General features: G+C 36.5%; 8 protein-coding genes and 1 long non-coding RNA gene across 16 annotated transcripts in view; 3 read left to right on the top strand and 6 right to left on the bottom strand.

Annotated features, from left to right (window-relative positions):
• LOC129423716 (uncharacterized) overlaps nt 1-42,891 on the bottom strand; it is a 611,574-nt gene extending 568,683 nt beyond the window's left edge. Inside the window, exon 1 of the long non-coding RNA XR_012369284.1 lies at nt 42,834-42,891. This is a non-coding gene — a long non-coding RNA (uncharacterized lncRNA). The remainder of the gene's footprint in view (nt 1-42,833) is intronic.
• Nucleotides 42,892-56,672: 13,781 nt separating this feature from the next.
• Nucleotides 56,673-71,651, bottom strand: gata3 (GATA binding protein 3). 5 transcript variants are annotated; one of them, XM_055190825.2, is made up of 6 exons: nt 71,499-71,651; nt 66,099-66,425; nt 64,468-64,998; nt 61,769-61,914; nt 59,950-60,075; nt 56,673-57,977 (listed from the first exon to the last, which is right to left on the bottom strand). In XM_055190825.2, exons 2-6 carry the CDS (start codon nt 66,328-66,330, stop codon nt 57,687-57,689), a joined length of 1,326 nt encoding a protein of 441 aa, XP_055046800.1. In that variant the 5' UTR covers nt 66,331-66,425; nt 71,499-71,651; the 3' UTR covers nt 56,673-57,686. The 5 variants fall into 5 exon arrangements, with proteins under 5 accessions (XP_055046800.1, XP_055046802.2, XP_055046801.1 ...); XM_055190827.2 differs by lacking the exons at nt 61,769-61,914; nt 71,499-71,651 and adding an exon at nt 61,667-61,707 and having other exon boundaries at nt 66,099-66,947; XM_055190826.2 differs by lacking the exon at nt 71,499-71,651 and having other exon boundaries at nt 64,525-64,998; nt 66,099-66,947.
• A 13,918-nt stretch (nt 71,652-85,569) lies between these two features.
• On the bottom strand, nt 85,570-142,518 carry taf3 (TAF3 RNA polymerase II, TATA box binding protein (TBP)-associated facto). The gene is made up of 7 exons (XM_055190274.2): nt 142,206-142,518; nt 140,810-141,070; nt 103,183-104,882; nt 94,170-94,249; nt 89,232-89,487; nt 88,797-88,903; nt 85,570-86,149 (listed from the first exon to the last, which is right to left on the bottom strand). The coding sequence occupies exons 1-7, from the start codon at nt 142,369-142,371 to the stop codon at nt 86,035-86,037; spliced, it is 2,685 nt and encodes an 894-aa protein (XP_055046249.1). The 5' UTR covers nt 142,372-142,518; the 3' UTR covers nt 85,570-86,034.
• Nucleotides 142,519-146,201: 3,683 nt separating this feature from the next.
• Nucleotides 146,202-151,276, bottom strand: atp5f1c (ATP synthase F1 subunit gamma). Its single transcript, XM_073867036.1, has 9 exons — nt 151,152-151,276; nt 150,659-150,693; nt 150,377-150,503; nt 150,087-150,296; nt 149,808-149,951; nt 149,621-149,685; nt 148,931-149,086; nt 148,554-148,650; nt 146,202-146,345 (listed from the first exon to the last, which is right to left on the bottom strand). The coding sequence occupies exons 1-9, from the start codon at nt 151,190-151,192 to the stop codon at nt 146,342-146,344; spliced, it is 879 nt and encodes a 292-aa protein (XP_073723137.1). The 5' UTR covers nt 151,193-151,276; the 3' UTR covers nt 146,202-146,341.
• A 36-nt stretch (nt 151,277-151,312) lies between these two features.
• On the top strand, nt 151,313-156,604 carry kin (Kin17 DNA and RNA binding protein). The gene is made up of 11 exons (XM_073867030.1): nt 151,313-151,528; nt 151,779-151,876; nt 151,971-152,011; nt 152,102-152,224; nt 152,309-152,493; nt 152,697-152,791; nt 153,272-153,389; nt 153,607-153,726; nt 154,072-154,171; nt 155,869-155,969; nt 156,222-156,604. The coding sequence occupies exons 1-11, from the start codon at nt 151,415-151,417 to the stop codon at nt 156,282-156,284; spliced, it is 1,158 nt and encodes a 385-aa protein (XP_073723131.1). The 5' UTR covers nt 151,313-151,414; the 3' UTR covers nt 156,285-156,604.
• Nucleotides 156,379-174,892, bottom strand: itih2 (inter-alpha-trypsin inhibitor heavy chain 2). 2 transcript variants are annotated; one of them, XM_073867019.1, is made up of 20 exons: nt 174,749-174,892; nt 174,616-174,657; nt 173,319-173,357; nt 172,033-172,202; nt 171,846-171,953; nt 171,597-171,759; nt 171,276-171,512; nt 170,196-170,312; nt 168,786-168,954; nt 168,574-168,699; nt 168,020-168,201; nt 166,140-166,325; nt 165,683-165,822; nt 162,365-162,543; nt 160,778-160,945; nt 160,457-160,570; nt 160,171-160,369; nt 159,626-159,798; nt 157,545-157,656; nt 156,379-156,847 (listed from the first exon to the last, which is right to left on the bottom strand). In XM_073867019.1, the coding sequence occupies exons 1-20, from the start codon at nt 174,839-174,841 to the stop codon at nt 156,700-156,702; spliced, it is 2,865 nt and encodes a 954-aa protein (XP_073723120.1). In that variant the 5' UTR covers nt 174,842-174,892; the 3' UTR covers nt 156,379-156,699. The 2 variants fall into 2 exon arrangements, with proteins under 2 accessions (XP_073723120.1, XP_073723125.1); XM_073867024.1 differs by having other exon boundaries at nt 160,778-160,939.
• A 1,846-nt stretch (nt 174,893-176,738) lies between these two features.
• On the top strand, nt 176,739-197,151 carry itih5 (inter-alpha-trypsin inhibitor heavy chain 5). Its single transcript, XM_073866992.1, has 13 exons — nt 176,739-176,891; nt 178,297-178,460; nt 179,185-179,298; nt 180,217-180,485; nt 180,703-180,872; nt 184,883-184,999; nt 185,204-185,375; nt 185,723-186,035; nt 189,487-190,103; nt 190,251-190,298; nt 192,213-192,329; nt 194,397-194,774; nt 196,575-197,151. Exons 1-13 carry the CDS (start codon nt 176,814-176,816, stop codon nt 196,880-196,882), a joined length of 2,865 nt encoding a protein of 954 aa, XP_073723093.1. The 5' UTR covers nt 176,739-176,813; the 3' UTR covers nt 196,883-197,151.
• Nucleotides 197,152-203,581: 6,430 nt separating this feature from the next.
• On the bottom strand, nt 203,582-220,308 carry tmem110l (transmembrane protein 110, like). Its single transcript, XM_055189628.2, has 8 exons — nt 219,877-220,308; nt 211,164-211,212; nt 210,979-211,074; nt 210,783-210,904; nt 209,092-209,204; nt 207,537-207,620; nt 207,258-207,383; nt 203,582-204,670 (listed from the first exon to the last, which is right to left on the bottom strand). Exons 1-8 carry the CDS (start codon nt 220,025-220,027, stop codon nt 204,590-204,592), a joined length of 822 nt encoding a protein of 273 aa, XP_055045603.1. The 5' UTR covers nt 220,028-220,308; the 3' UTR covers nt 203,582-204,589.
• A 3,222-nt stretch (nt 220,309-223,530) lies between these two features.
• sfmbt2 (Scm like with four mbt domains 2) lies at nt 223,531-287,348 on the top strand. 3 transcript variants are annotated; one of them, XM_073866986.1, is made up of 21 exons: nt 223,531-223,777; nt 230,191-230,285; nt 230,696-230,936; nt 241,050-241,070; nt 262,947-263,035; nt 263,929-264,172; nt 266,827-266,915; nt 267,136-267,237; nt 267,365-267,512; nt 268,233-268,315; nt 271,510-271,636; nt 271,771-271,884; nt 274,580-274,622; nt 276,653-276,711; nt 276,816-276,955; nt 277,410-277,523; nt 281,845-282,016; nt 282,188-282,351; nt 282,595-282,852; nt 285,372-285,500; nt 286,199-287,348. In XM_073866986.1, exons 2-21 carry the CDS (start codon nt 230,193-230,195, stop codon nt 286,337-286,339), a joined length of 2,571 nt encoding a protein of 856 aa, XP_073723087.1. In that variant the 5' UTR covers nt 223,531-223,777; nt 230,191-230,192; the 3' UTR covers nt 286,340-287,348. The 3 variants fall into 3 exon arrangements, with proteins under 3 accessions (XP_073723087.1, XP_073723089.1, XP_073723084.1); XM_073866983.1 differs by having other exon boundaries at nt 223,532-223,777; nt 266,827-266,924; XM_073866988.1 differs by lacking the exon at nt 241,050-241,070 and having other exon boundaries at nt 266,827-266,924.
• Nucleotides 287,349-288,358: the final 1,010 nt, after the last annotated feature.

Raw genomic sequence — 288,358 nt, 5'->3', positions numbered from 1 at the left:
AACCATGCATACAGATCCTAGGCGGTCTCTAAAAGGTTCTTTGGGTCCCCAAAAAAATGAAGAGAATTTTTTTTATACTGTGTTTATTTCTCATTTTGCTCTGCATACATCTCAATATTGTTTATTTTTCCTTGAATCTTTCTAGCTTATTTTCTATATTACAGTCCATTGTATCTCACTTACAGGGACAGTATTCTTTGTAAAGCTGAAAATGTTTCCTCCAAAGTTTATACATCCAGCATTACATAAGTGTAGCCAACTGCATATTCGTTATAAATAAAAATATATACATATATAAAAGTTTCATCATATTTGGGTGTCCTTGGCATCATAAAGTTTAAAAACCCCTGTCACTGTAAAAAAGTAAATTCAACCTAATTTTTAAAGTTTTGACTTGTGATAAGTTGACATAACTTTTAAAAACAATTGTTAAACTTAGTTTGTTAAGTTAAAGTAACATTGAAATATATGTTTATTTGATATAATTTTTACCGTGTAGGTGATACTGCATAAGGTAAACATTTTTAGGTTACCTGACAAAACTAGCTCTGTGAAAATTAAACATGGTTTTACTACAGTAACCACCAAGGGTTTTAACAAGTATAACCATAGTAACCACAGTCTCAGTAACTTGAGTTAACAATAGTTTTACCATGATTTTGGTTAAATCAAGAGTTTGCAAAACTTCAATTCACCAAATAAGCATATGCTAAATTAATAAATCTAAGGTAAATGTAATGTACATAAAGGCAATAATATTATTTGTTGTATACTTATTTGTATAAAATCCTGCATGTGATTATGCAAATTAGCTGGATTCTTCTGTAGCGTAAAGGTCTTTGAGATACAGTATCAGCAGTTGTTGGATCTATCCAACAACAAGAAAAGAATAAGAAGGAATGTGCCCAGGTTTAGCCTGAAGAATGAAGAGGACCTCGGGGAAAATGGCCAAATACCTTCTCTTTGAAAGAGTTTCTAGTTTTTGGTCTTCGCATGGACCACCTTTGATTTCCAAAGTTCAAAAGCCTATAGGCTTCACAAACAATGCACACATACAACTACACCCGAGAGAAAAACACACAAACCCTGGCCCCCTCCCTCATTTGAAATGGGTACATGCCCCCCTCCAGGCAGGGTCTATTCATCCAGCATGTATCTGCCTCATTAGAGCTATTAGCATGGTGGAGACGAGGCGGGGTAATTTATTTAATCCTGCTGTGAAGACATACAGACACAAGGAAGGAGCCAGAAACAGGTCATGACACCCCTGCGCTGTTGATTTTAATACCACAGTCGGAATTACGGCACAAGTGAACTTCAGTGCAAACATGCTGTCAACCGCATCCAAGGCGAAACTCCACCTGAGCACTGCTGTCACTGTTTTAATTGACATAAGGGTTGGAAGTCAACAAAGTAATTAGTAGCTTTTAGTACAGGATCAACAGAAAGGGTTGCCAAAGTTATCCATAGTATTATTATAATGGCAGTCTGCATACAAGAATATCGGGAGTGTGTGGTTTCCCATGAGACCTAATTAGCATTTATAAAGTGTACACACGGTTTTTATGTTTGGATTGACATGGATCACTCTATGTTTGGAAAGAGACCAACTTTTATTTTATTTTTTATTTTATTTTATTTTATTTTATTTTATTTTATTTTATTTTATTTTATTTTATTTTATTTTATTTTATTTTATTTTATTTTATTTTATTTTATTTTATTTTATTTTATTTTATTTTATTTACACGAGTATGGCCTTACACAAACTATGATACTGTAAGAACACATAATTGTTCGACATTATGTCTTGATGATGATCCATGAATACAATAAAACAATCTATGAATTATTTGAAATAATCCTGAACAGAAAATTTGTATAAAAAATGCATGCATGGTGGATGTTAATAATCGGTGTCAGATGTGAAAACTTCAATGCACTAAACCAAAATCATACGTGCAAAACCCAACAAATAATAACGTGGTCACATTTTTTCCCCACAATCGGTGTTATGTTGACAACTTGTGGACAGTGGGCTGCCATTTCAATTCATTGATTTTTACACTTAAGGAAACCACACACGTGGTTCCTAATTAAGAGTCCTCACTCCCTCAATGTGGTGTAGAGACACATCCTCATGCCGTAAAATGACTAATCAGAACATGAGGCAAACCAATAAGTGAAACGGAAACACACACACCGCCACAAAGCAATAAACACACCAGTTATTAGGTCTTGTAGGTCATAATTACAAGCGAACCGCAATGTAGGTTGCGGGCTGTAAACTCTAGCCAGAACAAATTAGACAGTGTTGTGAGGGGATACGGCGCACAGAGCAGATGGAGAGGAGGGCCGCTGGGTCCCGCAGAGGCCTCAGCTGGCAGCCATAGGAACGCTAGACACATATGCACCGATTTCCCTTCTTTACCGATGAAAAGAGGGAAGCTGTCATTCATTTGATATTAGCTTGACCCTATTACGCCAGTTTAAAAGCAGAGCTCTCCAGGGAAATGCCGGTGCCTGTAACTGCAATGAAACGGATGGGTGGATGAAGAGAGGGACGGTAAGCGAAAGAACGCTAGTGGATGGGAATCAATCTCAGGCTGATTTCACATGCAGCAAGTTTGTTGTCAATGCTGTGTTTAACATTAAAATGGGGATGCTGTCAACAAATTTCAGTTGTTAATGCGACTAAAATGTGTCATTAGTATGGCTTTTACTTTATTGGCACAAAATGAACATTCATCCTTGTGTTAAAGTTGAATTTTTATGCTTAGATTTTACACAGAAACCCATACAACCAACACAATCTAATGCTGCGTTTACACCAGCTGCGATAGAGGCATCAACCGCGAGTGATTTCAAATGTTAAGTCGCGGTAGACGCAATTCCGCCTCATTCACGCGTCTAGTTCGCGAATTGAGTGTCTGGTGCACTATGCGCGAATGGTGCTTTTTGTGCAGTTTGACGCGAATTTTGCGGCTGACGCCCGAGTTGGAAAATTTTAACTTTGGCGGATTTTCGCGGCGCGTTAACCAATCAGGAGCCTGTTTGCTGCTGTGGCGGCAGCCCCGCTCAGAGTCAATCATTTTACATGAAGGAACGCTTGATATTGTCCGTGAGCAGTCACCCGGAGCTATACTACACACGTTCTTATTTCTATAGAGACAGGAATAAAAAGGACCTCGGGCCTGGAGGTCTCGCGGCGCGGTAGATGCAATTCCGCATCATTCGCACATCTAGTTCGCGAATTTAGCGTCTGGATTTTAGCCGTTTATTTTCCCCCTATAGTAAGGTGACTAATACAAACCTTTAACTGTCTCGATAAATGCACATTCAACATCAGCCACCTTGCAAACAGACAACCGCATAGCACTTGCCTCTCCCACAAGAAGCGGATTTTGCCTCTGACGCACGTCAAATGCTTGCTTTTTTTCTTTCTAGACGCGCGAATGCATTCAACTGTTCAAGCGGCAAACTAGGCGTTGTAGACGCGATTTTGACGCCTGAAACGTGGTTGGTGAAAACGTAGCATAAGGCAATAGACACACACTTAAAATGGGTTATTTTCAAACCAGTGTTGGGTCAAAAAGGGATGAGCCCAGCCGTTGTGTTAAATGACATAGAAAGTGTTTATATTTGACCCAACAATGGGTTAAAACAACCCAGCATAACCCAACAGGGCTGGGCTTGTCCCTTTTTGACCCAACGCTGGGTTAAAAATATTTATCCCAGCATAACCCTCATCATTTTTGTATGCATTCGTACATTTTAGTATAATCTGCTTTTACCCATGTGATGTTGCAGTTGGGGTGGTTTGTTTAATATGGCTTTTTGGATGGATTGTTTATGTGCAGCTTGTCACAGAGGCAGTTCAGCCATAATGGATGTTATTAGCGTGTTAATTTGATGTTGCGCTTCTGAAAGGCGGGCTGTAGAGGTCAAAGAGAAACACTGAGGCGGTACCCCCACAATACACTACCTTAACAGCCCAGTTAACATCCCACTGACACGCCCCTACACACACACACACACACACACGCTCACAGTCGGTCTGATAATGATGTAATCAAGGTTGTATTGCTCTCAAGAGAGACCCCTGAGAGTTCTGGGAACTGGGACCACCCTCTGGTTCTCTTGAGAACCCAGACACATACATAGACACACACACACACAGAGCTGTAATGATGAGCCATAATCACCTATCTTTACACCACAGACACCTAGCGATAAACTAATGTGTGATACTGAGATAACGAAATAAAAGAGGGGCGGAGTAAAATAAAATGGAAAAGAGAGATAGAGAAAGATTGACAGATAAGGATAGAAAATACTATGGGAATATCTCCACCTAAAGGACTCCATGATGGTGAAAGACGATTGATACAAACCTGAAGAATAGATACATGCTTTAATTACCAATAATTTAACTATAATTGCCTGCTTAACTAACAATTAAAATACATGTATTTTAACAATTAATTTTAACAGCTATTTATAACAATTATCTGTATTAACTTTTAAAAATAATAATAATTTTATACACACAAATACACAATATATAATATGATACACTGAAAAAAAAATATTCATTCAACTTACTCAAATTTTAAGGTAAGTGGTTGCAATCAATTTATTTAAGCTACATTTAAATAGAAAAAAATAGATAAAACAAATAAAATAAACTTTTGTTTAAATGTAGCTTAAATGAATTGATTGCAACCACTTACCTTAAAAAATGTGAGTAAATTAAATGAATATTTTTTTCAGTGTAGAATGAACATCTAATAATTGACTTAATTATTTAATATTTTAAAAATAATATTATTAAACAATTCTCCTAAAAATGTAATATCGTTACAATGGTGTATTAACAGATGGAGCCATATCATTTTCTTTTTAGATTTACATTTATGCATTTGTCAGATGCTTTTATCCAAGCGACTTACAGTGATTTGTACATTTTTTATGTATGCGTGTTCCCTGGGATTCGAATCCATGACCTTTGTGTTGCCCTACCCACTGAGCTACAGGTACACAGCTTAAATTTTAGTACACACAACACTTGAAATGTCTAGCAGATAAACATATACTTCTAGGGGGACCCCTTAGAAATATTTCTGTTAATAGGTGGGAGCCTAATTGATCAAGACATGCTAATAGTGTTTACACTGAGACAGGCAGGGCACCATGTGCTTAACTTTGCTCATGAATATCAAACGGCTCAAATACTCAAACCCTTCAGCCCTCCTCTCCCCTCCCCAAGGGATTTCATTGTCTGGCCAAATGGTCCCTAGGGCCTGCTAAAGCAACAGTGCAGTAACAGACGTGCCGACGTATAGCCAAGCTCAACAGGTTTCAACACACTCTTACATTGCCTCAGACCTGACCCATACTCGTAGAAAACAGAAACCTTAATCTCTTTAAAAATACTTTTAAAAAAGCAAGAGAGAGGCTGTTACGTAAACTCCCCGTTTATTGTGTTTATGGTAAAGCATCTGCCAAGGAAGAACTGTTGGAGAAAGATAGCGGTTACAAAAACATTTTAATGAGGCAAGGAGTCGCTAATGACACATACGGCCGCCTCGGAGAACGGCACGTGAAACCTTGCAAGGAATTTGCCAAGAACTGGGAGGTTTTCTGACAAAATAATGATTTTCTAATGGCATTTTTAATCCAAACCTTTCCTCAAGTGCAAAGTCGAAAAACAAGCGAGAATCATTAGCAAACGCTGCTTTTCAGCCAAGCAAAATAAGTCACTTTCAACAAGCAGGAAGCTTTTAAAGTTGAACTGCTTCTTCATCACAGACATTAATCACGGTATAGAAGTTCGGGAGATTGCCCGAGAGTTATTCTGGGAAAAAATAAAATGGCTACAGACTGTAACAGAGGGATAATTAATCAAATGAATTAATTTTATGGTGATTTTTGAAATTCATGTTGAAAATAATGTTGACTGATTGACTTGCAAAGTTTGAAGAGGCTTGGAAAAATGAAGACTTTATGATTGCAGAAGTAGTTTATATGCTAATTTAAATGTATGATAGATATCCACACATATACAATTTACAAGCCTCTTACTGTCAAGTGTCAGCTCATCTGGAAAAATATATATAACGTGATCTGTATCTTGGCAACTAGAGGCATAATATGAACAAGTGTTTTTCCATTCACCTCACACACTTTCCTAAACTCTTCCTCTGCATCTGTACAGTCTCTATGGGAGGGGTCTCCAACCTTTTTATGAACAAGGGCTACCACAATGGATAAAAATAATCTGGAGGGCTAGTTTTTAATCTACTCAAAACTTATTTGTAGGGATGCACGATATATCGGCCGACATATCGTTATTGGCCGTTAACTGCTTATTTTTAATATTATCGGTTATCGGTCTGATAGCAAAATTAGGCAGATAAATGAAAGCCGACAAATGATGGATTATTTTGGTTTGTTGAACCACTTTACTTGCTCATTGCTGGCCATGTGAAGTTTTGATTGGTGTTTTCTGTGACATAGCACGAAGATGACACGTGTTGCGGGCTTAAGAAGAGTATGCTAGTCTAGCGCAAAGACAAGATGTCCGCGGTCTGGGAGTTTTTCATAGTGAAAATAATATGAATATTTATCGGCCTATATATATCGGTTATCGGCCCCCAAATATAAAGAGTTATCGGTTATCGATATCTGCCAAAATTTCCATATCGGTGCATCCCTACTTATTTGTTTTACTTGTTGATTTTATGTAATGTTCATCATCATCATTTATTTAATGATAATTGTTTTTATAAAATAAATGTAATAAATAAATATTCAAATGTAAGCTATTAATAGAATGTGCTTTTGCGGGTAACTCACCGACCCTGTCCCAATATCCGCACTACGCCCTAAGGTCTTTCTCGAAAATGAAAGTGCATTTAGCGGAGTAAGTGTGCAAGGGTCCAAAGCTGCGAAGAGCAGAATTGGGACAGTTTTGCACACGTCACTATATGTGTCACTTCTGTTGTGATCAGAAGAGCAAACATGGCGCTGGTGGACGCAGGTGTGGTATTCGCAATACTACTGCTAAAGTTGATCAGAACTCACCACTAGTTTCTTGCCAGAAGAATTAGGAACCGCAGGAGAAGTCGTCTTCTACACCGGATCCAAACATGTAAGCTGGTGCCCGACCAACAGGTAAATTAACTTGATTTTACATTTCAATGTACCGTTTATTTGGCTACTGTGTGTGTATATATATATATGTGTGTGTGTGTGTGTGTGTATGTGTGTGTGTGTGTGTGTGTGTGTGTGTGTGTGTGTGTGTGTGTGTGTGTATATATGTATATATGTATATATGTGTATATATGTATATATGTGTATATGTATATATGTATATATATATATATATATATGTATATATATATATATATATATATATATATATATATATATATATGTATATATACATATATATATGTATATGTATATGTATATGTATATGTATATATACATATATATATGTATATGTATATGTATATGTATATGTATATATATATATATATGTATATATATATATATATATATGTATATATATATATATATATATATATATATATATATATATATATATATATATATATATATATATATATATATATATATATATATGTGTATGTATATGTATGTATGTATGCATGTATGTATTTTGAATATTTTATAATTTATTTCTCTGCCCTGAACTTTATAAAATTGAAAGTCAGCTCGTCGGACCCTGACAAAAGAAAGTGAAATCATTGTATCATCATGTATTATGTTATTTATCGCTCATATTCTGATTTAAAAAAAACTAAATTTCACTAATACTTAAAAATAAAATTCTTCTCCATTTGATTGTTCACCACACCAACTTCCTTTTCCTTTTGAGTTTTCCCGGCGTCCAACCATATCAACAATTTTGCTCCCTTCATTGGATAGCTGTTTGAAACGTCACGACACTACAAGGATTCTGGGTAATAGCCTATAGCAAAGTGCGGTCTGATGCGCACTTGCGAAAGAGGTGCATTAAGTGTGCTGATTATCACCCCTGGAGAACACCATTAGAGGATCGGAACACCCTGCGGTCTTGCACCATTAAGCGAGAATGCGCACTGAAGGGCAGAAGTGCGGATATTGGGACAGGGCCACAGACTCTGTGCCCATGGGCACCATGTTGGAAACCACTGCTCTATGGCATCTTGATGCATTGATGTTTCAATTAAAAATGATTCGGTATATACATCAAAACGTATATTCTTCTGCGCTTATACTTTTTATTATTTTAAAACCCTTTGCAGTGCAAAACCAATAAAAGAAAAGCAGCTAACAAGTGTCCATGAAAACTCAATGTTTAAAAAACATCCCAGGACTATTCTCATTAAAAACTTTATAATTATAATTTCCATACTTTATGTTACTGGTAGATTTGATGACTTTCCCATTCACATGTTAAACTAATAATAATAAACAGTAAGTGTGAGTCCCTAACTCTTTTGGAAGAGCACAACGGTTGTGAGTTTGATTCCCAGGGAGGGAACACACATACTGTACTGATAAAATGTGACTTTGTCTGTGAAATCCAGGTTGAAGTCTCATAATCTAGTTATGGGATTAAGAGCATTAAAGTTTGATTTGACTCATTGATATTAATCTTTGACATGACCTTATTCGGTTTATATTATTGATACCAAGGTTATATTTTATAGAATGTTCATTACATTATGTACACTGGAACAACAATACAGCATGAAGTTAAAACAACTTGGTTTTGCAAGTCCATTCAACCTCCTATTTTATGTTTTGACTTATTATAAGTTGACATAACTTAGAAAAACAAGTTGAAATTGGTTAACTTATATTTTGTTACTTTAAATTAACAAATTATGTTGATTTGAGATCATTTTTACAGTGGGATGATATATGTAGAAAATCACAAAGCTGAGTTTTCACAGACATGGTTCAAAATATCTTCAAAGTACTATATTTCACTTTGCCGAATGTATTTAAATAGAGATTTAAATGTATACAAATGTACAAGGGTTTACTTTCTAGAATCTGTCTATAATGTGGCATTACACATATTTTACAAATTATAAACTACTATTGTCCTATAAACTTTACAATTTACAATAAACAATAAATGTACAAATAATATCTACAGTATCGCTTACCAAATACACTCATAATATCACTAATAACATGCCATCACATTATCATAAAACGTACACGCATACATGCCAACACAAAGACAACATACTCTTTGATTGACATTGCATGTGTACCTTCTGAAACAACAATTTTGATTACTTCTTTTCACTGCTACGTCATTACACATACAAAAATACACTCCAGCGTAAATTTTCAAGGAACTCCACTATCAAAATGTAGCATGGCTTCTATAAAGTAGCTTTATTTATTCTTCAAACACCCAATGCTATCTCATGGCAATTCGTAAGTATTTTACGAGATGGCTAATTCGTATGTATTAATTCGTAAAGATGTTAATTTTAACACACTGTTTTGTGTTATCCTATTTAACACATTATGTGTCATTTCGTGTTGATTTTGAGTTCAAATAAATAGAAGGGACAACACAAGATGTGTTAAAACACCACAAAATGTGTTGTTCCAAAAATAACAGAGATGTGTTAAGGACAACACACTAGATATGTTATCCATAACTAGACACAAGATGTGTTATTTTAACAAATTCGTTTTAAGAGTGTACATTTTTGTACAATTTGCCTTGACCCCTGTCGCATTGGGGTTAGGGGCGTGGTTACGTTACGTTTTGCGTGATTAACTTTGTATGAATTCATAAAAATTAACCAACTCTTAAAATATGTATGAAAAACTGAAGACCTGAAGCCGGCACCTGACAAACTTTCTAAACATAACTAGAAATCATTGTTAGTCATTGGTAGTCGGATTCGAAAACATTGCTGTCAATATTGGCAAAAGTCAGTGTGTTCCTCACATGTGTGAAGAAGCAAACAACTGCTCAAATGTTTGAAATATTTGTGGTACACGCAAAACATGTTTGCATTCTTTGCACTTATAGTAATAGGATCACTAATTTTCATCTTCCCTGCTGTAGGTTACCAGTCACCCATGTAAGCAAGAGAATGAGAGACAAAAAGCAAAAGAAAAAGTGTCCACAGCTCTCTAACCCAACTTAAAACATGACCCTACACACAACTAAACACACAGATACACAAAGATTAGATCAGAACTTTCTCCAAAGCTCTTTGTTGGGAGCTGAAGGCAAATTAATGTTTGACTCTGTGTTTGAAGTTTTACGCTATTAATGTTTGCCGTTAATAGATTTGGCATTTAAAATAAACATACCTATATTTTGCGTAGCCCAATATAAAGAAAAAAGACATCAAACATAGAAAGAATGGCAAATAGTCTCATGCCATGTTAACGTTTTCTACACTATTTACATTCATTACTAATAGTTGCCTTTGAAATCCTAAATGCAATCTGCCAATTCAACGTATATTTTTGTGTGTTACGCAACTAATTAAGTTAAACAATTTCTATTAGTTTTTATAAGTTTTGACTTGCGATAAGTTGACATAACTTAAAATAGTAGGTTGAATTGACTTTTTTATTACAGTGCAGTCATAAATGTAGCCAAGCTTTGAGAAAACTGCCGCCACACCCCCAGTGGAATTGGACTTGATCTTGCAACTCTCCATTGAGTGGTCATTTATACAAAACACAAAAGCCAGCCTGTACAATGGCTCCAAAAGCCCACCGCTGCGCCAACACCGCAAAACACACGTGCTCAGAAACACACACTCACTCCAAGGCGTCACTTGAGCCTGAAATGCTTCTCTCGGAGAAATAAGACACGATTGTTGAAAGAGAAAGACCGTAATCAATATTAAGAAGGGTAAGTGGGGTGCTCAGCTGACAAACTACAGAGGCTGATCGTCGAATAATCGGTGTAGCTTTCATTAAGACATAACGTGGAAAAATACTTTATATCGGTGTATCAAATTCCGGCTTTCTTTTTCTCCTTCAAGTGCCGTACCTACACAAAGCCCAATGTTTAAGCCTATAGAGTGAAGGTAAATGTAACAATAGTAGTGATGGGCTACTTGAGACGATGAGAATTAATTGAGAATTAATGAAAAGGCTCTCTATACAAACACTCTCACCGGCATACTTAAGTTAACCTATCAATGAATGGGGTAATAGGTGAATGGCGCACGTCTCAGGGTGTGGTCCGACGTTACTGCTGTCGACTGTAATAATTTAAGCCTGCAGGATTAGGTCTGAATGGCAGACGGCGGTGTACCTCATGTACGGCTTTAATCTTCAACACACACACACACACACACACACACGAGTCAATCCAACAATTACACCTGCAATTAGTTTGCGCTCAGTCAACGTTAGGGGTAATTTTAGGCCATTGTGTAGCAGAATACTGCCAGTGAAGAGAGGGACAGGGGATATTCAAGTATTATTTAAGTGAAAGAAAGAGCAGTTTCAACTAGATTTTTGGTCACACTTTATATAAGGACTACTCAATTACCACATACTTACCTAAAAAATGTATGCAATGTAGGTGTGTCATTACATTGTACTTACTGTATTTGAAGTATCTGCATATAGTTTCAATCTTGACCATAATCAACCCTTAACCGGTGCTGCTTTGCGGGTGCTAAAGTGGTCTGAAAAGTTTTCAAAAGACCTCATCCTGACATTAAATATTGATATTCTGGTGCCTATATATGATGCATTCATTTTATCCACTAGGATACACTTTCAGGTATGATTTGATACAGTTTGGGTTGCTCCTACAGATGTTTTCTACAATTTATTGTATGCCATGTTGCTTTTAAAAAAAAATCCAGTTTGGCACATTACTAAAATGTCACTTTGTAACTGCTAAATGATGTAAGATTCAATAAAGACATATTTTATTGCTTACAGGTCTAAGAGAGAGAGAGAGAGAGAGAGAGAGAGAGAGAGAGAGAGAGAGAGAGAGACAGCGAGAGAGTGCCTGAGGTATAGATTTAAATGTCCTTCATTGTGCTAACACGAGTATTGTCTTGTCAGTCACATTAGGAGTGCTCTGCATTACTTAACACAAGGCAAGAGAAAGAGAGAGAGAAAGAGAAAGAGAAAGAGAGAGAGAGAGAGAGAGAGAGAGAGAGAGAGAGAGAGAAGCTGGATTTCCATCACCCTGATTTTATGCGCATTTTGAAGTATCGCATAAGTAATGAGTGATGGAAATGCATACTTGACATGTTTTTTACTTATGCGAGGAAGAGTAAATGCGAATAAAAGGAGACGGAAACCCATTTGACAAATACATTTTGGGCTCGACGTTGTGCCAATGCCCTTGCTGCTAGTGCCTGCAAAAAAATTCGTCATTTCTTTTTCAGTTCACAACTTGCCAAATTGTTACTAAATGCAGTCCTGTCTCCATTTTCTTCCTTGATTTATTTACTGTTCTTTACTATGGTTACCAATACCACCGGCATTCGCTTGACTTGATGGAAACACACCTAATTCGCATTTGTTTGTTTTTCTTTTTTTTGGCGAATTTAAAAGAGATTCATTTCACGAAAGAGAGGGGAGAGAAAATATTGAGTTCTTTTGTACAATGTTCTTTTAAAAAATTACAAAAACATAATGTGCACAATGGTTAACAGTGTTGGGAAAAGTTACTTTTTAAAGTAATGCATAACAATATTAAGTTTCTCCCAAAAAAAGTAATTGCGTTACTTAGTTACGCATGGAAAGTAAAGCTTACATTACTTTTTAGTTACTTTTGCGTTACTTTTTCTTGGCTGAAGCTTGATCTCTTTCCGGCCTTGCAGGTGTTTTTATGACTGAAAAGTTCTTGCATGAAATTGCATATTTCATCACAAAAATGTCGATCTCTGGCCTGCCATCTCAGTTTCTGATTTAAACTGTTCCCACACAGGCGTGTACGCATAGAGTGCATAATGTGAATACGTTTAGTTTAATTCAGTACATCGTTTTTTTTATGGAATTAATTAAACTAAAAAAGTAACTTGCATATTAATGTGTACATTAAAAAAGTAATGCGTTTACTCGTTACTTCAGAAAAGTAATATTATTACGTAATGCACATTACTTGTAATGTGTTACCCCCAACACTGACGGTTCATATCATGTGCAAATCATTCATAACAGTTTTATAATTATGTTATTACACATATTTTTGTGGTTCGATTACTCAATTCTGATTGGTCATTTGTAAAATAATTTTGGAAAAATCTAGTTTATAATTTTAAAATAAAATCATCTGGATCTGATCTATGCCAGGAGCTGTGCTAAATGCTGTAACAAAAATAAAACTTAATTTGAAGAAGTTTTTGAATCTTGAATATGCCCTTATCTCAAGACTGTAACTTTATCAACATTAAACCTGACAATTACAATTAAACATTGCCCAAACCCCTTACAGGAAGTAAGAAAGTGTTGGGTGAGTAGTTAAAAGTGTTACATTTGTGTATTAAAGGTAAATCAAAGACAACTGTGCATGTGTATGGAACGAACAGACTTGTGAACAGAATACTGACACTCTCTTTCCTATATCAAAGTAAGGCAGCAGACGCAGTTTCTGGCACAGCGCCATTCACCTGTCTGCTCACACAACGGCCAATCCAGAAGAACAACATAAGAGCAGGATCACGGATACAGGATCTCTCTCTCTCTCTCTCTCTCTCTCTCTCTCAGTGTTGGTGCTGCATGTTTTAGGCAGATTGACTGATTTTGCATATGACAACATAGAAGTTCAACAGTCATTAGCTTTGTTGGCTTTTCCTAATTACACAAATTATAATGATAATGGGTAAATATTGGTCACACAATGTGTACAGTATACAGTAGCATCATACCTGTGTCTGTGTGAGGGAGAAGTCTTCAGTAAAGACACACAAGGGTTTCTGTTTATGACAAATCTTTCAAAGCATGTGTCAGTCTTGTGTATGTTTACCCTTTGATCATGTGATTGCCAAGAATCCTTAAGGTAGAGGCAAAACAAACGTATTTGAACTTTGACTCAAACTAGTTCAAAGACCTACTGAAGTTCAAAACTGTCCAACACTATACATTGATTAAAGGTGCAGTGTGTAACTCTTAAAAAGATCTAATGACAAAAGTGCAATATTATATACATAACTATATCATCAGTGGTATATAAAGACTTAACAAAGACTTTGGGACATTTTTGTTTACATACACCGCAGGTCCCATTACATGAAAGTCGCCATTTTGAACCGCCATCTTTCTATAGTAGCCTTAAACGGACAAACTGCTCTACAGAACGTTTTTTGTCACTACTGTATTTTGTCTAAGATGAACACGGGTTGTCCTGTTGCGACTACTGTAGTTTCTCTATGCGTTTCAGTGAACGGTGGACTGAGGCGTTGGTTGCAATTCACAATCTCACTGCTAGATGCCGCTAAAATCTACACACTGTGCCTTTAACTGATTGATTGATTAAAGTTTTTCCACCAAACTAAACTACCAATATTATCATATTTTCACATTAGATTTTAACTCAAAGCTGAACTGTTCTCGTGTCTCATATATCATATGCAGATTAGACAAATTGTCTCATGCATTTTAAACATGAATACAATGTATTGTGTGTATGCATGTCTATTTGTTTGTATCTATAACTGGGTGATTCTCACAAAACCATTGAAACACCACGGCACTAATGATTTTAGCTTTAAAATGTGTAGTATAGTAACATTAAAAAGCATCAGAATTAACACAATACTGTGTTCTACCTTGCACAATGTATGATTTCAACATAAGAATTTATAATTGTAAATTTTATCTCATTTTCTGCTGAAATTCTCATTACCGCAATGTGTCCGGCTGTGTTTGAACATGCGTTATGTTGTAATTTAATCAAATTAACACAAAAATATTAAGAAAAAAAATAAATGGATGTTTTGCTAGACTACTTTAGATGACAGAAAAAATATTTACTGAATATTCATGTATAATATTAAGGGAAAAAATTAGGAAAATGATGTGTCCATGCCTGATGTTCTCATCCTCCTCAACACTTTTTGAGAACAGTTTAAGCACACATACAGAATTTTAATAAAGTTTGATTTTGAGTGACCAAGCACATGGACCAGTTACTTCAAGATGGCTACCAGGTAAGATCATTTTTTGTACAGTTAATTTGAAATATTGTCTTGTCAGAATGCTTACACGACATTTTGATTATCATTACCACAACAGATGCTTATTAAATGTTAATTTAATTAATAGAAGCATATACTTTGATTTTAAATGCATGTGCAGAATCTCCAAATTATGTTCTTTCAGGTTTGTCATGTCATTTTGAAAATATGTCAGTGTTGATGTTTTCTGACTGTTGCGGTAATGAGATTTTTTAGGACTAATTTTTTTAATTATGTTACAAAAAGTGTTAAATGATAAGTAAAAGTTTTTAAATTAATGTTCCCATTTACTCCAGACTTTTTTTTTCAATGTCTGGTGGGAAAAAAAGTAAATTTAAGCAATTTTTACATTTTCATGCTTGACATGTTTAAAACCAAGTTTTCGTGAGAATCACCCAACTAATGTTTAGTTCATATAAGCCACATTCACAATAAACAGAAATACATTTTGGGGATATGTCCTGCAGGAAGGTAAAAGAAAGGTGACATCAGTTGTATCTAGTGTTGAGAGATGTGATCTCTATTTAATTTATCAAATACAGTTCTAGGCTGTTCGTATCTGTGTATGACCTTAGGCACTGCGTGTATCAGCAATGAAAGACTTGTCTGTTATAACGTCCCTGATCGCATCATTAATTTTGCCCTCGGCGTGTCCAAGAGCTTGACTGTGGATGTTTGTGGTGTGTGTAGCAATGCTGTCAAGGTTTTTGATAGATTTCAGGAAGAAAAATGCATTTTTGTACCGTAACAAACATATACAGCGTGTATACAAACATTTGCAAGGGATCCTTTTAGTTAACAGATGCCTTTGGTAACTGTATATCCAAATAACATTAGAAAGCAACTGTACCTCTGCTCTGCCCTCATTTAGTCCGCCCACATTTAGTCCACCAACTGGCATTTGCATGTTTCGCACAAAACTGGACTTTCTCGTTCTTAAAGCACTAAGCTGACTGTGTAAGACACATTGGTTTACTGTAATAACAGCCTCTACATACATTTAGTTATTTTACCTGATCGTACACAGAAACCCCTTCCCTGAAAAGCACTGAAAAACAAAACATACTGTGACTGATACGTTTACTGTCTGTCAGTCAGAAAGCTTTTCTTTCTGTGGGCGGTTCTTGGCTCTGTTTGACTCGGCAGTAACTACTGTAACATAACTACATATTTCAGGAGCGTACGGCTGTAGCTCATCTGTTTTCGAAACGGTGTAGCTTTTTTCAGTAAGAAGTTATGTTTTCCAACAAGTTATTTTTTCCAATGTCGTGTGACAAAAAAATGTAATTGTTACTAGACGTGCTTGTGAGACATTTTATGCTTTATTTGGAGCAAAAATATTTGGTTAAATATTGTATTTTTAACCAAACAACCCCTGTAACACAAGTTAAAATTGGTAAATTCAAAGTTAAATATTTTACATGTCACACAGAGCTATTTCTTTCTTTCTTCACACCATTTCAGCATCTATGACTATATTCATGGCAAGAACTGGTTAATCATACACAAGCTGGTCCATTCACAGGTTGGGGCAATTTGGTATCTTCAATTCACCTAGCTTGCATGTTTGTTTGGGGAGGAAACCGAAGTACCCAGAGTAAACCCACACCGGCCGACACAGGCACAACATGCAAACTCCACAAAAAAAGGCCACCTGACCTAGCCGGGGCTCGACCAGAGCTAGTTCCAGTTGACTTATTGAACTACAGGATCAAATTTGACAATTTTGTTTGTTTGTTTGTTTATTCTTAATGCCATTTCAGCAATATTTATGGCAAGAACTGGTTAATCCTTACACAAATAATCCACACAAATTGATCCATACACATTGGGGGAGGTGCAATTTTGTATTTACAATTCACTTAAGTCCAATTTATAGTCGTGCGTAAGTCTACGCCGTAGCCTGACATGCACCTCGCCAAATTTTTAACAAGCGCTGTGATTGGTTCGCTAAAACCCCTCCAATCAGGTAAAAAAAATGTGCCATAGGAATTTTCGTTTGTGACGGTGAGAACAAAGATGGGCCAAGTTTAGGAGTGATTTAGCTGAAAGTGCAACAAAAGTCGCTGCTTATTTGCTTCCATCACTGCTAGTCTTCTCAAACATACACAACAAGCTGCTTCTTTTTCTTCATTTGTGAGTTAAACTGACCAAGCTGCTTCTTCAGTGACTGTCGCGCTGCTACTGTGGTTACACGCGTGGATACTACCATATGTGGTCTGCGTGTGTGCACGTCAACGCAGACGGCGACCCAGAAGTACTGTATATATGAAAACTGACCTGTAGCCTACACCATCGCGGCTACGCCATAAGACCTACGCAGACCAACTATTATGAGCCCTTTACACTGCATGTCTTTGGCCTGTGGGAGGAAACCAGAGTACCCAGAGTAAAACTAAGTTGACACTGGGAGAACATGCAAACCTCAACACAGAACGTCACCTGACCTAGCCGAGGCTCAACCTGGGACCTTCTAGCTGGGAGGGAACATTGCTACCCACTGAGCCACTGTGCTATGTATATTTTTTTTTAGTCTTTCGCTGAATCCCAATTCAGACGCTGAATCCTTTGAAGTACACACACACACACACACACACACACATATATATATATATATTGAAGTCCACGAAATGAGTCAGTCTATGTGTAGTTGCGACACCAGCAATGAAAGTAGCTGTCAGCAGAGACATTTATGACTTTTTAAAAACAATGACGGATCCAGCAATGTACATTTTATGTAAAAGAAAATATTACACTATGTAAACTACCCTACAGTATCATCCTAACTATCCTTAAACATATAGGGGCGGTTTCCCGGAAAGGGATTAGACTAGTCCTGGACTAAAATACATGTAAGAGCTGTCCAAACTGCTGAAGTTTGCTCATTATCCATTATTTCTCTCTCCAGAAACCATGCACGTGCATTTTTGTTTATGATAAGAATATGAAGTAGGGCTTGACATGCTGTTCTGTCATGCTGGTGAATGATCTCAGCTTCAGAGTGGATATTTGACGAGCTCCCTGGTCTCTGCTTCATTCCAGTTTGCAGACATTTCTCATCGTGATTGTTAAAGGAATAGTCAATTTTCTTAAAAGAAAAATCGAGATAATTTACTCACCACCATGTCATCCAAAATGATGATATCTTTCTCTGTTCAGTCGGGAAGAAATTATGTTTTTTGAGGAAAACATTGCAGGATTTTTCTCATTTTAATGGACTTTAATAGAGCCCAACACTTAATACTTAACTCAACACTTAACAGTTTTTTTCAACAGAGTTTCAAAGGACTATAAACGATCCCAAATGAGGCATAAGGGTCTTATCAAAATAAAAAATATACACTTTTAAACCACAATTTCTCGTCTAGATCCGGTCCTGAAAGCGTCAGCGTGACATCACGCAATATGTCATGACGTCAAGAGGTCACAGAGGACGAACGCGAAACTCCGCCCCAATGTTTACAAGTGTGGAGAAAGAGGACCGTTCCTATGTTGTTGTATGTCAACTGATACTAATTAATGTCTTTGTGTCAGTTTATTGTTTAAAATGGTCCGCAAATGTGCGTTTTATATATGTAACATGTGACCTCCCTACGTCACTACGCATTAACGTGAGGTCGCGCTGGACCGGACCTAGACGAAAAGTTGTGGTTTAAAACTGCACTTTTTTTTCTTGTCAAAAATGACGATCGTTTCGCTAGATAAGACCCTTATGCCTCGTTTGGGATCGTTTAGAGTCCTTTGAAACTCTGTTGAATAAAACTGTTAAGTGTTGAGTTAAGTATTAAGTGTTGGGCTCTATTAAAGTTCATTAAAATGAGAAAAATCCTGCAATGTTTTCCTCAATAAACATAATTTCTTCTCGACTGAACAAAGAAAGACATCAACATTTTGGATGACATGGTTGTGAATCTGGATTTTTCTTTTAAGAAAATGGAATATTCCTTTAATGTAATGAGCTGAACGATATATGTTGCTGCGATGACGCATGATGCATTTTTGTTTATTATAAGCTCATATAATAGCTTTTTTGCTGCTGAATTATCTTCGCTTTAGCCAAATAGTGACAAGCTCCCTAATAACTGCATTGGTCCAGTTTGCAGACATTTCTCGTCATAAATTTTAATCTGCATGTAAATCCCTCGTTTTAAAGAACTGAACCATACACTCTTAGAACGAATGTGTGAAAAACAACACATTAGTGTTGATTCTGGGACAACACACTAAATGCGTTGTCCCAGAATTCACCCATCTCTGTCTTATTATTAAAACAACACATTTTGTGTTACTTTTAACACAACTTGTGTCATATTTCAACACAAAATGACACATAATGTGTTAAAATAACACATAACGTGTTAAAAGCTTAACGCACATAGATGTGTAAAAATTAACACATCATTTCTAAGAGTGTAGCTTCATTTTTGCAATGACACGTGCGTCCTCACTACACCATGCCCCTTACGGCATCGTTTCTGTGTCTTGTTCACACACTACGCTTTCCGGGTATCTTACAGCAATGTTACTAGGTCCTTTTTCCGGGAGCGATCCCAGAACATTTAAGGGACATGTTTGCACACAGAAGCTTTTCTGCCAATTTTACCAGTATTTTCTGGGACCAAAGTGCTGAATGAGGATAGAGAAACTGGAGTAGACTGATACAAAAATAAAGAAACACTGAAAAGGAATACAAATGAACAAATGCTGAAATAACGCATGACAGTAAATGAAGAGTAATGTAAACAAAGCAATTATACTGTAAAGTTAAAGCAAAAGCTTTAAAAGACAGAGGTATGAAACAGGGCGCTTGGTTTCGACTGATGTAAACTTCCGTGTTGAGTAAGACAAGAGGGAGAAAATTCCCTGGAATTCCATTGCACCGCTTCCTTCTGCCAAACGTCACCTGAGCTCCCAGTTCCTGAAAGTAAACAAAACACGCGCATACACACACAAGGGAAAGCGGGGGTTGACAGAGGTGCACAGGAAAGAAAAGAGCGAGGAGGACAAGAATAACACACACCGTGACACACAGACGAATGTCTGCAGGCATTTATCAATTCATGCACTTACTCATTCATTCATGTTTAGGCAGCCATTAAAATATTCAGTTGTCTTTTTGTTCTATGGTACTCATTATGAATCTGTGTGGGAGGGAATTTGCCGTGTTATTCATTTGTTGTTCATCGTCTTTGTCCCACTTTATCTTATTTTTGTCAAACTTTTAAATTTATGCACACACAAACAATCTCAATCTCATAAACTGTGTTAGATAAATGTAAATGAATCACTATGTCCTTACAGTAAGTAAGCCGGACACACCTATTTATTCCTTAATAATAACTTTTTATAATATAGCAAATTTTAGTTGAGCTAGAGCTCTGCACACATTTTATTAACAACCTATAAAGTGCATCCAAAGACAGTTCTGTTTAAAAAATATAATAATAATAAATAATGAAACAGATGTTTAAAACTAAGCTTTTACATGAAATGATAAGTGCATGTGTCCAAACTTTTGACTTGTTTTAAAGGTGCAATGTGGTTGTGTAAGTACATAATTTTTGGCATCACTAACCTGGTATTTTCTGAACACTGGAATGAGAATTGCATTAGTTCTGTGTAAGTTAAATAAATAAGACGAATTAATAAATGTCTCATTTCTCCATTAGAGTTAATCCATTAGCATGTCAAACATTTTCTGACGAATGCGCCAGGCTTTTAAAGTAATAATTCAAGTGATTCATTCCCTGTCGAACACTTTTATAGCATTTGTTTTTTTAAATCAGGTAATGGCAGTCAAAGTTTTGTGGCACCAAGTTTTTAACCCCTTAGTCTTGTTCTCATTCCCTTAATAGCGATTACGCCACAGCTACACTGTGCTTTGCTCTGTGCAAGCACTGTGATTGGTCTGCTAAATCCCTCCCGTCAGGTCAAAAAACTCTCTGTCGCATTTCCTCATATGCATTTCCACTTACAACAGTAAAAATAATGATGGACCATGTTAAGAGATCGATATTTAACAACTTAGGCTGCAACAAAAATCTACTTCCATCACTGCTGATGCTTCTCCAACAACGTACACAAGTTGCTTCTTCTTCAGCTTTGCCTTGATACTGGAACATCATGCACGTGGACATTACCTACTAGTGATCTGCACGTGTAATGGCATGTTGACTAGAACAACGATGTAGAAGTATAAATGAAAACTAATGCATAGCCTACGGCATACAGACTACGGCGTAGGTCCTACTTAAAGCTATAAATCACGCTTTAAAAGTACTACACTTTTAATTCTTGAAATTAAACAAAGCTGTCGCGTGATGTGATGTAAGTTCTAGCGTCTCCCGCTGATTGACAGGTGGGCGTGGTTTTCCGGGGGAAGTGCCTATAAAAATAAGTGATACGTATAGAAACCCCTGAAATGTCAGCTGGACCCGTAATCGAAAAAAACTTTCAGAAACTTGTACGAACCCTGGCGAAGTGCATTTGGCACAGAAATACTCTGTTACACGCCCAACTGCTTTTTTGACACTTTGTCTACATTTAGCATGAGGAAAAAACTCTATAACTGTGTTAATATGTCAGAATGCATGAAATACCATTAAACCACATGTTTAAGACAGTGGGTACCCAGGGGCAGCATTGAAAACCTCTGATACAATACATTTGAATGTTTATGCGTAAGCTGTAACATTAAAACACTTGCACTTTAAATGTCTCCAAAAATCAAGGAGAGAAATTCTCGGCCTTGTCCGAGACATCAGGATCCAAGCTTAATCATGCTACGTACAATCCACTGGACACACACAGGTGCGTATCTCTGCCTGCAATTTGAACCGAGGTCAACCACCCGCACATCACCCTTTCCACCCGTCTCCATGGCGACAGGGCAGCATGCATGAGTGCTGTGGTCAGAAGACTGCGTGTGGGGTAAATTGAGGAGTGTGCACGGGCACTAATCTGCCGTGGGGTCACATGCAGGGGGAGCATTTTGTAACCTTAAGTGAGCGTTTTGTAATAGTTAGAAAGTATTTTGTATCGGTTACGGCACCACACGGGGCAGCCTTGAGACCCTGCTCCGGTCAGGAGGACGATTAGAAGGCTGAGGTGGGTGGTGTGTGTCTGGTGTCACAGATCAGGAGCTTGATCAGAAGGAATGGTGAGAGCAGGTGGTCTATCAGGATATGAATATAGACACAATCTTACCTTTTGTTCCAAAATGCTCTCCTATATACGGGGTAGGCACACTGCAAACTGCTTTAGCTAACAGAGAACAATTGTGGTGCTGTGTGTCTTTAAAGGGGAGGAAACAGGTATGACGGGAATGAGACATCAGGTTGGGTCATTTTTTTGGAGAGGGGGTTCCTAGCTAAAAGCTATCAGCTCAAGGCTGTATCTCTACCCCCTTTCCTCCCCCAATATTGCACCTAGACAGAAATCTGCATACCAGTCACATACAGTGGCTAATAAAGCATTTGTTTACTCAAGTCAGACTTTTATAACAAAACATGAATGCACAATAAAATGGCATTTGAAGACATATTATGCTACTGTATGGTTTTTCTCTGCCAAAATGGTACAGGAAAGTAAATTTAGTTCAATTGATTTTAAACAATGAGTCTCAATTTTTAGAGTATATAGTCAATTCCCATCAACATCATACAGATAGACTAAAGTGAATGCAGATGCTGCTTATGACAATAATGGACATATTCTAATGTTTAACTCAACCATTTTAATAAAAATATATATAAATAGCACGCAGTGTGAAAAGTCGTGCAATACATATGCCAAATTCCAATTTTGTGTGCATATGATACACCAATCCTTCACTTAATACGTAATACGTGTTACACACATAATAGGTGTCGTTTTATGTATTGGTTTCTCAATTGTTTTTGCTTTGTCACTTTGGTTTGGGGTTAGATTTGGGATTTTCTTTAGGATTTTATTTAATATACAGGATTCTCTATGTTTTTGTCTATTTTTAAACCATGGTCGCTTAATAGGGTCGCACACTGGACGAGAAGCCCCGCATCGCGTCTAGGACAACTCGAAGGTATCGCACACCGGAAGTGCACATTAAATAGCGTGAGCATAGTCAGATAGAGTCTACCTCAAAATGCAAAATATACTTTAGCAGCCAATGTTAATCGCTAACGATTTTGGACAAATATTTTGTTATTTAATGTTAAACTATGTGTGTGGTGCTCTGTGGCACGACAGGGATTCGAGCAGTGTCCAGAGTCACAGCGGACAGCGCCGATGTGCGTACATTCATAGAAAATAATGTGTTCTTTTTTCTTAAATTCATGGCGCGACGCGGCGCTGCACTTCTTTTCTGGTGTGCAACCCACTTTAGAGTTGGGGTAAGAATTGGGGGTTGGGTTAGGATGTAATATGTAACAAAAAGTTGTTTTAAAGGCGAATCTGTGCGACGTCACTTGTTGTTGATGTTTGAACTGTTTTCAAACAAACGGAGCGTAGCTAACTCCTCCCCCTCCCTCTCCCTTCCGTGCTTTCATGAACGCGCCCAACCCCCACCCCCAAAGCCTTCTTGTCGTTTATTGGCTGGAACACTTTGTTATGTTTCGTGGTGCTAGGTTTGGCCACTGTGTATTGCCGTTTGTGCCTGGGCTGTCTACAGAGATCACGTTTTTTACAGTTTGATCAGCGGTCAGGTAGCAGGCAGATAGTGAGGAGATGTTTGCTGTATGTAACAAAAAATGTTTTATGGTCTAAAACGCGTGAATTCGCTTAGAGCACCTTTAACCCCAAACTCAAGTGAAAATGGTTTAAAAAAAGAAACCATTTGAGAAACCAATATATAAAATGTGCAAAAAGATGTGTGGTATTAAGTGAATCGGAAGGACTGGCGTATCATATGCATTGTGTGCCATTTATACACAAATCATGAGAATGGGCTGGTTTAACTACTTATATACTGGTTTAATAACTATAAAGTGTTTATTTTCATCTATCTACCATTTCATCCATGAAAACCAAGCAAACGTTTTGCGAAATGTATCTTTTTGTGTCCAAACCACTGGAATAATTTCTATTTGACATTGAATACAATAACAAGTTATTTTCAAGTGTCATAAAAACTTTTTAATTTCTCCTTTAAATTCCATTTTTAAAATAAACATCCACGTAGGTCTTACCTGTAAGACACTTATGTGTGAACACACACACACAAACTTACAAAAGCCTATTGTTAAGCCCTCAAAACTGAAACAACTGAGTCATCAAAAGCACCCAGGGGATGTACCATTCACAGCTCAATAAATACAAAGTGTGCACATCCAGTCAAACAAACGCACAAATATATACGTAAACATATTGTTTCATAAAACATACATACAAATCGTTTAGCATGAGAGAAATGCTTATACCTTAGTGCTTATGCTTAGTGTACAACGACTACACGCGCAAAACACGCCTATTGTCACATATTAGCATTGACCTGTGTGTGTGTGTGTTTAAAATCTCTCGGGATAGTCATAGACAACAGCTCTTGAATTACGACATTTGGGCCTACTTATTCTATTCCAGTGTGAGTCAAGGGCCTTTTTAAATTATCGGCTCGAACATTCACACACACACAGTGTTTTAAAAAGCCTAATTAAATCACATTGATTTGGAGGTGCATTACAGATCCCCAGAGCTGTGTTTAAAACCACACATTCAGAAGAATTACAAAGTCTGCCTCATTCATGTCAAAATATGTCAAAACAGACTAATGACTTGCAGTTCATATAAACAGTTTTAAAAAGCCATAAAGTAGATTTCCATTTTCCAGGAGCAGGCACTGAAATAGTGAAACTACACAGTTTAATGTTATTGGTGCCTTAATGTGTAAAATCTCAACAACATGATGCTTAGGAGCTGTGGGTGGATGTCTCAGCTTTGCTACACAGTTGAAGTATTCTGGATGATTGCTTACAGGCCCAGTCCTTACATTTCTATTATATTTGGGCCTCGGCTATCTTCCAACCCATGCGACAGTTGTTTGTTCATTTCCCCAAATACCAACCCCACAGAAACGTTTACTAAATTAGTGCATTTACTTTTATTTAGCTTTATTTATATGAGCAACCATCCGTTGAAAATTTTGATCTGGTGTACACTCGTTCAAAAACTGCCACCAGGAGAAGCGATAGGTCAACTTCTCATGTTTTCTCATAACCTATTGCATCATATTGTCAGCTTTGAATGTGACATTGGCTCTCGTAACCATTTGCGTCATGCTAATGTTCCAGTTTGTGTTTGAACGAGATCTGAGATCGAAATTAGATCTATGAGTTCTTCATATAAAGTTATTGTATGGCTTCAGTTCACAAGGTTTGCAACACAAGTTGTTTGTTATATACTTTTATACAGTTTTTCTCTCTTTTTTTTGGGGGGGGGGGGCAATTTATGCAATAAATACCTGTATCTGCACTTTTGCTTGTCTGTTTTATATGGTTGAGAAGTGGTTGGGTTTAGAGTAGTGGTGGGTTTAAGTGCTCTAAAAAAATTCTAAAATGATAAATGTTTATTAAATCATTTCTACTTTTACAAACACAAGAGTTGATCTGACGCACAGTGTGAACAACCTTGAAACATAACCATGGGTCGTCAAAAGCTGCTGGCAGCTAGAGAAAGTGCTTATCCTTAAAACATAACTGTAGGTTATTAAAAGCTGCTATGGGGTCGTTTTTTGTAGGACAGGGTTAAAAAGAACTTATAAAAATGGCAATTTGTAACTATTTTACAAGATTTCGTATTCATTTGTACAAAATAATATATACGTTTTTGTGCTTTTACCGAATTGACCCTGGGTTTAGGGATTCAGCTTCAATGCACAATTATGTGGTTTCAAGCCTCATAATTTAAGGTATCATATAGGATGAGTGACATGACGAATGTTAATACCTAGCTAAAGACCATAAGTAACTGTATTTTGTATATCTTTGTATCTTTCTATTGTAAAAAAAAAAACCACATTTAGTGTGATTTCCTCACAGTGAATATGTGGCAATACTGTCAGAGGCCTTATCTGAAATACTGTTGTCAGGTCAAAAACATCTCACAAATAGTGAAAAAAATACATTTGTACATTTAGCAGATTTTTGTTCGCGAGCTACAGTGCATTCAAACTATACATTTCTCTTACCATTATGTGTAGTGGTCAACCGATATGTTTTTTATGGCAGATGCCGATACGGATATAAAGAAAGCTGTATGGCCGATATGAGGCCGATATAACACAAATGTTATTACAGTAAATAAGAGACAAACAGAAAATTGGTGAAACTAAATAAACATTTGTTATGCATTACATTTATAAATATACCCTTTTAAAGAACTTTAAAGTACTTGAAATATTTACAAGACATACTTAATGTGGATCTCACGGTACTGTTTGAATAAGTGTGTTGAACTAGTGTGAACGTCATGCTAAAAAGTAAATAATGATTGCGGTCTGTCAAACTTTGGCTTTAGATTGAGTGACACTAATTTTCTTTGCATTGCAAACATCAAATTTAAGTGAAAAAGAAATTTACTGTCCGATTCAAAAGATTTATCGGCCAATGTCAACGATTTAACTAAAAAAAAAATCCAAATATCACCCGATCAAAAAAAGAAAAAAAATCGTAGTATTTTTGTTGTTTTCAGTAAAAATATCTAAAAATTCTTAAAATTAAGATGCTTTTTATTGGTGAGCAAAATTACCCAAGAAAATAAGTCTAGTTTTTAGACCAAAAATATCAAATTTAAGTGATTTTGTGCATAAATCTTTAACATTTTTCTTAAACACTAAATTCAAGAAAAATTCAAGAAAAATTAGCTTACCCCATTGGCAGATTTATTTATTTTTTTGCTTGTTTTATGCACAAAATCACTTAAATTTGATATTTTTGGTCTAAAAACTAGACTTATATAGACTTAGATATTTTACTGAAAATAAGACAAAAATACTAAGATTTTTTTGCAGTGTATATTGGCCTCTGCAATATATTGACCTATAACTAATTACTGTATGTGTGTTCCCTCCCTACTGAAAAATCCAGCTAAGACCAGCATAAGCTGGGGAGCTGGTTTTAGCTGGTCTTCCAGCTTGGTTTTGCTGGTGTAGCAAGCTGGTCTAGCTGTGTTTTGGTCACTTTTTAAGCTGGTCTAGTTGTGTTTTGGTCACTTTTTAAGCTGGCTGGGAGGACCAGCTTAAAACAGCTACTGCCACCTTAAACCATTTAAAAACAACTACCAGCTTATGCTGGATTTTTCAGTAGGGCTGGGATCGAATATGTTTCCTTTGCATTGTTCTGCCAAATGGGCTACACTGTAAAAAAATTACTTAAAAAAGTCTCTCTTTCTCTTGACTAGTGATGAGTTGCTGTAATTAATAAAATAAAGTTGAATGAGCTTTCTAACTTTATTTGTGAAGTTACAGCAACTTATCACTAGTTACGATAGAAATCGAAACTGGAATGACTTGTCAAATCAAGCTGCTATTTTTAAAAATGTAAGCGTACAGGAACACCTGAAACATGCTGAAAACCAACAAATTTGAATGTAAAGTTTAGGGTTTATTCCCTAGACCAGGGGTTCTCAAACTTTTTCTGTGTGCAACCGCCGCCCCCCCCCCCACCCCCGTCCTGTGCCCTTCGTGACCCCCCCAAAGAAAATGTATGATATAAAACATTCTAAAACATAAAATTTGAAATAAACAAAATGTATTATATTATATAATGTAGTGCTGTTGGTAAGAATCCTTATTTGTTTTAGGTTTAATTACACAGAATTTATGATGAATTAATGTATTTTATAAATAAAATGCATCCTCGCACAATCGAATGGCCCCCCAGTTTGAGAGCCACTTGTACAGTAAATAACATTATCTTAGTATATCTTAATATAAACCCTTGCATCTTTCAGAGGTCCTGACTTACAAATATTTTGCTGTCTTGGTGTTTGTCTGTGCATTAGTGTGTGTGCTGTAGACCTGTTTGATGTTGCTAAATATTTCCACTTTGGGTCTGTGTGATCTTAGCCAAGATCGTGCAAGATACTTTCTTACACTCCAAACCCTAAAAACTCACACACACTAACTTTGAAACATTCACAGTCACACTCTCACCTCATACCCACATAGCATAGATGCCTCTCAAACAGCCCCCAAAACAACATGCTAAACCCATTTTAGACAGAAAGTACCACCTTTAAAACTTTAATGAAAAGATACTTTAAATTTAAGATGGTGAGAAAGCAAAACTGTTGAATGACACAAGAGGAAGAAGAGATGCATAATTACATCCATCAGCGATTCAGTCAAATGTAATAACAGTTTTTACCTGTTAAAATATGCGGCGGTGTGCGAGCCACGAGTTTAAAATTAATTGACTAATCACCTCTTTGGTACTTTCCTCAATTAAAAAACAATAAAAAGCTGTAGGTGTTCATTTAACAAAAGCAGAAAAAATTGAATGTTAGGATTGTGTTTATGCATACTGTAAGTTGGCTAACAAGTCACAAATCAAGTGTGTGTGTTTCATGAGAACATGGCTGCAAGGCAGCATGGTTCAGGTGACGAAGAGTTCAGAAATCATTTACCTCAGCATTTTCTGCTAGAACACACAACATACGCAGAATAATACAGCCCGCATGCGTTTAGTGGAAAGAAAATCAAGTAAAAGCAAAAGCAACAAAAAAGACAAAAATAAAATGATGCATCGCGCTTTCTGTAGAAAGCTAACTGACAGGAGTCTCTCTCTCTCTTTCTCTCTCTCAACATCTGAGCTGGCCAACTTTATTTATCCAACTTCTGCAGGAATGTGGGACTTTTTTGTTTCTCCAGCCAACAATTACAGGAACAATTTCATCAGCAAAGAATTCTAAACTACATAAATATGAGAATGCATGAACGAGAGAAGATAACAAGTACGAAATAAGCAAACAAACAAACTAAAACAGTGACACTAAATTAACACTTGTAACAAGATAGTTTTCACCAAGCAGTGTTGCAGCATGACAAAACAGTTAAAAACTGTCAAAGTGTTATACCTTATAATCTTATAACTACATCAGTGGTATAAATCTAATGTACTCACATACTGTAGATGTTATTCTTGAAGCTCAGTTAGGTCAGACAGATTATAAAAGTGATAACAGAAATCATTGTGGGAATGTTTTGTTTGTAGCGTGCACAGCATTAAATAATGTGTTTTACCTTTTTAGAGTTGATTACGTAGTTTTATTATATTTCATTTATATTTACCGATGCTGTTACCCTAGCACAGTTCCTAAAATGTTTTGTGCCGCTTTTATCACATATTCTGATTTATCATTTTAGCTTGTAATGGCTTTACTAGCAATTGTTTTAAAGAATATATATCTATATTTTTTGACAAGATACAGTTTTGACAAGTTATTTTCATAACACGAAAGACAGACAGACAGAAAGAAAGAAGCACATGGAGGTAGAAACAGAGACATATGTTGAGGGAGTGAGTTAGTTCGTGCTACCCTACAGCAGTTCTCCGTATCACTCCAACATGCTGTAGCAAGCCTGACCCAAACCTGGCCTCGAGATCACCTCTCTCTCTCTTTCACTCAAATTCTCCCTCTCACCTCTATTCTGTCACCCTTCCCACCCCCTTCTCGTTTTATACATATATTTCTCTCTGCCTCGGGTGAGTGTTTCATTTACTGAGGTCCTCGTCCATTCTTTGAGACCTGCTAAGAAACCAAACAACCGATTTTTTCTGAAGAATCATTTGGCTTTAAAAATGATTTACGAATTTAATTATGAACTTTAATGCCTATAGGCAATACGTGAGAAAACTTAGACTGTACCTAAGACACAAAAAAACAAATGCAATAACATCGTATTACAGCTCTCTTCCAAATGCGAACAAATGCTTACCTACAGGTAGGTACCATTTTCGGGGCATCATATAGGCACAGACCTGTTTGTTTGTAATAACGCTGCCTAAAATCTACTGTTGGGCAGGATGCATGACAGCATTGCAGGTGTATTACGTTTTTATGACATTGCACTGCGACAAATACAGATATAAAGGTGATGGATTTATATTTAATTAATAATAATATTTATCATTAAACATAATTCAATTTCTGGTTTTAGGATGTTTGTAGAGAACATTGTGGTTGGGATCAAATCTGAGTAGGGCTGCAAAACGATTAATCGCGACTAATCGTTTGCAGAATAAAAGTTTTTGTTTACATCATATGTGTGTGTGTGCTATGTATAATAATCATGTATAATTATACATTCATGTATAATTAAATCTATTTATATATTAAGTATTTATAATTACATATACTCTAAATTATATATAAATATAAAAATGTATATACACATATGCATTTAATATATACTTGCATCTGTATGTATTTATATATACATAATTATTATACACACATATATGATGTAAACAAAAACTTTTAGGGGCCGTTCACATATCGCATCTTTTGTGCGAATAAGTTAATTAATTCAAATGTAGGGGTGCAATATGCGCGGCACGTTCATAATGGAAGTGATGTGATGCCCTAGTTTTTTACAGGCGCGTCCGCACTGCATCGAGTTAAAAAAATGTCAACTTTTCAGAATGTCACAAGTGCACCACAGGTCATGTGACAAGAACCTACGCGCCTAGCGTTTTAGGCACGACATGTAAACGGGCCCTTAAGGGCTCGTTATAGTTATAGTAACCGTGATGCTGCAGGTTCCGCGTCGGTTTTCATTTATACTTTAGCACGGGCAGACCGCTGGTAGGCAGTATCCACGCATGTAACCACAGTAGCAGCGCGACCGTCAATGAAGAAGAAGCTTGGCAAGTTGACCCACAACCGAAGAAGAAACAGCAACTTGTTGTGTATAATTTCAGAAGACCAGCAATGATGCAAGTAAATAAACAGGGACTTTTGTTGCAGTTTGAGTTAAATCACTCTTGGCTCATCTTTGTTTTCACCGTCGCAAATGGAAATACCTATGACGCAGTTTTTTTTAACTGACGGGAGGGGTTGACACTGTTAAAAATTTTGTTAGGTGCACGTCAGGCTACGCAGAGCTATGCACAGGCTACGGATAACCTACAGCGTAGCTACGGCATAGAGCTTACGCACGACTATAAATCTGGCTTTATTCTGCAAAAGTTTTGTCACGATTAATTGTTTTGCAGCCCTAATTTTGAGATTTGAGTACCGCTAGTTGCATGATGCACAATTGCTACATACAAAATAAAACATACGAAAGAAGTCACTATTTAGGTTTAATTTAATAAAGATACTTCAATAGAAGTTGCCTACTTAGCCAACGTCATTTTTGTAGATCAACACCCAGACACCCAACTAACTCCACGCCAGATCTGCACCGGATCCGCATCTGGAGCTGCTAACTTTGGCGCAGAACCTATGTGGTTTCGACTCATAGTCGTCTGCTGTTTGGGAAGGTACATCTTGGCATCAGATTATGCACTTGGCAGACTGATCTCACGGAAAGTCGTGTTATAGTCACGAAAAATATTAATTTATTCATGTCCAAGGCATGAAATTCAGCCCCTTCTCGTGCCTTGAGCACAAATGTCTTTTTCGTGTCAGCACAAATTTCTTTAAATAGTTTTTCGTGTCCGTGGCACGACTTTCTTTTTCGTGGCATTTTATGTATTGTTTTCTCATTGTTTTTTCCTACTTTCTTACCATTGTTGCTTGGGGTTGATGTTAGAATCCCTTTCTGTTACATTTTTAAACATCCTAATCCAAACCCCAACTCCAGGAGAGAATAGTTTTAAAAACGGGAAAAACATGTACAATAAAAAACCAATACATAAAATGACACAAAACGCTGTGCCACATGGACACAAATTTTCTTGCCTATAACACGACTTGCCGTGAGATCATGTTGCACTTGGAGATACTTGCAACTTACAGTACATTCAAGCTGTACATTTTATTTGCATTTATGGTTCCTCAATTAAACCCATTATCGTTGAGCTGGTAAATGAGCTACGAAAACACAAGCATTAGCAATCCCGCGGTTGTAGGTTCAAAATCCCATGGATCACACGACAACAAAAATGTTTACCTCGAAGGCGCTGTAAGTTCCTTCAAATACAAGTATCTCCAATTGTGTAAATGTATCCAATAGACAGCAGGTCTGCTAGTGACATCTTGCTCTTGGTAAATTTTCACAGTGCCCAGAAAATAATAAAAAAAATGGGGAAAAACTTGTTTGAGGTTACAGTGATGATTTGAAATGCTTTGAGGAGATTTACAACGCTGCAGTGCAACTAAATCAGCTAGTATGTTTGACAAGTTCGCGCTCTTGTATTCTAACAAGCTGTAATTACAAAGACAACTATGACAATAGCTGGCTGCTAGTTATGAGGGAAATAAATGTGTGCGTGCTTTTGTGTGTATGTCAGCTCAGTCACTGGAGGGAAAACGGCACAATAAAGACTTGTAACCCCAAGCTGCTTTGAGCAGAACCTCAGAACAATAAAAAAAATCTGTCCTTATTCTCTTCCACCCTCAGCTTTAACACTCAGCTAGTCAGCGCTAAGTCCCTCGAAAAGCTCATTGTTTTAGGGAAAACATTCCCCATCCCCCGCTCCAAAAACACCCCACCTCCACCCCTGCCCCTCAACCTGTTTATCCAGTACACACATACAAACAGCCATCGACCGTTAGCGTCAACCACCTGCTTTTTCCTGCTCTGCGGCCTGCAAAAGACGCAAAAAAGATGCAGAAAGTAATAAGTAGAGTGTTAAAATAATATGCCAGCAATGTGACTACTGACTGCTGACAACAATGCATTTAGCGGTACGGTTACTCTTGCCTATTTAAACCCATTTCGGCGTGGTGTAAGGGGAGACCGCAGCCCTGTCTATGGAGCAGGACTTCAACCGCATCCCAATTTGCATACTTTTACACTTCTGTGCACTACAATTGTGTGTGCGTTTTTAAACATGTGCTAAGATGCAGTACTGGGACGTAAGATGCAAAAACTCTGTCTGTTATAGCCTACCGTGATTGATGTTAGCATTTAGCATAACTCACAACCATGAATAATTATTTAAAGGTCACAGTTTTCATGATAGCTTTTTTTTACTTTATTTAGCGTGTAATGTTGCTGTTAGAGCATAAGTAATACCTGCAAATTAATAAAGTTCAATGCCAAGCGATATATTTTCTTTAACAGAATTCGCTTTTAAAAGCCTACAGTGAACAGCCGGTTTGGACAACAGCCCTCTACTTCCCGGTTGAATGACGTCAATATAAGAGTTTTTGACAGGAATACATCAGTCGCTAGCTAAGCTCAAACGGCTCTGGCTAAGCTAAGCTGCTGGTCAAATCACAATAAACTAAACAAATTACACAATCAGAATTCAATACGTATTTCTGAAGGAGGGACTTCATAGAACAAGGAAGACATCAGCCCGTTTTGGGGCAGTGAAAACAGCAGTATAAAGATAAGTAAATTGTGTGAAAATTACTGTGTTTTTTTACACACGAAACATGAACACGTTATATTGCGCACCGTAAACACAATCACAGCTTCGAAAACACAGGAAAAACAGGGCCTTTAATTAAAAAAGTTCAATAGTAGTTTCAACCAGTTTGTTTGTTTGAACAAAGAAATCCCCACGATCTAACCATAAAGAATGGGGGTGTCATGATTCTCCAAATCCTCGATTCAATTACATTTTCGATTCTAAGGTCACGATTCGATTCTCAATTTTTCCTTTTTTTGGAAAGACGAAAAAATGCTATGCCATTATTATTATTATTATTATAGTTTCACATTATCATGCACATTGCGTGCTTTTCCTCGCATGGGGGGTTGTGGGCTTCACTTTACGCGAGAGAGCTTGTAGAGTGTGGATTCCTTCTTGCACGCACATGGACTTAATGCGCGCGTCTTGGACTCCTAGCATCTAAAATAAATCCAGCGCGTCATAAGCAGCTGCACTTCTCTTTGTCTCACGTGTCATCTGTCCAAAGTCTAAACATAAACTAAAGTGGTAATCCTTACGTACATGTTCAGTTTTATGTGTTTCATGCGAGCTGATGCAAACTATCCCTTTTGTTTCAAATATAACCCACTGCACAAAAATCCTCTCTCACTCTCACGTAACTTATGTGCAGAGAGCTGCGCTCTGTCCAAAGTCAGATCACTAGGTAGTAAATAATGACATGGGGGCATGGCAGCATCAACGTTCCCGTTTTTTATGGTCCATTTTTGCGCATACGCAACAGTGCGCATGTACGCGCACCGCCAGAATTTTGAAACCTCACGTACATTGCGTCAAACGTTGTATGAGTCAAATGAACTATGCTTTGCAAGGCTGTGCATTCGACTTTAGGTACGCTCGGGTATGCGTAAAAAACAAATTATACCCATTGCTTTAGCAAGATCAAACTTTTTCCAACTGTGTAGAAAATATCACATTTTGAGCAGGACTCTGAATATTAAAATTTGGTTAGGTTCTTTGTGATTCTAAACTTAACATCAGTCATCTCGCTGACTTAGACAAAGAACCCTGCCATGAGATCTCATTGACCAATCAGAGTGCCTGCCAATAGATGCTATCAGCCAATTAGAGGAGCGATCCATATGCTACCCATCTAACTGGCACTGCCTGTCTCTCCGTCTTTAATAAAAGGCAGACCGAAAGTGAAGAAGCAGACGAGAAAAGTTCCAGAGCTTGGGGTAATTCAATTTCTGTCCACATTCATTGGAGTCAAACTGAGTTATCAGTATATCAAAGAGGACAGAAGAGGAGTGCTGTCAGTACCAAAGGGCTAAAGAGGAGGCAAACCAAGTACTCTACACACACAAAACATGTATTTCATGACATGCACACTCCTCCTAAAAGGAGTTCGCAATCAAAAAATACTGGAATCAAAGGATTTTCATGACTGGGAGTTCTGTAAATGGTCCTTGCATGGTGGCATTGCTCCACCAATGCAAACAGAGCACTGTTCTTAAAAATGATCTGACCTAGTAATAGAGAGCATTTTATGCATCTATGCTTTCCTGAAAAGGAAATGACACAAGTCACTTTGGGCACGTGTACACTTGCGCATGTCCAGGGCAGAGGTTATTTTTAGACTGCTTATTCTTTCTTTTCTGTGCACAAAAAAGCTTTTGAGACATTGTTTTCCACAATATTGATTGCTGTTAAAATGTTGCATTGATATTACATTTGCATATATGATTAGTCCAAAGTGACTTTAATGGTGCAATGTATACATGTATGTTGCCTGGTTATCCAACCTATGACCTCTGCGCTGCTATCAGGCTATCAGTGCTACAGAATCACATCCAAGTGCATATCTGCTCACAGGCAAACTACATTCAAAGTATAGCTCCAAAACAATTTAAGTTTTTAGCCGCAATAACAATTAAAGAGCCCATATTTTTGATGTGTAAGTGTGTGTTAGTCTGCAAAGTTACCAATCCTATAGTCTACGATGACGTCTTCAACTGAAATCTCTTTTCTTGTCCAACAATGAACTCAAGGATTGTAGGCAACAGCTTAATTCCACGGTGAGTTGACGTGGACTCAATGCACATTATCATTAACAACCTGTGAGTAACTGTTTTCATATTTAAAGTATTTGCTACTGACTATTCAAACTATGATTTAACGCAGGTTTTGAGCAGTGTAGAGTAGAGTTTGTTTGTCGTTTCTACGATCATAAATGCAGACACGGTTAAATTACCAATCGGTAACATTCTGCTCAAACCGCCCTGTTTTCAGATTGTTTATGATGAAATAGAACGGTTTTGACTGAAATTGAGACATATGCGGCTGCCCCGAGAATTTTCGGGTGTTTCTTGTTTTACCTCCCACCTCTAATCGCTGCAAAAGATGCTTTCCAACAGGTGTTTTACCGTTCGTTGTAAACTTGTGGACCTATTTTTCCAAAATCTGCTTTAATATGTGCCTTTAAAAAACAAGGAAGTGTCAGAACTTTCTTTACTTTTTAATAATTCCTATATCCTATAGTCCAATAGGCCTGCCCTAGCTATTCAGGCACGCAAAAGATTTGTAAACAATTGCTAATGAAATTGTTAAGGAAACAGAAGTGGATTTAGGATTGTTCAATCCCTTCTAATTCCCACTCTGAAACCTCCAGAGAGAATGAGGCAGCATGTTGAATTATAGTGTTTGACCTGAGGCCTCCCTGCATTTCCATTTCCTCTCTCATTGACGCATCCCTGACCACTGGCGGAGCACTTCGGGTGACCTTAACTCCAGCATACAAATCTTAACTTCAGACAAACGTGGGTGTCTTAAAATAGCCAGTAGTCATTTGTCTGTTGTTATAAGGACAGTGGTACCCAGAGCAGTGTTTCCCAATCCTCTTTCTTGAGCCATCTTAACACTACACTTTTTTCATTTACAATTAGGTTTAGAGTTAATGTTATGTTTTGGCTTTGAGCTAGGTGGAGGTTCATACATTATTCTTACAAAATCCACCTATAATTTCTTCATTTCTCCTTGACCCAGGAACACATAGATAGATTGATGGGTACTTTATGGATTCAACTAGAGAAATTGATGAGAATCATCTCAACTTACTTGGTGAAAACACTGCGACATTACAAATACTGTATGTAGTTTTGGGGTGCATCTAGGAACACTGACCTAGAGAACCATTGACTGTTGATGTTTTTGAATGTAAAAACCATGCAAACAAAAAGTGAACATAGCACTATAGGTTTGTATTTAACCAACGTTCTCTCGCAATACAAACATACTCTAAAAATTGGGTGAAACGGGACAAACCAGCCTGATCTCACGAGAAATCGTACATATTTTACAAGTTAACTTATTCGTATAAATTCACATGAAGTTAATCGGGCAAAGTCGTATGATTCTCATGAAAAAACAACATGGAAACCGGGGTCAAGGCAAATCATACCAAAACTTACAAAGTGGTTGTATGAATTGATACGAATTAGCCAACTCGTGAAATATCTACAATTTCTCGTGAAATAGCATTGGACAAACCCAGACGCTGGGCTAAATTAACTAAGAAGTGTACAATATGCTTTTTAAGATCACATAATTCTGGTCTTTTGGTTGTACCTACCTAGGATAGCAAAGTCCACTAAAGGAAATAGAGAGTTTTCGCATTTGTCTCCAAAATTCTGGAATAGCCATCCTAACACTTTAGCCAAGCATTCACATAATGCGTCTCATAAACTTGTGTTACAGTTAAACCAGATCAAATTTAAATGATTATCATCTGCTTAATATGTTGCAGCTATGCTTATCTTCATCTAATTTTCTACCTTGAAATGTCCATCCTGAGGTAGCAATCGAGTATGCCAGCGCCAGTATGGATCCAGCTTCTTATGACTTCAGAAGACCCAACACCTGTGAATAGATGACGCCAATCACTGCAAGAAATGAATAGATTATGAGATTTTAGCCTGGATTTCACAGACAGGGTCACATTTTACACACAGTATTTGAGGTAATTATTGTGATCACAACAGTTAATCGTTGATTTTATTGATTGGTTTTGAAATGTGGAAACATGCATTTTCCACAAAACAGCTTTTAAATTATATGCAATATGAATAAATGTGAATTAACACTGCGAATAAATGTGAATTAAACGTAACATATGCAAACAGTCGCAGTACCACACTCAAAGAACCAGACGAGGCGCTGCAGACGCTTCATTCCACAAGCTGGCCGCCCTCTCTCATATTCCCACTCCCTGTCTCCTGTACAGTCATATTAGGCCCGTATTACCCCAGGAAAAGTCAAGCACTACAAAAACACACACAGTCTCCTCTGAGCTTCCCGCCTACAATACAAACACAGGCTGAGATCCCCAAGAGTCCACGTCCCAGACAAACTTACGCCATCTTTTTTTAATGAGGAAGAGATGGAGAGAGATTGTGTAAGGAAAAGCCATGTGCACGTGAACATGTCTGGGTTCAATTTTTAAACTTTTCACTGCAAAGAGATGGTGGCTCATCTGATGGTTAAACTGCTGCATTGTTAAAAAAAAAGATAAATTGTAACCAGAGCTTTATGAAAAAAAACATATTGTGTTTCTGGCAACAGTGCAGAGGTCTCTATGGCTTGGGGCATTTTTTTGGTGTAAGTCAATATCATTTTGTTCATTTTATCTTCGTCCACGTCTGATAGCAGTAGCACACTTCTCCTTGATAAGCCCTGTAACTTGAGGTATGATTCACGTTTGTAGAACAAACAGTGTAGATAAGTTCGGACCCTCATAACTTTTAACCCAAAGTATTGTTGGGCATTCGTGCAAATCCCAGATGCGACGAATGTGTTTATGAAAGAAAAAATAATTAAATTTTTTCAGTTAAAAAAGCAATTAGAAAGATACACTGAATAAACAGCTAAAGCAGCACTTTATGATGAATTTTGGCATGGGCACAGAGGTGGAGCTTTTGTGGGGAGGTGGCACAGGACGCCCGTGAAAATGAAACTGAATGCAGCTATCAGGTTTTTATTACTCATTCGCACATCACATCAATCATATCGTCATTGTGTGGTCAGTTGACCTAATCGGGACCTTAGCGCTCAGTTAGAAGTGCAGCACAAGGGTCGGGGTTAGTTTGCGTCACCGCAGAGCTTCCAACAAAAGGCAAAACATACAAAAGATTAAAGTATGTAGGCAGCTATGCTTGTATACCATGTGCATTGTCGCGACAGCGCCGCTTCCATTATGAGTGTGCATACCGCCTACATTTGAAATAACGAACTTGAGCGTGCAAAAGACGCGAAATGTGAATCGCCCCTTATATTCACATTTAGAAACCCTAAAAGTTCCCTTTAGAATGAAATGGTCAAATGGCACTATTTGAAAGGGTCAAAAATAATAATGTTGAGCTCTGCTCTGATTGGTTGTTTCTCAGACCAGTTCAGTAGCTCTGTGTTTATACCGAGGGGCAACCTTCCGATCTCTCTGATGAAGCCAATACGGAAGTGACTTAAACTGCAATTCATCGACTGGCCACTAGAGCAGGCTCCAAAAGAGAGTTAATCCCAAAGACCCCCATGTTAAAATGCTGAACTTTACAGTAGAAAATAATATGTTTACAGCCTGGTACAAAATGTGCTTTTGGTCTGTATAGCTAATTTTGTCCTTCATGACAACTGTGAGGGGGTGAATTTTTTTATAACTCCTCCGTTTTAATAATATTAAGCCTTAAAGTTCTGCATAATTAAGGGTGTGGCCACTTAAGTGACGGTTAAACACCCACTGCTGTCACTAGAGTAGAGCTAGGTGGGCGTGGATTCAGCAACCAGTCACTTCAGCTTCACCCACGTCTTGCCTCTTTACCCATTTTTGGATATCCGCGAGTTATGCACAGTGACGCCTGCGCGGCCAAGATGGCGACGTCAGGCACCGCCTACTTTAAGCTTCAAAAACGATCTTCAGAAACCTATGGGTGACGTCACGGACACTACGTCCATTTTTTTTTACAGTCTATGGTTTAAACAGACCTTATGTTTGAGTCTGTATCAGACAAAGATACAAAATATGATGAATAATCAACTGATTGTTAATGGATGTTTCAGAGCTAAAGGGGGGTTCACCCAGCACCATACAAGCAAGAACTTCAACTGCCTATCCAGTTAAATAAAAGACAAACAAATCATGAAAGTGCACAGTGACTGCTCAATGGTTCTTTGTAACAAGCATGCACACAATGATGATGACTAGAGACAGGCTGCTTAACATGGCATTTCAATCTAACTCATACTCGAGGCCAACCTTTGCCAAGATCCTGTCCTCAGGTGTGTGAATGTAGGTATGTGTGTTGCCTGTCAAAAGCTTTGAACTATAAAAATAAAACCCTGACAGCTGTGTTTGTGCTGTGCTATCAGTTTATAAAGTAATGTTATGTAAGAACCAAGACAACAAGAGAGGAGTAGAAATAAGACAAGATGATAGTAAATGATACGAGACAAGGAGACAAAACCAAATGAGACTTTCATTGGAAGAGCAAAGAAACTGAACACTTTCTTTCCCTAAACTGACATCGACAGGTTCATGCAAATAAGGTAATTTTCACTTAAAAGACAGTTTTGCCCTGAGCAATGAAAAGTCCTGAGTCCGTTAGGATCACTTCTTTAGAAACAAATTCTTACACATACACCGCCAAACAGCACTTCTGTTTTTCTTATTGAATGACATTTTAACTATAGAGGGTATGCACATGATGTCACCGTCGGCGAGAGGGACTGCAGTTGTGCCCACTGAGTGGCAAAAGACAGAGCGGCAGCATTTGAGTACAGGGTGACATCAGCGAGGAAAACGCATCAAAATGGGAAAAAGCTGTTGTGCGATAGACTGTACTAACAGATTTAACAAGAATTCGGAGCTATCGTTTTACAGACTGCCAAAAAACACCGAAAGGAGAAATAAATTGACCACAGGTGGGTTGATAAGTTGCTAGGGTCACTATCAAGCCAAGATTTTACATTCTACTTAAAAGTACTTTTCAAGTATTTGTATTTTATATGTGTTTTTCTTTGGAAAACATACATTCCAAAACATATTATAATAATTTTTACTGTATTACATTTAATAAATAATAGGTTTTTGTTTTACATTTAATATTTAAGTACATTAACATACTTTTACTCAAGTAAAAGTACACAATTTTTATGTAATTAGGTATTAAATAAATTTTAATATGCAAATTTAAAGAATACACAATATGATTCTATGCTTTAGAATTTAGTGAATTAATGTTTTCCCCAATACAAACACCCTAATAAAGCACAGATGCTTGGAAAATGTAACTAATGTAACTATGTGTTCTCTACCTCTGCTATCAAGTCCAACTAAATTCAATTTAAGCTGATAATAGTCAGTTTTACTCCCATTTTCGCAGCACCCGCTATGAAAACCAACCATTTTGTTGAACGTTTGCCACTCAACAGGGCGAGTTCCGGCGTGGTCACATGGAAAAGTGATGTCAATGCATACCCTCTATTCCATCATTTATATGATGTAGTAGGGATGGGCGATAAATCGTCTACGATTATCATGCGTATCTCATCAGTAAAGCCAGTTTCGTAATTAGTAGTAAATCGCCATCACCTGCTTTCAAATGGAGCGGCATTTACTACACAGAGCCGTACTTCACATAGAAGCTCGGCAAAATCGCATTAATAATCATGGACAAATCGCCTCCGATAATGTATGCAATTTTGCCAAGTTTCTCGAAATACAAATCGCAGGCGATTTATGGCCCACCCCTACGATGTCGGTTTGTGTCTAGGACACTTTTTTTACCTTCCAAAAAGACATAAGAGGGTCTCAATTGCTCAAATTAGTCAATCACAGCACATTGGTTCAGCCATCTCTATTATAATATATTCCAAAGGGTGCCAAACAACAACAGTTACCCTTTTAAAAGAAGATTGACCCCCTTAAAAAAGGCAAATCGAGTTTACCAGCCAGACAGTCACCAGCGTGTGTATACGTTTTGGCTGCCCATCCATTCAGAAGCTTAGATTTGTTTGAAAGTTGAGCACTGTTTACGGTCACACTTATACACCTTTCTCACTCTGGCCTTCGAATCACCTCTCATCCTGACTAAAGGCGTGTTCTCTCCCTCCTTAAAATTCCAAGAAGCCCCTACAACTCCTCCTCTTCTGTCTCTCGTTCTCTCTCATCATTCACTCCATCTGTCGCTGTTGTCATTTACCTGAACGCCCCGCTCTTGTTCTCTTCTACCAAGTGTGAACTGCTGAACTCTGGGTAAGTGTGTCTGATTACCGTAGTGCCCTTTTCTGTCCCCATCGACTGATGAACTTTTACCACCAAATGCTTTCCAAAGCAGAAGAATCAACATCCAGCTACATTCAAGTGACTAAACCTACTGACTATAATGTTCAACAAGTTAGCAAAGTTTTACAAAGTGTCATATTGCGCTGGGGTGTTAATAGATTAAAATAATGAATCAGTAACATCAAATATACATTTACAGGGCAGATTTGGAGAAAAAAAGTAGCAGCAAAAAAACTTTGCTAACATAAGGCATTGCTAAAATGCACTGTACATTTTTTAAATAAAAGATGCCTAATCAAATTGGTTATGCAAGTCAATTAAACCTAAAATTTTAAGTTTTCTTTACGAATATTTAGTTGACACAACTTATAATCAAGTTGAAATTGTTTAACTTAATTTGTTAAGTTAAAGTAGAACAAAAACTTGTTTATGATTTTTTTAAGGTCACGTTCTTTCTGATCCCATTTTTTTAAACCCTAGTTAGTGTGTAATGTTGCTATAATATCATAAATAATACCTGTAAAATGATAAAGCTCAAAGTTCACTGCCAGGCGATATATTTTCTTTAACATACGCTGCGTCCGAAAACTCCAGGCAGTGACTCGTACTTGCCTCGCTGCCTCATGAGGAATTTACTTCGGAGGCATAAAGGCAGCTCAGAGAAAGACTTTCGGACACACTTCAAAGGCAGCGTGTTTGAAATATAAACAGAGAGCGCCTTTGTGATAACTAATCACATATTTGAAAACTACAATACTAATTTCTCGCTAGAAATGCAATTAAAAGGTGTAAAAAGTGAAAATCTACCTTTATTTACACTAAATTGGTGGTCCAGTCGCGTCCTTGGCCGGCATTTTATTTTTTTTGAACTCGACCAGGCTCGACCAATCACATTCTTATTGTACCCCCAGCGTAGGTATCTCAGGAGACAAAAAAAAAAAAAAAGGTATCTCAGGAGACAGGAAGTAAACCAAACATTGAATTCGGACATGCCTTGATGCCTTCCTGCCTTGGAAAGCTGCATCAGAAGGCAGCAATTTAGAGTTTTCGGACGCAGCCAGAAAGTCTACAGCGAGCGTCTGGTTTGGACTACAGCCCTCTACTTCCTGCATTAATGACGTCAGTAGAACAGTTTTTTACTAAACTCCGCCCACAGGAATACGTCAGTCGCCAGCTAAGCTAAGGGCAAGCTAAGCTGCTATCACAACACACTAAACAAGCTACACAACCAGAGCTCAACACAGATTTCGGAAGAAGGACTTCTAGTGATGGGGAAATGAAGCTTCGAATGAAGCACCGATACTTCTCTTACTGTTTCGAACCATGATTCGAAGCCTCAACGAGGGTGTCGAAAACAGCGCCATCTTTTGGTTAATAAAACATATAGCAGTTGCTTCTGGAAAAAGCTCCATCAATGAAGCAACAAGCTGATGAAATTCAGCTGAATATTAATATTATGTGTACAAATAAAGCTTAGACAACATGTGTGTGAATGGTCAATATAATAAATGTATTTACTCATTAAAGTGTGGCGATAAATTCCAGTATGAGTTAATATTCATATGATTCAATACTGTATTGTACAGAATAATGTTCACACGCACATAATAACACACGCGCACACAAGTATAAGTAAATACAATACTATATATACAGTATTATGTGAAACCAAGATGTGAATAAGGCAAATAACCTCTAGGGTTCGAACCTTCTGACACGCAAAGCGAAGCGCGCACGTGACTGAGCAGAAAGTGAAGCCTCGTTTGTCATTGGTCACGTGATTATAACGTTAACAACACAAGTCTCGAATCAAAGCTTCATCTGGCACGCCCACTTTTGCTCGACACAAGCTCCGAAGCCTCGCTTCAAATGTAACATCACTAGGGACTTCATAGAACAAGGAAGACATCAGCCCATTTTGAGGACAGTGAAAGCAGCTGTATACAGATAAGTAAATTGTGTGGAAAAATACCGCGTTTTTTTACACGTGAAACATGAACACATGTTATATTGCGCACTGTAAACACAATCAAAGCTTCAAAAACACAGAAAGAATTTTAAATTACATGCAATTCATCCTAAAATAGTCAATATAGTTTATCTGTCACATAACTTACACGTCAGAAAATCTGGTAAAAAAAAAATTCCCGAGCCAAGGGCATAGTTTTGATTTGGCATTGGTGGGGACGTAAATAACGTCATATGAATCTTAGGTCTCAAATTTATTTGGTTACACATGTCAAAAACAACAAATATTAGACTGCTTATTTTATTCTTTACTTTTTTGTGATGTTAGTGAAAATTCTGACTGGCAGTTAAACTACTGAACCATCAGACTTCCTACCAATCAATCCCAACATTCCAGTATAACACATCATACTTATTCAATAGCCATCACAAAAAACGCAAAAAATTATAATTACTAACTACTGTAGTTAGCAATTATTTTATTGATCGTGTTTTTTCTGAGCGGTCTGTTTAAACTACATACAAACAGCTCAGTGTGCACTATAAGTTACTGTTACAAGTTTGCAACTTCTCACGTTAATATGGGATTGCTATGGAAAACACTGTCCCTGAATCATTTAGTGTAACGTTAGGCCTAATCATAAATGTGTCCCGTATTTTGTTCATAAAACTGTTAATACAAGAATGCCTTTTTCCCTCACTCACTTACCGGTAGCCTGCCTGCATAATCATACACATCGCATCTTGTTCAATGTTTTGGCCGAGCTTTGGCGCTTTCTTACAAAATTGGAGCTTAAATTACTCGTGCCTCACACATTTAGCGGGTAAAAGACAAAAGACTTGTTCGACTGCGTGCAGCGCCGCAAGTACCGACAGCAGGATGACGTCAAAGTTCCGCGAGAGCGATTTAAAAGCAAACTCCTCCTTATGATTCGCGAATACCTCTCGCGGTACTTTGACGTCATCCTGCTGTCGATTCTGGCCGCATGAGGTCAATCAGGCCTATCAAGCAGCGCAGGTTAGAGAGGCGGGACTCAAGAAAGGAAAGCCAATCATATTAGCGATGTGAGTAACAGAGGCGGGACTCATTGCAGAGAACCAGATATGTTAACTGTTTGTGTACCACAAATAGCGCTATTTTTACAGAACGCGATTGTAAAAGAGTTTTAATCTCATTTAAATAATTTCTGAATAAATTCATGTTAGGTAAAATAAGTAAAAACACAAGAAACATACAGACATCAGTTGTTATATATAAATAAAGATCCATTGTTTGGTTGAAATTATTGCTAGGGACAATTTAGTGTTCTCTGAATATTCTGCTCTGTGGGAATTTAGTGTTCTCTGAATGTTGAATATTGGACATGTCCCTAGCGTCCCAACCCAAATCGATGCCCCTGTCCCTAGCTGTAACTGAGGCGGTACCCCTTCAAAAAGTACACTTTTGCACCTAAAAAGGTCATATCAGCACCCCAAAGATACCTTTTTGGAGTGCATACAATAGCAGTAAAGGTACATATCGGTACCAAATGTATACATATCTGTAGCTAAATAGTGATAATAGCTTGTGACCATTTTCTGAGCTGTCTGTCTGACAGTAGGTCTCTAGGGTGTTGGTATGCAAGTGCTAGGCTGTCTGGGAAATCCCTAAATCTTAAAGATACTTTGACATTTAGGTTAATCTAATTTTCTATTCTGTTTAATATTTGTTCAGACAATTAATACACTTCAAAACATTCACTGCTGTCCATCTCCATTGCACAAACATTGTGGAGTGATTTATATGCCAATACATAAAATATTAATTATGCAATTAATACATAACAGGTAAGGGCATTGTTGTAATCTGTAACACTGAGTTTTAGGAATAATAATAATGATGTTTACTTAAACATATACAAAAATATATTGCAACGCACGCCTCTGCAATACATCACAGAACATCCAGAACATGTATTTCAAAAGGAAAACTTTTTTTAAATGTTCCAGTGTTACACTATATGAGAATAAGAAATGCAATGCAGAAGTTAAATCCTCTCAAACAGAGCTTTTCATGTCATCTGGTGAAGTCATCCAGCATTTTCATATCGCAATTTACATCGCAAAGAAACAAAGCATCGCAATGTCAGTTTCCCCCAAATATCGTGCAGGTCTACTATGGCAGCCTTAGATGTTCTTCCAAACAGCGCTTTTGTGCAGCATACTCTGGCTTTGCCTTGACTTTGCCTCTTTTTGTTCTTCAAGGTGTGTGTGTGTATATGTAAGCGTGTCTCCGTTTGGCAGCCGGCATGCAGTCGCAATGACTGGCCACCCCGCAGCCCCTCAGGCCTCTCCAGTCGAAGAGAGAAAGAAAAGAGATGATTATCTGTTGTCTGCTGTGTTTTGACGGGAGATTATGCTAAAGATTTACGATTGCTGAAAAGACAATGCTGAACAGAGCATTTTCAAGTGGCAAAAGAGTCTTGAAAACAAACACAAAGACCACAGATAACTGCTCGCTAGAGGAGCAGCTTTCCACTGTTTCAACCAAAGGTTAATTAAGCCAGACTGCTCCATACCACAAAAAGTTAAACGCCTCTCATTTCTAAGAACGTGTAGTTTCACGTACAACTTGGAATCGGCCTTATTAAAAATTCTTGGCAATAGTTCATCAGGCTTGGCCAAAAACTTCCATTAGCAAGTTAGATGCCAAACTTAAATTCTGAAATTAAACTGTCAGGGTATGTAATTGAAGTCAATTGTGGTTATTTGTAATATGCTTTATAATGTTTCACAATTTTATAATGATATGTCATCTGATTTCTTTCATGATAATCAGTTGGCCCACACAAAAAAACGGTATTTGAAGTAAAATCAGTAGAATTGATTATTGATGGTTTCTGATCAAATTCAGATTAAACCTGATAGGTTTGTATTTTTAGCATTTTAAGCAGCCAGACACAACAACATTGACTTAACGAATAGCATGAGTTTGATCGGTTTCTCCAACCAATGGAATGTGGGGAATTTACATTTTCGCATTCTGTAGATGCTTTTATTCAAAGCAACTCAATGTGCATTGCTTAGTAATCATCAGTATGTGTTTTTTAGGAATCAAACCTATGACCGTCTGAGCTGCTAACACAATGCTCCACCAATTGAGCTACAGGAACACAGACTATAAACTTGTTGGAAAACCTGTTTGAAAACCACAGTTATTTTTACCTTATTGATTGGGATCCTGGTGGCACAATTATTGTAACAGAAGTCGGGTTTAAATTCATTTGCAGAACTTTGGTGAGATTTAATAAATCCAAATTAAAAGTCAGAAGAATAGTCAAAAACACAGGCAGTGATCAATAATTCAAATAGACAGTACAAACTGATAACCATGACAAAAACTGTAATCAAATAAAAATGAAATCCAATATAACATGAACCATTCAGTATAACAATGGAGATAAGACAGGTTAGACTGGCAACACTTCACAGTGAGTTCACATGTTTACATGGTTTATTCGTAGGACAAACAGGAAGTGACATTAGAGGAAATGGACCATGTATTTGGTAAGGACCTGCTATGATGGTTGTATGAGGCAAATGTTAAAATAGCTTTAGCTTGAAATATTTTAGCTATATGCTTTCTCCCATTAGACATGTTTAATCAATTCCATCCAAATCCATTCCATAAAATTTCTGAGAATTTTGCACAAAATCAACACTGAAGTATGAAAAGTCCATCTAGAGCTAATAAGTGATATGCTTTCTCTGAGACAATGCTCAGGTAACTGTGCTAGGCTCAAGTGTAGTTGTTTATTTTTGTCAATACAGACATCTTTTTACGCATGTGGTTAGACTAGCTCGGTTTTAGGTGTGTCAATATACATTTGTGGTTTTATACAAATAACTGTTAGGGTATTCTAGTAAGGTTTGAATAGGTCATACACCCCAGAGAATGTGTGTAGAAATCTATGCGTGGTTAATTTAGGTAAATATGGAGCGGTTTGTTGTAGGGCCACATGAATCCAATAGTGTGGTCTTATACCGCTGACACGGTTTCTAAAAATGGCTCAAGATAGGGACACTGTCTGTGATAAATGTGTGTGTTCAACAAACATGATATTTTTAATAATCATAGAGTAAAATGACTTTTAAGCCACTGTTTATGCCAACCGCTGCCTTATCATATAACAGAGACAATACTTTAAATTTTATAGCCACTTAAGCCTTCATGGTTTAGGGCATTTTTAATATAATTCCAGCACTGAAAGAAATGTAAAAAGTCTAAAATTACAATATTATAAAAATATATTCTTACTGATGCCAGGTGTCAGCTATAGAGGGTATGCAACGACGTCATTTTCCACGTGACCACGCCGGAGCACGTCCTGTTGAGTAGCAAAACACTCAACACTCATAGCGGCTGCTGCGAAAACACCAGTAAAACTGACTATTACCAACTTAAATTGAATTTAGTTGGCCTTAACAGTGACCCTAACAACTTGTCAAACAACCAGTACTTTGTGTACATTGGCATATGGCCAGACATTGCTTTTCCTGACATATATGTTTGTTTTGCCTAACACTATTAAACCATCCCACTTTCGTAGAACACAAGGCTCATCATAATGGAGGTTTTTTTAATGAAGGCTCATTGACAAAACTTTGTAATTACACAGAATAAGAGTATTCATTGGTGTATTTTTAATAGGATTTTTTATCCCAAAATTTTACATACCTGACATATGGCTACTGCTACTGATTTACTTCTCCTTTGAGTGTTTTTTTGCAGTCTGAAAAAAGACCGCTCCAAATTTTTGTTGAATCTGTTAGCACAGTTGATCACACACTACTTTTCCATTTTAGACAGGTTTTCCACCTTAAGCTAATGCTGTCGCTCAGACTTTTTGCCACTCAGTGGGCGTAACCACAGTCACTTTCGCCGAAGGTGACGTCACGTGCATACCCTCTATACATACCATTAGCTTAGCATACAATCATATGTGGATTCTGATTATAAATTTGTAACAAAAATCTTATTATTGTATCATCTTACGCTATGCTAAACAGCAACACATGTTCCCTCATACTTCAATCATAAATACAAGAGTATGCTAAAAAATATTTTATAAGATACAGTGAACTGCTACAAACACAGATCATATCATGATTCATGATCATATACTGTATGTCCCGAGGCACTTACAATGCTAGCTAGCTACACACTAATTGGTTTTGCCACCTACCTAATCTAGCTTATTTCCATATCATTAAGCTTTCATTTGTTTGTACTAAACTTACAAAACTAACATCATGTATTAGAGTACACAGAGGCTACTTACCTTTACTCTTTCATTCTGCTTTCTCATCTCCACCTTTGCTAGCGTAATGTCCAGAGAAGTTACAGTGAAATTGCACAAACAATTGGATAGGCTATCCATCAAAGTTATAAGACTGAGGTGAATTTCTAAAAACTGACTAGCATAAAAACAAGCAAGCCAATCTTAAGTTGCCGGGTGAAGAGGCAACTTCCCTGTTGGAAACTGACTGGCATGAAAACAAGCGAATTACAAGTTATGCGCACTATTTTGTGACGCTTGTTGGATTTTTTCATGTAGGATCTTACCAACAATCTGGATCTACACGACCCACTGCTACCATATTAATTCTTATACACCCTTTAAAACAATGGGAAGGATCTGTGCCAGTCCCTGCTGAAAAAAAACAATAAAACCATAACAGAAAATTCTATTGGTTTCCATTAAAATACCAATAGGAACCATTAGCTTTTACCATTAAAACCACTACACTGTAGTGTGTTTTGGGCCATATTCCATTAGAACCAAAACATAGAACCAATACATACCAGTAGAGACCAACAAAGACCAATACACTGTAGTGTGTTTTGGGCCATATTCCATTAGAACCAAAACATAGAACCAATACATACCAGTAGAGACCAACAAAGACCAATACACTGTAGTGTGTTTTGGGCCATATTCCATTAGAACCAATAAAATTCCAAATAAAACCAATAGAATTTCTGTGATGGTGTCTATTGCTTTTTTTTAGCAGAGAGTGGTATTTAACTGGTGAAATGATTCTTTATAAGTTTAGCCAAACAAATAACAGTTAATTGTGTTAATACACCAAATAATCCCACACTCATTTCTCTTTAATGAAATGTAAAAATAAAGCATTGCCTGGAGATTGAACTAATGACCTTGGTGCTGTTAGTGCCATGATGTACAGTTTGAGATATAGGTAATAAAAATAATATCAATAGATTTGATATCCCCGATGAAAACTGTTTTGTTGAAACGCGTTGGCATGTAGCCATTTTCTTTTATTTATAAACTTTTTTTTACATTTTTCAGGAGTGCCTCATTTTTCTATTTCCTTAATATCAATAGATATCTTGTAATATTTAGGAATGTAAAAATAAGTTATGTAGAAAGTATATTTTGACAGTAAATGTCAAAAAATAATGTGAGCTTTTTAGAGTAACCTACCAAACAATAACTAACAGACATGGACTAAAAGCAACAAACTTCATTTTACATTTCATAAGAACTTTGAGTCAGGCCAGTGGTGTCAACTAACAACAAGTTGGGCAGGTCAAAAACTGGAAGTAAGCGTTCATAAGAAGCTTGTGACATTTCTTTTTCCACTTTAGGTTCTTTGTAAAAAATTGATGCGTTTGTCAGAAGAGGAGGGATTTCTTTTTCCAAACGTATCATTACGTTATGAGTTTCTACTTAAATGGTATATTTTGCAATCTCAGTTTCAAACCAGAAAGAAGATCAGGTCAGGTGTGTCAGGTGAAACGGCTGTCACAGTCAAATCTATGCCAGCTGCAGGTACCCTCCTGTTAAGTAAATGGTCCCTTGCCAACAACAATACTTACAAAAATGTGGCAAAACTTCTGGGTTGTAGTGTGAAGCTTTAAAAGGATAATTCATCCAAAAATGAACATTTTGTCATCCTGATCTTGTTTTATATCTGTATGAATTTCTTTTTGTGTTGTAAACAAAAGAATTTTATTTTGATGAATGTTTTTTTTTGATAAATGATCATTGGCAGCTCGTGACTGCTCATCCGAGGGGCGCTAATTAAAAATATGTGTTTGTTGCGTCATGTGAACCATGTGCATCACGTGTTTCGTCAAAGTAAGTGCCTTCTGCACGCATCAAAACTGTTTATGATAAAAGAGACGCTCACGTTCACAAAATACATGCAGGACACTCCTTTAACATTAAACTCTGATTACGCATGAGATCATGCCAGTATCTGGCAAACGCGAGCGTCTCTTTTATCATAAACCCTTTAGATGTGTCTGCAGCAGGCACTTATTTTGACCCGTGATGCAAAATAAGTGCACACAGGATCTCTCGATGCGCAGAACACATATTTTGAAAAAAGGAACCACACACATGACGGACTACATACATGTTGTGACGAACTTCGCACGAAGCGCCCTCAATATAAGAAGCCGCCGGCCGCCACTGTAAATAATGGTAGGCACACAGCTGATTGTAAACATTGACTTCCATAGTAGGAAAAACAAATCCGATGGAATTCAATGGGTACTGTCAACTGTGTGCTTACCATCATTTATCAAAATATCTTCTTTTGAGTTCATCAAAATAAAAACATTCATACAGGTTTAGAAAAAGCTGAGGGTGAGTAAAGGAATTTTCATTTTTGGGTGAACTATCCCTTTAAAAAAGATGTATATTGTATTTGATTTTTATTAAAATTAGCAAGTTAAGAAACCTCTAGAAGATGATCAAAAATGCTGAGTTGAAAAGTATAATTTAGCCATTTCCATATTTCTATTAGGAGGATTTAATGCTATGCTAAAAAGAGTACAGGTTGAGTCTGCAGTACAAGTGGGTGATGTCTGTTCGGTGTTTCTATCCCTTTTTCATTTTTTAAGTATTTTTTTAAATATTTTACTTTCTCTATTTCTGCCCTCCCAACTTTTTAAAAAAGAAAATAGGTAAAGTAGCCTGTTTGGAGAGTCACTTACTGAGGAAGTGATCATTCCTATGCCCTATTCCCTTCCAAGATCAGAACTCTTGGGGCCAAATTTTCTAACAGTTTGTGTCACCTATTTTGGCATTAAAAAACTATTGTCATGATTTACTAAAGACACACAGTGAAAAATTAACTCTGAAAAGGTGCGGACACAGTTGTTTTAGCGATTGACGTTATTGCATTTGTAGGAGTTTCCCTATTAGACACTAATGCAACACGATTTACTAAGGTTTGCACTCATGAATTTTCTGGTATTTGACATTTACCATTATTTCACGCCTAAAAAAGCATGTCCCTATGCTCTCGGTAGATTGCGTTGATCATTATGGAAAATTTATTTTTGCGCCTGTTTTTTAATGTGCGCCATGTCCTTATTTTCAATGTGCTTTTATGCTAATTTGCCCGGTTTGTTAAATCTGGCCCTTGATGTGTAAACTCTATAGAACAGTGGTTCTCAAACTTTTTGTAGTGCCCCCCACACAAAGAAAATTAACAATTTCAGACATAAAACAATTTCTAACTTAAAATTTGAATTAAATAAAACATATTAAATGATACAATGTATTGCTGTTGGTTAGTAGACTTATATATATTTTTTTTTTGAGGTTTAATTACACAGAGTTTATGATAAATTGATGTATTTAATAAAATGTCATTTAACGGGGCCCCTAACACCATCACCCCCCCAAAGTTTGAAAACCACCTGCTCCCAATTATCTCATACCGTGGCCTTTTCTCTTTATCTGCAGTGACTGTTTATGCCGCGTCCCCTCTGCATAGTGCCCTTTCAGGGTGCAAAAACACACTTGGATTTTCCCCTAAATGTTGCTTCATGATGCAAGTGTTCCGTACTTTCACGCTCGAGGGGCAGTACTGGTATCACAGCTCTCCAAAAAGTCGCTTTTTTTTAAGAAAGTCGCTAAAAATTTTTGAAGTCACACAACTGCCAACACTGATATGGACAAAGCCAACCATTAGGTTAAAAATAGCCTATGCTGGTTTGTTTCAAACCATAGTTGGCTTAAATATGGACATCTTGGTTAATTTAAACCAGTGGTTGGGTTTGCCCATATTTTACCCAAACTTGGGTTGAAACAAGCATTTTATTTATTTTATTTTTTTGAAGTGCACTTCTTTTGGGTGACACATTCATGACCAGTTTCAGTACAGTGATTGAAACAACTAAGATATATAATGTAAAGAATAAAAGTGTGATCTTTATAAAAAAATATTGGTAAGTCAAGATTTGGTTTTTCATATTTCTAGTAAACACATTTACACTTCAAAATGTATAAAATATGTATTCATCTGTGAAGATTAACTTGTTGAACAGAAGTGTAAGTGTCTTTAAATTTTGTTAAACATAGAGCTTATTTTTTGCGATCATTCTTCAAAAGTCTATGAGGAAATTAATGAGCTTTTTGCGAGGGAACCAATGTCCTGTTAACTTCAAGGTTGGCCTAAAAAAATACATCATCCATGCAACACTCTATTGGTACATACCTAAAACATTAAGCTTTTTCGACTTAGAATTTTTTTTAAATGTTACCAGTTGAAGTAATTTTTTTAAGTTAATCCAACTTTCACTTTTTATAGGGTAAAAACAATTTATTACAATAGACAATTTGTTAGCTAAACTATGGGATGAGAACAAATATAAACACATAATGTAGAAATAACTTTCACAGTTGTGAACAGTACTAAAAATAATAATGTACCTTACAATTTTTTTTTCAGTTAAAACCAAATCTTAACCCTGACAATCGCATTTAATGTAAAAAATCCTAATGGTATTATTATTATTATTATTATTATTATGTCTTTCCACTATCCTATTTAAAACTATTAACTAAAGTCATCGCAAAAAGCTTTACATTTAAATAAAGAAGAAGTGCTTGTTTTTTATGTCATAATTATCTTACAGATCTCCTGTGGTTTCCTTGATAATGTGAGGGAAAATACATGAACTGTTGTGTTCCATTGAGGGTACTTCTAAAATATTGAACAAACCAAACGTATGTTTTTGTAAAATGCACGCTTATGGCTTACTTTGTTGACAGCTGGCATATATAAATAGCTCATTAAAATTTATAGCAATTACCTTTAACAAATCAAGAGGGGTAGGGGGGCTTAATTCAACCTTTCCCATAAACAAAAAGAAAATGTGCAATTATGTTATATGAGACAAGACTAAAAAAACTATTTAAAAAAAATTCAAAGAAAAGCAAAGGCAAGGATTTAATCAGTCACTAAACATCCAGTGACCGGCTATGTAAATGCGTAGTTAAAGCGGAAGTCAGCAAAAGTGAGATGTGATATGATTTTTGATGTGACATGATAGTTTCCCCCGAAAAAGTGTTGCCTCAGATGTCACACGCACACTCTGACAGAATTAGGCATATACACTTATGCATGCGCCGTGTACCGTACACGCACACACACACACACTCCAACTTTATCTCTCTCATTATCGCCATTACAACAGTAATGAGCGGCAAAGGTCAGCAAAGGGTGGCAGGACATTCCACTGTGTGTTCATATTTGCAAAACTGAACCTGACCCGAAAAGCCCTATAAGTGCCTTTGAAACACAAACTATGCTAACAAAAGAAGCAGTGCTATTTATGTACCTCTTTCACTTGAGCCTTTCCTGCTGGTTATTGTGTAGCATGTACCCTTCAAACTAAAAGTTTTTATATGACCAGGTTGTCCTACTTGTATATGTGTGAATGTTTTTGGGGGTGTTGATAGGGGTGAAGTATATTCTTTCTATTTCGCATTTAACTATATGCGTATGTGTCGGCCCTCATGTTTTCTGTGGTCTGGGGATGGTTCCTCTTTTTCGACTTCATCAAGAGTGTCTCTTAGCAGCTAATGCTCCATCAGCATAGGCTGATGGCATGCAAACGTACAAAGCCACAAAAGCAGCTACACAAAACAAAATGCATGCAACGCTGTAAAAACAAGAAACATGCAAACTAGTCGTACAGTACGCGCTGTTAATCCTCGATTGTCTAACGTTACAACATTCCCGTATTTCTGTCTTACTTTTTAGCTGCAGGTTTGGAAATCATGTGAATAATCTGTAATAGGAATTAGTTTCAGTTAATCTATTAATATATGATGTAAGGTTCTTTGAACTTAGCATAGCATGATAAATCTTAACAACCAAGTCCGAGGAGCGGCATTGAAGATATGTACTGTTCGCATTACGTACACAATTTAAGTAAAACGTTCAACAAAGTGAACGCTTTATAATCAAACAAAAGCCTCAAGGGCATGGTCCTTTCTTACGGCCCATAAAAACTAATGGACTGAACACCGCGGATAGCTACAATGGAACAGTAAGCATGACCCTGGAAACCCAAACTGACCCACTGATCAAAGTCAGCTGAAAATTCTCCCCGCCATTACATTTAAGCCTTTTAAACGTAGTCTCTTGATTGATTTTGCTGGGGTTTTAGCATTTAAGTGCACCCAAAATCCCCCAAAACCTCAATTGTTTTGCTTTGCCAATGCTTTCCCATTTCTATATCTATTTTATTTTTGAGTACATAACAGGAGCCATGTCTTTCATAGGACTTTAGACACTTCTTGCACCACAAAAACGTCAAAATTTGCTTGTTTCAGTGTGTTTACTTTGTATTAGCAGCCACAGACCAAGAGTATTTTCTACTGCGATCTCTTTAAACCATTTTACCCATAAGGCACTGCTTCTGTTAACCAAGTTATTTTTGCGCTTGGCTCTTTTACAGGCTGTTAAAAACTTTATTCGAGGGCAAGATTACCGTCACTATACAAATACACTGCATTGCCATTTTCATTATTGTATTGATTCATATGTTATGCACTCTAATCGGTTGACTCGGAGTAACCAAGTATTCCCATTGGATCGGGTTTATTTTGATGATTTTCGCAGTGTGAGGTAGTTTAGGCCACAGTTAGCGAAAGAACAGTTTTGGGGAATCACAAAACTGATGTTATGTATTACATCACTGCTTCCAGAGATGAATTATAGATTGAATTTGTTATTGTATCGCTAACAGTGCATTAGTGCTCCGGTGTAATTCCATTACACAGTTTCTCACTGTCTCTCGTTCCAAGGTATTTAAGCAGACTTGATTTTTTTGGTCTTCAAAGTAAAAACTGATTTGATTTATACACGATTTGGACGGAAAGATGAATTTCAAAATCCAAACATCTGACTGCAATTGACATTTACATTCCTCCACTTAAAACGCTTGTGGTTTAATATTCTTATTTCTGCCCTGGCTTGTTGAAAAAACTTTCCCGATGCGATTAGCATGCTACAGAGGCGCAGATGGCATGTGAATGTGGATTTTGAAAGCTGCACTTGTTAACATTAAGATGTCATTAGAATCGAGTCCCTCACGTCGGTTTATTTCTAGGCTTCCTGTTATGCGGCCAGCAGCATTCTGGGTAAATCTAGAGGTGTCCTTGTGGCTAGAGAAGGCCATGTGTCAGATATCACACATATGCAGTGACATACCCACAAGAAACTCATTCTCGCACTCACACACCAACATAGCGCTCATAGACACGCGCACACACACGCACGCACAGACACACGTACAAAAGCTCTCATCTTTACATGCACGCAAGATGTCAACGGATTAAACTAGTTTATTATTTTCAAAGAGAAAAGAATTACGCAACAAAAAGCAAGTCTTTTTTACACTAGTGATTATTAAATTTGTACAACCATTCAGTCTGCATTACATAAAGAAATAATTCTACATCTTTGTTTCTTTCGTATTTTTGGTACTCTGAATTATACATACAAATAACAAATACAGTAACTTTTTTCACAATGCATATAACCTGGGCCCAGAGAAGTCTTTCGGGTGTATATTTATATATATATTTATGTGTGTGTATGTGCGTGCAAATGTGTGTGCGTGTGTGTGTATGTGTGAACACAAACCAATTGCCCAAGACCTATAACACATCCAGAAAAGTAGCTGGGAGTCTGCTGGACAGACTTGACTACAAGTTTTAATGCATTACACACCATTACCCTTTCGTTTCTTCTACTTTTCCTCCCTCATCTACCAACTGTATTTTGGAAAAATAATGACTGCATTGCCACATCTTTCCATCTTCCAGGTTTGAGTCGTACCCTTCTTATCATTAGCTGCCCAAAGGCATTTCCTCTCCAAGCCTTTTTTAATATGCTCTTTAAAAAGTCTTCATTAAATGAACAATTTTTACAAATATATGCAGAGTTCATCTCCGGTCGTCATTCACAGCTCAGTTCCTGTCTCACGTGGGTGAAGAAGAGGACATACAGGTTCAGGAATCGGAAAGGGTTGATTTAAAGTCTTATATGTTTCTGCCTTGATGCCCTGGTTGCCCGCAGGAAAGATGGCATTTGTACACAAATGAAAGTTGACGTTAGCGCACGGTCAAAGCTTTTGCGATGAAGAAAGTTATTGTCTTTGTCTCTTTCTCACAGTCTTTCCTTGTCATTTGGGAGGAGGGGATTAGGCAGGTCATATTGAAGTGGGGAAGTTGGGCACCAGCTGTCTTCGGAATGGACATGAAAGAGCTGATTCGAGATCGGAGTGTTGCGGTAGGTCACAGGCTTTAAGGTTAACGGTGCTTTGAGATGTCCACCGTAGGGAAAGTTGGAGATCGGAGGTAGTAAGGTGCTCTAGCCCATCGCTGTGACCATACTGGAAGGGTGGTGCGGGGCGAAGGGCAAGCTAGAGGAGGGGTGCATGGGAGTGGGTGTGGTCAACATGTGGCCGGAGTGCGAGAAGGGAGGAAAGGAGGTCATGTGACGCGAGAGGGCGGCAGGGCTGAAGGAACTGTTCTTTTCCATCAAGCTTTTGGAGAAATCGTCCATGCTATCATGGGACTTTTTGCTCTTCTTGGATTTGCTGGACATCTTCCGGTTCCGGGTCTGGATGCCCTCTTTCTTCATGGTGAGAGGTCGGTTGATCTGTGGCAGACAAGAAGAAAGGCAAATGTTAGTTATGGCAACCGTCACACTTACACCAAACAATGCATTTATTACTTTTAAGTTTTTGATTTGTTAGAAACCAAAATAGGAAAATATTTTACAATTCTTGAGGAGAAATAAAAATAGACACAGATGCTTGACATACAGTAAATATAAATTGTTGAATGTGGATAGTATGCGCAGATAAAAGATCTTTAAAGAAAATGATATCTTCAATGATGAATTTATTGTTAATTCATATGAGATACTGAGATAAAGAAGACTTAGGTCTCCATTTTCTCTGCATTAAATCCCACTGCTGTCTCAAAAAAACAATTGAGGCATTAAACAGATCTCCTTTGTAACTTTTCGTTCATCTCAAATTCTGGTATTAGGATTTTGTTAAATAATAATAATACAACATTACACTGACAAGGAAGATGCTGTGCAATAATTTACAGTCCAAGGGTGCTCCGGTGATATGTAATGGCTTTTTTGTGTGTCGACGTATGAATGTGTGTCAGGTCATATCCGAACTAGGCCGGATTCCCTAACACCATAGTAGATGCCAAGGCTTGCCAAAGAAAGAAACCCCAGACTCTGGCAAGCCAAACTGAAACACGGTGGCATATCCATGTTTATCTGCCAAACTCAATATTCACTATCACTACCATAACTGCACTCTCTTTAGCATGCTTTGTTTTTCTGTTAAGAATCTGTGCACCGTCTATTCATATTTTATTATTTTGATTAATAAAAAAGCATGTGTCTGTTCGAATTTCATGTGCAAATGAATCCATAAATTGTTCAAGTACAAATAAATGTATGAACCCATTAATATATAGGCCAGACAAATTAACTCACTGACACATGGTGACTATGGCCACCAGTGTAAATGTAAGTGATCTGTATCTGTGCAAATTCACAAGCAAAGCAAAACATTTCATTTGAAACATCACCGCAAGCTATTAGAAGAACATTTCAGCTTTTTTCGGCTATGCCGTGTTAGACTATTTAAAGAAGAGACAGGTTCAAAATCGAACGCAAGACTGACATACACAAATTCAATCACAAATCAGTTTTGATGACAAATCTCTGTTCTCTGTATGAGAGGTAGGAGTGGTCACAGTAACGCAAACATGCGGCTGTTGAAAAAGATCTGCTTAATTTAGCATGCAAAATCTGGAATTCACATCAAAGTAGGCTGACCTCAGCAGAAAGTAAGATGTACCAAAACAAACTAATTATCCAATTAACGCGAGTCCTGGTCATTTTAACTGATGATATGTGATATTTGTTTCTCCGATAACCTAGGTCAAGTTTGGGGGATTTTTTTCTTTTAGTGTTTTTATGCATCGGCCAAAATCAACATGGTAAAATTATTTAACAGGTTGCGCTTGCGTGACTAGTAGGGAAATGTAACCGGAGTGTGGGGCCTTCATGTGTGATGATACAGGATACCAGAGCTGATTAGGTAGAATGAAAATGTTTTCCAACATATGTTTAACATAGAAATACTACCTACCAAAGTGTAACTCGGTGCTAGCTGTTTATAGTCGGCATAATAGTAGTAATAATAAATAATGATCTCTGTATGTAATTTACTCAACAATTTGAGACATTAGTGATTGCTTAAAAATGATGTCAAAATGGGTTAAGTTGTCCCTGGGGTGTGAAAATCACACTACTAGTCAATCATTTGGGTCAAAGGCCAATCAGACAGGCCATAGCAAAAGCCACTAATCAGAACTTTCCTTTAAAAAATAAAGCAGCAGCTGTGATTGGTTAGTGGTTACACGATTTTCAAATATTCACTATAGTAGTCAATGGAAAAACATAACACAAAAATTTAAAACACAATGTCAAGAAAGAAAGAAAGAAAGAAAGAAAATGGCATGATATGAAAGCTGCCATCATGCATAGAAAAGATAGGAAATATCTTACTAGATAAATAGACAGCTATGGAGCTTACATTGTGTAATTTGTAATAGAGGCCGCAGGCATTGCAGACGGGATCGCCGTTCGCATTTCTCCGCCACAGTGTCGTCGTGGTCGTTTGACAGTTTGCGCACGAGGTCCCCGCTCGTCTTGCTGCAGACTGATGGACACACAAAAAGAGAGAATCACAGTTAATACACTCTTCATATAATACCTTCCATAATAATTACATTCCTATAGTCTGTGCTAATGGCCCCAACACTCCTTTTCCCGAGGCTCCAAATGGTTTTAAGTGATGCAGAAATATGTGAGAGGAAAGAGATCTCCATAACACTGGTGCCCTAAACTCTGAGGTAAAAATAGTGCCTTGCGCACATGCCCTCCCAAACCTAAATATTTACAGAGGACATGAAAGCGCTGGGTTAAATCGCGCCCATTAAGGCTGATGACATTTCTCCGTTAAATGATGGAGAGACACTCCGTCTGCGATATCCATGTTTACACATCAACCTGACATTTGTTCAGTTACATATTACCCAACTTTATTCAATTTGCTGCACTGTAGCTGTATGTTTTTTTGCTTAAATTAGCATGCAGTAAGCAGTTATAAGTATTCATTATTAGCAGTTGCAAACAAATCACGTAAACAAATGAAAAGAAATGAAAACTTAAAGAAGTGCAATGAATTTGTGGGGGTTAGCGATGTATTTTGAAATGAAAGAAAATGCATGATGCGTTTAGGGTTGAGGCAGAAATGCTGACTTACTAAAATGACTACTGAAATGACCGATAACTGTATCGTTTGATTCAATTTAATAGTTAGAGACTGATAATCAGATTGATTTATCAATATCCTGAGGGACGAAGCGTATAAGCGTCTGTCGTGGACTCGGGGTCAATATTATTTACTACAATAAAATATATTTTTTTCTTTTTTGAACAAATTTGTGCCTTAAAAATATGCAGCTTGGTGTTAAAATAATCGATATAAATAAGGCAAAGAATAAAAAGTACTCTATCTGTGCTCTTTCTCTCCTTTTTTTTTTTTTAGTTATTCACTGAGCTAGCTAAAGATCGACCTGAAGTCGTGTCTCCTCTCTGCGTGCTCGCGCCCGTATGTTTAGACTGCGGGAACGAGCGCTGTTGTTCGTGGAGTTTTATCAGCAGCGCTCAGATATCCGGCAGTCTTTTCCTGGGAAGCCAGCTTTTCACATTAGAGAGGGCCAATGCCAAAATAGCAGCGCTCGGACTATTTCCCTGCGCCTCAAGAGCCTCGTCTCTATCCAAGCCCAAAGAGAGAATAATTCATTGAGTTATTCTCTCATTTATTAAATCTGTGTGAAACAGTGTCCCTGATGAATTATATATTGTCAGAAATGAACATGATTTGTACAGACACATTTGACCTGATGGAGCTGATCGCCTCCCACGCGTACTGGTTTTAGATAAGCGCTCGTTTCACAACACTTTGAAGTCTTTCCATGACAAATTTCGTTATGCTTCAGTGTAGACACAGTGTCAGCAATTTTTGCGATTAAATTTTATTTTGCGAGCGAAAAAAATTGAGGGGAAAAATAAAACTGAAACAAAAAAATGACAATATTATTGTCATTATTATTACTATTATTACTATTATTAATAATAATCAACCATGAATAATAATAATAATAATAATAATAATAACAATAATAATAATAAAAATAATAATAATAATAATGTAACTGCTATGCTTAATCTAAAAGAAATGAGACCTGCACTTGGTGAGTCAATTTCTTGCAGCTAACACTTCTTCCTGGGTAGAGAAAGAGAGAGAGACAGAAGTGTCATTAATGCAATGCTATAGAGAGACATACCAGCCTCCGCTTGGGCTTGATGAGGGGTCGGTTCTGTCCGTTCATCTTGTGGTACAGTCCGCAGGCGTTACACAAATAGTGACCGGTGCCATCCCTCCGCCACAGAGGAGTCGAGGTGGCCCCGCAGTTAACACATTCTCTACCCTCTGCGAACACAGATACACATGCATGCACAACTGATTTTTAGAACCACTAAAACACAACTACACAATCACTGGCCTGGTTATAACACACCAGTGGCAATGCGCTTTGTTGCATGGTAAAGTATAAGACTCAAACAAATGCATATTATTAGTAATTATACATAAAATAATCAATAAATATCCACACAAATAGAGATAATAATAATAATTATAATAACAATAATAATAACAATGCTGTATTTTAATAAGCATTTGTAATAATTTTGGTAACACTTACTAGTAAAATATGCATAATTACATTCAGCTAATCCTAACCCTTTAGTGCATGTTTTAAACCATATTAATGTCAGTACTTAAATGTATAATTAAACTATCTTAAAATAAAGTGTAACCATTTTTTATCATTTAATTTAATAACAATTAAGTCATTTCCATATAAAACGTTATATGACATCATTGTGCTCAACTCAATCGTCAAATATGACATCATCTGATAAGACTTACAAATAACTTAGCGGTTTTAAGTATGCACTGATGTGAAAATATACACAGAGATAAGCCTTATCTAACGTATCATACAGCAGGCTTTAAACGGTGATGCCTTTGTAAAAAACTTCATCATTCATTAAAATAGGGGAATCGCAAATATATTTTTTGGAGTCGGTTTCCTAAAAAAACAACCTCCCGGTTCATTAAACAGAATGACTAACTACTAGAAATAGCAAGTTTAATCATATAGATTAAGGCTTTATACAGATTTCCTAGCTGTATTGTTTCAGTGACAGAATGTGAAAGCGCCGGCCTAATTAACTTATCGTGTAACCTGTCCGTTTTACGTAATTAAAACACCGCAGCGTTTGATTGACATCCTTTCTGTTTGACTGACAGGTGAAGGGTGCTCGCTTCACGTGTTTAGTGACCCACACCTCCGGTCGCTCCGCTGAAACGAAAAACAGCCTCGTCGCGCAGCCCCCCTTGTATCCGACAGGATTTTTGCCCTCATATGCGGAGCAGCAAGTCTCTTTGTGAATCGCAGTTGCCCCAAACCCACAGAGCTCGTCAGCACAACACCTCCGCAGTGACAGACGCAAGTGCATTAAACAGTTTTGCATCTTTTTACGCATTTGGCAGACGGTTTTATCCAAAGCGATCTACAGTGCATTTAAGATATACATTTTTATCAGTAGGCCTATGTGTGTTTCCTGGGATCGAACCTCATAACGCAATGCTCTACCTGCTGAGCTTTAGGAACCCTTTACGTGTGGGAAAAACGGGAAACAATTTCTTTGGTTTTCTATCAATTTTATATCTATTCATGTTGCAAAAAAAAATATTTTTAAAGGATTTGTCTCTGGTTTAACTGAGAACAGCAGTTGGAAAGATCGATATCCAAGTGGCAACTTAATAAAAAAAATTAACAGAAGTTAAAACGATTAAAATTACGCTGCATAGATTTTTCTGTCATTATCACAAAATCTATTAATATGAATGCCCCGTGAATAAAAACTGGTCCGTCTGCTAATCGCATTAAAAACCGGTTGACCTTGTGAAATCATTTTCTCTGTGTGTTTGAATAACAATCTGTCTGTGCATGCAGGCTGTGCACTGCGCGAGCTCGTTAGTTATTCCGCGCGATCCGCGCGCATCCGGACTCTATCAAAGTTTCTGCGCAAAGTAAACAATGCAACTGTCGCGTGCAGCAGTCTGAAAATAATTGGATTAGCTTAAACATATAAACGCGAGAGAGATGGGGCCGTGCACTGGCAGGCAAAAGAGGAGCAAGAGATGAGAGAGAAAAACACACACATCTACATCCGGAAAACCCCAGCGCTCCTCTATGTTTAAGCGTGTGTAGTCTCAGCTGCATCTGCTGAGCGACGTCTAATAAATCTGAAGAGTTAATTCCGCTTTGCAACCAGACGATTAGAGATATTTTCAAAAGCGAGCGAAATAGAGGAAGGCGGGCATGTTAAAAAAAATCTCTTTTTTTTCTGTAAAACAGACATATTTATAATTGGTTTTAAATTATGATTAATAGATTTCACAACAAATACCTGTTAGGTTATTATTGCAGAAATTAATTAAACAACCAGGCAAATAAAAATGCTTAATTTAATATATTAATACCAAATAAATTCTCTGTGCTAGATTTAGAAAGGATTACGTTTTTCCTAAAGCATGTTTTATATGATCTGTTATTACATTTTAATCAGATAACATAATTTTGTTTGCACCATGGCTTATTGTGTTTAGCCTTGTCTTTCTTTTGTATTTAAATGAGTTATGACTCCTTCGTATTTAAGTGAAGTTATTGATGCTCTTTGTAAAAAGGTATGTGGACTGTGACCAAATTTAATAGCCAAGCCTTGGCACTGACAAAAAAAACCCAGAATAAATACTGTGGTAATTGGTTAACCTGGGAGGCTGTTTGTGAGGAAAACGAAAAGAATGGCAGGTACACAATAAAAGAGGGCTTTCATAGAAAAGCTATTATTAAATGAGCTGACTATGATTTGTTAGTTAGTAAAATCAAAGGGTAATAAAGCGCACGCCTACCTGAACAGGACCTTGTTTTTGGTCTCGTTTTGGAACCATAACTAGAAGAGGACCCACCTATCAGGCTACTTGGTGGGAAGAGCCCCGGCCCATAATCGGACACATAGGAAGGGTAAGTGGCGATGGGGTGGTGCGCAGAGGACATGCCCGCTCCCAAAGAGGCCATGCTTCGACTATGAGCTGAATCCAGCTTACTGTCGCTCAGAGACACCTGGTACTTAATGCATTCTTTGTCCTCTTGCCGTACGGTTGAGATAGAGCCTGATGTGGAAATGGATGGATCAGGGGATACATCTTTGGGTGGAGTGGGTGGAAAGGTGAATAGGTGTGGGCTGGAGTGGCCACCAGACAGCGAAGAGGAAGAAGCTGGAGGATAAACAGACAGAGGCCCAGGGGAACTGTGGTGAAGGGAGGTTTTTGGGAAAGGGCCGAGGTTCCAGGGAGAGGTACTGTGATGAGGGCCGATGCCTTTACTTCCATCAAGCCAAGGAAGAGAGCCATGCAGCAATGATGGGCGACACACCTGGCTACCTGCAGAGACAGAAGACAGGCCTGTTATTAGGACAGGTGAAGGTGTGAGGGGTTTCTATTGGGTAGTTCGATTTTATTAAGATCGTCAGAAAGAGGTCAGGCAACCCTTTTTAGTTTGATTAGAAAATTAGAGAATTATAAAAGATTAATTTTAGAAATATGTAAACTTAAGTAACTTTATAATAAATATCTAAATATACCTGGTGTAAATAAAAAAACGAACAAATACAAAAATAGTAAATTTTAAGTCATTTTCAATCGATACGAACATCTTATGAATAAATAAAGCCTTTAGATAGCTTTCCATTGCATTCAATGACTATTGAAACTTCACTTAAAGATTAAAACTATGAAACTGCTCCTTTGGCCTTACATTAAGCAAGAGGCTTTCGATGGGGCTAGGACGGGGCACAATTAACAACCCCTTTTAGTTTCTCACTTTCAAAACGACTTTCGATCATTTATACACTAATATCTTCTGATGTTGCGGAGAGTTACAAAGTTTTGAGAGTTTCGATTGATGACAATTCTTAAGAGAAACAAGGTCACGGTTTGCAACATTCCGCTCAGGAAGTCATGTCAATAAATTAAAGCAATAGTTCTTCCGTACTTAAAATCATGTACCTACAAAATCTGCACTAAAACCTATGCGCTACCTAATTTTGTTTTTGAAAAATCAATCCCACTAGGCCAGCTAGTACAAATATATGTATACTATATTATCGATCAATTTATAAAATAAAAACCATAAAAATTAAATAATGCTGGTTGCTATTTACATTTTGCTTATTTAATTTAATGTATATTAATTTTCTATAATTAAGCATTTTTCATACGTCATATTATATGGTTATTTTAATGTTAAGAAAATTAAAAGAACAGTAGAACACTAGAAAGATGTGAAACCTATGACACCACTTCAGGTAAGCCACATGTAAACTAACTGACACTATTCAAATGAGAGTTGCATTTTCAGTGCAAGACTATGAGCTGTTTCTGTCAAATTTAGGTCTACACATTTTTGAAGCACAGAGTGAAAATTCGTTAAATTATGATTTGTTGGATTTAGAAAGCTTGAATAAAGTCTATAAACTACTTACTGTGAGGTGGCGGTGGGTATCTCTGCACGGCCCGAACTGAGTTCCCGTAGTACGGATGGTTGCTCTGTCCGTTGTCGATATTAAACAATACTTCCATATCTTCCGCAAGTGGATACTGCGATGGTTCCACGTAGGAGTGTCCCAGTCCCGGGTGGTGTGATTCGGGATGCTGGCCGTTAATGACCGGGTGATGATGGGTTATCCAGCGAGGCTGCTCCGGACCTACTTCCATCGTTTTTATCAAACGTTCATGCACTCAACACGAAAGTTAAAAAAAGTCCAAACTCCTCCGTTTAATCCACAGGTTCGGTTTTTACTTCCGATCACCTGAAATTGAACAAAACAATTTTGACAATTTTTATTAAGTCCGTCCGTTTGTTTGTGTTCTTTCTGTCATTGGCAAATTGTCAGCAGGTCATTTAAAACCGATCCGTCTGTTCAACGAGTGCGCATTAACCTCTGAAACTCAAACGCATTTACAATAATAAGTCCGCGTATGCATCCAAGCGCGCGTCAAGTTCCGCAAGTTTTCTTTCTGTGTGCTGTTGCGTTGACTCAACAAGTGAGTTTGACGGTGCAGGCCGAGCCGGGTCGATCTGGATAAGTTTTCTGCCTTCTGACTGAACCCAAGTTTGATCAGATCTGTGTTTATGCGCAGTAGTAGTAACCCTCTTACTCTATTTCCATCCCTCCCCTATCTCTCTCTTTCTCTCTCTCTCTCTCTCTCTCTCTCTCTCTCTCTCTCTCTCTCTCTCTCTCTCTCTTTCTCTCTCTCTGTCTCTGAATGCACTGCTCTCTCTCTGTGTTTTTTTACAGTGAAGGCATTCTTTCAGGATGGCGCCAGTCAGCTCAATGCTCGCAGACAGCTGTGGCGCGACGCAACTTAAGGAGGGTCTGTGGTGTCATCAGCAGGGGCGGGGCCCAGCCGCCTGGACTAATTGAATAAAGTGGGCCAGGGAAAGATGACCAGGAGCTGTGCCTAATTCTACCTTCCCCATTCATACCAAGTGGGGTATTTTCTAGCAGATATCTAATTGTAAACAAACATGCAAACACAACAAATTTACTCAGCGCAAAGAAATATGTTCACTTTAGAAAAAATAAAGGCTTAATATAATAGTGAAATTTAAAGGTTGCAAAGGTTCCAGATATACTTTTAACAATTTACGTCAATATCTAAAAATATCATGATTTTTGGAAGACATAATTTAAGGTTGAACTATAGGAAATAATTTATTAGGGGTGCTAGGTGTGTTAAAATTGTCCTACAGTTTGATTTGGAAATATCAGCATGTCCTAAGGGCTCTGCCGTTTTGGCCTACTGATGTGTGTGTGTTGTGTGTGTTATCAACTCGTTTGGTGTGTTTGCTCTTTAAAATTGTGACAGTGCGTCCTCTCGCGGTGACAAATAGCACCTTCCGCATGTTCAAAAAGGGCTTATCCTGTCGTTTAAACTCTTGACTGCGACATAGTGGTGCGTTTAGACTACCACCATCCCTCTCTCTCCCCTCTTATACTGTAAACACGGGCTTTCTCCGGATGCTAAGTTCGAAGTTCTTTCCACTTTGAAGGACACTTAACTGGACATCGTTATTCATTTAAAGGGCAATTACATGTAACCTGCTGAATACGCATCAGTATTCCATTAGGCACGTTTAAACCTGTAACCTTAATATCTAACTAGAACGTATTGCTTCTGACACACAGATCACATTAGGGGTTTGTGTCATGCATTATTCTACTTTGTTGCGATGTAATAAGGAGGGTTTGCCTTCGGGGTGATATTCTGTCTCCAGTGGTAAGGTTTGGCCAGGCCGTCCCCAAAAGGTTGACAAATTGGGCTCCTCGTTTGATGCTCTGCTTTGAAATGACGGCCAACCCTGCCGACGCCTCTCGGCGTGACGTCAGTAAACAGGCAGGAAATGGGCTATACTCTGCGCACCGGTGTAGAGCAGGCGAGCTAAGTGTTTTAACCTGCATGCTTGTGTTTCTCTTACATCAGTTATTTTTCTATATGTGTCCAGGAAATAATTATTAATTATAAGTTAAAATAAGCTAAATAGTTACAAATAAATAGCTGCTGTAAATTCAAGCGCATAATAAATGCAAATGAAATATGATTATAAAATATTATTTGCATTTAATTTATTAATGTTTATTCTATTCGATATAGGCTTCTAATTTCAATCCCTTCCTTTGTGTGTGACTTATAAAACTCTGCCTTTGTTTTGTTCCTCGCCTTTAAAAAATTATTTAGTAAGTAATTTGAGTGAAAATGCTGATAAAGAAATGTGCTACAATTTTTTGTCCCGCGTAAGTAGGGGGATCCCGGTAAGGACAGAATTTGGATGGAAAGCGCTGTACTGGCTCACTCTTATTGTAGAGCTGTCAGCGGGCGCGTGTAATGATCCGCGCGTGCTATTATCCCAAGCTCGAGCGTTCATTGGAGGTGCTCGAAGGCAAAGCGCGACGGTGAAAGTGAAATCCTGATTATGTGTTTTGTTTTTTGGCTGAATTAAGCTTAGTGCTCAGGACATGGATGAAAGCCGTCCCGAACACTACAGACGTCGTGTTAGAGTTAAGTATTTGAGGTCTAGAGAAACCTGTTATTTTCATCTGTGAAATTTTATTCAAGACACACACTTCTTGGATAAAGACATATTAAAAATAAAAATACAATTTACATATATCAATAAATAAATATCAGTTAATCTCCATAAAAAATATGTTTAAATAGTGTATGTGTGTTGTGCGTAAGATCCATTCTTTTATAAAGGGCCACGAGGATGATTCATAGACGATACAGTAAATCGGTGGTAAGACAGCGATACTGGGTCAGGTTGAAGATTGGGTAGATAATTTGTGAATGATTATGTCAGGCAAGGCAGATTAAAATCAGGAGTCATCACACATTTTACTGCGGGTGAGAACTTAAGACCCGGCCGTTTTATTTTAGTCTCTCCTGTAACAAGGGTTAGAAGATCTGTGCTGATAACAGACTTTGTTTATCGAACACCATTTTTCAACACATAAAATAACACCTGGTAATAATTTTAGTGAAGTGTATTTTGAACTGGGGTGTAAATAATGAAATCCGAAAGGTGGTAAGGATAATAGCAACCATCAAAGAGCACAAAAATAAAACAACATGTACTGCAGCTATTATAGTAGTAATATCAGTAGCATTGATGTTGTTACAATTTTCTGGTGTACAGCATCACAATATAATGCAATTAATTCAACACACATTTTTATTTCTGTTTGATCGTGGAGGCGACTTCGATTCTTATCTGTTCATCTTTTGCATGACTGGTCCACGCAAAATACTCCCGTATATAAACGCATTTATGACACTTTAATATAGTGACGTGTTTAAGGTGTAAGGAGATTTGATGAAAATGTCAGAGCGTCCAGGTAAATCTGTCCAAACACTGCGGGGTGAACCAGAGGACACACACTTCACCCCAGCTACCGAATGATGAACACATGGGGGAATCAGTCCATAGCGAAACATGAGCGGTACACTTGCAATATTCACGCATATAAGGACGTGTTCGTTACATTTATTTTTAAGCAACAAAATGTTTCCCCTCTCAGTTACCAGTTGTGGAAAAGCACAAAGTGTTTAAATGTTAAACACAAAAGGTTATATAGTCTAATTATGTCCATTGCCCAAGGTAGGCGAATTATTTACAGCATTTTCGTTATTTTATTTTTTGTAATAATACAGGATGCGTAACAAAACAATTATAAATAAAATTATTAAAATGACAATTTAACGATAAAACTACAATCAAAATAATAATAATAACATTACAATTCTTTTTAACGTTAAAGATTAACTGATCTGGGCCATATATGAATCATGCATTTCGTCTTTTCAAGAACGAACTTTCTTTATGATTTCATATATTGTGTAATAATGGCCTATTTAGGTTAGACTGCAGATTCTTAGAACAAAGTCGAGGACGTGAAATTCGTATGGTTGCGTCAAAATGAGAGTTTGACTTATTTTCTAAGAATTACTGATTACAAAATGGTGAGAGGGGAATAACGCGAGAGCCTCGAGTGCAGGTTTTGTTTTTGATAACTCATCGTTTAAAAAGGAAACACCTATAGATGGGTGACACATAGCAGCCATTCATCTATATGTCCTCAACAAGCCAAATAATTAATTTCCCAAATTTGTGTTATTTAATCTGCATTGGCTAATCGTTCTCATGAATGCATCTCAAGTGTATTAGCCTATAATAATATTAATCCGTCTGTTCATATAACATCACCCGGTGCTCAACTGCTTCAGGCCTAATGCATTTATTTGATTTCCACTGGTGCTCTATTGGTTGACGCTTGGACTGACGCATGTAACAACTTCATAACTCAAAGCGGTAAACAAAGAACCACATCGCAAGAATATTCCCGTTCAATCAAAAATGCATCGCTTCCTTTCGGTCGAGTGCTGATTTGAGGACATGGTTTCAGATCATTTCACTTTGCAGCTGAATGGAGTGACCGGTCTCGTGCTATCAGGGAGAAACAGCTGTTTTAGGCGCATTCAGCTCCAATCAATGGAGGCTGCTGCTCTCTACATGCAAATACAAATCAAATGAGCCTGCACCCATGAAAGACTATGATGTGCCTTAATGTCGCGTCCTCATCTCTGTTTCCAATTCTCTTCAAACCATCATCACAAATACATCCTCTCTCTCTCTCTCGTTCTGTCTGTCTATATCTCTCTCTCTCTTTCCCTGCGCACACACTGGAAGCGCAGTTTCAGCAAATCCACTTCTCTTTATGACCCATTGCAGGGCTAATCAGATCAATTTCACGGGTTAAGGGAAGCATACTCGCTCACGCTCAGGTGGTAATAGATCATTAAAATCCTTCGTCTAGAGGACGGTAGGCGGGAAAATGATTCTTAAAATACATAGGCGTCCATAAAATCCCACCCCGATTTTCGGAAACTGAACGTGGGTGCTGGTGAAATGCATAGCCTATATATGTGGCGGATGAAATGAATAAGCGCTTGAAAGTTGACAAATGCACGTCTAAAATTGTTAAATGACTGTGCCACCCTCAGACAGAAAAACACGCAATACACACTTGAATAACATGAGAAAAATTAATGCTTCTTTTAGACCGCGTGTATGATGCAATTATGAAATGCACAACACCAAGAAGAATAGCATTTGTGATGGAAAAGAAAGATTTGTAATATGTGCATTTGAATTTGCACCAAATGCATATTTTGAAATGGGGACAATGCACGACGAACTGGCATATAACCGCATAAAGCTTTACAAAGACGCGGTTACTGCAAACATAATTATTTATTCCGACAGTGTTGAGAGCTCAGAAAGAAAATTAAAAAAGAAAATATGAATATTAATATTGACTAACCTGCGAAATTGTGGTTGTCGCGTGGTCAGGCGTTTTTTTCTGATGGGCTTCAGATGTGAAGTGACACACAGATGGAAGTGCCGATGGCATTTACAGCAGGAGGGAAAAAACTAGGCTCCTTTTTTCTTCTAGCCTACACACTCTCTCTCCGTCTCACTCTCGCTCTCGCGCGCACACACGCACGCGCGCATATACACACACTCTACCGTACTTACTGTACACCAAGCGCCGAGCTCTTCCGGGTCGGTGCCGGCTGCGGAGTAAAAACACACACTTAACCTGCAAAGGAACGATTACACACATCCGTAACGAACCTTATTAACACAGACAGAGGGGACATGGACTTACGGGCCGCGAAGAGGAAACAGGTACCGGCCGCGTACGTTCAGTAGCACGGAGCTGCAATCCGTAAGTCCTGACAACGCAGCCCGTTAGATGTCAAACCGATGCTTTATAATGCATGAGATGGCCATCGTTTGACCACTCGTCAATTCTGTTTTTATTAATTCCTTACCCCTGCGTTGATAATCTTTATAAAATAATATTTAATCTTACAATGCAATATTCATCGGTAATTGTTTTAAAGCACGTAGTGTTCGTTTTTAATGTTTTAAATAAAAAGTTCGACATTGATTAATAAACGCAAATCGAAAGAACATAGGCATATATGTATGTATATATATATCTGTGGTTGGCATATAGATATGCATATAGATTATATGAAATAGAAAGCATTTTTTTAACTTAATATTTTATCCGTGTTAGATATTATTTACATCTGACATCAGATGTAGTGATTGGATGCAGGTTATTCGGACCAAAAAAAAGAACTTTCTGCCCCAAATAATATTTACTTAAGATTTTATGTGTCGAATTTTGATGTGTTGGTAATTATATTTACGTCCTAGGCAAAAGACTGTATTTTAAATGTCCCATACATATGTTTTCCATATAAAATATTTCTCTATTAAATTGAAAATTTCATTATCAATGTAAGACCTTCTTTTTATTTTTATTATTGTTCTTCTAATTTATAAATTTTTATCGTAATGTTTTATTTTAAAAATGTGAACGTGAATATGCATAAATCATTACAGATGTTCTGTTGCAGGTTTGCATTGGGGACTCGTACAAAAGGTGAGTCTTGTCAGAGACAACCGCCTTTGAGATGCTTCAGACAAAGTCAGAAATCAGAACACATAGTGTAACCGCGGTTCAGCTACACTTCCTATTCGAAATACAACCATAGTGTTTTTCTTCATGTGATGTGCTGATTGCAGATGACAAGCAGCTGTTTCGGCTAACACGCCCATTTATTGACGGAATGGCTTTCTCTTTTCTTCGTGGGGGGGTGTGAAGGCTGGGGTGGAGGGTTAGGTTGAAAGATGTGCAACAAAGAGAAAAAGGGTAGAACGAAGAAAGAAAGAAAGAAAGAAAGAAAAGGAAAATGTGTTATATTTCTTACATAGTAAACCGATCACACCAATATCTGTCTTTGGAATTGAAATTCAATTAAGGCCGTAAATTAAAGATAATTAGCCGAAACCTGCTGCAAATTTAAAGCTACACGGGTCAAAATGCGGCTCTATTAAATAAAATAAAAAATAATAATAATTCAGAGCAACAAGACTTTAATATTATGCATTTGATATTTAATAGAATTAGTCATTGCCACATCCAGAAGATAATGATTTAATAATCTGTTTCAGTCTTAAATAAAGTGCTTAGTAAAATAAACAGCACCCTCTAATATCTATGTTAAAGTGCTTTTAATTACGCGTCGATGATGAATGTGCATACTAGATGCAATAAACAAAAGTCAAATAAAGAAATACTGCAGAGATAATTGCATCCAACATATTATGAATATGATAAACACAGATTAAGAGGTTTAAACATTTTTGAATAAATTATTTCAATCTATTTTTGAGAGCAAATTAATTTTCAAATCAATTTTCTTTCCTGCCTTATTATCTGTGAACGCATGCCATAAATAAGGAAGATAATAGAGATACTACCTTATCATCCATTTCACAAAAATAAGTTGTTTTTTATGTTGAATACAATAGTTATATATTTAAAAACGAAAAATACCTTTTTGTCAATTGTTCCATTAGTGAGGTTTGGAGGAAAAATTAACTGTATGGTGAGCACCATTTTCGGGTGCTCAAAATCACACACGTGGATGACACAAATGCACACATACACACCTCTGTCGCCTCTTGTGCCGTGAAATCTCATGATTAATGTCTATAGTTGACTTGAACCTTAGCGTGACAGTTCAGTTGACAACGGCCAAGTGTAAACCTTGAGTTTGATACTAACACACAGCGCTGTTTATTCCACTAATTTATTTATTTATGCTTGTGGTATTTATAACTCTTTCAGTCTTATCGGCAGATATAGCAGGGGATTATGATATCATGTTCATAAAGCGATTAATTTCAGCAGCAAAAAGCGGGGTGGTCTGTTTAAACACGTTGCGCCAATGTGTCGCTTAGTCGACTTGTTTGGACAGCCTCTGAATTTAGCGTTCACTTGCATCTAACCCTGTTCATCGCATTTTTATCAGTCGTCATTGATCTTATTGGCATTAGCCACATCATTGTTTTATCGTTCGTTCTTATTATTGACTGTTGTCCTAATGAGACCAATACTAAAAATGAATAAACCCAATTTTACCCATTTTTAGTATTGGTCTCCGTTTAAATAAATATATGTATTTTCATTGTTTGTTTATTTTTCGATCTGGTGGGCTTTATTACTACTGAGCAAATCATTAACAATGTCTTCACAACATAATGTTAATATCAGTGCATATAGCCACAGTGTTGTCTTTTCTATGTTACTATTCTCCAGCAGTGTGCTCTCCCTATATAACCATAAGCTCCTTTTGTTCCAGTTGCCTCTTCCTCCCGATTTGATTTGAAAATATTAGGCCAAGGTGGGGAGAATTATAAACGACTGGCGCTTATCTACTCTGTGCCCAGATCCTGCAGGATCAGAGAGTCTGATTAAGAAAGAAGGCAGAGCCATAATGATGAGGAATAATGAATCCTTATCTCGCGCCTCCAGATTATCTGCCTTTCAGCGCGCCATGTTTTGTTACATGGGATAATTTATTGCATCTAATACATCACAATGAATCTGATGGGGGAAAGTGATGGCCAATGCTGTGAAAGAGGATGTTTTTTTTTTACCTTGGGGGCAATGAAATGCCTTTGCGATTTTAATTGGTAAAATAACCAACAACCGGTATCTGATAAAAAATACTAAGAAAAAAATAAAAAAGCAGAGGTAATCTTGCCTTCTAGTGTTCATTTACCGCACTATAATTAGTGTGTCAATTTCGACCAGAAATGAACAACAACGACCTGCCATCAACTGCAAGGCTGGTGGAGCCAGCGAGATCCTAATTTCGCGTGATTTATTTTTCACCAAGAAGAGATAATTAATCATAAACAGCAAAAACAGTGCAGTAACGCAGAGATAACGCAATATTTGCATCTAAAAAGATTCGATGGTGCTAATTCTCCTCTACATCATCCCCACCTCCCCCGTCTAACCACACAAAAAACCTTCAAAATCTTTCATTTTCCGTGATTAATCTTTGAGAAATATCATTAATCACCGAGCAGGGGTTGGTGGTGTGAGGGGTGGGCATGACTTCAGCACACATCACAAAGCTCGATGCTTGTGGCTCTGGCAACAAACAGTCTTGTAGTTATTGCAGTACCTGAGCTTTAACGAAAAGCAAGCTGCGATAAGGGATATCATTATGATACCCGAACCTTGATATCAAAATAAGATAAAAGATACAACTCAGGATACATCTTGTGGTTGTGGTTTTACCATCTATATCTTATTAGCTGTTGGAAGAAGTCATATAAAGAAGTTAAACAAACTTATTAACAATAAAACAACGTTAAAACAAACAAAAAATAATTACGTGTTATTATTATTATTAATAAAATATAATAACAGATTGTTCTTCATATTAATTATTCTTATAATCATAAATTATATTATTTTTAAAGTTACATCAAAACATAAATAAATTTGTTTGGCTGATTTGGTTTCATTATTTTTATGTTTTCACCTTACCCCCTTTCGTTACAATTAATAGGCTACCAGTGTCTTTTACATATATATTATTTCATGTTGTCTTGCTTGCTCCGATATTTCCGATATTTCCCAATGCCGCAGAGATTTTATCGCTTTATTTATTTCCCCTATCCTGCATCTTAGCCGCTATGAGGGCACGTCAGAGAATGACAGAGAAAGAGAAGTGGGGGCAGAACCGAAAAGAGGGGACAGGATATTAGACAGGAACGACATTGAAAAGACGACGCGTTTTGAGAAAGGGGGGCGAGTTTTCTCACACCCCGTTTTCGAATATTTTCGCATGGGCCTACAAAAATTTTTGCATATTTACCTGGAATACTTGCCAAAGTTTTTTTTACAAGCACCTAGTTATGTGGTTCCCAAATGGGATCATGTACGATAGGCCTTGAACAAACTTCTTGTAATGAGCAAGCTTTTATCATAGCACATCATACAACCATTGCTTCATAATAAGCAATCGGAGAGAAGGGCCTTTTATTTGTGGAACTGTTTGTTGGTGGAGATGTGCAGATTGGCAGGAGAGAAGCAAGGGTAACAGAGATGGAGAGAGGGAGATGAGTAGATTAACTAATGAAATGGATGACAGGGGAATTGGACACAAATGCGCGCCTTACATCATTGCCTGCTCTCCAGGGGCCCGCGCACAATGGCATCGCTTTATCTACACTAAACCTGCTCTAACGAGACGTTTATTAAAAGTGTCCCGACTTACTCCCACGTGAAATGGATTTCTGATCTGCCTTTCCTATACACATGACATCAAACATGGCCCCAATCGCCAGAGTTTCACCTGGATTGCGTGTTTTAAGGGATAATGTAAGCAGTCCAGAAAGGCCACTCAGGGGCGCCTTTTGTTGAAAGGTGTCCGGTATCTTTGCCTTTAACGATTCAATAAATACCAATATTTCTCCGTCTCTCTCCTTTAAATGTCTCTTTTACTCGCTTGATGAATTCATTTAAGTATTGTGCGGCGTGGGGGGAGAGGTCTTTAAGCCTCTTACTCAATGGCTATTTGTTGGTATCTCGAGTGTGTGAGAGAAAGCGGAGAATAGGGAGCCTGAGAGAAGAGGAGACGGACTTGATTTTCATTGCCATCTTTGGAACAAATAGCGAACATTTACCGTTTACACGCCGCCTGGCGACGCGCTGGCGCTGCAGGCTCGAGCGAGCCGGTCTAAGATGACCGGAGAGCCTTTGGAGAGCGCGAGCCCCCGGCTATCGGGTTCTACAGATCCCCCCGCGCGCGCGCGGATCCGGTTTCAGGCCGGGCTTGTCCGCGTTCTGCTTTGCTGCCGCGCGCCTTTAAATGAGTGTCAAAGAGCCAAATATCAAATAGCACCGGGTCAAGCCAATTTGAAGAACTCTCCCCCTCCCTCATCTCTACTCTAAACGTCCCGGATTAGCTGCAGCCGGTGAAATTAGGTTAGACAAACAACGACCCTTTCTTTTGTATATGTGACAAACGTTATAAATACAACCATTTCATTAATTGGCATCATTTTTAGGACAAATGCTCTTCTAAATTTGACGTGAACGAGAAGAAAGCTGTGATTGATACATGTACAGTCAGCCGTAGACAGGTAAAATATTACCTATATACCTGTTTCTTATATATTTATTTTTAATGTTCTGTCGGCTGAATAAAAGACACCATATTGCATAAATAACCTAAGAGTAAATTTTTTTCATTCGCTTTAAATTAAAACTATTTAATTTGATGAGGTTGTGAGGTCTGTTCCTCAGTTCCTCAGTTCAATTTATTTAGCCAATATAATATACTGTATTAGGGTCTTCCATCGCGTAAAATTATCGACTTTTCATAGATTTTCAAAAAAGATATAAGGATTTTTTTTTAAACTAAACGATATTACTAGGTATACGTATAAGACAAATTTTGTACCAGCATTGTTTCCAATCGCGTCATTTTAAATATGGCTTCAGCAAATATGGCATCCACTCTAGCCAAGATCCAGCAAATGACTATCTCATTTCATTTCTAAATGCTCACAATAGAAATCTGACAATATGACATAATGCACTCATAGTGCACCACCAATGCGCATAAGTGCACCAATTCCAGTTTCCGCCATGTTTCAAATTCATCAACAACGCTGATCTCCATTCACTTTACTTGTATTCTAATTTATGCAGCGCAATTAATCTGGGTAATTGAAAAATACCCATTGCCTGTGAGCACTGCGCCAAGCTAAATCCTCTCCGATAACGGATTTTAAAAGCACAACCTCCCCATCTTTATAGGCGCACTAAAGCACCCATTCATTATCGGCCTTAAATAAATATAAAATAGACAGTGGCACCTTTGGCAGTAAATATATGCTGCGTTTCAAAATACAATTTTGTAGTGGGGAGAAAAGGAGCGCGGTTTGTGAGTTGGCTTTTTTGATTGACACCCTGTCCCCAGGATCATGTTTAATCCCTGCTTCACTCCAGCCTTTTCATAACTCATTTCTCCGCGAGAGATGGGGACCCTGATGGTTGCCTGGGAGACGGCGATAGCGCTAAGCCATTTCCATGTCTGCAGCCCATTTGCAACAAAGGTCGTCACAAAGTCATTCCCCGACACAGCGCGCGTTTATGATGACACTTTCCCGTTCCATTCTCCTCGCCGGGCGCGTGCGCGCGCTCTCTTCCAACATCAGCATCTGATGACGCAACTGCCCTTTTTGATCAAAGGAGATGCATGGCCTCGTGTAGGTGTCTTTATGCTACACCTCCACCCCTCTATCTGTCCCCCTCTCCCTCTAAAGTGCAGGAGAAAATGCCTTCGCTTTCATTCTAAATACTACAGAGAGTATGTATTTTGACATTTTATATCGACAATCTATTCCTTCCTTTCATGGAGAAGAATGCATATTGCATGACTCGGAAGCAGGAGGCAAAGTGAATTGAATAAACAGCAGCTCGGTGCCATGCAACAAACCTCGATAGTTTACCATGCAGCAAGGGCGCAATGTTTACTTTTGATTTAAGATCACACCGTAATAATTATCCTGCCTGTGTTTATTGTGGTTTAATGTTTTTGTTCGCTTATCCACACGATTTAGACGTATAGGTATTCACAATGACAACTTTTTCATTTTAATAAGTAGGTTTTGGAGTTAAATTGTTTTTTAAACAATGTCTGTTCAACAAAACAACGACGTTTTCCTACTTTATTATAATTGTAGGCTACTTACCCATAGTGTGCTCCTCTTGGTCACTTTATTAAATGAGCTGTATCTTTATTGGCTGATTGTAATAAATAGCTACTTAAAAAAAAAACATCATCTCAGTTATGTTAGGTAAAAGTGTGATAACTAACCAAATTCAAATGGATACAAATTCAAACAGAAAAGCGGAAAAGCATGCAGTCACCTGTTCAGACACTTTCTTGGAATATGCATGAATAATGCTTATTAAGCTTAGGAGTTACGCAGTTTATGGCAACAAACGATGCCTCGCATCCATTCTCGATGTGTACTATGAACCCTCCCCAAATTCATTTTGTTTATTTTTCTTTCTCCTAATCAGGAGAAAGTTTCGAACAAATGGCATAAGGGCAGAATGCGATGCGAGTTGTAAAAGGCAGATAGAGCGTTCATTAGGGCCTTTGGTTAAATAATTACCTATCTTCACACTGCACCTTCACGCTGGAAGTTCGCGTGACGCCCACGAGGCTGATTATGTTAAATCCACGCGTGCGCGCTCTGGTGTTCGGGCTATTGATCAGACTATTCAAACAGCACGCGCGCACCCTCTTTAATTGCACACTGAGCTTCGGGCTGAGGAGAATCTGGAAATAAATAAATAACCTAATTAAAATATGTTTTAAATTCCTCCGCATGGTGTCATATCACGTCCCTAATTGCTTTTGAAGCTTGTCGTTTCAAAACAATTGATAAAGAAATGCGCTACCTTTGCGTAAAAGTAAGATAAGCTGCGAGTGTAGTGTACAGTGCCTCTGATAAATCGCAATTTCAGTTTCACAAAAAGGGTGCAATAATGGTTTGAACTGCGGCCTTACACTTTCTGGATTAGGCCTATTTGAAACAAATAAGGACCATTCACCTTAAAAATTGTTTATAGTTATAGCACATGGAAAAGGATAGTCTACAAAAAGTTTAATTTTAGTACAGTTACTGAACTTTTAGTTAACATGAAAGCCTAGTGTAATGTAAATGCATTAGATTTTAACAAGAGGTTCCATGAGGTCTATATAAGAAAAATATATAAATCACATTAATACAAGTAATTTGATATTGTTTAAATAAAGGCCTAGTTTAAATATTGAAAAATGAAGTCTACTTTGTTTAATGTGTATTAAGTGTCATTCATCTGATGTTTTTCTCTGTTATAATGTTTATTTGTCCAAATGCTCTGTTTTTCTAGACGGATAAAATGATCTGTTCCTTGATAGTAGGCCTACACTGACCCACTACTTTATGAAAAAAAATAGGCCTACATATGAAATAAGTATGCTAGTTCATTGATGACATGTGGTTAAAGTTTAATCGTGTATGTTTTTAATTTACACATCAACTGAAAATGAAATAAAAAATTTTTTAGCTGTCTAACCAACACATAGGCCTAACAGTGTTTTTATTGTACCAACGCAATCACTCATTTCTTGTTGTATAAGGTTATCCAACAGGGGGCGCACTCATTTGCTATAAGGCAATTTGAATCATCATCATCATATTGGTGGTGATGGGTGTAGTAGGACGACCAAATGGCAGAGTGTATTTAACATTTACAATTATTCATTTAGCAGACATATTTATCCAAAGCGACTTACAAAGAAAAAACATTTAACGATTGGCAAAGAAATGTTTTTGTTGTTTTTGCGCCTGCCCGTAATTTGAAACCTTTCTGTTTACCCATAATTTTACGTCTTATATTTGCGTTAATTTAGTTTTACATGTAAATGAACAGTTCAGGATTGCAGCTAACAGTTGGATTGATAGAATTAAACCTTAAGAAATGTTAGAGATTCACGTGGAGATTAAAAACAAAGTTATAAACTCGATTTCTTTATGTATCCCAGACAGTCTAATACATTGGCCTGTATATAAATGTAGGCTTTTATCTCTGACACGACTTACCAACATAGATCTTAATGCCAATGAGAGTTTGAAGTGTGAAATAAATACCTATGACATTCATAAAAAAAGTTTTCAACTTTTTAATACACAATTCACAATGTATTAGACCTATTAACAATAATGTTAGTTTGACCTCTGAATGAAAAGAAAAAGGTTTCATTCAAAAAGTCATTTCATTTGATTTGAATAATGTCAAGGTGCTGTTTACATGATGTTCATGAAAGTACACTTTAGTGAACAATAAAATGAAGATTAAACATATTGATATTTATACTTGATGCAAAGAAACACTTTGTAACATGTAAAAAAAACATATCCAAAATTCATTCTCAATGTCGTCTTGTGTACCTTATAGCAATTTTGTTTCAGAGGTAAAACTTTTCCTGTTAATTTACATATGATTTGAAAACATATTTGATAAAGATTTATTTAAATATATATAAGAAGAACTCATAAGAAAATAAAATCAAGTTCATTACACTGCAAAAAAATGCAGCATGAAGTTGAAACAACTTGGTTTTGCAAGTCTACTATTTTAAGTTTTGGCTGGTGAAAAGTTGACTTATAAAATCAAGTTGGACATTTTTAATTAACTTAATTTTTAAGTTATAGTAACATAAAAATATATGTTGATTTGACAAAAATGCTGCATATTTTTACTGCAAATTCATAACAAATGTTCACATTTTGTTTTATCTTTGTTCATCATGTTTTTGTGTGTGTATTCACCAATCTGTCATGGATTGGCATGCTATTTTCTCACTTCAGAGGAAACTTGTCTCTCTTCTGACCTCTCCATTTGACCTCTCACCTTTGTGAAAACTGTGAGCAACGATTATCTTCAACTCTGCTGAAACCAACATCCATCAGAAGAGCAATTCCACATACATGTACACTTACAGTAATGTGAATGAAATTAAAGTGCTTAATAAATGGCATTATGACTGTTTTTTCTATACCGGTATAAAGATGATGTGTAAGATTATGTAAAAATTAATATGTGCCAAGAAATAAAAAAATGAAAATGCAGAAATATTGTGGCAATACAGAAAGTTTTTTATTGTTGTCTTTAAAAACGTAAACAATTCGTATGTATACACTTGTTACAATTGATGGTGCAGAGATGCCTTGCATTGCATAACATAGATGGCATTTATTAAAAAAAAAAAAACATATTTTTTTAAAGCAAAACATAATGAACATTTGTTTCAAAAATTTAAAAATGAAACAATAGGCAGTATTTAGATGCTTTCTGATTTTCAAACATTAGTGTCAAGCAGATGTGGTTATGCTTCCTCGACACTTGTATAAAGATTTGTGAACTGACTTTATACACCCACAAAAATCCTTTTAAGTTGTTTTAAAGCAAAAGTGAAGTTTACAATATATCATTAATATTCATATGCCAATTCATTTTTGAGTTGTGATCCATGCTCGTCATCTCCCTTCGTCTTTAACAAACCAAAGCATTTTATTATCTATAAGTTATTTTTTCAAAGATCATTTTAGCCACTAGCCAGACTGATAAATAAATACAGACCGGAGGTTTACTTCGGTTCAGGTGACAACAACGATACACTAAATGAGAGATAAAAACTAAAATGTCACAGAAGTTAATGCCTGGTGACAATTCCAAATCAAGGAGCCATACTGAATTGATCACATGATCCTGCGACTTATATAGTTTGTATTAAATCCATACTGTCATCCACATCACTTGATTCAACTCGTGCCTATCACCTTAAAGTCCATCTCTGCTGCGTCTAAGGCATGTGAACATTGCAAACGGCTGTTTTTGTGATAAAAGCCCCACAGAGCCACGACCTGATTGCAGCTATTGTTACAGATACACTTTTCCCTTCACAAGCAGCTCTGGAAAACCAGTTTGCATGTGGAACGCATTCCTTATCACCATCCAGTCCGCTGCTAACTGCTCCCTGCTGTAGCGCAACAGTTATTTCTGCTTTGAAATGAACAATGCAACAATAAAGGCCTCAGTTTTTTTGTGATAAGCCCTAACATAAAGAAATGATCTAGCTATGGTAAAGGCTCATTTAGCTGGCGGTATCTGTCTAATTAGCAGAAATGACAGGTAGTGGGGATATTAGAGATTTTAAAGGAGTTCAGTTGGCAGAGACTCCACAATCAGGTGAAACACTTTAAAGCTGAAGCTTTCAACCTACAAAGTCATATTGTCAGAGCTACAAACAGAGGTTTTATTCTACTAGATAAGACTAATATGCTCCCCTTTTGAACCCTTTATATGTGAAGTTGGGATGCACAAAATGTCAGTATATGTATTCTTCTGTTCACTTTCCAAGTTTGTTTTTAGTCTAAGTACTGTGCAAAAGAATTAGATTTGTTGTTTTTGCAATGTTATAGTGATCATATATAATTGTTTCTCAGTCAGAATACAACAAGAAAATACAGGAAATGTGTATAAAGTATTAAAAACTGTATAAAAATGTAAACTGATGTGTGAAGTTTTTAGGGTGAACTCCTCTTCCACTTGAGCAATAGCAGGAAACTGCAGGACCTCTTAAACCTAAATAAAATTAAATCCTAATTTTTAATTTTAAAGAGATTGGTCTTTTTACTTTATTCTGCTCAAAAACGCTTAAGATGTGTTTAGTGCAATATTTTTAGTTTTATATTTTGTACATATTTCCTGTATTTTCTGTTTGTATCTTAATAAAATAGATTGAAAAACAAATATGGATGGACATTAAAACTTCTAAAACAAAAAGTCTGGTGGTGGTGGCCTAAGACTTTTGCACATTCCTTTATTACACTGAAAAAAAAAGATTAATTCAATTTACTCAATTTTTTTAAGATAAGTGGGTGCAATCAATTAGCTACATTTAAACAAAAATTTTTTGTTTTGTTTTGTATTTGTAATCTCTTTTTGTTTAAATGTAGCTTAAATAAATTGATTGCGACCACTTACCTTAAAAAAATGGAGTACATTTAAATTATTTATATAAATTAATCATTTTTTTTCAGTGTAGTAAATTTAAATGAATCCATTGCAAAACACAAGAGCCCCAAAAATCTTTGGACACTTAAAGGGATACTTCACCCAAAAATGAAAATTCTGTTATCATTTACTCAATCTCATGTTGTTACAAACCTGTAAATATTTCTTTGTTCTGATGAACACAGATATATTTTACAGGGATGTTTGTAACCAAACCCCATTGACTTCCATAGTATTCTTTTTTTCTAAAATGGATGTCAAAGGGGCTTCTGATCGGTAATCCATTTAAGCCACTCTTTAAAAAGTATGTCGTCATTGTATTTGATAATAAATGTTGGAATCTTTACCCTTTTCCCCCAATTACTTTATATTTCCCAGTCATTTGTAATGTATGTATGAATTCTGTTCGCACAGGTGTTTAGGTAAAGTAACCACAGGTGTAACTCACATTTAATATGTATTGTCTCCAAATGCTTTTTGTTGTAGGTTAATTTTGTAAATGATATCTCTAATCTTTGCAAATGTACAAAATGTTTCGCTTTAAAAGTAAACTGGTGTCAGTATGAAATCATGATAACAAGAGTTTCAGGAATTCTTAAATAGCCTTCCGTACATATCACAGTGTGTTTCAAGGGATGAATTCGGCAGGGAACATCTCTATGGCCTACTCATTTTAAGAGCAAAGCTTGTTGCGTAAACTCTGTGGAAGTAACACAATTGTGCTGAAATGTACTTGGCGAAATAAGCAACGAGAAAATGACGAAAATGTAATTTTCTCTTTATCTAGAGTGATTTTTGTGTGGTGTCCCCTTTCTGAAATGCCCTTTTAGGGGGCCAAACAGCAAAATACGGCCAAAATCTGATTAGCCTCTGGTAATCTTTTTCATTCAATGAATAAAAAAAATCCATTAATTATAACCAACTTTTTACAAATCTGTAAGGCAATTTAATCCCATATACAGTTTAGTTTTCAAAGCTCATGTAAGCAAAAATCCTAAATTTAAGCAGAGGCGGACACTACTTGAGTATTTTAAGTACATTTTCCAAGCATCTGTGCTTTATGAGAGTGTTTGTCTTGGGAAAAATTTTCTTTACATTCTAAAGCATAGAATCATACTGTACTGTAAAAAATACTTTGCTGCCTTAAAATTGTTTGTTAAATCAATTTGGATTTACAAGTCATTTCAACTTACTATTACTTATCTTGACTAGAGATGAGTTGTTGTAACTACAAGTGAGTTGTCACAACCCACAAATTAAGCCGACTTTTCTCAACTATATTTTCTAAGTTGTGACAACTCATCTCTGTTGACATAACTTGTAAATCTGAGAGATTTAACAAAAAATGTTAAGGCAGCAAAGTATTTTTTACAGTGTGTGTATTCCTTTTAAAATTAATTTAATACCAAATTACATAAAAATTGTGTACTTTTACTTTTCTTGAGTAAAAGTAAAAAATACTAGATGTTTAACAAACTTAAATATTAAATATAATCCAAAAACTTTAAATTATGAAATGTAATGGAGTAAAAATTATGATATATGCTTTAGAATGTATTTTTTCCAAAGAAAAACACTGATAAAGTACAGATACTTAAAAATGTACTTTTATGTAGAAAGTAAAAATACTTAAGTAGTGTCCGCCTCTGAATGTAAGAATTAGAAATCATTACAAATAATGAAATGCAATTACCTATTGCATTTATTGTTTGGAGGGAGAGCTTATTTAAAAACATGCATTAAGATCGCAGTCATTGATTTATAATTTTTCAGCAATTGTTTTGGGATTTTTCAGCTGAGCGGTCAACCTCACTATTAACCCATAACCTCGTACCCAAACAAACGGCAGGAAAACAAGACAATAAGATGTGAAAAAACAACTTTTAATTAAATTCATAATAAAATGAAACTGCACCTCCAGTCAAAATCAATCAGAAGAACGTTATTAAAAGGCAGATTATGGTAGAGAATGTTTTAATCCTCTTGTGTAATGTAGCTCTGATGAATCAGATTGTACACTGAACAAACTTTAATGAGGCTGAACTGAGAGGTTCATTTCAACACGCACATCTACTTAACCATGAGTCCGGTAGAAAGATCATATAGACATACTGTACGATTCTCCACATAAAAAGTAACATATACACAATTTGAAATTTTCATTTTAAAAGATACATTATGATACGGAGTTAAGTTAACCTAGTTAAAAGAAGGGTCGGGCGAACCCAAAAAAAAAGAAACGAACGAACAAAACGACTGCAGCAAAAGAAAGTTGGAAATGAATTAAGGCGAGAACAAGTGAACATGGAGATGGGAGAAATATAAACGTGGGTCAGTGCGCTTTGCGTTTCCTCTTTTTTGTCTTCTTGTCTTTCTTCTTGCCAGTGCATTTCACACAGTACCATTGCTGGTCCTCTGGAGGGGCCGCTACAATACCCACACAGGGCCTGAAAGAAAGAGAGAGAGATGAGTTTTAGTTGCAAGATAAACTGAAATGAGTGTATCGGTGAAGAGAACACCGTATGTGCCAAGTCTACACATTTATATGAAAAACAGACAGGTGTTGTTTTATCTAAAAAGACTTGATCATTATCAATAATTCTGCTTTCATCATTAAAGAGATGCGATTTGTGCTGTTCACGTAAGTGTCTATTGATCATAATGCAAAATGCATGAAAAAGATGATTCCTGTGAATGTTTATGGTTCTGCCAGGTAATCTGTGTTCATTTAATGTGTTTAATTGAAGTGAGCTCTGAATCACGTTGTGCTGGGGTGTGTGTGGTGCTTCAAATAACATAAAAACAAAAATACTGTAAAATCACAACATATCACATTTTCTATACATATAGTAAATTGGATCTGATATTTCTTTAAAATCTCTTAAAATTGACGTATCAAAACATAACCACAGGAAAGTTTAATATTTGAGTGATTTAAAGTCAACATGAATTTGAAATTGATATAAGCTACATGTTGCTGGTCTTATTGTACATGATTTAGTGCACATCAAATAAAACAGATTGTCTTATATAATCTTTCATCTCAAACAACTTTTTTCTTCAGCTGACATCCTCTTTTCGTCTTAATTTTAAACTCTTTTAAATTTCAGGCTCCATAGTGGTATAATAAATACAATTTGTAATTTAATAAACTTAAGATGTATTAAACTAAAGTACCCTTTTTATATTTTATAGTTTACTTTGTTTTTTTACTAGAAAATACGTAAAAATTACAAAATTATTATCAAATATGTATGGATGGTTTTTGTATTTTTAAAGGGATATTTCACTGAAAAATCAACATTTTGCTTTCATTTTCTCACCCTGAACTTGTTCCAGATTTGTAAAAATGTCTTTGTTCTGCTGAATACAAAGTAAGATATTGTAAGTATGTTTGAAACTAAGTAGATCTGGGGCACCATTGACTTCAATAGTAGGAACAAATAATACTATAGAAGTGAATGGTGCCCCAGATCATTTTGGCTATTAACATTTTTCTAAATATATTTTTTCTTGTTCAGCAGAACAAATACATTTATACAGGTTTGGAACAACTTGACAGTGAGAAAAAGTTTAAATACAAATTTCAATGAACCATCCCTTTAAGTTTAAGGGGAATTTTTTTCCATATTTAAGTGCTATAATTGGTCCCCAGTGCTTCTATCAACCTAAAAAAAAAACAGTTACTTAGTTTTGGTAAACAATTCTCTGCAAGCGTAATGTTACCCTGAGTGAGAAGTGTTACCAGAATTTGTTTTAATTAAGGTAAAAAATAAAAGTTGTGTGTTTAATGTATTGTTCTTAATGTCTCAATGGATTTTAAAACATATGGTATCCAAAAAAGTATCGTTAGGAACCGGAATCGAAACGGAGATATCGAAATTGGCACCGCATTGAAAGATTTTAAACAATACCCAGCCCTAAGCGTGTGAGAACATAGGTCATTGAAATTTGGCTCCCCTTGTGATGTCAGAATGGGAAAATACCGCCCCTTAAAGTATTAGTCCATTTTCTTAAAAAAAATAAATAAATCCAGATAATTCACTCACCACCATGTCATACAAAATGCCGATTTCCCTCTTTGTTCAGTCGAGAAGAAACTAGGTTTTTTGAAGAAAACATTCCAGGATTTTTCTCATTTTAATGGACTTTAATGGACCCCAAAACGTAACAGTTTTAATTCCGTTTAAAATTGCAGTTTCAAAGGACTCCAAACGTCCCAAACGAGGCACAAGGGTCCCATCTAGCGAAACGATTGTCATTTTGACAATAAAAATTAAAAATATGCACTTTTAAACCACAACTTCTCGCCTATCTTTGGTTTTGTGACGCGGCAGCGCGACCTCACGTAGTTGCGTAATGACGTCGAAAGGTCACGTGTTTTGCGGACCATTTTAAACAATAAACTGACACAAAGACATTAATTAGTATCATTCCACAACAACTTCGGAACGGTCCTCTTTCTCTACACTTATAAACACTGGGGCGGAGTTTCGCATACGTCCTCCGTGACCTCTTGACGTTTTGCGTGGGGTTGCGCTGGCGCTTCACAGGACCGGAGGTGGACGAGAGGTTGTGGTTTAAAAGTTCATGTTTTTGTTTTTCTTGCCAAGAATGACAGTCGTTTTGCTAGATAAGACGCTTATGTCTCGTTTGGGATCGTTTAGAGTCCTTTGAAACTGCAATTTTAAACTGCATTAAATCTGTTACATGTTGGGGTCCATTAAAATGAGAAAAATCCTGGAATGTTTTCATAATTTCTTCTTGACTGAACAAAGAAAGACATCAACATTTTGTATGACATGGTGGTGAGTAAATTATCTGGATTTTTTTTTAACAAAATGGACTAATCCTTTAATTTGCACTATCCAACCACAGCACTGCCATTTAGTGCAGAGATCAGCTCATTTGCATTTTAAAGGACACACCCAGAAATGGCACATTTTTGCTCACACATACAAAGTGGCAATTTTAACATGCTATAATAAATTATCTATATTTTGAGCTAAACCTTCACATATGCACTCTGGGGACACCAAAGACTTATTTTACATCTTAAAAAAGTCTTTTGAAAGGTAACGTAAAGGTTCTTACCAGTGATACCAGTCGTCACACTCGTCACAGCCAATCATAGGACTGCCATCATCAGGTTTGTTACATCCCGGACAAATCCAGATTCGATTACCGGACTTATCTACAATCTATGATCAAAACAGAAACACAAAAGTGAAATTAGTTCATATAGTTAAGATAAAGTTCCACATTTAAAGCTGTAATGAGATGGTTGATATCTGCACACCTGTGATCATACATCACTTCAATGACATATTAGAGATGGGCGATACATTTATAAATTAAAAGCAAGCAGCGAGTGAGATTTATAAAAACTATGATATGTCAGTTTATTACTGATATATACTAATAATGTGGCCAGTTAAAATTATGCTGATAAACTGGATTATTATTATTACTATGATTGAGACTATTATTCATAAGTTTGACTTGCACGTATGTGTATGCGAGACTCACCACGTATGCACTGACGGTCTCCGTGACAACGCTGCATCCACGTGCTTTGGCTTGGCTGGGTGGGGACTGAATAAAAGGGGTTGGGGTTGGAGGGATCAGGACAGGGGGAGGGCGGGGTGGGGGCACGACAGGAGCCAGGGCAGGTGGAGGAGGAGCCGGAGGGGAACGCATCCTAGCCCCTGGACCGGACTTGGCCACTGGGGTCCGTGGTGGTGGAGGGGTGGGCTTTGATTCTGGGACCACCTTGCTGATCACACTGGTGAGACACATATGGAAGGGTTATATAATGCATATAATGCAGTTACTATACTGTTGTTTGCTGTATATACAAGTAATGGAAATGCAACATGCATCATAAGTATATTACAGTTTTAGTTACGTTAACACAACCAATATTATTATTAATATAATTATATTTTTCTGATTATAATATTGATTATTGAATCATAATTTCTTTATTTTTATTAGAAATCAATGGAAATTTTAAACAGCATTCACACTAGGGTTCATGTCACATTAAGTGTCTTTTAAATGATGCCAGACATGCTGATTGAACCCTGCTGTTGCTGTGTAACAGGTTGACTGACAGGCTCAGAGAGAGTGGACAGCGCTGCTTGCTACGGTACTGACCCTGAGAAGGGCGTGTCAAACATCCAGCTCCGATTACACACACAGACACTCATTATTTATGCTTTATCTGAGTGACACCTCGCACGCACACAGGGCTGCCTTTCAGTGCAAAGATGGTGTGGGGTATGCACTGTCCAGGATATGACCCACAAACCTCAATGAGGTCAAAGTTCACCTGTATCAAAGGGCCTTCTGTTGAAATCTCACAACATTTATACTGTAGCCTTCAAACATGAGAAATTATGATCAGTACCAATAACTGATATTTTTGTTATGGTCAACAAATGATATAATACATGATGTTATTGAATAGTTACATGCCATCCTCATTAGCCATTGGTTGGAAAAGAATAAAATCCTCTTTTTGTGGAAACCTTTTGTCAGATGAAACCCCCCTGAGATTAAGTAAATAAGCCCTAATGTTGTTTGCACTTAAAAAGTCAAGTAATCATGACTTAACATTACTTATTTTTTTATTTTGGATCCATAACTTTAAAATTGAAGTGCAATGAACTTAAAATTATCAGTACAAAACAAAAGTAATTCCCATAAGTCTTTACGCCTGAAATGTTTTGATTATTTACGCTTGTTCAATGAATAACAACTGATGGGATATATAAACAGTTGTTATTAAAATATCTTCGAGTTTTACACTCTTTGTAGTATTATTGTTGCCGTTTTGTTGTAAATTATAGTTTTTTGTGAAGTCACAGTTATGGTGATCAGTGTTTACTTTTGTATACTGCCCTACAAAGCCAAAGTGCAGTAACTACGCATTTGGTCAAAATTGAAATGGGCTTTGTGAGATCTGTTGTGTCTTGTGACAAAGTCTCCTGGTTCAACTTTGTCCTATTTCAGAAAAACGTGCGTGCCAAAATTGCAGTAACGTGTTTGACTGGTTGGTGTAAAAAACGTTAAGGGCATTTTTCTCAGTTTCAGTGTTTGTGTAGTTACTGCACTTAGACTTTGTAGGGCAGCATACATGGACCCTGTTCAACTCATTGTATTTGTGTGAACAATGTTGTGTGTTTTTGTGGAGAATTAAAGGAATAGTCTACTCATTTTCAATGTTGAGATATGTTGTGACCTTGACTGGGAGTTGTTGATGCATCCCTCTGTCATCTGTGTGCGTGCACGTGGGCGCTGGGGCGCGCTGCGACGCTTCGATGGCGTTTGGCTTGGCCCCATTCATTCGATGGTGCCATTTGGAGGTGGAGTTGGAGGTGACTAGACACATCAACGTTTTTCCTATTTGGGACTAGTAGTTATACGAGCAAGTTTGGTGGTACAAAATAAAACGTAGCGCTTTTCTAGGCGGATTTGGAAGAGGAGCTATATTTTGTGACGTGGTGGCACTTTTGGGAGTACTTCGACTCGCCTGAAAAGTCCGCTCCCCTTCTCACTCTCATAATGGGAGAGGGAGGGTGTTACTGCGCCGAGTCGAAGTACTCCCAAAAGTGCTATTACGCCATAAAATATAGTTCCTCTTTTAAATCCGCTTAGAAAAGCGCTACGTTTTATTTTGTACCACCAAACTTGCTCGTATAACTACTCGTCTTAAATAGGAAAAACGTTGATGTGTTTGGTCACTTCTAACTTTATCTCTAAATGGTACCATTGAATGAATGGGGCTAAGCTAAATGCTATCGAAGCGTCGCAGCGCGCCCCAGCGCCCACGCGCACGCACACAGACGACAGAGGGATGCACCAACAACTCCTAGTCAAGGTAACAACACATTTCAACACTGAAAATGAGTAGACCATTCCTTTAACTTGTTTAACAAGAAATATAGATTTTTCATTCGTTAAAATCCGTTTTTATAAGTAGTACTTATATAGTTATTGCTATAACTACCTGTTATTGGACCTTCATCTTTTTTTTTTAAATAAAATGTATCCGAGTAATCAGTTTTCTGATATACTGTAGTGTTGTGAAATGGTCACATGACATTTAGATAAAACAAATAAAATATATTTAATATTTTGTTAATAAGTGTGATTTTATTTTTTTAGATTTTTTTAGTTAAAAATTATTTATTTATGATTTTTTGTAATTTATTCATTTCTTTCATTAACTCACAAATGGGCATTGGCCGGTAACCAGTTTCAAGGTACCCCAAGGTTTTGAAAAGTCAAAGTTTCAAAACCACTAAAACTTTCTGTGATACCGTTTCTAAGGTATGAGCCGTGTTTACACAAAATTAGTTAAATCATTAAGTCATGTAATTGATTTATTATATATACATATAGGGGAGAACCGTGGCAAAAGTAACACGGGACAAAAGTAACAAAGAGATTTTCTCTGAGCCCTGAAAACATTTACATCCCAAACTACGACAGAATCTTAGGCACCCAACCCCTGACAGAGCTGACAAAAATTGCGTATTTACTCGCCGTTTCCACGTGTTGATCCAGAAAGGTGTTTTCAGCCATGATAAGTAAATTCTTAAAGCGGTCATTTTTTTCATCTTATAATGCGTTGTGTTTCTGGTTTCATGTGTTAAAATACTGATCAATCTACGGGTTATTTAGTGTCTAACACATCCTGAAGTTTGACTTCTCTGAGTTTTTCAAAATAAAAGTAAATCGTGTTTAAATGTAAGGAGATCCTGTCGGGACGAAAGTAACACTTGTTACTTTTGTCCCGCTGCTAATATTGTATATTTTGAAAATTTATATTAATCTAATTTGATTTCATTTCATTTTCAATAGTGTTCAAACTGTTGAAATTTTTTTTTATTCTCAACAATTTAAGTTTGTAGTGTTGGTTGCTTTTAAAACTGAAATTTAAAATGAAAATGTAATTTTTTTACAAGGATAAATTACAAAATATGTTTGCAGTTACATATTAACAACATCATAGTCATGTTTATTTAATAAAAACATGTGTAACACAAAAATCTATCTTGTTTTGTTGTGTTACTTTCGTCCCTGCAGGTGGGGTCAAAAGTATCAATTCACTACTTATGTTTAAAGTCGTTTTACATTTTTACAAAATTCCACCTTGTATTGATAGACCACCCTTGTGAGTTATTGACCACCGCAAAAACATATCTCTGTCTATAACATTATCTTTTAAAATTACGTTTTTCTGAAAAATTTTACTTTCGCCCCCGTTCTCCCCTATATATATTGCAGAAATCTATTTTTTAAAAAAGAATATTGTAATTCAAAGGCTTTATTTTTAAATCTGTTTTGTGTCCACTTGAAAAGATGTTTGTATATGCAGACATTAAAAAATAATAAAACACATTTAAGTTTTGCAATGGTAATACACCGTGAAACCATGGTATTTTTGGTCTATGCCTACTCCCAGATAGTGCCACAGTTTAACAGTTTAGTAAAATAAACCAATCAATCAATGACTGTCTCTGCATATTTATCAAGGAGATGAATAAAAAACAGTTTTTCTTAAATGAATAACTTATTAAACACTTAAGTTTTCAAGTTCTCTCAAGAGGTAAATCTATCATTTCACATTTTGTAAGTAAAATGGGTAAAAAAAGATTGATAACTATTTAGTATAGGTGACCAGGCATACAAAATTAGTTTCTTTCCTGCACCGATAAACTGAATATATAGACACTGATATTGTCCAATACCAATATGACCGCTGATACGCATCTCTAAAATCTTTCAGCCTAAATATAAACAAGATCTAAAGCTTTGTGCTTCTGTAAACTGAAAAACAACTATGCGCACAAAAGAAACATCTGCTTTTGAAAAGACTGCTAATTTTGTTTTTCTAAAGCGCAGACTACAGGTGCAAGGAAAGGGCACAACACGGACGACATCAGACACGCGACACACACTCGCAGCTTGAGAATAAAGGCCTTCCTTTACAAACATACACACACGGGCAAACGCTAACGTTTCCTGTCCTGCATGCAGGTGGAAGTGAAAATGTGAGGGACGAATTCAAAAGCTCAGTCAAAACAGGGCACAGACGTCAGAGTCCAAATCACAGCGGCCATTAGCGCGACATCAGTCACGTGTAGACATACAGGAATTGGTAATCGCCTTACCTGTAGCATGTGCTGTGCTGTGTGTGTGTATGAGGAGGTTAAGTGGTGTGAACACTGCCTCTATTGATAGGAGTGTGCAGCGGGGGCTGTGATGGGGGCTGTGATGCAGGGTTGGTGTGTGTATTTGCCCCCCTTAAAGACCTCATGGGCCGCCTGGGACCGGTCACAAGACCCAAAGACTGAAACTCACACCTGTAGACAGACTCACAGACTCTGACCACACAGAGAGCTGTCTGATACCTTCAACCCTCCGTGTGTATGTGCGTGTGTGTGAGGTACTTACATCTTGTCTTGTCCAGCGCCCACTCTGAGGGTCAGTCGGGGTATGACAGGAGAAGGCGGGACGGCGGGAGAAACTTCGGCCTGTAGAGAAAAAGAAATCAATTGAAATCAATTGAAATCAGTCGTTCTAGGAATTGGTCTAATGCTATGGTCTATCAAACTGGTAAGCACTGATATAGAAGATACACCGATAAACCAAACCGATCAGAGGACCCATTGACTTCCATAGTATTTTTTTTCCCTACTATGGAAGTAAATGGGGCCTCTGATCGGTTTGGTTACAAACATCCTCAAAATATCTTTCTTTGTTTTCAGCAAAGAAATTTGTAACACGAGATTGAGTAAATGATGAGTTTTCATTTTTGGGTGAAAATGAAATACTTTGTTATCATGTTGTTACGTTAGATTTTTAAAGGCAGAGTCCACAATGTTTGAAAAACGCTTTGGAAAAGGAGACGGGCTGACTACCAAAACACACTTGTAGTTTTTTAATCTAATTTTTCAAAAAAAAAAAAAAAAAAATTTAGAATTCAAACTATTTTTAGAAGACCACCACAAACCCCCAATGCTACCCATGTATTATAGTACCCAAGTGTAGTAACCTTGACTTTTTGGAGGACTGATTAACATTTGCATTACAATAGTTTTACTACATATACCGTAATTAAACTATGCCAAAATACTCAACCAAGTGGAAAGCCAACTTGAGGGATTCACTCCCACAAAAAATGCAGTGTACATGGCTATAAATAACAGAAAAGTAAAGTCACCAAACCTCAAGCACACGCACCCACTCGCACTAAAAGGATAAGTCCATTTTCTTAAAAAAATCCAGATAATTTACTGACCACCATGTCATCAAAAATGTTGATGTCTTTCTTGGTTCAGTTGAGAAGAAATTATATTTTTTGAAAAAATTTAAATGGACTTTAATGGACCCCAATACTTAACAGTTTTAATGCAGTTTAAAATTGCAGTTTCAAAGGACTCTAAACGATCTCAAACGAGGCATAAGGGTCTTATCTAGCGAAACGATTGTCATTTTTTGACAAGAAAAATAAAATATATGCACTTTTAAACCACAACTTCTCGTCTATCTCCGGTCTTGTGACGCGTAATTCACGTAATTGGGTAATGCCGTGGAAAGGTCACGTGTTACATATATAAAATGCACATTTGTGGACCATTTTAAACAATAAACTGACACAAAGACATTAATTTGTATCATTCCACATACAACAACGTCGGAACGGTCCTCTTTCTCCACACTTGTAAACACTGGGGTGTAGTTTCGCATACGTCATACATGACCTCTTGACGTGATGACGTATTGCGTGAGGTCGCGCTGGCGCATCACAGGACCAGACATAGATGAGAAGTTGTGGTTTAAAAGTGCATATTTTTATTTTCAAACATGACAATTGTTTCGCTAGATAAGACCCTTATGCCTCGTTTGGGATCGTTTAGAGTCCTTTGAAACTGCAATTTTAAACTGCATTAAAACTGTTACGTGTTGGGGTCCATTAAAGTCTATTAAAATAAAAAAAATCCTGGAATGTTTTCATCAAAAAACAAAATTTCTTCTCGACTGAACAAAGAAAGAGGTTGAAGTGCTGCAAACTAAGTGCTTTTAGTAAAATATTGGAAAACGGTGATGTTTTCCTTTAACACACTAGAGGGACAACGTAGTGTCCAGCTTATCAAGTTTAGCTAACACTTGGGAGCCAGCCTTGCAAAACAAAACTCTCTATGTACACGCACACCTTTTCACATCAATGATGCTGGCAGTAGTGAGGCCGGTCTGAGCCCGTGAGAAATGAAACAGGGGTACACAGACAGCTTGTGTGGAAAGGTAAAAACCACAAAAAAGGAGGATGAAAAGAACAAAGCGCACATGAGATGGAGGTGACGATAGCACAGGGATGGATCACACGGCTCTGGCGGAAGAGACCTGCATGGAGTGCGTCTCAGGGGTTTCTCTGAGGCTTAACGGGAGCGAGGCGCTCTTTGTGTTCGCGTCGGGGAGAACCCCTGCCGCTGCTGCGCTTTTGTGTACCCAGATCCCCCATAATGCCGCTTCACTAATTGTTTAACACAGAAACATGTCTTTTCTCCCTTTAATGTTTTTGTTTTTATTGTTGTGGAGCGCATTCATTACAAAACCTTTGTGGATTTGGAGACTCCTCCCTGTGTCTCCCTCGCTCTCTTTTTACTACCCACCCCATCCTCTCTTTCACTCTGTTGTTTGCATCCTTTCTTCTATGGAAAGAGAAGAACATGAACATCAGCAGAATTGAGAAGATGGCTGGCAGGTTGCATCATCTGGAGAGAATAGGAGCGTGAGATGCCGCGTTAGCCACCGCATTAGCATATATGCATAAACAAACCTGGCATGCGATGCCCAAAAAACAAGAAAATCATCTGGAGGTATGCCTGCACTCGTTATTTTCATTCTACAATTTGCATTTTAGATGCTAAAATGGATGGGATTTATGAAATATCATGACCATGACTATCAGACATTACTTCTAGAGATACGAGCTTGGGAACGAATTGCCAACCCCACTTGCTCCTATATACGGGTTACACTATACTGGGACTGCAACTCTAAACTGCCATGAAAGATTGATCAGCAGTTTGTACTTCAGTTGATTAGAGGACTTCTTGAGTTAACACTGGACTCGGCACAATGAACTTTAGACTGCCGGAATAATCTATGGAAAACTTTGAAAGAAGGAATGAGCCAAAACGCTTCACTTGTGCCCCTTTGCCATCAAGGCAGGTTGAGTGCTGATTCAGAGCCAGTGCCTAATTTCAAATCAGTTCTTTCTTTTTCGAAACCCAAAGCACCAGCTCTGAAGAACCAGGAAAAGTGGTTCTTAAGTAGCCCCAAAACATTGCTGGTCTACATTTAAGGACCGACTGTGTCAGACAAATACGTTAACCCAGAAACAACCTCTCTTTACTACCTGTCATGAGGAATGGCACAAGGGCTATCAGAGACTTACTATCCGGATAAAATTAAACGGGAGTTGGTTCTTTGCATGATATCATAATGGTCAGATAAGAGATGCCACAGCCTGTTCTTTACTAGCAACTAAAATCTACATGGATTTTTTTTTATTCGAATAATATTTTAAGTATGTTACTAGGACCAATTAGGTGGGCTGAAATCTAAAGGACACACTGCTTGGTATGTCAATTTTACGAAGCTGCCATTAAAAGTTGTAGGTCAAATGCAAGTAGTTTTAGGTTGCGACCTCCCACTTGGTACATACAAAAGGGGATCTTTATTTACTAACCTCAAAGTGGCCATAGTGGCTTGCTTGTCCAACACTCAAGCTTCTCTACTCCTCCCTAAGGAAGGAGCTAAAACCGTGTGTCTCGATGATAAGGCCTGCGCACGTGTGCGGATGTAAAAACGAAAGTGTGCGCACACTCAGGGTGACCCACAATGGCGGGACGAGATAGTACTATCTGCTTATGTTAATTAGTCTTTAAGTGCTTGAGGAGGTGGGAGCAATGTCTTTTTCCACAAAAGTGCCCCGTCCTACTTAACCTGCTCCTATCGCGTTTAGTTCTGCTCATTCAGACGCGCACGTACCAACCACAGACGGTTGTGGAAATGCGCAAATTGATTAATCAGCTTCTAAATGGATGTAAAGAATTGTTAAACTGGAGCGACCTGGAGACGGGTGTCACTGTTTAAAAGCACTATAAATTTAAGAAATTTTAATTTAAAATAAAAGTGAAAGAGAAACTCTTTTACAAAATGTACTATTTTACAAGCACATAATACCATAAAAAACACAATAGAATAAGTTTTTGTTAAGTAAAAAGTCAGTGCTTTAGGGCGGAAATTAGAAAGTGTGGGGAAACTGATTTCAGGTTGCAAGGTATGACTTGAATTAAAATCACACAGGACAATTTTATAGAGAATATTCATGTTTCTTTACTTTATACCAAGGCCCTAATTTCTACATTTTGAAAAAATGCCCATATCTCTTGCAGCCATGAAGGGTTTGCCATCCGTGACCCCGAGTATGTCTTAGGCATCACACACTTCCTATAATTACTGAGATTAATGAACAATAATGTATGGGTCAATGATGTGACGTTAATTATTTTGTGTCCATATGGTTCAATTAAATGTTAAAAAGGGTTAAAATTTCAAAATAAATTTGCAGATTACATGCATACATTCTCTTTTTTGAAGGCCAAGTCTAAATTTTTTGCTTTTGTTTCATTTTGAAAGAATATTTGGGGGATAATTGCAAAAATGTCAATGTGGTGTAACTGTGTCAATTGGTGTAACTAGTATTTATTTTTTAAATAAAAATATAAATATATTGATTAAAAAACGGGAATAAAATATAATCACCTAGTTTAGTGTAATATGATTTTACATACATTTTTACATTATTTGTCAAAGATTATTTAGAAAACAGAGCATATTTTTCAGCATATGTCAGGGCAAATATTAGAAAACACATTAAAATGTACATTTAGAAATAACTAATAAAATTATATTGTCAAGTAAATGTACCTATCCCGCAAGAGTTAGTTTGTCCAGAACAAAGCATTCACATAACTCATCTGGGTAATATACTTATGCCGCAATAGTTAGCCTGTCTGGAACAGAGCGGATTTTAAACCAAAATACTGTATGACCCTTGCATTACATGCGAATGGCCCCTACGCTAATAGCATTCTGTTTTTCTCTACCTGTCTCATCCTCGACCTCGAGGACAATGAGACAAATTGACCCAGTTTCTGCTGCTGTGAAGGTCATCACACCACTGATCTACTGGCTGCCCTTCACCGTGATGCCCAGCCAATGCCTAACCAGTGACCACTGGCTGAACCTGTTTAATCTGCCTACCCGTTTCATAACCCTATTGTGTTTATATATGAAGAGTTTAGTTGCAAAACGAGATAACCACCGTTTTTTTAATTGTTCAGAAATCTCGTTTTTTGGTTGTGCATTCCAATTAATTTCAATGCAACTGCAGTTGGTTTGTTTTGATTTAAACCTTCATAACTTAAAAAATACAGCTAAGTAGCACCATAAAACAAAATAATAACATAATAATAAACATGTTTTGACAAAAATCTTAAAAATTGGATTTATCTCGTTTTGCAACGAAACTCTTCATATATAAATATATATGTATCCCTCTCAAGGGGTTTTTCTCCTTCTAGGAGTTTTCCCACAGGGTTTTTCTCCTAGGGTTTTTTTTCATCCCATAGAGAGTCAGCCAACATTGGCTTAACTTAGCACTTTCCTGTATACGTTACATTATTACTACGCTCGCTTGTACGGTTTATTATTAGCCGCTGTATTCTGCTTCTTGTATTATCTATCGATTTTTCTGTGTTTTCCCCTACATCTGCTCATGTAAAGCTGCTTTGAAACAATTAACAATTGTAAAAAGCGTTATATAATTAAAATTGAATTGAATTGATATTTTAAAATAATTTTTTATTATTACGCTTACATCCCATCAAGGTGGATACAAATTTTAATATTTCTCATTCTTTGGCGCAATTGGCGGTTACACCATTTGACATTTATTTTCAGGTGCATTCAGTCTTAACTTTCATAAAAATTGTGCAAATGTAATTTTTTAACATGTGCATTAAAATAAACCTGATGCATTCTTTTAAAACAAGTAAAAAAAAGATTTTAGAATTTCTCATCTTGCCAAACTCTCATCTTGTTTTTTTCACTGACCCGCATACAGATCTTGTGTTGCTTCAACAGAAATTATTATCTTTACTCCTTCACATCAACAGAAACCTAAATAAATGCATCATTTGCTGCTTTGACCTTTATATGAACAGTGTTACAGATGGCAGATAATCACGGTAAGGTGATTTAGGAACAGTGATAGTGAAGAGTAAACAAAAGAGGTAGCATGTATTTGCACTTGGAAAAATAAACATCCTGGGGATTGCCTTGATACACTGCAGAAAGTGTTAATTTAATATCAAATGTAACTAAATGTAGGTGTGTACCATTCATCAGCACGGATCGATGCATTGACCAAATGTCTAACGATATGACGCATCGATGCCACACATAAAATAACGATATGAGGCAAGTTTATTTTGACAGTCTCCACATTCACATAGCTACCGAGACTCACAAAATTATGTACCTATAGTCACATAATTTTTTAATTCTTTTTCGTAATACTGTCAAGATTTTCCCAGTTTTTATGTGATCGTATCACGAATTTCTGTTTATTTGTCACTGTCACATATTGGTTACTCAACTGCTTTTTCCTATTTTCAAACCATTTTCGCTTCGATGTAGGGTTAGATTTGGTGTTTGCGTTAGGATGTCACTTTAAGTATTGGTTTATACAATTTTTTTCAGTTTTTTTTATATTTTCTAAATTTTAAAACATTGTCGCCTGGCGTTAGGGTTAGAGTTGGGTGTGGGTAAGAATGTCATTTTATGTAAATCTAACCCTAAACCAAAGCAACAATGGTACGAAAATAGGACAAAACAGTTGAGTAACCAATACGTGACAATGACACACAAACAGAAATTCGTGATACGATCACAAAAAAATTGGGAAATTCGTGATGGTATCACGAAAAAGAATCAAAAAATTACACGTCTAGGTACATCATTTCGTATGACTGGGCTGCACATAACATCCGTCTATGCATTTTTGCCAAACACAGATTTTTGTTTACTGCATAGATTGTGCGTCAGATTGTGATGCATCAAGAAAGCAGGGTAGCATCGAAAAAGACTGATGCAGAAATCTGCGTCTACTGCCGGACGCTGTCGAAATATCTATTATAAACCCCCAGAATCAAATCGAAATCATTTAACAGACTTTTTGTGAGGTATCGCCAAACATTGTATTGCTGGTCGATTTACACCCTTAACTGAATGCACACATGAACTTTTTACATCTTTAGATTTTAGCGGCATCAACAACAGGCCTAATATTTGTTATGTGAAAAGTCTACTAAACATTGTCAAAAACTTTAAAAGTTCCATATACATTTTTTGTGGATTATCCCATTTATCTCAAAAACACATGTAAAATAATGGCTGCAGATGCCATTTCATACTGATTTTTCATAAAGTCAATCACTTTTTAGTTAGCAAAACTAAAGGTCTATTCTAGCCCGATGTCCTGACTGTTATATTTCTAAAAAAGATGTTGAAAAGTTGAAAACCAGGAAAGGAAGTAGAGTGAACTGTAAGAGAAGTAGACCCATCCTGCGTATAAGTGGTCATAATATCCATTAAACAAGTATTGTGCAATAGATAAATATCAACATTATTTCTTTCACTTCCTATACTAGAATGTATTTTTCTGTCCCTTATCGCTTTCTCTTTCTCTGCCTTACTCTCTCAATTTCTGTTATTCGTTTTTTGGCAGCAGTACTTCTGAAGCAGTTCTCAGGAAGCAGCACTGGATGTTATGGTTAAGGTCCAGAGATAGCAGATTGCATTGTGGTCCTACAGCATTGGCATTGTGGCTGGATTTGTCCGGTTTTATGTAAACGCAATACTCTTTTCACCTGAACTAATACAACCAGTGGCGTAAAGCCCCTTACTGCTACCGACGGCATTTTTCTGCTAATCTCTACGGATTTAAGTCCCTTGCACACATACCTCAGGCCAATGACTGATAACCCCCCCCCCCCCCTCGGCTCTGCAACCCTTCGACTCTACCTCTTCTTTTTCCCTCACTCTCTTGTGTTTTTTTTGTCTTCAGGATGGCGGCAAAGCAGCCTTGCAAAAAATTAAAGTGATGGAAAGATTTAAGCAGGTGAAGAACGAGAGAAATCGCTTTTTCAATCCCATCTCCCAGTGGCAGCAGGACACAGAAAGAAAGGAGAAAAAGAGTGCGGGGTCAGGGATTCAGGTAACGAAAGAAGAAGAGACAGAAAGCAGGAAAAATTAAATCCCGCAGCAATTCAAGCTCCTCTGATGTGGTGTACATACATTATCATCGTCGTTGGACAGTGGATTGAAGGATGAGTTTGATAAAGAAGAACTAACATACTCTTTCGCAGACGCACAGACATATACACATTCGAAAATGGGTTATGAATTGGGTAAACAGAGGCTTTGAAGTGTATTATCCCTTGTTTGATTTGCACACATTGATAGTCCATTGTGTATGTATGGGGGCTGCATGCAAGGAACAGGATTCCAGGGACAAATCGACCGGAAAAGACAGAAATGTAAATGTAGCTCAGCGATCTACCTCTGATCTCGAAGGTACACACACACAACAACGAAGACGCACACAACGAGGGTAGCTAGTAGACTCCCTTGTGTTTTGCATAATTGATGCTGCACCTGATAGTCATATTGAATTCATGTGGAAGTTTTATGAATGAGCTTATGGGCTCATGTAGTTGGTATTCAAAGATTTCATTTCACTTCCTTTGCCTCTAAAAGTACAATTTTTGGCTGATCTCACAAACCAAAATACTTTTTAACCACTCACCTCCAGACATTTGGCTTCCATTTTGGTATTTAATGCCAAATGTTCAGAATCCATTAAATTATTAATGTGTATTTTTTGTGAAATATCCTGTTTACTCAAAAATCTAACTTTACAAAGTAAAATGTGTTTCAGGCTGACTTTATATATTCTAACTCAGGGATGGGCAACTTCAGTTCTGGAGGGCCGGTGTCCTGCAGAGTTTAACTCCAACCATAATTAAACACACCTGAAGCAGCCAATTAAGGTCTTACTGGGCATACTAGAAACTTTTAGGCAGGTGTGCTGAGGCAAGTTAGAGCTAAACTCTGCAGGACACCGGCCCTCCAGGACCAAAGTGCCCATCCCTGTTCTAACTAGTGTAGCAATAGTTTTCAAAATGAATATTTTTTTAATAATGTGGTTATGTATTTAAAATTTCCCCTTTAAATGTAGCTAGCTACTTTGACTGACACTTGCTTGTACAGTTTCAAAGAAGCTCCAACACTGTTTAATTTTAGGGATTTGACATGGACGGGAGCGTCTTACCATTAAATTAGTTTTTTCAAGTTTTGGTTTCTCTTTCTCTTTTTCCTTTGTCTTTTCTTTCTTCTCCTTCTCTTTCTTCTTCTCCTCCTTGTCTCGCTCTTTCTCCCTGGCCCGTTCCCTCTCCCGTTCCTTTTCGCGCTCCTTGTCCCTATCTTTCTCCTTCTCTTTCTTCTTCTTTTTCTCTTTCTTTTCCTTCTTCTTGTCTTTGTCTTTAGCCTTGGTGTCCTTGGGAAGCGGGAACACTTTGTCAGGGAGTATCGGTGGCAGAGGGGGCAGCATTGATGGGACACGTAGGCAGGACTGGGGGCTGAAGAGGGGGCTGGTGGCAACTGCGGCAGCAATGTCTTTGGCTCCTTGAGATATCTTCTTCTCTTCCTTGCCTCGATCCTTTCCCTTGTCTCGTTTCTCTTTGTCCTTCTTGCTTTTCTCTTTATCTTTCTTTTTGTCCTTGTGCTTATCCTTCTCTTTCTTTCCGCTAATGCCGTCTCTTCGCTCCTCAACCCCTAGCGATAGCTCTGGCCAAGGCAACTTGTTCTCCTCCACTTGCCCTCGTTCCTTTTCTCGCTTCTTCTCCTTGTTCTTGTCCTTGTTCTTACCTTTCTCTTTGCCTTTCTCTTTGAGTCGCTCTTTGTCTTTCTTCTTCTGCTTGGCCTTGATGTCTTTCTTAAGTTTCTTCTTCAGGAGAAAGGGGGTCGCAGGGTCTTTTCGTTCTTGGGTAGGTTTGAGAGGGGGTGGTGGCGTGGGGGGAGAGTCTGATGGCGAGGACAGGTAAGCGGGCTCTGGGGGTGATAGACTTGGTGCCTGAATTGGCTTTTGACTCTGATTGGCCTTTCGAATGACCTCATCAATAGAGTCATCCATTGTCCAGCGGTTGGGTGTGTTAAGAAGTTGGGGAATCGGCGTAGGTGGGTGTTTTCCAAGGAGAGTTTGTGGAGGTTTGATGTGGGTAAGTATTTGTTTTTGCACAGGTTTTGAAGGGTTTGGCCCATCACTGTCCGAATCAGAGTCATAAGCAAATGGGTCTGATGTGCCTTCTCCACCCGCACAAGCGCGAGCAATGACAGCGGCAATAGAATTCTCAATATCCTCGTCTCCCGTGTCATTGCCTTTGAACTGGCCATCGTGGGAATTGTCCTCTCCAGGAGGAAAGGCCCAACCACGGCCAATTGCCCCTAAATGGGCAGGGCTTGGCCTTGGACTGCGGGGGCTTTTGGGCCTACCAGGTGACCTTTTTCCTGGCTTCTGAGTGGTCTTTGGCGGAGTCAATGTAAGAGGCCGCCCCAACACACCAGTTGGTGCAGAACCACCCCCTCTTTTGGGTGACTTGTTCTTTTGTCGTGCAGGAGAGGGTGAGGGAAGTTTGGGCTTGTGTCCAGGCGTAGGGGGTGCCACAGGTGGTCGTGGTAATTCAGGGGAAAGGGGAGGGGAGGGGGAATGAGGCATGTGCTGGGAATTGAGAGAACTGAGAGGTTCTCGTGGTTCATAGCTCCATTCAGGACTAACACCGGGTTTGGTGCTCAGTCGGGGTCTCTTGGCAGCAGGCAAAAGACCCTCAGGTCTGGGACTCTGTCCTTCATGACGACTGAGCCAGTTCTCATCATTTTCTTCTTCCTCTCCATCCTCTTCCTCACCCAATGAGACCTGCATGGCCTCAGCAGAAGTGCCCATATCCGCAGGAACAGGTTCCTCCTCTTCCTCATCTTCCAGAGAGAAATGTAATATATTCATTTCATATATTTGAAATAATTCAGTTGCAACATGAACTACATATTTTTGCTAGGTACAGTAGAGAGAGAGAAGTGACCGGTACAGGTCTATTTGTTTGCTTACTAGTCCAAGTGTAAAATGTTCACCTCCATCTCTCGTGCCCAGATTTGGCTTTAGCTTTAAGGTACTTCCACACTCATTTAATTGCCCACCATGACTTACAAGTCTAAGTCAATACTTAGGCTTAGGAGTTTCTTGAAATACTTCACAAAAATATGCAAGCAATAGCAACAGTGATGCTTGCCTTATCAAACACCACTAATTACACCCATTTAGTCATGTTTGGCAAATACTGTAGATAACACCAAAGAATAAGGGTGGGGAAATCATACACTGGGAGTTAGATAAGAGAAAAGGAGCAATATTAACTGGGTGAAAATATCTTGGGGTGGAATTGAGGGCAGATATCAGAGCAACAGATCAAAATCATCCTCGCCTGATTACACAGCAGAACAACAGAGCGAACAAGATACACACACACACAACATCAGACCCACATCCGATCACGAAAACAATCTCTGATTAAATCAAAATTTTCTAATATCTCCAAGCACTCCAAACACTGGTGTGCACACAGACACACAACACATCTAGAATGGTGTGATTCTGGTTAACTGGTGGTAATCTGGCCACTGCAACACTTTTCTACTCTTTGCACCACAATGGGCGACAGGAAGTGCAGGCAGAGCCCTCTGACACTTTCTATTATAAATAGTGTAATCTATATGGTAATATTGTTGTATTCTATAGGCGCAGAATGAGGATAAGATAACATTGTGACTTTAGGCTTTCTTCCGGACGGTGGAATGGTAATAGTTATCAAAGGTTATTTGGGAATGACACGCCGGCTGCTCTCTGATTGGCTAGGACCGGTTATTTATGATACGAATTATGATAAAGATGATGTCTCTTCTGCGTCGGTCGCTCTCGCTCTCCTCGGCCCTCTCGCACAATAAATTGCTATCGTTAATCACGGGAAGGCTTTGTGCCAGCGTGATTACCGCCCTGGCCGCCGTAATAAGAATTTTTATTTAAAGGAAGAATATGGATTTGTCATCGCCTACTCAGTGTGAAGGAAAGTGACAGTATTTCACAACGTTGACATTTAATTTGTATGAAAAAAAGGAAAAGCAGCATGGGTGATATTTGCATTTTATGGCTCTATCCTCCATTTCCTTTATTCCTGGAGTAGAGGTACTCTCGCTTTTCTCTCATACAATTAACGTAGATAATAAAAAGAAGGAAAGCGAGTTTGAGAATTTAAAGATGGCACATTCCACACATTGGGTACAAAATAGAGCCTGAAATTTTAAATATGAAGTCCATTTCCTTCTACTTCAGCAGATCAGTGAAAAGGTGCATAACCTTTGCGAAATGTTGATGTCCATCAAGTCTTTGCAAGCGTTATTATAAATTGATTGTAATGTGATTTCATTGTCTACCAATTAAAATTAAATAAAAATCAACTATATAATATGGCCATTTGATAAACTTCAAACTTTTATGTTACAGTAAACAGTTTATCCAACACATCAAAATTGTCTCATTACAAAAACCATGCAAAAACCTATCAGTGGAAAGTAAAATATATGAAAATCAGCATTTGTGCGTACGTGAGGGATTGAAATAAGAGATATTTTTGAGCTTGTGTGATAATTTTCACACACCGGGCCTCTTTCTCAGCCGTCCAGCAGAGAAACGGCTCTGTTTTCACTTGCAACCAGTTTCTCTTTCATCTGATATCAAAAATCACCCCCTCGTTCCTATTTCATTTGGCACTGGTGAAGAAAAGCATGGATTTGTACACTCACACATATAAACACACAGCGCTTAATTGATTGTGTCACTTACAAATGCGAATAAGACTAAAGACAGGGAGTGATAACGCGGGAGAGCCACTGCGCCAAAAATGGTACATGGGAATGGAAATAAGCTTACACACACATTGTAAAGTAATTAAAATAGAGAGATAAGAAAAAGAGTGGATGAGAGAGAGAGAGAGAGAGAGAGAGAGAGAGAGAGAGCTCAATTTACTGAAGCTCAATGCCTGATGCAACTAACTGGCTACACACACGCACACACAAATAGTTAGGTTAGGTAAAGATATGTTTGGGAGGGTGCAAACTCATATCACTTTCATTAAAATCTTTCTCGCCCCCCTCCTTCCTTTGTGGTACATTAACAAGAAAAAGTTGGATTAAAGCCTGCTGCAATTAAAGGCAGCTCATTTATTGGGGTCTCCAATCAATGGAGAGCGTGAGACATGGGCTAAATGAGACGAGATAAGATGCTTTAATGTTCCAATTCAGTACAGCCTCCACGCGGGACAATTACTAACATCTGAGAGCCTCCTCTGCGTGTGCGAAGAACAACCAACCTGTAGGAGTGTGTTTAATGGAGAAGAGATCTACACCACATTGCTACAACATCTTTTACAAGAAGAGAATTAAATACAATTAATTACTTTTCTCAATGCAAAAAAAAAAACTTTTTAAACTTTAAATCACAAATTATGAATCATGTGTGTTGGTCAATAATCAATTTGAAATGCATTTGAATTAGTCTTGGTTTTTCCCTCATTACCCTTCAACTTTAGTGAGTTTGCCGAATTGCCGCAGCACGACTTGGAAGACCTTTCAGGGCATGTGTGTACACTAAAGATATTTATTGTATAAAATGATGCCAAACATTTATACTTTATAAGCACACAGCTCAGTATGAAGTGAATGGTTGTGCGGAGCATGTGACATCACAACGAATCAACAATGTCATTCATTGACAACTATTTTTGGTAATTGAATATTATCCATTGTATCGATTAGTTATTGCAGCTATCTCAGTATTTGGTTTTGAGACTTTTGCCTGGTTTTTACAGACAAGGTCACAAATTAGGAACTTATTTTTTTTTAAAGAACAATTACAAAGTAACCATCACGTCAGTCCTTTATAACATAAAAAATATTTGTATTTATCACTAAATCATTGTGTTGCAAACAAACATATCAACATTTATTTTCTATTCCAGGTTTAAAAGTAATACGCAGCTATCATTTCGTTCTACTGTAAAAAAAATTTACACCAGATTTTTTGTTATGTACCAAATCATCATAATATTAACATCAAATTGGTTATCAGCCATAATATAAAATAATTATCAGTATCTATGAAAATTTCAGTTCCCAATATTAAACCTAAAAAGAACATTCAGAGGAAAAGAATATAAACTGCCTGTTGTGAAATAAATCAAAGCAGAAGTTAAGTTTGCCGTGACTTTGACCTTGTCTGCTGTATCTATCTTAAACACAAACGCACCGCCGGCTTTCTGTCCTGCAGCGTCCCCTCGCTCTCATGACCTTCACGTCCGGCAGGGGAAACTTCTGCAGGCTTCCAGCTGTAAGTTATTCAAGAATAAGCTTTGAATAATTGTCCCGCAATATGAGTCCCTCTGATTAATTGCCTGAGATAAGAGCAGCTTCTCTCTCGTTCTGTGGCTCCCGTGCTCACTGCAGGGCCCTGCTGAGTCCTCTAATCACAACACCATTTATCTGGATGTGTGTGTGTGTGTGTTTGTGTGCTTGGGTTAACATGCAAGAGCGAGTTACACACTGAATTGCACAAAATATGTTTTATTTTATAAATAATTCAATCATTAATTTGCATGCATAAGTTTACGTGAGTCTACTGTAGCAGTTGTTGGTGTGACCAAAATCGAAATATTATGTTATGTAATTTTACATTACAGTAAAGTAATAATATAGTTAAAAATTTTATATATATATATATTATATATTTAAAATAACAACCATTATGCCTATTTTAGATAAATAAATTAAATATAAATACTTAAGCAATACAAGGTACTTTAACTTATTTAATTATTTTATCTATTTGAAACTTAAACACAAGCTAAGATTTAACGGGACAAATTAAAAAGTCTGATATTATATAACACCAGAATTAAAAACGAAAGACTCTGTTTGGATGAGCATCATTTGAAGCAGCTGTAAAATATTGAATATGGACTCGCTTGTTATTGACACCATGCAACCAATGTGTTTAACAACAAATTAAAGTTCAAATGCCACAACTAAAGCAAAGTGTAACACAACACATTTATATAAACTTTATAATGCAAGGAGTACATGGGAAAAGTTGTTTAACAGGAAACACACATACAGGCAGATAAAGGCAGTGAGAACATTTTACTTTAACGGTGGTTTAGCTTAAAACAGAGAGAGTTTTTCCACCAAAATAAGAAACATAGAAACAGAAAAGTCAGCTATATGAAAGAAAAAGACCGAAATATGAAAGTTTACTGATAAACACACGGCCCTTTGTGGTGTCAGAATGTAACTATCTTCAATGAGAAACCCACATTCTCTTTCTTTTTCATGGACACGCAGGAGTGTTTAGGCAGAAAGGTAAAGTTAAAAGACTAAGACAGTCGCGTACACTTAACACTTGGCTAATAGCAAATCTTCTTTCTCCAGTAATTTAGTGCCCACAGGGCTCAGAGCCTTTGAAGTGGTAAGAAATGTCAAATCAATTATTGCTTCCCTATAAGAAAAAAAATTGGGGGTTTTGTGCCAATAGTGTACGTTGCACGTTTTCTGCTTAAAAAATGTTAATTTGGGAATAATTTACATACTATGTAACCAAGCATGGTTTCTAAATGTCAATAAAGTGATCTTATGTTTCTTTTCTTGTGTTGTCTCCATGCCACACTGACATAACGGACATCTGAAATAATAATGCTTTCTTATTTAATATGCAGTAATGTCTGGACGTTATATTGAAAATTTACAATATTATAGAGTACTGTGCAAAAGTCTTAGGCCACCATGCCAGAATTAGATTTGTTGTTTTTGCAGTGTTATAGTGATCATATAGAATTGTATCTTTAATAGAATACATCCAGAAAATGTGTATAAAGTATTAAAAACTGTATAAAAATGTAAACTGAAGTGTCAAGTATTTAAGGTAAACTCCTCTTCCACTTGAGCAATAGCAGGAAACTGCAGGATCTCTAAAACCTAAATAAAATTAAATCTTAATTTCTAATTTTAAATAAATTAATCTTTTTACTTTATTCTGCACAAAATGCTCCAGATGTGGTTAGTGCCAAGAGATGTCACACTAAACACCAACTATGCCTAAAGAAGACATTTAGTCCTGAAAAATGTTTTTGTACAATTTCCTGTATTTTTTGTTTGTATCTTAATAAAATAGATTGAAAAATAAATATGGATGGACATTAAAATTTCTAAAACAACAAGTCTGGGGGTGGTGGCCTAAGACCTTTGCACAGTACTGTATGTCATTTATATATAAATTGATGCTTGTATAAAATTTTAAAGGGATTAGCAAAACTGCATTAAAAAAAGTCTTAGTGGGTTGAATGAATAACTAGTTGACTAATCTGTCAACTAAGCACAACTCATGAGCATGGCAGAATCACAACAATGGTCATTAAAAATGCTATGAATACTCAGTAGCAATAATGTAAATATAGTTGGGTATTATTAACATTTACCAGTCCATGAGCTGCCATACGATTAGTCGCGAATCGTTTGTAGAATAAAAGTTTTTGTTTACATATTAAATGTGTGTGACATCTGTATAAGAATTATGTTTATATAAATACACACACATGCATGTATATATTTAAGAAATATTTGCATGTGTATAAACATTTGTATATTTACATATAATTTATATCATATAAAACATAAATATGTATTATATCAATATATTTTCCTTAAAATTATACATTTTTTTTATTTATATATACATAATATTTGTTAATGTACTGTGTATAATAATTATATAAACAAAAACTTTTATTCTGCAAACGAATAGTCACGACTAATCATTAGGCAGCACTAGTCCATACTGTTTAATAAATGATTAATTTGCGTTTTTATGCAAAAAATTTCAGGATTTGTGCCTGTTGCACCTGAAATGTTTATTTTATAATAATATAATAATAATTTATATAATAATAATAAATAAAATTCTTTACTATGTTAATTTAGTGACAAACACTAAAGAAAATTATATTTATTATTATTAAAAGGGTTCAAATATTGAGAAATTTCGACAAACAATTTAGCTGCAATGCCATACCTTAAAGGTAAACAGTGTTGTGGAAAAAAACTGGTACTATCATAATCAATTGGAATTAGTCATGTTGATATCACAGAAAACTGAGCAATTGGACTGCAGGGAAATTAAACAAGAGCCACCTCTCACTGTAACGCGGTGCAAGGTGTTTTGTCCGTCATTTTCTGTCTTTGTGACTCATTGTCGTTCACCGAGTCGTTCTTTCTTTCTTTCGGGAGAGCGCTGGAGACAGACAGACTGGTGCGCCCACATGTTCTCAGTGCCATACATGGAACTTCAGTTGAGTAACGCTCCCCTCCCCTCTCTCTCAGCCAGTACACAGATCAGGGGCCCTGATCGCCTTTGCGATTAGAAAACCGCAGAATTTTGCCGTTCCCCAAAACAAAGTGTTTTTAAGGCTTCTGTTTTCTCTAGCGCTGGCGCCACCAGGAGAACAGCAAACAATAAACACCGACGCACACACACACACGGATGCAAGCACGTACACACACCACACGCATGTACCACCGCACACATGCATACGTGTTAAGGTTCAACGCGCGTACACACGCTGTGTCAATGACTAATTTGAGTTGCATAGAGAGGCAAAGCGTGGAGGTATTGTGTCAGTACCCGTTACACTTCCCATAACCCTGTCATCACCCACACAGTCAATGAAAACCCTGGACAGCGGCTGCGGCACGGCGGGTCACCCGGGCGTCTCTCTTAACTGCAACACCTGCGCTCATCAAAACACATGAAAGGCAACATAGCGCCGACTCCACTTCCCAAAACAAACGGCGCTCTCACCAGTCGCCATTAATCTATTAAACCGCGCAATGCTGTTTGGCTCACGGCAACAAAAAGAGGTTGATGTTTTGGCCTTGTTAAATAAACAGGTCTAAATAGAGTCATTGTTATCATTACATCTGAACAAGTTTGCTGGCTAGCGAACAGCGTTGAGCGGAAAAAAGTTCAGTGGAACACTTAGCCGTGGACTTATGGCAAATTGACTTTTACTTCAAAGTGCTCGACAATTATGTCTTTCGACAATTAGAGGGCTTGAAAAAACGGGACCCACTTGAGCCTTGCCAGTGAACCGGTGGAGGAATGCCCTCGAGCCGGCTCGCAGGAGTTCAGGGGGGCGGGTGGGTGTTTGGTTATTGTCCTGGGAGTCTAAGCTACTCAGACGCCTTGGCAGGAACATGCATACATCTGAAACCAGCATCGCACACATGCAAAGCGCGTCAGAGAAGGGTCAAATCGAGGGTTAAAACAAGTCTTTCTGCACAAAAACTTGATACAACCGCATTAAACAGGGCAACACAAGAAAACTATTAGGAGGTATCAGGGGTATGACTTTATCCAAAAATTGCCATTTTAGTGCATTTAAATTGTTTCCAGGTTTAATACCGTTAGAAACGGGAGTCAGGTCTCTGTTCATCAGTGATGTTGAGGTCAGGAAGCTCTGGTCCTATGTTCAGTTTTAATGCTAATAACACGCTCCTATCTGAAGCAATTAGACTGCATCTGATCTCTATCGGTTCTCTGTGTTCCCAGCGCATCTAAAGAAAATGTTTGCGTTTGAAAACGTCCATCTCATAAACAGATAAGGAGCATTGCAGCTCAGCGTCTGGCTTAGTTGACTTTGTTCTTGTGCAGATCAGAACCTGCTGCTGGTTCTGATGAACTTTCGCGACTGTCAAACTCATATACATATATAAACAGTATACACACACCTAAATACAGGTGGGTGACTCTCACAAAATTAGACTTATGAGGTGTCATGAAGCATTTTGATAAAAAAGTATATGCAAAGTAAGAGTATCAAAATAAGAAGCATACAGTTATAAACATCTCTTCATGTACTATTCATCATACAAATGAATTTTGTTGTTTTTTCCACATTTAAGGGGAAAATTTTCATTACCGCAACGTGTCCATGACTGGATTTGGGTTCTTTGACATGGAAATTTTTATAATTAAAAAAACAAAAAATAAAAAGCTTCAGTGCATGTTATACTATAAACATTTACAATAAAGAAACATGTTGTATTTGGTGATCATTGGTAAATGTAGAGACAATAATAAGGAATAAATGTGTTCAAGAAAAATTTTCTCATCCTCCGCAACAATTTTCAATCATTGTTTAAGCCTTCAATGAACTAACATTTTCAAAACAAATTTGTTGGAAGGAACATAATTGACTGTGACACTCAAGATGGCTACCAGGTAAACAGTTCTTACTTTTTCTCTCCAGATAAAAGTTGAAATTTTGTTTGTCATAGTACCTAGACAACTTTTTAGTTCTCATTACCGAAACATAAGTTTGTAAAAGCATATATTTAATGTAATATCATGTTGCGGTAATGATACATTTTGATAATGATAATCTAAAAAAATTTAATAATTCTATAGGAATTTTTTTTTAAATCCTCTAAAAATAATGGTTATAGTAAGTTCAGAACTTAATGTTATATGTGCAAAAAAAATTGGCTTCAAGGGCTTTAAAAAAATGATGCTGGACACCCTCTAAGTCTGGATTTTGTGAGAATCACCCGGATGCATACAACATTTTTCATTGTAGATTTACTATAGCCATGAATTTACTATATATATTTTGTCTTAAATAACCTGTTAGTTCAATTTTGGTAGTACATTGCACAATTTAAAATTAAAGCCAATGATGTCGGGATAAAAAATAAAAACAATATTTTTTAAACTAAATGTTTTAATAAAGTTGAATGAAAAAGTATTATTGATTGCAATTTTAACTTCTGATAAAAACTGCAATAAATAAATAAATAAGTTTAGATGCTTAGTCTGTTAAAGGGTAAAATGTACATGTAATCTGTACACTTTAATATTATTAACAATAAGAAACTTACCAATGCTATTTCCCTAAAGTCATAGTTATTTAAATAAGAACTAAATAATAAAGTAGGTACTTTTTTGATTACTTAGAATATCAAAATTTGTGACATATTTTATAATTCAAATGTGTATTCAAATGTATTTTGCTATATAAAAACATGTAAACTACACATGCAAATGTAAAGTAAAGACAAAAACAATGTATAATACTTCCTCAAAAATAACTGACATTTTTGAGAAGGGAATGAGAACTGCTAATCTACGGGTCATCAAAAATGTTGTACAATAGTTGAACAGTTACATGTGGGAGGAATCCAGATCCACTACATTTCCGACATACAGACAAGGACTCAACACGCAAAACACGTACGAATGTCGGAGTCGGTCAGGTTACGTTATTGCGTTTTAAGCAGCAGATAGATTCTTGCATACCGCAGTAATGTAGTTATGGTTAAATCTGATTATCATTTAAATCGTGCCCACTTACAGATGTTTAGTTTGATGAGTAATAAGCCATGCAATCTCAGATAAAGTCAAAACATTGAGAAACCCCACAACAGTTTACTCTTCGTAATCTCTGCAACATCTACGAAATAAAGTTTTGTTCATTTTTTTTTCTTTTATTCATGACACACACACTCTCTCTCCCCCAGGATATTATGTTTTGCATTTAATAAATAAGTTAATAAACATATTAACGTTTCTCAAGTCATTTTGACATGCGAGGCAATTTTTAAAATTCTGATGGCAACAAAACTTCACACATCACATAACATTTCTTCTCAGGGTATTGAATTGTGGGTGATAAAATGTAAGGGAAACGGTAAACGCATGACGATGACATATACAAGTGCAATCCGAAATGAACATTCCTGTGGCCAGGTCACGACCTCTTTGTGAGTGTCTCTCGGGTCACAGGGTCAGGTCAATCTGAGGGGAATGTTATCCAAAGCGCTTTATTTATTTATTTAATCTTTCATCTGACTCCACTCCTTTACCACTGCCCGGGATTATCCGAAGAAATGGAGGGAGAGACGGAGGCACGTCGAGAAGGGAGCACTGCTTCAAATTAGGCAGAATAAATAATCGGCACTTCGAGTCAATAAACACTGTACTTTACTTTTTTTATGGAACAAGTCAAATAAACTTTTTTAAAGTTTCTGGTAAGTAAATAAAGGAATTGAATTCGCATGAAGCAATCAGGCGATTTAGGATCATCTCTTTTTCTTTCGCTCTTCTGTTTCTCAATTATGTTCACATTTTCTAGTTTCTTTAGAATTATTATTTGTGAAGTTTTAATGATCCTAAATTCTTTAAAATATTTGTGTCTATATAAAGGAATTGAAACATGCAAGACCAGCTAAATGGGGCATAAGAAAGAGCAAAAGGGTGAAAGACATCAATTAGAGGACTTGAAAGACTTTTTCCTAAATAATAATCAAAAATTTTACCTAAAAAAATATTTATGCACTGACTAACCTCAAAAAAGTCTTGTGAAATGATTATGCAACTGGGAGTGTGGGAAACAACATCACATAATTCAACCTACACGGCTTTGCTAAGTCCGAAGCGAGATGGGGTCTCTACCTGAGCTGACCGCTTTAGTGTATGAACTTCTCACCTTGTTGTGAACTACAGATGAAAAGAGTGCAAAGAAAAGAAAAAGCAAAGGGGGGTGTACCGCCTAGTGGAGGGGACCAGCATGAGGGTTTTGGGTCTAAAGTCCTAAATGGCCAGTGCAATATGCCTCATTTACAGCTAATAGATGCATAAAGATTGTGCGCAAGTGAACTTGTGTGTGTGTGGCATATATATTTGTATTCATTTATAACAGGGGTGAAATACCATACAAAGTTCACGTATGTGCATATGATATGTGTAGGTATGTTGTGTGACGGCATAGTGTGTGTGTGTTAGTGTGTGTGTGTGTACTGAACAGAGCCCAAACAGCTCGGCGCCAGCAGTCTGCCCTTCCCGTAACGGCTGAACGGCAGCAGAAGACTGAGAGAGAGAGAGAGAAAGAGAGAGATTTGCATCTCTTTGTGATAGAGAGGGCCAGGATTCCTCTCGCCCGTACGAAAAAAGTACAAATTTAAAAAAGGGAGAAATTCGACAGAACGGCACCAGGACAAATTCCACACGGTGCCAGCGTGTATCAGTGTCGACACACACAGGTGACTTACGGACACACCAAATCACACAAAGCGACAAACGGACACACACGTTCATGTCACCGTTCAGGTGAATTTCCTCGGATGAAACTTGAAACTTTATTGAAGTAACAGACAATTCCCATAGACTTATTTCCCAAATAAGGGTACGGGACATAAAACAAAATCTAATTTAAAGTTAAACTTTTAACACAATAAAAATAAGAAGAAAAGAAATAAAGAAGGAAGCTAACTTATTTACACAAACATAACACATTCAAACTTCCAGCTCTCATCTTAACGTATTAAGATAAATTTTCCAATTTGTTATGTTTTTAAAAAACGTAAAAAACTGCTGGGTCAACACGCTAGAGGCAGGCGGTAAAATAAAGCTGCTCAATCTCAATATGGGAAGAATATAATCCCAAACTAACCACTTGAGACACACGCAACTCAATCTAAAAACCCCAATATATTGAAAGTGTGTTTAAGACGAGGCGCTGAACTTAAAAAGACTGGGTGCTTACTTCTACAAAAATACATTTGTGCTGCCGTCGGCACAAATCGCAGAGCCCAAATATTTTACCACAGAAGCCCCTCGCTCTGTTCCAGTTCACTTCGAGTGTCAAATCAGCCTGTAGTTTTTCTCTTTGGTGGAAAACAGTGGCACGGTACGCCCGGACATTCTCAAACGGGCAGCAAACATACTAAAATATACTCTGTGACCGCGTCAAGAATTAAAATGTCTTCACCTCAAAGTGAGAACAAGGTAAAAACTTGACAGACAACTATTAACAAGATCCTACTACTGACAAAAGCTAACACTTTTATTAAGTGGTCAAACAGAAAGTAATGGGCCGTGGTATAATGGTACTCATGGGATAATGGTACTTAAAGTGGTACTCATAACCCATTTCGATGATTTGTTTATTGGTACTTTTATTGATTTGGGAAGAATAAACAACAAAAAAAAGAAGTGATGGCAGAAAAGGAGGAACACAATCGAAAATGTTGTGACCCCAATCCTTTTTTAAGTACCACTGCTTAGCAAATGTGTTGAAGCAAATGCACTATTCTTTATGTCATGGCTATTTCTATATATTACTTATCAGGTTAGGGGTAATGAAATAAAAGTATACTGTCATTTCATTCTACAAACATGTACAAATGTATTTTATCTATAAAGAATAAATTAAGACATGTAGAATAAGAGCTTACGCAGAAGTCTGGATGGACTGGGGAACAGTAACCAAATTTTCATTTTTGGGAGCACTATTTTTCCAATGTGAACTTTTCTGTGTTTTCTTGTGTGTTGTTCTCTGATCATTAGGGCTGTCTGTAAAACCCATTTCAACGTTTATGTGCAGCGGCAAACGTGTAGGGAGCCACTCCAAGTCAAACAGAAGAGCAGGCTGTTTAGACTGCATTAATTCCCTTGACGAGCTTCCAAACCGGCCCACTTAAGGTTATTAAGGTCTATAAATACCGTGTTACCCTTATTAAGATACATAATTGCTTAATTTACATTTTGCTTCCTCCCCAAGAAAATCGGAAGTCATTACCCGACTTCCAAAAAACACCCGTCCCCATGATTAAACCATCGCCGGAATTGGCCAATCAGCAGCTGAGCTCAGCGTTACCACAGGAAACTCCCTAGGAGAAGGATGGGAACTTGAGGAAGGGCGACATGCTGGCGAGGGTGTATTGTGTGTGCATGTGTGTGTCTTGAGATGATAAGAGAGGAAAAGACGGAAAAGCCTAAAGTTTTTGGTTAGAATCAATGCTATTTATTTATGATACTATTGAAATACTGGATGTGGGGGAATCTGTATTTTAAAGAACTGCAATATTTTACATTATATCGTAACAATAATTTTGTGGTAAGAAACAAAACTTTTAGTTACAATTATTAGTAAAAGAAAACTGACCACTACTCAAGCCGTCAAAAAGGCAAACTGCACTATAGCATCAGATCAAAGCAACATGCATTAAATTATTTTGATTCAACCAAAATCCAATAAATGTGCAAATCACTGCAGCCTAATGCTGAAAGAGCAAAAAACAAAAACAAAAGGGTTACTCATCATTAACCAAATATAAGCCTTTGGGAATTTCCAGGGACTTAATTGAAAAAGGATTCACACCTTTTTTACGCTTAGCCTGTTATCATAATAATTAGCTGAATATTGTATACATGTACATAAAGAAGTCTGTGTGACATCCTCATTTAGGGCCAGTAAGCATATGTGTGTTGCCTGGGATAAGTTAACCAGAAATAATCCCATAACTGACTAACCCTCCAATAGTAGGTGTATATAACACCAAACGCGTTTATGGCAGTTGCAGGGGCCTTTTTTGAAAGATTTTCTATGGGCAGTAAGCGTTATGCGCGCTGTTTATGCGCACCAAACGGCTTGCATTTTTTGCCGCCTGCCGCAGCACGTGTTTTTAAAGGAGCGCTTAGAGCGGAAAAGCGCCTGGTGTCATTCGCATCTTTCCATTATCCGAATGAGGGGAAAAGCGGCCTTCCGTTGTAGTGACGGGAGTTTACAACCAGACTCCACTCACTCAGGCCATGTCCCAAATGGCACACTCCAGACATTATGTAGGGACCTTTGATGCGAGTCCACAAGGGCGCACCGGAGTCGTATTTTGGGACAGACTCGAGAGTCACGCCGGAAATAGGAAGAGAACTCCTCCCATCCTTCATCTAATTGCTCTTTCACAAGGACTTCTGGGTAGGTAAAGTGCATGGAGCCTGCAGCAGTCGGGGCTTCGCCAAAGACCACATCAAGGGTGCAAAGGGGGCGCTGATGAGCACACTTCGGAGCATAAAAATGACAGATGGGAAACCCTACGGACTCGTAGACTCAGGGGTTGTGCACACCAAAACTTTTAAACGCAGCTGAAAACACCTGGAGGACACCGATTGCCAGCTGTTTTTTCAGCCGAGCGCTTTTTAGCTGCGATACTTGAGCTGTGAGTCGGTTGGTTGGTGTGATACTTGTCCCGCCCCTCCTCCACTGTGATTGGACGGCGGTGTGAGAACTGATATTGACGAGCAGAGCTTTTCACCTAAGGTTGAATCTCTTCCAACTCTCGATGCTCAGCGCAGAGTGCGGAAAAAACGCTGAGCGCCGGGCTTATTTGAAAAACGCTGAGTTTCCATTGGAATCAATAAAAAAAATGCCCCGGCCGCGGGTGTAAAAGCTTTGGTGTGCACGCCCACTAAGCTAGCAAGCATAATTTAAGGCCACGAGACTGAAAGTCCACATGAAGTGCGCCATTTGGGACAGGGCCTCACTCTCTTCTGTGTTGATCATGATCAGAGCAAGCGCCCTCTTTTTAAACTTTCTGCTAATATGACAGTTAACAGAATGTTTGATTGACAGGACAGCTGCGTCTGTGTTTGCTAAGCAATATAAAAAGCTGCGCTAAAGTAAAAAAAAAAAGGCAGTATGGAGCGCCGTTGTTTACTCACGTTTAAAACGCGGTTGGTGTGATTGGCCCCTATGATTTCCTTTCTTCAGCTGAACACAGTCCAAGTTATACTAAAGGCTCTTCAATAGCATTACAAAGCAAAAAATGGTGTTCAACATTTTAAGAATTCACTTACATCCATCAAGTAATGACTCTGGGTTCATTTAAAGCAACACTATGTAGTTTCCATGTAAAAATGACTTACAGCTCCCCCATGTGGTTGAAAAGCACAACAGTGCCTGGTATCAGACACTCTTCTGCAGGCAGGGGGAGGGGCGGGGCTGTGTGCTCTAACCTCCACCGCCACTTTCAGGGTGTGCTTGTAGCAGCTAGGAGGCTACTCAGGTTGCAGCAACAGTACAATTTGTCCAGTTAAAAGTTGTTCTATCACTGAAACAATTTTAGAGACATTATTTAAAGGTAAAAAAAACTACATAGTGTTGCTTCAAAGGGGTAGTTTACACAAAAATGAAATTTCTGTCATCATTTACTTACCCTGATGTTGTTCTAAACCTGTCAAGTTTCATTATTCTGTTGAACACAAAAGAAGATATTTTGATAAATGATGCTAAGCACACAGTTGACGGTACCCCATTGACTTCCATTAGGGGTGCTCCGATCAATGCCGACATCCAGATAAAAATACGTGGCCGATCACTATTCTGAATATAATATGAATTAAGTTTCTGCACGAGAGCGCCCCCTGGCTTTTGGATGTAGTGGCATTTCACCGTAATTCATTGAGAAGCATAGCAAGCATCATCGGCCGATCGATCGGAGCATTCCTAACTTCCATAGTATTGGTTTACTATGGAAGTCAATTGGTACCATAAACTGTGTGGTTTTCATACTATGTGGAAACTCATTCAGGTTTAGAAAAACATGAGGGTGAGAAAATGATGATTATTTTTAGCTGAACTACCCCTTAAAGTCTACTGAAGAGAAACGATATGTATGTGAGAGAAAACGATTATAACACAACAACATATTGCATCATTTAAGAAGACAAATTAACTCCATGTATTTATTGACAGATGGATGTGAATGTGATTTTAAAGGCTATAATGCTGATCACTATTTAATGGCAGTAAAAAGCTAGGAAGAGCGATGATATTATTTAATTTAACTCAGACTGTGTGCAACTGAAGAAAAAAGGTCATACACACCTGGGATGGCATGAGGGTAAGTCAATTTTCCAGTGAACTTTACGGGAAAGCTAAATTAAAACCTTTTCCTACATTTAAACATAAACAGAACCAGAGGCAGATCTGGTCTATAATTCTTTTACCAGGTTAACAAACCTTACACACAGACCTTAACAAACAGACAGGTATAATTTGAATTCAGTGAATTTTAGACACTGTCTTCTTACATGACACTTCAGACATACTACAAAATACATGAAGAAGCAATCGCATGTGTGCATGTGTGTGGGTCTCGCTCTCTCAGGCATGTGGAGGGATCTGCGCTCTTTGGCCTATGCAGGAAATCCCTCAAATTATGTTATTAGATAAACGCAGCAACACAGGTCAACGCAGGGCCAGACTCTGTCTGGGAACTCAGCTTCTCAGTTTGAACTCAGTTTGTGTACGTATGTGTGCATTTTTTTACGGAGAGAAAATCATGGTGACATCATCTAGTCGAATGAAGTGTCAATAAAAAGCATAGGTGATTTCAGAGTGATCAATCGATTAATCATCTAATTTCCATCAAGTTATCTTGATTAAAGAAACTGTTTGTCTTAAGGACATACGTAGCATGAATGTGATGCATTTCGTCTGGTGTTGGTGTCAGTGGTAAAACAGAATTAGGGGCTTGGGTATATAGAGTCACAGCAGATAAAAAGCCTAAGATGATGAAATATAAAGCAACACATGGCCTAGACGACCTCACTCTGATCAATGATAACACACACACTCTCAAGTGCTTGTGTGATTCATGATAACAGCAGCACAACACGCAGAGGGGCAAACACTTTATCAACAGCTGAATTACAGCACGATATAACATCTGATATTGAACTATACTCCTGATACTGCAGAGAAACAGAGTATGGGAAACAAAACACAGAAAATAGAGAAAGGAAGGAAGAAAGGAAGAAAAAAAAGAATTGTTGAAACCATGATGCTTATATTGTGTCTACCTATTAAATACATTTACCACATATGTATCATAGGCAGATTTTGGGGGTGCAGGGGGGGCACTGACCCCCAGACCAGAACAGCTTATGATTTTGTCTGAGCTAATAATGAAATTGAAATACAAGTCCTAATATTTTATTTGTATATTCTTGATATATTTTAATATGTAGACTAAGTAACTTAAGGCTAAAATAGTTTTAATAAATTTAAACTATCGGATGGGATTGTTATGCGTATCTTATCAGTAAAGCCGGTTTCATGATTAGTAGTAAATAGCCATCACCTGCTTTCAGAAGGAGCAGCATTTACTAAGCAGGGCCGTGGTTCACAGACAAGCTAGGCAATATCACCTTCATTATCGCAGGTGATTCATCCATGATAATGAAGGCAATATTGCCTAGACGGTCGTTGAACTATGGCTCTGTGTAGTAAATGCCACTTCATCTGAAAGCAGGTGATGCCGATTTACTACTAATCACGCAACCATGATGAGACTCCCATCCGATATATCGCCCAGCCGTAATTTAATAAGTATTGCGTTTCCCTTCTTTGCAGGTAGGTGCCCCCCAAGCACAATTATTGATGTCCTGCCATATTTAAATTTAGTGCTGATGTCTCGGATTCGATTTCACCAAATAAGATAAAAATACTAATTGTTTTCTCTCACAATGTGTCGTTTCTCTTCAAATGACATTTTTATTAAAACTCACTTAAGTAATTTGGATTACTTTACTAATGGTTTTAATGATAGATGTACGTGCTTTTTGGAGCTTTAACATTTTTAGGAGCTATATAGACGGTTTCATCGGACGCACGTACCTTGACGCGATACACGTCTGGATCCAAACTTTACTTCTGGTTTTGTTTTTTAATGGTCTGACTAGTTGCTAAACTGATCTCTTAAACAAATGCCTCAACGAAAATAACAAATGTTTTGGTTTCCTAGGTAATCTATGTGTTGTTTCTTTGCTTGTTATATAAATAAACTACGTTTGAAGAACTTTGTTGTTATTTATTCTTAGCGGAGTTTACCGGAAGTTACGTGCGGACCAAGACAGCCGCTTGTTTATGTTGTTACTGCTGAAACCGTCTATATGAGGAGTTTGGTTAAAGATAATGAGTTAAAGAAATAAGTTATAGCCAAAATCATGCAGTATTAAAAAGTAAATTCTTAATTTTACGCAAAATCCAATATCTGCCATTTTATTCTGTTATCTTTTCTCTTTTTTTCCCAAAAAGCGATAAACGCCACTCCTCCTTTTCTGCGAAATGCAATAAATCCGTTCAACAAATCACAGCGCACCATTTCACAAATGGTAAACACAATAGCGGCACGTTGGATAAACACAGAATCATAGTTTTCCTCATCTACATTGTACTTCGTGATCAACAAACAAACAAAATAATTCTTTTGATGGCATTGATAAACCTGTGGTGGTTTTCTGTGGCGGGGAAGAAACGTAAAAGAAAAATGTTGGCTGTTGCTTGTTCTTCCGACAACATCAAGCTTCTGTCGTGCTAACACATTCACCCCAGAAGATCTTATGAAAAACTTTCCATTATTTTACTTGAAGTCAACAAAAATCAAGCAGGACCAAAACATTTTACCGCTGATCGCTGTCAAAAAAGTTCAGCGACGACGTCCCAAATATAACAGCTCTTGTTCTTAATATGACAAAGTAAGTGTTGATTAATGCCATTAATGTTTTTTTTTTTTAATTAGTGTTTACATCTAGGCAACTTAATGAATATAACATGGCAAAGATGAATGCACATTTATATATTGATTCAATAGATTTATCTCATGGATTTATTTCATTTTGTGAAAAAAATAATCAGTTTTATAATAAATCTTTGAAAATCAAATAATGGAGTTGAATTTTTTGTATTTTTATAACCTATAGATGCTATGTGAAAGTTTGTAACAGAAAATAGTGGTTTTCATCTTGTCACTTTCTTAGTAAAAAAAATTAGTCAAAATGGATTCATTTCGTTTTGGAACCAAACTCTTCATATGTACATAAAGTGCTTTTATGTAAAAATACTTTGTTGAGTTGAAGAAAAGAAGTCATATATATCTGTGATGGCATGAGGGTGAATAAAATATGAGAATTTTCATTTTTTGGTGAACTATTCCTTTAACATCAGCACTGCTTGACAACAATTATTATTTTGTTGTCGTTTTCAAAAATGACTTAATGTTTGCTAACATTTCTGCAGCTCCTCTCCACTAAAATTCACAAATGGTTACCGTGAGGGGTATGTTTCAGTTCGAGTGCTTGTGAACCCGTTTATCGGATATTCTCGCGTTTCAATTGCAGTCGATCACTTTGTGTCTAGGATGAAATGAGCAAAGGGCAGCAAAGAAACCCAGTCAGCGATAGCTGATAATGCCAGGTGTGCATAATACTTTGTCCTCACTACCATAACATCTCCCTACATTTGTTACGAGACAAATAAGTAACAGCAATGTAACAATGCCTGATACAGTGTACGAGGATTATGTTTCAGCAAATTCATAACAAACAAGGTTTGACTATTTATATCTTGCAAAGGTCAGTGCGACTATGAGGGAACGGGTCCAGTTCGTCAGGCCAGTAAAAAACAAAATGACACTAATTGTTTTACTGCCGAGGTCATTTTACACCAGTTGTCGTTTTTTCCCCTCAAACTTTTTGAAGACCGTCCATCATGAGTTCAATCCAGAAGTCATTCAATTAATCCTGAACTCTCCTCTTTCTGTCCGTCTCTCATCCAGTGGCTCTATCTCTCTTCCTGGCCCAACTCTCCATCGCTCTATCAGTGCATTAATCTAAGCTGTGTTTCCTTGCCTCTGCTGGTGCCATGAGGGCAAACGCTCCAGATGGAAAAACCCTGTTTGTATTCTGCAGGCGAGCCGTCGGCCCCTCCGTCTTTCCCTCCTCTCCATCTTCCCAGCCAATCTATCGTTCTCCATCCTCCGCTGTCTACACTGATCTGTCTCTACCCTTCTTGCGATTTTAAATTGTCACCTTCTGTGCAGATGTAATTCACAATGGCTTGGACAGAAACGCAAAATTTTTACTAAGAAAATTTTTACCAAAAAATACGGAAGTACTGTTTTTCTCAATGCATGCACCTTATTTAGATTTATCAATTCAACACACAACTACATTTATATTTCGTACAGGACCAGACGTCTAATTAACTGCACATCTACAGCAAACATCGAAATACATTGTGAAATAAAAGACACTGACAAACTGCAAACAAGCTCTTCAAAAAAAAAAAAAACACTTATTTTGGATTCACATTTAAGAAAGGCGATTTATTTCGCATACACCTGATGTAATGCATAAATGCAACATTTTTACTCCCTATGCAGATAACAAGTACAGGAGCGGGCAAAGCGCCTTAACAGCGGCGGCATAAAACCGATAGGCGTTATCTAGCTACCGTTCGTTCCTGTGGTGAACGACAAGTGCGCTTCCTGTTCTACTCCACAGCCCAGACACACCTCACCAGAAACTACCATTCTGCCTTCTGACAGATCATTTATATCACATAAACCTAACAAAGTAATTATCTTTTGCTACAGTCTGCCAATATTCTGAATGACAGCCCTATATTGGCACAGCGAAAGTCAATACTTCATCGAGTGCGAATTCAAAACAGAGCGAGTTTTATATTAAGGTCAACTTCACACACCAAACATATACCTCTTGTTGAAGTCTCTACCTGAGGCGCATGTGGTTTTTAAGGTTTGCAACTGGCCCCATTACCTACATAAATTAAAACAAGGTAACAATTTAACTTTTTTCTTTTTTTCTGATATTAAAGTGTTAAAGGGGCCATGGCACAAGACTTTTTTAAGATGTCAAATAAATCTTTGGTGTCCCCAGAGCACATGTGTGAAGTTTGAGCTCAAAATACAATATAAATAATTTATTATAGCATGTTAAAATTGCTACTTTGTAGGTGTGTGCAAAAATGTGCCGTTTTGGGTGTTTCCTTTAAAATGCAAATGAGCTGATGAAATTCAAACACTGATCACAATGGTATGTTGCAATTAAAACTTAATTGTGCTTTTCTCTTCTGCTGTGATTGGATAGTGCAGATTAAGGGGTGGTATTAATATAATAAGAGCTCCTTATGACATCTTATTTCGGTTTAGTGTGCAGTCCTATGAGTAAGCATTGTGCATGATGGTTGATCCTATGATTATGTTACCAAGATTATCTAGAAATTGTGATGTGCGCAAATTGTATGAGAAAGGTCAAAATGTGCAATCAGTTTACAATTAAAGGCAGGGTAACAGATTTTATCCCGAAACATTTTTAGTTATGCTGGTTAAAAGTCTCCTCACATCCTGATAGCAATCACTGTGTTAAGTTGTTTAAATGTATTTGTAGAAATTTATGTCATCTGTGAAAGGCGTAGGACCAAAAAATGTTCAACCAATCATAGATTTCGGTCCGAACGGACGTTTCCTTTTTTGTCCATCATCTGTAAGCGTAATTTGAATGCCACCGCGCAGCTTGTTCACGCAGACACCATACGTCAATGGCGCATTCACGTGCGCTCACCTCCTGTCTGTAAACAGCGAGAATGGCAAACTTTTCTGCTGAATTGACAACCTACACAGGAGCCACACAACGAAAGACATCTTTTGTAACAACAACAGCAAAAACTGCCTGGATCAGCAAAGAGCAAAAACCCAAATTAACATCGGTAACTTTACTGCTTTACCACGAGATCCAAACAGCTGCAGGAGGCAAAGAGTCTGAAAGAGTCGTTGCACTGTTTATTTTGGTAAGATAGGTACGCGAAATGTTTGTCTTGAGATTGATTCAGATATTCTACTTTGATGAAACATTGTTTTGCTTATGAAATTGTGTTCGTTTACGGATTAGCGTAACGATATAGTTACTACGTCTACACAACCGAAAGTGTGCCTAAACTAATTCTGATGTAAACACGTTGTTTATGTTGGTTATTGTTATTCACTTTGTACTGCAAACTTTTCTCACTGGTGAATGAGACATGAGATGTGACCGTCTGATCTGTGCGTGTTCATGTGTTTTGAAAGAGGCGTGACTTTGGATGGCGATTTGACTGGAGGGTGGGGTCGTTATTTCATTGCTAGGCGGCTAAAATTAGCATTTTTCAAAATGTGTTACCCTAACTTTAACAATTTCAATCAGTGCTATATTGCATTTGTATTAAAGTGTCTACACTAAAATGTAAATGCTTTTATTTAAATAAATAAAAAACACATTTACATTCATGCATTCGGCATAATTCGGCATTACAAGGTATACATTTTTATCAGTGTGCTTTGATCCTTGGGTTCGAACCCATGACCTTTGGTGCCGCTAACGCAATGCTCTATTACATAACTATACAGGAGCATCAACATTTAAAAATATATTGGTAAAATAAAAATTCTAAATTAAAACCAACATAAGTACAAATCTAAAACACTGGCCTACCCAGCAGGAAAAAAATTGTGTGCTCTCTCTGAGCTATTTTGAAGAAAAAATGTGAAATGAGCATGTCCAGAGATAGATGATAGGCATACACACATCAGGAATCCCAAAATAACATGCAGGCGGGTCATAATAAGATGACATCATGGGAAAAATGTCCACCTGCTGATTTATAGGTCACTCATAGCAGTCTTTAGGAAATGCAAGGGTAGGGACTGGGCTGCTAATCTAGACAAATTGTAACCAAAATGATTGAAAACTATATAAAATACAAATGTTCTTACTTCACAATCATACTACATACCAGTGGCGGCTAGTGACTTCTTTTTTTGAAGCGCACGATGCGAAGTTCGTCACAAAATGTATGTAGCTTGTCATGTGTGTGGTTCGTCATTTCAAAATATGTGTTCTGCGCTTTGAGAGATCGTGTGTGCATCACGTGTCATGCCAAAATAAGTGCCTGCTGCCTTGAACTTGAAAAGAGACGCTCGCGTTTGCCAGATACTCGCAAAATCTCATGCGTAATCAGAGTTTTCTATTAAGGAAGTGTCTTGCGAGTATTTTGGGAACGTGAGCGTCTCTTTATCATTAACGGTTTTGACGCGTGTGCAGCAGGCACTTATTTTGACAAAACACGTGATGCACACAGAATCTCTCCACACGCAGGACACATATTTTGGAAAAGGGAACCACACACGTGACAATCCAAACACTTATTTTGAATTAGCGCATCCTCCAAAGAGCAGTCACAAGCCGCCACTGCTACATACCATGTTTATATATATATATATATATATATATATATATATATATATATATGATTATATATATATATATGATTTGTTGCCCTCCGTCTGAATGCTGGTCTCATACACCTCTTGTTTCCTATGGTGGCATTAAGTGCTTACCTAGACTCCCTCTCTGCTAGGACAATAAACACACACTAATTCCCTGGCACTGCTAAACGCTTCAGCAGCAGCACTGTTTGTGTGTGTGTGTGTGTGTGTGTGTGTGTGTGTGTGTGTGTGTGTGTGTGTGTGTGTGTGTGTGTGAGAGAGAGAGAGCACAATTACTGAACAAACACAAGAATCATAAAGACACTTGTTAAACGTAACACTTTAGTAGGCTTAACTACATGTTTATCATTAGAACTATGAAGTACCGGTAAAAAGTTTAGACACCCCTAGTCAATCTTTATTTCTAGTTTCCACATTTTGGAATATTAGTGAGGTTAACTATAAAATCACACAAATGAAAGTGTGGAAATATTATGATCAAAACTTTCTTACAAATGCAAACTGTTAAAGCATATGCATTGCATTTAAGCATAATTAAGATCATGAAAGACCAAAATACAATACATGTATAAAATCATGCGTGCCTAATTCAATAACTTATTTATTAACTGAAATAAGGTTACGATCTGAAATGTGTTTAAAAATATGATAAGATATCATGGATTTTTATAACTGAAAATTTTTTTTATAAAAAATGTAATTTGGATACTATTAACTAAATACTAATCAAATGTTGAATGCAAAAGTTGGTGCAAATAGTGGAGCAGCAAGTGTTACGTTTACCCTTTATATATATTTGGTCCATCTCAAACAAGCACACACACATACACACAAGCTCACACCCCCACCAGGAACTGGCTATTTCAGCCTGGGTTAACAGTGACCCACCCATGGCGCCCTGGGACCAGGGGCAGAGGTTCTGTTGAGCCCGCGAGGTTGTCGCTCTCTCTGGGGATGAATTTACATTCCTACCACTCCCATCCACCGGACGAACCAAGCCCAACACACAGAGTCAAAGTCACATAACACAAGTTAAAAAAAAACAATCACGGCCGTCTCAACAAAACTACTTAGACCGACAATCACAAGGCCCAGGGCAACAGAAGCTAATAGCTGTGTGTTTCTAAATGATCTTTCAAGTGTTATTCATTTTAGCTTATGTGAACGTAAGAACCTGTGATTCAAACAGATACGAGGAAAAGTTCAACTAGATTTTTTTGTGTAATATTTTTGTACTTTGACTTTAGACGTAACTTTATAGTTAAAGCATGCTGACAGTCTTAATAGATGTTTCATCTTCACAATCATCAAATTCGGCCCTTACAGACATTTAAATTATACAGAGTTAGCTTTCAAGACAAATACGTCTGCTTTTTAATGAATAATTTCCAGCTAAAGTCATTATTTGTGAATAACTCTTTTTGTTTAACATAAAATCATCCTATATAATGTAAAGAACATTATAACATTGATATCTTTAATATTGACTGAGTAAGATTAAAATCAATGTAAAATCAATAATCAAACTTTAATGCTACTCATTTTTACACCATAAGTCTTGGATTTTACTAACCAAAATTCACCTAATTATGCCTTACTAGTTGCTAAAACAATTAATCTAGTTAAATTAGTAAAACACCTCCTGCATTTACAACTTGAGAATTGCGATTATTTAAGTTCTACAGAAAGCTAGCTAGGCCACTGCTTTGAAACACTGTACACATTATGTGTGTGAAATTTAAGGGTGCGAGAGAGATGAAGAAAAATAAACCGGGCGTAACGGTGCTATCAAACACAGGAAAGCAGTTACTTTAAGGTATCACCCCGCTAACTTGGCGTAAATGTGGATGAGAATTTCTTAGGAGTAGATCGAGCGTACAAACGGCATTCGCCCTGCCAGAGTCGAAGCTCGGAGGAGCCTGTCTTTCATGTCATAATGCCAGAAAGAGAGACAGTGGCCTGGCAAAGCCAATCATCATATGACACCTACGCTTACAGGGAGGACAACAGACCAGGTCAGTGTCTGCCACATTGTGTGTATACACGTACGCATCGTACTGTACGTTCCGAGTAAACAAACATTTTGAGGAAAAAATTCCTGAGAAAACACGTGGAATATGTTTGTTTATGTTTGCCAACGACAGACGGACAGCAAAGGAGAGAGATAGAAAAGATTAAGATTATAAAGAATTAGAGGGTTGGCTGGTGCAACAGTGCCATCTAATGGAAGACGAGGTACTACAACCCACACAGATATCCTTAACTCACAATTCAAGCTACATAAAAAACAACACAATCTAAATTCTGCTGGGTTATTTATAACCCAATACTGGGTAAATACTGGACCGAACACATGTCAGGTTATAAATAAACCTATGCGAGGTTATTAACCCAACCATGAGTTGAAACAACCCAGCATTGCATTAGAACAACCCAGCATAGGTTTATTTATTAACCCAACATGTGTGCTGTACGTATCACCAGGGCTCAACATAAAGGACTGCCCGGTGGCCCGGTGAGAGACGTTCGGGCCAGTAAAAAGTATTGTGCTTCACCCTCAGTCACTAAAATATATTTTCATCAATATATATTATTTAACATCTTGAAAGCAGACATTTACTTGGGTAAAGCACGACAAAAGAAACAATGCACTATTTTGCATAGTTTGCTGTCAGTTTACAGGTAAAGCAGAAAAGTTGGAAGCCTTTTTTGTTGAAACATGTCTGTTGTAGATGTATACAATTATATTTGACTTTTGAATTATTATTTTTAAATATGTGACACTCAATGAACGACCAATGTCGCACACCTGTATATTCCGGTTAGGTGCGTTGGATAAAGAGACAATAATAGTCCACCAAACATATATACACAAGAGATATCCCGCACACTAATAACTTGCAAAATATTAAATTAATTTATTGCGACGTTTCGATCGTAAGGCATATGAACATATGTGACACTGACATTTTTTTTATTGGGGCCAGTGAAAATTTTGGCAGGGCAAGTGAGAACCTAAACCAGTATAGACGGTTTCATCGGACGCACGTGATACACGCCTGGATCCGAACTTTATTTCCGGTTTCGTTTTTTTAATGGTCTGACTAGTGGCTAAACCGGTCTCTTGAACAAATGCCTCGTGGAAAATAACAAATGTTTTGGTTTCCTAAGTAATCTGTGTGTTGTTTTTTTTGCTTGTTATATAAATAAACTATGTTTAAAGTACTTTGTTGTTATTTATTATTAGCGGAGTTTACCGGAAGTTATGTGCGGACAGCGACAGCGGCTTGTTTATGTTGTTACTGCTGAAACCGTCTATAAAAAATTATTTGTGTTGTGCCCTGAACACGTTTAAATAAGTAAACTAAAACAGGTCTTTAATGGACAAAATAAAAAAAGAAAATAATTATCCTGTATTTTTACACTGGATTTAAACATTTACTTAAACATTTTGATAATGATTTTTAGTAAATAATGCAATGCACCATGAAAGTTTTATTATTTTAAAACTGAAAAAAACTTCAACAACCATAAAGTTAAAGAAAGTTACTTAAGAAACTGGGTTGATAAAGTTTATAAATCTACTTAACAAGCTTGATGTTTATCAACAATAACATCTGTTTTACTAGTTTTGATTAAAAGATACAACAAAAATGTACACTTTAAATCAAATAGCCTACTAAAACATTATTTATTCTACCTGTCCAAAACAAACAAACATTTTTAATATATTTGTATTTTATGTATTATAAAATCAAATGCTGAGTCAGTCGAATCCCACATCACACCAAATTAAAAGCTATTAAATTCTCATTGCATTGCAACACCATGAAGATAAGAATGCGGGAATGAGGGAAACTGGCGTCAATAATGAATTCAATTAGATTGTAGTGCTTTTCACAATTGTTTAATTGTTTCAAAGCAGCTTTACATTCATAAAACAATAATATACTTATATATTTATACTCCGCCCTCACATCTACGTAACTGCTTTAAATGTCTTTGGGATCAGACGACTTGGTAAAAAAATGTGCTGCATATCAGCTGTAGAAAACAATACATGAAATTAAATTAAAACAGCGTATCTTCTCTATTAGAAAGAAACATTTCATTCAACACCACAGCAAAAAGTCAAGAGGTTTAGAGTAAGAGCTTTACGGCATCATTAAACTTTACAGGGATAAAATAAGTTTTACCTGTATACGAAGTCTTTACGCTTGTGAGTGTTTCGTCTACGGAAAGAATCAAATTTGGAACAAAGGATGAAAAACTATCACGATGAAAGTAGAATACGCAAGGATTTAAAGAATGGGAAATAGAAACAGATGAAACTGAGCGCATGACAAAAGAATCAAACGATTCTGTGGCATAAAAGTGGATTATGTGTTTAAGAAAGATCTCGCTGTAAGGCGGTCTCGAAAAATGCTTCATTCCGAAAGAAACTTGAGAAATTTGGACCTAAATTAAAAGATAAAGGACTTTGAAATCACACACACGTTTTGTGTTAGTACACCTGGGCAAAGGAGGGCATCTCACTCTCCAGGACTGATCCTGGGTCGGGTGACCTCTCCGCCGAGCCCGATAGCCGGCTCCTTGCTGTCTACCGCTCGCATACCCTTAACACACACGCCAGCATGCTCGCGGTACCTGGCCCAGTACAGCAGGGAGTCATCCCAGACCTGTCAATCAAAATGTGCCAACGAGCAAACACGGAGCTCTCTGTCTTTCTCTCTCTCTCTCTGACACACACATACACACACTCATCCGTGCGGTCGGCAGACAGGAGGAGGTAAACGGTTGTGACAGGGGGCAGTAGGGTTGGCTTGAGCCATCTATCATAAAGCCACGACAGAGTAACATAAGACGAGGCTTCTTTCTACACATACGCACAGAGACGCACACAATTCTGCACCGAGATCACTTCGTGGCACCTCACAAACAAATCTAAATTATTAAAAAAAACACAGTACTGTCATAATTGCCCAAAATCTTGTTAGTCCAAACCTGTTTGAAATCTAAAGTCTCATGTTACTTCTCTCATTAATTTTAACCTTTGATCCAGTCATCTTTAAAGATATCAAGGTTATATTTTAGGTTCACATATTGCTCTTTGCATAATGTAGGATGATTTTATGTAGCAAACAGCATAAATGTTAACTAAAGATGAAAGCAATTTTCATTTCATTAAACTATTCATTTAAGCAAGACGAACTTATATACCGACAAATCGAAATGGACTTCTCTGGTCCTGCAGCCGCATGTCAGATTTATTTGATAGCGTTTTAATTTGCTCTTTGATTTGATCTAGATTTGAGCAAAGTGGCCCGTTTAGGTACTGTATTTTAAAGGGCCCAACAAACGAAAGTAAAAAAGACGAATGGATCCAAAGCAGGCAAACCTCTGTTACAGAGTGAGAGGGGTGGACGAGAGACTAAGAGAGAGAGAGAGAGAGAGAGAGAGAGAGAAAGAGACAGAGAGAGAGAGAGAGAGAGAGAGAGAATAAATCTGCACTCGTCCATCGATCCCCATCCTTTCTGCTCTCATCTTATCTTCGGGTCTGAGGGAGTCAGGCAAGTTAAAACGATTCTGACCTTGTCCGACATAAATAGTCAGAAAACTACAAAGAGCAGATAGCCCTCTCTCTATGTGAGCAAAGGGGGACGAGGAAGGGAAATACATTGAGATAAGAGGAGGGGAGAGAGATAATACAGGAGTTACTACATCAGCGAGAGTGTCACAGACAGACATAAAACAAAGCAAACCGAAGGCCTATTTTCCACCGGCACTTGGTGCCAGCACTCGGTCTTCAACCGTTCCACCTGTTTCCACCACACACACAAAAAAGAGCTGGAAATCTGTCGTGACACAAACTTCTAGAAACCTGCCGGATTCGGACCAGGAGCACTAACGTCAGAGAATAGGAATGAGGATAACATCCTTATTAACGAATGTTTTCAAAACAAGAATGCCCTCATCATAAAAAAATGTGACTTATGTCAATGTCATGTGCATTTAGTTGATAAACTTTCTGGTATTATAAAAGTCACAATGCAAAGCAGTTTCAAACACTGCAGGTTCCGGATATATTAAAATTTTTCCACTATGATTTGTGTGAATTAGGGCCCACAATAAATAATTTCAGCATTGACACTGCAATTTGCGCATCTGCAATAGTCACATCTCAAGACATTCAGAGCATTTCTTTTTTGAAAGGAAAACTAACACTGTGTAAGAACAGATTCAGTAACATTTCATCACGCGAAAGACATGGTGGTAATGATTAAAACGGTTTTGAAGGTTCCTCGACACGAAGTATTCCATACAATCAAGCAACTATTTTCCTCAAGTTGCCATCCCAGAGCTATACAAAAAAAATGCAAGGCAGAAGTTAATTCCACTTAAACCAAACTTTTTCCAAATTATCCGGTGAAGTCATCAAGTATTTTTCATATAAAAAACAGCATTTTTTTTCTTTCGCAAAATGACTCGTATGAGTTGATTGCAATTTTATTTTTACTAATTTAACTTCTGACTGGCAAAATTTGCAATTCATGACATTAAACTACTTTATAGGAAGTATTAGGGTAAAATATAAGGCAAGTGCATCAGCAGGCACGAGGAAATACATCAGTTTTTGTCATAATATTCTGCTAAATGAATTCAATATTTTGTTTGTATTCAATATTTACTGTATGTTTTTTCATTTTTTACTATAAACTGTGAAACAAACTGCTTTTATATTTATGTGACATTTAACAAAAATAGATTCTGGTGAGAATCGTTACAGTATCAGATAAGTCTGAGGTGCTTTGAAATATATTGGGGCTAAAATACGTAAAGTAATTTTGTGATCGACTGTTTTCTACATAAAATCATAATGTAAAGAACATTTTGTGAAAATACAACTTTAATATCATTAACGCTTTCCTCGCCATTAAATAGATATCTCTTCAACTAAGAGAAAATGCTGCCAATGCCCTGCAAATAACAAGTTTTTATGGCAATCCATTTTTTGCTATTATCCACTAGGTGGCGCTCTTACCCTCCGTTCACACCAACCGCGGTAGAGGCGGCAAAAAGTGCTATTTGCGCGTAGTTGGACGCTTAAAAATTTTTAGTGTACTCACTTCATTTGCGCGTGAAAGCCGCACGTGAAATTGTACTCATTCGATACATTCACGTGGAAATTCTGCGATGCCGCTCGCTCCCTGTAATGACAGCACTACTAGAGCAAGCTCCTGATTGGTTAACGCGGCGCGAATATCCGTTCAATTCGCGTTCCGCACCATTTGCACTGGGCTATTCGCGCACTGCGCTATTCGCACACTGCGCCGCAGGATGCATTTTCGCGTCTTTGCATTGACTTAACATGAAAATTACTCGCGCTTGCCAACTTATAAAACACTGAAGCATCCAATGATCCCCAAAACATTAAAAACTCTGTTTTTGTTTTGAATCTGTCTCTAAAAAGTTATTTCAGCTTTTTGATCAAAATTTGGTATTTTTGAAAAAAACTTACACATGTTTGAGAGGTGATAAAAAGAGAACAAATGAAGATAAGACAAGTTTTTAGTTTGAAAGCAAATAGTCCGTTCTTTCATTTGATATATAGTTTATTTGTTTATGAGGCGGTTTCCCGGACAGGGATTAGACTAGTCCTAGACTAAAATAAATGTAGGAGCTGTCCAAACTGAAAACTTGCACTGACATATCTTAAAATACATCAGTGCTCTTTGTTTGCCTCAAAATGCACACAAGTAATGTTTTTAGTAAGGCATGTTTGTAAAAGTAGTTATTTTATTAATTAAACTAAGGCCTAGTATTGAGATAAGCTAATCCCTATCTGGGAAACCACCCCAAAATCTATAAAGATTAAGAAGATAATTTTTTGGAAGGCATTAAACTTTTGTGAAAATCATTTAAAAAAATGCTGGCGCTGGCTGGCATTAAAAAAACCGCTGGAGGGGAAAAATTAGTATTGACTGAGTAAGGTTGTGTCAAAGATTGAAATCAATCTTTGATGATCCTAATTTCATAATTATATAATGATACTTTAGCCTGGATTTTACAGACAGGGTCACATATGTTTCCAAATCTCTATAAGACTGAGATGGCACATCATTACTTGTAGTCAGTTAGTCACTATGTCAGTAACAGCATCATTCTTAAGTCAGTGAAAAATCAAAATTAGCTCCCAGCTGAGCACCAGCACTATTTCGATAGAAAAGATGTATGACTGAAAATAGAGAGAGAGAGAGACAGAAAGCGCGACAATAATGACTATTTTACTTAAAAGACAAAATTCTTTTCATCAGACCCGATTCGCCTGGCTACGGGAGCATGCCCTCACCAATCAGAGCGGGCCCTGGGCCCTATTCTCTCTAAAGAAGATGTGAATGTCGTGGCGGAAGAAAAGGAGAAAAGACGGAGGCCTTTAATATTCATCCTTTTCTCTTTTTAGAGTGTAACGGCTGCACCTGACATCTACGGAAACTGTGCAAATCTCTTCACGCATTGTCAGGCTCTCCTCTAATCATTTTACGCCCTTGTAAGGCTTTGAAAAGAGGCGATAACGAAGCGAGTCAAATACGGAGCTTGCTTGATTCATAAGCGAACGGAGGAACGCCGCACAAGCTTGCAGAAAGAGGTAATAATCAGCACCCCTGGACAAGAAGATTCACTGCGACTACACCACAAGTCAGCGGGGCAATGCGACAAAACTTTCTGGATCGCAAAAGTGCAATATAACAAAACTGAAAGCTTATGATAAATGCAGCTGTCCATACTGCAAGCCCCCAAATTATTCAATAATACTAAAGCTTCGATTACCATTAACAAAGATATCTACAGCGTAAATGCATGGTGCAATAGCATCTTTACTTTGCAAAGATGATGCATAATTAAATCAGAAATGCTAACCTTATATGATTGTAATCAAAACTTTTCTAGGCAGCACAACTTAATGCAGAGAAGCAAACTCGCATCGTGGTTAGGGTTCAGATCTGCAGTTCTTCCAAGTAGCTGTACATTTTCAGAGCACTTAATCTTGTTCTCTCTCTGCATAGATGGAGAGCCTTTATCGGACTATGCAATCACTGGTAATTTCAGTTTAGAGATGCAATCGCTTTTTCTACCTCACATTACCTTCTTCCCTCAGGACTGAACAACAATACGCTCCTGCACAATAGACAAACAAAACCATGCTGGCTTGGATGAAACCCAAAACAGCAGTGACGTCCTGGTGTAATGTGTCTTAATGTACCAACCATAGACTGTAAAAAAATATGGAGTACGCGACACAGCTTCCTTCCATTGTAATGAAATGAACGTAAAATGTATGACGATGTGCGTTGACATGTTACGCAAAAAACAGCAGTTTGGAGCCAGGACATGCGCAGAAGGAATCGTCTGTGGAGCCCAGAGACCGAGCCGCGGTATTAAACTTCTGCCCAATGCTTGCACGCCCAATTCAACCACGCCCCTTGAATGTCTCTGGCTTGCTAAAATAAGGTAAGTTAAATACAACTCATTTTGTTGGTGTAAAATAACAAAGAAATCAAAAATTAATAGTTAATTATATATTCAATCTTCCCTCGAAGCTCTGCGAGTCCACGCTAAGAGAAGCTGTCAATCACAAATGTCAATCATAACGACACGCCCCGTTTCTATAGCATCAAATTACTAGATAAAACTTCAACAATTAAACATTTATCAGCGTGATAACAACTACCTTAAAGAACCAAAACCATCTTTTGGAAAATTTTATTGGAAGTGTTATTTTTTTATTTTATTTTGACCCAAGTCCCATTCGTTTGCATGGAGAGGGTGGGGTTTATGAATAGTACTGCATCCAGCCACCAGGGGGCGATCAAAGAGCCAGCTGCTTCACTTTTTTTAGGATGTATAAGGCACACCTGATACCAACACATTGACCTTAAATGTATTTGAAGCTGAAAATGATTTTAGGTAGTGATTTTAACTAGAATACACTGTAAAAAAAAAAGTAAGTTTAACTTAAAAAACAAGTTCCCTGGTTGCCTTAAAATTTAGTTAATTCAATTTAAAAACATTAGTTAGCTCAAACAAAGTTGTATAAAAATGTTTTCAACTAATATTTTTAAGTTTTTTAAATTAACTCCAAATGTTAAGGCAACCAAATAACTTACTTTTTTAAGTTGAACCAACTATTTCTTTACAGTGATAGTTTTAAAGGCGGGGTGCGTGATTAGTCGGGCGGACTACTAAAATACACTTGTAGCCAATCAGCAGTAAGGGGCATGTCTACTAACCAACATCGTTGCCTGGGTTGCGTATGTGTGGTGCGGGTCTATCAAAAGAAGGTCCAGAATCTATTGGGGTAAGAACGTATTTGTTTAGGTGATTTCAAATGTCAACATTGGCTTTCAGAGATCATGCACCCCACCTTTAAAGTACGATTACATTGGTGCTTTGTAGCTTTCTGGCCTTTTCGGTTAAGTTTACTCACTGGTATAAGGAAGACTTGTATAATTTACAAATAATAACAACCAGTATAATGGTCTGTGTTTATTAATGGGCACATTTTTTATGCAGTTTATGATGGCAAGCATTGGGGTCAAGACCAAAATCAAACACTAGGTCTCTTAAGACCCAGAAGCAGACTACATACCAGAGTCTAGGATCTAGAATCATTGCATGGTATACAGATAAAAAACAGGTTGTCCATTTCAAATAATTGAAATAAATGCTTAAATTATTGCAGTATTTATGCAAAAGAAGAGGTCAAAAGGATCATAAGATCAATGCTCTATTTTTAATAGATACACTTGGATAAAATCCTAAAAACCAATAAAAAGTGAACTTAACTGAGAAAGTATAAATGCATTTGCTATTAGAGAGATTGAAAACATGAGATTGCAATGAAGGGTAAGTACATGATCCAATGGTGCCAACCTGTGGCTAAAATTGCAACTGCAAGAGAAAAACATTTAAGAGTTTGGTGTAAAGCACACAAATCCATGTGTGTTTTAATCACTTTTAAAAACAAAGAGGTGCTCCATATCCTTTGTGGTTTGGAAAACATGTACTGCATACTATTTAGATGGTAAAATGAACTGTATATTTAAACATTCGTGTGTTTTGCCAATTTGAGTACATTTGTGGCACAAGTATGCAGAAGGGGAAATTCAATGTATGGTCTCCAACTGATCTATGAGAAAGAAACAGAAGGAAGCAGGGGAAAAAATGGAACTGTAGGAGAGAGAGAGACCAAGAGAAGGAGATCTGTAGTCTTTTTTCTGGCAGAAGGACATCCAGCTGAGCGCTGGCTCCAAGCCCAGTTAGACCCCTGCCCTGGCTGGACTCACACATACGCTCACCTGGGATGCCTGCCATCCGGGCCAGACCTCCACCGGCTCCTCACACATACATGCCTGAGACCCCACAGCCCGCAAGCTTCCTGTTTCACACACACTGACACCCACAAACACACCTCACAGCCAGAGAGCTTCCTGTCCAACCTGAAACAACCCTGATCATGTCCGCCTCTCCACCACCCACTGGCACGCCTTCGCTGTGTGTATGATGAGACAAGAGTGTGTGTGTGTGTGTGTTATGAGCCGGATAGAGTGAGCAGGTGGGAGGGAAAGTGGAGAAGCACAGCACAGGGGAGTGATGGGATATATACAGGTTCCTGTATGAGCAATATGTTCGGTCAGTGTGAGCCCACACAAGCACACTCTCAGGACAAAAATTTAAATTCACTATACATGGGCTCATTTACCAAGATGCACAGGATGCATTGTCATGTTAAATGCAGTAATCTACACTATTATTTTAACCACAAAAATTAAAAAAACATATTACTGACACCAGGAATAAGATGGAATATATGTGGGGGGGTATGATTGGGAATAAGAGAAAAAGTAATGTGTTTCATAGGAGGTTCGTAAGCATTCTGGAGTGTGACAAGGTCCTAAAAATTTTTAATAGTAAATTAATTAATTAATCAATTATATATATATATATATATTATTAAATAATGGGACATTTTGTACTTTTAAAATTCTATAGCTTGTTGTTACACATTAGGAGTGGTTCTCAAACTAGGGGATGCGAGATGATGACAGGGGGACCCCAGTTTTATGACATTTTATAAAATACATTAATCCTCAGAAAAATATAGCTACAAACCAACAGCACTATATTGTATAATTTAATACATGTTGTTTTACTTAAAATCTAAGCTTGATATTGTTTTATGTCATGATTTTTCTTACATGGGGGGGGCACGCTGAAATGATTACGAACCACTGCACTATGGTAACAGCCCAAATCTCCATATAAATATAGTACATTAATTGCAAACAGTACATTCAAGTAAATCCAACTACTTTTTATGCCGCCTTCAAGTGCATTTAATACAGAAGTAGTGTAATTCTAACAAAATTATGTATTTCCTGTAAACTTTATGAATAATTAACTTTAAAGTGCCCAGACAGTTAGCACATTACAAAAGACATAGAAATTATAATTTTTGTATGCTTTTGTGTCAAGTATATATTAGCGTCAAATACAAATATTTATTTTTCATATAGTTGCATATTTAAAATGATTAAAATACAGCGCATAAAACTGAAAGTATGCTAAATGATTTATTAACATTGTGTATCATCAAGAATCCTGAGTTTGCCACTCACAAATACGACTCTGAATTATGATAGTTTGACTTGAAGGAAATATTATCATCATATATCCTAAATATGTATGTGGGCACTGTAATTACTATAGAATTACAATGCAATTAGGTTGTAAATCTTTAAATAAATAGCTCCAGATATCGACAGCCCTATAATAACATTGGTACATACCTTCCTGCAGCGAAACAAGTGGAGGGAAATATTCTGGGACATAGTCTCTCCTCTCTCCCCTCAGGGCATCGCGAGCATCTGTGTCAAAGCCAGCAGCAGGAAACTGCAGGACGCTGCTCTTGCTAATAGGAAACTGAGGGATCATTTGAGGAAACCCAACAGGCTCCAAATTGTTCACATAGTCCTCAAGTTCAGCTATACTGACTCCCAAAAATCCAAAAGCTTGATCCACATCACTCAGTCCAGGGTCTGTACGTCCATCTGAAATAAGAAGAAATTATTGTGTTATGTATCATACAACATTAATGATGATCAGGATCATAGCAACTTTTATACAGTAGCATTTTAATCACCTTAATATCGAAGAGTCAGAGTTCTTGCAGTAATGCAGTGATTACATGGCTACTTCACAAATAATTAATCTCATATGAAATTATGCATTCATCTATTCTATTATGTGAAAAGAAGAGACATGAAACTAGCAATTTTAGCGATTAGTTACATCATTTAATTGTCATTATACCAAAACATTTAACTTCATAATAATGCCACAATTGACCAAGTATTCCATAGAAAGCTAAATATATTTTTTGATGTACAGAAGACCTGAATATGTCTCCCAACTTTTTAAATTATTCATATACAAATGTGACATTGTTTGAAATGTAAGGCACATATAATACACATAAACAAACTAAACTTCCAAGACAAGCATTACTATAATTGACTCCCAAAATGTTGACCCCCACATAAACACATAGACACCAATGATTCATATTTTGCAAACTTTCATTTTAACAGCTCTCAAATACAGATAAAGGTGTTTAATTACTTTACTCACACGATAACAAATACTGAATTTACACTAAACACAACATACATTTAGATATAACAGTGATGCTAAGACCATCACTATGGCAACAGGTGGGATGGATCCCAGCATCATTACAAACAACTTTATATTATCTTCTTTAAGATATACCAAACAATTCAGCCTCTAATTCAGTTATATACTTGAACTCTTCTTTGTTTTGGGCAACATACTTTAACCAAAACCTTGTTTATCAATAAGCCAAAACAGACAGCTAACTAGTCAATGTCTGGTCAACTGTCATGAGCAACTAATACAAAAAAAGCTTACGGTTAGCTTCAGGACTAACCCTCTGTAGTAATGTATTAGTTACGTATTTAAAAATATTTAAAATAAGCTGTTTATTGTAAAGGTTTCACTCTCAACAGCTCAATCTACATAACAGTAGCTAGCTAGCTTAGCATGCTAACAACAGTTGTAGTGGGCGGGGCTTAAGCACAGACACACTTCACAGAGAATACAAACACACCTCTTTTCCTGCACAAATGCCTTATGGTTCAGTAATATAACGTCTGAAGTACTCACAGAGCTCGGAGTATCGGTGGCAGCTCCGCGCCAGCTGCTGCACGTATCTCTCCAGCACGTCGGACAGCAGATCACAGGCGCTCAGCTGCACCGCGTCCCAGCCCACCGCCTGGCACATCTGCGCTACGGACACCCGCAGCAGCGACCGCGCGTAACCTTCACACATCTCTCAGGTGCCGAAAGGCCGCTCTTACGGCGCCTGTAAAGGCTGGATGAGGTTTGTTTTGATCATTCACATGAACAGGGACATTGGCGCTTCCACAGGAGCCGCCATCTTTACTTGCCGAGCGAAGCATTGGAGAGCAATCGATCGCGCATGCGCAGAAGAGCGCAGTATCTGCTCGATTATACCATAATCGATTATATGGCCTGAGTGTGAGTGGATGTGGGTTTGGGAAACTGCCGCTGATTTCTGATTTCCTGTTATGTTTAAATTTTAGCAACACTTTTAATGTTTGGGCTCAAATTTAAAATAAAATTGTAGAAAAAAACATTTTTTTTTACTTTTTTATATACATAACTGTTTAATAGATGCATTTCTATGCAAACATATCTTCTGTAGCTAATAATTTTAGTGTATATTTAGTAAATAAAAGTAATAATGAAAATAATATAATATAACGTGTTTTATTTGAGAATAGTTTTACTAGTTTTTCACAATACTGTAAGTATGTACATTTATATACTTGGAAGACACTTTTATCCAACGTGACTAGTAACTTCAAGTCAAAACGTATTAAGAAAAAGTCAAAAAGTATGTTTAAAGGTTAAAAATACTATTAGCATGTTTTTCAGAAATGTCAAAGCTTTGGGGTCAGTTTGACCCCAAACATAATAGGAGAGTTAAGGAGCTGTGCACATACACAAAAAATAACAATATGTGTAATTTAAAATAATAAACCTGTATGTATTTTGTAGAACTTTTTGAAAGTTAATATTTCTTTAGAAAGGGTGGTAGCAACTCAGGATCTTTTCCTGCAGTTTTATTATAATAGGCTACCTTTAGTTTTATAGTAGTCTAGTCCATGGCATTTGTGGTGCAAACTGTTACAGTAATCATTTAATGTAACTGTGATTTACATTTAATATAAGTAGGAAAACATCCATTAATAAAAATACAATATTCAGGATAAAATTTTTTTAGTTGAACTGTAATGCAAATCAGAGTCATTTTCAGCTAAATGCAAAAATCTAATTGTTTATCATAAAAGTTAGATACATAAAATAAAACCATATTGATCCTTGATTTAAAATAGGCGTCAATGAAGAAATATATAAAACTGAAATAGAGAATATAAATTGTACTGTATGAGTTAATTAAAAATTATAACCATATAGGTCTGGTAAGATAAAATCTATGTTTATAGATTAAAATTAAAGGGGACATATTATGAAAATCTGACTTTTCCATGTTTAAGTGCTATAATTGTGTCCCAGGGCCCAGTGCTTCTATCAACCTAGAAAATGTGAAAAAGATCAACCCAGTAACTTAGTTTTGGTAAACCATTCTCTGCAAGCATGTGAAAAAATAGGTAATTGTAATTTGGCTCCTATTGTGATGTCAGAATAGGATAATACCGCCCCCTTTATCTGCACTATCCAACCATGGCACAGCCATCTAGTACAGAAAGAAAGAGAGAGAGAAAATAATTCACAGCACAACTGAGTTTCAATTGCAACAAACCACCATCATTGTGATCAGTGTTTGCACTTCATCAGCTCATTTGCATTTTAAATGACAAACCCAAAAACGACACACTTTTGCTCAAGCCTGCAAAGTGGCAATTTTAACATGCTGTAATTAATTATCTCTAAAGTATTTTGAGCTAGAACTTCAATTACGCACTCTGAGGACACCAAAGATTTAGTTTACATCTTAAAAAAATCTCATAATATGACCCCTTTAAGTCTAGATTTAAGTAAAATTATATGTAGATTTCTAATAAATGTAAAATACACACTCTTGATGCCTAAATGGTTTAGTTCATTTTCTTAAAAAAAAAAATCCAGATAATTTACTCACCACCATGTCATACAAAATGTTGATGTTTAATTTTTTTGACGAAAACAATCCAGGATTTTTCTCATTTTAATTAACTTTAATGGACCCCAACACGTAACAGATATATTGCAGTTTAAAATTGCAGTTTCAACTGAGTTTCAAAGGGCTCTAAAAGATCCCAAACGAGACATAAGGGTCTTATCTATAGTGAAACGATTGTTATTTTTGACAAAAAATAAAAAATATGCACTTTTAAACCACAACTTCTTATCTATCTCCGGCCCTGTGACGCGCCAGCTTGACCTCACGTAATTGCGTAATGACATGGAAAGGTCACGTGTTACATATATGAAACGCACATTTGCGGACCATTTTAAACACTAAACTGACACAAAGACATTAATTAGTATCATTCCACATACAACAACGTCGGAACAGCCCTCTTTCTCCACACTTGTAAACACTGCGGCGTAGTTTCGCATTCGTCATACTCTTGATGTGATGAGGTATTGCGTGAGGTCGCACTGGCGTGTCACATGACCGGAGATAGATGAGAAGTTTGGTTTAAAAGTGCATATTTATTTTTCTTGTCAAAAATGACAATTGTTTCGCTAGATAAGACCCTTATGCCTCGTTTGGGATTGTTCAGAGTCCTTTTAAACTCCAATTTTAAACTGCATTAAAACTGTTACGTGTTGGGGTCCATTATAATGAGAAAAATCTTGCATTTTTCGTAAAAAAAACAATTTTTTCTCGACTAAACAAAGAAAGACATCTACATTTTGGGTGACATGGTGGAGTAAATTAACTAGATTTTTTTTTAAGAAAATGGACTAATCCTTTAATATTATACAAGTTACATTGTAACTTATTAAAGGGATAGTCCACCCAAAAGGAAATTCTGTCATTTACTCATCCTCAAGTTATTCCAAACCTGTATATTTCCATGTTCTGCTGTTCACAAAGAAAGATATTTGTAATCAAGCACGAAACACCACTGACTTCCACAGTAGAAATAAAAATACTATGCAAGTCAATGGTGCCCCAAAACTGTTTAGTTACTGTACAAAAAAAATGTGAAAATTGCTTAAAATATCTTCCTTTGTCTTTATTAGCACAAAGACATTTATACAGGTTTGAAACAATCTAAGGGGGTGAGTAAATGATAAAAGAATTTAGTTTTTGGATGAAATCTCTCTATAAATGTTAAATGTTTACTCATTAAATCACTTTGGATGAAATAATCTGCTAAATGAAAGTGAAGTGAAATGAATTAATGTAAATGTTTAAAATAAAACTATTACATTTCACTATTAAACCGGATAATTATTTTATTATTTATTTTTTCAAACATAAATACTAAAAAACTTTAAAATGTCCTCAGAAAATACGCAGAAGGGTACGGCTGTTGGGCTTTACTTCTCAGATGATAACCATCAGAATCAGAGATCTAGTGACAGCTGATTAAATAATACATGAGTGACCCATATGGTCAAACTTTTCTACTTGTCCATTACTTTAATAGATCGGACCCTCTTCCACAATCAGTGACCCCCAAATTCACCCTTTCATGGATACAGACACCCAATACCACAGCTCTAACATTTAATCCGATACTGTGGTGACAGGCCTGGTTTGAGTTTCAAATGGATAACAAGCAGGCTAAACTTGTTTTGATTGGCAATTATAAGAGGGAACAATAAGGATTCCGTTGAGTCAATTGGGTTTATCAGTAATCAGTTCTAAGTAACCTAATAGTGTTTTAAGCAAAGTGTGTACAAGCTAGACAGAGTTTATTGGAAGGATTGACCCAGTATCCTATTTGTATTGATAACCTCTGAGCACAGCCAAGCACACAGTGCCTTCAAAGAAAAGTTCACAAGCTTTAATTCCAATAAAAAAACAAGTGAGGGTCAGGAAACAGGTTTATTTTTTAGAGGACATCAAAGCTGATTGGAACATACACTAGAAATAGACTGGGGTACTCAAAAGGATGGTGTTTCTTTGTAAGAGGTTTATTTTCTCCGTCATTGTACAAATACAAGCACATATATATTTATGAATTCTACATAAGATCACCGAATTGGAGAGCATGTGCACCAGAACCACACAGTAGCTATACAGGGCTCCTTATTTATCTGTGAAAAAAAAAGAGAAAATGTATAATTAATTGTTTTATGGACATCATTTATATATGGAGAAACCTAATAAATGCTCTTAGGCACACTCCAAATATACAAATCACATAACTTGATTACGCACACAAATGTAATTTTAATTAACTAACATAAAGGTAAAGAATGTAATTTCTGAACCATTAGCCACACTAAACAAACAATGTAGTTTGTTTGAGCAGACAAACTAACATTGGATCAGACTCCAAACACATTTTAATTCTTTTGGTACAAAGTGAACCTTTTACTGTACATTTGACTTTACTTATATGGTGCACCAGTCAGTCCATCACTGCCTAACATTGAATAAGGCTTGCTTGCTTACAGACTTACAATCTTACTCATTACAAACGCTGCCGAAATCTACTTCTCCACCCTCCACCAATAAGCAAATTAAGTCAACATGAAATAGTATACACAAGCCATTTTACTTCCACAATGCATTTGCGTGAAACAATAAAACATAATGGTCAGGTCTTGATATTATATATAGAGAACTGACTTGACCATGAAAAAATGGTTGACAGCTTAGTCTGAGCTTAATAACTTAGTAAGTATTTTAAAGTATTTAAAGTTTTTTTTGACAAAACTGTGCAAACTTTTTATTTGAAAAATAAAATGCACTGTTAATTATACACAATAAAAAATTACATCTTTAGGAAAATAGAGGCTTCACTTTGATTTCATGTTGACTTTACACCACTACAATAACCTACTACATGGCATGCAACAAAGCAAACATAAAACCTAAAAACCCATGTTTCACACCATTTGGCTCTACCAGCACACAAAATTTCCTACAGCTGCTGTAGTTTGTTACCTTAATCATGCTTCAGTTCCTGAAAATAGTGAATGCATGCATAATATGGAAGATTAGTAGAAGGAAAAATAAAGAAAATGAATGTGGGTCAGTCACGATTTAGTGAAGAAATGAATAAAACGTAAAATAAAGTTTTTTTATAAATATAGTGATGGAAAATGAAAGTAATGACAATGGTGCAACAGAAAAGGTTAGTCAGTGGACTTTTTTTTATTAGTGATGCAACGAAATTCTGGGCCGAAACTAAAAAATCTTTATGCACTTGCAGTGGTGACTGTGGTGGTGATGACGTTAAATGCCAATTAGCATATATGTGGCATCATCACATTGTGTTCTGGTGTTGGCATGAAATGTGTTTCACTTCTACTCTTTGATCTGTCAAATTAACTTCTGTCATTTTAACACACCTGAATGCTATTTTTACATATCCATTTGTGTTGTCAGACATAAAATGAGTAGGCTATAAAATAGTCACTAAACGCGACCCAGTAACACCTCGTGTTTAATCCAGCCAGTTGTTCCTTTAACTACTCCTGATTTATAAACATGACATCGTCTGACAAAATCACCATACATTTACATCGAAGCCTTACTGCTGTTGCTCTGTTGATTCTGTGGAGGGCCGCCACAGATAAATCAATGTATGGGAAACACTGATTTAGCCAAAAAAAATATTTAATTTTAAATATATATTTTTTAATATAAGTTGTTAGAATTATTATTAAGTCTAATAATTCATACGAGTTGGAAAAACTACAAACCAATAAAGTCACACGAATCAAATGAAAATAAAACAAAACTAAATATTCTTCGTTAACTTCTATGCAACAATCTAATTTAACCGCTTTTCTCTAAATAATGTACACTTTATAAGAAAACTAATATATGCAAAACAGTTGTAAAGTAATGCAACTCAGCAGCCTTGTTAATACCACATTTAATTATGATACACAGTCATTTAAATGAAGTCTTAAGTATGAATTACTGAAAACTGTTCACTTCATCATCATCAGTTATTGACAGACCCAATGAACATTAACAACTATATTTGATAATCACAATACGACTTCAGCTCGACTTTAAAAAAAACATGTGCGTGATCTCCTACGCTAGAGATACATTTAAGGGTGATCATAGGCAGTAGCGCATCACGCAAGCTGCTGTCACAATTGCACTTTGCTGTGTAGTGCTGTGATAACTGCATGTTCAGCCGAAACTTTTGGCCGGCAAAATTTTTTACTTTTATAAATAAATAGTTTTAAAAAAAGTAATACAACAGATGCATGTGGTAGATTTCGCTCATGCGGGAGAGAAAGAGAGAGAGACATGCAAAGATAGGTGAAATATCTTACAGAGCAGCAGCTCCAGAAATGATCTCGATGAGCTCCTTGGTAATGACAGCCTGGCGAGTTCGGTTGAAAGTCAGGGTCAGCTTATCGATTATATCAGCTGATGGACAAAAAGTGTACAAGACAACAATTAAGTCACAGGTGCAAATCTCTTTAAAAATTCATGATAAATGCCTACAACTTTGCCTTACTATATAGCGGAGTACCAAGTTGTTTCACAATCCCAAACAGCCTACACTTATGCAAATTAACTCAAATACTTGCAATTTTTTTTTTAATTATCATCATTTATAACATCATATTTTGTATAATACAAATAAATGGGCATTCAATTTAGCCAGAACCACTAAAGGTTTAATACGGTACATAAAAAGACTCAGAAGCATTCTTGCTAGCATTGTCCATAGCAGTCATCCTGGCACTCTGCTCACTGGTGGTGGATTCCTTCAACCCATAATAGATGATGTTGACCAGAGAAAACTCCTGATAATTCCTCAGCACATCAGCATCGATGTCATCATAGATGCTCATATTCTCTGCACAAAGCAAAAAGATGTAATGCATCCTTAAGTAGCTTGGTACAGGATGCACAATAAGAAATAGAATAAACAGTATTCATCCAAAACACACACAGGACTAACTGGTGGCCTATTATAGGCCATTATTATACCAGTTATTTACAGGTCTGTTTCAACATGCACAGTACACTCTAAAAGATGCTGGATTATTTTCAACCCAGCCATTGGGTTAAATTAACCCCAAAAATGTTTATATTTGACCCAACAATAGGGTTAAAACCCAGCAATTTGAGTTGAATCAACCCATCATAGGTTCAATTACAACCCAGCAGGTTGGGTTTGTCCCTTTTTGAAAGTAGTGTTGAAGGTCATGTTACTGGTGTATCCCACAGTATAAAGGCAAATAACAAAGCAGCAGCAGCTGGTGGTGAACACTGTAGGAGAAGCATCAGCAGTGATGGCGCTAAATTGAGTTCACTATTCACAGTTGTTCAATATATTCACAATGCATCTTAAATATGCACTGGGGTTTGCAATGGTGCTCAACAATACCTGAGCTTGCAATGGTGTCCATAGAATACAGAGGCTTCTCCTCTGTCCTGTATGAAATCACAGACCTGCCCAAGATACAAATCACAATCAAAATCAAATCAAAGAAAACTCCACATGTACTACTGTCTGCACAACTACAGTTCTAATTGTTATATTACAATTATGTAATGTGAATAACATCACAGACCTAAATCTGTTGAAAACAATGGTTCCCTGGTCGAACTCATAGCCGGACTCCATAAGCTCTGTGGCGATGACAGATGCGTCAGTGAAAGTGGGAGGTTTGCGGCCCACCTCCTTACAGTTGATCAGGATGTGTTTGCCATGGGTCCTGTGTTTACAGAAAAAGATGGATTAACAACAGCAAAACAATGCTGTGAAATAAACATTTGCTATGTAAAAAAGCATGATGAACCTACAAAAACAGAAATGGTTACATGTACGTTACAATTAAATGATGACATACCTGTACAGCAGACCTCGGAGTTTGTCACCGACATTTACGACCATAACTTCTTTGCCGGCACCAGAAAGCTTGGCGATTTCGCTCTTCATGGCCTTGGCCACGCTGCTGTGGATGGCACCGCAGAGACCACGATCAGAAGACACGCCAATGATCAGGTGCTTATTCTTGTCTTCTGGAGCCTTGATCTCAGCTTTCTCATAGAGAGCCAGAAACACAAAAACATCCGAATGCATTTAAAAATGTTGGCTTATTTTAAAATGCAATGATTCATTTGGTTTTACATACCCAGAGAACCAGTGCCATAGACGCGGGCTGGCTTCAGGGACCTCTCAGCTCTAGCGTATTTAGCTGCTGCCACCATCTTCATGGATTTGGTGATCTTCTGAATGTTCTTGATGGACTTCAACCGAAGGGTGACTGAAAATAAGAAAAAGAAACATGACACTGATTGCATAATGTCACTGCAACAAAAACAATAACTTTATTAATATCAAACATTATATTATAGCCTATATAATGACAGCCTTGCAATCATCCGACCTTTCATGATGCTAAAAGAAAACTTTACTTACTGTCCTTCAAGGTTGCCATGTTCCTGACCTGCCCACTGCAAAAGATTTTAAATTTTAGTATTCAGCAATAAATACAACAGATGTGCAAATTCAAAAGATCAAACTTTAGGAAAATAAACGGAGTTTAATTGAATCCATTAACCCTTAATGTGAATAAACTCAACATATCGTCCATGTCATCACAAGGGTACATAACTCTACGTTACCTCCACAGAAACAATTAGGTCTTCAAATAACAACACATAGTTAACCTTTTAAGACTGCATACTGATTTATGCAATAGTCGTTTATTAGCAAAACTAACGTTATCTCTGTCGCGCGCTGTCATACGTTTTGACTGAAGCACACTGCGGCCTAAAGTTCGTTACGTCCTTGCTGTAATTATCCGACATTTAATTGATAAAGTGACACAAAATAGCTCCATTATGCATGTAAACACGACACCCGCTAATACTAATTCATTTTTATTTCATAAAATAAAATAAATTATTACCATTGTGGGAGGAACACCGCCGCGCTGGTCCTGGCGAACATGATCACTTCAGTGAAGGTCAGATCAGCCGGTCTGCGCAAGCGCAAATAATACCGGAAAGAACGCGTGTTGTTTAAACTCTCGCGATATCATAGATACACAGGAATCTGTGACGAAACGGGCGTTTTGGTAAAGCGAGTGTTTAACGTCACAAGCAAGGAAGCGGTGTTTGTACACCAGACACAATTGTTGTCTTTCGTTTTCTAAAACTTTACTGTTTAACAATGGGAAAGGCAGATTTTCTAAGCCCTAAAGCGATCGGGAACCGAATCAAAGCCAAAGGATTGCAGAAACTTCGCTGGTATTGTCAGATGTGTCAGAAACAGTGTCGAGACGAAGTAAGTTTATGGTAACCATGTGTCTCGTTATCCAGTGGTTTAGGCTAATTTAGTTTAAAACTATCTGATCAATATTGATTTACTGTAATCTGTATTCCTCAAAACCTAGTTAATCTGTTTTATACATCAGAGGCAGTGTTTCAACAACTAGTAAGCTGACAGCAAGGTTGTTAACATTGTTTAACATTTTACAAAACATAACACTTGCGGGTTTAATTTAATTCATTCCCATAATCTCTCTTAAACGCAGAATGGGTTTAAATGTCACTGCATGTCTGAGTCTCATCAGAGACAGCTGCTGTTAGCTTCAGAGAACCCCAACCAATTCATGAGCCACTTCTCAGATGAGTAACCTCACGTGCTTATATTTGTACATATGATTATGTATTATCCATATGTATAAGTAAATTATTAACAATGTGTGCATTTTGTTTTTTAGTGAATTCAAAACTGATTTCCTGGAGCTTCTCAGAAGGCGTTTTGGTAAGGATAAAATCATTGCAACTTTAAATCACTGTACATTTTTTTTAGCTTGTTTACTTATTGTGTTATGGTGTCCGTTTATTCCTGCAGGAACCAAACGAGTCCACAATAACATCGTCTACAATGAGTATATCAGCCATCGGGAACACGTCCATATGAACTCCACACAATGGGAAACTCTTACTGACTTCACCAAATGGCTTGGGAGAGAAGGTAAGCAAGCATCAAACGAATGCACCCATAAGCTAATTCACCTATTACAGTGATGTCTTATTTAGATGATGTTGGTTTATGTAGGTTTCTGCAAAGTGGATGAGACTCCCAAAGGTTGGTACATCCAGTACATCGATCGTGATCCGGAAACTATACGTAGGCAAGAAGAACTGGAGAGGAAGAAGAAACAAGATTTGGATGATGAAGAGCGCAGTGCTAAGTTCATTGAAGAACAAGTTCGGCGTGGACGGGAAGGCAGAGAACCTGAGGTGTGTGCTTGGAAATGTGTTTCTATCAGTTAGAAATGAACTTGAATGTTTCTGATTTTAAAACAATTTAAGTCGTCCTAAGCTAAATTTGAAGTTCATCTTTCTAGTAATGTATAAATAAACATTTAGACAAATTCAAAGCTCAGAGATAACAAATTTCTGCACCAAGCGTTCACACATTTTTAACATCTGTGTATCTACAGGAGGAACCAGTGTTTACAGAATTTAAGAGGGAGAATGAAGACAAGAAAATTACCTTGAGCATAGATGTTGCTTCTGCAGGACCTTCTAAAACAAGGTAAAAAATAGCAAAGCACCATAGCTTTACTTTGAGGTTTACTTTGGTTGTGAATGCAGTTTCATGTTAAGTAAGGGATAATGTATAGGCAGCCTCTAATTCGGGTCCTGATCACACTGTCGGGCTTATTTCTGCCATAACAACTTGCTCCCTCTACAATATCCCACTTATTACACGGCTATTTTATCTCATAAGTAAGGTAAGGAACATTTAAGTATTGATTTAAAATATTTTATTTGCTAATTTTTAACGAATGCTGCTGACCTTCCGTGAGGAAAACACGTTTATTTTCGGTTGTAAGACAAGACATTCAAATGTCATTAACACACTATTTGGTTTAATCATTTGTATAATTTAATTTTTGTGTAATGTCAAAATGATTTGCAGCATCTGGGTTATCAGAATCAGGCATGTGTAATAATTTGTAATATTCTCTCTCTGTATATAGTTTAAAAATGACCCTGTGTTTCTGTCCCATAGTTTGACTCTGGGTCCTAGCACCCTCAAAGTTGCTGCTTCAGCCAAAAGGAAAGAGTCCTCTCACAGTTCAGAGTCTAAAGACAAGAAAAAGAAATCCGCCCTCGATGAAATAATAGAGGTATGCTTTCTTCTGCATCAAGTTAAAATATTCAATTTGCATCGCCTGGATTTGCTCTAAACAAAAGTTTATAAGTGAACACCCAATTTAAACCATCAGTGTTTCCTATAAATAATTGTTTAGTTTGCTAATTCATACAACCTCACACAAGTCTTTTTTTAGTATTAGTTTACACTGGTCTTCAACCAGAACTTTACTTTTTTTCTTTAACTTTCAGATGGAGGAGCAGAAGAAGAAATCTGTACGATCAGATAACTGGATTCAACCAAACATTGTAGTAAAAGTGATAACAAAAAGACTTGGGGAGAAGTATTACAAAAAGAAAGCAATGATTCGGGTAGGTGAAATGTTCATTAGTGGATAATAGCATGGCTATAGGCCATTTCAAAAGATGTAAACAACACTGGTCCAGAAGCACTTCCTGTTTCATTTTTTAACACTATATAAACGTTGGGATAAAATAAACCAACAGAACATATAAACCTGAACTAACTGAAGTTAAACAAACATCTTAAAGATAATGATATATGTGAAATAAAAAAATAACTGTCACAAACTGTAACAGGAAGTGTTTCTGGACCAGTGTTGTTTATATCATTTGAAATGGTGTATATGGTTGCACCCAGATGGTATAATATGTTTCTGACAGCAGTATTTTCTGTATATGTGTGTTATTTTATAGGAGGTACAGAATAAGTACACAGCCTTGGTGAAGATGCTAGACTCCGGAGACAAACTCAAACTGGACCAAAGTCACGTGGAGACGGTTATTCCAGCTCCTGGTAACGCATTACTATGCATAAGCATGCATTCTTTTTATTTAAAGCAAAAGTTTTACCAAAAATGAAAGTTTTTTTCAACTTCATGATCTCTTAAAGAGACCCTCCACTTAAAAAAAAAAAAAAAATAGGTTCATTTTCCATCTCCCCTAGAGTTAAACATTTGATTTTTACCGTTTTGGAATCCATTCAGCTGATCTCCGGGTCTGGCGGTACCACTTTTAGCATAGCTTAGCATAATCCATTGAATATGATTAGACCTTTAGCATCGCGCTCAAAAATAACCAAAGAGTTTAAAAAAAATTCCTATTTAAAACTTGACTCTTCAGTAGTTACATTGTGTACTAAGACTGACAGAAAATTAAAAGTTGTGATTTTTTAGGCCGATATAGCTAGGAACTATTCTCTCATTCTGGCGTAATAATCAAGTTGTAACATAGCTGCAGCAGGCAAAATGATATTAAGCAGCGCCTGAAAATAGTCCCCCTTGGTAACTTTCAATAGCAGGGGACTATTTTCGGGAACTGCGCCATTTTCGTATTTATAAGCACACTTGAGCTTCTTACCAAAACGTTACGCCTAATTCACAACACGCATGTACGCACATGAGTTTGTTCTTAAACTTGTTTTCAGGTTATTGAATTGAGTGTTTTGCATGAGCGTGCACGAGGTTGGACATATAAGGGCTTTCCGCAGCACTGGCCCAGAGAAAATTTTAGCGCAGTTTGTCATAGAAGCAAGAAGAGATTTAAAAAGTGAGGAAGAAAAGCGTGAAGATTTGTCATTAAGTGCATCTTCTTTATATGTGTAGAAAAATAAGTAGGCTATAGACCATTTCATCGGACGCACGTGCAGTGATGGATACGCTTCTTGTCCGACCTTTACATCCGGTTTCAGTTTTTTAATGGTCTGACTATTTGCTAAACTGAACTCTTGAACCAATACCTCGTCGAAAATAACAAATGTTTTGGTTTTCTAGGAAACCTGCGTGTTGTTTTTTTGCTTGTTATATAAATAAACTGTTTAAAGTACTTTGTTGTATTTATTCTTAGCGGAGTTTACCGGAAGTTACGTGTTGACCACGGACGCCGCTTGTTTATGTTGTTACTGCTCAAATCGTCAATAATAAAATGTATATAATAATAATAATAATAATATAGATCATGTATAATAATATAATACAGAAAATATTATGATATAAAATATAATTGTTAATTTTATATATCAGCATTTTTATAATTATAGCCTGGTATTTGATTATAGTGTACATGATTGGTTTTAGGTTTTCTTGAATTTTTGCATACATTAAGAAATTTTGATGTAAAAGTTTGTTGAATCACGATTTGTTTGTGGAAACATCCATACGCACATCTCACACACAAATTTGTGCGTACGCATGTTTAATGAATGAGATCCAGTGTTTTCTACATAGCTTTGATCGTGTATATTTGTTTGCCATATACTTAAAACCCATGACTGAGTATTGTAGATAATGACTTAAGTATGTGTTTGCATCCTTCAGGTTTAGTAAACTTTGAATATAAGCATATGAGAGTCATATGGACTTTTTTTGTGTATGTCTTTATGGAGATTGACTGATGATTACACTGGTGTAAACCGTTGTTGTCAATATAAACTACATATTGTCTGCAGTTACAGAGATATTTTACATAATTTCTCTTTCTCTCCTTTGTGTGTAGGTAAGCGAGTTTTGATCCTAAATGGTCAATATAAAGATACAGAGGCCATCCTGGACGGCATTAATGAGCACAAATTCTCCGCCACACTCACATTAGACTCGGTAAGTTCACACAGAACAGTGTCATGAAATGATTTCCCAAATATTGTTAAAAGTACAGTCTGTATTTTTCAGGACTAGGTAAAGTAACCTATATTTAACATTTTACAGAGATTATTATTTTTGTACATATGGAATTTGGTATTGTACTTACCTTTTATATTTTTAAAGGACTGTCAAAACATTAATTGTGATCAATTGCACACAAAAAATCTTTAATTCAGGATTTACAATCTGGTCTTTGTCTTTATTCAGGGTCGTTTGAAAGGAAAGACTGTGGAGGGGATCCCATACGAAGACTTCTCCAAACTAGCCTGATGTTCATCTTTCCAGAGCGACTCTACTGTGTCAGAGCCTAATCTCGATGCTTTACATTTTGCATGTACATAATAAAGACTCATACACAATCATCTAATATACATACTGGAACAAATTCTGCAATCAATTTATTGTGCTTATATTTGTTATCTTTGAAAATGGTTGCATATGATAAAATATTTATAGATTACAAATGATTACAATACATTGATATGCTCTAGTTTACTTCATTTTAGAGGATTATCTTTTCTCGCTTGATGTACAACACCATTTTCTGATGTTTTGTATCTTGTAGTATTAAAAATGACTTTTTTCCAAAACCACCTTGTCAAGTTTCATGAGAAAGGGTTTTGTTTGTATAAAATAACTCTTAATAACGATTCTTCCTCTCTCTTTTTTTCACTTTTTTAACATTTCAGAGAGAAGGCAAGAAGCTGTCTAGCTCAGGGAGGATATAGTTGGTGTAACTTCCATCAATAAAGCCTTTTCCGTTGTTATGGACAAACCAGCAGTAGACATCTGAACCTTGTTTCTTGTCAATTCTGTAGTCCTTCTGCCAACCCCTGATAAACACACAAATTCAAACATTTTAAGATATAACAAAAATAATAATATTTTACATTGACTATTGTAAAGTATAAATACATCATAATGGTATTACTTGTATCTTCTTTATGCAGATTTTAATCTAAAATTGTACTTGTACAGAATGATTTTTATGTATTACAGTAATGAGAATTATCAGTGATTATATTAAAGGTCCATTGTGTCGATTTTAGCGGCATCTAGTGGTGAGACTGAATGGCAACCAACAGCTCACCCATCCCTCTCGAAACGCATAGTGAAGCTACTGTAGCCAACGTAGGCCAAAAACATCATCATCTGAGACAAAAAATGTGCTATATATCAGTTTGTCCATTTAGGGCTACTGTAAAAACATGACGGCGCGAAATGGCGACTCCCATGTAAGGGGACCTGCAGTGTATGTAGATAAAACATCTCATTCCAAGGTAATGCTGTTCATTTTGTAAGGTAATGCACAACTGATGATAATATAGTTTTGTATATTATATTGCATTTCTTATCCTTCTAAAAGTTACACACTGCAGCTTTAATTTTCATAAAAATTATGTAAAATATTATGCAGAGTTTCTTGCTTCTGTATTACATTTCTGGAAATATTAACTGGACATTTCTGAGATTCACTCTACAATGTGTGTAAAAATCAGAAATGTTTGTATAAGATATTGAGAGATGTACCTGGTGACGGCCAGTTTGTTGCCTTTCACCTCCATTACGGCCTCTTTCTTTTTTGGATCTGCTCCTTTATGCACGTCGTACACTTTCACCTGTGGTTCCTGTGTAAACTGACCTGTTAGGACACACAAAAACCATTTTAGAACATTAGTTACACACTCACTAGATTACTGAGTTCAAAACCATGAACATGAAATAAACATGATATAAAAACAACGTACTATATCTCTTATATGTTAATCATTTTAGTCATTTACAGTTGAAAGAAAAAGTGAACCCTTTGGGCTTACTTGGATTTCTTCATAAATTGGTCAAAAAATGTGTTCTGATCTTCATCTAAGTCACAACAATAGAGAAACACAGTCTGCTTAAACTAATACCGCACAAACATTGTACATTTTCATGTTTTTATTGAACACAACATGTAAACATTCATAGTGCAGGGTGGAAAAAGTATGTGAACCTTTGGGTTTAATAACTGGTTGACCCTCCTTTGGCAGCAATAACCTCAATCAAACGTTTCCTATAGTTGCAGATCAAACATACACAACGGTCAGGAGAAATTTTGGACCATTCCTCTTTACAAAAGTGTTTCAGTTCAGCAATATTCTTGGGATGTCTGGTGTGAATCGCTGTCTTGAGGTCATGCCACAGCATCTCAATCGGGTTGAGGTCAGAACTCTGACTGGGCCACTCCAGAAGTCGTATTTTCTTCTGTTGAAGCCATTCTGTTGTTGATTTACTTCTATGCTTTGGGTCGTTGTCCTGTTGCATCGTCCATCCTCTGTTAAGCTTCCTGCAAAATGTCTTGATAAACTTTGGAATTCATTTTTCGAACGACGACAGTAATCCGTCCAGGGCCTGAGGCAGCAAAGCAGCCCCAAACCATGATGTTGATGTTGGTGTGCCTTTTGTTCTCCACACATAGCGTTGTGTGTTCTATTCAAACAACTCAATTTTGGTTTAATCTGTCCACAGAATGTTTTGCCAGTAGTGCTGTGGAACATCCAGGTGCTCCTTTGCAAACTTCAAACGTGCTGCAATTTTTTTTTTTTTGGACAGCAGTGGCTTCCTCCGTGGTGTCCTCCCATGAAGTCCATTCTTGTTTAATGTTTTCCTTATTGTAGATTTGTCAACAAAAATGTTAGCATGTGCCAGAGATTTCTGTAAGTCTTTAGCTGACACTCTAGGATACTTCTTCACCTCATTGAGCATTCTGCGCTGTGCTCTTGCAGTCATCTTTACAGGACGTCCACGTCTAGGGAGTGTAGCAACAGTGCTGCACTTTCTCCATTTGTAGACAATCTGTCTTACCGTGGACACATGGACATCAAGGCTTTTAGATATACTTTTGTAGCTGTTTCCAGCTTTATGTAAGTCAACAATTCTTGATCGTAGGTCTTCTGAGAGCTCTTTTGTGCGAGGCATGGTTCACATCAGACAATGCTTCTTCAGAACAGCTAACTCAAAACTGGTTTGTGTTTTTTATTGGACAGGGCAGCTTTAATCAACACATCCAATCTCATCACATTGATTGGACCCCAGGTTGGTTGACTCCTTGGCTCCAATTAGCTCTTGGAGAAGTCATTAGCCTAGGGTTTCACATACTTTTTCCCCCCTGCACTATGAATGTTTACATGCTGTGTTCAATAAAAACATAAAAACGTATCATGTTTGTGCGGTATTAGTTTAAGCAGACTGTGTTTCTCTATTGCTGTGACTTAGATGAAGATCAGAACACATCCCTACTGAAAAATCCAGCTAAGACCAGCATAACCTTACGCTGGTCCTCCCAGCCTGACAAAGCTGGTCATGCTGGTGGGCCAGCTGGTCTTCCAAGTGATCAAAACACAGGTAGACCAGCTTGCTACAACAGCAACACCACCTTCCTACACCAGCAAAACCAGCTAAAACCAAGCTGGAGACCAGCTAAAACCAGCTCACCAGCTTATGCTGGTCTTAGCTGGATTTTTCAGTAGGGATTTTATGACCAATTTATGAAGAAATCCAAGTAAGCCCAAAGGGTTCACATACTTTTTCTTTCAACTGTATTTTAGTAGACATGTACATGTTGGTGAACGCACCAATGAGACCATGAACTTGCGAGGAGTATTTGTTGTCATTTGGCATGTAAAAGCCCAGGAAGTCCACCTGCACGGGATGTTTCTTCCATGCTCGATGCAGCAGCACCATCACTGAAATACCATCATCGGTCGTCACGGTAACCTGTTGCTCCTTCACTATGGTAATCTTCATCCTGACAAGCAAGTATTTGCATATATTAACAAACAAATCAGCATATATTTATAATCATGACCCTGCTGTTGCTAGCACCATGCTCTTCCAGTTTTTTTAAATATACATTTTATATATAACCCTTAAAAATTTACACCTACAGCTACATGTTACCCAACATAGCATCACTAAATGTTACTTCACAATATCTTAGATGAACTTTTGGTTTGATAGTCTCAACATCAGTGGCACCCATGCAGACAACCCACAGTCTGTTCACCGACCATCTGATGGCTAAAATCTGTTCAATAGATCTGTTTTTGGATTTTTACATATATATAAAGTGGACCTGACTTTCATGGTCTGGCTCTGTGACATTATAAGACTTTGATACCCTTTTAGCATCAGTTCAGTTGTTGCTCCCCAAGAGAAGGAATGATTGTTCCTGCCTTCCATCAGATCAATCCTGTTTGTTCCAACTATGACCTGCACGGCGTCTGTTCTGGAGTATATAGAGATGGTACCAAAGTATGTGTTTATTTTGTTGTTCTTCATCTTCTTAGCCCCCACCAACTGACCATTGATTGTAATACCTGTAGAGAAAAACACAGCACATATGAAATACGAAATAAGGACGTTGGCACTTAAAGAACGTTTTGCATCATGTCTGGAGAAGTTACCCTTTCCAGTGTCTGAAATCAAGTTGAGGATGTGCCCAGGTTTGGAGTCGATGTTAAAGCAGATGTCCATGTTGGTCTTAGGCAAGTGTATGATAAAGTGAGGATCATTGTCCACTGCGGTAAAAAAGTTAAACGTTATATACATACAGTACATATAAATGTAAAAATTGTACCTTATTAAAGTGCACCTTCTGTGCAAATGTGTTTTCTTGAAGAACTGGTGTTAACAAGATTCAAGAATTGCATTGTTGCTTAATTCACAACAGTAGTCTAAAACAATGCTTCTTTTAGCTGTCTGAATATGGTTGGATGGTGCATTACCAGAACTGATGTGCCCAGGAATGATTTGCCCAGGAGTGATTTGCCCAGGAATGATACTTTCTTGATCTCCTTTCTTGACTTCATTGGGGGCAGATGTGGGCAGAATCCACGGAGGAGGCTGATAGACTACATGTTCAAGAGTTTGTCCATTTAATAATGTAGCTGTAGCTAACAAATAAAACAAAAGAAAAGAGAGAGAATAGCAAAATATGCAAGGTTTCAAAACATTCCTTCAAAATATATTTTTTGTGTAAATAGTATATTTTGGAAAATTGATATAGATTTATAATTATATGTACATTTAATAATGTAATAATGTAATATCATGAAGAGCCTGCGTGCTCGAAACGTTACCTGATGCCTAGCACTGTTTTTAATTAATAAACATTTTTGATATTTTTGGAGCTTTGGTGTTGCCGACTTTGCATCATTACTAATAATGTAATATCAGCCATCATGTCATTATCGACTGTACCATTACATAAAAATTACTTTTTTAAATAAAAAAGTGGTATCTGACCCTGTAAAGACCAAAATACTACTTTACTTGGGCGTTTCTATATGGTTGTTTGCTTATTTAGGGTGGTTGCTTAGGGTGGTTACTCCACCATCTATTATTTTCAGATTTTCTGGATCGTAGATGGCTAATGATCCCAGTGTAAGTCTAAGCAATTTATTTTCACCAGTTTTATTGTGGTCAGGTTCAAGTTATACTGTAAATCTAAATATTTAAAGGGCCCCGTGTTTTATTCAGCAATATAAAAATAGTCTCTGGAATTCCCAGAATGTGTCTGTAAAGTTTCAGTTCAAAATACACCACAGATCTTTCATTATATGATGTTGAACATGGCCATTTGGGGCTGCAATAAATTTTTTTGCTGTTTTTGTGTGTTTCTTTAAATGCAAAAACTTCTGTTCCCCTCCCTGGATGCAAAGTAAGGGGGAGGAGCGCTTACACGTGTGCTTTGGACTACATGAAAACATGTGCCTCTGGCAGAAAGTTGGATTATGTGCTCATAAGGCGGAGTCTGTGAGCGGTTATGGTTGGGGCGTAATCAATGTGACATCACATTGATAGAGGATCCCCAAACAGCCTGTTTTGTGTGACTGTTGCGGTCTAAAGGAGATTACACAAAGAAGAATAGATGGATTTGTATAATAACAAGATGTTTCTGCACACACTATTGACTAATTTTCTGCTAGAAATACATTTATAAGTGCATTTTTTAGGTTAGGGGGGCTTTTAGAGAGGTGAATAATTCTTAAAATCTTTGGGAAAATGTTTTTCCAGGAATAGTGATCCGTGCCTTAGTATTATTGGTTATGAATCAAAATATCTACACTAAAATTATGTACACTGTAATTATGCAGGTGGTTGCCAGTAACTTACTGTAGAAGACAAAGACTGAAAATGTTTTATGTTCATTTAACTTTAAACAAACTGTTGCCAGTAAATAACATAAATGTAAAATCTACAGTAAGTTACTGGCAGCTAGTTGGCAGTAATACCCAGTAATACTGTAATTTCTACAGAAAAAAAAATCTTTTTTATTATTTGACTAGGATGAAACCCTTTGCGCTGGTTACCTGAGCAACAGCCGTGTTTGGAGTCTTTGGGCGAGTCGGCGATAAGTCGCTCAGCTATCTCCTGGTCCTGACTTTCTACCAGCATGGCAGTCAGAGGGGTCACAAACTGATGCTCCACAGCCAAAGCCACAATCCTCTGAGTGATCTTACGCTTTTTAATTGCACTAGGAGCTAGAGCGCTGCACAAAAGAAAGTCAATACAGTTTTAAACCACATTAAACCCTTGAATGTCACCCTCCTTTTTGAGTGGGGGGGAGGTGAAAAGATGATGTGCACTTTCAAATGAATAAAACTCTTGCATTCTTTGTTTTAGAAGCCTAATCTTGGTCTCTTTTTAAATAAGACACTGTAAAGTTTTTTTACGGAAGTGTAGTTGGTAATATTAAATAAAAAAAATTGTTATAGCAATTTGAGTTTATTTTAATAAAAACAAAATTAATCAAGTATTTTTATATATTTAAAAACAATACAAATGTAATATTTCATGCCCAATATGCTAAAGAACTAAAATTTATTTTAACCCTAATTTCAAGTTAAAATAAAAAAAATTGCGTTCTATTCACAAATTAATAATTATAAAACGGTCAGTTCTGGTTCTTCATTCTGATTGGTTGAAACACATTCTAAGCTGTGAAAAAAAATAATAATATTTTTTATTTGTCTACAATTGCACAATTATTGGCGATATCCAGATAAATGTCAATAAATATTGTTGAGTCATCTCATCAATAAAGAGAAAACGTTCCTGAGCAGTTTCTACCTCAAATTCATATTTTCGCTATCCACTGGGAGGCGATCTTACCCAACTTAAACACTGATGCATTCACTCAACACTAAAAACACTGTGTTTTGATTGTGTCTCTGGATCTGATCTCTTACAAAAGTTCTTCACAAAAATTGAATTATCTCCGCTTTTAGCTGAAAATTTGAAAGGTGATAGGAGAACAAATGAAGGTAGGATAAAACTTTTTTTGTTTTTTGAAAGCGGATGGTCTGTTCTTTCATTTAATATTTTATGTTTATTTAAAGAAGATAATTTTTCTGTAAGGCATTAAACTAAAACTGGGTGGCAACATTTAAAAGAAAAACGCTGACGGGGAAAGAGTTAAGCATGCTTCAAAGCATATTTGATCATCACTTCAGCAGTTGCACGATATAAATGTTAAGGTATAAATTAGATGAATGTTGATTTTATAAAATAAACACCACAGTCTTAAATCATATTTTCATTGTGTCTTTGCTGCGTCTGTGTTGGTTGGGAACTGCGGTCTGTTTCAGCCACACTTGATTCTGAGGAACTACTTTGTTTGGCAGAAGAGTAATATTTGTACTAATATAATTACAACTTATTTGTGTTTTACTTTATGAAATCCTGCTATGCATATGAAGTAACCGTTTTATAAAAGCAATAAGCCCCGCTAAGCAGTGGGGTTACAGTGCATTTTATACAGTTTTTGCTTCGCATCGTGCCGACCAACGCACCTTAGCTGTTATAAAATGGCAAAAGGCTTTGGTGTGCACGTTACCTTAAAGTTTTTTTTAATGATATATTGTTTGTCAAGATTATTTTGGGTTTAGAGTAGAATATTAGTGTTATAAATATCTAACAACTTGGGCTCAATTATATAAAAAATTACTCTCACTGTGAAAACTACACTCTTGCAGCTTTTCAACAATATATAGTTTGTCAAAATTATTTTAGTTTTAGAATAAGCTATTATTTAATTAATTTGGGCTCACCTGCCGGACTGTGACAGTTTAGGGGTTAAATGGGTTTACGGGTTAAACCAGCTGTCATGACGTTTTGACACAAGAACTAACAACATTTGATGTTGCTGATGCTTTGCCATATTTAAAGGATCAATAATTTAATTTGATAACTTACATGTTGGTTTATTTAATCATACAAAGTGATAATACATCTTCAGGCAATTTGAAATATACCAAGGTGCTTTTATGCAACATTTATTTATAAATATTTTAAATATATTATTTATATGATTGTGTGCTTTTAGGACTTTGGAAGTTTCAACTATATTTTTAAAATATTTATATATATTTTGTGCTACATAAGAGTTAAGTGTGGACCATATGAGGAAAAAAAGAGATTTTTTTTGATAAGCTATTCCTTTGAATTAATAAACCAAATTATCATTCTAAATGTAAACCAAATCAGAATGCGAATCATAACAATAATTACCAGCATAACATGTACAATTTATATAATATCATAAAACCTATACTGGCATACTTGTGCTGAGTATGTTTGTTATTAAGGGTCACAATTTGATTAGAAGACAAATTCAGGAATATTATTCCATTAAAGGTAGGGTAACACATTTTGAAAAATGCTAACTGTAGCCGCCTAGCAATGAAATCACGATCCCACCCTCAAGTCAAATCGCCATCCAAAGTCACGCCTCTTTCAAAACACATGAACACGCACAGATCAGATGGTCACATCTCATATCTCATTCAGCAGTGAGAAAACTTTGCAGTACAAAGTGAATAACACTTCCAAAATAACCAACATAAACAACTGGTTTACATCGGAATTAGTTTAGGCACACTTTCGGATGTGTAGACGTAGTAACTAAATCGTTACGCTAATCCGTAAACTAACAAATTTCATAAGCAACACAACGTTTCATCAAAGTAAAATATCTGAATCCATCTCAATACAAAAATATTGCGTACCTACCTTACCAAAATAAACAGTGCAATGACCATTTCAGACTCTTTGCCTCCTGCAGCTGTTTCATCTCGTGGTAAAGCAGTAAAGTTACAGATGTTAATTTGGGTTTTTGCTCTTGCTGATCCAGGCAGTTTTTGCTGTTGTTGTTATAAAAGATGTCTTTCGTTTTGTGCCTCCTGTGTAGTTTGTCAATTCAGCAGAAAAGTTTGCCATTCTCGCTGTTTACAGACGGGAGGTGAGCGCACGTGAACGCGCCGATGACGTATGGTGTCAGGTGGACTTGTTGCGCGGTCAGCATTCAAATTACGCTTGCGTATGAGGGACAAAAAAGGAAACGTCCGTTCGGAACGAAATCTATGATTGGATGAACATTTTTTGGTCCTACGCCTTTCACAGATGACATACATTTCTAAAAATACATTTAAACAACTTAACACAGTGATTGCTATCAGGATGTGAGGAGACTTTTAACCAGCATAACTAAAAATGTTTCAGTATCAAATCTGTTATACCTTTAATCTAATGGACACAGTGTGTGTAAAACTACCATATTATTAATATTCACATTCATATTGGAAACAGAGGCAGTACTTTTAGTGTAAACACAGGGTTGTGACTCTCACCGTTCGGCTAGAAGTTGATTGACAGTGATGTAAGCCCACATTTGTCGAGCGAAGCCAGGGAAGGAATGCTGTTGTGTGTTGAGCACAGAGTCCAGCTCCCCAATATCTGTGTCTGTCTGGATGTTAAGGTTCATGTTGGCCTAGAAGGGAAATTTACTTCTAGTCAAAGTGGTCATTTATTAACTGAACTTGACAAGCATTTAATAAACTGTTGTAAATATTTGGTGTGTCCTTTAAAGGTAGTATATAAATTGTTAAAAACGTATAACTTCCTGCAGAAAGGACAAGCATAAATTCTCAGACTATATCTATTGTGCTGGTCAAACTAATGGACCACAAATGTTTAACTACTGATCAGTTAGAAATCCAAAACACAACCATGTTGGTCTTTTTAGCAGCGCTGATCCTGGATCTAATCAGAATTTCTAAACTGAGACAAAAGGGATGCGTCACTCACAGCAGAGGCAGTGATATAGCTTTGCAGCGTTGTGAGGTCTGTTGGTTGAACTTTTCCAGCTACTACCAGCTCAGAACCACGGAAGAACTTGTCAAAACGGTTCTGAGTCACGTCGCTTACGTCACTATCAGGGAAGTGGATGGTGATGGACCTGAGGAGAGGAGCGGAGACCTGGCTATAGAATTCCTAAAGAAAAAGGAAAAGAATTAGAAATTCCTTTAAGCAGCATTCCTGGGATGGGAGAAGTTTTGAGCTATAATGTGCAAAGCTCAAAATTGATGAATTCAGAATCAGAAATGTTTGAGTTCATTATTTCCAAATCTTCTAGTGATTGATGGTTTGAGACACTGCCGAGATCTTTTATGAAACATGCGTTTTTAATTAGAGGGTTGAGCTGTGCACTAAAGGGCTCTTTATAGTTGTGCGTAGGTCCTACGGCGCACTCATTTATACTTTTGCGTCGTCGTCCGCGTTGACGTGCAAACACGCGCGCAGACCGCTGGTAGGCAGTAACCACGCGTGTAACCACAGTAGCAGCACAAATGTCAAAGAAGAAGAAGCTTAGCAAGTTAACGCACAAACGAAGAAGAAACAGCAACTTGTTGTGTATGATTTAAGAAGACCAGCAATGATGGAAGTAAATAAACAGCGACTTTTGATGCAGTTTGAGTTAAATCACTCCTCAAACTAGCTCATCTTTGTTTCACCGTCACAAACGGAAATACCTATGACGCAGTTTTTTACCTGATGGGAGGGTTTCTGGTGGGCCAATCACAGCGCTTGCGGTCTGTGTAGATCTGACGTGCTTTGAAAAATTTTGCGAGGTGCACTTCAGGCTACGCAGAGCTACGCACCGTAGCTACGGCGTAGAACTTACGCACAACTATAAATCGGGCTTAAAGGAATATTCAATTTTCTTGGAGAAAAATCCAGATAATTTACTCACCACCATGTCATCCAGGGTGTTGATGTCTTTCTTTGTTCAGTCAAGAGGAAATTATGTTTTTTGGGGAGAACATTGCAGGATTTTTCTCATTTTATGGACTTTGATAGAGCCCAACATTTAATACTTAACTCAACACTTAACAGTTTTTTTTCAATGGAGTTTCAAAGGACTATAAACGGTCCCAAATGAGGCATAAGGGTCTTATCTAGCGAAACGATTGTCATTTTTGACAAGAAAAATAAAAAAATGCACTTTTAAACCACAACTTCTCGTCTAGATCCAGTTGTGATGCGCCAGCGTGACCCCACGCAATACATCATGACGTCAAGAGGTCACAGAGGATGAACGTGAAACTCCGCCCCAGTGTTTACAAGTGTGTTGAAAGAGGACCGTTCCGACGTTGTTGTATGTCAACTGATACTAATTAATGTCTTTGTGTCATTTTATTGTTTAAAATGGTCCGCAAAAGTGCGTTTTATATATGTAACATGTGACCTCCCTACGTCACCACGCATTTACGTTAGGTCGCGCTGGACCGGACCTAGACGACAAGTTGTGCTTTGGAGGAGCGTATTTTTTGTTTTTCTTGTCGAAAATGACGATTGTTTCACTAGATAAGACCCTTATGCCTCATTTGGGATTGTTTATAGTCCTTTGAAACTTCGTTGAAGAAACTTTTGGGTGTTGAGTATTAAATGTTGGGCTCTGTTGGGGTCCATTGGAATGAGAGGAATCCTCCAGTGTTTTCCTCGGAAAACATAGTTTCTTCTCGACTGAACAAAGAAAGACATCAACATTTTGGAAGACATGGTCGTGAGTAAATTACCTGGATTTTTCTTTTAAGAAAATTGAATATTCCTTTAAGCTGTTCATCTCAATTCACAACCTCACCCCTAGATGTCGCTAAAAATCTATACACTGTCACAAGATTTACCTTTAATTGCTCTGATGTATCATGATTGGCAAAGATCCTCTGGGCGACGCCCCTGTTGTCCAAGGAAATTCGCTCCAGGAAGTCAAAGTCCACGTCGAAGCCGATACCAAGGGAGAAGAGAGAAAACTCCTCTCTCATCACACGCTTCACGTTCTTCTGAATAGTGCTTAACTTTATTTCTCCTGAAGACAGAGAGAGAAAGAGAGAGAGAATTGTGTTTGGCTTGCCTGTTTGAAAACTTGATGCCACATTACTGAGATGCTCTTGAAGATCAGAAGGGCATCACAACTGTATGCTGCAGTCTTTATGTTATTTAAGTGGTTGCTATGGGGTTTCTAGGTGATTTATAAGGTTTTTTTGGGTGATTGCTTACTTCCAAAAGACAAAAAGAGTTTATTCACTTGTTAAATTGTGACCTAAAGAATACAGTTTCTAGGACCACTCGTTTCAAGTGAGCTTTTAATCTCAATACAATCTCTAACATACTACAGAAAAAACATGACACTGTACATTATCAAAAGAAAACATAATTGTGTAAATGTTAATCATCTTACCTACTGTTGGGTCTCCATCAGAAAACAGGATGATCATAGAAACAGAACGGGGGTCGAGCACGCCCCTACTGGATGCTTTCACCAGCATCTGCACTGCTCTCAGTAGAGCCTCGTTGATGTTTGTACCTGGAGTGAAATGTCACTTAAAATCACAAAAAAAAAACAGAAACCTTTTAAACCGTATGCCTCTCTCCAGCTTTTTTCTTTCTTACCTCCATTAGGTTTGATATTCTGAATATACTTTTTGGCCTCATCCACCTGGATGGAGGTAGCCGGCATCAGGTCTTCACTCCAGCAGCGGACGTTGTGATTGAAGTCTATGACACTGAAGTAGTCATCCATTGATAGATCATCCAGAATAGCCTTCATTGCCTCAACAGTCTAAGAAGGAAAGAAAGAGAAACAAAGATAGGTAAATGAGTACTTCATTTTCTAACTTTAATGGACAGGAAATCAATAAAAAAGAAATTCATAAAATGAATTACTTTATATATCAAATAGAAAAATTATAAATTAAATATCTTCATTTCATGATTCTCTGTATTAAGGCGCAAAAGGGCAATAATTGTATAAAGTGTATAAATGTAAGACAATATCAAAGGTCACACCACGGGTTAATGATACAGATTAACAATATCATCAATGGGATTTCTTTAAGAGTGTTTTTTTCATAGCTAATGAATGCCCATTTTGGAGCATGACATGACAGCATTTAATTATAAAAAAAAATTTTGTGTTCAGCTGAACAAAGAAAGTCATATACATCTGGAATGGCAGGAGTCAATACAGAAATTGTATATTTTGGTGAACTATTTTTTTTAAAGGGACACTTCACTTTTTTTGAAAATAGGCTAATTTTCCATCTCCCCTTGAGTTAAACATTTGATTTTTTACCATTTTGGAATTCATTCAGCTGATCTCCGGGTCTGGTGGTACCACTTTTAGCATAGCTTAGCATAATCCATTGAATCTAATTAAACCATTAGCATCATGCTCAAAAATGTCCAAATAATTTCTATATTTTCAGCAGGTGCAATGATATTACGCAGCGAAAATAGTCCCCTTGGTAACTTTCAATAGCAGGGGACTATTTTGGGGAACTGTGTAATATCATTGCGCCTGCTGCAGCTTGGTACATCAGCAAAGTCCTTGATTATTACGCCAGAATGAGAGTATATTTGCTAGCCATATCTGCCTTGAAAATCACAACTTTTAATTTTCCGTCGGTCTTAGTACACGATGTAACTACAGAAGAGTCACATTTTAAAATTTTAAAATAATTCTTTGGACATTTTTGAGCGTGATGCTAATAGTCTATTCAGATTCAATGGATTATGCTAAGCTATGCTAAAAGTGCTAGCGTCAGACCTGGAGATCGGCTGAATGGATTTCAAAACGGTAAAAATAAAGTGTTTAACTCTAGGGGAGCTAGAAAATTAGTAAAAAAGTGGAGTGTCCCTTTAAATAAGTGCCTTGCTGTGGTCACAACAAAATGACACATGCAGTTCTACACTACTTTCACAAGAGGGCGCTTCACATTTTTTTGAAGTAATGGGGTAAAGTGTATATATACAAAACATTCTGCAGTTGGTAAAAGTGAAAGTAGGTTACCACATCCTTACCTGTTTCATCTTCAATCCCCACATGCTGCCACTGACATCAATCACAAAAACAATGTTTTTGGAGAGAGGCGAAAGATCAGAAGGTGCAAAGAAGTGAATGAAATGACCATCAGACACCTGAAAGGTGAGGTATAAACATACATTAGCAATGATTTGTCTGTGTGATACTATTACACTTTTACTATTTTAGAAGTATGCAGTATCTGCGTTCCCATGGGTCCTTGAAATCCTTGAAAGTTTGTGGGGGGGGGGGATTCAAGGCCCTGGAAAGCTTTTGAAAATATACATGCTTACATACAGGTAATTGAATGTCCTCGAATCTATTTTATGCAAGTTTTCTTGAAAAAAATCCATGTTATTCCCTGTGTAGTGTAGGATAATATCATAAAAATTTTTGCCTTTTTAAACACATGTGCTAAACTGTTCGCTTTAAATGCTGTTTTGCATTTTTGTGTTTGACACATGAAAATGTCTGGGTTACGCATGTAACTGTTGTTCCCTGAGAAGGTTTCCTGTTTCGCTTCCCTTGCCAAACTTCCTGCGTCCCTGTAACGCCTTTGGCAATATTTCAGATAGCGATATACTTCCTGGCACCCGCGCCACCCTGTCTTTGTTGTTAAGCCTCACCATTGGTTGAACTTACCCCTGGAGGCGTCCCCAAAGTGTCACCGCAGTGACGCAGCGCGAGTTCCCTCAAAAGGGAACTGTAACAATGTATCTTAAAAGATAACATGATGTAACCTTGCTCTCACTTACAATGTGTCCCCACATTTAGTCCTTGAATTTGAGGGTATTGGACCTGGAAAGTTCTTAAAAGGTTATTGAAGTTGAAGTTAACTAAGGTGTGGGAACCCTGAGTATGTATACTAAATACCAGGATGACCTAGTAACAGCATGCACTGTCTACATGGGAAATTATATCCTACAATGCAATGCACTTGATACAGAGACGACAACTGCAGACTCCCTTATTGCATATATATATATATATGTATATTGGTGTATTTACGATTTTATTTAACCTAGAACTTTACATTTGTACATCATTTGTTAAATGTAAATGTGTGTGTACATTCACACCTGCAGTTCTCCAGCATTGCTCTCTCTCTCGACATCATATGTGATGGTCAAGGTGCCATCCACAGCGCTGTCTGTGCAGTTTTCACACTTACGCTGCTGCTGTAGTGTTGGTTTGAACACTAAATGGGCTTTGTCTTTGGTGTGGGTGATTCTGGTCAATTCTGCAAATTGTTCTCCTAGTGTGTTAGAGGCGGAGACAGACTTAATGCCTTTGGGTTCATATATATAAACATCAACCTTGGGTAAAAAAAAAACACATATTAGAGAAATTATGATTGATGTAAGCGTACATATATATGTTTGTGCTAATGTTAAACTGACTTGTAGCAAAGGCACAAGGCGTCCAGGCTGGATGTGCAGGGTGTGCTGGTAAAAGCCCAGTTTCCTCTGCAACATTTCTTGATAGTGTAGCTCAAACTCCACCTTGCTGCCAGGAGGAACATGCACCTCTGTCTTAAAGGTCTCCATTGCTTGAGAGTTAGTCCTGGGAAACATATATGTGTTACCAAACTGGCAGTACAGATGGATTTATAAATAAATATATATGAAAGAATCAGATAAATACAATACCTGACAATACCAGCAGCTTTCCCACGGGCTCTTGCTTGAGCGTAAAGGTTTCTCGCAACTGCTTTCTCCTTTACAGACCCAACAAATGTGATCCCATTTACGTTCATGAAAAGCAGCCGGCAGTGAGCAAGAAAGTCAATGTGTTTGTTTGTCTGTTTGTGTTTGTGTGTGTTATCGCTCTTACATGGTGAAGTTGTTGATAAAGGCACGTTTGGGGATTTGGACGTTGAAGCCGATGCTCTGTGCGCTGGAGCCCGAGTTAACCACAGAGCTCTTGACTGTGGTGTGAACGAATCGTGACGTTATCCTGCTCTCCATCTTATAGCTCTTAACAGTGATGTCATTGCCTTGAATAGCCTGCAGCACATACAGAACTCAGTAGAGTACATGAATCAATCAATGTCAATAATATATAAAAAAAAAAAATTGGACTAAATGCTAACTGCCCTCCATGTAGTTAGATTTCTTGCGACCAATTTTGTAGACCTGGACCACAAAACCAGTCATAAGTAGCACTGGTATATTTGTAGCAATAGCCAAAAATGCATTGCATGGGCCAAAATTATTCATTTTTTATGGCAAACATCATTAGGATATTACGAGATCATGTTTAGAAATATAGTAATTTTTCCTATCATCAATATATCAACAATTTATTTATTAGTAATATGTGTTGCTAAGGATTTCATTTGGACTTTAAATGTGATTTTCTCAATATTTGAATTTAAAAAAGTTGTAACTCGGCCAAATACTGTCTAATCATTACAAACATGCATAAATGGAAAGCTTATTTATTCCACTTTTAGAAGATGTATAAGTCTCAATTTAAAAAAAATTTAACTGACGATTTGTTGTCCAAGGTCACACATGTACACTAAAAAATACTGCCTTAAACATTTTTTTTTTTTAAGTCATTACTACTATAATTTATCTTGACTAGAAATTAGTTGTTATAACTACAGGTGAGTTGTTATAACTTATGAAATATAGTTGAAAGAAGTCAACTTCCTTTTATAAGTTGTAACAACTTGTAAATCTGAGTTGATTTAACAAAAAAATTTAAGGCAGCAAGGTATTTTTAACAGTGATATTAGAAATTATTTGCCGTTATTGATGCCAACAACTGATGATCAAATAATAGTTGAAACCAAATGTTGAAATGCTATTAGCTTTAATACTTAGGTTTATGGGTCTAACACAAAGTATGAGAAAAATTAATCTAGCCTTGGCAAACACCAAACTGAAAGCAGACAGCACACAACTGAACAATCAGCTGATTTGATTGCAATTTTGACAGAAGTGTGAAATAAACTATAAAATATATTAAGACAAATTAGCTAAGCAAATCAAACTAATTGGGTACTTGGAAAACAGAAGTAGAACAGCGGCAAAGGGTAAGTCAATAACCGGAGTGTCTTCAAACAAGACAATCGATTATTAGATAAGATCAAAGTTGAACAACAAGAGCATAGCCTCAAAATCCTCTTCCTCCTCACTGGTCAAAATGTTCCTCTACACATACAAACAAAAAGACATTAATGGAAATTGTTTAATATGAGGACATTGATAGGACAATTTTATAAATATATAACATTAATTCCCCTGATTAGTGGAAATCATATTTATATTATAAGGTACTTTTCATAAATATGGTACAAACAAGGCAACAAAAAAATTAAGTCTTTTTTGTTTAATTAAAATATGATCAGATTTAACTTTGGATATCAAGCATAAATATATCAAAATATTAAATATTATTTATATTAGATTAACATTTTTTTACACTGTAAAAATTTAAAGTTGGATTAACTTAAAAATTACTTTAATTGGTAGCACAACAAAATGTAATGTTTTTCAAATTAGTTTTAGTTTTTCAAGTAATGTTTTTCAAAATAATTTTCCTCACTTTAGGTGGAACATTTAGATTGAAATTTTTTTAATTTTTTAGCTGCTATCAATTAAATTAATTTTAAAAAATCACCTTAAAATTTTTACTTATAAAAAACTTTTTATGTGTTAGTGTTACCAGCTAAAGTAATTTTTAAGTAGATCCAACTTTCACTTGTACCATATTTTGGAAAACCTGATATATATGATTATTTTTCTAAGAATAAACATTTTAAATTAAAATTTAATATACAAAAAATATATAATACTAGACTAGAATGAGTGTCAAGGGTGCAGATTTAGCCTAAATTAGGCTATCACTAAGCCTACACTGGGACCAAGTCCAACAGCTATGAACTTATTAAAACTTTAAAGTGAGATTTTAGCCTAAGTTTTAAACTTCCAACTTTCATGTAAATCATTCCGTCAAGACTTTAATAGTAAAAAAATTAAAACACCCTGTTAATGAGAGGTTCGTAAACAGCTACGTGACGTAGTATGACACAATCAAAGAGACCGATGGACTTACACCTGACACTTTGATCATCGGTAATCAATGAAGGCCCCAGAGAGCCATTGATCACATTACACCCTTTACAAAAGAGTTTGAAACCAAGTACATTAAATAAATAAGATTAGGAAGACAAACTCTGTATTTTTTGGTATATATATATATATATATATATATATATATATAAGAACGGCTCAATTTCACATCTTCTTCTTAGTTTCATATGGATATTGAATAATTGTTCCTTTAGCTGGTAGTGTGCTAGACAATGCAAAGATCACAGGTTTGATTCCCAAGAAATGCACATACTGCCAAAATATATTCCAACTTGTTTGCCGAATGCATAAATGTATTTTAAATATGAAAACTTACCCTGTGTCTTCCAGATTGGTGATACTGATCCAACGAACCTGACTAACACATTAATAGAAAGAGAATATAACTTATCAACCCACCATCTTTGGCTGCATACACACTTTACATTTTTTTTTACTTTTAGTCTTACCAATTGACTTTCCCACTCTCCATCGATGACAAACTCAAAAGCCCAGCTCTGACAAAAGAGCAGGACACAAAGTAGAAGAACCGGAGGCTTCATGGAAAGAAGTCAGATATGAATTCTCTCAGTATAAAAAATGGCAGGCACAATCCACATGCAAACACAAACTCACTGAGCCTAAATGATCAGCCTGTGCTGTCAAGTAGACCTCTGAGCCCCGTCAATATTTGTTGTGCCCCACATAACCAAAAAAACAGAGAAAGGAACCTTTGAAACCTGACCAGCAGAAGAGCAAACACAGTACTGAAAAGGGATGGCGCATATAACATTCTTTTGTAGACGAGTTGGCAAAATAATAATGTTTTGTATACATTTAAATTTGTTCAAAGAATAAAATTAAGATTTTTTTTGTTTGTTTAAAAATAAGTTTAAATGACTTTTGGTTTCAGTATATTGTTTAATAGAGTGCAAAATAAGGCCCTTTTCTTTATTTCAACAAAATTTCAGTTAAAGGGGGTGTTTAAGTTTTAATAAGGTATACATTATTTAAGCTGTTTTTTATTTCTTTTGCATTAAACTTATTTTTCCAAAAACCTGTAACCAAAATGTGGGACATATAATAAATACAGTTTCAAACGGCTTGTGTAATTTTGTTATAATAAAACATCAAAATTAAACAAACAAATAAAAAGGAAATAAATAATAAATAAGATTAAGCTATGCCAGAATAGCCAACAGGGTTGCAAATCTAGCCTATTAAGGTTGTCAATCCATATGGCTATATAGCTATTTTGGGACCATTGTCGGTTTTGAAATTAATATAACAATTAAATAATGGTACTTCTTGGATGACACCTAACACCATTTTGAGGATTTTTTGTGTCAGTTTAAGAGTTATCACAACATACTTGAATAATGCCCTCATTGAAAATTGCCAAATGTGTCTCCGGGTGTATTCTCATGCAGCATAAAAGGGTACTCTGTGTCATTCTGATACATTGTTAATTCAATGTGTTAATACTGCTGAGGTGCAGGTGGTTAAGAACAACTGGGATGTGAGTGATGCCAACAGACTTAACGTAATTGGAGGCATGAAATGCTTCAAAGAGACAAGTTTTATTCAATAAATATAAAGGAGATTCATACACATACAAATTACAAGATGATGACTTACTACTGTAAGATCTGATTACCGTAATTAAACAAAACTAGTACAGAAACAATAGCTCAGTTTAGGTAACCTAAACCAACCACTAGATGGCAGCACCATGTAAACTTATTGAACCTGATTTGGTATGGTTACATGCACTCAAGCTTACAGAGCAAACATACGTTTGAAATATTGGATTCATTTTTTTTTATTTCTATTTTAATTACTATTTGTAATTTAGGCTAATAAATTATATTACCCTAAATTAGCTGTCAAAAACAAGCAGAACTTGTAAACAAAATAAACTTTTCTTGACTACGTAAAATTAAATAGCCAAAAAATGTCCAAGCTTGTATGCTATCATTTTATTAACGATATTTTTTACAATAAAAACCAACGAAAGAAATGAAATAATTTTCTAAAATTGCAGAAGACACACTTGAGTTGCCAACTATAAACTAGATTTGTCTTGCGCAACGCACCCCAAAGATCAACAGTAAATTAGGGGTCAATCTAGGACAGAACACATACAGATGGGTTGCAATATTTTAAGAGAAATAGCTTTTACTGCGTCTAGACATCAGAAACACTTGAGCCTCCAAACACTTGCAGTTGACAGGCGAGCGCTTCACTACTTGCGTCTTAAGATGGGTGGGACGCAATAACCGCCCCGAACCCACTCCACGACCACTGGAGTACATTCGAGCCACTCCAGAGACACAATATCATCTCTTAAAATGTTAGCTATAGTCCTTGTCTTGTTCTTGTGTCCGATATTTCAATGCCAAAATGAGGATGCTGACGTTTTGCAGGATTTGGACCTTGAAAACGACACTATTTCTGACTTGGATTTAAACACCGTATGACTTTTCTTGCATTTTTACACATATGTTCATGGTATTGTGGAACTTAGACGTATGAATGAATTCACCACGATCTCGTTTTTGTCTACAGGCTGCTCGTAGGGTTCCGCGCCAGTTGAGAACGACGTTAACCAAGGTAAGAAAGAACACATGCGCGCGCTCTCCATCGCTTTTTGACTCCAAAATAATTTTGAGTCAAAATAATATTTTTTTTAGCTAATATACACAATTTAGTCTACAAAGACGAATACATTTACTAGTTTGTTGCCAATATTCCATAACTTTACTGGTTGCGCGCTAAGACTAAATATTGTTGTTATCTTTCAGGCAAGATTTTTAAGCGAGTTTGTTCAAACTGTCACGAATTGCAGATTTAGTCTCTATGGAGCAGACTCACTGTCCGATACTGTCATACTAAAATGTACCCCAAAATTAGCAATTGAAGTTATCAGTAGCCTAATATGGTTAAAAGTCGGTCATTTCATGTATTCATTGTCTTTTGTAGTGCGTCACAACAGGTGGACTCGAAATATTGATGTAATGCTTTGCCAAGTTCATTTGTAACAAATAAGATAAGACATTAAGCAGAGTTATATACATTAAAGAAGCAGTACCACTTGAGGTACAAGGATGTTAACAGATTGTTATCAGGGATAACAGATATTGGAATGTTGCGACTGACCAATCAGAATCAAGTATTCCAGAGAGCAGGGGCGCCTCTAGCAATTTTAAGCCATATAAAAAAATATATGAGGTTGCGACCTCTACCACACCCATGTTACTAGTAATAAAACTCTAATCTGATCTTTGGGGTCTCAATAGTGCGTAGACCCTTAGAATTGTCCTACCTTTCCCCCCTGCCAGAACATGTAAAAAGTAAGGGAAAATGTACACCAGCTGGTTGTTACAATAAACCCCACCTGGATAAGAGGTACTGTATCACCCTGAATGGGTTTATTTGGAATGAGATGAAGAATAGTGGATAAATAATGTGTGGATATGTATTATTGACACATACAAACAATATCCACCACTAGTAGTTTATATAGATAGAATAGTTTTGAATTATTTGTGTTTAAAAATGTTAAAATATGTTTCAAAGAATTAAACTGCACCAGTGTTATCAACTTTTATTAAAGAGCTTGTTGGAATGCTTGATTCTAAGTGGTCTGTCGTGACATATTCATGTTTGTTATTCCCAGATACCAACCACTTAAAACTAATAACACACGGTAACCCAGATGCTGCAAATCGTTTTAATTCAGGGTTTAATTATGCAATAACAAAACCAGCTGCCTATACATTATCCCTTACTGTCCATTATAACACATCTCAGCATGTGATTATGACCAATCAGAATCAAGCATTCCAGAGAGCCATGTAAATATTATAATTATGTTATGACTGTGGTAAACTATGATTATCATAATACATTTTTGAAAAAGTTTATCACCTCAAATTGCAAACTATAACACGTGCGTATAACCAACTATTCGAAATATTCATCTACATTTTAAATAAGTCTTGCTTCCATCTGCCAGGAGACTAAACCGCATATTCTGGAGCTTTCGGTCCAGACCACCATCATCTCCCGCTATGCCTTCACGGCAGTGTCCTGCAGCATGTTTAATAGACACTCGGCTGCTACTCAGGGAGTTTTTCAGTTCTACATCCCCACTGCTGCATACATCTCTAACTTTACCATGTAAGTATTGAACTATATACACATACAAACCACAAGCACAACCTAAATGTGACCTCAAACATGAGGATAAAAAACCTAGATTTAACCATTTTGCTCCTATAGTGTGTGGTGTGCCATGATGTGTCAAAGACAGCGCACCACACACAAACAGATTTTCAACCAGATTCTCGACTGTTAACACAGGAAATCTCGCGAGACTTCCGAATTAGTGTGGCGGACGATATGCAGGAAGAAATTTCAATAATAGTGTTTGAAATGATCTTCACGGAAAATTCAAGGGATAAAAAGAAAAGTTTTCCGTCATCTCGCTTTCTGATTGGATATTGTTTCGTTTCACGTGATAATCTCAAGAGCGTGCACGGGTTTGTCCTCGGAGTTCCCCCACACATCAGGATTTGTGATCATGTTTAATATTTACGATTCACAATCGGGGAGGCTCTGACGTTCTTTCGATCAGATTAGGACACTCTTAACACACCTCACACCAAGGGAAAATCTGATAAGATAATCTGTAGAACCATCAAGATAATCAGGACATAGCTAGGATTGTAGGAAGGGGGAAATCGGCCCAAAATCAGCCCGATTATCTTTTGGTGTGTACCCAGCATAAGACCCTTTAAAAGAGTTTATATTATAATTGCACAAAAAAGAGGCAGTGCGTATGTTGTTATTTCCACGATACTAATCAAAATATTCATTTTACTCTATTCGTATTGTGGCAAAGGATTGTGGGAGGACGTGTCTTTCCCAGCCAGGTGAAGGCCAAAGAGAAGAAGATAAAGAAGGAAGGTGGAGAAAGTAATGGCAAACCGAAGAGCAAAGACACACCAGAGCAGAGGTAAAGATAAACCTGCTTAAAAAATTTTTTTTTAAATTACATTTTAAGCCCAGAAACATACTCCACACAAAGACACAAATGTAAACAATAATGGCAATAATGCAGAAACATATACACTGTCTGTCCAAAAAAGTCACACACTGTAATATTTTGTTGGACCACCCTTCGCTATGGCATCCTTTCGATAAGCTTCTGCAATGTCACATCACTTATTCCCATCCAGAGTTGCATTCATTTTTTATTAATGATGGGAGAGTCAGACCGCTGTTAAAAGTCTTCTTCCCAAATATTCTCAATGGGATTAAGGTCTGGACTCTGTGGTGGCCAATCCATGTGTAAAAATGATGTCTCATGTGTCCTTAACCCCTCTTTCACAATTTTAGCCCGATAAATCCTGGCATTGTAATCTCTGAATATGATCATGCCATCACGGAAGCAAAAATCTATATTTGGGCACATAAGTTGCTGAACCTACCTGACCAACTACAGCAGTCTGGGAGGGTCTTACCCATTTGCTTAAGTATATCCAAGGTGTGACTTTTTTGAACGGTCTGTGTACTTGTGTTTTATGAATTGCAATCTGAAAAAGCTTTTGGGTTTGGCCAACTAGCATGGCCTTGTTAGTCCCTGCTGGCTTATGTCATACATAACTATACGTTCTGCAAAAATGATTTCTAGCCCTTGAAATCAATCTTCAGCTTGAAGTGTTTGTATTCTTGCTTTTGACAGGAGCATGTTTTGAGCTTAAGACTGTTATTACCGCAATTCACAAACCTGCAATTGATTAAGGAAATTGTATAGTGGCATTGAATTGAGATAGCTGAGATTTATTTTTCCTCAAAAAATGTCAACTATTGAGATTCATTTGGCATGTTCGTATTTTCAAAGTAATATTTTCTAACCTCTCTCCGTGTCAAGTGAGGGTGAGATGGAGTTGTTTCGCATGGCGGTTACTATCCCTGGACGCAACAAAGCCATGTTCTTCCTGACCTACGAAGAGCTGCTACAGAGACGATTGGGCTATTATAAACATGTGACCAGTATTCGGCCAATGCAGTTGGTCAGCAAACTCAGTGTGGCTATTACCATTGTGGAGCACTCTCGCATTACTTACCTAGAAGTCCTACCACTAAAAAATGGCAAAACTCCAGCCTCCAATGGCAAAACTCCAGCCTCCAATGGCAATGGTAAGGCAGATGGTAACCAACTAAATCCAATCAGATACCTCGGTTGATACTGAAATATGTTGTAACTGGATTTAACTGTTTGGCAAAGTTTAGCCTCCAAGATAGGATAAATATTTGAATGAAACATATGACTACGGACTAACATATTTGGTATTTCTAACAAACAATAACTTTAGACTTTCATACTCACTCATGCTAACACCTTGTCTTTCCTCAGGTAATGTGGGACCACCACTTTCCACGGAAATTAAACAAAACGAAACCTTCTGCAAGATCACATTCACTCCCAACATCGCCCAGCAAGCCAAGATTGCCACCAATGGCATGCTGGGAGATTTTGTGGTCCAGTATGATGTAGAGAGAGAATTTGGCATTGGGGATATACAGGTAGGAACACACAAACAACAAATTATTGAATATTTTAGAACTTTAGGAAACTGTGTGAGCTACAGTACATAAATAATTTATCATTAAAGAAATTGAAAGGTAAAGAGACAAAAAAATCAATGGAAAAGTTATCTCATAATCCACCCTCATATACCTACCAAGGAGGATTAGGCCCAAGCTTAAATAAAAAATAAAAACATCTTGAGATGTGAGATTTAACTAGTAGTTTTTTGAGAAAAATGCCCAAATAAATAAATTATAATGAAAATAAAGTCGTAATATTTCAGAAATAAAGTAAATATAACGAAAAATAAAGTCGCAATATAACGAGAATAAAGTCGTGACGTTTCAGGAATACAGTTGTTATATTCTGAGAATGTCATATTTTTAAATTAACATGTTTAGAGGGATGTAAACAAGCAGATCTGGAAGACAGATACTAAATCGCATACCTGCCTTATTAATAAAACAGGCAAATGAGCTCTGAATACAACAAGCAAAGTTTCACTTTAAGCATATTGTCAACAAGGTTGTTAAGCAGAAGAGTCCAAAATGTGCTGGTGTTCATCGAAGGAAACAATCGTGCCCTTGAGGGTTTTAAGTTCTTATTCTGCATGGGATCTTCTGCTTGTCTGTACACAGAGTGTTTTATTAATAAAATGTTTGCTGAATTTGGTGTTTGAATGTGGCTTAATGTATTTACACTGTGATATATTATTTATTTATTTCCCCGGCTAAAAAGTCTAGGGGCTTTTTCTCCTAGGGGGGTTTTCAACCCGGGGAGGCAGCCTTCTTGGGCTTAACTTAGCACCCTCTTCTATACTTTACATTAATAATACGCTCGCTCATAATGTTGATTCATAGCCGCAGCAAATTTAGCTGCTTATGCTATCGTGTATTATGTTGTGCTATCTGTCGATTTTCTGTGCTTTTCACTGCTTCTATTAATGTAAAGCTGCTTTGAAACAATTACCAATTGTGAAACGCGCTATATAAATAAAATTGAATTGAATATATTAAGTTTGCGCTTAAGTAAAATTGCTTTTATATTCTTGCTTTCATTAGAAAACACGCCTAAAGTGAAACTTGTTAGTACTCGTTAATATAAAAATAAAACATTATTTTCAAAAAATTATGACTTTAAATCTGTATTATATTGACTTTATTCTAGAAATATTACAACTTCATTCTTGTTATATTGACTTTATTCTCAAATATTTAGACTTTATTCTCGTTATATTGACTTTAATTTTTGAAATATTACAACTTTATTCTTGTTATATTGACTTTATTCTCAAATTATTTTGACTTTATTCTCGTTATATTGACTTTATTCTCGAAATATTACGACTTTATTCTCATTATATTTACTTTACTCGTTACTTTATTCTGGAATACTATAACTTTATTCTTGATATATTTACTTTATTCCTGAAATATTACGACTTCATTGTCGTTTTATTGACTTTATTCTCTGATTATTTTGACTTTATTCTCGTTATATTTACTCTATTCTCGAAATATTACGACTTAATTCTCGCTATATTTACTTTATTCTTGTTATATTTATTTTATTTTCGAATATTACAACTTTATTCTCGTTATATTGACTTTATTATCAAAATATTACGACTTAATTCTCGCTATATTTACTTTATTCTTGTTATATTTACCTTATTTTCGAATATTATGACTTTATTCTCGTTATATTGACTTTATTCTAGAAATACTACAACTTCATTCTTGTTATTTTGACTTTATTTTCAAATATTTAGACTTTATTCTCGTTATATTGACTTTAATTTTTGAAATATTACAACTTTATTCTTGTTATGTTGACTTTATTCTCAAAATATTATGACTTTATTCTCGTTATTTACTTTACTCGTTATATGTACTTTATTCTGGAATATTACGACTTTATTCTCGCTATATTAACTTTATTCTCAAAATATTTTGACTTTATTCTTGTTATATTTACTTTATTCTCGAAATATTACGACTTCATTGTTGTTATATTGACTTTATTCTCGAATTATTTTGACTTTATTCTCGTTATATTGACATTATTCTAGAAATATTACAACTTTATTCTCGTTATATTGACTTTATTCTCGAAATATTACGACTTAATTCTCGCTATATTTACTTTATGCTTGTTATATTTATTTTAATTTTCGAATATTACGACTTTATTCTTGATATATTGACTTTATTCTTGAAATATTATGTTTTTATTCTTATTATATTGACTTTATTCTCCGATTATTTTGACTTTATTCTCGTTATATTGACTTTATTCTCGAAATATTACGACTTAATTCTCGCTATATTTACTTTATTCTTGTTATATTTATTTTATTTTCGAATATTACGACTTTTTTCTTGTTATATTGACTTTATTCTCGAAATATTACGACTTAATTCTCGCTAAATTTACTTTATTCTTGTTATATTTACTTTATTTTCGAATATTACGACTTTATTCTCATTATATTTACTTTATTCTTGAAATATTATGTTTTTATTTTCGTTATATTGACTTTATTCTCGAAATATTATGACTTCATTGTTGTTATATTGACTTTATTCTCGAATTATTTTGACTTTATTCTCGTTATATTGACATTATTCTAAAAATATTACAACTTCATTCTCGTTATATTGACTTTGTTCTCGAAATATTATGACTTTATTCTCATTATATTTACTTTACTCGTTACTTTATTCTGGAATACTTTAACTTTATTCTTGATATATTTACTTTATTCTCGAAATATTATGACTTCATTGTCGTTATATTGACTTTATTCTCCGATTATTTTGACTTTATTCTCGTTATATTGACTTTATTCTCGAAATATTACGACTTAATTCTCGCTATATTTACTTTATTCTTGTTATATTTATTTTAATTTTCGAATATTACGACTTTATTCTTGTTATATTGACTTTATTCTCAAAATATTACGACTTAATTCTCGCTATATTTACTTTATTCTTGTTATATTTACTTTATTTTCTAATATTATGACTTTATTCTCGTTATATTGACTTTATTCTTGAAATATTATGTTTTTATTCTCATTATATTGACTTTATTCTCCGATTATTTTGACTTTATTCTCGTTATATTGACTTTATTCTCAAAATATTACGACTTAATTCTCGCTATATTTACTTTATTCTTGTTATATTTATTTTATTTTCGAATATTACGACTTTATTCTTGTTATATTGACTTTATTCTCGAAATATTACGACTTAATTCTCGCTAAATTTACTTTATTCTTGTTATATTTACTTTATTTTCGAATATTACGACTTTATTCTCATTATATTTACTTTATTCTTGAAATATTATGTTTTTATTTTCGTTATATTGACTTTATTCTCGAAATATTACGACTTCATTCTCGTTATATTGACTTTATTTTCGAAATATCACAACTTTATTCTCGTTATATTGACTATATTCTCGCAATATTTATTCCCGTAATTTCAATTATTTTGACTTTATGAAAGCATACTTAAATATCACATTATAAATGACTTCAATGTCGAGATGTTTTTATTTTTATTTTAGCTTGGTCCTAATCCTCCTTGGTACATTCCAGATGTATGACTTCTTTTCTTTAGCTAAACACATGAATTTTATATTAACCGGAGAACAGTATATAATAGAGACTCTTTTGACTTGTAAGCAACTTCCCAGAACACTACTTCATAGCAGTGACCTAAAAATCCCATAGCAACTGCATAGCACGCCCTTTCCTCCAGTCAGTCTCTTCGAAAAATTACTAAATTCACAAGGAATCTATTTTTTGTATTCTTTTCCACATTACTTTGCTACCATTTCTCTTCCCTCTCAATATGTTTGAAATCCATTCAGAATGTGATGAAGTCACTGAAGACTTTCAGCTTCTCTTGGATGCTAAGCTCACTGTGCACACGTGCATGCTCTCACAATGACTAAATGTGTGTCTAAAAAAGTATCTGCTGTATTTCAGGTTCAAGATGGACATTTCGTGCACTACTTTGCTCCCAAAGACCTGCCTGTCGTGCCTAAGAACGTTGTATTCGTGATTGATACCAGCGCCTCTATGCTTGGGACTAAAATGAGACAGGTAAATACAGTATGGTTATTATTGAATGAAGCATCAAATCTGTTTAACAGTTTCAGTAAGAATTAAATGGACACAAAGTCGAGAGGAATCATACTAACACATTTTTCACAGCTGGTTCCTCTGACCTCATAGATACGCATGCACGCACTTCATCCAACAAAATGGCAAAGTTCAAAAGTTTGATTTTTATCATTTCTCACCCAGACCAAGGACGCTCTGTTCACAATCCTACGCGAGCTGCGTCCCAACGATCACTTCAATTTTGTCACTTTTTCCAATCGCATCCGTGTGTGGCAGCCTGGCAAGCTGGTGCCTGTCACACCCAACAATGTACGGGATGCCAAGAAGTTCATCTACATGATTTCACCCACTGGAGGTAGAAACACCCTCCCAAAATTACTTCATTATTACTCATATGCTGGTTTTTCTTCTGGGAAACACAAGGGGAGAAAATTTTGAAAGTATTTTTATGCAGTGATAATTTAGGTTTGTACCTCACAAAGTCTGATACTGTAATTTATGACTTTTATGCTTTGTCTTTTTTGTACTTTTGACTGTCATATGGAAATTATTATTTAAACATTCCTAATGCAAGTAAGAGTGATTATATGATGAAAGAATTTTTATTTTTGGGTGAGTCTTTCATCTAATTTGAAACACATTTTCAAACAAGCTTGTTTATTAAAAACTCATTCATTGCTTTCATTTAAATTGCATTCTCAGGCACTGATATTAACAATGGTATTCAGACGAGCTCAGCTTTGTTAAGGGACTACCTGTCCAGCAAAGATGAGACCCATCACAACAGCGTCTCGCTCATCATCTTTCTCACTGATGGCCGGCCAACAGTGGGAGTGGTCCAGAGCCCAACCATCATTGGAAACACTAAAGCTGCAGTGCAAGAGAAATTCTGCATCTTCACGATTGGGATGGGTGATGATGTGGACTACAAGTTGTTGGAGAGGATGTCCCTAGAGAACTGCGGAACCATGAGGAGAATCCCAGAAGATGCTGATGCCAGTGCCATGCTCAAAGGGTAAGTAACATGTGATAACCATTAAAAGGTACTCCGTCTGTAAAGATTTGTATGCCTTATACTACTAAAACCATTGCTACAAACACATTAATCTTTAATCTTAAAATGTAATCCCGACTTTACAATTTGGAGACCGCCATTACGAATATCTCCAGGAGTGTTATTCCGATCGACTCGAAACCACCGTAGGAAGAACAAAACAATAGCATCTGGACTACTAATGACGAAATGTCAAAAATCCCATCAGAAATGGCAGAAAAATGTAAAAAAACCTAAGTGTTACTTTACTTTTACTTTTTTGCATTTTTAGACATATATGCGTATAACTCCTTAACAAAACAAGATATTTTTACCAAATTTGACACGATGTATGGGCAGAGTCTGAGGCCACACAAAAAAGGTGGTATTTGAAATCTAGCTGAAACCTTTAAAAAGACGTTTTTGGGGCAATTTGAGCTGAATAATCTAAAGTTGTGGTTTGATTGATTTTAGAGATATCAGTTTTTTCCCCATTAAAGTAGATTGAAATTGACTGAAACAACTGCCTGGAGGTGTAAACATGGCCGCCAACTGGCACGATCTTCCTAAAGGGACTTTGGTGGATTACAGTATATATGCACAAATCTATGCCAAATACAAAACATATCCAACCCGTTTAGCATCTACACAGTTTAAAAGCTTACATCTTTATTATTTTCATTGTAGTAAAAGTTTCATATTAAATCTCTTCATTTTTAAACAGCTTTGGCTCTTACAAGCTGTCAAATGTGGTTTTACTGGTCTGTGGTGGCGTAAAACAAAACACTACTGGCTATTTTTAAGACTGGCTACTCAGCATGTCCTGCATTGACTTACTGTTTTAAGGGCCCGTGTTATGCAAAATCCAAAAAGGTGTTTGAACATAAATGTGTTTTTGCAGTGCGTGAACAAAACCACGCTAGAAAAAATCCCCCCACTCCTTTTTTAATCCCTAATTAAACCAGAGCAGTATGCGAAGTGATATGGAACTGTAATGCGGTCCAATCCTGGAACTACATTCGCTGTGCGTATCCCAGAAAATAATTAGACACCTCAGAAAGTTCATCAGCAAATCAGATTCAAGCATTCAACGGACACGTAGTATAATAGTAGATAAATTAACGTGTATCTATAAAGTGTAAAAACGAACCAATCATTATTTAGGCTAAATTAAGTTGGAGGGATCATTTTTAGTCATTCAGATTTTATCATCATTTCATAACAAGCTAAAATGCTATCCATAAGAATGAACTATCCTGTGTGTTCCTTGTTCAAATATATGTAGAAATTTATGCGAGTAGAAAAGTACAGAACTAAAACTTTTAGCGGACGCGGAGCAAATGAAAAGTCGTTAATAAAGCAGACTCTCTGTAATTAAGTAGAGGACGTGCTGAAACACTCAAGTCGACAGATGATCATCATGTTTATAATGTTTCCGGCAGATATTGTTAAAGGATTAGTCCATTTTCTTAAAAGAAAAATCTAGATAATTTACTCACCACCATGTCATCCAAAATGTTGATGTCTTTCTTTGTTCAGTCGAAAAGAAATTATGTTTTTTGAGGAAAACATTGCAGAATTTTTCTAATTTTAATGGACTTTAATAGAGCCCAACACTCAATACTCAACACTCAACAGTTTTTTTCAACGGAGCCTCAAAGGACCACAAACAATCCCAAACGTGGCATAAGGGTCTTATCTAGCAAAACGATTGTCATTTTTGATAATAAAAATAACAAACATACACTTTTAAAGCACAACTTCTTGTCATGTAGATCCGGTCGTGATGCGCCAGCTGACCCCACGCAATACGTCATGACGTCAAGAGGTCAAAGAGGACGAACGCGAAACTCCGCCCCAGTGTTTACAAGTGTTGAGAAAGAGGACCGTTTCTATGTTGTTGTATGTCAACTGATACTAATTAATGTCTTTGTGGCAGTTTATTGTTTAAAATTGTCCGCAAATTTGCGTTTTATATATGTAACACGTGACCTCCCTACGTCACTACGCATTTACGTTAGGTCGCGCTGGACCGGACCTAGACGGAAAGTTGTGGTTTAAAAGTACATATTTTTTATTTTTCTTGTCAAAAATGACAATCGTTTCGCTAGATAAGACCCTTATGCATCGTTTGGGATTGTTTATAGTCCTTTGAAACTTCGTTGATAAAAACTGTTAAGTGTTGAGTTAAGTATTAAATGTTGGGCTCTATTAAAGTCCATTAAAATGAGAAAAATCCTGCAATGTTTTCCTCAAAATACATAATTTCTTCTTGACTGAACAAAGAAAGACATCAACATTTTGGATGACATGGTGGTGAGTAAATTATCTGAATTTTTCTTTTAAGAAAATGGAATAATCTTTTAACAAAAAACTTGTTTATCTAAATGCCCAGATGAAAGTAAAGTGTTTAGTTAGTTAATAATAAAGCCACCGAAGGGCATAGCTTCATGAATTTAACGTGAAGAGCAGGGTTGTTGCGATTGCTTATAACCCATGCAGTTAGTATTTCAGTAGCGCTGTAATAACGGGATTGCGGTTACCACACAAGCCCTATTTTGGACATGCTATAACAAATGATCTGTGGTGTGTTGAGCTGAAACTTTACATACACATTCTAGGTACAACTGAGACTAAAAAAATTACATCAACACATTCACATTAGTCTGAGAACTGATTAAAGGGTTAATCCCTTCTTCTTTTTAAAGAAACAGATGTCTGTTCTTTTAAGGAAAACAAAATTACAATTTTACCAGAAAGTCCCAGGCGCTCATTTTCTACACAAAATGACGACCTGTGATTTATTATTGTGTCAGGGGGAACATTTTCATCCGACATTTACTAATTCATTCTCATTCTATTTGTTACAAGCACATGCCATGATGTTTCACTACATTGGAAAATAATGAGGAAATAAATTCAGACACAGCTGTATAGACTACTGTGCACGTCTTATGAAATCCATTACCAAAAATGTTATAGCATTCATATGTGGTTTGAATCTGCAAAAAATATTTAAGGCTGGTTTTCATTATTTTCTGCTCATACTACAACTTAACAAATTCAGTCAGATACGCAAAAAAATATGCAAAACAAATTTTAATGCCTGATATGTTTTCATTATAACACGATGCTACACAGCTTGGTCAGGTAAAATATGAAAAAGGGTTGATTCAGAATTTTAATATTTTTCTGTCTTGTGAAGAAAAAACAAAGTCAAGTTTAAAGGTTAAAAGTCATGCAGCACCAGAAAAGATCAGATTTCTTTACACAAGGTTTAACAAGTCAGGCCCCACTCTACAAGTTCAACAAGTTGAACCCACAGAAAATATGACTTATTAACCCAAAGTCTGAGGCAACACAGGGCCATTGTAACCTTATTTCTTCATCCGGTCCTATCGCCATTAATCCTTGACCTATTTTTTCTTTATAGCTTCTACGCTGAAATTGGCACACCGCTGTTATCTGACATCCGAGTTGAATACTCTGAGGATGCTGCGGAGTACATCACCCAAAATCTTTTCACAAACTACTTCAACGGCTCCGAACTCGTGGTTGCCGGAAAACTGACCAATCGCAGCTCAGACTCACTGCACGTCCAAGTAACAGCCATCAACAGTGAGCGAAGCATTAAGCTAGAGAAAGAAGTGTCTTTACGTGAACAGGAGCAAGTCACCGAAAGACGGCTGGCAGAGGCGGAAGTCGGTGCAAATGCGGATAGTTATGTAGAACGACTGTGGGGATACCTGAGCGTTAAAGATGGACTAAAGGGGCGAATCCGCAGCCAAACAAGTGAAGAAAGAGAAAACTACACAGAACATGCGAGAAATCTTTCATTGACGTATAACTTCTTCACACCACTGACGCAAATGATAGTGGAACAGCCCAAAGTTTTGGCCGATGGAACTTTAGCAGAGGCGGAGCCCACCGAAGCCCCGCCTCCTCCTGAATCATCCAGTCAGCTGTCGGACGATGACAACAGTCTAACGCCCCAGAGCCTTTACAGAAATGCACCAGCCAAGCCAAGTACTGGAGTCGTCCAGGCAACAAGTGTGTTTATTTAAATTGGACAGCAAGTAAAACATTTGGTTTTGATTAAATATAAGGTTCTCGTTACACATGCAGTCAACCTTGAAAATGAATAAATAGTTTTTCAAATAATCCATGCCAATTTAATTTTCTCCCTTTTATCTGCAGGTGGTGGTAACAAACTCAAAACGTCTGTCACCTTATCCAAAACATCCGGTATTTATCCATTTCTTTTTTACATCTGCTATGCATTTCAGTGAGAATGTGTGCGAGTGTTGAAAGCAGTAATAATGTAAAAGCACATCGTCTCGTCGGGGTAGCTTGTAATTTGTTCTCTTCAGGTAAAAGGGGCTTCATCAGAGCCAACCTAATTGCTACTGAGAGATGTTTATGGGTTCTAATTGAAGTACCACTGTATAGGGGGGAGGTGATGGGAAAAGACTGGGATCATTATGGGGGAAAACTATTATTAGGTGTTTTAGTTATAGCCTACACTACTGATGTAGACAATGTTGTGTAAGGGTTAAACACGCCGGATTCACGAAAACATTCTTAAGACAAGAAATAAGAAAGTTCTTAAGATCAATTTTAAGAAGTTCGTAAGAATGTTCCTAAGTGCAATTCTCGAACATTTCTTAAGTTCTACATTTTTTCTTAAGAATATCTTAAATTTGTGTCTTAAGAATAAAATGACAAGCTTTGAAATTAATTATGATACCCTGCTAATGAGGTAACTTTAATCTTTTCACTACCTTGCGATCATTAACGCGCTACAAACGAGTGATGCATTAAGACTAAAGGGTGGTATTCGCTGTTGTAACAGAGGCCAGCTAGTATGAGTAAATATAATTTCCTAATATCCCAATCGGTCCGTCATGCGGGTCGAGCGCTCTGGGCGTGCGTGCCTCAGTCTCCGAGCCCACAGCTTTGTCTCAAGCGTGCCCACGGTTTCGGAGCGCTTAACTCGCATTTTCGGTTCGCCACCCGCTTAGAGCAACTTTTAGCTGTTCTATAATGTCTCTAAAATTATTTTAACTGGACAAATTGTACTGTTGCTGCAACCTGAGCAGCCTCCTAGCTGCTACAAGCACACTCTGAAAGTGGCGGTGGAGTGTAGGAAACACAGCCCCGCCCCTCCCCCTGACTGCAGAAGAGTGTCTGATACCAGGCACTATTGCGCTTTTCAACCACATGGGGGAGCTGTAAGTCATTTTTACATGGAAACTACATAGTGTTGCTTTAAGATAAAAATGGCAATTAAGAAGATTTTTATTTTTAAGAATGTTTTGTGAATCCGGCCCCAGGTACAGTTCTGCATTATTGCATTGCATTATAAGACAAGTAAAACTGTCCTTGTGTTGAATCTCCAAACTCTGAAGAGTTCTTGTGTCTATCAATTTCATAAAATGTTGCACAAGGAGAACCGCGCGTTCATGAACGTGAGCCATAAAACCACAGGGCTTGTTTGTGTCGTACATAAAATGCGTGTATAATCTGACAACTATATTTCAAGTCTAGCATTTGGTAATAAACTGGGACATCCGCCATTGGTATTTTAGTGCAATATACAGTAGTAAAAGTGACAGAGCTGTGGTTTGGCGGTTAGATATCTACTATGATATATTGAGCCATGGAACAGAAGCCCTTCTTGCAACAAGTTGATTTACTTGTCATGCGACCTCAGCTCTACATGTATGTGAATGTGGAAAGAGCAAAATTGCTGAGACAGTTTACTGACGTAGGTTTCAGGAACATAACTCCAAAAATGTTATTCAAATGGTTAAAGGAACAGTATGTAGGATTGTGGCCAAAACTGGTATTGCAATCACAAAACTTGTGGCTAAAACTGGTACTGCAATCACACAACTCGTGGCCAATACACAACATGACAACATAAACATCAGTTGGGGGCTGCAACTCCACTTTTTAAATGACAATATCCTGGCCGGACCACTGTTGGGAGTGATATAAGTATTTGAAATGAAAATGATTTCCTAATGTCTAGTGACATATCAGAGCCATTTTATGATTAATTGATATACATTTCTTACATACTGTTCCTTTAATTTGATATGTATTACTTCAACTTCTATTGTCTATCTATTATGTTATGTTTTTATCTGTCTGTAGCTGATGGTGATCCTCATTTTGTGGTGGAGTTTCCCCACAGTAAACTGACAGTGTGTTTCAACATCAATGGAGAGCCAGGCCACATTCTGAGACTGGTGTCTGATCATAAAAACTCTGGTAAACTGCACAACCACGTCAACAACTTTTGTATAATAAACAAAACTGTGATGTCACATTTGTTTTGCTATTTAGTGGGCTTTATGTTGGCCAATTTTCCAGATTGAATAAATAGATTCAAGATTAATTCATTTTAATAGTTTAAAGAATAATCCACTTACATAAAAGGTACTGATGATTTGCTCACCCCCATGTCATCCAGGATGTTTGTGTCTTTCTTTGTTCAGTCGAGAAGGGATTACATTTTTTTGAGGAAAATATCCCAGGATTTAATAGACTTTATTGGACCTCAACAGTTTACAGTTTCAATGCAGGTTTAACTCTTTCCCCGGCAGCATTTTTTAAATAAAGCCAGCGCTAGCATTTTTCATGATTGTCACAAAAGTTTAATGCCTTCCAGGAAATATTCTTCTTAAAATATATAAACATGCAACATATCAAATGAAAGAACAGACCCTGCTTTCAAAAAAAAATCCTACCTTCACATTAGTTCTTTTTTATCACCTCTCAAATAAGGGTAGGTTTCTTCAAAAACACACAATTTTTAGCAAAAAGCTGAGATAATTCAATTTTTGTAAAAGACTTTTGATAGTGATCAGATTAAAAATCCTCAAAACATACACAAACATATTCAAAGTATTGCCCTAGGGCGATACTTCCGGGTTTGCGAAAGAGTGGTATTATAATAGTGGTATTGCAGAAAGCTGGAAATACTCGTCATTGGCAGGGAAGCGTTTTCTCTTTATTGATGAGTTAAATCGTCAATGGCGGGAAAAGAGTTAAAATTGCAGTTTCAACACAGCTTCAAAGGGTTTTAAACGTCGAAAGGTCATGCGTTACATATGTAAAAACACACACTTGCAGACCATTTTAAACAATAAACTGACAAAAAGATATTAATAAGTACCATTCCACATACAACAATGTCAGAAAGGTGCTCTTTCTTTTTCTTACGTTAGGTCAAGCTGGCGCATCACACGGCTATTGCAAGACGAGGAGTTGTGGTTTAAAAGTACTTTTTTTGCGAAAATGACGATCATTTCACTAGATAAGACGCTTATGCCTTGGTTGGGATAGTTAGAAGCCATCTGAAGCTGCGTTGAAACTGCGATTTTAAAATCCATTGAAACTGCTGAGGTGCAATAAAGTCTATTACAGTAAATTGAGAAAATGTTTTCCTCAAAAAACTTAATTTCTTCTCGACTGAATAAAGACATAAACATCTTGGATGACATGGGGGTGAGTAAATTATCGGGATTTTTTTGGTGGCGTAATCCTTTAACTTTTAAATATTTATTAAACCATACATTATTTTCTAAATGTAAAAAATGCATTAAATTTGTTGCAAAATACTTTTATTACATTCCTTAAATTGTTTAATACATAAGGCCTATTTATATCAAGGAAGATAAAAAAGTCATTTTAAGAGAAGATGTTTTAAGTATCGCAGCCACTAGACTAGCCATCAGTTTGCGTTTGACTTGATGCGGCACTGCCCAGCCCGACAGGCAGATGTTGTCATTCGCCTGGCAGTGCATGCATGAAGTGGAACACACCCATCTTTTAATCGAAGGAAATGCAGACGTGTTGCCCAAGCAATATTGGCAAAGAAAACCACTTACACTTGGGAGCCGCCATGTACTGGGGTGTTTCTGGGAGATTATAGTGTGGGTGTTTTGCGTCTTTAAATTATGATTGCGTGACTTTTTACGCACGTCAGGTGACCTGTAAATGTGAAAAACTATTTTTGCGTAATTGCCGTGTTTCCATTGGGGGTATTTTTGATTTGCAATTACAATTTGCACAATATATAGGGTATAGAAAGGCAACTGTTGAATCAAAATCCATGTTGATTTAAAAAGAGTTTGCGCATTTAAAATGTAAAAATGAAGTGCGCCAGTTTAGAATATACTATTATTGTCTGTTCGTTGGGGCGGATGCTAATATAGTTACATTTATTTATCATTCTTGGTGTGAACAGGCCTTAAATGCAGATGTTATATGGTCTGTATAGCTGACCTGCTCCTAATGATTATGTATACATGCATGTGCTTGTGTGTCAATTAGGTGTGACTGTGAATGGCGCTCTGATCGGTGCTCCGGCCCCAGTCGGCAGTCATAAAGAACAGCGGACGTACTTCAGCACCATTACTATAGTAGCCAACAAGCCGAGTCGATCTTACATAGAGGTGACCACACAGAAGGTCATACTGGACGGCCGTGACCGAATGATCCTTCCATCTAGCTCCAGTATATCTGTTGAAACTGCAAACCTGGGGGTGGTACTCATTGCTAACGAAAATCTCACAGTGACCATTCAAGGAACCATCAAATTCGTCATCCTGTTTCACCATTATAAAAATCCAGCCCCCTACCAGAGAGATCACCTGGGCTTCTACATCGCCAACAGTAAGGGACTGAGCAAAGAAACACATGGGTTGTTAGGTAAGCACACCTCTGTTTCATGACCTAGTGACCTGCCTTGCAGTCTATTGCTAACTTTTTTCATATATTTCAAGCTAAATTAATTAAATCTAGCTGAAACAAAGGGAAAACTGCAGATAAACTCAGTTACTTGTTACACACTTTACAAGATAATTGCCTTAGGTCCAACACAATGCAGTAGGTGGGTGTGACCTGGAGCTCCTCCAAAGAGAGTTGAAGAGATGAGACATATTTGTAGGCCAAAACATCAAGGACCATGTATTTAATAAAGCTACAGAGGAAGCTTAGTTGTAATGACGTTGAAGTCAAGCAATCGTGGTGTAGTTCACTTATAGCCTAAAGTTATCTTTTAACTTCTGGTGAATGCATTTAGACTTCAAAATTCATGAAAGTTGTGTTCGTTTGTCTTGGAATATTGTCTTTGAAGGACAAAAGATGTAAAGCCCTTTTCACACAGAGATTACGGAAAATACACAGAAAATGCATCCGGAATTTGGTTCATTCACACTGCCAATGATTTTCTGGCATCTGTGTTTGCATTCACACATACCTTAAAGATCTCGTAAAAACATGTGACGTGCCCTCTGCTTCAGTCCAGTTTGCCGACATTTCTTGTTGTGAATGTTGATCTGCGTTTAATTCCCTGTGTTAATTCTGTATGCTATTGTGTATCGTGTAAATAACTGTTCATGTTACTTTAACATGTACGGACACCTATTCAGCCTGCTCGGCTTGGATTTTGTGAAATAACTTTCTAAATAAACGCGACGTGTAGTGCGACTTATATATGTTTTTTCCTCTTCAAAACGGATTTTTGACTGATGCGACTTATACTCCGGAGCGACTTATAGTCCGGAAAATACGGTACTAGGTCCTCTTTACGGGAGCGATCGCAGAACATTTACGGGACGTATTTGTGTTCACACATGAGCCTCTCTTCCAATTTTACAGAAACATTCTGGGACTAAAGTGCTGTGTGAATGGGGTTTAAAGTATCACAAACTTTTGTTGATCACAGGCTTATTTTTTGCGATAATCCAAAAGCCTATTGAAAAATCCTAGTGATTTTTTTAGGGGACCCATGTGAAGCTAACTTCCAGATTGGCCTACAGAAATATGACATCCCTGCAGCTACTTTCTAGGTTATTTCTTCACAAGTATTCACAGTCTCACATTAAAATGCTACCCCAAAACACCCAGAAATTGCCATAGGTATACCAAGGTCCTAAGACCAAAGATTCTAAAAATAAAACCACATAAGTGAATAAATAGTGCCAATTGACATTCTGGGATTGCCTTCCCTGTTAAGAATACTTCAAATTTAAAGGAACAGTATGTAGGATTGTGGTCAAAACTGGTACTGCAATCACAAAACTTGTGGCTAAAATTGGTACTGCAATCACACAACTGGTGGCCAGTACACAAAATGACAACATAAACATCAGTTGAGGGCTGCAACTCCACTTTTTAAATGACAATATCCTGGCCGGACCACTGTTGTCAGTGATATAAGTATTTGAAATTAAAATGATTTCTTAACGTTTAGTGACATATCTGGGCCATTTTATGTTTAATTGATATAAAGTTCTTACATACTGTTCCTTTAAGCTTTGAATTTAACCAAACAGCATTATGATTCTGCCTACCATAAGAAACAGTCAGGAGTGCACCAATGATGCCTTATTAAAATGCTGTTTAGACAAGGCAGCTATTTAGGGTTTGTAACTCATGAGTTTATTACTAATCAATAAAACTTATTTTTATGTACAATATAAAATAAAAATAATTCTGTGTTCACAGGTCAGTTCATGAACGAGGACGTCACATTGACCCATATCCCAGGAAACTTCAGCATGGCTGGAAAAAACAGCACACACGAAACACAAGAAAAAAATACCACGCTGACCAGTTTTCCCGCGTTGAAGCTAAAGGATCGAACGGTCACCGTCATGAAGAAAAGCAGGCGAATCTACTCTGGAAAGCAGACGGTAGACTGCTGGTTTGCCAAAAACAACGCAGCTAAATTGATTGACGGACAGTACAATGATTATGTGGTGTCACACCTGTTTGACACAGGATACGGGGCTAATGGAACAAACACACACTGAAACGCACATATCTGGACTAAAGCCTCATGATGACACAAATAAATGTACATAAACATTTTGAAAAAACGACACATACACTCATATACAGTGTTTGAAGTATATAAATTATATCTAGTGATGTGGACATACTACTCTATTGTACTACTGCTTTTGTAGGAATTTACAGATATATACACTGTATATTTTTAGATAATATATGAAGTCATTTTGTACTAATAATGTTAATGAATTACATCGTTCATAAGATAAACAGTGAGCTCATGAGATTACTGAACGACTGATAAGTCTGTGTGGTGAAGTCTTAAAAATGGATCAATATTGTTACAACAAGCTTAGCTAACTGACACAACAATACATTTATCGTGTTTTGACATAAACATCGTGGTTTTCTCCCTAAAACTTTCTTATGATGAGAACTGTTGTACGCCGACGATGTCGTTGTTAGCATAGCTACAGACGCTGCAATGACCGTCAACAACGCCATATAAACACATACAGGTCAAAGAGGGGAGCTGTTTTTACTGGATTAAAGCACGTTTACATCCAAATTCAATCTGCGTGGAGTACCAAACATGTCCTGACTTTAAAATGCAGCTATATTTAATATAATCATGACAGCAAAGAACCAGCGAGCTCGACGTCGATGTATCCCCATGGTCGCTGACAGATATTTTAAACTACTAACGGTTTTTAGGCATTTGTTGGTGTAATACAGATATTTGCGCGTGAATGAGAAACAAACCTTAAAAGTGTGTGATTACCTGTCTTCAACGTTGGGATGTAGTGACTCTTTCTCAGTTGTGAACTTCATTATAGCGATTTATATGTTGCAACGTAATATAAAGCTATAATGCGGACAACAAGCCTGGACTAGTCGTGCGTTATCTGAAAATAATTGCAGCCAGCCAATCACAATCACTCATTCAAGAACGCTGTAGTATAATTTATATTGACAAATCTAATAAATTGTATTTTGTACTTAAGTACTATAAGTGCTTCATGGGATTAGTCCATTAAATATTAAATACAATACAATATTGTTATTTTTTAAACACTATAAAACTGTAAAATTACTAAAATTGTTCGTAATACTTTTTAATTGATGAATGATAGGGAAGTGAGCGGAAAAATACTTTCACAATGAGGTCCTCTGAAAAAGTTGGTGATCACAATTTTGTTTTGCAACCAAGGAAAAAGTTTAAATATGATCAAACCACAAAAACTCTTATTCTTTTAGGTCAAAACCACACAAGTGAATGCTACAGTAGATATGGGCTTAACAACTTAACCGAGTTGACTGTGTGGTTGTGTCCCTGTCATCACAGCGGGGTCAAATAGTTGTTAGACCCACCCCATCCAGGTGTTCTTACCAGAGTTTACTTAGTTAATATGTTAGGCCTTTATCTTACTGACTGTGGCTAGAATGTAATCATGCGGGCACATGGTAGTTGATCTTCACATAAAAGCTCTGGAGACAAGTGCCCCAAACTACAGATAAGGAGGAAATGCACAGGTGCATTCACACACAGTGGTTGTGTAAACCACTTTTCTAAAGTCAGTACTTAACAGTCACAGTAAACATGGCATTAGGCAATGAAGTACAGCATAACCCCTTAACTGAAAAGGTAATGGCACCTTTAAAATAATATATATTGAATAGTTATAGCAGTTAAGTTTTTTTAATAAATAAAAATAATGCAATCATGTATATACACTTTTAAGAAAGGATGTGTTAATTTTTTACGTTATGCATTTAAAGGAAACTGCCACATTTTTAAAAAACTGCCACATTTATTTTGTGCCACCATACTCATGTAACTACTCATGTAACAGTCTTTAAATAGGGAAAACGTGGAAGTGTTTGGTGGCTTCTAAATTCATCCCTGTTTGGAGCCATAGGAATAAATGGGGCTAGGCTAAATGCTAACACAATCACAGTGCACGCATTGAATAAAGATAGGTATCTATTATTCGTTTGAGTTGAGGTAAGAACATAGTAAAATATTGAAAAACAGTGGTGTGTTACTTTAACACATTATGTGTCATTTTGTGTTCATTTTGTTTAAAATAAAACACAAGTTGTGTTAAAAGTAAAACAAAAAGTGTTGTTCCAATAATAACAGAGAGATGTGTGGATTCAGGGTCAAGTCATTCACTGTGTTGTCCCTAAACTAACACTGATTGTGTTGTTTTTAACACACTCGTTCTAAGAGAAGGTGATTTTATATTTAAAAACAATAAAAATGTTTTTTCCCAAAATGCTAAAAACATGAAGTCATGAGTCTCAACTACTGCAGTTCTGATCCAAATTTCAAATTACAGTTACAAAAAAATGTTTTTTAGTGGTTTTACCAACAAAGGGCACTAAGGTTTCAATGGTTTGCTGCCTACTATTTTTACATATTATCCCAAATGAATAAATTACTGTCACTGCATTATTATTACTGCAAAAAAATTGAAATATGAAAACTAGGTTCTTAGAGCTTTCCAATGATATATAGGTTGTCAAAATTCTTGAAGATTTATAATATGTTTTAGTGTTATAAACATGTAATACCAGGGCCGGATTAACCATACGGGCAACTGGGCAAATGCCTAGGGGCCCAAGACCTCCAAAGGGCCCAGGGCAGCATGGGCACGAGCAAAATTCTGTATCTGGTAATTTCCCGCTGGCCGCTTTATATTAAACAAAGTGTCAACACGGGCTTTTGCGCTGCAAAGAGGGACGCTGGGATATGACTTTGAACGTGAGTTGAGAGCACTGATCTATATAAATGACTGGATTGTGCATAGAACGCTTAACGTAACAGCGTAAAGTGAAGCCAGCACAGAGTTCGAGCCGCCATCTTGGTATGCCCAACCGGCAGACGGCGTCATTGACTTCCATTCAAAATCATGTTATAAATTCACCCGCTTTTCAGGTTTATTTTAGGATATGTGTACGTAAATTAACTGTTAATTCTGGTGTTATTTGCAATGTTTATGCTTTAATCGGGCAGGGAAATTGATTTATAAAAAAACGTTAAGGTGAGTGTGTATGCTGCGTTCTGTTAATGACACGGCTATAAATAAAGTATTTTTTTTGACATTCAGTTACACGTTCAGCGTTATTTATCTAAATAAGTTGAGGTAACTTGTAAGTTTAGATAACATAAAACCAGCAAATTATTGCATACACATACAAAGTATGATTATTTATTTAGATTTCAGAATGAGCACGTTTGTCATTAATACTAAATATGCTGCGGTCTGTCTGCTGATCTGATACTGAAATGAAGATGAATGTATAATAACTGATTAAAAACTAAAGTGTACAACTTTCAGTAAATAACTATGTACATGCTTAGGACGTTTGTGCTGTAATAATGTACAGGGTAACTTCAGATATAAAAACAAAGACTAGTAAAGTGATGTTTTATCATTAAAATCTGATCGCGTCCATTGATTTAATAGAATGTTTGGGTATACCAACATGGCGGCGCGGTGGCTTCACAGCTGTGACGTCATGCGCAATCCAGTCATTTATATAGATCAGTGGTTGAGAGCGGTTGAGAGTCAGTCTCATGCGGACTGACCAATGAAGAGAGGGCCTCAAGTTAAGACCCTCTCCTCATTGGTCATGGTCAGTCCGCATGAGGTGGGTCAAAGGTTCGCCGAGCGTTACGTGACGCAAGGCGTTGCTACAACAGAAAAAAAAGACATAGAGAAGCTAAGTGGGAGCGCGAAGCGGAAATTAAAAAAGGAAAATGACATCAGAAACACAGAAAATGTAAAGTATAAACAGTGGTGTAGTCTACGTGATACGCAGCCATCTGCGCGATCCGATCGGCGTATGAAATCAAATTACCATAGTAACCATAGCGCGAAAGTGACTGGGGAGCAGACTGGTGTGGCCCCACAAGAACCCACAGGCGAGTTACAGCAAAGTACCACGAGAGCGATTGCAGTTATCATATGGAGAAATCTGATTTGAATCGCTCTCGCGGTAATTTGACATCACCAAAGGGTCTGCTTAGCGCCAAATCGAACCTGCAGTGTAGCTGCTCACGCGACACTGTAAACAAACCGACCATGTGGAGAAGTGAACGAGTGGAGCAGTGCACAACATAAAATCCGGAGAGTTCACAACACACATGTGAGTAAACAACATTTAAATCATCAATCCAGTTTATTACTTTATCTGGAGGTAAGGCTCCAATAAAATAAAATAAGCCGGTGTTTATGTCCTGATGGTTTTTAGCTGCCTTCCAGCATGTTTGCTTGTGCTTCATAGTGTTAAACTTCCTTTTTCTGTGTTCATTTGTATCTACGTTCAAGATGTAGCCTATATTACCTTAAACTTCTGTGAGGAAATTCATGTCTGCGTTGATGTTCAGTTCAGACTTGCAGATTAAAGATCATTTTCTTCACTTTGTTTTGGGTGTCTAATATTAGGCTATATGATGGTCTTGTAATAATAATTAAGTAAAAACCTATTTTCATTTTTAGACAATGGTAGTGCATTTGTATGAGCATTTAAATATTTGTAAATCAAAATACACCTCATGACAGTTTGAATTTGAAGTATTGAGTATATTTACTGTATATTACAGTAATATATTCTGTATATGACCATATTATGGTGATCCTGGGTCGTGATGATGGGGCCCTTGAATATTGTTGCCCAGGGTATAACAAAGTGTTAATCTGGCCCTGTGTAATACCATGACATTTTAGAAAATTACTCTCACTGTCTGATTCTTTTCTCAAAATGGTGATAAAATATGAAAACTACAATATTAAAGCTTTCCATCCATATGCAGTTTGTCAGTATTATTTTGGAATTAGAATGGGATAATAAGTGTTATAAACATGTAAACAAAATTGGGCCCACATTTGGGCCCGTGACATTTTAGAAAATATTCTCACTACGTTAAACATTTCGCAAAACGTTGATGAAATTTGAAAACTAGACAGAGCTTTCCATCAATAAATAGTTTGTCAAGATTATTTTAGTTTTGAACTAGGATATAAAAGGTTTAATAGACAAGTAAACATATTTGGGCCCACCCGTGAGCCAACTATAGTTAATGGGTTTGAGGATTGCCCATATTTTAAAGAGCACCTATTGTCCGATTCATGATTTAAAATTTCCTTTGCTATGTAAGTGTGTGTTAGTACATGTTAACGATATGCAAGAGGTACAAACCCCAAAGTAAACGATGACGCGAGTTATCTTCTCCAATGTAAATCTCTTTTCTTAGACTACAACAAACACACGCATTGTAGGCAACAGTTTACTTCCTGGGATTGGTAATGTCGACAAGACCGACATTATCATAATTCATCCCGCTTCAGACTCACAGCCTGTAAGTTAACTCCTGTTCACAACCGAATCTTTCAAACATGGTAAGGAGGGTCACGTTTCCGGCTGACGTCAGAAGTATACAGGCCAATCACAACGTATTAGCTGGCCAATCAGAGACACAGAGCTTTTCAAATATGTGCGTTATAGACGGTTTCATCGGACGCACGTGCGCTGACTCGATACATGCCAGAATCCGAACTTTACTTCCGGTTTTGTTTTTTTAACTCTTTCCCCGCCAGCGTTTTTAAAAAAAGTTGCCAGCCAGCGCCAGCATTTTTCATGATTTTCACAAAAGTTTAATGCCTTCCAGAAAATGTTCTTCTTTAAATATATAAACAAACAATATATCAGGACTTTTGATAGAGATCAGATGCAGAGCGATCTTTAAAACATACACAGAGTTCTTTCTCTTTCACGTGAGGCGCTACTTCCGGGTTGTATAAGTTGCGGAAGTGCACCACCTGGTGGATAATAGCGGTATTGTGGAAAGACGGGGGAAGCGTTTTCTCTTAATTGATGAGATATCTCGTCAATGGCGGGGAAAGAGTTAATGGTCTGACTAGTTGCTAAACTGAACAAATACCTCGTCGAAAATAACAAATGTTTTGGTTGCCTATGTAATCTACGTGTGTTTTTTTTGCTGGTTATATAAATAAACTACGTTTAAAGAACTTTGCTGTTATTTATTATATATATAGCGGAGTTTACCGGAAGTTACGTGCAGACCACGACAGCCGCTTGTTTATGTTGTTACTGCTGAAACGGTCAATAGGAAGAGAGCGAAATCTGGAGCTACAAAACTGTGTGGTAGGTGGAAAACAATGTTTTTTTAAACATAAACCACGCGAACACATTGTATTATACCAAATACACAAAATAAGAAACAAGTGCTCTTTAAAGATAGACCAGTGATGTTTATCACTTCACAATATATTCACCATCCAGTGGTCTTTGTGGTTCTACAGATTAGCTATATGTAAGTTTATATTTGTTAAATATGTAGCACTATGGGACACAGTATTTGGTTCTTTCTGTATGTTTCTGCATATAGTGGACTCACAATTAAACTCACTTGAACTTTTAAAACTATTACTACATAATGAAGTGCTTATTTTAATCCAGCAAATTCAAAGCTGCAGCCTTCAGCTATATAACCCATGATAGTACAGATACTGCTAGCGAAGCTGCATAGGGAAATGCACCACAGCTAAGTGAACAGGTGTTTCACATTATTTTAGCATGGACAAAATACAGTATTAACCAATCAGCATCAAAGACCATAACTATCTGTTTCATAAGAAAACTTTTGAAAACCATCTCCTGGGATTGTTTGAGAATAAACAGGATGAACAAAAAGTTTGACTGTGCTTTTATTGCAAAATGTGTATGTAATGTTTCTTTGATACTGTATAGTGACATTTTGATTACTAACTGTAACATCAAAATAAGACATAATATCATTGTCCAAGAAATATCAAAAGATACACAAAGATGAAGAAATTGCATTAGCATGCTTAAAATGGTAAATACTACAATTTCAAAAAATCTGGATAATTTGACAGCTTTAAATATAAACAAATACTATACATTCGCAATGTATATCAAATTATGTCACTGTGCATTACTGTGAATGCGTAATAATACAAAAACACAAATTATTAAAAACTGAGTACTGTACAATATTTGGGTGTAAACTTTAGGTGCAAAACACCCCAATTTGGCCTTTCAATCAAAATACTGAATATTTACAAGTCGTTTTCTATTTCCTATAATGACATGATGTATGCCAGCATGTCAAAGCTGCAGACGTGGTCACCGTGTGTTTACAGCAAAGTGTTCATCACAGGTAGAGACTTGAGCTGTTTAGACTTTAAATTAAAAAGTCCAAATGACTATAATCAGGAGAACCATTCACACCTCCTCTCTTATTACTCTGAGCTTCTCTACTTTAGTTAACTTCTGAAGAGTTCAAACTTTACCACCACTTTAAAGGACGGGGAGGTGGGAGATAATGTTTCTCTTATATAATTTAAATACTATTTCTCTTCAAATACTCCATTTTATATTTCAAATATCTTGATTTTCAATATAAATTGACAATATATGGTAAAAATGTACACATTCAATATTGCGATGATTTTGAATGGAGGTATAGTAATTGTGTAGTGACTACAAAATGTTACATACATTTTCAGTAAGAAATTGAAACTTTTGACTGGTACTATGCATATATATGTATACATGTTACATATGTGTTTGATAAAAAAGCTCCTTTACAAGAAAACATGTCAGATGCACTTAGAGGGTTTTTCATCTGAGCTTTTCAATTGTATTAGTGTGTTTTAAACATCCATACCAACTCATAATTTTTCCCTTTCTGTTGTAATGTGCTCTTCATCGTCGTAACAGACTGAATCATCTTCATCTATCTTCAGCAGCACCTACACACAAACACACAACAATCTGAGATCAGCTCAGCAGCCTTGTCAGACAAACATTTTCCCATTCGGATGTGAATCAGGTCACATAACAGATGCATAAATCTATTAAGTGTAAAACAGATGAGACTTTATGGTGATTTCCAGCAATGATAAAATCAGTTTAATGTGCCCACAATGCACGTCTACTTATTTTCGCAGATCTGCCCTCATTCTCCATAGCATGAGCTTATGGAAACATCCTAAATGTCAATGATCCTTCTGAACAAATGGATAAATTGTGGATGGTTGGCAAACAACCAAAACTGGGGGTGTCAATAAAAGATTGAAAACAATGGTAGAGAAAAGAGGAAAACAAGGAGAAAGCCCCCAACAAATTGAGACCACTTGGCTCTTGAGGTCACTGGCCTGTGGAAAGATTGCTTGTCATTGGAAGAAACAGAAAGGTCTGTAACTGGATTCATGAAATACAATCCCAGCATTCAAGAGGAAGCATACAACACAATATACAGTACACAATCAAACTATTCATATATGACACTGGGAAACAAAACAAAAAACATTTCAAACAGCTCTCAGATTTCAATTCACATTACATGTAAGATTCAGCATGAACTAATAAACACACTTAAAATAAACTAAAGAGGGATGAAATGACCAGAGGGACAGATAAAAGGAAGGGGGTCATGATTAGGAATTTTTCTGACTCACATTTTCCTGGATTTTAAAACCAATGTGCAAACACCCACATTTTCTATATCAGTAATGTTAAAAATAGTTAAATAGTTAAAAGTGTATAATTTATAGTTATAAGTTTATAGTTTTAGTTTATATAGTATGAATATGATTACAGATCACATTACCGCTTTCAGACATTTTTTAATAAAACAATGCCTCGTCTGCTTTGTTGGATAATTCCTCTCCCACGGGCTCACGGGATAGTAAAGTGTCCATCGAATTAACACTTCAGGATCTTGCCGGAAGCAGTAGATCATTCGGGTACTTTTAGCTTACTGTACAACACAAACATACTACTCGCCTTGCCTACTGTTTTTTGCTTACTATTTAGTATGAAAATAGGCAGTTTTGGATGCAGAGTACACTCTAAAAATGTCTGGGTTATTTTTGACCCATAATGGGTAAATATTGGACAGAACACATGCTGGGTTAAAAATGACATTAGGATTTTTGCAGGCGATACAGATTACTGATTTGTTATCTTCATGATCGGCCGATACCAATTCCGATTTTTTTTAAGCTAATATGCAAGCTCTTTGATGACTGTAACTGTTTTCTAGATAAAGTAATACCACAGATGTTGCCTTTGTTATATTTTATTAATTTTATTGAGAGATGAATTAGGTTACTGTAGCTTTAAGACGTGAGAGAGATCACTCTGTTCACATGCACTGATGACAGGCTGCTGTGTGCACACGGTGGGTGTACGCAGGCAAGAGCAGCTGTGAGGAAAATGAAACTTAAAACTGTCAAAATTTAAAAACGCATGCAAATAATAAACTTTTGGCATGAGGATGCAATTGTCCGCGATAGATGTGTGTTGTATACGCAGTTTGATCGGGATGTGAAGACGCGCCACGCTGTTGGCTGGAGCGCGTCCTCATAGAAAATACACATATCTCTGTAAAGGCAGAGAGAGAAATACAAATCTGCACGTCGCACATGAGCAACCGGTTATAAAAATGCTTGCACTACGTAAAAATGTTTCTATAATTGCAGCTGCATTCAGGATCCATATGATGACAAAAGTAAACAGAAAGATCAGTTCATGAGATCGGCAAATTTAGGTAATTTAATGCCATTATCGTCCGATACAAATAATGATTTATAGCAACAATAGTAAAAATGACATTTGTTTTAATATTTGACAGTTTAAAAACTAAAAGTTTAGACTGATTGTTAGTATTGGAAGAAACACCATTTAGAAATTTAGTTTGGTTCTGCTAGAGCTGCAGCTACTAAAATGTGAATAAGCTGTTTAATAAATACAGATATTATATGTTGGATTACTAAAATATGTAAGATTTATGTAATAAAATATCAAAAATCACTTGAACAGTGCAAAATATTTAAAGCAGCTGTGTCCTTATGTTATCACAAATGTTCCCAAGAATTTGTAAATTACTGTTTTAAATAATGGCTCGTTCTTTATCTTCCTTGTAATTGTCACATTTTTAGTGACTTAATATCCATGCTATTCTCAGTTTCTGATTGTAGAAACTATGGCAACACGTGTGGACGAAAGTGACGGTTATACAGCATCTAACACGCAGCTGTTCTTGCAGCTAATTCATTACGATGGCATAAAATAATGCGATCAAACGCACAGGTTAATAAACACTAATCCCTGAACATGACTAGCGAACTCCATATGTCTCTGGAAGGTGTCGCCTTTGTTATTGTGTTATAGTGTAATAGGGACCTCTGGTGGTGAAAATGTACATATTATACCTTTAAATTTTAAGATTCAAATGGAAAATCTAAACATTCATAAAAACAGTCTATGTAATCTGTTTGATTACTGTAGATGGACTTACAGGTATTTATTGAAATATTTGTTAAATATTCTCACCTCAGCTTCATCACCGCACACACTTGGCACCTCTACTTGCTTTGCACTGTCACGTGAACCTTCCAGAGATGTCGTCTTCTTATACTTCCTCATTGTTAAACTGTCCACCACCCAGAACATAATAGACTGAAACGGATACAAACATTTACACAAATTTATCTACATATTACAGAGAAGATAGATTAGATCGACAGATAGACAGACAGACAGATAGACAGACAGAGAGACAGACAGACAGATAGGATGCAATAGATACAATAGATAGATAGATAGACTTACATTAACAACGAATGGCACAATAAGCATGACGATGGCTAACTCCAGCTGTGGGTTTGGGATGTAGTCCAACACTTCCTCTTCCAGCTACAATACATACAGAGTTGTCACAAAGTTGTCAACATTAACAAAGGTAAATATTCATCTAATAAATACTAACATTTATTATTTACTGTTAGTGTTTAATAGTGGACCTTTTTTTTAGACACTCAAAAGCAGGGGTCTCCAACCTTTTTGTAAGCAAGAGTAACCACACTTTTTTGGCTACTTTTTTAAAATAGTTATTTTTTCAAAACTTGATTTTATTTTAGTTTACTTGTTGATATGTTTTCTAGTGCTGGGCAAAGATTAGTCGCGATTAATCGCATACAAAATAAAAGTGATTTTTTTTGCATAATATATGTGCGTGTACTGTGTCTAATTATTATGTATATTTAACCACACACACATTTATATATTCATTTCAGAATTGTTTTATCTTTTTTTATTTATATTTAATATAGATTATAACAAAAAATATAAGTGCTGGGCAAAGATTAATCGCGATTAATCGCATACAAAATAAAAGTGATTTTTTGCATAATATATGTGCGTGTACTGTGTCTAATAATTGTGTATATTTAACCACACACACACACACACATTCATATAGTAATTTCAGAATTGTTTTACTTAAATATAATTGTTTTTAATTTATTTTTAATAATAGAATATATAAAAATATAAATAAATATATATAAACATGTAAATGTTTCTTTAATACATACATGAATGTGTGTGTATTTATTTATACATAATAATTACACACAGCACATACTCATATATTATGCCAAAAATCACTTTTATTTTGTATGCGATTAATCGCGATTAATCTTTGCCCAGCACTAAAATATATATAAACATGTAAATGTTTCTTAAATACGTACATGAATGTGTGTATATATTTATACATATTAATTAGACACAGCACACACTTATATATTATACTAATAATCACTTTTATTTTGTATGCGATTAATCACGATTAATCTTTGCCCAGCACTAGTTTTATCATTGTTTAAAATGTTAACATACCTTAAAGAAGCCAAGCTGATGTAAAAATATGTAATAAATAAATATAAAAATATAGGCTATTAATAGAATGACTCTGTGTGGGCAACCTGGTACCCGTAGGCACCATGTTGGAGACCTCTGCTTTAAAGTATATATAAAAGAGGGAAAAATGCATATTTTTTTACACAAATTTAAATATGTCCTTTAATACAAACTGCCATTGTCAATAAATATTGATATAGAAACAAAAAGGAAACAAAAACTAAAATAAAACTTTCTATGTATTAATGAACTTTGTATACTACTGACTATTTTCCACACAAATAAAATAAGTTTAACAGGAAAACATTTACTAATATAACATATTATCATTTGAAGTCTTACTCGAATACAAATTTAATCAGTTTCCAGATCATGTGGTACTATAAATATTGCAGGAGAAAGTATTGCTCACTGGGTGAGTCTGTTAGAAACTTAAATTGTGCGTGTATTGTGTTTATCTTACCCTGGTCCACCCAGGAATGAGCAGTACCAGAGTGACCACACTTTTCTCCACAGCAATGATGAATAAATACACAAGGCTCTGAGCCAACCAGGCAACAACACGAGGAGGGTCACCTAAAAGCAAAAAAAAAGAGAGAGATTTATTACACTACATTTCAATTTATGCAACATACATTCAAGGATTTATCAGTATGTGTGTTCCCTAGGAATCAAAATGTCATTGCTGTGTCATGCACTCCAAATACTACAGAAAGCTAAACAATGAAAATGTGATGAATATATGAGATCATAGACTTAGTTCACACTGCACATCTCAATGCTCATTTTGGATTTTTTGCCGAAATCCCCCAATTATTTTTTTTGCACTGTTGTTCACATTATCATTTAAATGCATCTGCCAACAGTCTTACGTGTGAACCGTATACAGACCAGAAGTGACCGCATGTGTAGAAGAAAACGTGATGTCAGACGCAGTGTACTAAACAAGTATGCTGCTCATGTTAGCATGTGTTTAGCAATTTTTAAGGAAATGTCCAATCTGCCATTGTGATTTTAATCTTCCTGCCTTCTCCAGAGCAGAATTGTGACGTCTGTCGCATTTCAATGACGTAAATGAAATGTGACATGGATGTTCAGTCTCATTCAAGTCGCATTGCAATACATCACATATGGATCAGATTCAGGACCACAGATTTGTGCTGTTCAGATGGTCAGCAGAAGATTAGATATGGGTCACATTTGTGAAAAAAAGTCGTATATGGGCTACATTGTGAACGTGGCCAAATAGACCAGACCTCTTTAAGACATATCTAGTGAAATGTAATAAAGCAAAGGCGTATAAAGTGAACGTTTGAGTGAATATGCAGGCTTGTTGGCAATAGGCTTAAGCAAAAACCAAATATTTTACTTTCCACTATATCAGAGTGTATAGATGGAAAAACGGCACTTTAGATTAGCAAAATGTGTAAAGCAACACACTGTAAAATAAATTAAAGGGGACATATCAAAAGACTTTTTTAAGATTTTAAGCTTCCACAAATTCAGATCAATTTAATGTGAAACCAAACAAGAATTCAAAATCTGACCTAAGCAGAAAGGCAGTCACAAACTTTCGTCTGGCCAAATTCATTTGAAACAGTGGGTGTACCCCATCTGTTCTGTGTGTGAGTGTATGTGCACTTGTGTATTATGTTATTACTATGGTGCTTCACCAAGGGAATCCCTCAGAGAAACAAAAGCAAGTGTGGGAAAACTACCCAAACTTTCCTGGAAAAATATAACACATGGCGCCATCTGGTGGACATATACAGAACTCAAAACAGACACAACAAACAGTCTTTGCAATGAGTAATATATTGTTTATTGAAATGTCAGCAGCCTTTATATGACACGCATATAAAGTGTGGGTGCAGCATCATGCTTGTCTATTCATGCCTATACAAATAACTTGTTTGCAGATGTAATTTGTCACCCATGATTTATTGGGCACCCTAAAGTGTTTTATAAACAGGTTACAGATTTATTTGTGATATATAAAGTGAGTCATAGTTAGTCATGTAAACATGTGAAGGAAATCATGAGTGGATAGAGCAGCTCTAAAAGTAAACTTTAAAGATAAAACTGGTGTTTAGCTGTAAGAATTAGTACTTTAATTAAAACATTAAAAAAAGATTTGGCATCAATTTAACTCACCATACTCTCCAAACTTTAGTAGTGTTAACTGTCTGTACTCCACTAGCTTGGAAACCACCGTCACCGCCAACCAGATCACCAACATCCCCAACGTGGCATCCAACAGAAAGTTCAACAGATACCTGCAGCAATAAAAATCGAATGCTTATTTCAGATTAAAACAATCTGTTTAAACAAGTCTTAGTAAGTGACTTACAAGGAGCAGGGATCTTCACTGGTGAGCATGGAGAGGAATATATTGGCAAAATGCATGAAAAGAGCACCAATAGCCTGTTTAGATGTATCAAAGAACCTGCAGATAAGAGAAAGAGGTAGATGAGTGCTGACCCTCATTTCAAGATCAATTATACTTTTAATTTAGTATTTCACTATAAACAATACCAGATTTTCCACGGCCGTCTTATTCCAACAGGTTCACGAAACCTCTTTACTGTAAAGACAAAGCATGCAATGTGTTAGTTATGATCACACTTCATGCAGATTATAATAACTGCTAGTGCTACACAGTAAAAAGTTGGATTGAAGTCATTAAAGCAACACTAAAGAGTTTTTGCTCTTTGCTCCCCCTACAGGTTAGAAGCGTAATTGTCCATTACCCACTGTCGTAAATACTGCAGCATAGCTGTCTCTGATTGGATTGTAGGTCTGCCGTAAAGCAAGTTTTTGTAGTTTTCACTCGAACTACAGGACCGAGACCCGACGGTTGGAAACTTCTTTAGTGCGGTTTTGGCCGATAGAGGGCTGCAAAGCGAATGTGAAAGTGCCGTTCACCCCGTCTCAAGTAAATGAACCACTGAAACTTTTTTGGAAACGTAATTTTAAGGTAAAAAAACTCTTTGGTGTTGCTTTAACTGATTTTTGCAAAAGTTTTATAAAATGCCTTCCAGGAAAATTTTATTCTATAAAAATATATGAACATACAAATATATTAAATGAAAGAACAGACCCTCTGCTTTCAAACAAACAATAAACAAATAAACAAAAAGGGAAAATCGGGAAAATTTTATAAACTCTTAAATATGGGTATTTTCCTTCAAAAATACATTTTTTTTAGCAAAAAGCTTAAATAATTGCATTTTTGTTAGCAAAAAGCTTAAATAATTGCATTTTTGTTAAGGATTTTTGTGCTAAATTTTGTAAGAGATCAGATTCAGAACGATTATCAAAACATACACGGAGTGTAAAATTAATAAATTATTTTTTGCTTCAGTTTTTTTTATCAATTGGGTAAAAGTGAAAGTTGGTTCAACTTAAAAAGTACTTCAATTGGTAACACCTAAAAAATGTAAGTTTATTCCACTTTTTAATTTAGTTACACTTTAGTTGAAAATTTTAAGTTGAATAAACTTACATTTTTTATGTGTTACCAATTGAAGGAACTTTTTAAGTTGAACCAACTTTTCACTTTTTACAGTGAATTACACAGTCACCAAAAATATTTAGGCTTTAAAGTCACACTTAATTTATAAATCACTGCATTATGTAACAAAAGATAAAAAATTCATTTGTAAAAACAAACTTTCCTAAAATACGTTTAATGACTTAAATCCAGGGTCCCCTAAACTGAGGTTCGCGAAGGTATTGCAGGGGGTTTGTGAGTTGATGATAAACAATTAATAATTAAATGATCAAATCTAAATAAATCATTTTAAAATTAAAAAATCTAAATAAAACACTTACTAACAAAAATATATACATTATTTGTTCATTCGAAATGTCACGTGACCATTACCTAACACTACAATATGTTAGAAAACTGAGCAAACTCATGCAACATTTTTATGTACCTATAAAAGAAAATTACAAGATGATGGTCCAAAAACAGGTAATAATAACAATAACTATGTAAAATATTACTAATAAAAACATTAAAACAGATGCTTTTTTTAAAGTTAAACATGCAAATGAGCTTTTAGATTATTGAAGTATTTACTTCAAATCTCAGGGGAACTTCAAGTAATTAATTTAGTTCAATGGGGTTCTGCTGACAAAAATGTTTGAAAACCCCCGACTTTATCTAATCTTATGTGATTTTTTTAGTGATGATAGTTTCGTCAAAACTTTCACAGGTGTAGCTCAACAAATTTACAACTAACATTTTGGGGTGGTTTCCCGATTAGATAGACTAAAATAAATGTAAGAGCTGTACAAACTGTACAACTTGCACTGCCATATCTTAAAATACATCAGTGCCCTTTGGTTTGTCCCAAAATGCACACAAGTAATCTTTTTATTAAGGCATGTTTGATAAAACTAGTTATATTTCCTACTTAAACTATAAGGTCTAGTCCTGGCTTAAGCTAATCGCTGTCCGGGAAACCACCCCAAAACCATTTAAAATGTTTTATCTTTCTTTAAAATGTCATGGTTTGCAATTTTGTTATCTTAGAGCCTGTACTGTATGTCTAACAGAAAAATCACATTGAACAAACATGTCAATAATGCATGATAACTGGTCATAGATGGTCCAAGGTGAAAGCCACATAGGCAACACAGCTTTAAGGGGTAGTTTCCCATTTATTAAAGCATGACAAACAAGGTCTAAACACTATTTTAACATTGTTTTTTAAACATTAACAGTAAAAACACAAGAAAACTTCATGAAAGTGACTTTGCCCCAAATTAGCCTTTATGGCCTGGATTAAGTTATGATTTGAGTTAAGCAGGCCCTTTTGCCACCTAGTTTTAAAACATATTAGTGTGTGAACACAAATAAACTGAACACAGTAATATGACAGGATATTCTTGCGTGTCATAATGAAACTGAAACTTTTATATATTTGACCTGACCTAAAATAAAACTGCATCTACGAGATGATTTTCAAGTAAGCAATCATTAAGTTTGTTATTAACAGCTGAACAGAAAAAAAAATATTATTGAATGTCAAGTTAACCATCAGTGATGACATCTGCAGTCAAAAACTAGATGGGAAGTGCCCAAAATAACAAAGAGGAAGTGCATACAGTAAAAACAAGAATATGCAGATGCATGAATGTGTTTTTAAACTTCTACTGCTGTCTAAATGACTCCATAACACTGCATTTTTTTAGCTTTCAAGAAAATTAAAGTTAAATTTTGTATGGACATAAATTCAAGGTAAGTTTTCTGATAATAACAAAAGATTACAGTATTTTTCTCTATGCAAGTTTAATAATCAACAGAAACATCACAGTATGGTAATGTGTAACTTTGGTCAGGTCAGAAGTCAATTTTAACGTTTTTTAACGGTCATTCAGTGCATGACCTAAAGCATACTGATAAGTGTTTGTAAGAAAGAGATAACAGATTTTTATATTTATTAAAAACATTGCCCTTTCTATATAATCTGTAAAATTAACCACTTATATACTTTGATATTTTTCACATCTGTTTCTATCAAGTTAAAATGTTCAACTATTAACAAAGCACACGGTGTTTTCTTTTCAAAAGCACATGACTATCAATTATATTCAACATTGGGAAATAACAACTTTGAACTGGACAAAGGGTCCAAACTTAAAGGGCAGGTCACATGACTTGGGCCCTCCAGCAGAAAGTGTCATTTGAGTTTGGGGTCTGAACATCACATGAGCTACAAAAAACGGATGTTAATCATGTGTTAACTTATCACCTAGCTTAAGAGTCTTATCTTTGAATAAAGCTTGTCCCCTAAAAGATAATGGGCGAGTTTATGCTTGAAATGTCCATTCTGTGAAATGTGCTTTTCTACAAACATCAATTCCCTGAGGCGACCTGAAATGTAAAGAAAATCAATACCTTTAAGCTATACATTTTATCAGTTTGTATGCTCCCTAGGAATCGAACCCATGACCTTTGTGCTTCTAACGCAATGCTTTACCAATAACACGAGGTCAAGTAATCCTTGACACTGACACTACAGGTTATTGTACTGGGTTCAAAAAGCCAACATGAACTTTTCAAACTAGAAATAGAAGTCACAGCCATCACATTTTTTATTTCATATCTAATTTATAGTCATGTGTATGAATATATACTGGCATATTAGTCATTTAATATATTGTACCAAGCAGTAATAAATCACTTAGTTTTTTATTATTGCCCAAAATGAAAAAATCATTTAATAGTAAAAAAAAAAGTAAATGCTATAGCACCAGGAAGAAAAAAAACGATAAAAATAAATATACCACTAGTTAACACTATGGGAAACCACTGCACTAAACATTTTGTGGTGGTTTCCATATGAAGAGTTTGGTTCCAAAACTCAATAAACGCCATTTTTGAAAAAAATGAGTTACTGCCATAATCAGTATTATATCAGGTCAGTAGTTAAAAGTAAATTCTTAATTTTACGCAAAATCCAATATCCGCCGTGTTATTCTGTCATCTTTTCTCCCTTTTTTCCCAAAATGCGACAAACGCCACTCCCACTTTTTTACAGAACGCAACAACTCCATTTCTGATATTACAGCCCACCGTTCACGCAATGTAAACAAACAATGGCGGACGCGCTGAGTACACGGAGTCCTAGTTTTCCTCATCTACTTTGTACTACGTGATCAACAAACAAAACAAAATAATACTTTAATTGCATCGCTAAACCTGTGATGGTTTTCTGTGATGGGAAAGAAACGTAAGCCATCACCATCTAACAATTTCCCTGAGAGGCACTCGGGAGACGGGTGCTTGTTCTCCAGACAGCATCAAGCTTCTCATGCTAACACATTGACCCCAGAGGATCTTATGAAAAACTGTACATAATTTTACTCAAAGTCAACGAAAATCGAGCAGGACCAAAAACATTTTACAGTCGATCGCAGTGAAAGACGTTAAGCGAAGACGTCAAGTAACCGCAATGACAGTGATCTTAATATGACAAAGTAAGTGTTTTGATTAATAACATTAATGTTTATATTTTTAATTAGTGTGTGTACAACTAGTCAACTAAATGAATATAACATGGCAAAGATGAATGCACATTTATATAGGCTATTGATTCAATAGATTTATAGCATTTTGAATAAAAACTTGTCATGGATTTATTGCATTTTGTGGAAAAAATAATCCGTTTTTATAATAAATCTTTGAAAATCAACTTATGGATTTGAATTTTTTATGTTTTTATAACCTAAAGATGCTGTGTGAAAGTTTGTAACAGAAAATAGTTGTTTTCATCTTGTCACTTTCTTGGTATAGAAAACATGTTTTTACCAAAATTTGTCAAAATGGATTTATTGCGTTTTGGAACCAAACTCTTCATATAGAGATTAGATAGTCCTAGACTAAAATAAATGTAAGAGCTGTCCAAACTGAAAACACCTTGCACTGAACATATCTTAAAATACATCAGTGCCCTTTGTTTTTCCTCAAAATGCACACAAATAATGTTTTTAGTAAGGTAAGTTTGTTAAAACTAGTTATATTTCCTAATTAAACTAAGGTCTATCCTTCCTTAAACTAATACCTGTCTGGGAAACCACCCCTTAGTATATCTTCCTTAAAACCATGTGACTCAAATCAGTAGCTCATTAGTAGGGAAATCCATGAAATTGACTGTAGGGCACTTGGTAGAGCATTGCGTTAGCAATGCAAAGGTCAAGAGTTCGATGTATCACACATACAGTACTTATAAAAATGTATAGCTTATAATGTCAGAAGGGGGACTACTTGAACTGATGTAAATACATTTTATCCCCCAAGACGTGAACAAATCTGTACATTTTATATTTAAATCAAAAATTACAAAAACTTATGTTAGGTTACACAAATTATTCCTGTAAAAGGATTTACAATTCATTTCAGCTTTCTTGACTAGTAAGGAGTTGCTTTAAATTATAAAAATAAAGATGAAATAACTTAAGCTAATTATACTTTTTTATATATTTATAGCAACTCCTCACTAGTCAAGAAATTGAAATGAATTGTGAATTCAAGTTGTTTAAACTTAAAAAGTTAAGTGCAACAAGGATTTTTTTTTAACATTGTACACAATATCCAAATTGTAAACAAGACAGTGTGGCAGGATCATAGTATTAACAGGGTTTTACACATGACTTCTAAAAACTTTTTTACTCTACTATATAATAACGGGATTTTGGACACTATGGTGGTGAATACAACATTCCACAACATATATTGGACAAATTGTAAATACAATAGAATATAAATAATCATTTAGTACCCTTTGTTTACTACCAACAAAGTAATATTTACATTTAATACATCACTGAACCACCATCCCTGCTGAAAAAACAATAAAACCATCACAGAAAATTCTAACGGTTTCCATTAAAATGCCAATAGGAACCATTAGCTTTTACCATTAAAACAAAATCCAGCTAAGACCAGCATAAGCTGGTGAGCTGGTTTTAGCTGGTCTCCCAGCTTGGTTTTAGCTGGTATAGGGCTTATTCGCAAACACCGGAAGTCGCTAGCCGCGGCCATCTTGTTGACATAACATCTGTCCTGCCCCTAGCCGCACGTAGATTTGAGTTGAGGGGAGCAGTAGCTTAATGGCTTAATCTCGTCTGTATTAAGAGAAGATGAGCTTGATTATTGTGGAACAATATCAAATAGACCCAATAGCCTTAAGTAAAGATCCGTCCTTATCGCCAGCCGTAACTTATCCGGATATTTATAACTATATCGTTCATACAGTATCCGCATTCATCATACAAGCACTGAAGCGCCGTTCACATTATAACGATAACTATAACGATAACTATATCATCGTCCACATCACCAAACAATACGTTTATGCTAATTCGCTCACGGCACTCGCGCAAATCACTTGCCTTTAATATTGCTTGTAATAAAAACTTTTGCAGATGTCCTCAACACGCTGCGTTTCGAGTAACTCTAAACAGTGAATCTAATAGTTTGTGTAATCTCTTACCTTTTGGCATAACAGTTAGTTAATGTAATAGATTAAAAAGCATTACGTAGTCAATTTTCACAGCAACTGGAGGTAATCTAATGTTATAGAGCTCAGCAATGAGCTTCACTGTCATTTTAAGTGGCTGTGCGTGCACTTGAAGTTCAAATAGATTTTAATGCCATCAATGGTTTATCCTTCATCAGGTGGGAAAATCGCTCAGAGAGTTATCCCAATGATGTTGTTCATTGTATCTGTATCGTTATAGTTTTGGTGTGAGCTCCGCTATTCTGTTTAATATAAAACGATTTTCAAAACTACGTGAACGGCCCTTAATTCCCTACCTAGTATCAATGCCAGACCTATTATTATGTTCATATAGTTATTAATACTAATTTAATATCAATTTATGGCAGCTTATTTGAAAGAGCAGTTTCAGCCACTGCTTACAGCTAACCATATGTGATCAAATTATGGGGACAGACTTGGCTGTGAGGCATATATCCCTAACGTTACCTGGGGTAAAATGATGGGGACAGACTTTGCTGTTGGGAGTCTCTCCTTCGCTGGTTCAACTCCTCTGTCTCCTTTCATGTTTTCTGACAGTCGGTATCGCATAAAAAGTAATTCCGGGGTTCTTTTTGCTGTTGTTAGAACATCCGTGTATTACACCACACACCATCGCGCGGTTTAAAAAAAATTACACCGATAATACCATGCATAATACCCACGCTGCCTCGCTTGTCAATTGACAGACTGACAGTTTTATGTCAACAATATGGCCGCCGCGAACATTGATGACGTAGATCGAATAAGCCCTATTGCTGGTGTAGCAAGCTGGTCTAGCTGTGTTTTGGTCACTCTTTAAGCTGGTCTAGCTGTGTTTTGGTCACCTTTTAAGCTGGTCTAGCTGGACTTAGCTGGTCAGTCTGGAAGACCAGCTGACCCACCAGCTTGACCAGCTTTGCCAGGCTGGGAGGATCAGCTTAGCCCAGTTACTGCAGGGGTGTCCAATCCTGCTCCTGGCCATCGACTATCCTGCAGAGTTCAGGTCCAACTCTAATCAAACACACCTGCCTTCAATTTTCAAGTAATCTTGAAGTCCTTGATTAGCTGCTTCAGGTGTATTTGATTTGGGTTGGAGCTGAACTTTGCAGGACAGTCGATCGCCAGGAGCAGGATTGGATACCCCTGAGTTACTGCCACCTTAAACCAGCTAAAACCAGCTACCAGCTTATGCTGGTCTTAGATGGATTTTCCAGTAGGGCACTACACTGTAGTGTGTTTTGGGCCATATTCCATTAAAACCAACAGAAATCCCAATAAAACCACACTGTAAAACCTAACAGTTAACTTAAACCATTTAAGTAAACCGGTGGCATTAGGCCATTTAAGTTTTAAAACACATACATTTAAGTACTGTGAACTTGAGTCATACTCATGTGCAATTATGCACTTATATTTAAGTAGTGTGAACTTAAATATAAGTGCATAACTGCATATGACTCAATTTGTTTAAGTTCACAGTACTCAAATGTATGCGTTTTAAAACTAATGCAACCGGTTTACTTAAATGGTTTGAGTTGAGTTAACTTTTAGGTTTTACAGTGCATTAGAATTTTCTGTAATGGTTTTGTTGTTTTTATTAGCAGGGATAGTTTACTTGCAAAAATTAATTATACTTTTACTGCACTAACCGTAGTTTAGATGTGTTACCACATCTTTTTATAAAAAAACATACCAACCTAAAATTTAAGATTGTATCACATATAGAGGAGGAACCATAATTTAAATATACCTGTAGTAAAAATATGATGTTACATAATGATGGTACTAATTCCGCCAAACAATCATGTTAACTACACTTTAACTACAAGTAAAGCATGGTGAATTTTTCCTACGGGTAGCCAAGCCGTAGTAACCACATTTCAAACATCTTTCACTGCAGTGTCAGTAAGCATAGTTTAACCGTGATATTTGTAGTAAAACTATACTAATTACAAACTGCAACCCATCAAAAAACATGGTAACTAGCCGTTTACCATAATAAAACCATGGTAGATTTCAATTTTGCTAAGGGTGCTTCCAAATAGCACAGTAGGTTACTACCATAATAAACTGTAAACAAACACAAAACCACGTGTTGCTGGTTAGGTCACATTCCCAAACATCCCGGTCAAAAACTGCGCAAACAAAACTCACAATCTAAAACTAGGTTGCATCTGCATCTGTTTTTATATGAAAAAAGTAAGAAAACTTACACATTAACGTGCTGAAAGCGAGAAGTGCCAACAAACCCTGAATAAAGATACTAAATCCGTCCATCAGGGATCCGTTCACACAGCCTTGATACTCCGATCTCACAATGTCACTCATATTAGTGCTGCTTTGCAATAAAATATACGCACTCATGATGAAAACTTTAAGGCAAGTCCGACAACGATGCTTTGTTGAGCAGAAATCCGCTTGAGGACTTTTCCATATAACTTCACCGGCGACGAGACAAAGACATTACTACTATAACAGCCTGATAAACCGAGTTCGCATAAACACTGGTCGATCTGAAGAGTCTTACTATAGTTGACCGATTATAATACATACAAAGCAGTCATAAGGTCTCGCTTTCTATTTAATGTTATCGTCTGGCGTCAACAAAGACAGCCGCGGCAGCTTGCTGACGTCACCTCCGGCTGCTAAATTCCCTATTCGCCCTTTGTCCCTTTAAAACACTGATGCTGATGTCCACAAACACAGGCTTCACTTTACCGAGAAAATTAAGTTTGTAGCATATCAAATATTGTATACAGTAAATAGTAGGCTATTTTTTCATAACATAGATAAAGTAGCCTAGTAATAAAAGTTGAAAATCAACTGCACCAATGGTGGTTGCTCTAGCAATAGTTTTGGTATGTGGTTTGTTTTAAACACACAGTGCAAACTGGCTTTAAATGACAATCATTTTTGTGATTTCTTTCCTCCAAAGAAAAAGTACAAGATCACTTGGAATAGCTTGTGGGAAAATGTGAACACAAATAAATCTCACTGGAATATCTTAAATGTCAAGAAAAGAGAGATTTAAAAATGCCATTGGTAATTATTTGATGGCAGGTCCCATTATGATAGCATAACGCTATCTCAAAACTATTGAGCACCAATAAGTAATTGATTTTGTTAAATATTTTTACAATAATGGTGTAAAATGGTTTCTACTTTAATAAGGGTCGATGAATCACAATGAAATAAGACCTAAATGTATGTTTACTTAAATATGAACTAATGATGAGTTATGGCATGTACTAATGACAAATTAATGAAAAGTTATAATTAACTACAACATGACATGTTTGTTAGTTAACGTATTAATTAACAATAATTAATTAATATGAGTCACATTGTAGTTAATGATGATGACTCTTCAGTAGTTCATATTGGTTCAAATCATTTGTTTATATTTAAGTAGGAGTTAATTTAGGTATTTATTAATTTTGATTTCATGGAACCTTATAAAGTGTTGCCAAAATGGTTTACACATTATAATATGTTAGCTGTGCTTTAAGATGCCATTAAATAACCTTTTTTGGACGTATTGTTTCATAAAGAATATAACATCTAAACCTTTCTGTTGAAGATTTTTTTGTAGTCCTTTATTATTCTTTGGATTATGAAAAGGAAAGAAAGATCATTTGATGAATGGTTCTTTGGGAAATCATGGCACTATGGCATCACTGTAAAGAATCTAGCACCTTTATTTTAAGAGTAAACACAAATGTACTTTTAAAAATAAGAGTATCCTGAAAGAGAAATACTAGAATTCAAAGCATGAGAACTGGTTTGATCGCTCATAGAAATTGCATTGTGTTAATTAATGATGTGATGAATAGTTTCTCAATAACAAAAGACATTATTTCACACTGTCAATATAACTTAAGATAACAGGAGTCAACAAAAAACTATACTAACAACAAAACCTCATCCCAACCATAAAACCACAAAATGGGAGTGGAACGGGGTGGGACTGTCTTGTTGTCTAAGCTCTACTGATATTAGGTCATGGCAATGCTGGTCAAGCTGTAGTGTTCAGATGCAGTGTTTGGCTTGTTAGTCAGCTGGTCTTCCAGCTTTACCAGCTAAAAAGTGGCCAAAATCTCTCTAAAATCAGCTTCCTAAATTAACCAGCTATACCAGGCTGGAAGAATAGCTAACATCAGCCAACCGGCTTAGCCTTTTTACTTAGTATCAACTCTTTATTTAGCAGGGTTGGTGTTAAGACTACATTTAAGAATAGAATATGGAAAAATGGATTAAATATGCCAAACCAAAGTACAAATCATTTACTATCTGACTGTGAATGAATAAAAACCAAAATTTCTGTTGTTTATAGATTATACCTTAAAGGGACAGTTTACCCAAAAATGAAATTTCTGTCATCATATGAACAACATGAGGGTAAATCAATCATTATATATTTTTGGGGGGTGAACTTTCCCTTTAAATGGGTCTTGGTTGCAGACTAAGACACATAAATTGTAGGTGAAGAGAATTTGAAAGTTCATGTGCACACCATGGAACACTGTAAAATTATTAAGAATGGTACAATACAATTTTAACTGCTATAAGGTAAACAAAAGAAAAGAAAGAAAGAAAGAAAGAAAGAAAGAAAGAAAGAAAGAAAGAAAGAAAAAAAGAAAGAAAGAAAGAAAGAAAAAAGAAAATATTTGTTTTGCCCCAAAAAGTAACATCTACAATATATAAATGTCATATGTTTAAAAAAAACGTTTTAGTATTGTACAACAGTGTGGAGAGGATACTTATTGACCCACATTCTCTCTCTTTCCACAAGGTCGCTTCTTCGGCAGTGGTAATCTGTCCCTGGACGTGCCAGTCACAGTCTCCTACTATAGATTAAGCTCAAGGAAGGAGCCATCTGTTACTGTAACACTACTATGCGGAAGTGTGGTTTAGGGTGTTGATGATTTTAGATGATAAACGAACTTCCTCTGGCTTCCCAGTCCTACAAGATTCCTTAGTCTGCACATATTTTGCACTGTAGGAGTGAACTGTAAACTCAAGCATATCAACATCTCATTCGATTTATTCCAAGTTACAGCAATAAGCATCGTTACCACTGGATGGCAACGTTACATCGAGGACGATTTGTGCATTGAATTTTTATGTCTGAAATAAGATATTAATTCTATAGAAAATACGTTTGTTGATAAATTTTTTTACATTTATAAAGATGAATTAGTGTGATGAGTGCGCATTAAGACAATAATGCAATTTTTGTTATATAGGCTACTTATAGCGTAATATATTTTATATTTTTGTGAGGGCATTAATTGGACATTAACATTTTAACTAAATGTATCAGTTTTTAGTTTTAACATAACTAACAACTAGCCCTTGTTTGTGAATATCACAAAAATTTCACAGGTACTAAGATTGAGAGTAAATATGCAAAACAAACTTGAACTTTAAATGACAAAAAGTTATTATTTTTAAGTTATTTTATTGGAAAAAACACATTGTTGTAAAAAAGTATAACTTTACATTACGCAGAAAAATGCGGAATTTGTAACAAAAATGTTAATGCAGTCAAATTATTGTGCAAGTGTGAAGAAATAATCAAACAGATGATCAAGATTGAAAAACAAGTTAGATTGCAACAGCAGTCCATTCTTGTTTACGCTGTCTGTGTCTCAAAACACAGTGAGCTGCCTACATAGACCGTATTTGGTCAGCAAATTTAGACCGCATTTCTCAGCATCAAAATGTCCAAAGACCGTCATTAAAAAACTGCACGCCCCACTGATCCCCAAATGCGCAGCACGCGCCTATGAATACCTCTGATTCTGCCCGCGCAGGGAGCTCGCAAGGTTTTGAGACACGGCCAGCGAGTTTCCCCACATGAGGGAGGCGGAGGCTTGGGCCCATTTCTATTTATAATGGGCTGAACAAATTTTGCAACTGTAAAGGTCAATGAAGGAGTCGGCTTGAAAATAATCTGTAGATGTTGAGACATGCGCAGATGCGGGATGATGCCATATTGGACTTGAGTATTCAGCTGAGACACACACACACTCACACAGGACACACACCGCTCCTGCTTCAACCAGATCACCGGAGCACTCAATTCAGATAGACGGAAAAAACTCGCATAAGGTAAAAACTACATTAGCAGCTTGAACTTCATTTAGTAATGATGACCGTTGTTTACACGAACTCGCGCTTCTCTGCGCGAATTTCCGCATAGAGACGCTTTTTCCTGATTAAAAACATTTGGAGGTTGTTTGTAACAGTCAGAAATATTCAGTAGCAGTCGGCTTAAGAGTTGTTGAAATGGTCCGACAAATGATATCGCGTTATTTTTATACATATTACACGAAAATTGAGCGAATGTAGTTTCGATTTTGCCGATAAACAAATTTACGATCTAGGAAATGTCCCTGAAAATTACATTTATGTAACATGAGATATTTTCGTTAACGCGTTCTTCCTCAAAACGTCCCTCTCTGTGTTCCTATTGACTTTATTTTCAACTACCATTTGACCTCCTTTCGATTTGAAAGGACAAAATGTTGACGCGTTAATATCAACGCTTAAGTTAACGCCGTTGGACGGTGTTTATGTAAACGTTATTGACCGTCACGAGCTGGTCTTCTTACGTGATTCAGGTGCGCTAAACCGAGCCGAGATCCTCGTTCCTCATGTGTCAAATCCACTCTCAACATGGCGGGTTAAGGTGTGTTAAAACTGCCATGCAAAACCTTTGAAGAAGGAAAAAATAAAACCGCGTCGATTACGCGTCCGGTTTTAGTTTCTTTCACTGCACCTGGACGTGCTTTAATGAATTAAATTTAAAGTTGTAGTTTGGTGACGTCTGTGGAGTTTTTTTCCGCTGCAATACTTCAGAGTGTGTGAAGTACAGTAGTGTATCCGCGGTCACGCACACACACATGCTCATACTATATTTCCTGTTTCGCTTTGTGCATTCTGCGCAGTGTATTGACTGATAATGCCGAAATAAAACGATGATAAAACGTATTAAATTTACGATAAGCCGAAAACCTCACCCAGTTTGAAAGGACAATGTCATTAAAACTGTAAAAGCTTTGGTGAATGCACAAACCATTGTTCGTTTCGTTTCCTTATAAAAAATAATATATTAAATAAATAGGCTTATATAATTGTCGGCTAAATACAAGCATTTGGAGTTTTACTCATGCATTTATATGGGTGGGTTAAATTATGCTTATAATGAAGGAAAATAAAGCCAAACGTTTGATGAAGACAATTTATTTATTTTTCTTTCCTGTAAATGGCCATTCTGGCCAGAAGAGGTGTTTATGTCTCTTTATATGTCGCTGGTTTTATTGTGTATAGACTCTACATTTATTAGACCTACAGGTATTTAAAACATGCTTTAAACATGTTAATACGCAATTCATCTACATGATACCAAATGACATTTACGCATGTCAATCGATTACTCACGTGTTAAAATGTGCTGAATAATAGCTTGACTGTGTGTTCGCTTTGATAAGGCTTGCTATTTGAACACACTCCACATCCACAGTAGAGCAAGACAGTAGCCTACTTTTCATTGACGTTAAAATGTAAGTGCACGAGCAAGGCCATGCGCGCACGACGACACCTGTTACGTAACATGTAAAAGACCGTGAAGCCACATTTAAAGCATCCTTAAATACATACACCCTGTCGCACGCACGCAATCATTCATGTGGGGTGTGAGTGAGTGATGTTATGGGATAGGTCGCAGGGTAATCGGATAGTTTTTCCTATAGGGTCGCGAAGATCTAATGTCCGTCGCTTGTCCTGTTCTGCGGATTAAATGATGCGATTTACATATACAGTTCATTGTGACGTAGGTCCTATTATCATCACTGATGACGTCACAATATCATCGTAATCCATAAAACGTTCTAAGATTTGCGATATAAACAGATAAACGGGAATAAGAGCCATGTAGGAAACTGTGGGGTGAGATTGTGATGGTGCTTGCCTTAAAGAATGAAGAGGCTGTCATTTAGGATATATAGGCTATGCCTGTTTATAATATATGGTCATCAGTTACATTCAGCATGGTCAGATCACCAGAACTAAATATTTTGAAAGGTCATCAAAGTTGTATTTCCTTTGAATGATGTTGTGGGGGTTTTATTACTTTCTTTCCATGGTAAAGAGAAATTAACCAGGTAGTTTTTTGTAAATGTTGCTTTGTTTTGAGAGATGAAGTCATCAAATACACTATTAGATGATGTCATCAGGAAATCTACAAAAAGTTTATCATAGACAGATTAACAATCCCGGTCTCCAGGTTCTGTGATTAAAATGGATTATGAAATGTGTCCGAGACAAATGGGAGAGGCATTTATTTTAATAAGAAACGCAGTGCTCGATTGTGCTCTCATAATCCTTTAATTCCCCTTCCAAAATTTAATAAGTCCTAGATTAGCACGAAAGAGTGCATCTGGCTCAATCGGAGCTAAATGATAGTACACCCTACGTAAAATCTGGATTTATTCTGAAACAGTCCACATTAGATTAAGGATGATAATTCACTTTAATCCTTCAACTTCAGTCTGTAGGTGTCTTTCCACCCACATGCTCAACTGTGTTTGAACCGCAAAGAACCCACAATGCAGTCCTGGAGTTTTATTTAGTCAGTATTTTAATGCTGAAATACAATGGCAAAATTAAGTATTTGTATAAAACTTTTTTTGTGTTATATCTTATCTGATATTCTTATTAGATACGCCATATTGGTTACAGTTGCAAATTAATAAGATTTAAGTTAGTTTTTGTCAATGATTAAATGATTGATATTACAATTTCCTCTGCAATGTTTTTCTCTCTGTAAAATTGTAACAATTTAAGAGTTCACGAGAAAAGGATTGCATTTTTTTATGACAGGGCCTTGGATGCAGATTCTTATGAACCGTTGCAGAACACCTTTTCTTCATTTGCAAGCCACATAACTCAAATTGATCATTTCGGTTTCTGCTTCGTTTCTCATCATTTGTAATCCAAACACTGCCAGATAGACTGACAGCACTTACATTTTTTCTTAGGAAATGGTCTGTTGTTTGACACACACACACAGAGACACACACACACACACACACACACACACACACACACACACACACACACACACACATGATACACAGCCATCATGGCAAATATTGAGTGAGTCATTTGCAAGGAAGTGGTTTCAGTGTTAAAGTGCACTTCTCATTCTTAGTTGTATCTGAAACCAGGACTCCCACAGAATAAAAGTACTGTTGTCGCAAAGTATGCCTAGTTTTATTAAGGTCTTCTTTGCAATGTATTAGCATAAGCAAACATGAATAGGAGGAAAAGAGGTGCCAGACATCTAACCTTCAGTTGTTGTTTGAACCAAAATGAAAATAGTGTTAAATTGAAATCCTGTTTTAGTTTTAGAGACAATAGAAGCAGAGGCAACACCATCAAGCATTAAAGGGATAGTTCACCCAAAAGTAAAAATTCTGGTCATCCTTTACTCACCCTCATGTTGTCCAAAACCTTTTCTACTGAACACAAAAGTAGAACAAAAGTTGACTTCCATTGTATTTGTTTTTTCCTACTACAGAATGGGTACCATCAACTGTGTGCTTACCATTATTTATCAAAATAACTTCGTTTGTGTTCGACAGAATAAAGAAACTCATACAGGTTTTGAAAAAAAAAATTATGACAGAATTTACATTTTTAGGTAGACTATCCTTTTAATCTTTGAAGAATATCATCACTGCTATCAGTTACTCACATACAAGACTCTATGAAGACATCAAAAGGGCGTACGATGCAAATCACAGCCAATAAGAGAGCAGAATAGACCTATTCAAATTCACTTGGATGACTTCTAAATTACTAGTCATCTTACCGGCATCAGCAGTACAATTTACAGTAATAAAATAAAGGTGCTAAAAACGTTCTTCACAACCACGCCACAGATGTACTATTTCTGGCAGGTCCGGATTAACACAATGTAGTACCATAAGGTGACCACATTTGAAATGAGTGAGCTGTCTTAAGTTGTGTTTAACATTACCTGGGGCTGCACAGACCCATCATTAGAGTAAATAAGCGCATGGTAACATAAAATGATTGTGGCGTCGTGCAAATGAGTGGTAAAAACCGGTCGCGCATTATAGCCTCTAGAACTTTCACTACAAAGTATGCAACAGAAAGATTCAGATGTTAAAGTTTTTTTATGGATCCATATAGCTCAGGAAAGAACCTTTTAGGAAGTGTACATATACGCTTATTTCTATGTGTGTAAAATTTGGGACATTAACTTAAGTCCACTGGTTTCCAGTAAATAATTCATCCAACCAATACAACGCTAACTTCAATACAACCAAGAAAGAAAATCAATCGTATATATATTTTGGAGCTATACCAGTATTTTAGATGTGAAATATAAGGGTATTATAAGTAACAACAACAGTGGGTTAGAACAAACAACCCAGCATTCTTGTTTTGAGCAATAGTGCCTTGGAAGGCAACATAAAAATACATCAAATTGTGCAGGCTTTACTCACTGTATTTTTCTAGATTTTCTTGCTTTAACTACTGTTCCTGTGTATTAGATAACTGATTGTTTTGTCATGAATCATTCTGATAGGGTTTTTTTTAAATCAATGTCCAGCACTGACTCATGGGAAAAACGTAGCAAACTTTTCCATCCAGTTGGATTTTTTATTTGAAACGTCACGTCTATGAGATAAATGACCTATGAAGTTACCTTTAAATGTCAATGGCATAGACGTCAAACTTCACAACATTCACAACCCATTTAACTTCTGTAATGTAACACATTCCTGGGTAGAACAACAATTCCATCTATAGAAGATTGGATTGTGAAAAATGAGCATAGCAGAATGGAGGCAGGTTTTTGGAGGGGAGAGGTTTGGTGATTTCAAGCGAGAATCAAAGTCATTTCAGGTTTACTTATTACTTTATTATTTTCATGAAATTTTCAAAAACAGAAACATGCATTTAAAAAAAGCAAAAAGAGTCCATTTTGATATTATGCTGAGTTTAAAATGGCCAACCACTAGCTATTTGTGCCATTTATCTTCTTATGGTAGCAGTCTCAGACATGGTGCGCTGTTGTATAAACTTCAGAAAGCTTGGAATATCGCATGAAAGTTTTTTCCTGCCAATTTAAAAATTAATTAATTAATGAGAAATATTACAATTAAAACCAGATTTACCATTTTATTTTAGAGAACTGTAAGCAAAATATGTGCCAAAATTAAAAAAATAAAATAAATGAAATTATTTTATTCTCTATTTTAATTTTCAAAAAATAATTGAAAAATAAAACACAATTTATGATTTGACAGTGAATAGTGGCAGTCACCATAATAGTGACAAAATCTAATTAAAATGTGGTTCACTTTTTATTTTATGTTTTCTTTCATTTCATGGTTTTCATTTTCAAAGTCAACTTGTATGCAAATTCTATGTAAATAAGTGGGTGGAGTTTACTTGCTCACATAACTGAGCGTGTCTGAGGCAGTGTTGCAAACTTAGCAACTCTATTGTGAGTTTGGTTACTTACAGACACCTTTATCGATGTTTTTCTACAAAAAAGCGACTAACGACAAGTCTAGCAGCTGTTTGGATGAACCTTAGCTTTACATCTGTACACATTCTGTGTTGCTACACATGCCAGGTCTAGCTTTTTCAGAGAAATGTGCATCTCTCTTGGCCTCTGTACATTGAGTTGAGAATTCGCACATTGCCAAGTTGGCAACACTGCCTCAGACACTCTCCATTACATGAGCAAGTAAACCCCACCCACTGATTAACATAGAATTTGCATACAAGCTGACTTTGAAAATGACAATGGAAACAAAAGCATGACATGAGAACATGACAATGAACTTTACATTTGAATTAGATTTTTGTTGATAATATCGCATGGAAAAAAGCATGAATAAAATTATTGATAAAAATTAAATAATCTTTTTCATGTTTGCCTTTAAATTTTAATATTGGCAGTCTTGCCTTGAGGTTGTAGTGAAAAAAATGACAAATCATCAATTGAATTTCTTTTGACAGGGAAGATGCATTATCACCTTGAAAATGAAAATAAATAATAAATAATTTCATTTTATCTTTAAAAATGAAAGATAAAATATTTTTGCGTAGAATTTGCTTTAGTGAAATGGTAAATGGCCTTCCATATGAACCACTTTTATTAAATATATCTGTATATTATTTTTTATATATTTATTATATATTTTAATATTTATTGTGTATATCCAAAAACATTTGGGTAAACAATTCCTTTATCTTGCGCAACTATCATAAACAGAAATTGAACGAGCTCTAAAAATGCACCATATGTTAGGTTATAAAGTGCACTATTGCTTTTTGAAAGGCAAATCGAGCTTGATGGCATGAAATTGAGCTAGTAGCATTTGCATTCACATACTTAGCCTAATACCCAGCCATAAAAACATCTTTAATGTCCCTGTTTAACATGCACATATTACTCTTTGTCTGTCTCCTACCAGTCATGGATTGTGTGGAGGAGGAGGTGGATTTTAATTGGGAGGAGTATCTCGAGTACACTGGAGCCACTGCCGCACCCCACACTTCCTTCAGACATGTAAGAATACACACACACACTTGAATAATGTAGGTTTATGAGGACCCCCATAGACATTATGGTTTTTATACTGTACAAATTTTATATTCTTTTTCGTTCCCTAACCCAGCAGATCTCAACTGGGGGCGTGACCCTCTGGGGGACAGAGAGATAGTGCCAAAAGTGCACCAGTTTAATGACTTTTGATGAAATATATTAATTTTTCATCAATTTTGTAATTAGAAAACTAAGGCAACTAACCAATACTGTATAATTAAACATGTTTTGTTTAAGTTAAATTCTAAGTTAGAGATTGTTTGTAAGTCTGAATTTTCTTTGGTGGGGGCACGAAAGGATGCGTCCTACACAAGTGTAACTGCATGCTTAAAAGTTTGCTAAACCTCATAGAAAACTGTAATTGGACCGTACAGGTGGAGATCAGTCTTCAAAGCAGCTTTCAGCCTGGAATGAAGCTTGAAGTAGCCAATAAAGGCAGCCAGGATACATACTGGGTGGCTACTATCATAACCACATGTGGTCAGTTGCTATTGTTACGCTACTGTGGCTATGGCGAAGACCGCAAGGCGGACTTCTGGTGCGATATCATGACAGCCGAACTTCATCCTGTCGGTTGGTGCGCTCAGAACAACAAAACGCTTCAACCACCTGAAGGTAAGGCACGAATGTAAAGACGAGCAATGCATTCAAATACGTACGTCTATTCAAAGTCAGATTAAGTACATGCTTGAACAGTGCTTCTAAACAAATTCCAAATGTCCAAACCCACACCTCATATTTCTTCTCTTATTTCACCAACCATGTCTTGTTTGTTTTGATAAACAGCACAAATGGTTTTATTCAACTGAACAAACAATGCAAAGTTGTATGGAAACACTCATCTTGTTTGAATAATCCCTCAATAGATGTCCTCCAATATGAGCGCCATATACGTTTTGCTGGTAACCCTTTGGTAATGTTAAGTTTCTATTTGTTAAGTTGTTTATTAGCTAACATGAACTAACAATGAACAATACATTTATTGTCTTTTGTAAATTAATGTTACAGTTGTTCATCGCTTTTTTTGTTTGTTTGTTTTTGAGTGAGTTTGTTGTGTTAACAGATGCGACTTATTTTAATTGAAAATGAATTGCTAAAGGTTAACTAACATTAATGAATGCGAGATACACCAATCGACCAGCCATAATTCAGAAGAACTGGACGTTTTTTTTTTGCTCCCTAAAACGCTTTCGTACAAAAATCTCGATTGTGTTTTCTATTTGTTTTATTTTAGTATAATGCCTGATAAAGCACTGTTTGTACCCACACATGGCTGCTTTGTTAAAGGGTAACCCTGTTAACTGCTGTATTTCTGCTGTTTGCCATCTACTATAAGTGAATGAATTTGTGCTTTTATTCACCCCGTCTGGTGGTTTTGCTATGTGCAGCTGTTTTATTTTGAGCTATTTTTACAAAGCTGAAGTCAGACCACTTTGTTTTTACCTTTAAATCCTGAAATTATGGAAAATTATTACAATATAATGTAATAGTACATTCAACCCAATCTCACGGAAATTCGTGATATAGTCACAAAACTTTCAGTTGATGTATTCGTGCTATTGACACAAATTTCTGCTGTTTTTTGTGCCCCTGGAGCATGAATGTTTTTTTGTGGCACACAGCACGAATTTCTAGAAATAGTATTACATCCTAACGCAAACCCCGAATCTAACCCTAACCCCAAGCGACAATGATTTTAAAATAGGAAAAACAATGAGAAAAAATAAAATAAAATTACAAGATAAAGAAAGTCGTGCCACGGGTCTAGAAATTTGTGCTCTGTGCCACATCCAGGGGCACGAAAAACTGTAGAAAATCATGTCAATAGCACAAATAAATGAATACAATTTTTTGTGACTATAACACTTGCCGTGAGATAGGGAAGTTAGAACAATTAAATCTAATTTAAAGTAAAAACAACTTCTGATGCCACAAGTATCTTTGATCATTGTGCTTAAAATGCAGTTATTGCTTCCAATTTCAAATGGTTAAAGCCAGTTAAGCCTGTAACAAGTAAATACTTTTTCAGACTTTCCTGTCTGTTGTTTAAAGAAAAAATGTACCAACGGAAACGGCCAATTTGCTTATAAAAATTCGGCAACCAAAATCAGCCACGAAACATCATGATCTATGCATCACTGAGTAAATTATTGTTAATTTAATTATTTAAAAAGTATTGTTTAATCTTGTTAATTCATGTAGTTAACTAATGTTAACAAATGGAACATCGCTGTAAATTGTTACCATTACCATACCTTTTAAAATAGCATTTGTTACTAGGGATGCTCTGATCAGGATATTTGCAGCCGATATCGAGTACCAATTTGTTGTCTTCGGAGGCGTCATGCCCATTCAAACTGAGGGGGCACTCAGTTTTTTGAGCAAAATGGATTTTGCATGCAACCTTAAAATCAAAGAAGCGTCCATTAAAGGCGGAGTCCACGATGTTTGAAAAACGCGTTGGAAAAGGAGACGGGCCGACTACCAAAACACACTTATAGCCAATAAAATCAAATCAAATGCCGGGTTGCGTATGTGTGGGGCGGGTCTATCAACAGAAGGTCCAGATTCTATTGGGGTAGGGGCGTGTTTGTTTAGGTGATTTCAAATATCAACATTGGCTTTCAAACATCATGGACTCCGCCTTTAATCTGTTACTTGTCTTTTAATCTGTTTCATATGCACAATATTATCAATTCTGTGCTGCATCCTTGTCACTTTTCAAAGATGTTTGCCATTTTGATCATGTTACATACTTTATTCTGGCGGCAGGCGCTGCAGTCAGCGAGCGCAGTCGCAGACGTCATCAGCGTCTGAACGCGCTCATAAGCTCTTTGCGTTGTTTACTTTAGGGATTTAAAATTACATAAATTTTATAGAATAATGGAGTTGTTGTGCAAATTGCATTAATGACACAATTAAACAAGTCATTAAACAAAACGTAAATAAACAAAACATGCCGTTTCATATGTTAATATGATGCCAATATGTCATTATTCTGATTAAATAGTATTTGATATAAAAGTTAGTCAACACTTTTATTTTGGAGGTTTTTGCATGAAGCTCAAATTGTTAAAAATGTAAGTGCCATGGAAAAGACTGAAAGCTCTATAATATTCCGTTTGATGTCTGTGTATGCACACATTTCTGTGAGCTGTGCACACTGTGCCCCCTTTAAAAAAAATTGGTGCATGACACCCCTGGTTGTCTTCATGATACAATGCCCGATATCACTGATTCGGCGGATCGATCGGATAGCATCCCTATTTGTTACAGCTGCAAAGTCTGAGTGAATTACCAAAATCTACTAAGGGTTGGGTTAGGTCAGGTTGGTGAATAGGGTAGGAGTTGGCAAAATCATGGGAGATCAACTAATAATTTGGTTTGTGTGTACTCTATTTGGTTAATATTTTATTACCCCAAAAAGCAGATTCATTGCTGTACATTAGAACAGACTATTATATATTAAAATTATTGGACATATCAGTCTGTGTACAGTTGATTTTACATTGTAAAAAAATACGTTAAGTAGACCTTTTAAACTATTAGAAAACAAATAATATAATATTTGTTTGTAATACTGCATACAGCAATTTCCAGAAAGTATACAGACTTAAAGTTGTGACCTAACACCCCAGGCCACAGTTATGACCAATTTAGGCTTAAGTGCATCCATTGCGGTATTGTGGTGCAGTTAAACTATACTTGCTTACACAAGGGCCTCCAACAGGGTTAAAAATAATTTTACACTGCAGCTTGTCAACAGCTTAACATCAGGTTATTAAGTCAGTCAGCTACTGATGCGAAGGCCCGTTATGACGATCTTTTTGGAAGGTTTTCTCCATTCGTGTTGTAAGTGGCACAGTAAGCCATTTAATTCCTGTGGAGCCAGATGTCTTATGGATGCCATAAAACAGGTTTCAGGCCTAGTGCGTAACGTATAAAGTTTCGGGCCACTTGCTGTGCTGGGCTAGTTCTTCACATGTGTTTTATACATTACAAACTTTAACTTTAAATTTCTGTGATGTTTACACATTGTTGTTATAATTTCAAACACATTGTTTGATTTCAATATGACACCCTGGTATCTAGCTGGCTTTCCGTGTTACAAGCGTTATTTGCCTCAAACGCGTTTCCATGTGATTTGAAAATATTCCAGGTGAAGTGGAAAATTCATCAAATATATCCCGCGAGAAATCTAGAGGAAGGAAGGCGATGCTCCGCATTTGGTGTGTATGCAGCATAAGACTATGTAAGAGGAAAAGTAAAGGATATTTAACCCTTAGAAAATCTATTTATCTCAAAATCCAAACAGATCACGTTTCACAGCACAAATCAAATATGGCGGAACGTTCTCATTGGTTCTTACGTGTCTTGTGCAATATGCTATGACATCATAAAGCACATGACATACAAGAACCAGTTCCTTAATAGAGTGCTGCAGGGCCAGCACCCAGAAGTTGGCGGCACACTGGGTTCCCTCGCTAAAAGTCCATTCATTTTTCCCATTGACCTTTGGATTATTGCAAAAAATAAGCTCTGTGTTTAACAAAAGTTTATGACACTTAATGAATTTTTTATGAACATACATTTCAGAGCTTAAAATTAACTTTTTTATTTGGTAGCACTGGTGCTCCCAACTTTAAAGAGTTAGGAGCACCAGCAAAAATGTAGGCGCACTCATCCAAAAATTATGAAGCACCACAACTACAATGTATAAGTTAATAGATTTATTTTATTAAAAAATTAAACACCACAACTGGGCTTTACACATCCTATGGCCAGGATTTTGGTCTTTTTTTGCTGCATAGGTTCCTAAAATAATACCCAAATGCTGTTTAAATAATATAGCAGCAATAATTATTTAACAATTACAGGTAACATAATTATGATTAAATAGAAAATGTAGCAAACACGTAAAACACTGATTAATTGTGACATTACAAAAGTGACCCTAATATAGAAGGCTAATATATTGGTATTGATAACTGCATTACCAGGATGCTGTTACTACTAAATAGGCAATGTTTTTAAAAACATACCATCAGCATTCTCGTGTTCCACCTTAACATGGAATACAAGGATGTTTGTCGGATGTCCCTCAAGCAGGATGCGCACATACATCATCAAACACTATTTGATAGACAGGTCGGTGTCTCCATTAATAATGAACACATTTGTCACGACACGTCTTGTGTTTTTGGCACTTTTGCCATGTTTTAGCAAGGTCTCGCGCTTAAAATTTGTGGATTCCGCCACCAACGCTGTTTTACCTGCAACCTCCGTTTCACAGGATTTACTGTAAACACAGTAACATCGATCCATTTTCATAGCGGAGCCACTCTTAATCTTTAAGCCACCCTCTCCGAAAGGTTTAACGTTAAGGCTTATTTTCCGGTGGTGAAGTTGCATTTAAATCCGGACCGTCGTTATAAATTAATACAGTAGTAACATTGGCTGTAGTCGGCTTGTTCTCTTCATGCTCGTGGTTTGTTTTTTCACATTTCCGCGCTTTGCGTACCCCAACGTAGCACGGCAACAAGGAATGACTGACATTCATATTAGCCAATCTTCGCTCTTCATTAAACGCAAGAACTTAGAAAAGAAATTTGGTCAATCTAAATTAAGTCACACCACAACAAAATAGGCAGTCGCAAAAATGCTCCCAAATATATTTTAAGGTCGCATATGCGACCAAAACAGTCGCAATTTCGAGCCATGCCTTTTAGGAATTTTGAAGTCTAATTTTATTTATTTATTTTAGTATAATTGGTCTTTTTAGTGAGGGAACCACTGTCCCGCTAACTTTTAGGGTTGGCTACAAAAATACATCATCCCTGCGGCACTCTATTGTTGCCATATTTGATTTAGGTCGTATGCTTTGGAAAGTTTTATGGTGACAGAATTTTTATTTTGGAGATGCTGTATCAGTTGGCTGCCTTTAGGGCTTAAAATGGGGTAACCAGATTATTGAGACACACATTATAATGTATTTCTTTTTACGAACATTTGGCTTATTCGATTGTGTTTCATTTGTTCATGTGATTGTGTTACCACTCTATTCAGAAAATCATGAGAAAGGAACAGATCGTTTTTAAAGGAAAATAATTTTTTTACATATCCTAGAAGAATCTGACCATACTGGTTTTGATCTTATCAGAAAAAAAGATTTTGACTGGAAATGTATTTTGGTTGACAGACAGGTATAACTGAAATTTGGCTAATCCCATTGTTGATTCATATGGGGCTGGTTGGCTTAGATAGCACTATTGTAATTGAATAACTTTATTACAAAACATTTATAAGTCATAATGGACAGTGTTAAGACCTAAGGTATGCGTCAGTAGCGCATTCACACTGTAGTTTTCAAATATATACTTAACCTCACACAGTCATGCGTGTCCAAGGTGATCTTTTTATGTTTAGTAAATGCTGCAGAATTATATGAAATATGCCATTTTAGGACAGTTTTTGGTTAAGAAAGCTATTAGAATTAGTATCTAAAAATAAATGATCGAACATAAAATGACTTAAACACAAGTAGTTTTAAACACGTTTGTATTTGTCTCTCCTACCTTAGACGTCTTCACCCTTAAAATGTACATTGTTAAAAACATTTAATATATTGTTCTAAATTAAACAACACTCTTTTATGGCATAGTGGGACAATAAATAATACATGTAATGTAAGCAGTCAGTTATAGGGCCCTATTTTAACGATCTAAGCGCATTGTCTAAAGCGCACAGCGCAACGTCTAAATGGGCGTGTCCGAATCCACTTTTGCTAATTTAACGACGGGAAAAATCGTTTTTGCGCCGAGCGCATGGTCGAAAAGGGTTGGTCCTATTGTAATGGGAGTATTTTGGGCGTAACGTGCAGTAAATAATGAGAGTCACAGCTCTCATTCCCTTTAAAAGCAAGTTGCGCTGGCGCTATGTCTAAACCCTATTTAGATGACGGACTTTATAAACTGAAAAACTAAGCGGAGGAAGAAGATCCCCAGTTTAAGATTAATGTTAAATAATTGTGTTGTTTTTCCCTTATATTTAAATTGTTATTTTTTTATTAAAACCTTTAAAACCCGTTTTCTTTTAGTCATGGAAGTAAAAAGCAGGCTTGTAATTGCTTTAAATATATGGCTATCCAATATCATCAAAACATAATTTACAAGTATGTAAGATAAGGTTTGTACTCTAAAAATACTTTATTTGTAACAAACAGGAGATAAAGAATTTACAAACGGCTCTCCTCACGTTCGTTTCAGCACTTTGGACAGCGGTTTTTTTAGCAAAGAGTTTTTTTAAAGCATTACTTACAAATGTTTCTCATCTCGCCATATCCACAGGTAGGCCTACATCATATACAATAAATCCGTGAGGTAGCATTAAAAAAAACATTTAAAAACAGACGCATTTGTTTAAAGCAAAGCATTTATTTACTTATCAGGCTGCAGGTAAAGCAGCTCTTTGCGCCTTCTAACATCTCATAATCAGTCCTCATTTATAAATATGTCCAAGAGACTCAATAATAATCTCTTAAATTCAATCCTTTAATCTTTCATATTTAAAAGCATTTTTGTGCTGCTGCGCATTTATGCACTTTGTGATAAGCAAACCCGCGTTGTCCTCCCGTTTATAGGCGCATATTACTAATGCGCTCTTTAAATAACATAAAACATATTGCACCATTGACTTTAGACTTTAGACCAGGTTTTTGTTGGTCAATGGCGTAGTCTATTTTAGTTGCCTCAAAATAGCAACGCGCCAACAATGCGCCTGAACACACCTCGTTTTTCAGACCAGAACGCCCATGGGCGCAAAGGGGGCGCAAATGCATTTGCTATTTAAACAACGCGGCGCTAAACGTGAAAATTAGGGTGGAAACTAGCGAAAGACACTTGCGTCGCGCAATGCGCTGCATTGCGCCGGGTGTAAGATAGAGCCCTTAGTGTAAATGTGGATAAATACAGCCGTGGCCAATTATTAATTGACAGTAAATGTTGTTTCGCAAAGTTTGCCGTTCAGTTGCAGTGGTGTTGATTCTAGCAAGCCCTCCAGAAAAGTGTCTTATAGGTTGTTTTTGTAAGCATCTTATTACATCCTATAGTTACATTTTAAGCTGTTTTTAATATGTGGTGACTTCAAAAATAAGACACTGTCATGTTGCATGCGTCCTCAAACGACATAATGTTTGACTATCACTATACCAATCAATTTGTATCTGCGACTTACAATACATTCAAGGTATGCTTTCTATCAGTAGGCATTAGGCACAGTTGGGCATTCGCTGCGTTAGCAAATCAAAGATTGTGTGTTCAATCCCATGAACACGTGGTCTTTGATTTGCTGGCGCAGTGAATGCCTAATTGTCATGCAGATTAAATGCTACATTGCATTAAAGCAGTGTTTCTCAAACTTTTTCAGCCCAAGGACCACTTTATCTTCCAATTTTTTTCTGAGGACCACCTAACAGAATCCCACTCTAACACGCCCCCAAAAAACAACAAAATAGGAAGGATAAGCTAAATTTAAGTTTAATATGCAACTGTTTCAAGTCAAAAACTAATTTTTTTAAACACAAATGCAATGTTATGTTCAGAAATTATTATATGAATTTTATTTCATTAAAAAAAAAAGTAAATGTGAAATGAGTTGCGGCATAATATGAACAACAAACTGCACATGTTTAAAACTGAGGTGGTGGGTATATGAAGTCTATGGTTGTAACTATAGTAAATTTTCCCCTTAATGTCCAAAATCAATGAAATTAGGGATTTTACACATGAAACAAAAACTAGTACATTACAAAACTAATAGATCTGTGGATTTTAGCTGCTTTCAGTTGACGCTTGATCTTTTCTTTTGACTCCTCTTTGGTTTAGCCACTGATCCACTTTTACGTTATTAAAACAGAATGGCAAGAACTGATATCACAGTTTCACAAGTGCATTAAAAATCTACTTAAATGAGTGATAATTTTGTATAAACACTTGCCTAGTTTAGGTCATCTTTTGGTGGACCACTTGGGGGGTTTGGCGGACCACTAGTGGTCCGTGGACCACACTTTAAGAATTACTGCATTAAATGGATAGTTCACTGAAAAATGAAAATTCTGTCATCATTTACTCGCCCTCATGTTGTTACAAACCTGTATGAATTTCATAGTTCTGATAAACACAAAGAAAGATATTTTGAGAAATGTTTGTAACCAAACCAATCGTGGACCCTATTTACTTCCATAGTATTATTTTTTCCTACTATGGAAGTGAATGGGGTCCACAAACAGTTTGGTTACAAACATTTCTCAAATATCTTTCTTCGTGTTCATCAGAAAAAATACATTTATGCGGGTTTGTAACAACATGAGAGTAATTAAATGATGACAGAATTTTAATTTTTGGGTGAACTATCCCTTTAATGCAAAAGTTTCTGTGGCATTGCTTGTTGCCGGTGGTTCGCATTTGAGGGAAGTGACAAACAACCTAAACCTTTTGTGCATTTAAATCAATGTTAAAAAAGTTAATTGGCCAAAAAGATTAACTTTATCTTAAGAAGCCTATATCTATAATCCCATCTTTAGCACATGTGAAAAAGTACAATTTCAAGACATTCAATTGAACTCTAAATTTTTTAGTGCTTTTCACAGCTTTGCATTGTTGCAAAGCATCTTTACACTAATCACATATTAGTGCAGACAGTGCACTATAAAAAAATCTTTGTTGCCTTAAAATGTTTTTGTTGAATCAACTAAGATTTACAAGTCACATTAACTTGTAAAAATAACTGTTGTTTATCTTGACTGGAGGTGAGTTGCTACAATTTATAAAATGAAGTTGACTATTTTCAACTGTATTTTATAAGCAACTCATCTGTAGTGAAGATAAATAGTAGTAAGTTGAGGTGACTTGTAAATCTGAGTTGATTAAACAACAAATTAAGGCAGCAAAGAATTTTTTGCAGGGTGGAGACATCATAAAAACAAAATTTATGAGGATATATATAAGAATATTATTGCTTTTTTTTTCTTAACAGTACATTAGCAACACTAACTGTGAATAAGTACACTGTAAAAATGATATTATATCAACATATATATTTTAAGTTACTTTAACTTAACAAATTAAGTAAAACAATTTCAACGTTTTTTCTAAATTATGTCAACTTATCACAAGTCAAAACTTTAAAGTGCAGGTTGAATTGACTTGAGTTGTTTAAATGTAATGCTGAATTCATTTTTACAGTGTAGGTTTGTTATCAAAACTTTAAATTCATATCGCTATTAAGCAAATATGTGTATCAGTTTTTTCATAAGACGTATATAGCTTTAAAAATACTTGTCTGTATGATTAATTTATTTTTCAATAAGCTATTCTTCTAGTGTGACAGTATTATGAATATAACTATACTGTATTTAAACACCCAATTTAAGGGTTTGATGACTGTGTGTTCTTCCCTGTTCTTAAGTTTAATCAAATAGTTTATGAAAAAACTTAGAAAGGTAATTTAACCCAAACCCTAACTAAATTAAATTGGGCACCTTAAAGCAAATGTGAGTTTTAACCGTTAATTAGATTTTATAGTGTGTACAGAGGCTTAATATAGTGCAGCCACGAAAATTTGTGATTGGTTATCATCAAACAAAGCATCACATACATTTTTACAAGTGTGTGTGTGTTAAGTCTGTGTGTATTTGTTGGTCATCTCTGTTCCTGTCTGTTTGTTTCTCAGATAACGTTTACCTCAGAGCAGGTAAGCCGAGCTTCCTTGTCTTTCTTTGTTGCCATTTCATAGGCTAAGGGCGTAGGTTTGGTTTTAACATTGATAGAGACATTGTGAATTTTATTAAACTATGTAGAAGCATCGTGTTATTCTTCTTGTTTAGCAAGATTATTTATAGATGTAAGTACTTCTTAATCAATACAAAGATGTTTAAGGAAAAGTTCATCCACAAATGTAAAATCTCTCATAATTTACTCACCCTCATGTCATTTCAGGTGTATACTGTAAGACTTCATTACTTTAGCTGAACACAAACAGACTTAAGTGGTTTAATATGTTTTGTGAGTAAATGATGAGACACTTTTATTTTTGGGGGTGACCTCAATATGGATACAGCTCTTGTTTATAAAATGTGATATGATTTCATGAAACTTGTAAGAGACTTATTGATACAGGGCTGTCTGTTGTAGGTACAAACATCCCCAGTATCCTAAAGAGGACATACTATAACCTACACATTGTACAAGGGGAAAAGGGGGCCCACCAATAAAACTTTTAACATGGGCCTTGGGAATATACGAGTGCTTGAGCACAGTTTAGAGTCAGATACACACAGCTGGAATAGGAAAGTGTTTTTGATTTTGAGTAAAGTCTATATTTCATCAAATAGTCCAGGAAATATACTATAAATTATGCTTGGGTTGTTTTTTAACCCAATGCTGGGCAAATACTAGACAAAACACATGTTGGGTTACAAATAAACCCATGCTGGGTTGTTGTTAACCCAACCATGAGTTGCACTGAAACAACAAACACAGCATAGGTTTATTTGTCCAGCATTGAGTTAAAAAATAACCCAGCAGAATTTTGCGAGTACTGTGTGCATAACCTTTAAAGTCAGTTTAACGCGATATTAAATATGTGTTCTGCGTTTATCATACCACAAATAAATGCGTTAAAAAAACGTAAATTAAGTAAATAAAATCTTTAGTAGGATTCTCTGCTCTCAAATGCCGGAGGCGTGTCCACTGTCATTGCTGAAACCACGCCCACTTGCTAAATTTTGAGCAAGTACAGTTTCAAACCCGTTTTAAAACTTCATTTCTGTGATATTGTTATTTTCTAGCAATAAACAATAAAAGTTCATTTCAGGAAGAGTAATAGGGTTGAAAATAACTAAAATACTTATAAAATACATTAGGGTTGTTTGGTAGCACTTTATTTTACGGATAGGTAATAGCTGGGTAATGACTGTAAAAAAATTGCTGTAATTATGCAGCTGGTTGCCAGTAACTTACTGTAGAAGATAAAAACTTAAAATGTTTTATGTTCATTTAACTTTGAACAAACTGTTGCCAGTAAATAACATAAATATAAAATCTAAAGTAAGTTACTGGCAGCTAGTTGCCAGTAATACCCAGTAATACTGTAATTTCTACAGACATTTTTTTTACAGTGTATGGTAATATATACATTATTTCATGATAATGTTATTTTTAAAAACCTGAAAAACCTGAACGTTTATCATTACAGTAAGTACATACTTACTACAGGTTTTACTATATTATTAAACCTTTAAATCAACACAATTTACATTGTTATTGTCTGGAAACTGCACAGCAATATGTGGTTTAAAAATAGGGCTTATTCGATCTACGTCATCAATGTTCGCGGCGGCCATATTGTTGACATAAAACTGTCAGTCTGTCAATTGACAAGCGAGGCAGCGTGGGTATTATGCATGGTATTATCGGTGTAATTTTTTTTAAACCGCGCGATGGTGCGTGGTGTAATACACGGATGTCTAACAACAGCAAAAAGAACCCCAGAATTAGTTTTTATGCGATACCGACTGTCAGAAAACATGCAAGGAAGGAGACAGAGGAGTCGAACCAGCGAAGGAGAGACTCCCAACAGCAAAGTCTGTCCCCATCATTTTTCCACAGGTAACGTAAGGGATATATGCTCACAGAAAAGTCTGTCCCCATAATTTGATCACATATGGTTAGCTGTAAGCAGTGGCTGAAAATGCTCTTTCAAATAAGCTGCCACATTGAGACAGTTACTAAATTAGTATTAATAACTATATGAACATAATAATAGGTCTGGCATTGATACTAGGTAGGGAATTAAGGGCCGTTCACATAGTTTTGAAAATCGTTTTATATTAAACAGAATAGCGGAGCTCACACCAAAACTATAACGGTACAGATACAATGAACGACATCATTGGGATCACTTTCTGAGCGATTTTTCCCAGCTGATGAAGGATAAACCATTGATAGCATTAAAATCTATTTGAACTTCAAGTGCACGGCCACTTAAAATGACAGTGAAGCTCATTGCTGAGGTCTATAACATTAGATTACCTCCAGTTGCTGTGAAAATTGACTACATAATGCTTTTTAATCTATTACATTAACTAACTGTTATGCCAAAAGGTAAGAGATTACACAAACTATTAGATTCACTGTTTAGAGTTACGCGAAACGCAGCGTGTTGAGGACATCGGCAAAAGTTTTTATTACAAGCAATATTAAAGGCAAGTGATTTGCGCGAGTGCCGTGAGCGAATTAGCATAAACGTATTGTTTGGTGATGTGGACGATGATATAGTTATCATTATAGTTATCGTTATAGTTATAATGTGAACGGCCCTTCAGTGCTTGTATGATGAATGGGGGATACTGTATGAATAAATATCCGGATAAGTTACGGCTGGCAATAAGGACGGATCTTTACTTAAAGCTATTGGGTCTATTTGATATTGTTCCAAAATAATCAAGCTCATCTTCTCTTAATACAGACGAGATTAAGCCATTAGGCTACTGCTCCCCTCGACTCAAATCTACGTGCGGCTATGAGTAGGACAGATGTCATGTCAACAAGATGGCCGCGGCTAGCGACTTCCGGTGTTTGCGAATAAGCCCTATAGTATTACCATGAAATTATATATTACCATAACATTACCCAGTTATTACGATTTTTTAAAGTGTTGTTAGTCGTTTAGTTAAAACTACTTGTGGTTAAATGTTGAATAGTTTTTAATAAACATTACAATTATTTTATATTTTTTATATATTCTATATATTTTTATATATTTTATATTATTATTATTATTATTTTTAGTTTGTTTAATATTTTTCTTACAATAACCTAGGTACAGTAACAGTGTTAAATGAATAAACTTTAAAAAAATAGTACTGCAATTTAACTTATAAACGGTGTACTTTAAAAGTGTTAACTGTTTTATAGATAAAAAATTAACATATTTGCAGTGAAAAAAACACTTATAAATAACTAAATAAAATAATGGTGCTGCAACTTACATCTAATTTTAGTCACTGTGATCTAATAGAATAGAAATATTGATTATTCAGTAATTCTTTTCCAACTTTTACCCATCAGTCCCTACTGTTAATACCCAAATCTACGCCCGTATCTCAGACGCATGCCTGATCTCTGCCTCTCCCTTTATTTTGGGTCTTTTTGCTGTCTCTCACCCAATTTTTTGACACATTTCTTTTTCTTTTTTTTCAGTTTCTTTGTTTTCTTTTATAACACTAACTTTCTTCATGGCTTTTTGATATTTGCGTTCCTCTTGCTTTCCTTCCTTGTTCCTCATTGCTTGTTTACTCAGTTCTGCCTGTTAGATAACGTACCCTACAGTATGTAGTATGAAAGAAAGACTGTGAGAAAAAGGTGTTTGAAGTTAATGGTAGAGCAATGTGACTTATTCTAATAAGTATTTGCATGCATTTGAATAGCTGAGACACCGAAGTAATGGCCCTCTCTGGAGGTCACATGTAAAGCTGCTTTGCTTGGAATGCTTTACAAGGTGTAAACACATGTATGCACATATGTCATATACTGCGTGTAGGTGTCAAATCAAACATGGCATTATAATTCTCAATTATAATGGGAAAAAGTGACCGAGTTTATTGTAAAATTCAACTTAGGTTCTTCTGAGTACAGAGATAAAAGGAGGATACCTGTAAGCTTATCAAATTACGTGAGGGTAAATGTTAAGAAGTGCAGAATTTTGGTATTCAATGTTTTTATAGCTGACATTCAACTGGCAGTTTAACAATGAACACTTGCAAACACTCCCTTATGATTGTGTGGTGACTTCACCCATATCTGTCATTGTGTACTTGATGGCTTCAGTCAAATTATGCCACATTTCAGCAATTAAGCAGTAATAAGGGGCGGAGGCCTCTTTTTTAAAGCAGTGCTGACGTAAAGAAATGTTCAATACAAGTTAAGTTGTATTATTGTGTGGCAGGTGGCCAGTTATCACAAAAAAATAATGATTTGATGTTTTAAATACAACAAAACTGTTTGCAATGAATGCACTTACAATAGACTGTTGGGCTAGGTATTGCAGATGGTAAAATACATTTCACTCAGGGTGTTTTCACATATAGTTCATTTTAAAAGAAACCAAACCCAGTTCACTTAAAGTGAACCAGAAAAGGAACTATGAATATGACCTCAGTGCTTTTGGTGTTCACAATATAGTTCTTTATTTATTCCTGTTTAGAACTTAAGTGATCTCTGACCCTTTCTTGTTCACATCACAACTTTACAAGAACTCAGACCCCAGCTTTTTGTGCATCAGTTGAGTTTGACCGGGATTCATTGCTTTCACATGTCAAAAAGAAATTTACCCACAAAAGAACCGACATGGCCTGAGTACGATTCGCTTTTGGGTCCTATTGGGGGGTCTGCGATAACTTGGTTTGTTCACATATAAACACTGAACTGCTCCAAGAGCATTTGGAGAGCTCAAGCGAACTAGGTGTGAAAACACCCTAAAAAAAAAGAAAGAAAACACCCTAACAACATTTTTATTAAAGCATGCACTTCCACTACCACATGCAGTGCAAATTGTAATTATTAGTAATATTTTAGTAATCACTAAAGATTTGTTTGCAGAATAAAAGTTTTTGTTTGCATCATATGGGTGATTCTCACGAAATCCAGACATAAAAGGTGTCCAGCATCAGATTTTTTTAAAAAGCCATTGAAGCCAATTTTTTGCACATATAAGATTAAGGTCTGAACTTTCTATAACCATTATTTTTAGAGGATTTAAATTATTTACATTTTTTAGATTATCATTATAAAAAATATCATTACCGTAACATGTTATTACATTAAATATATGCATTTACAAACTCATGTTTCGGTAATGAGAATTAAAAAGTTGTAGGTACTATAAAAAACAAAATTTTAACTTTTATCTGGAGAGAAAAATAAAAACTGCTTACCTGGCAGCCATCTTGAGTGTCACAGTCAATTATGTCTCTTCCAACAATTGTTTTTTGAATGTTAGTTCCTTGAGGGCTTAAACAATGATTGAACATTTTTGCGGAGGATGAGAATTTTTCTTTGACACATTTATATTCCTTATTATTGTCTCTACATTTACTAATGATAAATAAATACCACATGTTTCTTTACTGTAAATGTTTATAGTATAACATGCACTGAAGCTTTTTATTTTTTAGATTTTTTAATTATAAATATTTCCATGTCAAAGAACCCAAATTCAGTAATGGACACATTGCGGTAATGAACATTTTCCCCTTAAATGTGGAAAAAAAATGATTTGTATGATGTCATTTATAATCATGTGCAAAATAGTACGTGAAGAGATGTTTGTAACTGTATGCTTCTTATTTTGATACTCTTACTTTGCATTTACTTTCTTATCAAAATGTTTCATGGCACCTCATAAGTCTAATTACACAAGAATCACACATATGTGTATATATAAATACACACCACATGTATAATTTTAAGAAAATATACATTTATATATTAAGTATTTCCCTTGCTCACACAGCTCGAGCACGCTCACACGCTCTTACTACTGCACAGTGCACAGTACAGATAGGATCCCCTCGAGTCGTCATAGAGACATAAAGCGAAGCAGTATGCTTGTTACTTACCGTATTATTTTACAAGAATGACGTGAAGAGGGCATCACAGATTTTGTTTATATTGTTACGTTAGATGCAAGTAACGTTAGCTACAGCAGCTAAACTTCTACACACAGCATAAACAATGGTGCATGCATGTTTTCTCTCTTGCTGTTTGTGGGAAGAAAAGATTCACAGGCTTCAAGGTTTCTGGTCTTTATGTTATTTGACTAACCTGAAAACTATTCATACTGTGAATTAGCAACAGTTTTAATTAAAAATCGTTGCGTGCCATAAAAACACTGGTAAACAGGCTTATGATTTTCTAATCCTCTAAATTATCCTCTAAATTGCTGTTTTATTATTATTATTTAAATAATTTAAAAAAAAGATTAAATTCAAAACAGGATTAGAATAGAACTATATTTTAAATATGACAAAAAATAAAACTTAATAATATATTGCATTGTGACTGTAAATTATTATCACAAAACTGCATACTGTGTGGTCTCCAACATGGAGTTTCCCGCCAAAGCACATTCTATTAATGGCCTCATTCATTTATGACTTTTTTATATTAGCTTGGCTTCTTTTCTGTATGTTAACATTTTAAACAATAAAACATATCAACAAGTAAAATAAAATAAAATCAACAAGTAAGAAAAAAACGTTTGGAGTAGAATATATCAAAAAGTAGCCCTCCAGATTGTTTAATCTATTGTGGTAGCCCTTGCTTACAAAAAGCTTGGAGACCCTTGGTGTAGACACACACAACTCTGTCTATATAGATTTTCCTGTCTCACTTAATTTGCAAGGGAAAACAAAGAAAAATATTAGACTGAAAATGGTCTTTTTGCTTTATTATTTGCATTCAAAATGTGTGTGTCAGTAAGGAATGTTCCATGTGCCCTAACTTTGAGCACCTTCCCCTCCAAAGGTCTCTGCATGGCCCTGGTACACACACATATCATGAAACCAAAAACTTTTATTCTGCAAACGAAAAGTTGTGATAATTCATTATGCAGCCCTATACATTTGAAGAGTTTCTTTGCAAAACGAGATAAATCCATTTTTTTACATTTTTGTCAAAACATGTTTATTATTATGTTATCATGTTATTATTTTGTTTTATGGCGCTACTTAGCTGTATAGTTTAAGTTTAAATCAAAACAAATCAACTGCAGTTGAATTGATATTAATTGGAATGCACAACCAAAAAAACGAGATTTCTGAAAAAAAAACAACGAAACTCTTCATTTGTTGATGAGTGCTACAGTAATTGTATTTTAACATACCTATAGTGAATTGATCAACTGCTGTAAATATTAGGGATGCACCTAATGTTCGGCAACCGAAATGATTTATAGCAAAAACTTATTTTCGGTGTTCTGCCGAACAAGTGAAAAGGCCGAATAAATTTTACAGAACAATAAGGTCTTTGATGACTCGATCAGATAGTAACCAGCGCAGAGTGAGAGACACGCAGGTAAAAGCATTTTAAAGTGTCCACAGAAAACTCGAAAACATACAGCACTACAAGCTTCATTTATCATTTTAAATCAAAGCATCCTAAACAACATGCAGTGTATGAGAAAGACACGGCAGTGGCGATCCTGGGTATTTGTCTGCTGAATACACAAGCACAAAGAACGAGAGACTTTAGCTCTTCAGTTCGTGTCATAGAAGGACAAAGAACGTCAGCAGTATGTAATAAAAACTTCCTAATCAAGTAAAGTCCTACAATGACAAACATGCTTATATTAAAGCAACACTAAAGAGTTTTTTTTACCTTAAAATAACGTTTCCAAAAAAGTTGGGAACAGGGTGAATGGCACTTTCACATTCGCTTTGCAGCCCTCTAAACCGCACTAAAGAAGTTTCCAACCATCGAGTCGCGGTCCTGTAGTTCGAGTGAAAACTACAAAAACTTGCTTTATGGCAGACCTACAATCCAATCAGAGCCAGTTATGCTGCAGTATTTACGACAGTGGTAATGAACAATTACGCTTCTAACCTGTAGGGGGAGCAAAGAGCAAAAACTCTTTAGTGTTGCTTTAAACAAGAAATAAAATGTTTATTAACAACAAGCTTTTTGTTAGGCCGCTTTGTTGAGCGCTTTTTCCTCTGTCATCTCCTGTCAATCTTTCCGCCATCTCTCCCTCTCTACCTTTTGGTTGACCGTGCACGCAGGTGCGCATCCACTGCTCAGCGTACAGTACAGTACGTTGCTGCAAGTTTCTTAAGGCATAGAAATGAATAGGTTATTTGCATTTTGCACGGGAAAAGCAGATCGGCACATAAATGAGTCTTGGCTAAAGGATCGGCTTAATAGATATTAAGCTGATCCTTTAGCCAAGACTCATTTGTGTGGTCGAATGTAAATAGGACAGTTTTAACAAGTCTATCTATAACTATCTGACCAGGTGTAAAAAGGCCCTATTATGACTGCTCGAATGTTTAAAAAATTGCATTATTATGACATAGTTGTAAGGTTTTGTTCTGTGTTTTCTTGTATTCTGTGTATTTTTGTATTTCGGACTTTTATTTTGACATCCTGTTCTGTTCTGGCTTTTATTTTGAAATACATCCTGCCATGTTTCACTTCACACTTCCTGTCTGTTTGTATAAAGCCACTTCCTGTACTCCAGTTCAATGCTGATTATTACATCGCCAATACCAAGTCTGTTTATCTGCCTGTTTCTGTTAATCTGTATCTGCCTGTTTTTTGACCTGTGCCTGTTTTCTGGATTTTGATTGTTACTCTGCCTGCCCTGAACCTGAGCCTGTTATTTGGATTAAGATTGTTGGATTACCCTTACTGGATTTGTTTGCTGGCCCTTATTGGGATTTTACACAATAAATACCTTTTGCACATGGATTCATCTTCTCATCGCTTTCTTTAAAGCACCCGTTACAGAATAATCAGCCATAACCCGGAATCCAGCGAAGGTTTGTAATCTCCCACCAGCACCATGAAACCCATTTTTGCCCTGCTTGCACTACGCCAGAACCACCGTCCCATTGAGGAATATGTGAGTGATTTTTTGGACTTGAGTAATCAGGTACATTTTGACGAGGACACTTTAAAACCCATTTTTTATAATGCCCTTGATGAGTGGTTGCGTCTGTGTATGCCTCATGATATGTCTGCCTGGTCCCTGGAGAGTTATATTGACTTTGCCCTGTTGTTGTGTGGCTCTCCCTTCACGGTGGGTGTTGCGGATAGCAAACCAGAAGCTATTCCCAACACGCCACGCCATGTCCTGCCTGTTATGCCCACACCTGTACCAGTTATGCCTGCTCTGTCCATGCCTGTTCCCAAAATGGCCGCCACCATGCTTGCTCCCAAAATGGCCGCCATCCTGCCTGTCCCTAAAATGGCCGCCACCCTGCCTGTTCCCAAAATGGCCGCCATCCTCCCTGCACCTGTACCTGTTTTTGAGAAAACCACCACCATTCCTGCACCTGTACTTCAGAGAGCCATCATCACCACCACACCTGCATTAATGAGAGCTATTGTACACCCTGCACCTTCCGTCAAGATGGCCGCCCTGCCTGAACTGACAACCCCAAAGGTATGTCTCATTAACTCAGTTATTTCAGAATTTGCCATAGCCCTTTGGTGCGTCTGGTCTGCCTTCTGCTCTGTTGTTCCCGAGGTTCCTCAAGGCCCTGAATCTAAACCATCTGACTCATCTGATCTGCCCGTCTCATCTGATCTGCCCGTCTCATCTGATCTGCCCGTCTCATCTGATCTGCCCGTCTCATCTGATCTGCCCGTCTCATCTGATCTGCCCGTCTCATCTGATCTGCCCGTCTCATCTGATCTGCCCGTCTCATCTGATCTGCTCGTCTCATCTGATCTGCTCGACTCATCTGATCTGCTCGACTCACCTGACCTGCCTGATTCGCCTGATTCGCCTGATTCGCCTGATTCGCCTGACTCGCCTGATCTGCCCGATTCACCTGATCTGCCCGATTCACCTGATCTGCCCGATTCGCCTGATCTGCCCGATTCGCCTGATCTGCCCGATTCGCCTGATCTGCCCGATTCGCCTGATCTGCCCGATTCGCCTGATCTGCCCGATTCGCCTGATCTGCCCGATTCGCCTGATCTGCCCGATTCGCCTGATTCGCCCGATTCGCCCGATCTGCCCGATTCATCTGATCTGCCCGATTCACCTGATCCGCCCGACTCCTCTGATTCTTCTGATTCATCTAATCCATCTGATTCATCTGATTCGTCTGTCCTGCCCGACTCATCTGATTCGTCTGTCCTGCCCGACTCATCTGATTCGTCTGTCCTGCCCGACTCATCTGATTCGTCTGTCCTGCCCGACTCATCTGATTCGTCTGTCCTGCCCGACTCATCTGATTCGTCTGTCCTGCCCGACTCATCTGATTCGTCTGTCCTGCCCGACTCATCTGATTCGTCTGTCCTGCCCGACTCATCTGATTCGTCTGTCCTGCCCGACTCATCTGATTCGTCTGTCCTGCCCGACTCATCTGATTCGTCTGTCCTGCCCGACTCATCTGATTCGTCTGTCCTGCCTGATTCACCTGTCTTGTCTGATTCACCTGGGACATCGCCACCCTGGGCTTTGGGAGCTTTCCCAAGTTTTTTTTGGGGGGGGGTAGTACCCGGACACAGGGAGGAGGCAGAGGACACCAAGGCGGAGGCCGAAGTGTGCTCGGACCCTTCCTCTCCCTGTGTTCCAGGTCTATTTCTGCCCCATGATATAGCTCCAAGCCTGCCCCATGACCCAGGTCCAAGCCTGCCCCATGACCCAGGTCCAAGCCTGCCCCATGACCCAGGTCCAAGCCTGCCCCATGACCCAGGTCCAAGCCTGCCCCATGACCCAGGTCCAAGCCTGCCCCATGACCCAGGTCCAAGCCTGCCCCATGACCCAGGTCCAAGCCTGCCCCATGACCCAGGTCCAAGCCTGCCCCATGACCCAGGTCCAAGCCTGCCCCATGACCCAGGTCCAAGCCTGCCCCATGACCCAGGTCCTAGCCTGCCCCATGACCCAGGTCCATGCCTGCCCCATGACCCAGGTCCTAGCCTGCCCCATGACCCAGGTCCAAGCCTGCCCCATGACCCAGGCCCGCATCTGCCCCATGACCCAGGTCCTAGCCTGCCCCATGACCCAGGTCCTAGCCTGCCCCATGACCCAGGTCCTAGCCTGCCCCATGACCCAGGTCCTAGCCTGCCCCATGACCCAGGTCCTAGCCTGCCCCATGACCCAGGTCCTAGCCTGCCCCATGACCCAGGTCCTAGCCTGCCCCATGACCCAGGTCCTAGCCTGCCCCATGACCCAGGTCCTAGCCTGCCCCATGACCCAGGCCCGCATCTGCCCCATGTTCCTGGACCATCCTGGCCATATGACCCAGGACCTCTCCTGAACTGCCCTGCCTTCGCCAAGAGGTCCTGGCCCGCCCGCCCACCCTCTATTGGACTTTATTATGTGTATGTTGGGCTCCGGGAGTCGCCCTTTAGAGGGGGGGTTCTGTAAGGTTTTGTTCTGTGTTTTCTTGTGTTCTGTGTATTTTGGACTTTTATTTTGATACCCTGCTCTGTTCTGGCTTTTATTTTGAAATACATCCTGCCATGTTTCACTTCACACTTCCTGTCTGTTTGTATAAAGCCACTTCCTGTACTCCAGTTCAAGGCTGATTATTACATCGCCAATACCAAGTCTGTTTATCTGCCTGTTTCTGTTAATCTGTATCTGTATCTGTATCTGCCTGTTTTTTGACCTGTGCCTGTTTTCTGGATTTTGATTGTTACTCTGCCTGCCCTGAACCTGAGCCTGTTATTTGGATTAAGATTGTTGGATTACCCTTACTGGATTTGTTTGCTGGCCCTTATTGGGATTTTACACAATAAATACCTTTTGCACATGGATTCATCTTCTCATCGCTTTCTTTAAAGCACCCGTTACAATAGTGTGAAATGAATATAGTAAAATGGTACAATGGTGAGAAAATTGGCAAAATAATTCGGTTTTTCGGTATTCAGCCTTTGCACTTTAAAAATGACTGGATTATTTTTGACTCACAATGGGTAAATATTGGACAAAACACACCGCTGGGTTAAAGTTGACCCAATGCTGGGTTGTTTTAACCCAACTGTTGGGTTATTTTTACCCCATAGTTGCATAACTTTTGGCCCAGCATGTGTTCTGTCCAATGTTTACCCATTACCCATCAAAAATAACCCAGACATTTTTAGAGTGTGGTTGAGCTTTTCTTTTTTCTTTATATTCGGCTTTGGTGCATCCCTAGTAAATATTGTTACATACTTTGGTATTTACTATAGTGTTAAACTAAAAGAAAAATTACTGATAATAGTATTTTTGAACCTTACCATAGTAAATATTAAAGCATACCACAGTATTTTTAGAAGTATGTCCCAGTCAAAAATATGGACACACATGGCTGAGAGAATTCCCACAGTATGTTAAGCTGTAATCTACTGGCAAAGAGTCTCAAGAGTCTGGATAAATGTAACCATGTCTGTGAAAATCCACCTAATGTCAATTTTTTGTGGTTTACTTTTTTTTTTACAAAAAATCCTACATAATGTAAAGAATGTTTTGTGAAAATATAACCTTAATATATTTAATATTGACTTAGTAAGGTCATGGAGCCCAGTCTCCTAAAGATGCGTATAAATAGCACGAAGTGTAAAACTCGTGCAATACATACGCCAAATTCCAGTTTGACGTGCATATGATACGCAAGTCCTTCCCATTCACTTAAACGGTGCATCTTTTTTTGTCGTTTTATTTATTGGTTTCTAATTTTTTTTGCAATTTTTTTACCATTTTCACTTGGGTTTAGGGTTACAACAACTTTTTGTTATATAAAAATGACATCCTAACCCAAACCCCAACTCTAACCCCAACTCCAAGCGACCATGGCTTAAATATGGATAAAAACATGGAGAAGCCTGTATATTAAATAACCTCATTAAGCAAATCTAAAATCTAACCCTAAACCCAAGCGAAAATGGTTAAAATGAAAAAAATTGAGAAACCAATAAATAAAACGACAAAAAAAGATGCCCCGTTTAAGTGAATGGGAAGGACTTGCGTATCAGATGCACGCCAAAGTGGAATTTGGCGTATGTATTGCACGAGTTTTACACTTCGTGCTATTTATACGCATCCTCAGGAGACTGGGTAGGAGCATGCCAAAGATTGAAATTAAAGTAAGTAAAATCAAACTTTGATGCCATCTCATTATTAGATTATGAGTCTTTAGGCTGAATTTCACAGACAGGGTCACAAATAATAATATATTTATTTGGTCAATACAAGCGATTTCCATTAGTGCATTATTATATTTTTTATATCCATACTAATTATATAAAATTTGAAAATTTTTAACGCTACTGGGGGTAACAATAAATTGATATTGTTTGATGTAATTTTTTTTCACAATCTTTATATTTTCTATATCTTCTCCAAACTTTTGACCAATAGACTTTTGTGTTATTTAAACTATGAAGTCAACTAAACTGCCAGACCACAGATGAAGTCCACATAGTTTAACTTGTATTGAACGAGGAACATGTTTTTTAAAGCACAGATCTTTGAAATGTTAAAGACAAATGTAGAAATTTCTAATTTAATTATCAATTTCCATAAAAAGATGATATTCATAATGCCCATGTTCTGTATGGGTTCAAAGGATTGCTCATTCATCAATTATGGTGAAAGTTTAATAGCTTATGAACAAATGAAAAAATGGTAAACGTATACACACACAGAGAGAGAAAAAGAGAGAGAGCGCAAAAAATCCCAAGGTTAACCGCATAAATATGTGTTACATTTTATTATCATGAGCTAATGTGATGAAATTATCCAGTTCCAGTGAAGAGTGTCGAACACACAGGCCGTGCGGAGTGCTTAGGCGCTAGGGGGTTGTTGCCATGGCGACGGCTGTGCATTCCCGTTCTAGCGCTACTTAAGCGATTAGGGTACACACTCGTGCAGCAGAGATTACACGCTGGGACACAGCGGCGTTCTGCCACAAGCACTCATTCAAACACACAATCAAACTCGACGTTATATTATTGTAGCTATTTGAGCTGAATTACATTAGTGCAGGTCAAATACTCTCTATATTGTCTCGTTTACCCTGTATTTTAAGCAGTACTGCGATGATTTACAGTATGTTTTCAGCTTTTAAGATGTACACTTTCAGAAATAAAGGTACGAAAGCTGTCACTCGGACGGTACCCTTTAAAAAGATGTTAATAGCACTTACGTATACGTATACATATACTTTATATAAGTGACAGCTTTTGTACCTTTTTTCTGAGAGTGTAAAATCAAAGTGAATTTATCTTTTCATACAAGTGTGCGGTTAGATAGATCTTAAAAATGTGATATCTAATTTGGTTGTCAAATCATGTGTATCATGTCACTTTTTCCAGTCTTAAAATTATTGGCTGCTCATGCTTGTGTTTAAAGCAGTTAAACTCTTAAGAAAAAAAATCCTGAAGTCCATTATTTTTGTATAATACATGAATTTTAAAAGACAAAAAGTTAAGAAACTCTCAGACGTTTCAATATATGTTTTAAAATCTAATACTGTTTATTGTCACTATAATACAGTTTTTTAGTTTCCTTGTTGTCGTTTATTTGTCCTGAGATCTCAGTAATTTCACCTGCACCACAGTTTTCCATATCAATAGGATTTCAACTTTATTTTAATTTCTCCTAAAAAATATTCCAGTTCTCATTTCTCACGGAAGTTTGAGTGCTTTGGGAAATCTTAAAACACAAACCACACAAATATCCTTGATTTAACCTGATTAAACAGAAATGCTGAACTGTTAAAAATAGATTTCTGAATGTCCTAGTAGTTGGCAAGCAAACAGGAAGTGGTGTTATCCACTTCAGTCACACATGGCAAGGTTGTTTCTACTGTACCAGTGAGTTGTTACTACATTGCTTTTCCATTAATACGCAGCGTATTAACACTTTACCTTGAAGGGGTGTTCATAAGACTGACATGACACCTTCATAATCATAACATGACACGTGCCATAAACATGAAGGAGATTTTATGCACGTTGATTCATTAAGTGTCATTCGCTCAATTATGTCATTTTTAATGCAAAGATGACATTGTTTGAATTGTCTTTGTTATGACAACTTGACATAAACCAATACATCATAACTGATCATAAATCTGTCATAAACATGACATAGTAGAATATTTATCAAACTTAAGAAACTATCTAGCTTTATGGGATAACATTACATTAAAATGCCATTAAAATGTGTTAATACTCTGTCAAATTGTTTTATAACAGCATCATGAATATTTTTTTGCAGTGGTACAAATTGAACTTCTATTAACACTTATGTTAAATAATTTTGAATACCTTAACAAAATGCAACAGACACATCAAAAGATTATACTTAACTTTATGTATGTGCACAATACATAAAAACTGACAACTAACACAACTTGTTCTTAAATTTAATTAATTAATTTAATGTAATTAATTGTTTTTGCAGCGATAATGCAATACAATATAATTTATCATTTTTAATTATTATTATTTTTATTTTTGGATGATTGATTTTATTTCTCTAACAACTAGAGGAAACTTAAAATAACATTATGAACTGAAGAATATTCATGACACTGTTATAAAACTATTTGACAGAGTATTAACACTTTATGACATTTTAATGACAAATTGTATTTGTACCACTTTAGTTGAGGTCAAGAAAAATATTAATGATGCGGTTATAAAACAGAGTATTAATACTTAATGACATTTAAATGACAGTTTAATGTAATGTTAACCCATAAAGCTAGGTAGTTTCTTAAGTTTGATAATTTATCTTCTATGTCATGTTTATGACAGATTTATGACAAGTTATGATGTATTGGTTAATGTCAAGTTGTCATGACAAAGACAATTCAAACAATGTCATCTTTGCATTACAAATGACATAACTGAACAAATAAAAATTAACGACAGCTGTCATAAACGTGCATAAAATCTCCTTCATGTTCGTGGGATGTCTCATGTCATGATTGTGGAGGTGTCATGTCAGTCTTATGAACACCCCTTCAAGTAAAGTGTTACCCCGTTTTTGTTCCCGTTCTTTTCTTGAATAATTGGTTTGATTACATGGGGAAAAGAAGCCTTTAAATCTGGCCCCGCTGTTTACAGAGGAGTTGTTGGAAGATATGCAAATCAACTTTTGCATAATGAATATTTGCATAGAGACTCCCTCGTGCGAAGAAACAGGGAACGCAAAATGGGTGATGTGTTTCTTTGAGTTGGTTTAAATTTTGCATTAATTTCTTTGATCAGAACAAATGCGTGCAGGCGAAAGAAGCATAAGAAAAGTGGCTGAATGGATTTTAAGGAAAGTAACTTTAAAACCATGCCAGTGTTTACCATGGTAGCGTATTTCTTGTTAAATACACTATTATGTACAGTTATTCAGGGTAAAATAACAAATCTTAACATCTAATTTGTTTCTCCTAGATTTTCCAATGAACTAAAGTCATGATTCTTAATACCTTAAATAGACCAATTCAATTAAATGATCCCATCTATGCTATCCACATTTATTTTATAGCTCTATGATTTTACAGAAAATATTTTTTTTCCTAAATACCATAAAGAAACACCTCAGATACTTGATACTTCAATAAAAAAATCTTCTGGGCAAAAAATAAAATCAATAAAAAATTGACATTTAAACACATGAAAACATAAGCGATAATGTATGCCTGTCATTATTTTATTGCTATCTTAAACAATTAGCTAGTTTAGGCATTATGATAAAAAGGAAAACATGTCTTGTGTAAATGTGACACCAACAGAGAACTACTAAGTGACTAAGTTTATAAATGCGTGATTGTCCATTTAAAATGGATCTGTAAAAATAGTTGGTCTATTTGTGTCTTTATTTCTGACACGTGAGAATAATAGAAGAGAGATGCAGTTTCATTTACTAAATAAAGAAACGATGATGCAGGTTAGATATATATATATATATATATATTAAAAGTTTATTTGTGTGGGGCAAGGGGCATAGCCACAGTTTTGAACATTTGAAATGACCCCACATGTCTTTCTAAATTTGTATTCAAGAATGGTAATGTGGGTCATATAATACAATGACAGTTTGAAAATAATCCTTTCCAGATTAAACATCAAAACATTTTAAAATAGGCCTGCACGATATTCAGGAAAAACTGGCATTCCGATATTTTGTGTGGTGTTTTTTTTCTGTATATTGCAAAATGAGAAATACTGGATGACTTGAAAAGCTCTGCCTTGAATTTAGGGCTTAAATTTAATCTAGATTTTTTTTTCAGAACATTTGACGGGGATTCACGATTCGATTGCTTTTACTAGTCAACTTAAAACATAACTAGAACAGTACTGCAGTAATGTTCTCTTTCAAATAACATTGTTTTTATGAAATTGCAAGAACATCTGGGTAAAGAAATTAAAGTTCTAATCCAAATGCACTAAGGAATAGTTATCAACATGGTATAAATATAAAATCAATTCCCTTTTTAATATCTATGCAGAAAAAAGGCATTGTTTAGAAATATAATGGTAGCCTAAATGTGAAAATGAGACCCAGAACCTACAATATGTTCAGGCATTTTTATAATGTTTTGTTGAATTTGATTGTAGTTTAAGTACACAGTCATAATCTTACATCACATGTTAAACCAAACAATTCAACTAGTATTTTCCTATGATTTGTTTAAAATTTTATTCGATTTTTCATGAATAATTTTGTCAATAATTTGGACAATGAATGCTATGATTGACTTCATTTTACCATTCTTTAAAGGAACACGCCCACATTTTGGGAATTTAGCTTATTCACCATATCCCCCAGAGTTAGATAAGTCCATACATACCTTTCTCATCTCCGTGCGTGCTGTAACTCTGGCTGACGCAGCCCCCGCTAGCTTAGCTTAGCACAAAGACTGGAAGTGAATGGCTCCAGCTAGCATAATGCTCCCAATAAGTGACAAAATAACGCAAACATTTTCCTATTTATGTGTTGTGATTTGTATAGTCACACCATGTAAAACAAGGTCATATGAGACACAGCCATCCTTCAACAGTATACACACTGGGAACTATATTCTCAGAAGGCGAAGCACTGCTACTTGGGCGGAGTGTTATAGTTCTCAGTATGTATACTGTTAAAAGATGGCTGTGTCTCATATGACCTTGTTATTTGTACACAGTGTGACTATACAAATCACAACACATAAATCACTTGTTGGGAGCAGTATGCTAGCTGGAGCCACTCATTTCCAGTCTTTGTGCTAAGCTAAGCTAGCGGGGGCTACGTCAGACAGAGTTACAGCACGCACAGAGATGAGAAAGGTATGTATGGACTTATCTAACTCTGGGGGATACGGTGAATAAGCTAAAATCCCAAAATGTGGGCATGTTCCTTTAAAATGAATCTGTTCAAATAAATCATTACTAGTTTGCGAATTATACATTTCTAGTCACGCTGTATACCTTGCCAACAGGGACATCGCAAACTTTTTGTATAGGCTATTTACTGTATTGTTTGCTCGGACCATTGCATTTAATTAAGAAGAGCACTCACTGTGCAGACACAGCGCATCATCTGCACTGAGATATATGCAGTCAGCACAGACATGTTTCATATAACTATAATTCAAAGGGTAAAACTGCCACATATGGTTTAGGTCATGACTTTTGTTTGTTGCTTTTGATGAAATTGCTCAGTTATGTCACTCGCCAATCGTTCTGTGCAGTGCCGCATAAAATTAAGGTGACCCCCTTTCTCTTATTGGGGTTCGGGGAGCACTGCATATGTATATTGTAAGAATGCTTAAAATTAAAATCCTGTTTTGTCATTAAGGGAAATCATCTTGTCTCAATTACAAACTTGTCTGGTAAATGATAAAGAATGATTCGCCCTCGTATTTATTGCATTGCAACAGATTGATAAGCATACATGCTATTTATTACTGGATGATAAATGGCATTCCAGGCATGTTTTTGAGTCTGTAAATCACAACTTCAAACCATGACTCACGACTTTGTAGCGTTCCAGGCAAGTCACCCAAACTACCTGAGCGCAAGGAATTTACGTCACCTTAACATTTCAACCTGGTCTCATTGTTAATACGTAGTATTTACATGGCACACGTAACCGTAACAGTAACGTGACGTAACATATAACGTAACAGTTCAAATTTCAAACGTTCACCAATGGAAATGACGCAAATATGTCACGTAGCACACAAACAAGCCAATGAGCGTTTGATATCACTTCCGTAAAGCAATGTGTCGTAAAGCTTCTTGAGGCGCGATATTTGAATTCAAATTTATAATGAAAGCGGGATTTGACTTTACGGTTGCTAATAAGAACTCAGACAAAAGATCGCTGGATAAAGGGCTGAATTTGGATCTGTTCCTCGCAATCGTATGAATTTTAAAGATGTGGATTACAGCAAATTAATAAAAGTTCATTTTTTTGTGAATTTATGTTGTATTTTGGTGTAATTGTTGCTTAGTAATAATAATGATGCATTGCATAGAAGACAGCACAGGAGAAAACGTGTTTTTGTGTGTCATGGCAAACAAACTTAATATTAAAAAAATAGTTAAACAATTACATAAATGTTATTCATTTTAAAATAAAAAAATGTAACAGTCTTGTTTAATATTGCGTAATTCTCTGAATATCATAATCATTTCATTAGGTAAAATAGAGGTAGAAAATATGACTGAAAACATGTCATTAATATGAGTGAGAAACACCAATGATTTTAATATTTACGATAGGAATAAAATTTGTACGTCTGTAAAGCTGTAAATACGTAAATAATTGACGTATTAGTCCTGTCAAAACGTTGATATTATACGTTTCAGTGTGTTTTAAACGTAAGTAAATGTACGTAAAAATGTAATTAAATTTTACTGAAATGTAAAAATACACACGTATTCTCATGAGATCACGTTGAACATTTTAATGCGGCAATATACTTTCACCACATTCTTATCGTTTCAGACACATAACATTGTAATACAAAATCGTGTGTGTATTATTTATTATTATATTATTATTATTAGTTTGACTGCAACGTTATATGGTCCTAAAGTGTATTCTCACCGTGTACCACTTGCAGAAACACTGCATCCGTAAGGGCTGCCATTGTTGTTTTGTATGGTTTCGGAGGATATGTGACGTCAGAGCTCGGAAATTGGAATACATGGATCTAGTACGAGTTGACGGGTGTTAAGTGACGCGTTTAATTGCCATTCCAGTGCACTTTCACAGGTAGAAAGTTGGAAAACACAGGTTACAGGTTGCCTGGAACGCGGCATATCTTTTTATACTTTGCTGTAAAGGCGGCTCTCCTATTGACTCTGACCTATTAGTGTGTCTCTCATGATAAAAATAGTGAAGACCACTGCACTAACAGCACAGGAGTTTACAACATGATGATGACTATGACAATATTTTCCTTTTTTGGTCATCATCTTGATCATTTTGGCACATTGTAGTAACATGCTGAAAATTTGGTGTCTTATTTTCCTCTGGAAAAAGTAAAATCCAATAATCTACCCTGCCCCCCAGTCTCTCTCTCTCTCTTTCTCTCTCTGTGTCTTTGTTTACCAGAATCTTCAGTCAGGGCAGAGATCACACCCTCGTGAGTGGTGTCATGTGTTATTGAGTGAAACACTTGTGACGTAACAGGGCAGAGACAAAGTATTTGGCTCTCACATTCAAGCTAACAGTCAACAACTGCAGAGACTGTAGAGAAAGACTTCTAACCTGAATTCTGCTGATGCAAATACACAGTTTGTGCTAGCAATGCACAACCTGTCATGATTTATATGCTGGGCTGCTCACCTAAACACAACGCTCGGTGAAGGTTTACAGTAATGCACTGCTATACCGAAAGCGTTATGCCTTTCATGTGGATAGCATAGCTGAGGTCATGTGGGGTTGTGGAGAAATGTTTTAAGTTCCTAAAGAAATGACTTTGCTTGCCGACTCTATTTGAGATGTACCGGGGATTTTTCTCAGAAGAAGAAATAGACATAATGCAGAGAAAGTCTCACCTTGTTCTTCATTTAATTTCATTACGCTCTAGCAGAAATAGTGGCGACATTAAATTTGTCATTTTTGTCTGGGTTACAACTTTATCCATTTAGACACTAAAATACAGAAAATTGTACTTGCAGACTTGCAGTTTTTAATATGTGACCCAGTCTGTGAAAATCCAGCTAAAGTCATTTTATGCAATTTATTATTGTTTTTACAAAAAATTCTGTGAAAATATAACCTTGATATCTTTATATTGACTTTTTATGCTTTACACTGAAAAAAATGATTCATTGAATTTACTCAAATTTTTTAAGGTAAGTGGTTGCAATCAATTTATTTAAGCTACATTTAAACAAAAGTTTTTTATTTTATTTTACTTTACTAATCTTTTTTGTTTGAATGTAGCTAAAATAAATTGATTGCAACCACTTACCTTAAAAAAATGGATTAAATTCAATTAATCTTTTTTTCAGTGTAGCTTGGATTTCAGGCAGGGTCACATATCCATACATAATGCACAAATTAATATTTGTAAGAGATTGGGATGAATGTTTGAGCAAAGATGTGTATTAAACAGCATATCCATACCATCTGGTGCCGACAGCATGTGTATTGTATGCATGGACATTTGTAAAGTCCATACAGTACAGTGGCAAAAAAAGTATGTGAATTTATTCGGCATGTATGTGTGTACCTGTGTGCATTTATTGGCCTGTGGGAAAACCCGTAAAACTGCATACAAAATGTTTCTCTGCCACACACACAGCATGCTAAAAATGACTCCAATGCATTTCAGTTTTAAAAGTGCCTGTATTTGAAATTTAATTGTACGAAATTCATTATATTTTCATTATCTCTCTCTCCCAGCTATAAAAGAGAAGTCTAATGATTGGGCAGAGTTTCTTATCAAGGAGCTCACAGGTTCACGGACAGCGCCAGCCAACCTGCTTGAAGGGGTAAGAGATGTGTTTGTGTGTCATGTTGTTACAAACTGTATTCAAAGCACATGATAACCATACATTAAAATGAACATTTATGCATTTGCCAGACACTTTTATCCAAAACGACTTAGGGGCCGATCACACCAAACGCGGTTATGGCAGTTGCAGGCGCCTTTTTTTAATGATTTTCTATGGGCAGTGAGCGTTATGCGCACCGAATGCGTTTTTTGCCGCCTGCCACAGCACGCATTTTTAAAGGGGCGCTAACAGTACATTCACATGGGGCGTAAGCATTTACGCTTGACGGAGGGCGGGTTTGAAGCCTGGCCAACAGCCAATCACAGTTGCCGCAACACATGCTCGTCTGTTCTCAAGACTTGCATTAACGTAATTGGCTGCCTCTGCCTAGTTTATTTGCATAAGGCGATCTGATGAAAAGTTGAGAAATGTTTAACTTCTGCCGCGAGCAGCGGCAGTGAAACGACGTAAACGAATCCACAATTCAGTTTGACTCAATGACGCCACCCATTAAACGTAAATGTGCTCTACCCTCCACCGCCACTTTCAGAGTGTGCTTGTAGCAGCTAGGAGGCTGCTCAGGTTGCAGCAACAGTACAATTTGTCCAGTTAAAAGTTGTTCTATCATTGAAATAATTTTAGAGACATTATTTAAAGGTAAAAAAAACTACATAGTGTTGCTTTAACGCAGGTTCCCACCCAAAAACGGCCCGAGCACCATGACACAATAAAACAATTAAAACATTAACAAGTAATGATTAATAGGGATTATTTTGAGAGTACATACTTCATTTTTGGAAAATCCTTCATATTTAAGTAGTGCTGAACTAATTGATTCCCCTTAATTGAGAGTCATTCATTTAATCTCTTTTTTGCTTTGTCATTCTCAGCCATTGCGAGGTAAAAACACGGTGGATCTGATCACTGTAGGCTCTATTTTGGAGTTGCGCGATGCCTTTGAACCCAGCGTGTACTGGGCAGCTCGAGTCCAGCGCAATGTGGGTGGACGCTTATGCCTCAGTTATGTTGGACTGGATGACCCCGTTCACTACATCTGGATGTTCTATCTTGACACCAGACTCCGCCCCCTAGGCTGGGCTAAAGAAAATAATCTGTCAATGGAGGCTCCCACAGGTGAGAGTATTAATCAATGATTACAAGTTTAAATCAAGGTGGTTTTGCCTTCTGCCAACTGAAGATAAAAAATAATCTAAATTATGCTCTAAATGGTTTACTTGAAATATTAAATTAAAATCTTGCATATTTGCATGTTTAACTTCAAACATCTTTCACATGTTTTAAAGTTTTTTATCAGTGGTATGATTTTATTACCTATGGTATTTTTACCTGTTATTGCACCTTCATCTGGTCATTTACTTTTATTGGTACATAAAAAGTATATTGTGCATTTCCTGTTAGCAGTTCTCAGTTATCTTATATATTAGCTGTGTCCGAATTCGAAGGCTGCGACCTTTGAAGGATGTATTTTAAAACTACTTAAAGCTAGTAAGGCTGTCCTAATTCGAATGATGCTTAAAATGAAGCCTCAAAATGCGTCCTTATTTCTCAGCGCTGCTAAGGATAGAACCAATGGATCCTTTACAGCCTAGGCTATCCCAAGATGCACTGGGGCCTGTAACAGCTGAATATAACGGCTGAATATTTTAAAATAAACATTTAAAACCTTTATAAATAAAAGTGTGTATTTAGCAGAAAAAAGTTTCTTGTCAATGTTTCAGTATTATAAGTTATGTTTTGTATTAATATTATTCAGTGTATGTTGCGTATATTTCTAGGGTTGATTATTTTAATATACTGTTGGTAAGTTTAATCTAAATTAACATATTAATCATATTTTCTAAAATAAAATATTTTTTTCTGGTTCCGTATTTATTTTAATAAGTCAGAAACGTTTCCGCTGTGACGCAAATTATGGGTCCACTATCATTTCATTTCAGTTCCCTTTGTGGACTTCGGAGGCTGCCACCTTCAATTGGGTGATTCTCACGAAATCCAGACTTAAAAGGTGTCCAGCATCAGATTTTTTTAATAAGCCCTTGAACCCATTTTTTTGCACATAAGATAAGGTTTGAACTTGCTATTACCATTATTTTTAGAGGATTTAAAAAATATTTCCTATAGAATTATTAACATTTTTTAGATTATCATTATCAAAAATTATCATTACCGCAATATGATATTACATTAAATATATGCATTTACAAACTCATGTTTCGGTAATGAGAACTAAATAGTTGTCTAGGTACAATGACAAACAAAACTTCAACTTTTATCTGGAGAGAAAAAATAAAAACCTGGTAGCCATCTTAAGTGTCACAGTCAATTATGTCCCTTTTTTTTTTGAAAATGTTAGTTTATTGAGTGCTTAAACAATGATTGAAAATTGTTGCGGAGGATGAGAACATTTTTCTTGGACACATTTATATTCCTTATTAATGTCTCTACATTTACCAACGATCACCAAATACCACATGTTTCTTTACTGTAAATGTTGATAGTATAACATGCACTGAAGCTTTTTATTTTTTTAGATTTTAAATTATAAATATTTCCATGTCAAAGAACCCAAATCCAATCATGGACACGTTGCGGTAATGAACATTTTTCCCCTTAAATGTGAAAAAACAACAAAATTGGTTTGTATGATGTCATTTGAAATCATGTGCAAAAGAATACTTGAAGAGATGTTTGTAACTGTATGCTTCTTATTTTGAAACTCTTACTTTGCATTTACTTTTTTATCAAAATGTTTCATAACACCTCATAAGTCTAATTTCGAGACAATCACCGGCTTGTGTCCTTAGAAGGTCGCAGTCTTTTAATTGGGACACAGCTATTGAAATGCAGATAAAATAAAATATATAATTTGGTTATTTTTTTATTTAGATTTTTATTTTTGAATTACGTATATTTCTTATAATTTAATTGTAATCTGTGATTTTTTTCATCAACTCATGAACCCCCTGCAATTCCTGCAAATCCCAGTGTGGGAAATCCTAGTGTAAATCTTTGGAATTTTTCTTGTCCAACATCCACACCCCATGAATGTCATGGTTCTGAATCCACATTTCCCTAAAAAAAAAAAAAAAAACGACAAAACATGCAAACGTGTTCTTGTAATCTTTCCATTCAGACATGCTTATGTAACGTGAAACATTAAGTGCATGGGAATTGTGTGACAAGACTGATAAGTTTACTTGAATTAGTAATGTCAGCAGTTTTCTTATCTTAAAGTACTGTACAAGTTCTGACATTACGTTTATCAAAACTATCCTCACAAGATTGAAGCTTCTGTATTAGCAAAATATTTTACTAAAGCCTGGCTTGCATTTTGCTGTGGTGGTCATCGGTATGCGTGTATGCAAATGTGCGTGCTAATGTGCTTGCTGAGTGTGTGTGCGCGCGTGGTCATTCTGTACGTCTTTCCAATTGGTTTTGTTTAAAGAAATGTAAGTCTAATCACAAAATCAGATGCAACAGTTGACATAAAGGAAATATTCTGTAAGAACATGAAAATAACATGTTTAGATGTAATATATACATTTGAAAGAAGTATATGAATTGAAACGTGTAACCTGTCAGCTGTCTTAACAAATGCATGAATGGATGGGTGGCTGGAAAGGTATTTGAATAAATAGGTGGGTGGTTGAAAGTGTAGGTGGTTGGAAAAAGTACACGGATAGATGGATGAATGAAAAGATGAATATATGAATGAACAAATAGGTGGACAGATGTGCTGATGAATGTCTCTCATATTATCTTTTTAGATTTGTGTGGATTAAGGAGCAGGGCAGAATGGACAGAAGCTTTAGAAGAAGCCACAGCCGAAGCCATAAAGAGTCCACTTCCACTGGAGGTATTCAAGGTTTGTGTGTGTGTGTGTTTCAATTTTAGCCGATCCTTGTGTGATTTCACAATTACAATGGGGTAATAAACATACTAATGTAAAATGCCAAAAGGTTTGTATCTTAAATATGAAAAACAATGAAATGTCTTGCCAGCATGTGTGTATCCGTGTGTGTTGGAAAGGCTGGTAAAGAGAAGTAGCGGAGATAAAACTCATCTGTGTGTTTCAGGATCACGCTGACTTGCGCACACACTCCTTCAAGATGGGAATGAAACTTGAAATGGTGTCACCAGCCGAACCCTTTTACATCTGCCCTGTGTCTTTAACTAAAGTAAGCACTGAGACATACTCCTCACACACTAAATGAAGGGTTACTACGCTTAAAGTTATAATTACTAGCCACCTACCCTCAGATCAAGCTTTCTTTGAGTTTCATATTGTTTCTCTCTATCATGCAGGTTTACAATGAATACTACTTTCAAATCACAGTGGATGACCTTACTGCTGAAGCCACGCCCACTTCTGTGGTGTGCCATGCTGATTCACCAGGCATCCTGCCAGTTCAGTGGTGTCTAAAGAATGGTGTTAGCCTGGAGAGGCCACGTGGTGGGTTTTGCTTTGATTGCAATATGGTGTTTATTGGATCTTATAGCTCTGTTTAATTTCTATTTAAATTATTTTATTCATTTTATTGCGTCTAAGTGCTATACTGGTATGACAAACTAATTGTATCTGTGTTGGTATCACTGGTAAAGGATAGGCAAAGTTCATGAGTTTGATGCATAGGGAACCAATTTTATACCCCCTCAGGTTAGATTACACCATAAAAATATGAAGTGTGACAACATTTTTTGACAAAAGACAATATTGTTTTATGGTATTTATTGGGAAAAATGCAAACCATAGCATATTGGAAAATCTGGGTTTTATTAAAATAAAATTATCATTTGGCTCCACTTGTGATGTCAGAAGGGGATCATAATAATACCGCCTCTTAATCTGCACTACCACGGCACTGCCATTTAGTGCAGAGATCAACACATTTGCATTTAAAAGGACACACCCAAAAACGGCACATTTTTGCTCACACCTACAAAGTGGCAGTTTTAACATGATATAATAAATTACCTACAAGTTTTGTGAAATGCCCCTTTTAATAAAATATTTGAAGAAAGAGAAGATGGACATCACTTTTGGTCACTACTGTGTGTGTGTGTGTGTGTGTGTGTGTGTGTGTGTGTGTGTGTGTGTGTGTGTGTGTGTGTGTGTGTGTGTGTGTGTGTGTCTTTTTTTATTTATTCATCTTATCATCTTTATTACTTTCAGGTTTTGAGTCACAGGACTTTGACTGGGCCGACTACCTCAAACACACAGGCACTGAAGCAGCTCCAGATGCTTGTTTCCCAAACGTAAGACATTTTCTGACGCATCGCCCCCGGTTCAAATAATTACGGGTGTGGTTTCGTGTTTTCTGAAGACGGGATTTCCCTTTATTTTAATATAGTTTTGTCAACAGCTTTCTAATTATGTCTTTCTATTCAGATCACAATTAAGCTCACAATGACACATGCAGAAGGTGTAAAAAGAGGCTTCTGCTTTTGAAAGAAATACCCTTCCTATTTTGTTTTAGTTGTTTCTTATGAATCTGACTATTTTAGCAATCTGACATACAGCCTAAACTGGAAAATCATTGGGCAACTTCTTTTTAAAATAATGAATAGTAGTTTTATAAATAAGTTTTATAAATTCGAATTTATTTGGCTCAATCCATAAATATTTTTTCCAGCCCAAAAACAAAACAAAACTGTAAATCAATAATTTAAAGGATTACTCCACTTTCTTAAAAAAAATCAAGATAATTTACTCACCCCCATGTCATGCAAAATGCTGATGTCTTTCTTTGTTCAGTTCAGAAGAAATTATGTTTTTTAAGAAAAACATTCCAGGATTTTTTTCATTTTAATATTGGACTCCAACCGTTTACAGTTTAAATGCAGTTTAAAATTTAAACGCAACTTTAAATGGCTCTAAACGATCCCAAACGAGGCATAAGGGTCTTTTCAAGCAAATCGATTGTCATTTTCAGTAAGAAATATAAAAAATATGCACTTTTTAACCACAACTTCTTGTCCTGCACTAGCCGTGTGATGCGCCAGCGCGACCTCGCGTAATTGAAAAGCACATTTGCAAACCTTTTCAAACAATTAACTGACACAAAGACATTTATTAGTATCAATCCACATACAACAACGTTGGAACGGTCCTCTTTCTTTACACTTGTAAACATTTGTAATTTCGCATACGTCATGCGTGACCTTTCAACGTGATTTCGCAATACGCGAGGTCACGCTGGACGTCACATGGCTGGTGCATAATGAGAAGTTGTGGTTTAAAAGTGCATATTTTTTATTTTTTTGCCGAAAATGATAATGGTTTTGCTAGATAAGACCCTTATGCCTCGGTTGGGATCATTTAGAGCCCTTTGAAACTGCGTTGAAACTGCAATTTTAAACTGCATTTAAAGGACAAGTTCAGTATTTTACACTTAAAGCCCTGTTTTCAGATTGTTTATGATGAAAAAGAACGGTTTTGAATGAAATTTGGACATATGATGCTGGCCCGAGAAGTTTCTGTTGTATCACCCACTACCTCTACAATGGGTGTATAGGTGCACTGAAACAATCCTTCCTAAAATGTGTTCGTTTACAAAGACGTGAAACTCACCGAGTGGTCAGGGGTGTTCACTGAACACAAAAAAGATGCTTTCCAACACGTGTTTTAGCATTCGTTGTAAACTTGTGGACCTATTTTTTCAAACGCCTCACACTCGTATATTCTTACGCTGAGAGCTTGAATAATAGACACTCCAGCCCAGTTGGTGGCGATAATCCGCCATTGCCAATTGCAAGAATACAAACAACGTTCCCGGCGCTAAGTAATACCATACCTCACAGCACATCTAATACAAGTCAATGGAGTTGGACAAAACTACGATAAAACCTGTTGGAAAGCATCTTTTGCAGGGATTTTTGTGTGAGCATATCAGTAAACACCCCTGACAACTCGGTGAGTTTCACGTCTTTGTAAATGAAAGTTTAATGCATTTTAGGAAGGATTGTTCCAGTGCACCTATACACCCATTGTAGAGGTGGGGGCTGATACAACAGAAACCAAAAATTCTCGGGCCAGCATCATATGTCCAAATTTCGGTCCGTTCTATTTTATCATAAATAATCTGAAAACAGGGCTTTACGTGTAAAATACCGAACTTGTCAGTGAACTGTTGGAGGTCCAATAAAGTCTATTAAATTAAGAAAAATCCTGGAATGTTTTTCTCATAAAACTTAATTTCTTCTCGACTGAACAAAGAAAGACATCTTTTTTTTTTAAGAAAGTGGAGTAATCCTTTAACTTAACTATGTTAACAATGCTACATAGTGGTCAGCCTCTCACTTGCCTACCTCAGCACCGACCCACACGTGATTTTTTTCTATAGCAACAAAATCATTTAGTTCAATTAGAAAGCAGACACTACAATTAAATTTCATGTATCAATGAGTATGAGACAATGCCAGCTGATTGTCAAGACAATGTCAGAAACCGCATGCTTATTCATTTTGTTAATAAAGTTTTATTTTTAAATGGATAGGTCACCCAAAAATGAAAATTCTGTCATCATTTACTCACCCTCATGTTCTTACAAACCTGTCTACATTTCTTTGTTCTGATGAACACAAAGGAAGATATTTTGAGAAATGTTTGGAACCAAATCATTATTGGACCCTATTTACTTCCATAGTATTCCTTTTTCTTACTATGGAAGTGAATGGGGAACACAAACAGTTTGGTTACAAACATTTCTCAAAATATTTTTATTTGCGTTCATCAGAATGACAGAATTTTCATTTTTGTGTGAACTATCCCTTTAATCCCTTTATTTTCAAGCAGCGCTTGAAATAAAGAAAAGTGCCAGTTGTCCCGGTGCTCAGTCCAAAACATGCTCCTAAAGCTTTGGACGGCCTGGCGGGTGGGCCGGCTTTCATTCGGACAGCATAGTACCAGCACGCACAGGCTCACCTCAAGCACTTTATTCAAACAAGTGCATTGTTGCTTATTCAAAAGTGAAAGTAAAAAGCTCACAGCTGCAGGGCATTCATAAGCAATTTAACCCCACTACCCAGGAATACCGGTTTTGTCACACGTTGATTAACCGGTGGAAAAATTTTCTCACAATCACATTCCTAGTAACAAGACATGTAAGATAAACAAGGGTTTCCCATCATAGCTATGTTTTGTATATTAAAATGCTATTGCTTCAGCTGTTTTTAAGTCCTGTTTTACATTCTGCAAATATTTCCCTGAAAAGTGTATGTATTTGTTTTGGTAAGTATTAGCGTAGGCGCTGCAGGCATTGTGTTTTTCAACAATAATTGAATCTAAATGCGTTTATTTTTACAACATTGTTTGCATATTCATTAAAACTTTCATAAATTTTCTTGGTCTGTGTATCTCGCATAATCTTGTGTGTTTGCATTGACTGTGCCATCTATTGTTTTGCGTAATTATACATTTCAACTGACCTATTTTCTGTGTCTGTTATCAGGCATCTCAGAGCAAGGGCTTTTGTAAGGATATGTGGCTTGAAGCGGTGAATCCACTCCAGCGTACAGAAATCTGCGTTGCTCGTATCACTCAGGTCAAAGGTCGACTTCTCTGGCTCAGACTGGAAGGTAGGAATGAATAGAGCATGTGTGTTGCTGTCCTACTCATCTTGGTTTATGTCATAGTAAACTTTACAACGCATGACCTTACAGCTCATCTTATTTATCTCATCATCTTCACCCGGTCTCTTGTCTATCTATAGGTCTGACCAAGCCCATACCAGACTGTATTGTGGATGTTGAGAGTATGGACATCTTTCCTGTAGGCTGGTGTGAAGCTAACAGCTACCCGCTAATCCCTTTACTAAAGCCAGTCTGTGAGTGTAATGCCGTTATTTCTGTCATTAATTACAACATGCGCTATCATTCTGAAAGGTACATTGGTACCAAATCGGTTTGTTTTGATTAAATCAGCTTGTACGTTAAATGATTTATATACAGTAGAGAGAGTTTTTGCTTTAGTTTTTATATCTGAATAACACAATCACAAGGCACTGGATGGATAGCTGGTCAATCAGAGCACATTGCGCTTTCAGAACGATGAGCTTGGTAAAAAAAAACGCCACGTTTCAAAGGCGCAGGGCATAGATAAGCAACAAAAACATACAGTATGTGAAAAATAATGTGTTTTTTTTTACCATGAACTGTGTAAACACATTGCATTACAAAATTTTTTTTTTTAGCAAAAGTAATGTGATCACCTTAAAGGAATAGTCTACTCATTTTCAATATTAAAATATGTTATTACCTTATCTAAGAATTGTTGATACATCCCTCTATCATCTGTGTGCGTGCACGTAAGCGCTGGAGCGCGCTGCGACGCTTCGATAGCATTTAGCTTAGCCCCATTCATTCAATGGTACCATTTAGAGATAAAGTTGGAAGTGACCAAACACATCAACGTTTTTCCTATTTAAGACGAGTAATTATACGTGCAAGTTTGTTGGTACAAAATAAAATGTAGCGCTTTTCTAAGCGGATTTAAAAGAGGAACTATATTTTATGGCGTAATAGCACTTTTGGGAGTACTTTGACTCGGCGCAGTAACACCCTCCCTCTCCCATTATGAGAGTGAGAAGGGGAGCGGACTTTTCAGGCGAGTCGAAGTACTCCCAAAAGTGCTATTACGCCATAAAATATAGTTCCTCTTTTAAATCCGCTTAGAAAAGCGCTACGTTTTATTTTGTACCACCAAACTTGCTCGTATAACTACTCGTCTTAAATAGGAAAAACGTTGATGTGTTTGGTCACTTCTAACTTTATCTCTAAATGGTACCATTGAATGAATGGGGCTAAGCTAAATGCTATCGAAGCGTCGCAGCGCCCTCCAGCGCTTACGTGCACGCACACAGATGATAGAGGGATGTATCAACAATTCTTAGTTAAGGTAATAACATATTTTAATATTGAAAATGAGTAGACTATTCCTTTAAAAGCAAAATAAAGAAATATTTAAACGCAATCTCAAGGCAAGTGAGTACAGTATTTTACATGGTGGCTAATTTATATTAATTTGTACGACCACATTTGCTCCTGTGATGTTGGGGTTTCATTTATTGTTTTTTATGGTAATCGTACGTTTTTATACGATTTACTTTATATCAATTCATACGACCAACTTGTAAAATGTGTACGAATTTCCGTGAGATCATGCTGAATATTTATATATATTTTATAGACGGTTTCAGCAGTAACACATAAACAAACAGCTTTCGTGGAACGCACGTACCTTCCGGTAAACTCAGCTACGAATCAAAAACAACAGAGTAGTGATTGGCCGATTTTTGCGAGTTTTATGTGTATCGGTATCAGCCGATACGTGGCTGCTGTGCTCGCCAAATTTTTTTCGGCATTATTTACAGACAGAGTGCTGGAAGCCGCAAGCGATTGCAGGTCATGTGACTTAAAACAACCAACCTTTCCAGAACAACATTGAAAGCTCGGCCTAACAGCTGATGACAGCTGGACAAAGCAGGGTTTTATTTCTCATCTCTATATATATATTTGTAGTAGTAAAGTGTTAGAAATCAATATCCTTTGCTGATAGTTCCTCGTCATTGTGGAGAGTGCAGTTCATGGTTCCATAGCACCCTCACCTGTTTTTACTATATGTTAAATATAGTTTTTTAAACTTCAATAAATGTTACTTTTTTGAATTGAGACTTGTAACATTTGGCATAATTTTTATGATGTAAATTGAGTGAGCAATAGCAGTATCGGCTCCAAATATCGGCTCAAGAAAATCGTCAGCCTGTATCGGTCATTGGCTAAGGCTGATAAAACAAAAATCGGTATCGGCACTAAAAAAAAATCCATATCGGTCGTCTATTTAAAAAAAAAAAGCTAAATAAACACCAAGTAGATTACTGTCGTTCATATTTTATAGTTAAAGCGTATAAAAAAACACACTGAGGTAATGTTACTGCATTAAATGTGTACTATGTATACGATGTTAACTACAAACCGACTGCCAAACCTCCCTTCACATAGCAGTGATCCACAATCGCCGTCTCCCCTTGTCTTTAGGAAACAAAAACATTTGTTATGTTAAATGTATTTGTTCCAGAGTTCAGTTTAGCCACTAGTCTCACCATTAAACAAACAGGACCGCAAGTAAAGTTCCGACCACACATAACCAAGACAAAAATTTGCGTCCGTTGAAACCGTCTATACTCAGCTCAGTGTTTTTGTGTCCAGTTTCTGTACAATTCCTTATTCAGCAGTCACAAATGACTTATACATTCGTGAAAATTCATTGGTATGGTGTAAGAACCTTGATATTTGTTGTTTAGTGTACTTGTGTAAAGCAGGATTTTAGGTGAATGAGAATTCATGGCTGATTGTACATCAAACAAAAGCTAGGTTTCCTTTGTACCACTGCTTTGGTTTCTGATAAATTGGTTTTTTGGAGCATAAAGAACAGTCTTTGTTTTATTTGTTGTTGTTGCTTTAACCTCTGGAATTTTTGTTTTGTTTTTTGCGCAAGTCATGGTTTTGTATTGTGTTTTTAAGGTCAACCTCAAAAGAAGATTGCCGTCGTCCAACCTGAGAAACAGTAAGTAAATGTTTTTTTTCTGTTGAGGCTTATGTGCTTAGAAAAGTGTGCCACTGCTAAATTTTACCTATAAACATGTCTCTGTTCCCATCATGATCCTGTTTCATTATACCTCTCACATGGGCAATGCTAATCCATCACAAATAAATGACAAATGGCAACAGTCATTAGTCCCTTTCACACATACAGTCTTTACTGGTAAATTGCAGTTAACATGTCATGTGTGAACAGAACCTTTCTGGTAAATCAGTGCTGCCAATTTACCAGTAAGAGAGGTTGTAAGATTACAAGTAATTAACCGTTAAGCGCTATGTGTGAACAAAAAATATACATTACGGCATTTAGAACGGACGACATCAGACCGCGCTGACAGCTTCGGGCCAATCATAACGTTTTGATACAGATGACACGTTTACCCCCACACTGTTTACGGACGTTTCCACACACAGGCTGCTTAAAAGTCGAGCACACCTGATGTTAATATCCACATTTCTTCACCAAAGTTGTTTAAAACAGCTTACCATCTATTTACCGAATTGCCGACGTAACAGTCCTGTTGTTTAAGACACAGCTTTAGTTTGAAGTCGCCAATGCAATGTTGTTTGGTTATGAGCAACTTCGCGACCGTCAGCTTTTTCCACAACTGTGAAAACAACAACATACGGACCATGAATATGAAGTCATAACCCGCCATTGTTTACAAATACAACACTGAACTCGCCGTGCACCACAGGTAACTTCCGCTTTCTCACCGAGTTTACCGGTATTTTGATACTGATGTGAATGATGTCTTACTGGCAAAAAGAGGGAACGTCACTGCATGTGTAAACAGTACATGGGTGATTCTCACGAAAACTTGGTTTTAAACATGTCAAGCATGAAAATGTTTTTCCCAGCAAACATTGAAAAACAAAGTCTGGAGTAAATGGGAACATTAATTTAAAAAAATTTACTTATCATTTAACACTTTTTGTAACAATTAAAAAAATTAGTCCTAAAAAATCTCATTACCGCAACAGTCAGAAAACATCAGCACTGACATATGACATGACAAACCTGAAAGAACATAATTTGGAGATTCTGCACATGCATTTAAAATCGAAGTATTATGCTTCTATTAATTAAATTAACATTTAATAAGCATCTGTTGCAGTAATGATAATCAAAATGTCGTGTAAGCATTCTGACAAGACAATATTTCAAATTAAGTGTAAAAAAATGATATTACCTGGTAGCCATCTTGAAATAACTGGTACATGTGCTTGGTCACTCAAAATCAAACTTTATTAAAATTATGTACGTGTGCTTAAACTGTTCTCAAAAAGTGTTGCGGAGGATGAGAACATCAGGCATGGACACATCATTTTCCTAATTTTTCTTCATTATCATTATTATACATGAATATTCAGTAAATATTTTTTCTGTCATCTAAAGTAGTCTAGCAAAACATCCATTTATTTTTTTTCTTAATATTTTTGTGTTAATTTGATTAAATTACAACATAATGCATGTTCAAACACAGCCGGACACATTGCGGTAATGAGAATTTCAGCAGAAAATGAGATAAAATTTCCAATTATAAATTCTTATGTTGAAATCACACATTGTGCAAGGTAGAACACAGTATTGTGTTAATTCTGATGCTTTTTAATGTTACTATATTACACATTTTAAAGCTAAAATCATTAGTTCCATGGTGTTTCAATGGTTTGTGAGAATCACCCACATATTTGTATTTACTGGTAAATTCATGTTGGTAAATTCCCAAAATTACTGTGTGAAAGAGGCTAGTGAAACATTACAAGCTTTGCATTTCCAGAGTTATGCAAAGTTTCTCTAAATTGTATTTATTTATCTCTGTTTATTTGTTGTCCTAAATTTGACATTTGTATTTTTTGTCATTTTTGCAGCATTGAATGTGTTATATTCGTATACTGCCATTAAAGCCAATGCTATTATTTTAACAAGCAGACATGTACAGTATGCTACTGTAGTTAATGGATAGATAAGATTAATATTTTTTATTTTAGGTTGGCCCCTTCTCATACTGCTGATGCCCATTTTAACATGTGCCCATCCATGGATACAGGTATTATATAATTACTTCTACTATATTTAAATAAATTTTCAATGTAAGCGTAATGTTTTATAATAAAGTTTTAGCTGATATGTTTGTGCGATTGTTTTCTGCAGGTTTGGTGAATGGGAAGTACTGCTGTTCTCAGCTGTTTGTTAATCATCGCTGTTTTTCGGGTCCATATCTTAACAAGGGACGAATTGCTGAGTTACCACAAGCCGTGGGTCCTGGAAAGTGTGCTGTAGTCCTTAAAGAGGTACTGTCTGAGTTTACTCATACAGTATGTGTGTGTATATTTGGGCCATCGCTAGACATCTATATTTTAGAGTACTTACGTAAATGGATAGTTCACCCAAAAATAAAATTCTGTCATCATTTATTCTTTTTTCTACTATGGAAGTAAATGGGGCTCATGATTGGTTACAAGCATTCCTCTTGTGTTCATTGGAATAAAGAAATATGTCCAGATTTGTAACAACCTGAGTATGAGTAAATGATGACATAATTTTCATTTTTGGGTGAACTATCCCTTTAAGTGTGCCCCCTCATGACAGGCAGTGTCTAGCCGACCCCATTGTCAATATATGCATATTTTGTGTTTGTTATTTTGAAGGCTTTTATAAACATTATGCATATAAAAAAGGTATCAGGACTGGTTAAATGACACGGTCATACTATGTTTTATTCATAATGATGTCATTTTCTTGCAGGTTCTAACAATGTTAATAAATTCGGCGTATAAGCCTGGCCGTGTGCTCAGAGAACTGCAGGTGGTGGAAGACCCAAAGTGGAACTGTCAGGAAGAAACTCTCAAAGCAAAATATGAACACACACATTTTCTCCTTCTGCGAGTTTTTTTGCACTCACTTTGGTTGCACAAGCCCTGTAATCTTTCTGCTTTTATGTGGGGAATAATTGGTGTATCATTTGGGAATTTCTTTTGGGGAAAAAACACGAGTTAGGCGACAGACATATATTACATTTTTTTGTAAACAGCACATGACTTCTCACTCTCATGTTCATTTATAATAAAAGAACTACTCTGATGCAATGAACACAGACATCAGGTTAATGCTAGAAGTCCTGTTTTTACGCATCCGTGCACCACAGGATTTTTATAACCCTCATTCTTTGTATGCATAGGTCGCACATGCGCTTACAGGAGAATGTATGTAGTATGTAGTCCAGGGGATGCATTGCATTTTGTTGCAATCTCCATGCGTCAAACGTCTGTGCACACGTACATAGCAAATAAACAAGGTTTATTTATAACCCAACATGTGTTCTGTCCAATATTTACCCAGCATTCAGTTAAAAATAACCCAGCAGAATTTAGAGTGTAAACTATGTTTTGCAAGGCTGTGCGTTCAACCAAACGTCCGCGTACACGTAAAAAAACAGACAGAGTACAACACACGTAAAAAAATTACTCTGCAAATAGCTGCAATTTTATGTTTTAGGCAGAGATGGCGATGGAGAGGAAAAAGGATTGCAGATGTATAATAAATATTAAAGTGTTTAAATTATTATTTACATTTTTATTTACATTATTATCTATTTACTAGGGCTGGGCATAAAAAAAATATTTTTCGATTAAAGGTGCAGTGTGTAAATTTTAGCAGCATCTAGTGGTGAGGTTGCGGATTGCTTACCCCTCGCTTATGAAATGCATAGGAAAGCTACGGTAGCCGCCACCGGACAAACATGTCAAGGTCGGAGACAACTTAGTAAAAAAAGTTTGTCCGTTAATGGATACTATAGAAACATGGCTGCACAAAATGGCGACTTCCATGTAAGGGTACCCTCAGTATGTATATAAATACGTCTCATTCTAAGGTAATAAAAACATAACGGTTCATTATGAAAGATTTTTATACATCCCTGATAATATAGTTTTGTATATTATTTTGCATTTCTGTCAAGAGATCCTTATAAAAATTACACACTGTACCTTTAATAGTTTTTTTAATGTGGACGATTCAAAATCGATCCTCAAAGGCCACGAATTGATTTTTTTTTTATATTTCCGCAAACATTGAACGTAACATTAACACTAACGGTTAACCTAATTAATAGTCTTCTTATGTCACTAAGGAGCGAGAGGCGAGCCTGTCATTCATTCATTCATTCAGTGCTTAAAATGGTGGTTTCAGGTGCTTTGTTGACAATGATGCCATCTGCACGTAAAAAGTCAGAGGTATGGAAGCATTTTAGATTTTGCAAGCAAGACGACGACGATAGTGTTGTGAACAAGAACAAAGCTATATGCGTGATTTGTAATGGAGAGGTGAAATGCTGTAGTAATATTAAATCTATATTCATTGAGTTGAATCTAAAATCGAGTATAAAAATCGACCAAAGAATCGGAATCGTAAATCGAACCGAGAATTGAACCGATAGCTTGTGAATTGAAATCGAATCGATCTGGAACATCTGAATCGATACCCACCCCTACTATTTACAATTATTATTGACATTTATTCATTTAGCAGACACTTTTTTTGCAGTGTGACTAGGGGTGGATGATAAACCGGTAGATATGATAAACTGGGAAAAATGTGTCTACCGGTAGAGATTTTGGACTATATCGTCTCTATCGAGGTTACGTGTGCGCGTGGTCACAAAAACATAACATTTGTACACGTAAGCCATTAAAACACAAACAACAGTGGTATATGCGCGCTCTTGTACTGCTCTTGACTAAATCACTTTTCTAACTTTTATAAGATATACATTATTATTTATTATCATTCTTTCATCACTGACTTGAAGATAAGATAAGATGAGCTTGAATTGTTTCCTTTATCTTCTTTTATGCATGTATAAGGTTTTTGTGAGAATTATGAAAATTCTATGGCATTAAATATTTTAATAACATTAAAACCTTATTAAAAGATAAAAGTGATACATCGTTATGATATAAAATGAATCCTATCGTGAAATACCATTTTGGTCATATCGCCCACCTCTAAGTGTGACTTACAAATAAGGGAGAATTTAACATATTGCCTTAATTAAAAGTATTTTTCCAATATGTTGTTAACAATATAGAAATGTTTGTTTACCACAACAACAACAACAAAAAAACGTTAAAATAATGAACCACACAATTCACAGCACCTAATTTTGTGGATGTCACAGAACGTTCTAAAACTAAAATCGCAGAAAAAAATTTATTAAACCACATCAAGACAGCTTGTCTCTGAAGGCCATTTATCACGTCAGTAAGGAATGATGTTTGACAGTGATCTAAGTTTTACAGACTATTTTAGCAATGTTTGTATTATCACCTCTGCAATGTCTGCAATGCAAAGTCCAAGATGTTCTCTCCCCTGCTGATAGTGATAAACTCATCCAGTCTTTATTATACTGCAGTAGTGTTTTGGCTGGCTGGTTTTAAGCGCTGTATCACGTTAGATCATTTTAGACTGTGGAATCACATTATCCAGCACTTACAACCCATCACTGGCTACCTATGTCTTAAAATAGACGATTTTAATATACTCTCACCAATTTTTAAATATCTACATACATAACTCAGCTATACCATTTGTTCAGCAGGGCTTTCCATTAGGTGACATAAAGGATTAGTCCATTTTCTTAAAAAAAATCCACGCAATTTACTCACCACCATGTCATCCAAAATGTTGACGTCTGTCTTTGTTAAGTCGAGAAGAAATTATGTTTTTTGAAGATACATTCCAGGATTTTTTCATTTTAATGGACTTTAATGGACCCCAACATGTAACAGTTTTAATGCAGTTTAAAATTGCAGTTTCAAAGGTCTCTAAACGATCTCAAACGAGGCATAAGGGTCTTATCTAGCCAAACGATTGTCATTTTTGACAAGAAAAATAAAAAATATGCACTTTTAAACCACAACTTCTCGTCTATCTCCGGTCCTGTGACGTGCCAGCGCGACCTCACATAATTGCATAATGCCGTAGAAAGGTCACGTGTTACATATATGAATATATATATGTATATATACGCACATTTGCGGAAAATTTTAAACAATAAACTGACACAAAGACATCAATTAGTATCATTCCACATACAACTACGTCGGAACGATCCTCTTTCTCCACACTTGTAAACACTGGGGCGTAGTTTCGATATGTCATCCGTGACCTCCTCACGTGATGACGTATTACGTGAGGTCGCACTGGCGCGTCACAGGACCGGAGGAAGAAGAGAAGTTGTGGTTTAAAAGTGCATATTTTTTATTTGCAATTTTAAACTGCATTAAAACTGTTAAGTGTTGGGGTCCATTAAAGTCCATTAAAATGAGAAAACCCTGGAATGTTTTCCTCAAAAAACATAATTTCTTCTCGACTGAACAAAGACAGACATCAACATTTTGGATGACATAGTGGTGAGTAAATTATCTGGATTTTTTTAAGAAAATAGACTAATCCTTTAATTCTCTTCCCCTCTTAGTATTTGTTATACAATTTTTCACTTTCTTTAATATACATATGCATATGAATCATATCTTAAGAAGTTATTTGACTTTGTTAAAGTAACTTTCTAAATGCTGTTTTAAAATGCTATGGCTTACAATGTAAAAATTTAACCTACAATAGAAAAGCAGAGAGACAAAGAGCAGTTTCTCATTTTTCGTACGTTAATCGTTTTTCAAACAGTTCCTTAAAATGAACAATTCAAACAAAACAGTTTATTAAAATGAATCAGACTTCCCAAAGCTATTGTGTGTGTATAATTATGAAAGTGTATAATTACAAAAAAATGTAGGCACATTTATTTAAAGGGATAGTTCACCCAAAAATTATGGAAGTATTCTGATAAATGATTATGAAGATGGATGATGGTAAGCACACAGTTGATGGTACCCATTGAGTTCCGTTGTATTTGTTTTTCTTACTATGGAAGTTAATGGGAACAATCAGCTGTGTGCTTAACATCATTTATCAAAATATCTATATATTTGTGTTCATCAAATAAAAGAAATTAAGGTACAGGTAGAGGTTTAAAACAACATGATGATTAGAAAATTATGACAGAATTTTCATTTTTGGGTGAACTATCCCTTTAATATGCAATCAGATTTCTATCCCATTTCATTTTCCTAATATTGACTGGACAATACATAAAACAGTGATTTGCTTTGTGGTTTCTAGATATAAAGGTAAAAGCTATCGGTCCACCATGAAGATCGTTCGTACAGTGGAGCAAGTGCCTGAGTTTTGCCGTCGAGTATGCGAGAGACTGCAGTGCTGTCCGAACCTTTTCGGCCCAACTCTCGTTTCCAACAAGTGCCCTGAAAACTGCTCGAGTCAAACAAAAACCAAATACAGTGAGTCTGTTTTACTCTGTGCTGATCCAATATAATTCTTTTAGCATGGAATTACAATGATACGTTTCACAAGACTAAGGTGTAATTTGCACTAGCAAAACAGGCGAAAACCAAATTGACATTCATCTCTTGTTAGCTGTCAATCTGATCTGTCACTTTTTTCTGATGTAGCGTATTACAAGAAAAGGAAAGTCGGCCGGCCAAGTTTAGGTGAAACTGCACAGGATGGTGACATGACCAAACCTGCACGCCGCCGAAAGAAACGGAAAGCCATCTTTGTTCAGAAGAAACGGCGCACTTCTATTGTAGGATACCAGACCACAGAGTCACCTCAGGTCTGCCAAACCACATAAATCCAGACACAAACACATAAACATACTCAAAAACAATCATAAACACCTCCACTTTACTTATTTTGACTTCATTTACAATATCTAGAGCTGTATTTGAAGATGCAATTTTTAAATGTTTATTTCAATTTGTTTACATATTTGTGGACTGCAACATGTTTGGACCAAAAAGTGCTTTATCAATTTTTTATCTGGTATTTTTATAGGATTTTTTTATTTTCTTTATAGGATAGTGATTATTACTATGATGACGAGGAAGATTTTGATGAGTCTGGTAGTGAGGAAAGCTCCAATTCACCCCGCGAGGAGACCTCTGCCCACACCTTTAAGGAGGCCCCAAGGAGAGGGAGACCCCCACGGCGTGTTGTTCTTCAGCGTAGGGCGACCCATCCGGGGCCAGAATCCTCAGATAAGTCTGTTCCTCGGAGAACCACACGTTCCGTTTCCTACATCCAGAACCAGACGACCAAACACGCACAAACAAAGGTAAAACGCACATCCACAAAGTCATATACAGTCAAACTTCAATCAGTTCCTTCATGAAAATTACAGCATTTATAGTCTTACTGTTCGTTTTTTTTTGTCTTCCAAATGCATGAATAACTAGAACCAAATCGATTTTCATTTTGCCCACTTTATCGGCCGATATGAGCCTGTCGCAGATATATTTGTATCGTTGTATACATGCCGCAGATATGATAGTTTCCATTTCAAGAATATTATTATTTTTTAAATATTTTTGTGTTTAAAGAGGACATTTCACAAAACATTTTTTAAAGATGTAAAATAAATCTTTGGTGTCCCCAGAGTAGGTATGTTACGTTCTAGCTCAAAATACCATATAGATCATTTATTATAGCATGTTAAAATTCCCACTTTGTAGGTGTGAGCAAAAATGTGCCGTTTTCGGTGTGTCCTTTTAAATGCAAATGTACTGATCTCTGCACTAAATGACAGTGCCATGGTTGGATAGTGCAGATTAAGGGTTGGTATTATCCCCTTACGACATCACAATGGGGACCAGATTTCAATGACCTATTTTTTCACATGCCTGCAGGAAAGGGTTTACCAAAACTAACACATTACACATTTTCTAGGTTGATAGAAGCACTGTGGACCCAATTATAGCACTTAAAAGGCGGGGTGCATGATCTCTGAAAGCCAATGTTGACATTTGAAATCACCTAAACAAACACACCCCTACCCCAATAGAATCTGGACTTTCTTTTGATAGACCCGCCCCACACATACACAACCCAGGCAACAATGTCGGTTAGTAGATCCGCCCATTTCTGCTGATTGGCTACAAGTCTGTTTTGGTACTCGGCCTGACTCCTTTTCCAAAGCGTTTCTCAAAAACCGTGCACCCCGCCTTTAAACAAACCTTGAAGAATTTTTTTTTTAGTTCTGCAACTACCGAAAACATTTCTGCCAAGTTCTTAATAAAAATAATGTTTTATTTGCATTAATTTACTGAAAATTTAAATAGGGAAAACATGGCCTAAATAACATAAAAGATACAGTGTTTTCCGATCTTGAATTCTGCAAAGAAATTCATTTTTAATAACAAAATGCTAATGTTTTTACACATATTTTAGGAAAATGTCTCTTTGTATCCATTTAGTCTTTTACATTGCTGTTGGCTGACTTTATGCCGCTCATGAGTATATGTGTAATATACACATAAAAACTCCCTAATATCTGTATCGAAAACCCATATCGGTCGGGTTCTATAAATAACCAACAAACCTGCAATACCGCCTTCCTTCAGTACATAAAGTGGAGGGCTTAATGCAATAAGAGTGAATCAGTGAGGTGCTTATAAGCTTTAAAAGGACATTATGAAATAGCCCATACGAATCGTGCACCACTGAAGTCTACAATAGGTTTGTTTGAGGAACAAACTGAAATTTTAACATTGCGCCAGATATGACATCAGTCATTCAATTGTGTTTATCATGCAATAAGAATTGAAAGCAAATTGTTTACATTATTGTTTCTCAAACTAAGTTATTGCATGGCTTTACATGACTTGAAATATAGTATACAAGTCATATGAGCTACTTTTGCCGTACTGTAATGCTTGAAATTTATGGGAGCATTTTTATCATAATTTACTGTACTGTATGGAAAGAATCAGAAATAAGTAAATTATACAGGTTGGAGGACAAGTTCGGTATTTTACACTTAAAGCCCTGTTTTCAGATTGTTTATGATGAAATAGAACGGTTTTGACTGAAATTTGGACATATGATGCTGCCCCGAGAATTTTCGGGTGTTCATTGTATCACCTCCGACCTCTATAATGGCTTTATAGGTGCACTGGAACAATCCTTCCTAAAATGCATTAAACTTTCATTTACAAAGACGTGAAACTCACCGAGTGGTCAGACAAAATGCTCAGACAAACATCGCTGCAAAAGATGCTTTCCAACAGGTTTTATCGTAGTTTTTGCCAACTCCATTGACTTGTATAAGTTGTGCTGTGAGGCCCGGTATTACTCCGCGCCGGGAACCTTGCTTGTATTCTTGCAAATGGCAAAGGTCGATTATCGCCACCAACTGGGCTGGAGTGTCTATTATTCAAGCTCTCAACGGAAGAATGTAGGGGTGTGAGGCGTTTGGAAAAATAGGTCCACAAGTTTACAACGAATGCTAAAACACCTGTTGGAAAGCATCTTTTGCAGCGATTTTTGTGTGAGGAAATCAGTGAACACCCCTGACCGCTCGGTGAGTTTCACGTCTTTGTAGACGAGGGTTTGATGCGATTTGGGAGGGATTGTTCCGGTGCACCAGTGGAGCCATTGTAGAGGTGGGGGTGATACAACAAACACCCGAAAATTCTCATATGTCCAAATTTCAGTCTCTATTTCATCATAAACAATCTGAAAACAGGGCTTTAAGTGTAAAATACCGAACTTGTCCTTTAAAGTGAACTGTAGGCTATCCTAAAGAAAAATATATTTAAAAAAAAGCTAAAAAGTATTGTTTGCGTGCATTTATAGACGGAGTCTGTTGAAGAGGAAGATCGTCTGGTGTTGGAGAGGAATCCTTTAGAATGGAGCGTATCTGACGTGGTTGATTTCATTGCGTCCACTGACTGTGCCTCCCTCGCTAAGATTTTCCAAGAGCAGGTACACAAACACATCATGTGCAAACAGACTTTGCACTTTTCTTAGGATTTCAGGGCCTCTGTGAACTTTAAATAGTGATCGAGTGACACAATGACCACCGAATTTCTCATTGCTTTAAAAAATGGCTTGCTTTGTCTACAACTTAAAACAAATGTAAACATTTTCATTTATTTGATTATTTATTAACGTATTGTTAATAATTATTTTTCATATTGAGTGGCTAATATGACATATACTAAAACACAAACATGTGGAATACATTTGCGAAACAGCACATTTGAATAATTTTAATAAAAAAAACTGTACAACTTCTGATTGTATTTTGCATAAGTCAAATTTCTTTTGACTCTTGCAGTCTTTCTCAAGCGCTTTGCTCGATTCACTTGCTTTTCACTTTTAAATTCACTTTGATGGGTGCAATTCGACAAACACATATTTTATGCAAAATGTTGCAAAATCAATATTTTAACATAGAACTATAGACAATTTAGCAAAGTATTACACACAAGCTAATACTCTGTAAGTTATGCCTGTCAATTACAAACAAACACAATTGATAACATGGCATCATGCACTCCTCAGGTTGTGTTTGATTTATCTGACTGATCAAGTTTTTCCATCCCAAGCAAACAAAACAAGCAAAACCGGTAAAAAAAACAAACATGCTAATGGCACACCTTCTCTTTATCCTTCTTAAGGACATCGATGGACAGGCTTTGCTGCTGTTGACACTTCCTACAGTTCAAGAATGTATGGACCTTAAGCTCGGACCCGCCATAAAACTCTGCCATCAGATTGAACGGGTCAAAGTGGCCTTCTACTCTCAGTACGCTAACTAAGCTAACCCTAATAACTCTACTAGCCTACCCTGAAGCCTTTGCCTCGATGGACTCAAAAAAAGAAACCTGTGTTTTGTTCTCAGGGGTTCAAAATGCTATTCCATCCATAAGGAAACCTCAGGTTGACTACATTTTACAGGATTTGTAAACTCCTCGACATTTTTTTATGTTATCTGCCTTTAAATGCCATACTGTAGGCTACTCTAGTACTTTCTGATTGTTAAGCTAGATTTACAGTAACCAAACAGGCATATTATATTGGTTGGAGTTCCAGAGGTTTCAAGAGAAAAAAACGAAGGCAATATCCTACAGCCAATGGGAAGTAGAATATGTCTGAATTGGAAAAAAAAACATTTCAACTGTGAAACACCTTCAGCTGCAGTTTTATCCCTATCTTTCAAGACCAAATTATATTTAAATACAAATGATATGTGAAGTATTGACCTAAGTATGCTAATATATTTGCAATATTTATTTTGCTCTGATAAACTATTTTTTATAACATTTGTCAGGTTAGAAGGCATTGCAACACCTGAGAAGTTAAGCATTGTGAATTCAATAGGTTGAATTATAGAATTTCATTATTATCAGGACTGAAATATTATATAGGCATGTTCTGTTGTATGTTGTGTGTATGCTGAGATTGTATATTATGTGCACGTGTTTGTGGGTGCATGCATCTGTACACACACATATATATGACTCATTGTATTAGACAATAGCTCTACACATACATCAGTTATTCCAAAAGTAGACGCCTGGCTGTTTTCTAATCAACACTTCATTTGTTTCTTCTTAAAATACAGGGCAATTGGATTTTTGAAGAGTGGCCTTTTGCAATGGTCTAATCTATATTTTATGTAAATAATCTATGCAAAATTGGATGTTTTATATACATATTTTGTTTGAAATGACTTTCATAGTGATATATTTTTTACTTCTCTCTGACTCTTCAACTTGACCAGTTCACAAGTAGATTGTATTAAAACTGTATGAACTGCAAATACAATATTGTCCAGAGTGCAATTATTTCAATGACACCATAATTCTTATTGTTCACAAATGATTATATGTACTCCCAACACTATCACTTTTATATGAACACCTGTTCAATTTCTCATTAATGCAATTATCTAATCAACCAATCACATGGCAGCTGCTTCAATGCATTTAGGGGTGTGGTCCTGGTCAAGACAATCTCCTGAACTCCAAACTAAATGTCAGAACGGAAAAGAAAGGTGATTTAAGCAATTTTGAGCGTGGCATGGTTGTTCTGCTCAGTAACTGGGATTTTCACGCACAACCATTTCTAGGGATTACAAAGAGTGAAAAAGGAAAACATCCAGTATGCGGCAGTCCTGTGGGCGAAAACGCCTTGTTGATGCTAGAGGTCAGAGGAGAATGGGCCGACTGATTTAAGCTGATAGAAGAGCAACTTTGACTGAAATAACCTATGCAGCAAAGCATTTGTGAAGCCACAACACGCACAACCTTGAGGCGGATGGGCTACAACAGCAGAAGACCCCACTGGGTATCACTCATCTCCACTACAAACAGGAAAAAGTGGCTACAATTTGCACGAGCTCACCAAAATTGGACTGTTGAAGACTGGAAAAATGTTGCCTGGTCTGATGAGTCTCGATTTCTTTTGAGACATTCAGACGGTAGAGTCAGAATTAGGCGTAAACAGAATGAGAACATGGATCCATCATGCCTTGTTACCACTCTGCAGGTCGGTGGTGGTGGTGTAATGGTGTGAGGGATGTTTTCTTGGCACACTTTAGGCCCCTTAGTGCCAACTGGGCATCGTTTAAATGCCACGGCCTACCTGAACATTGTTTCTGACCATGTCCATCCCTTTATGACCACCATCAAATCCTCTGATGGCTACTTCCAGCAGGATAATGCACCATGTCACAAAGCTCGAATCATTTCAAATTGGTTTCTTGAACATGACAATGAGTTCACTGTATTAAAATGGCCCCCACAGTCACCAGATCTCAACCCAATAGAGCATCT

This window comes from Misgurnus anguillicaudatus, chromosome 1 (assembly GCF_027580225.2).
Source record: "Misgurnus anguillicaudatus chromosome 1, ASM2758022v2, whole genome shotgun sequence".
Lineage (NCBI taxonomy): Eukaryota > Metazoa > Chordata > Actinopteri > Cypriniformes > Cobitidae > Misgurnus > Misgurnus anguillicaudatus.
Note: the sequence above shows the minus strand (reverse complement) of the source record. Positions and strands in the feature narration are given on the sequence as shown.

Bases quoted from the DNA above. Each gene is read 5' to 3' on its own strand.
- sfmbt2 (XM_073866983.1), top strand. From the start codon at position 230,193: ATGGATTGTGTGGAGGAGGAGGTGGATTTTAATTGGGAGGAGTATCTC. The intron at 276,712-276,815 runs GTATTATATAAT...TGTTTTCTGCAG, and splicing joins GTGCCCATCCATGGATACAG to GTTTGGTGAATGGGAAGTAC. The intron at 276,956-277,409 runs GTACTGTCTGAG...ATTTTCTTGCAG, and splicing joins GTGCTGTAGTCCTTAAAGAG to GTTCTAACAATGTTAATAAA.
- tmem110l (XM_055189628.2), bottom strand. From the start codon at position 220,027: ATGAGTGCGTATATTTTATTGCAAAGCAGCACTAATATGAGTGACATT. The intron at 209,205-210,782 runs GTGAGTTAAATT...TTTTGCTTTTAG, and splicing joins ACTAAAGTTTGGAGAGTATG to GTGACCCTCCTCGTGTTGTT. The intron at 207,621-209,091 runs GTAAGATAAACA...TATGTATTGTAG, and splicing joins TCATTCCTGGGTGGACCAGG to CTGGAAGAGGAAGTGTTGGA.
- itih2 (XM_073867019.1), bottom strand. From the start codon at position 174,841: ATGAAGCCTCCGGTTCTTCTACTTTGTGTCCTGCTCTTTTGTCAGAGC. The intron at 174,658-174,748 runs GTAAGACTAAAA...TTAATGTGTTAG, and splicing joins GAGAGTGGGAAAGTCAATTG to TCAGGTTCGTTGGATCAGTA. The intron at 171,760-171,845 runs GTATTGTATTTA...TATGTTTCCCAG, and splicing joins AAAGCTGCTGGTATTGTCAG to GACTAACTCTCAAGCAATGG.
- gata3 (XM_055190825.2), bottom strand. From the start codon at position 66,330: ATGGAAGTAGGTCCGGAGCAGCCTCGCTGGATAACCCATCATCACCCG. The intron at 60,076-61,768 runs GTATGTCTCTCT...TGTGTCCATCAG, and splicing joins TCAAGCCCAAGCGGAGGCTG to TCTGCAGCAAGACGAGCGGG. The intron at 57,978-59,949 runs GTAAGCTCCATA...TGTCTGCCACAG, and splicing joins TCTATTACAAATTACACAAT to ATCAACCGACCTCTCACCAT.
- atp5f1c (XM_073867036.1), bottom strand. From the start codon at position 151,192: ATGTTCGCCAGGACCAGCGCGGCGGTGTTCCTCCCACAATG. The intron at 150,504-150,658 runs GTAAGTAAAGTT...TCTTATTTTCAG, and splicing joins CATGGCAACCTTGAAGGACA to TCACCCTTCGGTTGAAGTCC. The intron at 149,087-149,620 runs GTATTGTTGAGC...TGCTTTGTGCAG, and splicing joins GGACACCATTGCAAGCTCAG to AGAATATGAGCATCTATGAT.
- taf3 (XM_055190274.2), bottom strand. From the start codon at position 142,371: ATGTGTGAAGGTTACGCGCGGTCGCTGCTGCGGGTGTCCGTAGCGCAG. The intron at 104,883-140,809 runs GTATGTACCAAT...TCTCTCTGGAAG, and splicing joins ACTTGTTTCGCTGCAGGAAG to ATGAGGAAGAGGAGGAACCT. The intron at 89,488-94,169 runs GTAAGTACCTCA...GTGTCTCACCAG, and splicing joins GGCGCTGGACAAGACAAGAT to TGTGATCAGCAAGGTGGTCC.
- kin (XM_073867030.1), top strand. From the start codon at position 151,415: ATGGGAAAGGCAGATTTTCTAAGCCCTAAAGCGATCGGGAACCGAATC. The intron at 152,225-152,308 runs GTAAGCAAGCAT...TGGTTTATGTAG, and splicing joins CAAATGGCTTGGGAGAGAAG to GTTTCTGCAAAGTGGATGAG. The intron at 155,970-156,221 runs GTAAGTTCACAC...GTCTTTATTCAG, and splicing joins CCACACTCACATTAGACTCG to GGTCGTTTGAAAGGAAAGAC.
- itih5 (XM_073866992.1), top strand. From the start codon at position 176,814: ATGAATTCACCACGATCTCGTTTTTGTCTACAGGCTGCTCGTAGGGTT. The intron at 190,299-192,212 runs GTATTTATCCAT...ATCTGTCTGTAG, and splicing joins CACCTTATCCAAAACATCCG to CTGATGGTGATCCTCATTTT. The intron at 194,775-196,574 runs GTAAGCACACCT...CTGTGTTCACAG, and splicing joins AGAAACACATGGGTTGTTAG to GTCAGTTCATGAACGAGGAC.